The sequence below is a fragment of the Oryctolagus cuniculus genome, chromosome 6, assembly GCF_051225735.1.
Source record: "Oryctolagus cuniculus isolate XC-2025 breed Fujian yellow rabbit chromosome 6, ASM5122573v1, whole genome shotgun sequence".
In the NCBI taxonomy this organism is placed as follows: Eukaryota; Metazoa; Chordata; class Mammalia; order Lagomorpha; family Leporidae; genus Oryctolagus; species Oryctolagus cuniculus.
Window position 1 is genome coordinate 4,883,223 of NC_142872.1, and position 283,727 is coordinate 5,166,949.

The following is a 283,727-nucleotide window of genomic DNA, read 5'->3' on the forward strand; positions in this document are numbered from 1 at the left end:
GTCGTGTGCACTTGGAGAGTGAACCAGTGGGTAGGAGATCTCTCTCCCTGCCCCCTTTCTAAGAAATAAAAAAGAAGTCTGCTGCTTCCTGGGAGTGGACCCTCATGGATGAAACACCTGTTCCAGGGTTGGGGGTGGTGGTCATGGTAAACAAGAGACACGGTCCTTGCTTTTGTGGGGCTCGGCCACAAGGCATCCCTCTAGTGCAGCCGTGTCATGCACTCGCTGAGGTATCGCAGTCAGGACGACATTCCCGCTAAGGCAGCCCGGCTCGCTGAGGTATCGCAGTCAGGGTGACATTCCTGAGAGCAGGAAGCCCGGCTGCACCTCACAAGAGGTCCCACGGCCAGGGCTGGGGTCAGCCTTTGTCACCACAACGAAGACACCGAGGGCAAGCTTCCTATGAAGGAGGGGGCTGCCTTCGGCTCGCAGCCCGAGGTCAGGCATCCGCCGAGCCTGCAAGATGGCAGCGGCAGGGTCAGAGCCGGAAGCAGAGGCTGGGCCCAAATGACCGCTCCTAACCGACCGTCTCCGAGAGCCCCCTGCGAAGGGCCGCCCGCAGCGACCTCAGGACCTCCCGCCACCTCCAGACACCACACCTGCAGCAGGCTTCCACGCTCCTGCAGCCATTAACCTAGCGACCTGGGGGCTGGCCATCTGCGCGTGTTCAGGAGCCAGGTCCCATTGGACCCTAGCCCCGAGCTGCCTCTGAGCGGCTCCGCCTGCCCAGCCCCGCGGAGGCGCCTTGAGCAGGGTGTCAGGCCAGCACAGAGAGGAAGCTTTGTTCGCGAGCGCGTGAAACCAAAGCACAGCTGGACGACTATGGACGCCCAGGCGGCTGCACATGCGCACAGAGACGCTCACGCACACGGCTGCACATGCGCACAGAGACGCTCACCCATACTGCTGCACATGCGCACAGAGACGCTCACCCATAATGGTGCACATGCGCACAGAGGAGCTTGCGCCACCTGGTTGCACATGCACGTATGGACGCTCAGGGTTAAGCGGCCGTTTTACGCCTGATTCCCGCTTGAGGCTGTTCCGGCTGAATGTCCTGGACTGAGGAGCCCGCCCCTTCACGTGACCTCAGCGAGGCCCGCCATCTTGTGGGGTCTGGTGCCGCCGCGTCATGCGAGAGCGTGGGACGTGCGGCCATCACGCTGCTGATGAAGGGGCCAGTAGCAAATGCCCCAGAATGGCCAAGCGAGTCGTGTCTGTGGGCTCCCGCCCGTGGGCTCCCCGCTTGAGTGAATTTTCCCACATTCATGAAAACGTCGACTGCGCCGGAAAGTTGGAGCAGGCAGTGCTGTGGGTTGCTTACTTTAATCAGATTTTAGCCGAGGGGCAGGACAGAGGGAGGGAAGCGCGTCCCGCAGGGGTGGCCGACTGCGCCCTCCCGGCCTCGCCCGCAGCCGTTTGCATCCGCCCGGTTTGCCATTTGGCTGAGATTTACAACTGGGCCCAGGAAGCAGGGAGGTCGGAGACCCCAGGGCATCGGGCTGTGGGTGCCGAGGCTGTGTGGGCCAGGCAGAGCCCAGCCTCTCCTCCCAGCTCCCTGGACGGGGAGCGTGCCAGGCGCAGGCCTGTATCTCATCGGGAGCCGCTGCTCGAGGCTTGAGCAGAGCCTCGGGGCACGCGCGACGCTCACTAAGCGATTGCTTCCATTAGGGCGCAGGAGCCTTGCTCGCGCACCTGTCACAGGTGGCCCGCGCTGGCCCCCAGGGACTGTGTTTCGAGGCCAGCAGGGACGCTCACGCTGACCTGATCTCGTCCTTCGTGGCCACCAAGGAGCTCCAGAGGGGGGCAGGGGACAGCCCGGCTCCTGCAGCCGGTGTGGAGCAATCATCATGGCAGCCAAGGGCCGTGCTTCGTGCTCCCCGCAAATGGAAAGAACAGCACCCCCTCTTTAGCTCCAAGTGCCCAGGTTTTACATGGCAAGGAGCGGGAACAGATGCCCTTGGCTGACCGCTGGACCAAGTGGTAGGCTCAGGAAGGTGTGAAAGTGGAAGAAGCCTCCCAGAGTGGCCGAGAGCAAACACAGTACCCGCAAGGTCAGCAGGTGAGGCAGCGGAGGTGGCCAGCAGACCTGCGTCCAGTCCAGGGGAGCTCCGAGTGAAAGCCCAGGTGAGTGTCCCCGTTTTGACTAAAGCCAGTTTAAATCAGGTCAAAAAAAAAAAAAAAAAAAAAAAAGCACACACGGGACCTCCCGACTACAGCAGTTGGTTCAATGTCTGCATCTACTCTTTCTCAAGCCCGGAGGGTGTTTGTGCGGGCTACACAGTCCCTGAGTCAGGCCTGGGGTCCAGATTCTTCCCTTGTAGAAAGTGGCGGTGACCGGTGGCCTTGTCCCCACTCCAAGTGCTACATTTTAGCCTTCCGAAGGTTAAACACACTCAAAAGCTGTACAAATGGTTCTCGTTCACTTACTTCATTCATGATCCCAGGAACTGCGTGGTAGCCAGACCACAGCCTGGCTCCTCGGGGAGCCCAGCCCACCTCCTCATGCCTCTCATCTGTGAGCACAGAGGCGGCTCCAGGAGGTCTAGCTGGAACCTGTGCTGTCCTCTGCGTCCATCTTCCCAAGGTCACTGCGGCAGGTGGCTGCCAAGGCTTCCTCTGCCCGCCCCCACGCCCAGTGGTGTGCAGGACTGGGTGGTGGGCCAGAGCATGAGAAGACTCGGGGGCGGGGGGGGGGCAGGTGCGGCCACCGTGTCATGCACAGCTGCCAGTGCCCTCGCGCGATGTCCCCTCCAGCAAGTTCTGGGATCTGTGGGGTGCCCGGTCCATTATCAGATGACCCAGGGGCTAGGCTGTGCCTGCGACCCTCGGCCCCTTTCCGAGGTGCCCGGCAGGATGTGCGTTCAGCTTTTTATTTATTTATTTATTTTTTATTTTTTGACAGGCAGAGTGGACAGTGAGAGAGAGAGACAGAGAGAAAGGTCTTCCTTTGCCGTTGGTTCACCTTCCAATGGCCGGCGCGCTGCGGCTGGCACACCACGCTGATCCGATGGCAGGAGCTAGGTGCTTATCCTGGTCTCCCATGGGGTGCAGGGCCCAAGCACCTGGGCCATCCTCCACTGCACTCCCTGGCCACAGCAGAGAGCTGGCCTGGAAGAGGAGCAACCGGGACAGAATCTGGTGCCCCGACCGGGACTAGAACCCGGTGTGCCAGCACCACAAGGTGGAGGATTAGCCTAGTGAGCCGCGTCGCCGGCCGTGTTCAGCTTTGACACTGGTGCTTCTTCTGCTGTCCTGCCACGTGCTCCAGGTTCACGAGGAGGATGCGCTGTGCTACCTTGTCCATTCTAACGTTGCTTATTTGGTTTTTAACACCACCTTACTTAAGTGATGTCATTGAAAAGCCATGGGCACAGTTTTCTAGAAGTCCACAGTCTAAAAAGGACATGTGGTAGAGAAGGAAATCGGCCTCTGACCCCCCACCCCGCACCCCAGGTCCCTTCCTCCCAGGAAACAGCAGTTTCTACCACGCCTCCCAGACGCACTCAGCCGTGTCCTCCTGGCATCGCCGTGGGGGTGGTTTCCCACCGCAGCTGCAACCTGCGCGCGCCACTCTGCACCTTGCTTTCTGACTTAATATAGACACTCCCCAAGTCATGACAACTCAGCTTGGGATTTTTCAGTTTTACGGTAGTGTGAAAATGCGTGCAGTCAGCAGAAACCACGCTTGGAACTTGGCTCTTTTCCCAGGCTGGTGATGTGCAGTACAATCCTCTCACGCCAAGCTGGGCGGAGGCGGCAGCTCTGTCAGCCCCACCACGGTCACCGAGAACACAGCTGTGGCTGCGCGGTGCCCGGAGCTGCGGAGCTGGGGGGTCAGTGGGGCAGGTGGGGTCAGTGCGTCTCGACTGAGTTCATCAGGACAGAGGCTGTTGGTACACACAGCTCCACTTCCTGTCTGAACCTAAGACATGCCGTCATTCCAGCGTGTGGGTAACAGGCACGTGCAGACAATCCTGTGTGGATTGACAACTGGGTTGTTTCTAGCAGTTTGCAATCTTGGTAATAGAATGAGTTTTATATTTGCATGTAAAGAAGGTCTAATTAATTTCTAAAAGCAAAATTGCTGGATCAAAGGGTTTGGACAATTCTAATTTTGAAAAATGTTGCCAAAACACATCCCACTGAAATTATTCTGATTTATCCTCCTACCTCACCAACACCGCATGCTTTCAAAATCTTTGCTTTTTGATACACGATAGGTAGAAACTGACAATTTTAACTTGTATTTCACTCACAGTGGCTGAAATTGAGTTTATCATGTTTAAAGGGCACTTACACTCCTTTTATGTAAACTGTCTGCTCATACTTTTTGTCCATTTTTCCATCAAGTTGTAGCAATTACTTACACATCCTCTGTTCAGCCTTAGGGAATGCCGTTCTCGACATTGCGTGTGCTTGGGCTGGCATGAGAAAACACGAGAGCCAGGTTTTCCTTTAGAAACACAGGCGGACTGTGTGTGTCTGCTCTGAGTTCCCACTCGTTCCTGTGAGAAGGTAGCAGGGAAGGGTCCAGAAAGTTCACTGCACAGCAGCCCTTCGCAGCTCCCAGACACAGGAAGAGGGCGTCACGGTTTCAATGCAGCTTTCCGCGCTGACGCCCTCACGCGCAGGCGGCCTCTGTGTGACTTTGGGAAGGAAGCAAGCAGCGTATTCCTCTCGTATTTTCTTCTGCTGTATGCTGTCTCACCTCCAACCTTTGACCCATCTGGAATCTGGGCTGGGGTGGGAAGGAACTGAGAATCCAAGCCGTTCTCTGCGCGCTGCGTCACAGCCACCCCAGCGTCCCCCACCCCTGAGTGGCCTCGGCCCTGCGCTGGGTCCCCATCTCCACCCAGCCCGTTCTGGCTCTGTGCTCGGCCCTCCGTCGAGGCAGTGGTGATACCACTGAAGCGTCGTCTTGAACTTATTGGTCATTGCAGAGTCTGCTGAGGCTTTGTTTTCAGATTTTCTTCACCCTTACTTGATTTTTTTCACACAAACCTAAGAGTCAGCCTGTCGCAGCCTCGCCACGCCTTTCCCCAACAAAAGTAAACTGCTGTTGGTTTTATCGGGACAGCATTAAACTCATTGGATTATTAAGGGAATGTGCGCGTCATGAAACTGAGGCTTAGGGCACAATATTTGCTTTTATGTAAGTCTTTACACTCACCAGTGACTTTCATCTGCTCACACTGCTCCTGTGTATTCCTTGTTAGATCATTTCCTGATTGTTGTGATTGTAAATGGTTGTAACTGGAAGCTTTTTTTATATATATAGAAAGCTATTAATTTTCCCATTACATTAATACTACTTTACTAAAATTTTCTCATTTTTCTCTAATGACATCAATTGTTATGGAATTTCTAATGGTAGAAAATCTACAAATTCTACAAATCTTCTGCAGCTAATCATGACTGTGTTCTGTTGGTTTCTATTTTTCCTTGTCTTTGCATAGATTAATACTTATATAGGATGGATGGCATTAAGTACCAGTAGGGAGTCTTATCCTCAGCTTCTTCCCAAATTTAATTCTTCTTGTGTCTTACTGGCTTTTCACGTGTGTGTGTGTGTGTGTGTCGAACATATTAAGAAATTTCCATGCCTAGTTTCTTAAGGACAGCTTTAAAATATTAATACATGTGACATTTTATAACGCTCTGTCTCAGCTCAGCAGAGGTGATGTGGCTTTACCCACGGGAAGCACAGGGGATTCTGTCCCTGCGGTTCCTGGTGTTGGCTGCCGTTAGCTTCCTGCCCCGAAGCCTGATCTTCTAATCTTCACAAACCTTTCGTGATCCGTGCTCTGAGGTTCCCTTGCAGTGTCTTTGCCACGTGTAGTCAGCAGTGCTCTGCTTTGCCCATCTCCCCCACACTCTCAAATGGTTTAGACAGCTTGGATGTCCACGCTCTGGGAAGATTCAATGGACTTAGACTAATTTCCATGGCCCCATCTAGTCCAATTCTTTATTTCCTTTGAATAAAATAGGCACCATCTGCAAAAAGTGACTTGAAAGTTCCACAAAAATAGATAAAAGGAAATCTCCCCATTTATGTGGCGATGCCTGACCTGACAACCACCTGGTTGTGCCTATAGTTGGGGCCGCGTCTCTTCTTCAGCTCACGTTCCCGCCAGCCCAGCCCTGTTGACCAGTGCTCCTGGCCGCTCCCCCATGGGGACTGGGAGGTGACTTGGTGCTCGCAGCAGCCAGCAGTGCAGAAGGCCCACACTGTGCCAGGAGCCTGGCCGGCCTGCTGCAGGGGAGAAGCAGTACTATCTTGCCCCCCCCCCCCATTGCTAGGTTCAAGGCTGAGCCCCCGCCACTCCATCCCCACAGATGAAAGAGCCAGAGAATCACAAACACACATGACACGACATGGCAGCTTCAGAGAGGAAGACCAAAGGCCCAGAGAGAGGTTTTTTGGACTGCTGGGCAGCAGTGTGACGGTGGAGCTGATGTAACCAACGGCTTGGCCTAAGCACGGCCTGTTTGTGCGGATTCTGGGCCTGCGAGTTTAGGGCAGGTCCCTCTGGGACGATATAGGTCACGGCAGGAAAGGTGGGAAAAGACCAACGACAGTGACTTTCCTGCATTTGCACTTTGCTCATTGCCTTATACTCAGAGTGCCACAGAGCCAGATTTGGGGGGATCATGCTCTGAGCGCTGGCACTGCACTGACCACACACGCATGGTCTTGTCTGACCCTCGCTGTAGCATGAGAGCGGACTCTGACCTTCCCATTCTGCAGACTGGAATATTAAGGCCGTCTCCAAACACAAAGACTAAGTGACGCTCCTGAGTTCACACAGCTGAAGGCAAGGAGGGGGGCAGGCAGAACCCGTGCTGGTAAGAATTCCGTCCTTCCAGAAACCCTGGGGGGAGGGGCGAGCTCCGTAATTCGTTGCCTGTGGAGTTGGAACCTGTTTCAGCAGGCAGCACAGCACCCGTCACATGGCTGATGCTCAGTAAACTTACTCCCTGAGCTCCTGCTTTCCTGGCATCCCAAGCCACCTTAGGAACTGCCTCTGCTGCCCACACCCTGTTCCCAACAACCTGCCTTAGAGCTGGGAGGGGCTCCGGTGAGCACACCTCCAGCCCATCTCCAGGGAAGCCCAGTCCTGCTTGCCCAGGACGTGGTGGAGTGGGATCCGGGCTCCATCCTGGCATCCAGCTGCTTAGCAAACCCGCTTAGAAAGATGGCCCAGCCCAGCAGTGCTGGCAGACTCCCCACGTGGAGAATCGTCGGCTCTGACTGGGTCGCACACTTGATCCTGTGGCTGAGCCAGGAAGTACCACACTGTGCCCAGCCTGAGTCAGCTGGGAGCAGGGTCGTCTCCCTGGGAGCCACTGAAGGCGGGCCCCGTTCAGGGTTCCATCAGGAATGGGTTTCAAAGTGGGCCGTCTGAAGCGAGTTTAACAAACAGCACCGGCACGATCCAGAAACGGCAGGCACAGCTCGCCACGGCAGGCCAGCTGAGGAGCTAAGAGAGCAGGGGAGAGGGGTGGCGGTGGGAGGGAGGGTGAGTGCCGGGAAGGAGCCGTCTGGCCAGAGCCTGGGTCTTCAGCAGGTGGCACAGCCGAGTCCAGATTCCCTGGAGAGATAGAAGCTGAAGTGGCGGCTTCTCCTTCTCCCCTCTCACTTTTCTCCCAGATCCTCGCAGCGCGTTTCATGGGTCAGATCCAACCATGCGCCCAGGTTAACTCCAGGTTTTGGAGAAAGGACACAGGTTTGCCTGCAGGGGCCCAGGGGAGGCATCCAGCCTTGGGTCAGCAGCGGCCGTTCCCCAGGTAGCAGGAGCTAGAACAGTTGAACAGGAGTCAGCAGGACCCTGCACAGGCCAGCGCCCAGGGTCCCTCCTCGTAGACTAGCCCATGACTCAGCCGCACCTGGCCCTCGCTGTGGCTGCACTCCGTGCACCCCCACAGGGGGCAGGTTCTCCAGTGAGCAGTGTCTGCCCATCTCCTGACATGCCCAGTTCTCTTTCCAATTTTCAGACCGCCTCCTGCTCCAAGTCAGTGTTCAGCTCAAGCTCAACTCGTAGCACATCTTGACCTGGGTTTCCAGCCCATTTCTCAGATCCCGTGGCAAGAGCAGCCCCACTGGACATGGCCTGGGCTTCCTCTTAGGACGACCGCGTCTAGCCACACAGGTAGCCACAGAATGCATCCCTGCTTTGTCCTTTCCCCACACTAGCCCCTGCAGAGCAGCAGCTTCCTAGCCAGGCGGGCTCCAGCCTCAGGTTAATGCACAAAGACGCCAGCAGAGGGAGCTTCTTTCACTTCTGGGTCCTTCCCGGCAGCCATGTGGAGGTGCGGGAAGAGGTCCCTCCTGAACTGAACCAGGGGGTGGGAGAAGCAAGTGTCTTATATGCCGTCGTGGTGATCTGTGCCTTTGATTCTGATGGACTTCATTTATTCTCGCTTTAGTTTTAATAATGTCCCTTCCTCCTGTAGAACCTTTACTTCTCTCAGATCAATAATGAACTCTCAGCATTTGCGCTTTCCAATTTGAAATTTGTTTATTAAGGACATTTTACCAAATTCCCATGGCACTGGCCAAGTGTGGTCCCCACTCTTATTTAGTGATCAGTTCTATCTTCTGGTAGAAGAAGCCCTGTCCATCACGCCCCTCACCCCAGAGGTGCTCGCTGCCCTGTCCATCACGCCCCTCACCCCAGAGGTGCTCTCCACCTCCTTCTCCAGGGACAGCCCTTATCTCCCTCAGTGGCCCCAAACCCCACACTGCCCTCGGAGCGCCTCATCATCTCCAAAGACCCTCCCATGATAGCTCAGGCTGGCCGAGCTGCAAACCTAGGCTTAGGTCCATTCAGGCCACATCTTTCTCCCTGCTCAGAGGGGGGACCCTGGCCAGAGCCGGGCTGCATTCACTCCCTGTTCTTAGGCCCTTAGTAGAGCCCCTGTGTTAAGTGTGGCTCCGTCAGGCCAGCCCGGGCTGCCTCTTCTTCCTCTTTACTTCATCCAGTCTTTGTTCTGTTCGCTTTGTCCCCCCTCCCTCCCTTCTCTCTCTCTCTCTCTCTCTCTCTCTCTCTCTCTCACACACACACACACACACACACACACTTCTCTTTTTGCTAAACACAATGGCAGCACAGTGCATAAATCATATCGCCATCATAGGAAAGACGGCTGGTCTATTTCTGTTCAGCTCATCTCCTGGATTCCCAGCTTGACTTCACACCAACATTTTTATTGCAGTAAAACCAAAACTCCTCCACAAGGTCTGCTCATCCCCCAAATGGAGCATACCGGCAGTGAACCTAAGTCATGTCCGGGCTGTGCCATCCCTCAGGTGGACAAAACTGCTATTGGCATCACCTCCGGTGGGCTCAAGAAGGCTTCTGCCCCAAATAGCCCCTGCCTCCTCATCAAGATGCACTCAGAGTAATTGGCCAGCCTGAGAGGTTTGTTCACTCAGTGGATACTTGTCAGGATATGAGTCAGAGAAGGGAAGTCCAAGGGTCGTCCATGTCCATGTGCATGTCCATGTCAGGTGGGCACATCGGGGCTGTCACTGTGGCATAGCAGGTAGAGCTGCCTCCTGCAGTGCTGGCCTCCCATCTGGGCACCAGTTTGAATCATGGCTGCTCCACTTCGCATCCAGCTCCCTGCCAATGGCCTGGGAAAGCAGTGGAAGATGGCTCAAGTGCTTGGGCCCCTGCACCATGTGGGAGACAAATGGGGCTCCTGGCTCCTGGCTCCTGGTGTGGCCTGGCCTAGCCCTGGCTATTGCCGCCATTTCAGGAGTGAACCAGTGATGGAAGGTCTCTCTCGGTCTCTCCCTCTGTCTCTGTCTCTGTGACTCTGCCTTTTAAATAAATAAAATCTTTTTTAAAAATGGGCAAATTAAAAATCCTGTACCCCAGAGATGAGATCCGGAGTTGTCTTTACCTGGAGATTTTATGGAGGAAGAAAATGCTTGGCCCTGTGAGGGCTGATCCCTTCCAGGTTGGGCAAAACTGTGCCACACACAAGTCCTGGGATCTCGGTGCCCAGGAGTGTGCTCTTTCTGAAGCCAGTATGTGGGGCAATATTGCAAGCAAAGAAAGAACTCTGACAATAGGAGCATGGTTCCCCTCTAATAAACAAGAACAGGTGGTTGAGCAGCAGGTTCTTAAATACTGTGCCTCTATGGGAGAAGGGAGAGAGAAGACGTTTGCACTTACAAAAATACCCTGCTTTAATAACCACCTTACACTATAAATGCAAATGATATGTTAAACTCGCCAGGGGATGGCTTGATGCTGCCAGAGCTGTTTGGAGAGCAGTAGAGCCAGGTTGGAGGAGCCCTGCTGGGCACTTGTGTGGCAGCACGTTTCCAAAGGCTCAGACAAGCAGCCTTTCACTGTGGGGATTTTCACAGGCTCTTCTGGCCCAACAGTGCTTTCCAAGTAAAGCTTTGTCTCCTGCAGCAGGGACCTTGGTTTGCTCCCGCAGCTGACAGCGGTGGATGAAGGTGCTGAAGGAAGTCCCTTGGAGGCTCCTTGGCCATTTGCAGATCAGCCAGTCTTGTCTTGAGACTCTCAACTCTGGTCATAGACAATCAGTATTCATTTCTCCTTCTTGTTCCGCGTTTCCATGTGTTTCCTTTCAGCACACTTCATCCATGAAGACTCAGAGAACACTAAGTCAGATTCTATATTTGCACATTTGTATGTGCACACGCCCTAACCACTCAATAACAACAAAAGTTCCATGGGTCGAACCCAGTTTTATCCATGCCCCCTCCCCACTGGGTGTACTGCTCGCCCTCCACCCAAATAGGCCACAGCAACCTGCCTCCCCCATGACTCGCCACGTGTTTCTGCTGGCTCCAGGCATCTGTGACTTTTTTAAAGATTTATTTATTTGAAAGAGTTACAGAAAGAAAAAGACACACACAAAGAGAGAGAGAGAGAGAGAGAGGGAAAGAGAGAGAGAGAGAGAAATCGTCCATCTGCTTGTTCACTACCCAGAGGGCTGAAATGGCCAGGCCAAAGCCACAAGCCAGGAGCTTCCTCCTGGTCTCCCACATGGCAAGCACTTGGGTCATCCTCTACTGCTTTTCCCAGGCCATTAGCAGGGAGCTGAATCAGAAGTGAGGCTGCCGGGACTCGAGCCAGCGCCCGTGTGGGATGCCACAATGCCAGCCCCACATCTGCTGTTGACAACAATACTTCAAACAGCTTCAGATTATTTTTCATAGTTTATTGTGTCCTACTTTCTCTGGGCCAAACAATTGCAATCATATTTATTGTCTACTTCTACGAAAACTGCTCTAATTAAAAATAAACACTATAGACAAGTTAGAAGAAATAGACTCCCAAATTTTCTTTATGCTAAAAAAAAAAAAAAACACATAAAAACCAGTGAGCTTCCCTTCAGCATTGCGGAGACTGAGCTACGTGCAAGGCTCTTGCTAAGTGTAAAGAGACTGAGGAGTGAGACGTGGCTCCATAGCCTGTCTGGGTGAGGGGAAATGTATATGTGGAATACAGTAGTGTTTAAAATAGAGGTATACTATGTATATAGTATAAGGTTCAAGGACAAATTTAAGCTTATTTTGATGAGAAAAAGAATAAAGTTGATAGTCTTTTCTATAAGATGCATTTTCCATGAACTTTTTAACTACTCTCCATATGCATGGATTCCAGAAATTTTGGCACACAAATAAACTTAAACTTACCTTTATTAAAAAATTATTTATTTTATTATTTGAAAGGCAGAGCCACAGAGAGAGTGGGAGAGACAGAGTTCTTCCACCCACTGGTTAACTCCTCAGATGGCTGCAACAGCCAGATTGGTCCAGGCCGAACCCAGGAACCTGGAACTCCATTGGGTCTCCCACGTGGGAGGCAGAGGCCCAAGTGCTTAGGCTGTTTTGTGCTGCTTCCCCAGGTGCACTAGCAGGGAGCTGGATAGAAAGTGGAACAGCCAGGACTTGAACCAGCACCCAAATGGGATGCCGGCACTACAGGCCAGGGTTTTAACCTGCTGTGCCACAGTGCCAGCCCTGACTTATATTTTAATTTTAAGTACCCATGAACTTCTTGAAATATACTGTGTATTTTATGGAGACACAAAGGAGGAAATTCAGATGCTTGGGATCATGGGGTTGTCGGAGCAAGCCAGAGAGCTGAGCCAGCATTTTAACTCAGTAGGAAGGTGAAGGAAGCAGACACCACAGGGACAAGGCGAGGTCGTGGTGTGCGGGAGGGGCCACGAAAGCGAAGGTGGAGGCGTAAGAAGGTGTCAGGCGCCGACTTCGTCCCCAGCACTCCTGGAGCCAAGGGTGCAGGCACCGTGTGAAGCACTTGCTGTGTGCGCGATGCAGGCGTGGAGGAAGGGGTCCGGGAAGACGCCATGTCCTCAAGGCTGGCCGCGTCCTGGGGAGCTGAGCCGGCTGAGGTGTGCAGGGCTGGACCAGCGAGCATCTGCAGGCAGGCAGCAGGTCCTGGAGCTCACCTGCTTTCCTCGCTGGGATGAATCTCTCGACCACGAGAACACGTTCAGCAGGAAAAGTGTCCACAGCTGGAAGAGACGTTAGGAAGGCTGTGGTTGTGTCCTAGACAGTTCACAGGCTCAAGCCACTCCAGGCTCCAGTGCTGTGTGCGCCCACAGGCAGCACCCAGCAGTCTGTCCGAGCCACGCCCCTGTCCCCTGGGAAGGAAGGAGGGCGAGGCAGGGTGGGGAGCCATCTTGATTTTCCCCAGGCTCCTGGTCCCAGTGAGGGAGCCGCTGTTGGCAGCCTGGTGGGCCTGCAGGCCTGCTGGGGGGCGGCGGGGGAGGCTGCTGTGGGCCTTTCTTCCCGCTGCCTCCCCACAACGGTTGTTGGTGTTTCCCACTCAGCCATTCCGGCGCTGGCAGAAGCCCCTGGAGACTAAGGAACTTGGCTCCAGAGCCCTGGGCATTCCATCTCGAAGGCGCCTCCGAGTTCTGAAGGACGCAGCTGGCATGCCGGGCCTCTGTTCCCAGCCTTGGTCTGGACACGAGTAGGATCCGCCTCCTTCGGCCTGGGGCCCTCCCCGCCCCCGGTGTGCTGCATTAGGTGTTCCTTGTGCACCCCTAATGTCAGCACCCTGAGCATCACCTGCAGGCGACCCAGGATGGAGCCCAGGAGCCGGTATCTCCAGCAAGCCGCACGTGCCGCGTCTGCTGTGCGCCAGGACGCACACTTGAGAACTGCTCAACCTGGATTCAGGTTTGCGGCTCTTTTTTCCCCCCCGCAAGCAAGTTTTTCTCTGCCCAACTATACCTCGAGATTGCCAGGCATTCCCGAGTCAGGAATGAAGCTTTGTACTTTTTAACTGCAGACAGTTATAAAACAGGTGTCCTCCCGCACCTCAGAATTGCCTGCTGCCTTCTCCTTGGGAGCAGAACCATCTTACAGATTAATTAGTGCTCCACCCACTTGTCACTAAGATGAGTCTGCCCCTGGCATCAGGAGACAGTCCCACTACAAGTCCTTTCACCTCCCGCCACTGTAATCTAGGCCAGAGCCTTGTGTAGGCCCAGATGCCCACTTCAGAGAAACAGGGAAACGACACAGCCGGGGAGCCCCGGCCGTCTTCTTCCCTGAGAAAAAGGGGCTCCTGCCAAAAGCTCCCCACCCCCGCAAGTTTTGGACACCAAGTGCAGTCACCAGGCACCCACGGCGGGAGAACACACTTTGCACTGGCGCTGTGGAGGCTCTGCCGGGGAGGATAGCCTCTGCCCCGAGAAGGCTAGGAATTGGCCCGTTAGTGATCACGGAGGGGAGGGCAGTTGCCGGAGTGAGTCTCGTGGGGTCTCCTCCTCAGCTCAGTATAGGACTAAAAGGCCAGGAAACAATTTGCAAAGGGGCAGAGACTTTTATCTGATTGGCACGTGACAGAGAAAGTGTCTGGTGAGAGGAGAGCGGGCGGAGTGCCCGAGCGGGACACTGGCTTTGAGGAAGCGTCCCGGGTTTTTACGGCATTACTATCTGTTCACTGGTCATCCTACTGGGGGGTTCCCAGTGGACAGGGGTTACATATGTATGTTGGTTGGCTTGGGGCTCAAGGAGATAGCGGGGGTCTCCTGGAGACCTACTGTCTCCTTAGGGGCTCAGCCCCCTCCTCTGCTAGCTCTGCGGGGAAGATTGCAGCTAACTTGAAGGCATGATTTAAAACCGCAAGGTCCCACAAGATAGCCAAGGTCTCCTGGAGCCAGACGGACTCTCCCCAGGGGCCCAGCCCCTTCCCCTGCCAGCTGTGGGTGAGGGTGCACCCACTTGGAGGTGTGATTTAAAGCCACAAGGTCCCACAAGACAGCCAGGGTCTCCTGGAGCCAGTCCAACTCTCCCCAGGGGCCCAGCCCCTTCCTCTGCCCGCTCTGGGTGAGGGTGCACCCCCTGGAAGTGTGATTTAAAAACGCAAGTTCCCACAAAACAGCCAGGGTCTCCTGGAGCCAGTCCAACTCTCCCCAGGGGCCCAGCCCCTTCCCCTGCCAGCTCTGGGTGAGGGTGCACCCACCTGGAGGTGTGATTTAAAGCCACAAGGTCCCATAAGACAGCCAGGGTCTCCTGGAGCCGGTGCGGCTCTCCCCAGGAGCCAGCCCCTTCCCCTGCCCGCTCTGGGTGAGGGTGCACCCCCTGGAGGTGTGATTTCAGTCTGCAAGGTCACACATGCAGCTCAGGAAGCTATCAGTGGGGAGATGCCAGTGGGTCTGGAGACGGGATTTCCAGCCATGGCTGGCAGCCTGCCTGTGAAGGACATTGCACCTGGGTCTGAGGGCCCGCAGACCCCGGCCCCGCTGGCCGGCCTCATGGCCCAAAGTTGATTAAGGAAGGCAGGTAAGGGAGGCATCTCTTCTGCCCAGTGGTCTCTTCCACACCTGCAGCGAGTTTGCCTCCTACAGAGCTATAGGGCAGGGCCGCCGTGCCTGGGAGGGTGGGGAACCCCCAGCCTCCCACTTCCAGTGCCTCCTGACCCCCTGGAATGTGGCTGCCTCCCTCAGTCTCTGCCTGTCTTCACATGGCCTCTTCCCTCCATATCTCCTGTTCCTTTTAAGGACACTCTTTCTGAATTTAGGCCCCATCCCAATCCCTGTTGTATCAGCAAAGACCCTGGTTCTGAATAAGGGTGCGTTCTGAGGTTCCCAGTGACCTTGAATCTGGGAGTGGGGTGGGGAGGGACTCTCCAGGTGGGGAAACACGGAGACATGGGATATCCTGGTCAGGCCACAGCCTGATCACCACGATGAGGGACTCGGTGTGGGCTGAAGTGTTTGCCCAAACCTCAGGCAGTCCCAGCACCCCCTGATAGGCCTTGCTGGCTGACCACCGTGCCATCTGTCACCAGGTCGCCGGGCTTGTACCAAAGTGACCAAAATAAAGTCGTTAGGAGAAGAAGTGAGAAGTACAACCCACTCTCCAGCCTTGGGGTCTCTAGCTGGTTAGAGGACTCCCTCTTTGACATGTGCCTCCTCGTCTGGGCATAGCGACTCGCACGGACTCCCTGGGCTGCTTTCTTAGAAACGCTGTCTTTGACCTGAGTGGTAGCCCCTGAGAGCAGCAAATCGGTTCACAGTGGGTGTCCTTCAGCCAAATGCACGGGAGCGGAAGTGTTTGGGATCGGGAGTTTTTTGGAATTTCGGTATGTTTGCATGTGTACGTGATGAGATACATTGGGGCTGGGCCCCAAGTGTAAACATGAAATTCATTTGGGCTTCCTACACACCTTGTGTGCATAGTAATTACATGCCTGCATTTTTTTTTTTTTTTGAGTGTGACCTGCCGCATGAGGCCAGGTGTGGAGATTTTCACTTTTGGAGTCAGGTCTGTGCTCAGGAAGTTTCAAATTTGGGGGACATTCTGGATTTTAGGTCTTTACATTAGGGATGTTGAATGAGTAAGTGGAGGGGGCCGTGGAGGCGGAAGAAACGCCCCGGGGAAGGTGGGCGTTAACCTAGTGGTGAGACGCCAGTTAAGACACCTGCGTCCTGTTTCAGTGCCAGCTCCTGTACCTGGCTCTCTCCTGACTCCAGCTTCTCGTTGACACAGACCACGAGAAGCAGTGGTGATGGCTCACGTCGTCGGGTCTTTGCAATTCACATGGGAAACAGGATTGAGTTTCCAGCTCCCGCTGAATATTTGTGGCATTTGTGGAGTCAGTAGATAAGTAGGAGCCTTGTCTATCTGGCTCTCTCCCTCTCTCTGTATCTCTGCCTTTCATATAAATATATATTTTAAAATTTATAAAGAAAAGTTCCTGGACACATGGAACTAAAAGACAGATTTCATGGTCGGCATTTAGTGCAGCAGCTAAGACGCTAGTTGAGACGCCCGCATGCCGTGTGAGTGCCTGGGCCCAAGTCCCAGCTCTGCTGACTCCAGCTTGGTGCTAATGCACACTCTGGGAATCAGCAGGGAACGCCTTCAGTGGTGGGGTCCCTGCCGCCCACACAGGAGACCTGCATTGAGAGCCAGGCTCCTGGTTCAGCCTCCACTGTTGTAGGCATTTGGGGGGAGAACCAGGGAATGGCATCTCTCTGTGTCTCTCAAATAAATAAACTTTTAAAAATAATTTATTTCAGAATCCACACGGTGTTTTCATGACATGCATTTTCCATGAACTTTCTGGAGTGCCTTCAGAGCTAAAACCCCGAGTGTGGTGCAGGATAGGAGTTCAGTATTTATTAGGATTCATAACTATTGACTTGTTTATTCTGCATCTTCAACCCTTCTGCTGCTCTTCTAACCACACTCAAGGGTACTCTGTGGAAATTAAGCCTGTGTTAACTTACATTGTTTACAGTTAGATGTTATGAAACTCAGAAATGCGGCACGTGGCTGTGGATGTCTCTTTTCTGTGTTAAAAGCTGCCCGGGGACAAGTAAGTCATTGCCGCTTGGTACACACGCTCTGACAGCGCATGTCACGTGTGTGTCGCTTGTGCACTGGACTCCCAGGCAGCCTCTGGGCTTTGTGCTGTCCACCCTCCTCACTCCACTGCCAGGATTCTGCTGGGTTGGTTTGTTCACAGTTCTTTAAGCTGCAGGAGGAGAGTGTCACAGGGACACAAAGAAGGATTCAGTGACAAATTAACGCTAGTGCAGTGGCCTGCTGGGGACTGCAAGGGATGGTCAGTCAGCATTTCCACAGACAATCCAGTTACCTCTGGTTTCCCTACCTGTGTGAACGGATGCACGAAATAGAGAACAATTCCCAAATGTATGCATTTGCTCCTATTTAAACGTTAAATACCTCAAAGCTGTTGAGTTGTCTGGTTTTCCTAAGTTCTAAGGAAAGCACTTCACGCAGTATGTTGGATCCTCGCAGCACAGTCACGATTCATCAAGTATTTTATGTGGTAGCATTTATGATCAAGGCAAAATGCCTGATTAAACAAGTAATTAGCCTTGAGGAGAGAAGTGAACGCGGCCACCCAATTAGTGAGCCTTGACTGTTCCTCCCAGCGGTGGAGCTGGTCACCCTCCTCACACAGCTGGGTGTTGCAGTGACCTTGTCATGGGCTTTTACACAGTGCCCTCTGCTCTGCACAGGGGCAGAAGGTAAACAAGCACAGTGGTGAGCTTCAACACACAGGCGTGGGACAAAGGTGAGCCTGGCACTCAAGAAATCCAGGTTTTGGGTGGCGCTGTCACTCAAGCCGTGAGACAGAGGATTAATACCTTGCTGACCTCGGCTCCCTCGGTTAACCAACTATGGGCGCTGGACTGGCTGCTCTCTCAAGTCCCTCCTGGTGCTAGTGGTGTGCGAGCTGAGGGACTGCTTCCTCCCAGGGCTGTTGGGAAGCCCCTGGCCAGCGGGCTCTGTGGGCGTCAGGGCGTTGCTTTGCCCGATCTGCTGGGTCTGTGGGCATCAGGGCGTTGCTTTGCCCGATCTGCTGGGTCTGTGGGCATCAGGGCGTTGCTTTGCCTGATCTTGGGTCTGTGGGCATCAGGGCGTTGCTTTGCCTGATCTTGGGTCTGTGGGCATCAGGGCGTTGCTTTGCCTGATCTGCTGGGTCTGTGGGCATCAGGGTGTTGCTTTGCCTGATCTGCTGGGTCTGTGGGCATCAGGGCGTTGCTTTGCCTGATCTTGGGTCTGTGGGCATCAGGGCGTTGCTTTGCCTGATCTGCTGGGTCTGTGGGCATCAGGGCGTTGCTTTGCCTGATCTGCTGGGTCTGTGGGCATCAGGGCGTTGCTTTGCCTGATCTGCTGGGTCTGTGGGCGTCAGGGCGTTGCTTTGCCTGATCTTGGGTCTGTGGGCATCAGGGCATTGCTTTGCCTGATCTGCTGGGTCTGTGGGCATCAGGGCGTTGCTTTGCCCGATCTGCTGTGGTTCCCACTGGCAGCATTCCAGCACATCCGCTCTGCTGTCAGCAGGAAGCAGCCAGGCAGCAACACGGCTCTGGCACAAACCAACCCAGCTGCAGGGTGCCTGCACAGCGCCCCTTTGTGCTTTCCGATGTGGCCTGCTGTTAAAGTGTCACAGCACAATGTAGAGCCACAGTGTGCTGTCTTCTGCCGGTTCCTCGTCCCTGGCTGAGGGGTGGCCGGACAGTGGAAGGGCCGGGAGATGGTCAGAGCAGGAAGCCATCCTGGAGGGCGGGTCATGGACGCCTTTGACTCCCACCAGGCATTCGTTCCTGGTGTTTGCTGCTGCAGGGCTGCAGCCCAGCCTCCTGCCTCACGTGGCGCTGCGGGGGAGGTTGTGTAGCGTCAGTGCCATCCTCCTCTGCACACAGGACAGGTGACCTGGGGGAGGGGAGGCCAGCTGGAGCGCTGCAGGTCCAAGGTGGCATGAGGCAGGGGCACAGGCAGGAGGAGGAAGAGCAGAGTGCATTCAGACAATGGCAACCAGTTCTGGGCAGCTTTCCATTTATTGAAAGAAAAAGCAAGAGGCGGGAGAAGGGCAAGTGGGGTAGGACCGTGTCCTGCTGCCCGGTGCCTTGTAGGATCTCCACGCACAGGCCCAGCTGCAGGGGGCAACCTACACTCCATAACTGGTCCGTGTTGGAGGAGTGGGGCTGCAAGGCCCCCGAGAATGCTCATGAACACACTCTGCATGTGCGAATCTGCTGCTTAGTGTCCAGGAGCCTGACCCCACCCCGTGATGGAGGAGTGGACGTGACCTGACCAGGCGCTGAGCAGCTGGAAGTCTGCCCAGGAGTGAACCCTCAGCAGACCTGCGGTTTTCAATGCTCATTTCGAGGCAGTGTGTGGAAGGGGCATTGCGGTGGGCAAACACGGGGGACTCCTGTGTCGAGAGTGGCCTTGGTGCCAGGGAGCCTCCCAGGGACACAGCAGGAGAGCTGTCCTGAGTCAGAGCTGGGTCACAGGAGAGAGAACACGCAGAGCCAAGTAAAATACTGCAACCCCACAGTTCAGTGCAGCGAGCAGAGAGAAATGGGGCTCACCTCCTGGGCTGGGGTGCAAGCAGCTGAAGGGGCCGTGCTCCTTGCATCCTGTTCCTGTGGTACCTCCTCCCACCCCACCGTCATTTGCCACTGAGGGAACCGTTACGAGGACCAGAGCCGAGGTCTAAGCAAGGGGCTCACTGACAGGCACCAGAGGCCAAAGGTGTACGCCTGCTATGGAGGGGGGGTGTGGGGAAGGAACATGCAGCCACAGCTGCAGCTCTCCAAATAGCCGTGAACAGCCGGAATTCAGAGCATGTGTGGGGCCGGAAGTGACTCCTGAGCACACTGGGTGTCAGCACCAGGTGGCTGATTTTGGGGTGATTTATCTGTCAGCCTCGTGAGAGTAATCACCCCTTTCTGTGAGTGGCTCTTGCTGGCTCATCCTATTGTCTGTCTATTCTGTGTCCTCAGTGTGCCCTACAGGTTGATGACTTGTCTGTGTTGAGCACATCTCATGATTTCTGCTGCGTCTCACCTGCTACTTATGTAATCATCGTCTGGCCAGCATTTCACAAGCTCTGCACTTACTCACCAGCACTGGGTCCCAGTCTTAGGAGCTGATCCTGCTTGCTTGTTTTGTCTTTCATACCAGAATTAAATATCCTGATTACTTCATCAAATAGAGCAAAAATAGAGACCTCTTTGGGGTTTTTTGTAAAAGTGGACACTATAGATAGTGTGATTTTGTGTTTTTTTTTTTTTTAAGATTTATTGACTTTTTTACTTAAAAGGCAGAGTATTAGAGAGAGAGAGAGACTGCCAGAGATTTTCAGCCTGGTAATTCACTCCCCAGATGGCCAAAGCAGCCAGACCTGGGTCAGGCCAGAGCCAGGAGCCGGGAACCCCATCCTGGTCTCTCACATGGGTGGCAGGCTCATTAGCAGGAATCTGGATTGGAAGCAGAGCAGCTGGGACTCAAATGGGCACTCTGCTGTGGTGTGCCGGCATGGAAAGCTTAACCCACTGTGCCATAATGCCGGCCCCAGGTGATGTGGTTTCAGTTAGGGATGTGGCTGTGGAGAGTGCAAAGCTACCCCAGGAGTTGAAATGAGCATGAGTGATGATTGGCAGGACGTGGTCAGCAGATAGGAACGTTGTTGGCTGGCTGACCCAAAGCCCTGCCTACCCCTTCTCCCTGGCTCTGTCCAGTGCAGGGGCCACAAAACCCAAATATCCATGTGCAGCCTCTCCTGGGGCCTGGCGCAGCGTGGCTCACGGTCTTCTGTGAAACTTTTGTTTTTCCTAATAACAAAAGAGACGAACACAGCTGGGACCATCCCTCTTCTTCCTGCCTTGTACAAGAAAGTGATGCTTGGAGCTGTGACAACCATTGTTTACATAGCAGGATGTGAGCAGCTGTTGAGAATGGCGGATTAGCGAGAGAGAGGAAGAGGCTGGGGCTTGATGTCATCTCTGGGCTGCCGCTGCAGCCTGGACTGCCAGCCTCCAGCCTATTGTTTTAGAAGAAGAATGAGTCCCTATTGTTACACTGCTGGGAGCTGAATTCTCTGCCATTTTGAGCCAAATGCACCTTAAATTCTCAGTGAAAAAATTCTCATCTCAATCCAGCTGGCCCTACCTTGCTGCAAACTACAAATTGTAAGGTCTCTTGCCAACCTTCAGACAAGGGGACAACTGTTAGCCTACTCCAGAGCAGATCCACGCCGAGGCTACACCACGACATGGAGCTGGGTTTCCTGTCTCCTCCAGGTCTCGGCATCCCACAGATGCAAACCAGTTCAGCGAGAAGCTAGGAGCCCGAGGCTGAGCGTTTGCGAGAGCCTCGGGTGAGTCTGAGGAGGAGCCGGGCCGAGGGCCGCTGCTTTTACATGAGTGTGGTCACCCTCCTGCTTCTGCATCTTGTAGCCTGCCGAGTTCAGGGCAGGGGGCCAGAGCAGAGCCTGCTGAGGGCACAGGTGCCTATGTCTTCCCCTAGATTCACTGCCACCTGTGACTGGGTGTGGGTGACAGCCATGCCTCGAGGTCATTGAAACTTCATCTGCGTAGCACCGAGGACCAGCTGCCTGGAGCTCCTGCTGTTTACAGATTTTTTCCTACAGAGTCCTCTTTATGTTGAGTGCTTTGTCCAGAGTAGAGCGTTTCTCTTTACGTCTTGGTCAAAGACCTTCTCTCAAGTCTCAGTTCCACCTTTGCTTTGTAATGGCTGTGGTATTTCTAGCTGCAAAACTCAGGTAGGCAAACATGTGAACTCTGTTTCCCATGAGTGATTCATTTACGTCTTACGCCCTCTCTGCTTGGCAGCAGAAGGCAACCTCTGTCCCTGCCAGGCCTCCCCCCACCCCACCCATGCCCTGGGGAGGCAGGCAGGAGAGGCTGCAGGACATCCAGACACCTGAGACGAATCCGTCCCTGCTGGCACCTGCCCCCCCTGGCATCCTCAGCTGTGTCCTTGCTCCAGGGGACACCAGTGGCCAACATCTGTCCCTGCTGGCGTCCACAGAGGCTCCTGCAGGCCCGCACTGGCCTTTGACATAGGACGGTGCCAGCACCTGCTCTTGGGCCACTTCTCACTAGGAAGCATTTCCTCATCAGCCAGACCTCTTCAGGAGACTGCTGCTCCCGTGTGTCCACTCTGAGCTGTGGGAGGCTCAGAGAACTGCCTTAGCCAGCCGTGCTAAGACCTCACACTGGGGCGAAGGACGGGCATCTCAGACTGGCCTCTTCTGCGACCGGGGAGCGACAGACAGACTCTGTCCTTGAGTTTTCTCTTCTCCCTGCCCAGCCCCATCTGCTCATAAAGGAGCTGCCCAGGGTTTTAACTTTCAGCTATAAATCTGGCGTGATGTCATGGCTTCCCACCACTACATGCATTCAAAGAAATAAGGCCGGAGTTAAGAAAGGAAGGAACTGAACCCCCTATGACTTGTATCAAGCCCCCTGGAGACCCATAGCTGCACCATCCCTCATTCTGGACGCAGGATATTTTTAAAAATTTTTATTTGAAAGATCTCCCACCTGCTGATTGACTCCCCAAATGCTTCCAAGAGCTGGGGCCAAGCCACGCCTAAGCCAGGAGCTCAGAGCTCCATCCAGGTCTCCCGCATGAGGGCACAGATCCAGGTGCTTGAGCCAGCACCTGCGCTTGCCTCCTAGCGCGCTCATTACAGGAAGTGGGAATTGGGAGTGGAACCAGGGCTCTGGGCTCTCTAGCAGCTTAATGGCTAAGCCAAATGCCCACCCACCCATAGCATCTGTACCTAGAAAGGAAAGGAGAAAGACACTGGCTGCATGGGTAGGGACAGAGTAGAGAACAAAAAGTGATCCTTTCACATACATTACTAAATGTAAATTAAATTTATTAATACATGAAATCTATTAGAATACATTGAGACTTACAAAATACACCTGTTGACGTGGGAGTCTGCCTCCAAAGTCACACGCTATCGTCCAGACTAGAAAAACTGATGAAAGGCCGGCGCGGCAGCTCACTAGGCTAATCCTCCGCCTTGCGGCACCGGCACAACAGGTTCTAGTCCCGGTCGGGACGCCAGATTCTGTCCCGGTTGCTCCTCTTCCAGTCCAGCTCTCTGCTGTGGCCCGGGAGTACAGTGGAGGATGGCCCAAGTGCTTGGGCCCTGTGCCTGCATGGGAGACCTGGCTCCTGGCTTCGGATCAGCGCGGTGTGCCGGCCGCAGCGCACTGGCCGCAGTGTGCCAGCCGCAGCGGCCATTTGGGGGTGAACCAATGGAAAAAGGAAGACCTTTCTCTCTCTGTCTCTCTCTCACTGTCCACTCTGCCTGTCAAAAAAAAGAAAAAAGAAAGAAAGAAAGAAAGAAAGAAAGAAAGAAAGAAAGAAAGACAGACAGACTGAACAACCAGGAACAACAGACGGATCCTCCCCAGCGGCAGGAGATCCACACTTAGTTTTCCCCTTACGTCACTTTTCCCACATTTCTCAAATTCTACTGTGAACTTTTTGCCTTATGTTTTATAATAAAAACAACTGCAAAATGCCCACTGAATCTCTTAAAAAGAAGGCATAAAAGAAAGAACACTGAATCTGACCATGTGACACAGGCTGAACATCCCTAGTAATCTGAAATACTCCAGGGTCCAAGACTGGTTGAGCACCAACCACACACACACATGTCTGGTGCAGTGGTTAAGACACTGCTTGGCGGGATACACAGCAGACTCATAGAATGGCAAAAGCCCTAAACAGCACTCTGGCCTCAGAATCAGCCCTTAAGGCATCCAGATCTGGCTAAAAAGCCCATGAGAGTTTCTGAGGCATGAAAAGCCAAGACACCATGGCGAAAAATGACCTAAATGTGAGATCCCAGAGTAAAGAATGGGCCATCAAAGAAGGAGGTACCTTTCTCTGAAGGGAGGAAAGAACTTCCACTTTGATTATGGCCTTGTCTAAATAAGGTCAGAGTTTGTGAACTCAAGAGGCTTCCATAGCCTTGGCAAGAGCCTCGGGTGATTACTGACGTCATAAATAAGGGTGTCAATTGTTAAGTCAACAACAGGAGTCACTGTGCACTTACTCCTCATGTAGGATCCTTGTGCTTAATGTGTTGTGCTATGAAAATTAACAGTAAAAATAGTCTTCAGGCCAGCGCCGCAGCTCACTAGGCTAATCCTCCGCCTTGGGGCGCCGGCACCCCCGGTTCTAGTCCCAGTCGGGGCGCCGGATTCTGTCCCGGTTGCTCCTCTTCCAGTCCTCTGCTGTGGCCCGGGAGTGCAGTGGAGGATGGCCCAAGTGCTTGGGCCCTGCACCCCATGGGAGACCAGGAGAAGCACCTGGCTCCTGGCTTCAGATCAGCGCGGTGCACCTGCCACAGCGCACCGGCTGCGGCGCACCGGCCGCGGCAGCCATTGGAGGGTGAACCAATGGCAAGGGAAGACCTTTCTCTGTCTCTCTCTCTCTCACTGTCCACTCTGCCTGTCAAAAAAAAAAAAATAGTCTTCAAACAGTACTTTATACTTTGTGTGTCTGTGTGGGTGCAATCTGTTGAAATCTTTACTTGGTATATACTAAGTTGATCTTCTGTGTGTAAAGATAGTTACAAATGAATCTTAATGAAAAAAAGACACAGCTTGGGATGCCACATCCCTTGTCAGATTGGCTGGTACTGAGTCCCAGCTCCACTCCTGATTCCAGCAACCTGCTAATGTGCACCCTGGGACCAGCGGGTGATGATTCAAGGAATTGGGTCCCTGCCACCCACAAGAAAGACCTAGATTGAGTTCCTGGCTCGTGGTTTTGGCGTGGCCCAGCCCCAGCTGTCACAAACATTTGGGGAGTGAACCAGAAGATGAAAGATCTCTGCTTCTCTCTCTGTGTCTTTCAAATAACATATATACACGTGTGTGTGTGTATATATATATATAGGTATAGTTAAAACTTTGGATTTTTTATTTTTAGGTCAGAGATTTCAAATGATAAGATTTAAGTAAATATTCCAAAATCAAAAAACTCCAAAATCTGAAACATTTTATTCTCAAACATTTTGGATAAAGACACAACCTGTATAAATTTAAATGTCAAAAATATAATAAACAAAATAGAAAAGTGACAGAAAAAATGTTCACAGATGTGAGTATAACAGAAAAAAATGCTCATGGGAAAAAATAGAAATGCAGGCAAACACCTATTAACAAAACAATAGAAGCAAACAGCCAAAACCATAAAAAGAATCTCACCCAAAATTAGATGTGCATATCAAGGCAAAGCTGAGATACCACTTTTATTTGTATTTGTGAAGTGAAAATGTATTAACCTTACTATTGGTGAGGACACAGAGGTACTATTGTGATGAGCATATGAGTTTAGTAACTTTCCGGAGGAATTTGATAAATTGGTCAAAATTAAAAATGCAGTGGTCAGCATTGTGCCACAGCAGTTTAAGCCACCGCTTGGGAGGCCGCTATCCCATATTGGAGTGCTGGTTCAGTCCCTGTTGCTGTACTTCTGATCCAGCTTCCTGCTCATGTGCCCAGAAAGACAGCAGATAATGGCCCGAGTACTTGGGTCCCAGTCATCCCTGTAGAAAACCAGGATGGAGTCCCTGCATCCTGGCTTTGGCCTGCTCCAGCCCCAGCTATTGTGGCCATTTGGGGAGTAAGCCAGCAAGTGGAAGATCGACCTCTTTCGCTCTTCTTTTCAACTAAATAATTTTTTTTATTTCTTTGACAGGCAGAGTCAGACAGTGAGAGAGAGAGAGAAAGGTCTTCCTTCCATTGGTTCACCCCCCAAATGGCTGCCATAGCTGGCACTGCGCCAATCCAAAGCCAGGACCCAGGTGCTTACTACTGGTCTCCCATGGGGTGCAGGGCCCAAGGACTTGGGCCATCCTCCACTGCACTCCCTGGCCACAGCAGAGAGCTGGACAGGAAGAGGAGCAACCGGGACAGAATCCGGCGCCCCGACTGGGACTAGAACCCGGGGTGCTGGCGCCGCAGGCGGAGGATTAAACTAGTGAGCCACGGCACCGGCCAGTGATATTTTTTTTTTAAAGCAAAGATACAATTCTGGAACCCCTTGCAAAAGTAAAGCAATGGAGAAAGACATGAACAAGTGCAGTCACTGCAGTGACACCTGTGACACGAGAAGTGGAAACAGCTCCGCTGTCTGCAGGGAAACTGGAGGACCCACCCCAAAACCCAGGAGCCCCTCCCGGAGAGGAGCGGGGGAGCAAGTCTGCAGGCAGCACGTTCTCAGGAGTTCTCGGGGATCCCATCCCTGCATTCTCCATCTGCCACTTCTCAGTTACCTCAACTTCAAAGAAGTGTCCGTGTTTAATGAACACATTCTTGCTTTTGGTCGCTCAGCTAAAAGCATTGCTTCTGATGAACAAGTGGCACATTAAACGGAAACAGTTATAGCTGAGACGGAAAGTGTTTGGAAGGAGAAGGAAAACGGCCTTGAGGAGGTGGACGTGATGACCACTGATTGTTCCGGAAAAGAAAGGACTGACCTTTCCCGCGGGGCGAGGCTGTCAGCCATGGCACCCGTGTCCCACCACCTTGTGCCTGCGCTCCGCGGCTACACGGAGCAAAGCCTCCAATGACCTGAGCTGTGCCAGGGCCCTGGCTCAGCTAACCAGGTGATCCCTGGGTGATCTGCTGAGAAGTCTGTGGGTGAAATGCCTGGCACCACACCTGCCTGTGACGAGTGGGCAATCGCAATTATTATTAATTAGTTACTCATCTTTGAAAATGCTGTTGTTCCTTAAATGTGTGAGCACAACACTGGCTTCACCACCTTTCCCAAGCTGCTATAGCAGAAGAATCGTCCAGGGGTTAAGCACAGCAATTACATGAAGAATGAGTCCCTGTTGGCAACGCTACTGGACTTGAAGACTTTGTTATTCAAGTGAAGGCTCCTGTCTGGGAAGATGACACGCAGAGCCCCATCAGCTGCAGCTGAGACGTGCCGGGTGACAGGAGTGTGTGTGTTTCAGGTGGGCTTGAGTGCATCTTACGGGTTTCAGACCCCTCAGTGTGTGTGACCTGGCCGCTTTGCTCAGTGTCAGGTCATTGTCTCGTTGGGAATGATTTGTCACACAGTGTGTATGACCTGGCCACTTTGCTCTCCGTGTCAGGTCATTGTCTCGTTGGGAATGATTTGTCACACTCCCTTGGGGGAGAGGGGGCGTCTCAGCACAAGTTCCTTGAACTTGACGTAGGAACTGTTGTGTGGGCAATTTATTCAGAGAAGGAGAGCGTGCACTCAGGAAGAGCCTGGAAGGGAATGGAGGAAGCAGAACAGGGGAGGGAGGAAGCAGGCAAATATGTGGTTTCAGAAGTCTGGCCTCGGCCTGAGCTCGTGCAACCCTGGAGTGAGTTGAGCTACAGCTTGGGGTCAACCCGCCGGAGTCCAAGGCTCTGAGAACTCCGAGTCTGTGTCCGAAAGCCCAAACCCAAATATATCTGTGTGTGCGAGCCAGCAGGAAATGGATGTCTGGGCTCAAGTAGAGGAAGTGAATTTGCCCTTCCTGCCCCTTCCAGTCCTGTGCAGGGCCACACTGGACGGGATGCCTGCTCATGCTAGGCCTCCAGCTGCCTCGCTCAGCTCATCAATGCAAACACAGGTCTCTTCGAGACGCACCTCACCCACATCCAGCAGTAATGTCCCACCAGCTGGCTGGGCATCCATAGGCCAGTCACACTGACATGCAAAACTAACCATCACAGACCCCAGTGACATCTGCCTCGGAGCACAGATGAGGAGTCCAGTTCTGGACCATCGCTCAGGACACGGGGAAGCATCCTTGACCCCTGCCACGCGGTCATGGCTGGCAGCTCTCAGCTGCTCCAGGGCTTCTCCGTGATGAGAACAATGCTGTCAGAACTGCCCAGTTAGCTGTGGGGACACTGGACTTACAAGGAAGCTCTGCCCACGTGCTTACTGTTTTTGTTCCCCTATTTAATAATTACTAATATTTTAAGGCACCCTCAGTAGAAAATAACATATCAAAGGCACAGTTCTTGTCCTGTAAATGCTTGCATTTTGCAACGTGATGCCATCAGGAATCGTCCAATAAGATCACGAGGATGACATCATTAACCATATGAGCCCCACGGGGGGTTTTAGGTGTGAAGCCCACAGGGTGAAGCCTTGATTTCGATGAGTCATGTAGGAAAGGTCACAGGGCAGTTCGCTAGGTGCATGATGTTCCATCGCTACAAGAGAAGTAAGTAAATCCTGGCTGTGTGCTTCAGGAACCCGTTCTCCCAGATTGGCAGGTGACAGAAGAGCAGATGACACAGATCAGCGCTGGCTCCTGCAGCCTGCCGGTCCCAGCGTATCACTTCCACAGCTTCCGGTCCCCCATTCTGCATGCCGCTGGAGGATTTCATGACGTGAACGGGTGACCATGTGCAAAGTGAGGTCTGCTGTCCACTGTGTTCACGTCCAGTAGTACTCACGCTGCGTGGAGCTGCAGAGCCTGGGGTGGGGGTGCTCCTGTCAGGATGTGGGTCACTTGGCACAAAGGCTGGGAGGACCCGAGGCCTGCGGTGACTTCAGGAGAGGGAGGAGGAGTGATTGTGTCCTGTCTTCCACTTGAGAGGGCCCTCCACAGCCAGCAGGGCTCAGGAGGCCCCAGCGGTCAGAAGAGGGCTGAAGTCGTCCCAGGCAGGCGTTGTCTTTGCATCTGTCATTGGGTCCTTCATCTGCACGCGGAGGGACCGTGGCTCACAGACTGGAAGGACCTGATCCTTGATCTTGTAGTTCATTTTCCCAGTGTCCTGAACGCCCAGTGTTGATGTCCTGCAGGCTGATTAATTTTAACGTATTCACATCTAGGTCCGCAGTGTGAAAGGCTCGCTTCTTAAGCAGTGTGTGTTTCTAAGCCACCTCAAGAAGTCCCTACCGATTCTCAATTCCCACTCTTTCAAGTCAGCGATTTAGTGAGAAAATTTTGAGTCCTGGCTTCTCTACAGCCCAGATCTCTCAAACCAGCGTTCCGGAGCAGCTCCAAGGGTGCTGCCTGCTGCTCTCTCCTTGCCACTGAAAATGGTGTGGTGACAAATTTCGCCTGAAGCCCAGCGGTGAGCACGAGACTCTCTTGGGGAACCTGATAAAGCACAGGTGTCTAAATACACCCCGGAAATGATGAGTTATTAGGTCCAGGGTGGGGCTCAGAAACTCCCAGCTAACAAGCACCCTGGCAGGTTCTGATACAGGCACGGAGCAGTCGGCTAGTGCCACAAGAACACTGAGTCACTGTCCCCATGCACATCTAAGTGGCAGACAGCAGCGAGCCCCTCCCTGTCGCTCACCCATCTGTGGATACACTGGGATTCGGCTTGTCTGGGCTGCACCTGGATGCCAGCTGCTGGTTGATCCAGGTCTCCTCCACTTGCTGGTCATCCTTGACCAGCCTCAACCTCAGGCAGGTTCGTCTCACTGAGCAGAGCAGGTGTGTGAGGGGGTGAACCCTACCACCCAAGCATGCACCAAGCCTTCACTCGCATCTTGCCCAGTAACATGCACTGGCCTAAGGCACCGCAGTGGCCAAGGTTAAAGTCAAGGGAGAAGTCCACTTCCTTTCTTGAATTCCAGCAGAAAGAGTCAATATTTGCTGAATAATACTGCAGTGCATTACAAAGTAGCCAAAAACTGTGAGCATTAGAAAGCACTGGGGCGGTGTTCTGACTGCGTTCAGTGCTTGCTATGTCAGCATCCTATAGGGCACCACTTCAAGTCCTGGCTGCTCTGTTTCTGGTCCAGCTCCCTGCTAAAGTGCCTGGGAAAGCAGTGGAGGATAGACAAGAGTTTGAGCCCCTGCCTTCACACAGGAGATGCAGATGGAGTTTCGGGCTCCTAGCTTCAGCCTGGCCATTGCAGCCATCTAGGGGAGTGGACCACAGAGTGGAAGATCTCTTTCTCTGCCTCTCCCCTCTCTGTCACTTTGTCTTTCAAATAAATAAAATAAATCTTTAAAAAATACAGAGTTTCTTGAACTATCCAGAGAAGGGGAATGAAGGTCAATTTTTGACTTGGTTGTTTATGTGAGAAACATGAGTGACTACCAAATGCCAGACAGACAGATAATTAGCTATTGTCTGTCTGTAAGGAGTCCAGTGCAGAGACAGATAAGTAAATAGATAATTACAAGGCCATGTGCAAGGTATCAAATAACAAAAGTGACAGGAGAGTTATTGTTAAAAATGTAAAACAGACCAGGAAAGCCGAAAGTAATGCTCTCTGCGAGCCAGAAATTATGAAGAATTCTTAAAACAGAGGGGACAGACAGGGTGAGACGATGAGATAAAAGCAAGTCCCAGGATCCCAGCGGAGATCGCGGCAAGTGAGCGCAGTGGCTCCTGGGATGTGTCAGATGCAGCATGTGGATATGAGGGCAGTGGGAGACCGGGGCTACCTTCAGCTGAGCAACCAGCGAGAGCCCCTGCAATGGTGCTTATCAGCCCAGAGTGGGCCCTCATCTGACCCTGGCCCATTTGGATCATCATCCCACTTGTGCAGGGAGGAGTGGGGTGGGAGCCACAGGGACTGCATGGGAGGGGTGCAAGGCACTGGCCAACGACCAGAGGACCCTATGCTGGAGTCCTAGACAGTTGTGCAAACAGACTCACTTAGTGGGCATGGGAAGACCTTCAGGATACATGCTGGATAAAATAAGGACATGCAAAACGGTTTACACAGGACATTCATGCGAATGAATGATGCATTTCTATATGTACAATTTTACAGATGAAATGCCTGGAATCATTACCGCAGGCCACACCTCAAGCCCCTCACAGGGACCAGCGCCTGCCTTGGAGTGGGGACGAGGACTTGGGGAGCAGGCATTACTGAGAGTGACTTCAGGTTTGTCTCTGTCATTCAAGCCTGACTTTCTCTACTCTCCAGAAATCCCAGCACAGCAGAGTCCTTGAGGTAGGGGAGAGGCAGAGCCTGTGGACCCCTGGGATGTTGGGGGGCAGGCATGTGGCAGGGGGTGGGGGGAGGCAGTGATGTGTGTGATGGTGCCCTTCACCAAGAGAGGAGACATGGAAAGAGGAGCTGGTGGACAAAGGTTATGGGATCATCTCGCACCTGCTGGTCGTGAGCACACAGGGAGAGGGGCCCAGCAGCAAGCCCAGGGCCCAGGCCGAGCTCTCCCTGTTCTCTGCCCAGGGAAAGCTTTTGGCCCGTGCGCGGCACATTTAGAAGAAGGAGCAATCCTAGTGCCTGGTGAGCTCCGGAGGAGGGTGGTTTTGTTCTGGGCTTTCTGTAATACATGACATGTAAAATGACACGAGCTGTGCATTTTGCTACAAAGAGACTAGAAACTTACTGCCAGACAGCTAAAACCAGAAAATGCACAGACGGACCCTGGGGATGCAGGCTCACCAGGGCCAGGACTGTGGGCAGGGGCAGAGGAACCCCCTCTTGGCAGCCTATCCCAGCCTGCCTGCACCTCAGCTCTGAGGCCCACACGGCAGTCCCCACCTTCGCCCCCAGGCTCAGGGTTGGCAGAGGGGGTAAGCACTGGAATCAGGGCCCACAGTCCAACACCGGAGTCAGCAGCAGGAACCACACTTGGCACCTGGCCCCGGGGTGCGAAGGAGCAGAAAGAGCCCTTCACCCGGGTGTTCTCACCTGCAAAGGGGAAGCTGAGACAAGGGCCGCTCCCCTGCCGCAGAGAAGCCGAGCAAGGAAACCACCCTGTGCCTCGCCACAGCTTTCTGGGCATCCTTCCCGCCTTTGTCTCTCTGTTTCCTGCCCATTGGAACGGGGCTGTTCAAAGAAGCACCTGGCCTTGTTTGTCAGAGCAGAAACAGAAAGCGTGGACCCTGAGCTCCTGTCGCGTCTCCTGCTGCTAACCGAGCAGAGCTGCGAGACCCATCCTCTTGAAAGAGGCTCGAGCCAGGCTGGGGATAGAATAGCACCCAGTGGGTGTGACGGGCTCCTGGCAGGAACCCCCCCAGCACCTCCCTCTGGAAAGAGCGGGCAGCGAGGCCATCAGCAAGGAGTGAGCGAAAGTGAAGCAGTGTGGAGGCTGCGGGGGACAAAGGCCCCTCCCAGCCAACACTGAGTGACCAGCAAGGCTTCTCTCGTGGTCTCCAGGATTTGGTTATGAGGCTCACCTGATGGACAGGTAGGGTTGGAAGGGGTGGAGGCAGCATTGGGCCTACAGCTGGGGGTACCCTATCCACTATGGGAATGTCTGGGTTCTGGCTCCCCATTCCAGCTTCCTGCTAAAGTGCACCCTGGGAGGCAGCAGTGATGGCTGTGGTACTTGGGCCCCTGCCACATGCATGGAGGCCCCAGTTGAGTCCCTGGCTCCTGGCTTCAGCCTGGCCTAGCTCCAGCTGTTAGCATTTGGGGGAGTGAACCAACAGATGGGAACCCATTCTCTGACTATAAGTCTGTCTCTTTCTCTGCCTCTCAAACAAATAAGTAAAAATTTAAAAACACAGAAAAGGGGCAGAGACTGTGGGATGGACATGTTTTGCAAATTCTAAAGGTAAACAGTTTCTGTTTTCAATCTGCAGAAGAGGAGCAAGTTTGGAGATGTGAAGTTCCTGGTTCAAAACACGGAGCTGAAGAACAGCCGTGTCCCTGCAGGTGAGTGACAGGAAACAGCTGGCATATTCAGCCAGAAAGGCCACGTATTGGAAGGGCACTGAATCCAGAGAGGGTGGGTACCTAGAAGCCAAAATGGGAAAACGGGCAGGAGGCAGGAGGGACCCAAGGGAGGCTGGGGTGATTGTGCCGTCCCGCCCAGGGGTCACCCCTTTCCAGTCATACCCAACCCTGCTCATTCCATGGTGGACAAGACTCTGTCTCCAGTGCTTAGTGCCCCCTCAAGTCTGCCTTCAGTGGGCCAGGGTTGGCTGCCATGGGAAAATGAGGTGCTGTGAGAAGTGGCAAAAACAGTCAAACGTCCACACCGAGAGCCAGGGCCAGGCTCACAGACCGCTGACGCCGATGATTGGCTATTTCACTGCAACACGTGGTACAAGCCCCGTTCCCCCGGGGACGCGCAGCAATGTCTGAAGACAGTGTTGGCTGTTACAGCTGGGGGCAGGGATACCGACATCCGGTGGATCTGATCTTACCATGCACAGGGCAGCCCCCACAAGAAAGAATGGTGCAGCCAAACATGCCAGGAGTGACAAGGTACAGGCAGGGCCAGGGGACCAAGACACCACATTGTGGGTTCCAGAAGGTTCTATCACTTAATTTGGTGGAAGTATGGATCACACACCGAAAACCGAAAGAGGGAGAAAGCTTGAGATCAGGTGCTGTGGGGGCTTGGGTGCCTGGCCAAGCAGTCTGGCTTGCATTTACCAGTTTGGGGCACACCTTAGCCCAAAACTGGAGCCTCATGGCCTGGGTCTGGCAGGTCCTGGGTGCTAGAAGCCTGGTGGAGCATGAACGGCGTGACCGATCCCATGGTCAGCAGCGCTGTCTCCCTGTTCTGCTGATGTCACTGCTATAGAAGTTGGAAAAGCTGCGGCTTCCTAGAGTAGAACCTGCTACAGGGACCAGCTCTGTCTTCAACGTTCTCTAGCCCCTGATCATCTTCATTCTTTGCCAAATTTAAAAATTAGTACTTTTCACTGATTCACATTGTTTCACGTCTCTAAAATCAGGATGTTCTTACAATCAATAGTCCACCCTAGTGTAACTGAAAGCACTGTATTCTTTCTTTGGGATACACCAAAGAATGGCCCTTAGATAAGCAGCCCTTCAATGAAATGTGATCCATTTGCTGTTTCCCTCGTTGCCATTGGTTACATTTTATTCTCACTCGTTAACGCGCCGGCTGCTGGCCTGCCTGGTGGGTTTTAGTGCTGAGCTCTGGCAGGAGGCTGAGAACCACCCGGAACATCACGGTGGCACTGGCCTCCGTCCTCTCTGTTTTGTGATTAGGATTGCAGCGCTCACGGTGCACAGAAGAGGTTCTGTAACCGAGCGACCGTCTCCCCACTGTGAAAGTCCAGCGCCTGCCCCCAGCGAAATGCTTCGTTCCCTTTCCAAGGCTTTCAGAGAGTTTGTGAAAGGAACATTCATTCCGCTCGGCCTGCTGTGTACACGCTTTGGGGCTGGCCTTGCTCTATACAGACTGCCCTGGTCCAGCACTAGATAATTTTATTTGTATAAAGGAAGTGGAGTAAAATTGCCTTCTCCATCCTGTTTCTCATTGTCAGCCTCTCCCAGGGTTTCCTCCTTTGCTTTTTTACTAATATGCAGTGAGACCCATTGTCCTCCACCCATGGCCCAAGAAGCAGAGGCTAAGGGACACCAAAGGAGGCGATGAATAGCTGGAAGCTTCAGCGAGTGTGAACTTGCAGGAAATATTTATGAGCTGATTTACATACTAATGAGCTGGAAGCACCTCAGCTGGGCCGTAGTGGGGGCAGCCGTGTTTCAGGCTGCTGCACAGATGTTTCCAAGTGCTGTGCCGTGAGAGGGTGACGCGTTCCCACCAATTTTCAGTTTGTATTTTGACCGCAGTGCTCACCAGTCAATTGGAATCCCGAGTTGGAAAATGTGTCCAGAGCCGGAGCATAAAAACCACTGCCCCACGCCTTTTGATGAACGGCTACAGGATTGGGACCGACCCTTCCGGTTTCCTTTCCTGTCCCCTCAGGAGTCCTCCCACAGCCTCCCGGCAGGCTGGTCCTCTGCAGCACAGGCTGTCCAGAGCAGAACGAGAAGTCGTTTATCTGCCAGTGTCCCTTGTGCCAGCATGACTGCAGGAAAATACTGCGGTTGCCTGTGGGCTAGAAAAGATAAAAACACTTGCTATTAGAGTAAAGCAAATTTCATTTCCAAAGTGCTTTTTACACACACTGCCTCAGGCGTGACAATCTGCTGACTTCATCCAACACAAACAACTGGCTCTTGTATTTCAAAATCATTCTCCCAGGTTGCTGAGGGCTTTTAGTCTGGGACTGGGGGGTGGGGGCAGGCATTTTTGCTGCCATTAAGATACTAAGTTCAGCAGGGAGTGAAAAACTAGGAAGACAAGGCAGAGAGTCTCTGGAAACCTGGGCAACTTCAGACTAGGTTAGGGAGCTTGCTTTACCTCCTGGAGGTTAAGTGGCAGAGCCTTGGACCACCTCTGAACCCATGCACTTGCCACATGGCATGCCCATGGCATGCCCAAGGCACCAGGCTGCCACCCAAAAGGGAGGTGGGGCGATGAGGCAAAGTGTAAGTCAGCACCGCCCCCCCCCACAAAAAAAACAGTAATCTCAATGAGTGCTTATTTCTAAAAATCAAAATGAGCGTAAAACTCCGGTCGTGTGATGCCTCCAGCTTTGTTCTTTCTGCTCAAGGTTGCTTAGGATATTCCGGGTTGGTGGTGGTTTCATTTAAATTTTAGGAGGTTTTTTCTATTTCTGTGAGAAATGTCATTGGAATTTTGATAGAGATTACCTTGAATCTATGCATCACTTTGGGCAGTATGGACATTTTGATTTTGAGAGTTATTTATTTACTTGAAAGAGTTACAGAGAGGGAGGGAAAGACAGAGATCTTCCATCCACTGGTTCACTCCCAAGATGACCACAGGGCCAGTGCTGGGCCAGGCTGAAGCCAGAAGCTTGTTCCAGGTCTCCCAGGAGCGTATCGAGGGCCCAAGCTCTTGGGCCATCCTCCACTGCTGTCCCAGGTCATTAGCAGGGAGCTGGATCAGAAGTGGAGCTGCCGGGACATGAACTGGCACCCATCTGGGATGCTGGCGTCAGGTGACAGCCTTACTCACTACACCATGATGCCAGCCCCAGTGTGGGTATTTTAGCCACTAACTCTTCCACTCCGTACCTATGAGATATTTATTTGTGTCTTTCATCCATGTTTTATGGTTTTCAGTGTAAAGTTCCATTCCCTCCTTGGTTAAGTTTGTTCCTAAGCATTTTATTATCTTTTTATAGCTATTGTGTGTGCTATTGTTTTCCTGATTTTTTCTTGGATAGCTTATTATTAGTTTGTAGAAATGCAACTGATTTTTTATGTTGATTTTATATCCTGAAGCCTTTCTGAATTCATTTGTGAGTTCTGACAGGTTTTTTGGTGAAATCTTTGGGGTTTTCTAAATATAAGGTCATGTCATTCACAAAGAAGGGCAATTTGATTTCTTCCTTTCCAGTTGGGATGCCTTTCACTTGTTTCTCACACCTGAGTGCTCTGTCTAGGACTTCCATACTATGTTGAGTAAAAATAATGACAGTAAGCATCCTTGTCTTGTCCCTGGTCTCAGACAAAAAAAAAAAAAAAAAAAAAAAAAAAAAAAAACTTTCAGCTTTTCACTATTGAATATGGTGTTCACTGAGTTTTTAATAAATGACCTTTATTGTGTGGGGGTACTTACTTCTTTCTACACTTGTCTTCAAAACATACTATGTAGCTACAGTAATTACTGGCATAAAAGCGTACTCTGTAGCTACAGTAATGACTGGCATAAACACAAACACACCAATGGAATAGAATAGAGAACCCTGAATTAAACACACATACTTATGGTGAATTGATTTTTTTAAGATTTATTTATTTGAAGACAGTTACAGAGAGGCAGAGGTAGAAAGAGAGAGAGGTCTTCCATCTGCTGGTTTACTCCCCAAATGGCTGCAGCTGCTAGAGCTGGGCCAATCAGAAGCCAGGAGCCAGGAGCTTCTTCCAGGTCTCCCATGCAGGTGCAGGGGCACAAAGACTTAAGCCATCTTCCACTGCTTTCCCAGGCCATAGCAGAGAGCTGAGCTGAAAGTAGAGCAGCTGGGTCTTGAACCAGTGCCCAGATGGGATGACGGCACTGCAGGCAGCAGCTTTACCACTCATTCCACAGCACCCACCCAGTGAACTGACTTTCAACAAATGTGAAGAACACCCCGTGGAGAAAGGACAGTCTATTGAACAATGCAATAATACACTTATCTCATGCTACATACAAAACTCAATTAAAAATGGATTAAAAGTTTAAATGGAAGACAAGAAATTGTGAAATTACTTGAGGAAGTCATAGGGAAGATCTCTGTGACATTGATCTGGGCAGCAGGGGGCGGGGTAGGGATGGGAACCCAAAATACAAGCAGCAGAGCAAAAATAGAGAATTGGGATTACATCAAACTGAACAGCTTCTGCACAGCCAAAGAAACAGCCAACAGAGTGCAAAAACAACTCACAGAGTAGGAGAACTCTCTGTGAACCATGCATCTGATAAGGACCTAATATCCACAATACATGAGTATAAAGAACTCAAACACTCAATAGTAAGAAAACAAACAACCCGGTTTAAAAATGAGCATAGGATCTAAACAGATGTATCTCAAAAGAAGACATCCAAATGGCCAACAAGTACATGAGGGAAATGATCAACATCATTAGTCATCAGGGAAATGCAAATTAAAATCACAAGGAGATATCACTTCACACTTGTTAGAAAGGCAATTATCTAAAAAAGCAAGAGACAACCGTTAGAGAGGAGGTAGAGGAAAGAGAACCCTCACACACTGTTGGTGGGAATGGAAATTAGTACAGGCATGTGGGAAACAGCATGGGGTTTTACAAAAAAAATTATAGTGGAACTGCCTCAGGACCCAGCAGCCCCACTACTGGGCACAAAACCAGAGGGAGTGAAGTCCGTATGTCAGCAGGACACCTGCACGCCTGTGTTCGTGGCTGCGTTATTTATAGTGGCCAAGATACAGATCGGAGTGTCCGTCAGTGGATGGATGAGCACAGAAACTGTGCTGTGCACACACAACGGAATACCACTCAGCCTCAGAAGAAAAGAAGGAAATCCTGTCACTTGCAGTAACAAATGGATGATCTGGAGAACATCACATGAAATGCAGTAAGGCAAGTCTGGGAGAAAACACTGCATTATCACACATGCATGTGGAATGTAAAACAGTGGAGCTCCTACAGGCAGAGCTAGAACAGGGGTTAGCAGAGGCGGGGGAGACACAGATCAAAGGATACAGAATTGGGGCCAGCGCTGCAGTGTAGCAGGTCAAAGCCCTGGCCTGCAGTGCTGGCATCCCATATGGGCGCCAGTTCTAGTCCCTGCTGCTCTGCTTTTGATCCAGCTCCCTACTGATGGCCCAGGAAAGCAGTGGAACAAGTTCTTGGGCCCCTGCATCCACATGAGAGACCTGGAAGAAGCTCTTGGCTCCTGGCTTCAGATCAGCTCAGCTGCAGCCATTGTGGCTATTTGAGGAGTGAACCAGTGGAATGAAGACAGCTCTCTTGTCTGTCTGTCTCTCTCGCTCTAACTCTGTCTTTCAAATCAATAAAATAAATCTTTAAAAAAATAGAACACAAAGTTTCAGTTGGATAGAAGGAAAAATTCAAGAACTCTGTAAGCATATCTGTCTCTTCAAACGCTCAACTTTTTTTTATGATGAAAACATTCAAAATCGTGTTTAGTTTTCTTTAGAGAAGTATACAGAACATCATCTCTCTCTGTAGTCACCTTGCGGTGCAGAGGAAATAATTCTACAGTGACTTATTGTGAGCGTGGGTGGTCTTCTGGGTGCTCCCTTCAAGTCTGTCTGTTGGGTATGGCTCTCACCTAACACAACACCATGCAAGCTACTGTAGCTGCACAGTAAGCTTCCCATCGCCGAGTCTGGTCCCCCCCTCCTGTGTCTTCCTCCCCTCCCCCAAAACATTCTCAGCTGTTCCATCAGTCTCACCTTCCAGATTAGTTCATGGCCTAACTTGAGGGAAACGATATGTTTCTAACACCCAGTCTTTCCAACTATAGGTCCAGCACTCCAGAGCCTATGGCCAGGTCCTGGTAGGCACTTTCCGCTGGATTGGTTGTTTGCGTCTGCTGACCGGACATAAGTGCACTTCCCCAGTTTCCTGTGCAGAGACACGGGCATTAATTACCTGATACCAGGAGAACTCAGCCCACAGTCAAAGAGCAGTTGCCTCACGCCCTTCAGGAATTTTCTGAATATAAAAATGGATCATTGGCCGGCACTGTGGCTCACTAGGCTAATCCTCCACCTAGCGGCGCCGGCACACCGGGTTCTAGTCCCAGTCGGGGTGCCAGATTCTGTCCCGGTTGCCCCTCTTCCAGTCCAGCTCTCTGCTGTGGCCCGGGAGTGCAGTGGAGGATGGCCCAAGTGCTTGGGCCCTGCACCCCATGGGAGACCAGGAGAAGCACCTGGCTCCTGCCATCAGTGCACCGCGCTGGCCGCGGCGGCCATTGGAGGGTGAACCACCAGCAAAGGAAGACCTTTCTCTCTGTCTCTCTCACTGTCCACTCTGCCTGTCAAAAAAAAAAAAAAAAAAAAAAAAAAAAGGACCATTTACCTCCTGCCCACAGTCTACGTGGGGCTGCAGCTCCCAGCCATGACCTGTAGAGAACCAACACAGGGATAAATTCCACTTAACTCCACCCAGCTCTTCCTGGCGCCTCCAGGGTGGGTCTGCAATGGATGTGTCATTTGATTTGCAAGGAAAAAAAAATGTGCCCCTCAATTCCTTGGCACAGAGCCAGATTTTCTAGAACATTCCAAGCAGCCTACTATTGGGGAGAAGCCACAGACCAGATCTAGCCCACAGTGCTCTGCAAGGCCCTGCCACTTGGTGCTGTATTGGAAGTTGACCTTCTGTTTGTGAGACAGAATGCTTTGTATTCAAGACGAGATTGTTATGCCTGTGGAGTGGAGCAGACGTCTTTACATATTTAAGTAAGTGGAACAGTGGAAATGATTAAATAGAAATTTCTCTCTACTTGGTATTTAAGGTGATGGTGATATATGTAAATTAGTGTAATCGAAGAGAATATAATGTTCTTTTTTAAAATTTTATTTAAGGAATATAAACTTCATGCATTTAATATATATCAAATTTGGGAATATGGTAATTCTTCCCCCTCAACCTCCCTCCTGCCCATACTCCCACCTGTCTTCCTCCTCCCTCTCTCTTTCCCATTCTTATTCTTTACAAGGGTCAGTTTTCAGTTAAGTTTATACTCATAAGGCTAACCCTGTACTAAGTAGAGAGTTCACCAAATAGTATGAACAAAAAAGAAAAAAGAACAGAAACATACAAACAAACAAGAAAAGCATTGTTCCTCAACAATCAAGACAAGGGCTGTTCAAAATCATAGCATCTCAAGGTGTCAGTTTCGTTCCTATAGATTACCTTTTACCACAGATCAGGGAGAACATATGGTATTTGTCCTTTTGGGACTGGCTTATTTCTCTAAGTATAATGGTTTCCCATTGCATCCATTTTGTTGCAGATGACAGGACTTCATTTTTTCTGCTGTGTAGTATTCCATGGTATACATATCCCACAACTTCTTTATCTGGCCTTCAGTTGATGGACATCTGAGTTGACTTGTTCAGATGCTGATTTCATTTCCTTTGTATGAATTTCCAGGGGTGGGATGGCGGGGTCACGTGGTAGGTCTATATTCAGGCTATCCTCCACAGTGGCTGCACCTGCTCACATTCCCACCAACAGTGGATTAGGGTACCCTTCTCCCCACATCCACACCAGCATTTGTTGTTTGTTGATTTCTGTATGGAAGCCATTCTAACGGGAGTGAGGTGAAACCTCCTTGTGGTTTTGATGTGCATTTCCTTGATAGCTGGGGATCCTGAACATTTTTTCATCTGTGTGTTGACCATTTAAATTTCCTCTCGTAAAAATGTCTGTTCGGGTCCTTTGCCCATTTCTTACCTAGGTTGTTTGTTTTGTAGTTGTTGAGTTTCTTGAACTCTTTATATATTCTGGAAATTAATTAGTTATCAGTTGAATAGTTTGAAATTATTTTCTCCCATTCTATTGGTTGCTGCTTCACTTTCTGTGTATCTCTTTGGCAGACAGAAGTCCTCTTCCTCCTTTCTTTGGTTAGTTGGCCAGTGGTGTGTCAATTTTGTTTATTTTTTCAAAGCACTAGCTCTTCATTTTGCTGATCTTTTGTATTGTTTCTTTGGTTTCAGTTTGTTTATTTCTTCTCAAATGTTAATTATTTCTTTTCTCCTACTAGTTTTGGTTTTGATTTGCTCTTGTTTTTCTAGGTCACTGAGATGCATTGATAGCTCATTTATTTGGTGCCTTTCTAATTTCTTGATGTAGGCACCAATTGCTATAAACTTTCCTCTTAACACTGCTTTTGCTGTATCCCATAAGTTTTGATATGCTGTATTGTCATCTTCATTTGTTTCCAGAAATTTTTTGTTTCTCTATTGATTTCTTCAATGACCCACTGTTCATTCAGGAGCCTGTTCAGTCTCCATGTGTTTGCATATGTTCTAGAGATTCCTGAGTTGCTGATTTCCAGCTTAAATCCATTGTGGTCTGAGAAGATGTGTAGTATGATTTAGATTTTTTTGAATTTGCTGAGACTTGCATTATGGCCTAGCATGTGGTCAATCCTAGAGAAAGTTCCATGCACTGATGAGAGGAATGTGTGTTCTGTGGCTGTGGGAAGGAAAGTTCTGTAGACATCTGTTAGATCCATTTGGTCTATAGTGTTGATTAACTCTGTTGTTTCCTTATTGATTTGCTGTCTGGTTGATCTGTCTATTGCTGAAAGTGGGGTATTGAAGTCCACCATTACTAAATTTTTAAAGATTTTATTTATTTATTTGAGAGATAGAGTTATATAGAGAGAGAGATAGACAAAGAGAGAGAGACAGAGATAAAGGTCTTCAATCTGTTGGTTCACTCCCCAGATGGCCGTAATGTCTGGAGCTGAGCCGGTCTGAAGCCAGGAGCTTCTTCCACATCTCCCATATGGGTTCAGGGGCCCAAGAACTTGGGCCATCTTCAACTGCTTGCCCAAGCCATAGTAGAGAGCTGGATTGGAAGAGAAGCATCTGGTACTTGAACTAGCACGCATATGGGATTCCGGCACCACAGGCGGAGGTTTAGCCCCCTATGCCACAGCACCGGCTCCCCCACTGTTACTGCTGTATTTGAGTCTATGTCTCCCTTTAGATCCCTTAACATTTCTTTTAAATAGACAAGTGCCCTGTAATTAGGTGCATATACATTTATAATAGCCACATCTTCCTGTTGAATTGGCCCCTTAATCATTATTTTGGATTTCCTTTGTGCTTTTACTGGGGGATTTTCTGCCTTCGCCTTCATTTGTAGTGATGACCATGTTTCTGTGTTTCTATGTGCAGCACATCCTTAAGCATCTTTTGTAAGGCTGGATGGGTGTTGACAAATTCTTTCAATTTCTGTTTGTTATGGAAGGTCTTTATTTCACCTTCATTCATAGATGAGAGCTTTACGGGATACAGTATTCTCGGCTGACAGTTTTTTGTCTTTGGACTTGGACTATATCTTACCATTGTCTTCTAGTCTATAGGGTTTATGATTTCTCTTTGAAATATCAATTTCATGGAAAAAATTTTCATTCATATCATATTTGGTTTTCTTTAGTTCATAGATTTGCTTCTGATTGCTCTTGAGTCATCATGTGATTAATTTTTTAATTCCATTTTTGGCAGTTCTTCAGTCTCTTCATCTTCACATTCTAGTATTGAAATGTTATTGTCTTCTTTTAGGGGGAGAGGTTCATGGTGTCTTCCTTATTCTTGTTTCTTGATTTTCTGCATTTATCTTTAAGCGTTTGTAGAATTAGTTGGTTTATTTTTCCTCTGATGGCTTTTATCTTTGAGCTGTGCCTCTGTGGCTTAGTGGAATGCCTGCACTATCTGTGATTACCCAGCGGTGTGTTGTGGGTGTGGCGAGGGAGCTCTGGTCAGTGCTCCAGGGTGGGATAAGTATGCAGGGTAGCACCCAAGTTGGGCATGGTAGCTTTCCTCTGGTTAACAGGATGGAGAGGAATGGTCACTTCTGTAGGTGTGACCGCCCCCTCACCTCCTGTCTCTCAAGCTGAAGAATGGCCAGGTGTTAGTGCCCAGTGTGTCCAACCCTCATCCGCACTGCCACATGAACCACACATGTGGTCTGCACAGGCATCCCTGTGAGCACGGTCCCCGCTGCTATGAGCTGCTCCACGCAACCAGGGAGCTCTGGGGGTGTGCATCAGCACTCCGTGATCGCCCGGAAACCCAGCTGCGCCCTGCCCCTCTCACGTGGTCACAGTTTTCTCAGTCTCAGCACCAGTGGCTCTCCTGGTCAAGGAGTACGAGAGGACACCTCACCCCGGTAGCCGGTCCCATCCCGGGGAGCAGGGAGACAGGTGTTCCCAGAACCGCTGCCAGCCTGTGTTCTGCTCTGCTGGATGGACCCTGGTCCTCCCAGCCAGAATCAAAGTCAGTGGGGAAATGGATTTTTCTCTCTGGTAGAATCTCTGGATCACAGGTACTTTCGGTACCCACCGGCAGCAGCCCTGCTGGCTGCACAGCTGTGTTGGGTGCGTAGGAGGGTCCCTTCCGTAGGGATGGCTGCCCCTCCCCACCGATTGCCAGTGGGTGCCGTTGGCGAGCTGGACAGTCCCCGCCCGTTGCTCTTCATCTGCTGTGGTTGCTCCTGCTGACTGGGCGGAGGGTGTGCCCAGTAGTTGCTGGGTGCACACACAGGAGCTGGAGCAGCTGCTACCTGCTTATGTCCAAAAAGATGGTGGCAGCCCTCCCACAGCTGTTGTTGGGGGGGAGGGAGGTAGAAGTGCGCTGCTTCCCCCCACCACCACCACTGCCCCACTGCCCTGAGGGATCTGGGCCAGACTCAAAAACAGTGCAGCTGTACCAACAGTGGCGTGGGCCCGTGCCCTTTGGCCTCACCGGGTTTGCCAGCGCGGGTGCTTTTTGCAGTTCCAAGCTGCCGGGTTCGTTGCTGTTCTCTTGCTCCTTGCTGCGTGTCTGCACCTTCCACGCAGGGCTGGGCCGCTTCTCCTGCTTTCGTGGTCTTCCCCCTGCAGTTCCCTGCAGCTTCCCGAGAGTGCAGCTTCCCCACTGCTTTTCCATAAATCTCACTTAGCCTAGATCAGGCTGCCCGGAGCTACTCTGCCTCCTTGGAACCCCCAAGAATGCAATGTTCTTAACCCGAAAAAATGGACCTCCTCTTGTTTGCTGTAGGCTCTCAAACTGCAGAGTGTTGTACACGAGTGCATCCCGGTGGTGAGAGGAGCGGTCATTGCCCGCTTCATATGACGTGACCCTGGTGTTGCAGAAGAATCAGCCTCCTTCCCTTGGAAGCCAGATCAGTGCAAGGGACCTTGGGGGGGCGGGGGGTGGGTGGTGGTCTGCTGCTGTTGTTTTGCTGCCTCCCAAGTCTGAGGTTGAGGAAGTGTGCGCACCTCCAAGATTACACCCAGGCAGCGGCTGCTGTGGCCAAAGCCACGTAACACAGTGGGACTGAGGGTCGCTGGCATTGAAACGTGGCTACTGGGCAGGGGCAGCGCCAAACCAAAGTCGCCTGCATTCTTGTGTCTGTTTGGGCAGAAACTGTGTGGTAGATAGAAAGAAGAAGAAACAATCATTAAGAAGTCACTGGATACAAGGGCGTATTTCACCACCCTGAACCCTCAGCATGATCTGCTCTCAGAACTATCTCACTATTTAAACTCACGAGCATTTTAACTCACTCATCAGACTCTTCGCATTCCCGTGTGGGAATCCCTGACTGGCCAGCTCACGTTCTAGGAAGGGAAGCGTTTACTGAGCACGCGCCATATCTCAGACTTGTATAAGGCTGCTGGGGACCACATGCAGCCTGCGGTGTTACCCTATCCGTGTTTCAGCACCTCATCAATTTTTTTTTTTATTTGACAGATAGAGTTAGACAGTGAGAGAGAGAGAGAGAAAGAAAGGTCTTCCTTCCGTTAGTTCACCCCCAAAATGGCCACCATGGCTGGCGCTGCACTGATCCAAAGCCAGGAGCCAGGTACTTCTTCCTGGTCTCCGACGCGGGTGCAGGACCCAAGCACTTGGGCCATCCTCCACTGCCTTCCTGGGCCACAGCAGAGAGCTGGCCTGGAAGAAGAGCAACTGGGACAGAACCCGGCACCCATATGGGCTGCCACTGCCACAGGCGGAGGATTAACCAAGTGAGCCACGGCGCCGGCTGAAACCTTTGTATTTCAACACTGTGGAAGACTGATACTGTCCCCCAGCATACAAAGGTGTCACATCTCGAGAGTCTCTGATGTGTTTTCTTGCATGGCAGAAGGGGCTTTGCAGGTCAAGGACACTGAGATGGGGGAGCACCATGACTTGTCCAGGGGGGTTCAGGATCCTGATGGGAGGGAGGCAGGAAGGCCCAAGGAAGAGGAGACGTGACAGCTGGATCAGAGCTCAGACACTGGTTTCAGAGACGGAGGAGGGGGCCACGAGCCAAGGGATGCCAGCAGCCTCCAAAGTCCAGGAGAACAGAGAAGCGGGTCACCCCCCAGGGTCTCCAAGAGCACAGCCCTGGTGACACAGGCATCATGGTCAGTGCTGGGGGCTCTGGAGACCCTCGTCCTTCTGAGGGTCGCGGTGCTCGTTCTCAAGTGCAGTTCTAGAGGCTTCTCCCACATGCATGTGCTTGTGAAAGCGCCCGGCCTCGACTTCCGCTGCCAGAAGCTGCCCTGGGCCCGGGCTGAGCTCTCGCAGACTGTGACTGGGGAGCCCCTGAGAGTGCCCTTCTGGCGATTACACGGGGAGCCCTCAGCGACGCTGCTTCTTACCACCCCACGCCTGGTTCTCCTGGCAGGGTGGAAAGCAGACACCCTTTTCCTGCCCGCATGTGTCATGCCATGGCCTTTAAAATCAGCTGACTCAGGGCTGACATTGTGGTGCAACGGGTTAAGCCACCGCTCGGGACACCTGCGTCTCATGTCTGAGTGCCTGGGATCGAGTCCCTCCTCTGCTTCTGGTTCAGCTTCCTGCTCCTGGCTTCAGCCTGACACCCAGCTGTTCCAGACATTTGCATGGAAGATCTCTCTTTCCCCATCCCTCCCTCTGTCTCTGTCACTCTGCCTTTCAAATAAATAAATCTTTAAAAATAAAATAAAAAGCTGCACATGACATGCATGACAAATTGTCAAGGTAAAACTCATCGGAATTTTTAAAAATAATAATAACTGAATCCCCCTGTAGCTAGTAATCAGGGCTTGTATTGCTTTACATTTTTCTTGTTGTGCACTAATGCTGCTTGATTATTTCTCTTTAGAATATCATAGGTGGTCTCACTGCTTTTGCAAGTAACATAGTGAAACATTCTCAGGGAGCCTCCAGTAGGAGCTGATCTTCACATTCAGTCACAGGTTGTTTGGCTGAAATCGCACCTTACCGGGTTGTGGTTTGGGAAATTCCTTCTCCGTGGTGGCTCAGAGTCTGAGGTGATCAAAGGGGCCTAAACCTGTTACAGCAGGTGATCTGGAGAAGAAACACTGAATAACCTGCTAGGATGGCTTTGTTCTTGTCCCCTGTGGGTCACACAGTCAGGGCCTCCTCCACTGCCTCTGCACCTTCCTCCCCTCCACCCGCATCGATCAAACCAGGCGAAGGACCGAGCAAGACGGCGTGGCTTTCCACGGCGCCCAGCCTGCCAGGCAGCTCCTCCCCTCAAAACCGTGATGTGCTGTCCGGGTGAAGCCCAGAGCTGTAACTTCACTGGGCTTTGTTTTTTTTGTTTTTTGTTTTTTGTTTGTTTGTTTGTTTGTTTGTTTGTTTTTAATTTACTTACTTAGTTGAGGTGTACAACCATTGGGGGAGGTAGAGGATTTTCATCCCAAATGGCCACACAACCAGGTCTGGGCCAGGCAGAAGCCAGGAATCAGAAACTCCATCCGGGTCTCCCACATGGGTGCAGGGGCCCAAGCACTTAGGCCATCTTCCACTGCCTTCCCAGGTGCATTAGGAGGGAGCTGAATTGGAAGGGGAGCAGCTGGGACTCAGTCCAGCACTCTGATATGGGTTGCTAGAGTGGCAAGTAGCCACTTAACCTGCTGTACCACAACACTGGCCCCTCACGGGTTTAGGCCCCTTTGATCACCTCAGACTCTGGCCGGAACCTGCGTGAATGATCTGCACACAGCTGGCTCCAGTGAAGTTCGGTGCCATCGTCAGCGTGACAGCAGACATGGTGGTGGAACAGCTGGACCATGAGGGAACGAGGCGTGGGTCCAAGCCTCAGATTCCCAGGGCTCTGAGTTGGGCCCAGGACAATGAATACAGGTTGCAGTGTGAGACTTGGAGACTGGACTTTCCTCCCGGCTAATCCTGGGCCAGGGGCCTGGCCCTGTGGGTGGGGAATGCAGAGTAGAGCTGGCTGCCGGCAGGGCATGGGTTAGACCCACAGCTGGGCGAGGGTGGGGCAGGGGGTGATAAGCAGGGCACGGCCCGGTACCATGTGCCTAACACCAAGGAGGTCAAGGTCCAGCTCCAGCTGCAGCCCTCCACGGAGGGCTCCTGGTCTCAGCTCCACCGCAAACCCTGGCGCCGGCAGGTCCCAGGGACCCACCGGAGGTTATGTTGGTATGGAGCAGAGCCAGAAACTGAGGGGAGGGGTTCTTGTCGTGCCTCCTGGCAGCCACGCGGGCACATCGGGGCTGAGGTAGTGATGTCGTGGAGAGGCCGGAGAGTAGGGGCTTGGTCAGCATCCTGTACAGATTTTCAGTGCAGGCTGTGGGAGGTTGTGGCTACGTTGGTTATCCCTTGAACTCCAGCCCGTCCAGGACAGAGTAGCCATGTGGTTACAGCTCAGTGACTTTTTTCCTAAAGAAAACAGTTTGCTTTGTAATGATGCATTCACTTGCCTTTTATGCACTTGGTAAATCATGATTTCTGCATCCCGACCGAGTGCTGGGGACGTGGCGGCCAGTGAGGCTGCCTTCAGAAAGCCTGCATGCCCCAGGACGCTGCCAGACAGCAAAGGTGTGAGCGGCAGGAACGCCACTCTGCTTCCCCGCCTTTGGATTGGGAATGGTGGGAAGAATGGCTCCTGGACACTGGGTCAGAGCCTGCAGTGAAAATGCTGGGTTCAGAGTCTTGACTCTTTTTTTTTTTTTTTTTTTTTTTTTTGACAGGCAGAGTTAGACAGTGAGAGAGAGAGAGAGACAGAGAGAAAGGTCTTCCTTCCGTTGGAGAAAGGTCTTCCTTCCGTTGGTTCACCCCCCACCCTAAATGGCCGCCATGGTCAGCGCGCAAAGCCGATCCAAAGACAGGAGCCAGGTGCTTCCTCCTGGTCTCCCATGTGGGTGCAGGGCCCAAGCACTTGTGCCATCCTCCACTGCCTTCCCGGGCCACAGCAGAGAGCTGGACTGGAAGAGGAGCAACCTGGACAGAATCCGGTGCCCCGACCGGGACTAGAACCCGGGGTGCCAACGCCGCAGGTGGAGGATTAGCCTAGTGAGCCATGACGCTGGCAAGAATCTTGACTCTTAGGGGCACCTCCTGGTCAAAGACCTTACTGAGAAGTTAGAATGTTGCAGAGGAGAACTCTAAGAGCCAGCCCAGGCTCTGGTCCTGGCTGGTCCTGGCTGGTCCTGGCTGGTCCTGGGGACCCACCAGAGCCACCTGTCATGGGCTGAGCCAAGGCTATTCTGGCCAGCCAGTCTGTGTTCCACTGTCGACCGAAAGGTCGCAAGCAAGAGACGGCCGAGAGCAGGGGACAGAAGGGGCAATGTGCTTGCCTGCCCCAGTCCTCTGGCCCCTCCCTCTCGTGCAGCACTGCCCACGGCTGCAGCCACGTATTTGTGAGGTCCCTTGGCTCCTGCAGGACTGGCGCACAGTGCCACTCCCGGGCGCTGCCTGTGCAGCAGAGGACAGAATGCACAGTGGTTGCTCTGATGTCTCCCCTGTGGGAAATATGTCCTGCTCCCTGAGCGAGAGCCTCTGCTTGACCCTTCTCAGTGTTTCTCCCTGGTGCCAGCTGACTCTCGGGAGGCGACGGCCTGACACGTCAGACCCCACACCATGTCCACATGGAGAACATTCCTGGAAAATGCAGTTGTAGCATAGAAGAGCAAAATAACAATCAATTTCTCGGTGTTCAACTACAGGTAATTCCTAATGGCCATGGCACTGTAAGGTAATCAGCTTAGAAACCAATTTGAAAATTAGCATTACCTTCCACGTAGAAAATCAGCGTGACCTATGACTCTGCCAGGTTAATCAGTGACTGTTACATCATCTTGGGAAACTGAGTGTCCTAATCTTTGCTGTTATGGAGTGAAGGGAGAATAACAGAAAAAGAACCCGCTGTAACTTGTCAGCATATTAGAACGACGCCCAAGCAGTCCATGCTGTCGTAGAGAGCAAGTCTGGCAAGCAACAAAGGGGGTGGCCGTCTTGCGGTTCAGGTCAGTGTCTAGAGAAAGACAGAAACTGGAAGGGAACTGAGACTGGCACCCGGGTGTTTCTGCTCAGCTGGAGGAGCCGCAGCAGACCTGGGATAAGTGAGCCCTGGTGGACGATGGCCCTGGAAGGACCCATGCCCTAGAGGAAGTGCCAGAGACTCAGGCAGCGCCGTGGGGGAAGGGACTCTGGGCCAGGAGGAAGCAGACGATGGCCTCGTCTGCAGGTGGACTCCCTGGCTGGGGTCAGGGCCAGCCCTGTTTCCTCTGAGCGAGGGCAGCCAACCCATGCCCTCCACGTCTTCTCTGGAGGCGGGCGGGGCCGGCGCCCCCCCCACGCTGGTTCAGCCCTGCAGATATGCTTCCATTGCACTAAGTAGGAGAGATAACTTGGGACCCTCGTAGGTGCGACGCTGTTCAACGAGGATCACTCCCCTCCCACCCACACACACACACTAAGCTGCAAGTTCCCCGTGAAGTTTTCCTCAGCCACGGGTCCCCGCGTCTGGCACAAGGCCCGCTACCCAGCTTTTTCTGTTTTTCCTCCGTTTTATTTCATTTCACCTCCAGATGGACACTGAAATCCATCGCTGAGAGCAGCTCTTGTCCGCAAGGGCCCTTCTGGCCTCTGGCCCCAGCACAGAGCCCGCAGTGGGCTCCTTCCCTCCGACGAGCCATAGCCTAGCCTGTGAAACAGACGTTAGCAACCCGAGACACGTGGAGAAACATGCTCGCCAGCAGTGCCTGGAAAGGTAGCGCAGGCTCAGTGTCCCTTCCCACGGTGCTGGGGGCCAGCAGTGTTTCATGGTCCAGACACTTTCCAGTTTGGGGATATTTGCATGTACATAATGAGCTTTCTTAGAGAGAGAACCCACATCAGAACATGAAATTCATTTTTGTCTCCTGTATGCCTTGTACACATAGCCTGAAGGGGCTTTATACGATATTTTAAATAATTCTATGCATGGTATGGAATTTGCCGCTGCCTTCACCACTCTGGGCAGTGGTCCCTGCTGTCCTGGCTGCGGAATCATCGGCCAGGATAGGCTGAGCCGATGGGGCGAGACTCGATGAGGATCAGAGCTCAGTGGGCAGCTGTCATTCCAGGACTGGGATTTCCCTATGCCCACGCTGGCCTTCCGGGCAGCTACCGCCCAAGGCAGCCCTGGTGACCCAGGACACCTGTGTCACTGCAGAAACGGATGCTTTCTGACTGTACTTCACATGTCCAGGTCCTCCTGTCCGAGTGGGGAGCAGCAGGAATGGTGGGGCTGGGGCCAAGGAGAGGAGGGGCTGCCCAGAGCAGCCCAGAACCCAGGGTCACTGCACCCACTTGGACAGGGCTTCCAGAGAAATGGATGGGATGGGGGTATGGCCAGCAGTTCTGCATTTTGCTGTCCAGACAACCAAGGAAATGAGAATGACAGGCGGGCCCCTGGGGAGAAGCTGGGGCGGTGGGGAGAAGCTCTTCCCAGCCCAGCGTAGAGGGCTCAGAGGGGGTTGCAGGGAAGGGTGCCATCTTCAGCACACGTGGCTGTTTGTGTAGGAAGTGGGAAGACGGAGCAAAGGCAGAACGCCAGCTCATGTTCAGACATGACGCCTGGAACTGGAACCTGGCTGGACAGACAGGAGCAGCAGTGGAAACAGAGCAGTGCCAGAACCTGCCCGAGGAACGGGGAACGGCCTTGACCAGAACCCCAGGGGTGATTAGAAACCAGACATGCTGGGAGAGGACGAGCTGCCCCGTGGACAGGGGCCGGGGGAGCAGAAGCACGTTTGAGCGTTGGGGGCAGGCAGGACAGTTCCCAGGCAGCATTGGCTCAGCCGGAGGCTCCTCCTCTGTGTCCCTCGTGGAGTCAAAAGTCTGCAAAGTTCAAAAAAACCCTTTTTCTACAGGACTGAGCCATTGGGCAAGGATTCTGTTTCCCTGAAGTCGATACAACCTTTCCCAGTTTGTAGGCAACAAGTGATGGGGCCGTTACTGAGTTGGGCTCGCCATCCCACACACGTGAGCAGATACTACAGCACTGACTCCTGGGGAAAGAAAGGCTTTGGTGCAAGCTCGCAGGCCAGGACGGCACAGGCAACAAGGCTCAAATCTGCCTGTCAGACCCAGGTGGGGGGGTGGCTCTCTATGGCTGCAGCACCAGCTCTCCCTGGACAGCGGACCCTGGTTCCGAAAGGTCCTGGCCTGCAGGTCCTAGGGCTGCTGCAACCTCCCGGGCTCCAGGGGAGGGAACAGGTTCTGAGCGCTGTGCCGTTTGAGGGTGAGGGCCTGCCTGCCCCCCCACCTGCCCATGCCCGGGGCACACCGCCTGCAGGGACAGACTGCAAGACAGCGCCACATCCTGCAACGGATGGGTCAGAGCCAGCAGGGCTGATTCTGCGGTGACAGGGTTCAGGTCAGGGGCTTGAGGAGACAGCAGAAGCAGGAAGGGCATCTGGCTTCCTTGGACACCCCTGTGCAAAGTGGCCACCCTCTACCTTGGGGGGAGGCGCGTCCTGGTCTTTGAAGAATCCAGACCAACAGGCTTGGCTAATCCCTAGGTCCTTACCGTCAGGCCACATTCTGCACTGCCTGGTGTTTCCCTGTGGCTGTCGCCCTAAACGTGCTCAGAGGCAACCATTTCTTTGGGCCCTTGGCTCCTGTGTCACACAAACCCCGTGTTAAGTAGGTGCTGTTTCTAATCCCCGGTCTCAGCCGTGGGCCCGTGATACTCGGGGGCAAGGTGTGTTTCTTCCCCTGGGTGAGGAAGGGACAAGGTTCCTCTCCAGGGGCCTGGATCCAGAACACTTGCACAATCCCCACCTTCCCTGATTGTAATGTTCTCAAAGTTTCCGCCTGGATAAATCTTCCCCGCGGATGGAGTGGCCAAGGAAGGCTATGGCAGATTTAATTTGGGAACATTTTTGTTTTTTAAGATTTATTTTATTTTAAGATTTATTTATTTTAAGATTTATTTTGAAAGAGTTACAGAGAGAGGTCAAGACAGAGAGAAGTCTTCCATCTGTTGGTTCACTCCCCAGATGGCCACAATGGCCAGAACTGAGCTGAAGCCAGGAGCCAGGAGCTTCTTCCAGGTCTCCCAGATGGGTGCAGGGGCCCAAGGACTTGGACCATTTTCCACTGCTTTCCCAGGCCATTAGCAGAGAGCTGGATGAGAAGTGGAGCAGCCAGGACTCAAACATGTCCATATGGGATGCTGGCACTGCAGGCTAGGGCTCTAACCCAGTGCACCACAGTGCTGGTCCTGGGGAAATTTTCTTAACAGCTACACCACATAGGGAAGGAAGAATTACTGAAAACACTGGAAATTTTAAGATTGGATTCATTTTAACGATGACGTGAAATAATTCATGCGCTAACTCAAATCATCCTGGGGAGTGACCCTTTGCCTTTTATGAAAAAATAAATCAGTAATAAATAAATAAAGAAGTTTTGCCTTTCACTGGACCCCGGGATTCTACTAGTACTCTTTTATTGCTACTGTTAATGTTACAATACTTCCTACCACCCGCACCCAACGTCAGTGTTAATACTGATGTTAAAGTTGCTACTGGATGCTTTCCAAGTTCTCTAAATCCACGCCTACTCACATGCATTTAGGGTTTGTACATCCTGAGGCAAGCTCTCAGTCCAGTGCATAGCAGGTGTCAGGTTTTTGGAGTGCTTTTAGATCCATTATCTCGCATTTACTCCTCAAATGTCTTCTAGGACTGACAAAGCAAACATTATCACTTCTGTCTCCTGAAAAATACCACCCCTGCCCGGAGGGTAACAAATGCAGGTGAGGGCGCACACTGGAAGCCAAGACCCCAGCTTTCCCTCCCGCCCTCACCCGGCGGGTGAAAGCCGCGGTGTCTGTGGGGAAGTCGTCAGGCACACACTCCACAGATCCACCTGAACGTGCACCCTGGAAACGGACTCCCGGAGCAGGCTTTCTGTGCAGCGGCTAAGACGCTGCTCGGGATACCTGTGGCCCATCTCAGAGTGCCTGGCACCCCTGCCAGTTCCAGTTCCAGCTAATGCACACCCGGGGAGGCAGCGGGCGACGGCTCAAGTAGTGGAGTCCCTGCCACACACGTGGGAGACAGGATTGATTTGCTGGCTGGTGGCTTTGGTCTACCCCTGGCTATTTTGGGCATTTGGGGAGTGAACAAGCAAATGGAAGATTCTCTCTCTCTCTCTTTAAGCACAAGCTTTCTAAAAAAAAAAAAAAAAAAAAAAAGCCCAAGTGCTTGGGCTACCTTCTGCTGCTTTCCTGGAGAGAACTGGCAGGGAGCTGCATGATAAGCAGAGCATCCAAGGCTCACACTGGCACTCGTGTGGGATGCCGGTGTCACAGGCTGTGGCTTAGCCCCCTGGGCCACAATGCTGGCCCTGAAAACCAAACCTGTACACTGGGGAATAGGTTCTTTGCTGGTTTGTGCGTTGCTTTTTTCTACTATCTGGGCGTCTGAGACTTGCTCCACAGGCCCCGCCTTCCCTCATTCTCATTCACATACCCTGGTGGGTACTTGAGCTTCTCCCAGGCCCTGGTCAAGACTGCAGCATCGCGCCACTGTGAGCCATCCTCCCTGGGTCTCCAGGTCACACATCCAGACAGTTCACTCAGACTCTCCCTCGTGACCAACACTTGCTCTCGCTCTCTCACTCGCTCGCTCGCTCTCACTCTCACTCTCACTCTCTCAGTCCCATTCTCACTCCCTTTGTTGAGTCCATGTGAGCACCTGGGCACAGTCACGCAGGTTCAGAGTTGCCACACTGTCGGGCGGCCTCTGTGCCAGTAACTCATCAGTGCTGCCCAGGCTGGTGCCAGGGACATTCTAGGGGTACACAGCATGCGGGTCTTTGCTGGCATTGGGAGGGTGTCCCCTGCAAGCCTGCTCGTGCCTGATGCCGCAGGAGGACAGCTTTACAGATGGGGTCCGTCTCCCAGCAACTCTGCCATCCAGATTAGCCAATGACGGCTGATACGCCAAGGTTACATCTGAGTGGTGGGGAAAAACTGATTTATTTCCTGTCTATCCCCTGGGACGATAGGATCAGATCATTAGAGAAGTTGAAAGGGCTTGCATCTTGCAGCCAGATTTTCAGGATGAGCAGACACGCTCCATGTCCTAACAAACCCAGAGCCTGCAGCCGGGCTGAGCTGCCTTGCCTGGCATCATCTGAAGGGAGGCCGGTGCTCTGCCCTCAAGCTTCCAGTGCTCGCTCCTCTGGCAGGTGGCCAGTGTGCGACAAGCTCCTCGCGAGGCAGCCCTCTGTCCTCCTGCCCTGTAGCCTGACCCGGCATCCCGCCCCAAGCAACAACCCCCTCCCACCGCACTGCAGCCTTCACGGTGTTCTCATTTAGAATCCACTGAGCCTTGCACTTGGTCTTGAGTTTGAATCCCACTCTCGGTAATGTGAACTCTCCTTCCAAGTGACAAAGTCCTTTCTGCTCTGCTGCCTGCTGACTGGCCCGGGCCAAGCCCTACTGCCCCTCACCAGATGTATTTTGATAGCTTGTAGCTGGTCTACTGGGGCCTCTCAAAGACTGTCAGGCTGAAGTGTGCCCTGTTCTGCCCCCCACCCTCATGCCGCAGCCCCATTGAACTTTCTGGCTTCATCTGCCACCCTCACTTCTCCTCTACCACCCCATACAGCCTTGAGCCCAGCCACACGGAGCCCCTTGCTCCCTCAGTCTGTCACACTAGTTCCCACCTCTCTGGTGCCATCACCAGAACACGCATCCATGCCTTGCTCACCTAACCAATCCCTGTCCACTTTCTAGACTTAGCTGGAGTGATGCTTCCTCCAGCAAGTCTTCCCAGTTTCGATGGCCCCAGCGCGCCTGACCCTACCACCCCGGTGCGCCCAGGCCTCTTTGGAAAGCACAGGTTTGCTCTGTCTCTTCCGTCATGGAATCCCTGGCTGGTGCATAGTCACAGTGAATTGTGGCTTGTTCAGTGAGTGAATTAGTGAGACCTGGTCTCCTTGGTGCCATGGGAACCCTCCTGTGAGGACAGGTGTCTCACGTCTCTCCCATGCCACAGCCTCCTCGGTTAGGAACTCTTGCTCTTGGCAACCAGACCTCCGGTGTGTGCCCGCCCTAGCTCTGCTTGCTCTCTGTAAGTGTCCCCTGTGCTTTCCAAACTGCATAGGGACTCAGGCCAGAGCTCTCTACCCAGGTGACCCGCCTTAGGCCCCCTCTCCAGGCTCTGCTGTCAGCTCCCAGCCATTCTCTAAGCCTAAGCTCAGATCCTCCGTAAAACTATGCCCAGGTTTCCCCTCCGCCTCAGTCATAATTAGTCTCTCCCCTCCTCTACTTTGATAACATTTGGCATCTAATTATGGAATCCGTTGCTGCTTGCATGATATTAGGGGGAGTATGTGTGTGTGTGTGTGTGTTCCCCACTGCACCCTGAGTTCTGTGACAGTTGTGGCACACTCAGCACAGTCCACGCTCAGCTCACGTACGACACTGAGCTTTTGCGCCCAGAAGCTCTGGGTCCCTGCTCCAGGCGTGGGTGTGGGTCACCTTGGGCAGGCCCGGGAACTTGCGTCAGCCTCCCTCGCCTCGTCTCTGGAGCAGCGTTCATCACAGCAGGGATGCTGGAAGATCAGTGATTTATCATTTTGAAAGTACCTTGAGGTCTTTCAAGATTGGCATTTCTATTTTTGTGGCATCTTTCTTGCTAGAGCTTGCAGTTTTTGAAAAGGCGCTTGCAAAGGAAACACAAGGTCTATTCAAAGAACAGCTTTCCCGGAGCCCGAGAAGATTGCATCCTGGATCTCAGACAAGGTCATCTTTTACGCCACAGAAGATGGCGGCGTCTTGAAGCAACCTGCTTTTCCGACCAGGACTTAAGTGATTACAGTAGTTACATCGGATTACAAACGATGAGTAAGAATCTCCCATGCGTTTCCCTGAGGGCAGAAATAACGGAAGACAGGGGCTGAAGCACACAGAGATGTGAATGACCTTTAACCTGACCATGGTCCGCCTACGCACCCTGCTCAGGGTGGGTGTGCAGGCACTCAGTGATCTGGTCGGTGGCGCATCGGGCAGCATGAGCCAGGTCATGGGTGACAGTAGCTCGTGCCACACACCCGGGAACTGACCCAGTCTTCACCTGGGGCAAGTGTGCCCACCCTGTTTTCTGGTTGTGGCCATCGCCATCCAGGGTGGCCACGCAGCCTACCCAAGGCCACTGCAACTCAACTGTGTCCTCTGACTCAAATCCAGGGCTCGTCCCCCTCAGCCCTCTCTCTCTGGGCCCTGGTGCCCTGAGCAAGCCTGTAAAGGGGCCACCATGGCGGTCAGCCAGTCTACGGCTCTGAGAACCTCCCTCAAGGCCCTGAGCCCCGCTGCACAGCCTGATGCTCAGGCTGTAGGTGCCAGGCCAGTTTTCCTTATCTGTCTCCCCCTCCACACACAGCCCAGCCAGGGTGAGAGCTACTGTGTGGCAGGAATGTGATGGCCAGAACCACACGGGGCACACTGCGGGGGGTGGCGTCTGAGGGGCCCCAGTGCATCGGCAGCAGCTCCCCTCAGCACCCAGAGTTGCAGGCAGAGGGCAGGGCCACACCTACCCTGTGGTGTCTTGCAGCTCTCCCCGCCTTGGGCCTTGCCTGGAGCAATCAGTGGATGTGGGGGACCCATCTTGACTCTCTCCTGGATCGTAAGCTTTTCAGAGGGCAGGGCAAGGTTTCCCCTGGGACGACAGGGAAGGGTAGCAGTATTACCGACAGTACTGGAAGGTACAGTGCTGGTGCAAACGGGGAGGCGGGTGTCGCTGTGTTCAGCCCGGTCTTAAGCTGGGAAATGGAGACCAGGGAAATCGTTCGTTCAAGATGCCACATCTAACGGCCATCAAAGTTAGGACTAAAGATGAGGTTGGTGACAACAGAGACACTGGTGGTGACGATGGTGGTGACGGGGGTGGTGATGATAGCAGCTACGGTGTCTGTGGCCGACTCCCGCGCCAAGTGTTCTTGTGCTCGATCTCTCCCTCTTCTCCCTCCCCCCTCTCCTCTTCTGGAAGCGTCTTTATTTTTACTTCAGTTTACTCACTAAAAACCTGGAATACTTATTTTTGCAGTGTCTCCTCCACTCTAGATTTTATAGATCATGTAATCCTAATATTCGTCATGTGAGCCATCTTGCGACGTAGGTGCTATTATTATCCCCATCTTGCAGGTCAGAAACACACAGCTCAGAATGGTGGAAAAGTTGGATAAGGTGACGCAGGAAGTGGTAAGTGAGGACCCAAACTCAGCTCACACCAGCTCCAAGGCCCGTACCCCCTAACTACCAGGGCAGATAGCCTGGTATTGCCATTCACAGTGGGCACCTGCCAAACGGCCATGGGTCACTCTGCTCTAATTCATTTGACCACCCACCATGGGGACACAAAGTTAAAGTAGAACGACACTTGAGTGTGTCATGTTCATCTGTAAGTTTTATGAGAACCACAGCTAATATTCATTGTTTGGCTAAAGAAGCATAACACACACAGTCCTCTAACATGACAAACTTTGACATATCCCCCTTTTTAAAGATTTATTTTATTTGAAAGGCAAAGTTACAAAGAAGGAAAGAGAGACCTCTTCCATCCACTGGTTCACTCCCCAAAGGGCTATGAAGACTGGGCCAGGCCAAAGCCAGGAGCCATGAACTCTATCCAGGTCTCTCATGTCAGTGGCAGGGACCAAGTACTTGGGCCAGGTTCTGCTGCTTTCCCAAGCACATGATTGGGGAGCTGGATTGGAAATGGAGCAACTGGGACTTGAACTGGTTCTCATATGGGATGATAGCATCCCAGGAGGCAGCTTGACCCACTGTGCCATAACTCCAGCCTTGACATTTGCCTTTAATAAATCAAAGACATCACCACTTTTATCAAGGGTCATCAAATTACAATGTTCTTGAACTCATAAGCTAACGAGGCCAAGCATACAACTTTAAAAAGCATTTAGATAAAATATACATCCTCAGTGGTTTGTGATTGAAAAGAAGCTAGCGGTGTGTATGATAGATATTTTCTAACTGTAAATAAAAGTAATAAGTATGTATTATTGGAACATGTAGGAAAAATCAAGGCTATGAAGAAAACAAAAGCCGCCTGTGAAAGCCTTCCCCCCAGTCCCTGCTCTCCCGAGGCAGACGTGTGAATGGTGTTCTCTTCCCAATGGACAGCTACTGGGAACAAAGCTCAGATCAGGGCTCAGACGCCCAGAGAGCTTGGCTCAGACGCCCGCAGGGTCTGGAGTAGGGGGACAGGGGAGATGAGCGGGAATGGGGCGAGGTGGTGACACCTGGGATTTACGGACAGGCAGTCAAACGCAGATACTGATGCCTGTAGGGGAGAAAACGAAGCCGAGGGAGGGGTGAAAGGGTGTGGGTTCTGTTCTCTGCACATTCCACAAGTGTTGACACTGAGCTCACTCGAGGAAATCCCGTGCATTTCCAGACCTGTATTTTGACCCGAGTAGAGTGAGGTCGGGTCCCAGGAGGACATGGACACGACACAGATGGTTTCTAAAAGGAGGAAGGCCCCACGCCAGGGTCAGCAAGGCCACAGTGGGGCCGGACACCCTTCCTGAGCTGGCCGCTGCAGGTGCATCCTGGCCACCCCCCGTGCGGATGTCTCTCTTGGCTCCTAGCCATTGCGGTGTCCCCAGGCTCCTGGACTCAGTCCATGGCCTTCTGCAGGGTCACCTCCACCCAACCACCAGGGTCAAGGCTGTTGAGCTCCACTCACCTCTCCGCTGTCCACAGTAGTACGAGCTTTGGCTGCCAGCGCTGAGATGGGACGTTGCTGGTCAGTGTCCAGCAGGCCTCAGGGCGGGGCAAAGCAGTGTGACCTGGCCCTGCCCCAGCCCTTCCCACACGCGCCTCCTCCCAGAGCCAGTGTGTGTTTAAAACTACCACGAGTACATCAGCCACAGGCCTGCGCTGCTTGTTTGGTTATTTAGCAAATGGGGTGCAGCAGGTCATAAATAGTTTATGGCGAGGCCTCCTAAGCAGGCGGCGTGATTCCCAGCTGAGAGACGCTGTCCCCTCTTGGGTCATCCTCCACTGGGAGGCCCCTAACAGGAGGCTGAGGCAGCCCCCCTCTGCTCAGGAGCTGAGGAGTCTGCGCTCGGCTGTGTCGCCCTGGTTTAAAGCTGGACCCGCAATTGTTACAAGGTGTGTGCTCACCCTTTTTATTGGAACAAAATCTTCAGCCATCATTGATTTGCAGAGAGTAAAGCAGGCTACCGTGAAATGAGTCCGAGCAGGACAGCAAGAGGCGCCCGGAACCTTTAACACACCAGGTCTTCTCTCAGAAGCCTCATTTCAACCAAAAGGAAAGACGGCTCCCTCTCCCACTCACTGCTCCCTGGTCCCCCCGCCAGCTTGCTGCTGGTGTCCTGCTTCGTGGCGTGTGTTCACAGAACCCTCCACCCCGCGCCCCGGGCGTACTCAATTGAATGATTTTCTTCCAGAAAGGTTTTGATTTTGCTGGATGTGGTGTGAGCACCCTACTTCCCTTGTGTGGTTCTCCTCCCTGGTTCCCACAGACGCTCCCTGCTGCCTCAGCCTCCTGTTAGGGGTCTCCCAGTGGAGGATGACCCAAGAGGGGACAGTGTCCCTGCTGACCGGGGGATGCCCAGGACTCTGCTCCACCTTCTGCACCTCGTCCCCTCCCCCCCAGAGCTTCCTTCAAGTCACCCACCCATGTCTACAGGTGCTGTTCTACAGGGCTCCTGTCTCAAAATGAAGATTTTTATTTTTTTAAAGATTTATTTATTTATTTGAAAGTCAGAGTTACACAGAGAGAGGAGAGGCATAGAGAGAGCGAGAGAGAGAGAAAGAGAGGTCTTCCATCTGATGGTTCACTCCCCAATTGGCCGCAACAGCCAGAGCTGTGCTGATCCGAAGCCAGGAGCCAGGAGCTTCCTCCAGGTCTCCCACGCAGGTGCAGGGGCCCAAGGACTTGGGCCATCTTCTACTGCTTTCCCAGGCCATAGCAGAGAGCTGGATCAGAAGAGGAGCAGCTGGGACTCGAACCGGTGCCCATATGGGATGCCAGCTGATGGCAGCTAAGGCCAGGGCTTTAACCCGCTGCGCCACAGCACCAGCCCAAAGATTTTTATTTTAAAGTGACTCGAGTTTCTACGGACACGGGGCAGAGTGAGCTCCCGAGAGGGGAGGACCCACTCACTCTGCTTCCTCCAGTTTCTGAGCTGGAGGCTGGGCTTCTCCTTTGTGAGACCACTGGCCCTCCCATCAGCAGGTGTGCCCTCTGCTCCCCACCCTTCCTAGAGCTGAAATGCCCAGGTGATGTCCGTGGGAGACATTGTTTCCTAAGAGACATCACACAGATAACAGAGATGGAGACGGTGGGCCCGGCCAGTGTGAGCTGCAGGCAGAGGGCAAGAACAGTGGCGATCTCTTTGCTTTTTTTTCTTTCAAAAAACGCAAGTGGGGGGGGAATGTAGAGATGCTGATCCAAGGACACAGAGTTGAAGTCATAATGTACAGGGGGTCACTCCTTCAAAGTGACCAAGAACAGATTCTCTGTTAGGAGGTGGGTATGCCAGTTAGCTCTGCTGCAGTGAGGGTTTCGTGCTGTCTACATAAATCAACAGGTTGTGTACCTTGAAGACACAATTTTTACTTGTCAAAGGTGTTTCAGTAAAGTGGCAAGAACTGCAGACTAGCAACGGTTACATACACCGAGAGGCAGGCATGCACACCCATTCTAGATGGCGTGCATGCAGACGAGTATGGCTTTCTTTCACAACTTTTTGTGTTTTTAATAAACTATTTTCTCTTCCTCATTCCTGAGACGTCAACATCAATAATACGTGGTGCTGTTGAAAGACAGAAAAATAGGCAGTTTTAGCTGTTACAAGGGGAGGCGGAGGGCACCTGAGATCAGTAACTTGGCAAAACCTTTCAGGAAGGCAGATTAACAACATAAGTCAGAGATGAGATCAGAGTCCTATGGTGGAATAAGGCCATGCCAAGATGGCTGCTGGCAAGCTAGCATCAATTACTCAGGAATGGCTTCAGAAACCACCTGGCAGCAGAGCCTGCCTGGCAACAGATTGTGATTGGTTAGGGCATAAACTGCCCCTTGACCGGATTGGCTGCCTCAGCTATATAAGCTGCTGTACCAACTGAAATAAACGAGTCTGCAGGCTGCTCGCCTCTGGCCTGCTTTCATCTGACTCCCAGGGTCTGTGTGGTGACTCGGCACCTCTTGCCTCCACCACACTCCTCCTCTCAGAACAAATCCACTGCAACAGAGTCCAATGCTTTTGACCTAGCAATTCTGCTTCTCTGTGTTGAGCCTACAGCACTGTTTCCCAGAACTTGGTTTTAGTGCCAGAAGGACCTCCTTCCCCCATAGATATCAGAATCGATATCTGTGGAGCTAAGATCTGGGCGCTGTGTGTCGACCAGTTCTCCTGGTAATTCTTCAATTCACTGAGGCTTAAGCCCAACTGACCTAGTGAAGGAGAGCTGCCTTCATCAATGTTCCTCCTCTGCTCAGACCCAGCTCTGTTCCCAGTACTGGGGACACAGCTGCAAATAACACAGAAAATGTGTTTGTGCTGATAGAGCTCATGTTTTTAACTCAAGAATGTTCTGTGAACATACCAGTTACAATATTATTTATGATAAAAGTAGGAAGTCATGGAAACACTCAACAATCTTTCAAAGAATAGAGCAGAAGATGTCCACTCTGAGAGGCAGGTGTTTGGCCTAGCGGTTAAGCCACCTCTGGGGACACTGCCTCCCACATGAGAGGGCCTGAATTCTGTTCCCACCTCTGACTCCTGACTCCAGCTTTCCTGGGAGACAGTCATACTGTTTAGAGACCATGTCAGTCTCTTTCTTTTTATTCTTTTTTAAACATTTTATTTATTTGAGAAGTACAGTTACAGACAGTGAGAGGGAGACAAAGAGAAAGGTCTTCCATCTGCTGGTTCACTCCCCAAATGGCTGCAGCTTCCAAAGCTGGGCTGATCTGAAGCCAAGAGCCAGGAGCTTTGTTGGGTCTCCCATGTAGGCACAGGGGCCCAAGTGCTTGGACCATCTTCTACTGCTTTCCCAGGCCACAGTAGAGAGCTGGATCAGAAGAGGAGCAGCTGGGACTAGAACTGGCACTCATATGGGATGTTGGCCCGCAGGTAGAGGATTAACATTCTGTGCCACAGTGCCAGCCCCCATGTCAGTCTTTACCTTCTCAAGGTTTCCCATCCCGATTCTTCCTCTTGTCTTTCTGTTGCTTTAAGATCCAGAAGGATGAGCAATCAACATCCCTGAGCGTGGCCGTCTATGTAACTCAGTCTTTGGGGTCCAAGAAGGACTGAGAGAAAGAACTAAGTGAGCCAATCAGCTGGCCTGAGTGTGGGTGTCCTCAAACACCAGCCCGCTTCGCCTCACTCCCAGGGCTGGCTGCGGATGGAACAGGAGAACAGCAGCCGAGTCAGAAGCAGGTGGTGGCCGGCGCCGTGGCTCACTAGGCTAATCCTCCGCCTTGTGGCACCGGCACCCCGGGTTCTAGTCCCAGTCGGGGCGCTGGATTCTGTCCCGGTTGCCCCACTTCCAGGCCAGCTCTCTGCTGTGGCCCAGGAGTGCAGTGGAGGATGGCCCAAGTGTTTGGGCCCTGCACCCCATGGGAGACCAGGAGAGGCGCCTGGCTCCTGCCTTTGGATCAGCGCGGTGCGCCGGATGCAGCGGCCATTGGAGGGTGAACCAACGGCAAAGGAAGACCTTTCTCTCTGTCTCTCTCTCACTCTGCCTGTCAAAAAAAAAAAAAAAAAAAAAAAAAAAAAAAAAAAAAAAAAGCAGGTGGTGCTGGATGCACCGCTGTGGGCAGTACTGATCTGCTTTCCCACCTCTGCCATAATCCTCTCTGTCCCCAATTTCCTGTTTCTGCTTCCTTCTATCAAACAACAAAAAAATATAAGAGGGTTCTGACCCTTTCACGCCTGTCCTGTCCCCAGAGAGCTCAACTGCCAGTGGGTGGTGGAAAGGCAGGCATGCGGAGCTGACCCGTCCAGTAGCAGAGGCCACACCTGGAGGCCCAGCATCCCCCAGGCCTGGGCGGCAGGGGTGACAACACCTCAGAGCTTTGGTAGAATTACTGGCCTTCTAAGCACATCTGAAACATGGCTTCATGTTGAGCAGGCAGTGGGTGGGGTGGTCAATGTTTAGAAACTGTTTCCGCTTGATCTAAAAATCAAGCTAAGGACTGGAATTATCACAGCTCTAGGGGGAGAGAAGCAAAGACTTTTGAGGTCAGCACAAAACTGTCAATCCCCAAGTTGGAGAAGTTGGAAAGCAAGGCTGTTTTTACTTAGCGTCGTCTTGTTCTCCGTAATTGCTTCCTTTCAACCATAAAGCTGTTGGGTGCAGGAGAGCTATTCCAAAGCTTGTCTTTATATTCACGGCTGCAGATCCCATTTTAGCATAATTACAGTCTCGAGTGCAGAGACGGGCTCACTCTCTCTAGCTACACAGCTGACTGTCTCTGGCAACAACAGGATGCACTCCCGCTTAGTGATGTCCATCCCTTCGTCCGCAGCTTCGAGCTGAGGGGAGGCCTCTGCTGGAATTTTGCCCTTGCTTTCTCTGCATTTCCCCCATGAATTTAGAATTATCAAAGCACAACATTTTTATTCTCTTAGGGCTTTTAAAGGGATGTGTTGGGCTCCAAATTCAGATTTCAAGTCAGATTTCAAATCCCAAATCAGAGATGATTCATCTTTACATCTCAGGTGGATATTACTAAGCAAAAACAACCAAAAAAGGGAAAACAGATTGTACAGTTTGCAATGCTTTTCTCTTGTATTCTCCCCTCCCCCGTTTTTGTTTTTGTTTTTGTTTTGTTTGTTAAGAAGACAGAAGAAAGCCTACATTTCCCTCATTCCTTTACTGACAGCTTGACCACTTGCTATGGAAATTCCTTTTATGATCTGAAATAACAGGAAGCTGTTCGCACTCAGTCCTCATTTCTCCGTAGACTCATACTCATGTCCGCACCGCCTCTGCCTCTGCGGAGCACCCCAGCCCCTCCCTCGTGCGCAGCCCCTGACCTAGTTCTGCCCGTGCTTCCTCCAACCCCTTGCGTGTGTCTGGCCCTCACTTCAGAGCCTTATGTCTTTTCTGAATTAACACGAAAGCTCCTTGCCCCACTCCCCCACCCAGGGCACATCTCAGACGTTTGGAGACCTGTCTGCTTGTCACACTGGGTGTGACCAGGAGTGCTGCCAAGCCCCCTGCAAGGTGCGGAGTGGCCTCACACAACCCAAAGCCGCTAGCACAAGGTGTCAGTGGTGTCAAGGCTGAGAAACCAGACGTGCGCCCAGACAGTTAGCCCGTTCCCTCCTGCCTCCATATAGTCAAGTCCGACCCACACTCCGAGGCTTGCATCAGCCTCACCTCTCCCAGTACGCAATTTCCCGGGGCCACTGCCAGCAGGCGTAGCAAGCACCATGCTCCTTTGGAGCCGCTGCTCTGTGTCCCAAGTGTCTTCTCTGGTCAGGGGGTGGCAGCATGTCCCTGGGCCCTCCCCATGGCATTGTCCACAGCGCTGGACACGCTGCACCACCATGAAGTACTTGTCATTCAAAAGATGACTCCATCAGTACAGAAACTGACCATTAGAGTGGTCACAGGACAATTATTCGACTGCAGTCTGATTTGATTCAGAGGTATGGAGAATGAAGGGATGAGCACCCCGGGACAGACAGCCCGGGAAGAAAGTCAGCATGTCCGTTTGGTGCGGCTCTTCTGCGTGTGTAATGAAGCATGTGTAACACAGAGTTTACATTGCCGCCATCTGTAAGTGCAAGGGTGTGTGGCATTCAGCACACTGACATGGTAAAGCCATCACTCCCGCCCGTCACCAGGACATCTTAATCTTCCCCACAGGAACCCTGTATGCAGGAAACACTGACTCCCCATTTCTCCCTCCCCAGCCTCTGGCCGTCTCCACCCTGCTCCCTGTCTATGAACCTGATCCCTGTAGGAGCCTCACATAGAGGAACCGCACAGTTTGTGTCCTTATGTGACTGATCTTCCTTAGCATACTGTCTTCCAGGTTCATCCGCATCATGGCACATGTCAGAAAGCCCTTCCTTTGGAAGGCTGAGTAATCCATTGTGTGTATGCTCCAGTTTTGCTTATCCGTTCATCTGTTCACGGGCATTTGGGTTGCTTCTAAGTTTTGGCTCTTGTGGAAAATGCCACTGTGAATGTGAGTGTATAAATATCTGCTCAAGCCTCTACTTTCACGTTTTTCAAGTATGCATCTAGAAGTAGAATTGCTGAATCATATGGTAATGCTATTTTTTGAGCACTTGCCATACCAGTTTCTGTAGTAGCTGCACCATTTACAAGCCCAGAAAAACACAAGGGTCCCAGTTTTTCCACACACACACCAGTAGTTGTTATTTTCTTTGCTTTTTTTTAAGTGGTGCTTTGTTGTGGTTTCAATTTACATTTAACAATTCATGAAGTTGAGCATCTTCTCATGTGCTTGCGGCAGATTATACTGCTTTGCAGAAATACCTGTTCAAGGCCTTTGCCAAACTTTAATCAGTTGTTTGCTTTATTGTTATTGAGTTACAGACATTCTTGTATCTCCTAAATAACAATCCGTTATCAAATACGTGATTTGCAAATATTTTCTCCCATTCTGTGGGTTGCTTTGTCACCCTGCTGATGGTGTCTTTTGATGTGCAAAACTTCTAATTTTGATGAAGTTTAATGTATCTTTTCTCTCTTGTTGCTTGTCCTTGTAATGCCATATTCAAGAAACCATTGCCAAATCCAACATCATGAAGCGTTTCCCTTGTTTCCTTCTAAAGATTTTTTGGTTTTAGCTCTTAGAGTTACCTCTTTGACCCATTTTGGTTTAACTTTTGAATGTGATATAAGGTAAGAGACTAACTTTATCCTTTTGCATGTGGATATACAGTTTTCCCAACACCACTGGTTTGAAAGATTGTTCTTTCCTGTTGAATGAAGTGACACTCTTGTCAAAAATCACTTGCCAGCCGGCGCCGCGGCTCACTAGGCTAATCCTCCGCCTAGCGGCGCCGGCATACCAGGTTCTAGTCCCGGTCAGGGTGCCAGATCTGTTTTTCTTTTTATTCGTTTTAAACATTTTTAAAGATTTACTTATTTATTTGAAAGGCAGAGTGACAGAGAGAAGGGGAGAAATAGAGAGAGATCTTCCATCTACTGGTTCACTCCCCAAATGCCTGGAATAACCAGGGCTGAGCCAAGCCAAAGCCAGGAGCCAGGAGCTCCGTGTGGGTCTCCTATGTGGTAGGAACCCAAGTACTCAGGCAATTACATGCTGCCTCTAAGGCACGTGAGCAGAGAGCTGGACGCGAAGCAGAGGCCGGACCGAATCCCAGGCACTCCAGTGTGGAATGCTGGCATCCCATGCGACAACTCAACTTGCCATACCACACACCTGCTCCTGTTTTTCTGTTTTCAATATTGGCTTAGCTGTTCAGGCTCCTTTGATATTTCATATGCATTTTAGGATGGATTTTTTTTCTGATGCTGCAAAAACTGTTGTTGGAGTTTCGATGGCTATTGCATTGCATTTTAGAGCCTTTGGTGGGATTAGCGTCTGAACTCTGTCCACTCACTCTTCCAGCCCCTGATCACGGGAGCTCTTTCCATTTATTGCATCTTATTTAAGTTCTTTCAGTGGCATTTTGTAGTTTTCAGGGCACAAGTCAATCATATTTTTAAAAAATACATTGCTTTTGGCAAATAGCATTATAACAATAGTATTGAAAATTTTAAAATAAAGAGTAGTATTCATCTCAAATCTTCAAGTCTTAGCTGCATATTTTGCATATGGCTATAAAATATAATTTTCACATGATTGTAACCATCTCATGATCCCATGTGGGACCTGGCTTTCTCTTTGCTCTTCTGTCCCACTGGCCTGGCTGTGCTGTCACTCACAGATGCCGAAGGTGTTGTGCAGTCGTGGGCTCTCGGGGAGTGGGAGGTTGCCTATGGTCTAAGGTTTGAGGTGAAGTAGAGAAGGAAATCCTCATTGTTTTGCTCCAAGTAGTAAAAATAAACTGTTCCCAAGTACAGAAACAAGGTACATCAAGATTGCCTTAGGGTACTTGTTTTGGTCTTGGGTGGAAACAGTCACAGCTGGAGAAAACAGCAGCCAACTTCTCCCAGGCCTCCCCTGAGTCTTTTGGGACCTTGACCTGGTCTCCATCCTAAAAGACAAGAGCCCCAGGGCACCTGGACATCTGTCTGCCACACTCTCCCCAGCGGATGACTGACATGAGCATATCCCTCTGTAGCTTTCAGTTACTCAGAGTTTTCAATTGCTGCTCAGAAATTCTATAAAACTAGACCAAATGCAAAGAGATTTCCACATGAAGAGCTGGCTTACTGCTGTCTGATTTCATTGCCTGTCTTGGATGGAACTAAGGTGACAGCGTTGGGTGAACTGGGAGGCAGAAATTGGTGAAAGTGGGTTTGGGAGCTTTGCCACTCCGAGGTTGACCAGGAGGGTTCTGAACACACCCCTGCAGCAGAAGCAAACTGCCTCCTGGCGTTTCCTCCCCTCCCTCTGCATTCTCACAGCACCAACAAAACCCCCAGCTTCCTCTGTCCTGTGTGAGGTTCATGCTGTCTCCCAGATGAATCTGCAAACAGATGAGTTGTGAGTGAGGGTCTTGGCGACCCTGCTTCTCTGTTTTCTTATTTCAGAGACCATGTAATACTTATATTCAGATTCACTTAAGATATCATAGACAAAGTATTCCAACAACTCTTTCATCATAATCATCATAGGATTTTCTTCCAATTTTAAAGTTTTTATATAAGTCCCATTTTTCTTGAGTGTGACTTATCACTCAATAAGTCATGTATTTTTGTCATCACTTTCTCAAGATTCAGAAATTGAGACATGAGTAAAGCACTTTTAACAAACTGTGCTTTCCCGCTCAGTTTTTTTTTTTTTTTAAGTATGTGTTTATTTGAAAGTAGAGTTACAAAGAGAGAAGGGAAGACAGAGTGAGAGAGATCTTCCATCTGCTGGTTCACTCCCCAAATGGCTACAACTGCTGGGAGCTTCCTGTGGGTCTCCCTGTGAGTGCAGGGGCCCAAGGACTTGGGCCATCCTCTGCTGCTTTCCCGGGTGCAGTAGCAGGGAGCTGGATTGGAAGTGAAGCAGCTGGGACTCAAAGCAGTGCCTACATGGGATACTGGCACGCAGACAGTGGCCTAACCTGCTGTGCCACAGCCCTGGCTCTTCCCACTCAGTGTTAAAAGGAATATTTTCTAAATTAGAATATATCTGGGCAGGCTTTGATTAAAACTTTTTGCCCTCCCAGAGTCTAGCTGGAGACCCAACTCCACTCTCATAGATCAAAATGACAAACAGGCCACGGAGCAGCCACTGGAGAAGGCAGAGGTTTAACCGTGTGGGCGAGACACACAAGGTGGACTGCCTCCACCTCACCATGGAGTGCAGGGTGCACACATCTTAGCCAGCCACCCTCTCCCCGGGCTCTGGGCAAGAAGACAGCCCCATTAGGCAATGCCAGAGAAGACACATGTGCCCAAATCACTCTCCAAAAATGCCCACTGAGCGTCGGAGAGACACACTGTGCCTTCCAAGTGATGAAGCAGTGTTGAGGGAGACTGAGACCTTCCTCTTCCATTGCAGATGATTGACAGAAGCCAGGGACAGCTGTCCTCCTTGATGCCCAGTGGTGACGCCCACGGGAGCTTTCTCTCCTCAGGGTTCAGCCCGCTCAAAGGTGAGAAAGGATGTGTGTCGTTTGGCAGCCCTGCCAGCCGGGACTGGCCTGAAGTTTCCAAGCATAAAAACCCAAGGGCTCCTGGAAGGGGTTCTCGGGCTGCCCTTGTCTCGGGCCCACCCCCTTGTCTGGGTTTCTCTGTAAATGCACCCCACAGTCTGCATCACATATGTTGCAAGTGTGCCCTGGGAGGCCTGTGTGCCTCTTGTTGGGCAGGAGGGCCTGAGTCTATGTCCTCCTGTGTTTACAATGTGGCATTTTGCTTGATGGGTGCAGATGGCACGATGAGAAAGTCAGCCATCTCTAAGGGACTGTTTTTGAAGGTGAGCTCTTAGGACAATCTGCCAGGATTATCTGACTTTCAGAATCTGCAGATTTCAGAGTTTCCCTGTGTGCAGGGTCCAGGAGGCTGCTTTTTAGCAAGTGCCCCGGGAGATGAATGTCTATAAGGTACCCCCTGGGGCTGGTGTTGGCACAGAAGTCAGGCCAAACCAGTCAAGCCCCAGCTGGGACACCTGCATCCCATACTGGGGAGCTTGGTTCCTGGCTGCTTCTGATCGAGTTTCCTGCTAATGCACATCGTGCCCACAGATGAGGGGTCACTGCCACCCACGTGGGAGCCCTGGGCTGAGTTCTGAGCTCCTGGCTTCAGCACTCGCCAGCTCTGGCTGTCCCAGCATTTGGGGGATGACCCAGTGGACGGAACATCTCTCTGTCTCTCGGCCTTTCAAATAATACAAAGATAAATAAGTAATTAAACAAAAGCACCCCTGGAAGTCTCCTGGGAGAGACTGGTGGGTTCTTTTCTCCCTGTTGGTAGAAAGAAGGAATTGAGCATTTGCACTGATGAGGTATCTTCCCCAGAACTAATCATAAAAAATCAATAAGCGCATTTCTTGATTTTTCAGCCTAGCCACCTTCTTGTCTCTTCTGGTTTTTCTTGTGTTTTTCCCTGTGATGCCTGAGCCGGCTCCCCAGCTGTGGTCCTCCCTCGCTCTCTTCTGCATCTGTGTACCTCACTGAAGAACAAGCATTTCCACCGCCCCATGTGCTGCAGGAGTGGTTCCGTTCTCACATAACTCTTCCCTTCCTAGGAACGGATCCTGAGTTGCTAGAATTCCAGCTGGATGTTTCTTTCTGACCACAAGGCTTCTTGGGATGCTAGGACAAAATTCCACAGCCTGGGTAGTGTAAGCCACAGAGATCCACGTCCTCACAGGCCAGAGGGAAGAGCAAGGTTGAGGCCCCTGCCCATTCAGTTGCTGGTGAGGGTGGACAGCTGCCTTCTCGGGATGCCCGGGTGAACTTCTCCTAGTGCATGTGCCTGGAGAGAAAGTTCCGGAGTCTCTTACTCTTACAAGGGCACCACTCACATCTGGGTCCCACCCTGAGACCCCACTTAACCTCTATTACTGCCTAAAGGCCCTGTGCAAATATGCTCACATTGGGGGTTAGGGTTTCAACGCATTAGTTTTAGGGGGACACAGTTCAATCCACAGCAGACCCTTAGTTGGGGAATGAATGAACAGACTCGACATCCTTTCAGTGAGGCACTACTCAGGAGTGAAAAAGACAAACCACTGAAACACAACAGGGATAAATCTCAAATGTATTATGCGAGGTGAGAAACAAAAAGATTAAAAGGGCTCCCAAGTATATGAGCCCATTTACTGCCTGGGAACGACAAGGTTCATGCCTGCTGGAGATTGGGAGAATGTATGAAAATTTCGAGAATATCTGATACAATCCTTGGTGTAATGGAACTGTCCATATCTTCTTACGATGGGGTCTGTGTGACTACCCCTGGGTCTACACTTGCAAAGCTGCATTCGCTACACCCAAATGCCAGTTTTATAAAAGAAGGAACCTGTTCTGTGTCCCATGCCCTACCAGCTACTCACCGATATAGGCAAAAGGAAACCACCTCTGCTCATGATATAATTGTTCTTTCCTACCCAGCTCTTTAAATATTGTCTTTTATATGTTTTTAAATACTTATTTTTTTATTTGAAAGGCAGAGTTACAGAGAGGCAGACACAGAGAGAGAGAGAGAGAGAGAGAGAGAGGTCTTCCATCTGATGGTTCACTCGCCAGATGGCCGCGACAGCTGGAGCTGTGCCAATCCAAAGCCAGGAGCTTTTTCTGGGTCTCCCATGCAGGTGCAGGGGCCCAAGCACCTGGGCCATCCTCCACTGCCTTCCTGGGCCACAGCAGAGAGCTGGCCTGCAAGAGGAGCAACTGGGACTAGAACTCTGCGCCCATATGGGATGCCGGTGCTGCAGGCAAAGGATTAACCCACTGCGCCACAGGCCCTTCCTTTTAGATTTACCAAGCCCTTCTGGAAATGATGCTGACTTAATAAGGCAGTGAACCTCAATGAAAGTGTAGGGAGAGACCTTTTACTCTGGGTTGGCACACCCTGTGTGTGATCCCACAAACCCAAAGTCACAACTAAGCCACCCAGCCCAGGAGGGGTAATATTGCTGGCAAGGGCAAAATGGGGGCTCTTTAGAAATTGTCTGGGGCTTTCTGCCTGAGTCAGCTTTCCTACAGAATGGACCACGGTGTCGAAGGACATAGAAAACACCAAGCCACACTGCGCAGCCCAGGCAGCACCTGCTCTGGGAGGAGGGCAGGGCTGCGCTCCCAGCTGCTGTCCCCTACGCTGCACTCCCCTCCCCACTCTGCTGCCTTCTGCCGGGGTCCACCCAGCAACCAAGCACCGTTTCTACCACACTCACCCATTGAGCAAAATACAACACGCTGGCAAGCAAAGCCCTTTGAGAGCAGCATGAGAAAGTGTTTAAACCCCAGGACGCAGGAAATAAGAGGTGACGACCACACTCTCCCTGGCGCCTCTCCTGGAGGAAGAAGCAGCCTGGCCATGGCAGGCAGTCAGAGAGGGTGTGGCAGTTTCCAACACACTGTTACCCAGGGCGTTTCTCCCTCTATCTGATAGGCGATGAACTGTGCTTAAATTACTTGTATGGAATTATCAAACTGGAAAGTTCTGTAGAGTTCAGCTTGTCCAGGATGAAAACAAAACACTGTCTCTCCTCCCCTCTTACACAGCTCAGACACACAGGGCAAACAGTGTTGCACACTGCTCCCCACACTCAGCACTACACATTGCTCCTCCATTCTTTTTTTTTTTTTTTAAGATTTATTTATTTATTTATTTGAAAGGCAGAGTTACAGAGAGGCAGAGGCGCAGAGAGAGAGAGACAGAAAGACAAAAGTCTTTCATCCACTGGTTCCGCAAATAGCCACAACCACCAGAGCTGGGCCAATCCAAAGTCAGGAGCCAGGAGCTTCTTCTGGGTCTCCCATGTGAGTGCAGGGGCCCAAGGACTTGGACCATCTTCCACTGCTTTCCTAGACATAGCAGGGAGCTGGATCTGAAGTGGAGCAACCGGGAATCGAACTGGTGCCCATATGGGATGCTGGCACTGCAGGCAGTGCCTTTACCCACTCTACCACAGTGTGGGCTCCTGCTCCCCCATTCTTTTTTTTCTTTTTTTCTTTTTTTTTTTTTCTTTTTTTTTTTTTTGACAGGAAGAGTGGACAGTGAAAGAGAGAGACAGAGAGAAAGGTCTTCCTTTGCCGTTGGTTCACCCTCCAATGGCCGCCGCGGCTGGCGCGTTGCACCGCGCTGATCCGATGGCAGGAGCCAGGTACTTCTCCTGGTCTCCCATGGGGTGCAGGGCCCAAGGACTTGGGTCATCCTCCACTGCACTCCCTGGCCACAGCAGAGAGCTGGCCTGGAAGAGGGGCAACCGGGACAGAATCCGGTGCCCCGACTGGGACTAGAACCCGGTGTGCCAGCGCCGCAAGGCAGAGGATTAGCCTAGTGAGCCGCGACGCCGGCCTCCCCCATTCTTTTCAAAGCTGGGTTATCCATCTGAAAAGTGATGGCAGGGAGGTGACTCTGTGCAAACTGGCACAGCAGCTGGAGGAACGTAGGCCTCTACTCTGCCCCTCAAGAGCTGAGTCTCCACCTTTACTGTGAGTTGGGGGCTATGTATATTGGGGCTGGCAGCCCTGGAAGAAAACTAGGCCATGGTCAAGGACAGCTCTGCGAGACGCCTGGGATTCTAACTCAAGCCCAAGCTCATGGCAGATCTCTGCAGCTGCAGCAAGTAGCTCTGCACTCACTGCCTTGTCTGGTTTTTTGAGGATACCCTGTGAACCCCAAAACCACTCTCCCCACCTCATTAACCAGTCACTCCTTCCCTGCTTTCAGGACTCCTTAGCACCTGAGTAGTATGCTACCCCACAAATAGAATTGTGGGTTCCTGACTCCATTTCTACACTTTCAGCACCCCCCTCAATCCCTCAATGTGTGCTGTGTCACCATCCGCAAGCTCTCAGGGGAGGGGCGGCGCACTACAGCGAACTCCTGGATGCAGTGCCCTGCGCCCTGTTCCCACCTCTCCAGCCTCACTGGAGATGGGCGGAGCTGAGCAAGCTTCTCTTGGCAATGAGCTCTCGTGCAATTAGAAACAAGAAGAGCATGACAGTTTAAAAAATCATTGATCTGCTGTTGGAGCAGCTACAGGACCAGGGAGCTGCCTCTGCTCCGCCCGGCCCCAGCACAGGAGGTGAGGGGAGAACTGATATTTTTGAGGCCCCAGACCTGGGGAGTTCTGCCATTTTCCTGTTACTGTTGTAAGATATTGTAACATAGGGGGGCGGGGTGGAGGGCGCCACGTTTTTCCACTCTGGCTCGTTTTTAACCATTCGTTCTTGGCAGGCCTGCTTCTCACCCGTCATTCCTCTTGCTAACAGCTTGTCCCTATTCTTAGGTTGGTGGGAACGTTTGACTATGTGATAGATTTTGGAAAAACCAACTAGTCATTGAGTGTACAAATGATCAAGCTCACTCCATAGATACACCAGTCAATTTAACAGAATGCTACTCTTACAAAAAACTCTTCTGGTTTCCACAAAAATATCCAAATGTGTCATGTTGATTACAAACATCTTTTTCCATCAAAAAGAGACAGTGTTTTTCTTTTACAGCAAGAAGCTGCTGGCAGCCACTTCTGCCGTGAGCTGCGAGCAGTCGTCACGCATGGGGGCGGGGGCAGCGGCGTGGGGCTGAGGCTCCTGCTGCCCCGTGGCCAGGCCCTGGGTGGGGCAGCCCCCTGGTTAGTGGGTACCCGGCAGCAGCCGCTGGGACCCATCAGGGCCTAAGGCTGGATCTTGAAGGCCCTGTAGGCATCGGATTTCCTCCTAACAAATTCCTTTCCTGCGGAGGCCCTCACGCCTCTCCCTCCCCACCCCAGCGCATTCCTTGGGGCAGGCCCTTCCTCTTCTTGGCAGCTGGGTAAAGCCCTGGCCATCCAGCAGAGCTCAGACTGCTGTGACAAGAGGGGAGCGCAGAGTTTGCATTGGTGTGGGCCGTGATTCCAGACTCTTCCGATGTAGATTAGACCGTATCTTGTCCCAGAGTTAACTTCAGCGAAATAAACAAGACAGAAGGTGAAAGAACCGTATCATGGCATTCTAGGAAGGTTAGATTCACTAACTATCTCAAAGAGCCGTTTTTTTTTTTTTTTTTTTTAAGATTTATTTATCGATTTGAAAGAGTTTCAAGAGAGACAGAGAGAGAGATCTCTCCACTGGTTCACTCCCCAAATGGCCGCAACAGACAGGGCTGGGCTGGGCCAGGCCAAAGCCAGGAGCCTGGAGCCTTTTCTGAGCCTCCCACCTGGGTAGCAGGGGCCCAAGTACATGGGCCATCTTCCCACGCACTTTAGCAGGGAACTGGATAGGAAGAGGAGCAGCCAGGACTGGAACCAGAACCCGTGTGAGTGCTGACGCTGCAGTGGAGGCTTCACCCACTAGGCCACAATGCCAGCCACTCAAGAGCTGCTTTTTATCCAGAATAATGCAGGCTTCCTAACAGCCTAGGGGTGCAGGTCACGTCACAGGTGTTACCCCTGAGCTACGGCAGGTGCAGATGCGTACTTCATGCTACACACTTCTGCCACCAATCCATCTTGTACATGTGTCCTGCACTCGGAGTAAATGCTGTGGATAAATGTGTGCCGGTCGCGCCATCTGCTTTAATATACTTTTCCCCAAGCAACTATATTCTGACTCTCGAATATCTATACCTACCAAATGATGTGATTTCTATTATTACTAAGGTGCCCATCAGCCACCTGTGTGTTGTATCAGCCATCTATGTGTTGGAAAAAATTAGTTTTTTGATAGAATCGTTTAAGCCGGCTGGCGCCGCTGTGGCTCACTTGGCTAATCCTCCACCTGCGGCGCTGGCACCCCGGGTTCTAGTCCCAGTTGGGGCACCGGGTACTAGTCCCGGTTGCTCCTCTTCCAGTCCAGCTCTCTGCTGTGGCCCGGGAAGACAGCGGAGGATGGCCCAAGTGCTTAGGTCCCCGCACCCGCATGGGAGACCGGGAGGAAGCACCCGGCTTCTGGCTTCACATCGGCGCAGCGCTGGCCATGACGGCCATTAGGGGAGTGAACCAAAGGAAGGAAAACCTTTCTCTCTCTCTCTCTCTCTCTCTCTCTCTCTTTCACTGTCTATAACTCTGTCAAAAAAAATAGTTTAAGCCATTTGCCTCCATTTTCAGAACCCTGCTGACCCTGATACTTCTAACCAAACGCCTCTCTGGATGACCAGCTCTGTAGGTCCCCATCCCAGTCCTTCTCTGGGGACCCGCAGGACCCAGAGGTCTTTCAGCTGAGGAGCTAGAACATTGAGACTGACCCACTCCAACGCCCTGTCCCTGCTGCTGTCGCCACCCCGCAACAGGTGGTTCGGTCCGGCTGTCTTTGTTTCTGAAAGCCCAGGGAAGGAGAGACACTGTGCTCCTCGGCTGGTGGTCCTGTGACCCCAGCATCGGAATCTGAGGTGTCCACGTGGTGGAGCCTCATAGCCACTTCCTTTGCCCTGGTCCTTCCGGCCTCCTGCCTGCAGGAGCAAACGTGGGCACCAGCACAATGACAGACAGATTAAATTCTGGTGTCCCAGGAGGCCCCTTTGTTCTCCCACTAGAGGCAAACCCAGCTGCTGCTTCGTTTCACGCCTGAGAAAGAGGTCTGTAATCGGGGCGCTGGATCTGGCAGCCACATCCCGGGGGTTCCTGCCGTGAGATTTTGCCAAAGGTTCTACTGCATCCTTCCGTGGAGTCTCTGAGCTAATGTGTGAAATCAGGTTTTGTCTATAAGCACATTTCTTAGAAGTAAATAGGAAACGAGGTAAATATTGCACAAGTCCCTCTAAGATCCCACTCTGTGGTTCTTTCACTATTTCCTTTAATAACTGTTTTTAAAATGCCAGGTTTTAAAGAGAGCTTTGTTTCTCTCAGCTCTTTTTCCCATCTGTTACATTTTCTAACAAAGCCATAGCTGGTGTCGACAATATTAGTTACGGTGACAATTAGCTTAATGTGGTACTATCAATGCTTTAGGGAAACAGCATGGGTCAGTAAAAGAATTTGAAACCTGAATATTAAACTATAGGAAGCATTTTTAAAAAGTAAAACATCTAATAAACAGAGCCAATTTTAGAATTGATACATATTCAACTTTGTATTCACACAACACTTAGCCGCAAAGTGCAAACTAAGGGATTAGGCCCAAGCAAATTCTGTCTGAAAACACCCAGTACTTGGAAACTGAGTTATACACAAGCAAGTAGATCAAATGATTGTATTTTAAAGTCACCTCCATTGCACATCTCAGCAGAAAGTGACTGTGTGAGGATCACTGACCTCTGACTCCACAGAATAGGAGGCAGGTGACACAGGGTTGGGGGAGTGCACCTGTGTGCATATACATGTGTCTACATGTGCATGCATGTGTGTGTGGGTGCGTATGGGTGCATGTGCCCCGTCACAGAAGACTCTTCACATTGAATGATAATTTTCTCCCAGCATTGACCCCTGCTGCTATAGTGGACAGGACGGCTCTGTCCTCATCCTCACCACCTGCCTCTCCATGGTTGTCCACCCTGGGCTGACACCGGCTGTCACACCAGCAGAACCCTGGGCGCCATCACACTCCGTGGTACCCTCACCCCACTGGACTTCCCCACGGGCCAAGAGAGCAGGGACATGGGCCAGTGAGGAGGCTTCTCATGGGCGGTCAAGGGCACTTTAGCTGACGGCAGAGGGGCAAGTCCTAGATCACAGCTGATGTCACTGATGTGGGCCAAGGAGAGGGACAGCCCCCGCTGGGTGACAGCTGTGGCCTCCACTGCTGGGCAAGGCTCCCATTAGGAGGCGCTGTCGGGCCCATACTCCTGCGGCCTCAGTGAGCAACTGCTTTGCACCGTGTTTACTGGCTGGAGCACAGCACATCATCAGCGATCAATAAATGGTACTGTTGTGGTCCCAGAATTAATGAATGCCTCATGCATCCCAGCCTCGAAGAAGCTGTGTCACCACGGGGCTAGCGTGGGGAAGTTGACCATGTCCTCAGCCTTGGAGCCAGGTTCCCGAGTGTGGCCTCAGACAGGCGGCACCAGCAGTGCAGAGCTCACACCCCTCCGTGTCACCTGTGTGTTACGACATCCACACAGGTGACTGATTTAGGACTTCAGTGGGAGAGGATCACAGTGTCACGTGTGTAAACTCACCGTCAACGTGAAGAGATGCGTTTCCGTTTACTTCAATGGAATTCGTTCCAACTCTGAACACTCAAGTCTCAGTGACAGGGACACTCAGTCCTGTGTCATGGTGGGTCTTTGCAGTCAACCTTCAGGGGAATTAGACATTTAGACTCAGTCCATTGGGAGCCACTCGCAGGTGGACAGGTTCTCCTGTCCCTGAGGGGTCTGCGTCTCAGGGGCAGGGGAGGAGTGGAAGTGGCAGGTGGGACTGTGCCTGTGCCCGCATCACCACTGAGTGACTCTCAGTGTGTCAGAGTAAAAGACCCAGCACCTCCTCCACCATGCAGCCCTCCTGGCTCCAGTGAACCTTGGGCACCCAACCTCGTCGTAATCTTTGGGCTGCCGACCCTTGGCTGCAACCCCAAGGCGAGGAGTCTGTGGAAAAGCTACATACACTTCGTCCTGGACAGGGGCACTGGAGGAAGAGGAGACTTCTCCTGCAGTGTCCGGTGCACACAGGCTCCTAGTGGGCGTGGCTTCCCAAGCACTGGGCACCTCCCTGGGGGTGATGATCCTCACTGCCTTCTCAGGACGCCTTGCAGGGGAGAACATCAGCCAGCGCCCCCCAGGGCACCCGCAGGACCCCACAAGCGTTCTGCACTGAGGGACAGGCCCTCCTCATGGGTAGCTCCCCCTGTAGCCCAGAGGGTGGCTTTCCAGGAAGTACTGCCAGCACAGGACCCTGGCAGCCTGCTCCTCCATCGGGGGATCCATGCTGCACCTTCTCCAGCGACACGGGGCTGGATCTCTGCCCAGGGGGGAGGGCACCTCCCTGGCAGCTGCGTCCCAGCCCTCAGCCCTCGGCTGTCCCCTATCTGCAATTGCTCCACTCTTCAGGGTCAGCTCCAGCTTGCACTTATCCAGTCACCTGCCACCTTAATAACCCCTTGCTAGCCCTCATGATTCTTGATTTCAACTTTTGCTGTGCAAGGCACCCTGGTATCTGTCTCCTGATTACAGTCTGACGAATCAGGCACTGAAATGCAGACTGACACGCCTGTTCCTTGCCACCTCCTCAAAGCCCATCCCTGCACATTTTGTACAAGACACAGAGAAGAGGGAACAGAGCAGAGAGGCTCGGGGGGCCCATCTCAGGTCAGAGTCACTGCAACAAGAGAAAGTGGAAAGGACCTCCCAAATAGAGAGAGCGACCACGCACAGGCAAGATACAGCGGTCCTGGCCCTCCTTCTTCAGGAGCGCCAGGCGAGGTGCTGGTGCCCGCCGTGACACTCGCTCGCACTCGCAGCTCTGAACTCCGTGAGGATAGCAGGAGGTCTCCAAGTCCATCAGCTCCTGCCGGGCCCGGCCGCTGGCAGGAAGAAGGCCCGGGACCCTAGGGTGTGAGCGGGGGGCCCCAGACTGTCGTCACCCCACAGCCAGCCAGGCTTCGCCTGGAGCCCACTCTGTCGTCCCGCGGGGGCCTTCCTGGAAGTTGCCTGCACACCATTCGCTGCTGCCTGTCTCTGTGTCTGCCCTTGGCACCTCCCTGCCTTTGGAGTCTTCCGCTTTTAGTGCTTGACCTTCCTCTCCTCCTTTCCCCTTCCCCCCTGATGGGGCTGCTGGACAAAGCACAACACAGTTCCTACATGTGCATAATTGTGAGGCAGAACTCATAAAGGCATACGTTCAGAATGAATAAACACAGCCGCCACTCCTGCAGGTAGGTGCTGTGGCTTGTGATACGATTGCTGAGGACAGAGACTCAGAGAGCGCCGTGTTTCCAGTGATACAAAGCAAAGCTAATGTGCTATGGAAAAGCCAGGTCAGAGGACACAGCAGGGGTTAGAGTGTCAGCCAGGATCCACGCAGGGGCCTGAAGTGAACTAGACCATGGGATGTGAGGGGAAACCCAGCCACATTTCCAACTCTGTGCGCCATTTTCTGTAGTGTGGGACTTTTAATAAATGGTGGCTACTTGTAGCCAAGTTTTTAAAGAAACACTTGGGGGGCCAGCACTGTGGCATAGTGGGTAAAGCCACCACCTGCCGTACCGGCATCCCATATGGGTGCCAGTTTCAGTCCTGACTGATCCACTTCCGATCCAACTCTCTGCCATGGGCTGGGAAAGCAGTGGAAGGTGGCCCAAGTCCTTGGACCCCCTTTGTGGGGGTCTCCCCGTGGGAGACCCAGAGGAAGTTCCTGGCTCCTGGCTTTGGATTGGCACAGCTCTGGCCGGTACAGCCATCTGTGGAGTAAACCAGCAGATAGAAGACTCTCTCTCTGCCTCTCTGTAAATCTTGCTCTCAAATAAATAAATAAATCTTTTAAGAGAGAGAGAGAGAGAGAGAGACTTGGCTGTTTTGCCTATATCCTTAGAAGCGTATATGATATTCCAGTTGGCCTAAAACACTTCTTAAAGTGTCTTTTGGGAGGAAAGGGAAGGTTCTGCGTCCATCAGGAGGGCCTCGTGTTCAGGTGCAGAAGTGTGCAATGGGCAGGGTAGAAGGAGGCTGTTGTCTCCCCCAGCTCAGGCTGCAGCATGTCTGGCCTTGAGCCTCCCACCAGCTTCCTGCCCAGGACTTGCTCATCCCTGGGAACACTGACCCCTGAGATTCGCTTTCCTCTCCCAAAAAGCATAGCTCCTAACCTCCCCCCGACACACACACACACAGAAGCTGTCGTTTAAAAACCGTGCCACAACCATATCTAAACAAAGAGTATTTTAAGAGTACATGGAAAACTGGATTTGAAAATGGTTTGTGCCAAAATAAGCTTATCTTTCCATCCCATTTTTCCATGGAATTAAAAAAAAAAGATTCATTTTATTTGTCTCAAAGGCAGTTGACAGAGAGAGAGAGAGCGTCAGAGGGAGGAAGAGATCTTCCATCCTCTGGTTCACACCCTAAATGTCCACAACAGTAGAGAAAAAGGAGCCAGGAACTCCATTTTGCTATCCCACCTGGTGGCAGGGGCCCAAGTACTTGGGCAGGTGCATTACCAGGGAGCTGGTTAGGAAGTGGAGCAGCTGGGACTCAAACCCACCGTACCACAACACCAGCCGTCTGTGGACTTTTGGAAGTACCCTCATATATCTGGTCAGTTGACAAATGATTTTCAACAGAAGTGAAAAGAGAAGTCAAAAAAGAATGACTAGTCTTGGGGTGCCGGCGCCATGGCTCACTTGGTTAATCATCTGCCTGCGGCGCCGGCATCCCATATGGGCACTGGATTCTGGTCCCGGTTGCTCCTCTTCCAGTCCGGCTCTCTGCTGTGGCCCGGGAGTGCAGTGGAGGATGGCCCAAGTCCTTGGGCCCTGCACCCGCATGGGAGACCAGGAGAAGCACCTGGTTCCTGGCTTCAGATCAGCGCAGCGCTGGCCATGGTGGCCATTTGGAGAGTGAACCGACAGAAGGAAGACCTTTCTCTCTGTCTCTCTCTCACTGTCTAACTCTGTCAAATAAATTAAATTAAAAAAAAAAAAAGAATGACTAGTCTTTTCAGTAAATGACAGTGAAACAATTGGATATCCATGTGCAGAATAAACAACTAAATAAGAACCTTGACTTGTACCATATCCAAAAACTTAGATCAGAGGCCTAATTTTTTACCCAAGAAATAGATCATAGGTCTAATCTGCCAAGGCCATTTGGATGTTTATATCACTCACAGGCCATACAAAATTACCAGCCTAAAAATTAGCCTGCTATAGATTTATTGATTTTTCAAGTTCCACCTCTTGTTGCCTTGCCAGGGCCAAAGCAAATAATTTCTCAGGCCTTATTCAGCCCATGGGCTCGATGCTCTCCACCTCTGACTTAAGTAGACAACCTGTAACCATCAACTTCTAGGAAAAAAAATCACAGGAGAAAATTTTGTCTTCTTGGAGTAGGCAAAGATTTCTTAGATGCAATGCCAAAAACATCCATGAAAGAATCTGATAGCTTGACTTCATAAAAATTTAAAACTTCTGCTCTTCAAAAAACATTACTAAAATAAAAATACAAGCTACAGACTGGAAGAAAATATTTTTGAAATGCATATCTGCTAAAAGACATATCCAGAATACATAAAGAGCACTCAAAACTCAGGAATTAAAAAAATTCTATTTAAGAATGGGAAAACAATTTGAACAGACACTTCAACAAAGAAGACCTGCAGATGGAAAGGAAGCACATCCCAAACACTCAGCATCATTTAATTTGCACCATCGGTGGTCTCTTCTGAAGTTAAATCCTACGTGACCCAAAAATTGCATTCCTAGGTACTGCTCAAAGGATATTAAAGTGTGTATCTGTACAAAAGCCCACAGACAGACACTGAGAGCAGACGACTTCGTAGTTGCCTGCAGGGTGCTAACTCAAATGTGTTTCGTCCAGGGGACAGGTAACAAGCGCAGCGCACTCAGGTAACGCAGGAAAAAGCCAAGAGCCCCTGCCTCACGCAGCCATCCGGGGTCTCCATGACATCTAGACCAAGGCTTTCCACGGCGTCCTGGTAAAACTGAAGGAGAGGGCCAGAAACGTCAGTGCTGGCAGCACCGGCAGTGGCAGGAGAGACCCCAGGGCCGTGGGAATGCTCTCCTCCTTGACTGTGGTGCCAGTTCCAGGAGAAACGCGTTTGTCAGCGCTCACAGGGCTGTACTCCGAACCGGTGACTTTCACCATGTGTAACTACTATCTCACATTTTCAAATGTTAAACACAAAGCCCTAAAATCTCTGACCCAGAGGCGGCACGGTCACTGCCCTCCTGTGTTTGTGCCTCCAGGAGTCCTCAGCACTGGGCAGCGGGTACCGCATTCTCCATAGACAGTGCTGGCAGTGGTGAAGGACAGGAGGAGGCAGACACCACCCAGGCCTGGCCAGGACACCTCTCTGTTCCTCCCTTCTGTTCTGCCCTCTTCAGCCTTCCCCCACCCTGGCCCTGTGTCTCCCTCATAACGCCTGGCTGAGAGAGATCACTGGGGCTGGGGCTGGGCCGAGGGCAAGGGCAAGGCCAAGGGCAAGTAAGGCAGAAGGAAGCATTGGCTCCTGACCAGTGCTGTCTTAAGCACCCAGTGCTCTGAAACTCTCTCACACACACATACATACACATAGACATGCATACACACACATACATACATATACACATACATACGCACACATATATACACACACATATCCACATACAGACATACACATACATACACATACACACATATATACACACATACATTAACACATATAGACAAACATATATACACATACATATACACATGCATACACACACATATACATACACACATACATACACAGACATATATACGCATACATATATACATACATACATACACATACACAGACACACATATATATACATACATATCCACATACAGACATACACATACATACACATAGACACACACATAGATCACACACATACATTAGCACATATATATACATACATATACACATGCATACACACCTATACATACATACATACACAGACACACATATACGCATACATATATACATACAGACATACATATACATACACAGACACACATATATACATACATATACATACACAGACACACATATATATACAGACATACATATACACATACAGAATACACACATATATACACATACACATATACATACATGCATGCACAGACACACATATATACATGCATCCATATACACATACAGACATACATACACATATATACACACATATACACATACATACACATATACATACATGCACAGACACACATGTATACATACATACAGACATACATACACACATATACGCACATAGATACAAATACACACACGAGCACACATACACATCACATAGACACACACACAGGGGTTTCCTTTCAATTTTGCTGCATATCTGGCTGAGGTGTTTGGCACAGCGGTTAAGAGGACTGCATCCCATGTTGCAGTGCCTGGTTGGAGTCCTAGCTATGCTCCCATTCCAATTTCCTGCTAATGCACCTGGGAGGTAGCCAGTGATAGCTGGAGTGCTTGAGTGCTTGCCACCCAGAAGGAGACCTGGATAGAATTCCTGGTTCCTGGCCCTTGGCTGGCCCAGCCCTGGCTGTTGTAGGCATCTAAGGAATGAACTGGCAGATGGAAGATCTTTCTGTCACTCTTCTGTCAAATAACTTTTAAAAGCTTAAAATAAGAGTACATAGCACATGGTTTAGAATTACTAGTCAAATGAGCAGTGTTCTTTCATGCGAGTTTCACCGCCGATGGAGTCTCGGGTTTCGGTGACTCTGCTGAACTTCTGTACCTGCGGCCAACCCGTCACTGTGAACAGCAAACACTTTTGACAGAATATTGGCTAATGTTCTTCATGGACGTCCATGAGCAAGATGAACACGAAACGACAAGAGGTGCGTTGGAGCTTCACTCGTCGGCCAGTGATTCGAGTGACCTGAGCGAATACGATGATGATGTGTGTGTCCTCAGTCTCTGTGCTACTCCCCGTGTTAGCAACTGTCGACATGGCACTCAGCTCACTCGACAGTGAACATTTTCTTCATCTCTAGAAAATCAACAACAAAACAATAAACCAAGCCCAGATTTGGAGCATTTGTTGATAAGTGCTCTCATCCTGGCCAATTTCAAACTATCAATGTGACATCACTGAACACAGAGTTATAAAAAGACACGTGTAGCACAACATTATGCAGGATTTCCACCACATGGGTGCAACAGATGGAGTAGCATCAGCACCATAGGGCATAGCAAAATGCAGTAAAATGATTTAAAAATGACAAATTTGGGGAACTTACTACATTTGTTTCAAGTATAATTTATTGAATTGTCATTTTATGTCATACAATTTTAATAATGGTTGTATTTAAGAGCCAGCTCATAAAAATCTCTGAAATTTCACAACCGACTCTCCCTTCTCTGAGCTGGCTCCAGCCCACTGAAGATCCTGGTGCCATTCCACGGACCCCTCCTCCACCCCAAGTCCTGGAGTAGCAGGAAGGGAATGTGGGTGCCAGCATATGGTGTTTCCCTCAAACCTTACTCCTTTTCGCATGCTTCTGGGGCTGCTTTGGTCTGGTAGGTGTTCCTTGAGCTTTTCAGACTGGCAGCTGGGGCTGAGTTACCAGTGTCTCCAGCCAAACTGTAAACTCTAAGAGGAAGTGGAAGTGGATTTCAGTGAAACAGACAGTTGGGTTTTCCTCATTCAATTTAATTCATTAAATACTGGTCTTTGTTTTTAAAAAGATGTTTGTTTATTTATTTATTTATTTATTTATTTATTTGAAAGGGAGAGTTACATGCAGGGAGAAGGAAAAAGAGGGAGAGAAAGATCTTCCAACTGCTGATTCACTTCCAAATATCCACAAGTAAAGCCATGGGTCCAAGCACTTGGAACACCTGCTGCTGCTTTCTCAGGCGCATTATCAAGGAGCAGAAGCAGGAGTGAAGCATCCAGGACTTAAACTGGCACTCATATGGGATGCTGGCATCACAGGCAGTGACTTAACCCACTGTGCCACAATGCCAACCCCAAAATATGGCTTTTTAAAATGAAGATTTGTTGTTGAGGGAAAAAGATGTAATTCTGAAACATCGTTTATTTTTAAAGTAAACCTGTAAAGGAATTCATCAAATGTTAATAATTATCTTAGGTGGTGAGTTCTTCTTTCTTTCTTCTTGTGATTTTTCTGGAGTTTACACATTTTCTACAATAAATATATTACACTTTGGTATTATGAAAAATATGAGACAAATCTTTACTAACTTGATATTCCAACTGCACTGGGATTGTCCCTTCAAAGACTGGAAGTATAAATAGCATTTTTGGTAAAGAATGCCAAGGGAAACAGTCGTTCTATGCTCAGTGTCATTTGAGAGCCAGATATCCAGGAATTGGATGTAGATAACTGTCAATTTCTACACAGATGGAGTGTCTTTCTTTTTTTCCAGTCATCAGATGGAAAAGCACAACCTCTCTGGTTGCTTGCTTTATTACACTCAGTTGCTTTAGTTGAAAAGCTTAAAGAAAAGATGGAGCTTAGCAGGGCTTATTGTATTATAAATGGAAAGCTGATGCAGGTGCAAGAGGAGGAAGAAAAAATAAAAGTGTAATTGGTTCTGTAATGAACGGTGCTCAAGCTGTTCTACGATCATTCCAGGAACGTTGGAAATGGAATTCACACCTTCTCATGTCTGTTCTTACATCCAGCTATTACTGTTTAACAAATTATGCCAAGACTTAGCAGTTTACAACAAATTGGGCATTGTAGAGTGCTGACATAAAATCCGTAAGCAGGACAGAATAGTAAGAAAACAGTATAATGCAGGCATTATCTTATGGCCGGGCACGATCTGTACCTTTGTCTTACTTTGGGGGTGGGGATCTGAATGATTTTTCATTGGCTCTTCATGTGACAGTGATGCTGTTTTGTTGTATTTTCATGTGGGCCCCTAGCCAGATACTCAGATTCCTATAGATCTCAGTGACACGAAGTGCTTGCCAGGTGTGATGGTTTACTTTATGGGTCAACTTGGGGGAATAGGGGTGCCCGGATTGCTGCTAAACATTATTTCTGGGTGCGTCTGGGAGCGTGTCTCAAAAAGGACTAGCATTTGAACCAGCAGACTGAGTGAGACAGGCTGCCCTCGCCAGTGTAGGTGGCATCTTCTCCTGCCCCAGAATGTTGACAGTCCTTTCAGACCCAGCCCCCCGATTCTCATGACTTTGGATTCGGCCTGAGTCCACCACTGGCTTTCCTGGCTCTCCAGTGGACAGAGGGCAGATCTGAGGTCATCTAGCCCCTGCAACTGCAGGAGCCAATCCTAGACTGTATCTCCTCTTATCTGTGCTATATCACATTGCATCTGTTTCTCAGGGCAGTCCTGACAACATGCCAGATGCTCACATGCACTATGTCCAGTAATCTTTCCAGAGGCCTGAGTTAGATACTGTTTCCCACGTCTGAAGATGAGAAGAGAGATTCAGAGAGGCACATCACCCAAGACGTAACAGGAAGCAGACATTGCTAAAGGCCAGGACTTCTAATCCCAGCTTAGTGTTCTGAACATCCTTATTTGCACCTGCATGGTATTTTCCTAATATATTTTAAAATATTTATTTATTTATTTGATAGAGTTACACAGAGGGAGAAGGAGAGGCAGAGAGAGAGAGAGAGAGAGAGGTCTTCTATCCACTGGTTCACTGCCCAACTGGCCACAATGGCCAGAATTGTGCCAATCCAAAGCCAGGAGCCAGGAGCTTCTTCTGGGTCTCCCATGCAGGTGCAGGGGCCCAAGGAACCTGGGCCATCTTCTATTGCTTTCCCAGGCCATAGCAGAGAGCTGTATTGGAAATGAAGCAGCCAGGACTCAAACCAGCATCCATATGGGATGCTGGCACTGCAGGTGGTGGCTTTACCTGCTACACTACAGCGCCGGCCCTGCCTCCTAATATTTTTAAAGCACAACTTGCAGTCCTCCAGTGGCTCCAGTTTCTTCACAATAAAATGTATGGTGGAATGAGAAGGCCATGCCAAGATGGCCACTGGCAATGGAGCCTCCCTGGCAACAGGCTGTGATTGGTTAGGGCACAGACCGCCCCTTGACTGGATTGGCTGCCTTGGCTATAAGCAGCTGTACCAACTGAAATAAACGAGTCTGCAGGCTGCTCGCCTCTGGCTGCTTTCACTCAACTCCTGGGGTCTGTGTGGTGACTCCGCGCCTCTTGCCACCACTGTGCTCCTCCTCTCAGAATGAATCCACAGCAACAAAAATGAATGTTCAAAGCCCTTCGTCCATTTCCCATTGTCTGTCACCCTGCCTTGGTTTTCCTTCAACTTCACCTTCCACTTGCAAGACATCTGACCTTCTTGTGTTTCAGAAATCACCTTTCTCACTGCCAGCACTGAAAGCCTGGCTCCTGTGCTCATTCTTCACCTCCCTGTGCTTTACAGCTATGCCGTCAAGCGAGGCAGCCATGGCCACACAGCATGTACAAGCACTTGCAGCGTGGCTGGAGTGCCACAGGCTGAAGTGATGATGTTTTGCATATATTGGGTTAAATGAAGCATGTTATTAGAATTAATTTCCCCCTTTTTAAACCTTAGTGGGGCTACTAGAAAATTTTAAATTATGCAAATACTTGATTTCTGTTGGGCAGCGTGTGACTAGCATGTCAACGTGACTTGGTTGTGTCCATCATTCGCCTCATTCCACACTTGAGGCTGGAAGGTAGTGTTGTGAAGATGAAGTGACTTCTGTGTTCCGATGAGAGGAGTGGCAGTGGTGATAACTCCATCTAGTTTTCAAGGGCAGCTGTGGCTTCTGCCTGTGTCTGGGTCAAGTGGTGGCGGCTGCTCCAGTCTTGGCATCATTGTCCAGCAGTGGCTATGTGTCAGTGCCTTGGGACCAGTTCTGGGCAGCGTCGAGTGCTGCTCCTGAAGACCCCGTGGGTACTCAGTTTCCTCCTGATAGACCCCTCTTCCGTGAAGGCCCTGCATGGGGCCCCCTCTCCACCCCAGTGCACAGGATCCTCTCAGTGTCAGCTGTAAGACGCGATCCACACACCTGGCCTCTGGTCTGTGCTAGTTACCTTACCCCGGAGCCAGACTCTAAGATTCCCTGTGGCGGGAACCTGCCTTCTACCCATCGCACCTTCCTGGTCACAGCAGTCCTCGGCAGTTATCACTGCAGATCTCTGAGGGAGGCAGGCGGCTGTCATTATCCCTGTCTGTGTGGATGAGGGAACTCTTGCTCAGAGTCCGGCCTGCAGTTTGGCAGCTGCGTTGCTACCAGGTTGGAGCAGTGGCCTGGGCCTCCTCCCTCCCTGCCCCATCTCTTTCCTCTACCAGAGTTGGTGTATCAAGTCCCCAGGACCACAGGAACAGGGTCCCTCAGGGCAGAAGGCTGAAAACAAGACGTTTATGAGCTCGGTTCTGATGGCCTGACATCGGGGCGTTGGCAGGGCCACGGTCCCTCTGAAACCTGCAGGAAAATCCGCTCTCTCCTCAGCCATCTAGTTGAGGAGACATGTGCATAGGCAGTGCCTTATTTTAGGTTAAGTGGGGACCAGCTCTGTGGCACAGTAGGGAAGTCTCCGCCTGTAGCAGCGGTGGTTTCTCTCTCAATTGCTCTTCCGATCCAGCTCCCTGCCTAATGGCCTGGAAAACAGTGGAGGATGGCCCAAGTGCTTGGACTCCTGCACCCACACGGGAGACCTGGAAAAGCTCCAGGCTCCTGGCCTCAGATCAGTCCAGCTCCGGCCATCTGGGGAATGAACCAGCAGATGGAAGACTTCTCTGTCTCTCCCTCTCACTGTAACTCTGCCTCTCAAATAAATAAATCTTAAAAAATATAAATAAACAAACAGGAAGTGAAAACCAACACGGCACCACTCAGGGAAGCTGACAGACTAGACAAACATTTCCTGGGTGACCTCCTGTGCCAGGCGTGTGGCAGGCGTGGGAATCCGCTGGTGACAACCACGGACTTCAGGTGTCTACTTCTGAGACTCTGCTGAGTGCCAGGGAAAGAAAGGATTTGGTGCAGAGAGCGTGGCGGGACGGGGGCAGGGTAGGAGCAAGGTCGGCAATGAGGAGCGCCCACTCCCCACTGTGGCCTCCGGGCTCTGAGCAGGGAGCTGGATCATAAGTGGAGCAGCCGGGATTCGAACTGGCGTCCAAGTGGGGCGCTGGCTTCGCGGGCGGCGTCCTCAGCCCCTAGCGAGCCCACGACGCCGGCCCCTAGGCCGCCATTCTACGTTCCCGGTTGCTGAGTCGGGGGCCTGCACCAGAACCTGGCACAGAACAGAACCCCGCTGCGGCCGGGCCGCTGACCGGCCGTGAACAGGACGAGGGACGCGAGGTGAAGACCCGACACCCAGGGCGGCTCCCGGAAGCGCGAGGTTGTGCATTACAACTGGGGGGAGGGTCCAGGGGGCCCAATGACAAAGCGACTCTGTCATCAACGACTCCGCCACCGGACCGCGGCCTTCTCTGGGGCTGCAGCCGGGTTTCGGTCGTCCTCAGATTGCCCGCCCCGCCACCGGCCTGAAGAACAGACCCCGCACCAGCACCCGCGCCAGCACCCGCGCCCCCGGCTGCAGCACTGCCCAGCAGGGACCCGCACGTCCGCGGGCTTCTCGGCGGCGGCGCGGCGGGCGCGCCTGCGCACTGCGGCCGCCGCCCTCGCGCGTGCGCACGGCCCTCTTCCCGCCTCCGGCAAGATGGCGGAGACCGAGTAGCGAGGGGGGCGGAGTGTGGCCGCCGGAAGCCCGGCCGCCGTCTTGGGGGAGCCGCGGGCGAAGGCCCGGGAGCAGCGGGCCGCGGCCGACGCGATGCTGTTCCCGGGGAGCGCTGGCGGCTCCCGCTGAGGAAGGTGCAGCACGGCGCTGCCTCCTCAGGCCCCCGGCACCGCCTATGTGCGCGTCCCTGGGCCCGGGTCCCGTCGCCGCGTTGCCCGCAGTGGCGCCGCCCTCGCCTCGCGGGTGCTGGCGCTCCGGCGGCCGCCGGGACTGTGTGCCGCGGGAGGGGAAGCGCCCGGGCGGCGCTCGTGCCTCCGGCGGCGGCGCGGGCGTCTGGCAGGTGAGTGGGCTGCGCCCCGCGCCCCGCGCCCCTCGGGCCCCGCCGGCTCTGCCCGCCTCGCGTCGCAGGGCAGCCGCTTCCCCGGCTAGCTGTTTCCTCCGTCCGGGAGGCTCGCCCACGGCCCGGCCAGTGGGGTCTCAGAGAGGCTCGTGGTCCGCGGGGCCGGCCAGCTCTTCCCACCTGGACGGCTGCGGGAGCAGCGCGCGGGGTCTCGGGGCGGGGGCGGGGGCGTGCGTTCTGCAGATGGAGAAGCGGAGCTGGGAAGTGCTGCTAGCTAGGCTCGTGTGAGGGGACACGGCACGGCACGAGAGAGGATGAGCGCTGCTTTTATTCAGGGTGAAGTTGCCCACGGAAGCTTCCCGATCCGCTCCGCACAAGCCTTTGTTTTATTGAAAAAGGACCAAGATAGAGGACAAGCTGTTTCAGCTCAGGGTTTCTCCGGCGCTTTGTCGATGGTTGGCTGTTGCTTAACGATCCTTGTAATGCGTGCTGTCTTCTGCGAGATCCAGGCTGGTGCCAGTCTCAGTTCTCGCTCCTTTATTAGAGGGGTAAGGGTCGTGAAGAACGTAGTGTCTTGCTTGCGGGGTTTGTTAGAGCGAGCTGCGGGAAGTTGCCAGGGCCGCTCTCCCGCCCACCTCTGCAGTGGGGCGATGTGTCAGGAGCCCCCGACTGTAGGTGGGTGCGGCGCTCAAAGTTGAAATGAGAGATTAAAGTCACACTGAGTTGAGCAACGTTTTGAAGTAGTACTGAGCTCTCCAGTGATTCGGCAGAAACAAGTCCTGTCCTTTCGGAATTGTGGGGTAGAAAGTCTGTAACACACGGGTTCTAGTTGGCCTCCCTGATTTGTTTACTGTTCATTCTGCCTCCTGACACGTTATCTGTTTTTCCCTTTGTTGTAGACTTTTGATCTCCTAATGAACTTTAAAATCTTGAGGGGTAGAATGAATTGTTCAGTGTAAAAGATGGATGAACGTGCTTCAGTTGGATTCTTGCATGGGCTAGTTCATCTGTCACCAACCTTCATTCTTCTACAGCCCTGAGGGCGGCCTGTTTAGAGAGCCTGTTGGCTTTCAGTTGTGTGCTTTGGATTTGAAAGGTCAGTAGGAAAGTTGGGGGTGCCGAGCCCTACTCTGGCTCAGTGATTCCGGTGAAGTGGTTTGAAGCTCTGTGTCAGAAAACATCTACCAGGAGCTCTGAGCTTCGTACTTTTCCACAGAGCCTATTCCCCTCTCTCTCTTGGTGAGCTTCTCTATTCATGCAGTCCATTTGTCCCCCTTTAGAGCCACTTTCCCGTGGTCATTGGTGTTTACTAAACTCTTACTGATGGCCTTAGGATGCTTCACTTTCTGTGATCAGTTCCCAGGCCTGAATAAGCCTCATCACTCACTAGCTTTGTTGGTTTGACCCCTGAAACCCTGAGGGATGCCAGAGACAGTTATGCAAGGATATTGGTTCTTTTTGTACCGTTTTTGCCTTCTGTTGGGTCTTCAGTGGTATGTTCCCTTCTTGTCTCATTTCCTAAAGGTTTTTGTAGCAAATAATTTGATCTCTTCCTTACTGAAATCTGAGTCACCTGAGGCATGATCTTCTGTGTCCCCTTTTCATCTCATGTCATCTCCTCATTTACTCATATCTCAGAGAAAGAAACATCCTTTCTTCACTTTTTAAAGATTTACTTGTGTATTTTGAAAGAATTACAGTGAGGGAGAGAGAGATCTTTCATCCACTGGCCACCCCCCAGATGGCTGCAATAGCCAGCGCTGGGTCAGGCCGAAGCCAGGAGCCAGGAGCTTCATCCGGATCTCCCATGTGGGCGGCAGGGGCCCAGACACTTGGGCCATCTCCTGCTGCTTTTCCCAAGCCATTAGGGAACTAGATCAGAAGTGAAGCAGCTGGTGCATGAACTGGTGCCATATGGGATGCCTGTGTCACAGGCAGCAACGTCACCAGCTGCATCACAATGCCAGCCCCTTCCTCCAAATACGTCTGTGATCCTGTCTTTCCATCTCTTTATCTGCGAGTGTCTTCCTCCTTCATCCCCTCCTGCCCCATGTACATGCATGCCCTCCTCCTTCACCCCCTCCCTCCACAGCCTGCATTCATGTCCTCCCTATCCTTTCCCTCCCCCATCTACATGCATGCTTGTATCTTCCCCTGGGCGGCCACATAGGAATTCTGTACATTGCCCAGTGCCAGGAGGCCATTCTGAATCTTAGGACGGCAGTGCCACATTTTATTCTATTCCATAAAGGCTAATTTTCCCAGCCTGTGAGCCTGAGATAGTGGTGAGAGCATTGACATCTGTGCCAAATAGACCTTTTTTTTTTTTTTTTTTAAGATTTTATTTATTTGAGAGGTTGAGTTACAGACAGAGAGAAAGGTCTTCCATCTGTTGGTTCACTCCCCAGTGGCTGCAAAGGCTGGAGCTACACCGATCTAAAGCCAGGAGCCAGGAGCTTCTTCTGGGTCTCCCATGTGGGTGCAGGGACCCAAGGACTTGGGCCATCTTCCACTGCTTTCCCAGGTCATAACAGAGAGCTGGATCGGAAATGGAGCAGCCGGGTCTCGAACCGGCGCCCATATGGGATGCCGGTGCCACAGGCAGAGGATTAACCAACTGAGCCACAGCACCAGCCCCCAGATAGACCTTTTAATCTTGGGTTTGAATCTCATTCAAACCGCTTGGTAGCTATTGAGCCATGGGCATGTGACGAATGAGACGCTTTTCTGTGTCTGAAGTAGGATGCTGTACTTCACAGGGTGGTGTTTGAAGGAGTTAGCACACATTGAATGTCCATCCAAGAGACCTGGACCTTGTGGACTTCTTAATAAATTCCTTCTTTCCTTTGCACTCTGACTTCCTTTAGCATTCTACACTGAAATTGCTGCTTTAAAAGTCAGTTGTAAACTAATCACCAAACCAGTGGCCTTTGTTCCATCATCCTTGGTTTCCTTCTAATTTCTTGGCTTTTCCCCATTTCTTGGTTCCTTTGGATTCCCTACTGCTCTGACAGTTTCTTCACATTTCCTTACCTGTCTAGACTTTGTTTTCTTCCTAGGCATAGTTGTTTCCCTTATCTCATTAAGCCACAAGTGGTATTTAAGAACAAAAGGAATGTATTGGTGCATGTCATTGGCAAGTGTGTAGGTAGAATTGACTTGAAAAGTGCTTTGTTCTGAGGTCCCATTTCCCTGCTGTTTGTTCACTCAACATTGTCCCCCTTTTTGGGCTTTGTGCTCAGACTGTTTTCCTCCTACTAAGAAGATGGCTGCCAACAACGGTTATGGAACAGCATTCTTCATAGACTTTTTGTTTTTTAAAGATTTATTTATTTGAAAGTCAGAGTTACACAGAGAAGAGAGGCAGAGAGAGAAGAGAGGCAGAGAGAGAGGTCTTCCATGCACTGGGTCACTCCCTAATTGGCTGCAATGGACGGAGCTGCACCAATCCGAAGCCAGGACCCAGGAGCTTCTTCCAGGTCTTTCACTTGGATGCAGGGGCCCAAGGAACCTGGGCTATCTTCTACTGCTTTCCCAGGCCATAACAGAGAGCTGGATCCAAGTGGAGCAGCCAGGTCTCAAACCGGCGCCCCTATGGGATGCCAGGACTACAAGCAGTGGTTTAACCTGCTGTGCCTCAGCGCTAGCCCGCTTCATTGGCTTTCGAAGAGAGAGAGCAGGTTTCTCTTCTTCTAAACTTTTCCCAAAAGTTTTAGGCCCTTTTTTTTCTTAAAGATTTATTTATTTGATAAGAAGGAAACAGAGATGAAGGAAAGAGAGAGACAGAGAGAGAGATCTTCCATCTGCTGGTTCACTCCCCAAAAGGCTACAGTGATCACGGCTGATTCAGTCTGAAGCCAGGAGCCTGGAATTCCATCCGTTTCTCCCATGTAGGTACCAGGGGCCTAAGTTCTTCGGCCATCTTCCACTGCCTTCCCAGGCCAATCAGCCAGAAGTTGAATTGGAAACAGAGCAGCCAGCACCCAAACTGGCCCTCCAATATGGGATGTGAGTATTGCAAGGGGCAACTTAACCTGCTGTGCCACAGTACTGGCTCCTGGGCTCTGTCTTGACTGATGTCAAGCTGGCAACAATATCTCTCTCCAGAGGAAAAGAATTATTCTAAGGGATTTTGGCAGTGGAGTGAATCTATATAAAAATAAGGACAATAGCATAATGTGGATCCTGGGAGGAACCTCAGGGTTCTGTATGCTTTTCACTGTCTTTTCTTGGTGATTGTATCCTTTTTATGATAGAAACATCCACAGGGAAATGACTTATCAGTTCTCTACTTCCTTCTTCCGGCACTTGCTGAGGGTCTTGGAGGTACTGTCAGAAACTTCACTGACATGTACTGGAATCAGTTTGATCTCCATCCACTTACTGTCACCTAGCATGTGTGTGATGTGTGTATCTGTGTTCCTCTACTTCCTGATTACTTTTCTGACCATCTTTCTCTCAACCATCCCATCTTGAAACCTTGTTGTCATCTTGGTTCTTCTCCCATTGTCAATCAGTTGTCAGATCTCAAGTACATCTTGTATAAGTTTGGCCCAAAGTTACAGAATACCCAGCTGCCAGGGACTTAAACACTATTTCACATCTTTTTTAAAAGATTTATTTATTTATTGAAAGAGTTACACAGAAGAGAGGCAGAGAAAGAGAGAGAGGTCTTCCATCCGCCAGTTCACTCCCCAGATGGCCGCAATGGCATGAGCTGCACTGATCTGAAGCCGGGAGCCAGGAGCTTCTTCTGGGTCTTCCACATGGGTACAGGGGCCCAAGGACTTGGGCCATCTTGTACTGCTTTCCTAGACCATAGTAGAGAGCTGGATCAGAAGTGGAGCAGCCAGGACTCGAACCAGCAACCATATGTGATGCTGGCACTGCAAGCGGTGGCTTTATCCACTATGCCACAGCACTGGCCCCTTTAAAAAGTTCAGAACTGAATGATTGCATGGTTGGCCACCTTAGCTGGGCAGTGATGTCATCAAGCATTCAAGTGCTTTAGATTTTTGTTGGCCCTCCTTAGTGTGCTGAGTGCAACTTAGAAGTGTCCCAACATGGCTGCAGATGGCTCTTTCTGCCTAGGCATCACATTCTCATGCAGCCACCAGAGAGGTGGAAACTCACTCTTGAGAAGGCAAGGAAACCTTTCACAGAAACCTTTGTCAGATGTCCATCCTAGCAAGCTCATGCCCTGGTTGCCAGGAGGCTGGGAAAACCAGTAGGCAGCATTTCCATCTAGAAAGCAGTAGGGAGATGGCAGAAGAGAAGGTAGCTGGCAGTGTCAGTGACTCGTCTGGAAAAGTAAGTTTAAATAAGAATTTCCAAATAGTAGTTGCTGAACATTTAAATAGCCATCATTAACAGTGGGCTAACACTGATTATTACGTGAATTAAGAGTGTAGTCGCCAGCGCCGCAGCTCACTAGGCTCATCCTCCGCCTAGCGGCGCCGGCACACCGGGTTCTAGTCCCGGTCGGGGCGCCGGATTCTGTCCCGGTTGCCCCTCTTCCAGGCCAGCTCTCTGCTGTGGCCTGGGAGTGCAGTGGAGGATGGCCCAGGTGCTTGGGCCCTGCACCCCATGGGAGACCAGGATAAGCACCTGGCTCCTGCCTTCGGATCAGCGTGGTGCGCCTGCCGCAGCGCACCAGCCATGGCGGCCATTGGAGGGTGAACCAATGGCAAAAAGGAAGACCTTTCTCTCTGTCTCTCTCACTAGGCTAATCCTCCAGCTGTGGCGCCGGCACCCCGGATTCTAGTCCCAGTTGGGGTGCAGGATTCTGTCCCGGTTGCTCCTCTTCCAGTCCAGCTCTCTGCTGTGGCCTGGGAGTGTAGTGGAAGATGGCCCAAGTCCTTGGGCCCTGCACCCTCATGGGAGACCAGGAGGAAGCACCTGGCTCCTGGCTTTGGATCGGCACAGCTGTAGCGGCCATTGGGGGGTGAACCAATGGTAAAGGAAGACCTTTCTCTCTGTCTCTCTCTCTCTCTCACTGTCCACTCTGCCTGTCAAAAAATAAATAAAAATAAAAAAATTAAAGAGTGAGTGGTGTTCAGTACAAGTGAGCACATATAGTGGAGCCACTGTGAGGAATAGGGTTTATTAAAGTGCTTATGAGATGGACCCGTGATTCCCCTCGGGTGGGAGACATTTGGGTATATAGGGCACATTTGTGGTTGTCATAGTGACTGTGGAGTCCTACCCGCAGTTGTTGGGTAAAGGCCAAATACATTAAGCATGTTGTGATTTTGGAATGGTTCCATAAAACAAAGAATTGCCCTTCAAAAATGCCTATGCACCTGCACATTGAAAGAAGTCACTGAGATTCTTCTATGTTCTTATATTCCAAGTAACAGAAAACTAACTTCAAACAAAAAAAGGCATGATTAGATCCTACAGTTAAACCTCAGCTAAGACTTTATCCAGCGGCTCACATGCAGTCATCAAGGACTTGGTTCAGTTTTCTGTGGTTCATTCTCAGTCATTCCCCTTGTTTTGGTCTCACTCAGACCAGCTTATCTCATGGTAGCAAATTACTGTAGTGCTTTCAGATGAAACACCCTTATTTCACATATAAAATAAAATGAAGTGTATCTTTTGTGTTAGATTTTGCAGGTATTGAGTATCACTACCAGACCCTTCCCTAAACACCTAAATAAGTATGTTAGCTCTTCTGTGGTGTGTCTTTCTGCCTTTCTGCCAGCCTCTATTCTATGTGACTGTCACAGCTTGTGGGTGTTATTTTTCTGTGTCTAATGCATTACCTTGTCTCAATTATCTTTGCATTCTTAACGTCTAAATGTTTTAATTCTCTGGGCTTAGAGGTGTATGGTAACCATTTAAGGAAAGAATTAATGAGTTACTTTATGCCTGCCACAGGAAAGGAAGGCTGTGGGAAGAGGAGGGGGAAGAAAGTCCGTTTCCTTCAACAGTTGTTGAACCTGGATTATATACATTGTACTTCATTACCAAAGCATATGTGATGCTTTTATTGAGTATGATTTCATTGGAAAGCCTTACTGAATTTGAGTATTATTTTGTCATTATTCTTTAGCCAACAAAGCTAAATTATTATCTATTCAGCAAATATTGTTGAGCACCTGCTGGGTGCAGGTAGTGTGGCAACAGTAGTGAACAAAACTGCTTGTGTAGCATACAGTAAGCATAACACATATGCACACAGCTAATATCAGCTAGTAAATAGGTTTTGAAGCAAAGTAATATCAGGGGATAAGGAATAGATGTTATGTCAGATTGAAAAGGGAAGGGCTTTTTGAGAGCTGAGAAACCTACATAAATGAAGTGGTGGAGTAAACTATGAAACTATTCAGGACTGAGATGGCCAATACTGTGCTTACTGGGATGTGACATTGACATTACGGTAGTCTCATGAAATGAGCTGACTCTCATTTTCGGTTCTGGAAGAGTTTATATATAATTGGAATGTTTTCTCCCTTAAATATTTGTTACAGCCCAGCAGATAAACCGTCTGGGCCTGCAGTTTTCTTTGTGGAAAGGCTCTTAATATTTAGTTTTCAATTTCTTATTTTTAAGCCTATTCAGTAGCTTTCCTGGCTTGTGATTATTTTGATAACTTTTCTCCAAAGAAATTATCTTTTCCATCTAAAATGTTTTAGTTTGCTGGCATACCGTTTTTATAAATATACCATTGTCCTTTTAATGGCTACAATAATGACTTCCCTTTACACGTCTGATATAGGTTGCTCGTACTTTCTCTTCTTTCAGAGATCTTATCAGAGAGAACTAAATCTTGAATTTCATTGCTCTTTTATTGAATATTTATTTTCTTTTTTAAAAAGACTTATTTATTTATTTGACAGAGTTACACAGAGAGAGGAGAGGCAGTGAGAGAGAGAGAGAGATCTTCCATCTGCTGGTTCACTCCCCAGATGACCAAAACAGCTGGAGCTGTGCCAGTACAAATCCAGGAGCCAGGAGCTTCTTCCAGATCTCCCATGGGGGTGCAGGGGCTCAAGGTCTTGGGCCATCTTCTACTGCTTTCCCAGGCCATAGTAGAGAGCTGGATCGGAAGTGGAGCAGCCGGGACTCAACACCCACGCCCATATGGGATGCTGGCACTGTAGGCTGCAGCTTTCTTGCTACGTTGCAGCGCCGGCCCCAAATATTTATTTTCTATTATGTTAATTTCTGCTCTCTATCTGTTTTTTATTATTCTTTGGCTAACTTATAGTTATTTCCTTTCAGCATTTCATTCTTTGACATATATTCTTTTTTATAGAAAGCTTTTATTTAATAAATATAAATTTCATAAGTACAACTTTTGGATTATAGTAGTTATTCCCCTCATACCTGCCCTCCCACCCCCAAACCTCCCACCTCCTTCTCTCTCTCCCATCCCATTCTACATTCATTTTCGATTATCTTCATGTACAGGAGATCAACTCGACTAAGTAAAGATTTTAACAGTTTGCACTGACACAGACACACAGAGTATAAAGCACTGTTTGAAGACTAGTCTTACCATTAATTTTCAGGGGCCTGGCACTGTGGCACAGTGGGTTAAAGCCCTGGCCTGAAGTGCCGGCATCTCGTGTGGGTGCTGGTTCTAGTCTCAGCTGCTCCTCTTCTGATCCAGCTCTCTGCTATGGCCTGGGAAGGTAGTGGAGGATGGCCTGGGTCCTTGTGCTCCTGAACCCGCGGGGCACCCAGAGTTGGCTCCTGGCTCCTGGCTTCAGACTGGCACAGCTCTGGCCGTTGCAGCCATCTGGGGAGTAAACCAGTAGATGGAAGACCTCTCTCTCTGTCTCTACCTCTCTGTAACTCTGTCTTTCAAATAAATAAAAGAAATCTTTAAAAAAAATTTTTTTTCATAGTACAACACATTAAGGACAGAGGTCCTACACAGGGAACAAGTGCACAATGACTCCTGTTGTTGATTTAACAGTTGACACTCTTATTTATGATGTCAGTGATCACCTAAGGCTCTTGTCATGAGCTGCCAAGGCAATGGAAGCCTCTTGAGTCCACAGATTTCAACATTATTTAGACAAGGCCATAATCAAAGTGGAAGTTCTCTCCTCCCTTCGGAGAAAGGTACCTCCTTCTTTGATGGCCCCTTCTTTCCACCGGAATCTCACTCTTTCATTTAGGTCATTTTTTTGCCACAGTGTCTTGGCTTTCCATGCCTGAAATGTTCTTATGGGCTTTTTAGCCAGATCTGGATGCCTTAAGGGCTGATTCTGAGGCCAGAGTGCTGTTTTGGGGCATTTGTCATTCTATGAGTCTGCTGTGTATCCCGCTTCCCGTGTTGGATCGTTCTCTCCTTTTTATTTAATTTTTAAAAAATTCTATCTATTATTATTATTAACAGACACTTGGTCTTATTTATGTGATCCCTTTGACACTTAATCCTATCTTTATGATCAGTTATGAACTTAAACTGACCTCTTTAACAATAAGATGGCATTGGTATCTGCCAACTTAATGGGATTTGGAGTCCATGGCAAGGTTTTGTTTTTGTTTTGTTTTGTTTTGTTTAGATTTTATTTATTTATTTGAGAGGTAGAGTTACAGACAGTGAGAGGAAGAAACAGAAAAAGGTCTTCCTTCCATTGGTTTACTCCCCAAATGGCCACACGGCTGGAGCTGCACCAAGCCGAAGCCAGGAGCCAGGTGTTTCTTCCTGGTCTCCCACGCAGGTGCAGGGGCGCAAGCACTTGGGCCATCCTCTACTGCTTTCCCAGGCCATAGCAGAGAGTTGGATTGAAAGAAGAGCAGCTGGGACTAGAACCATGCCCATATGGGATGCCAGCGCCACAGGCAGAGGATTAACCTACTGCACCAGGGTGCTGGCCCCCTCATGGCAAGTTTTTAGCTTTACCTTTAGGAGTAAGTCTGAGGGAACATATGCTGAACTGTACATCTCCCTCTCTTACTCCCATTCTTGTTTTTAACAGGGATCAATTTTCAGTTGGATTTAAACACCTAAGATTAATTCTTTGTTAATTAAAGAGTTCAACCAATGGTATTAAGTAGAAAAAGAAAATACTAAAAAGAATAAAATAGTAAACTGTTCCTCGACAGGACAAGTGCTCATCAAATCATTGCTTCTCATGGTGTCAATTTCACTTCTAAAGGTTTCCTTTTAGGTGCTCAGATAATAGTCACAGATCAGGGAGAACATATGATATTTGTCCCTTTGGGACTGGCTTAGTTCACTCAGCATGGTGTTTTCCAGATTCCTCCATTTTGTTGCAAATAACCGGATTTCTTTTTTTTTTTTTTTTTTTAACCACTGTGTAGTATTTCATTGAATATGTATCCCATAGTTTCTTTATCCAGTCTTCTGTTGATAGGCATTTAGGTTGATTCCATGTCTTAGTTATTGTGAATTGAGCTGCAATAAACATTAACGTGCAGACAGCTCTTTTATTTGCCAATTTAATTTCCCTTGGGTAAATTCTGAGGAGAGGGATGGCTGAGTCATATGGTAATGACATATAGTCAATTAAGGCTCAACATTTCCCTCTAAGCCCTGTAGCTTGCTGTATTACTATTTTAATAAACAGCATTATTTGGTATGGAATATTGTTATAATTCAGTTAAAATGTTTTCTAATTTTCAGTATGGTTTATATTGAGACTTTTGGATTATTTAGAAGTATTCTCAACTTCTCAGCATATAAAGATTGTAAAGGTTTTTTTAATTTGTTATTTGTTTTACTTTGAGAGAGAGAGAGAGTGCTCTCTCCTGCTGTGTTAACTCCCGAAGTGCCCACAACAGCTGGAGCTGGACTGGAGCCAAAGCCAGGAACAAGGAGCTCAAACCAGGTTTCCTATGTAGGTGGCAGGAATCCAACCATTTGATTCAGTGCCATTGCCTCTTAGGGTCTGCATTAGCAGGAAGCTGGTGTCAGGAGCAGGAGCCAGTAATTGAATCCAGGTACTTGGAAGTAGGAATAGAAGTCTTTGTGGCTAGGCTAAACACCTATCCCCTGATTATTTTTAACTTCTAGCATCATTACTGTGTAATCCAAGACCACAAGTGATATTTCAGAATCTGTTATTGCAGAAGATGGCCCAAGTCCTTGGGCCCCTGCACCCACATCGGAGACATGAAAAAAATTTCCTGGCTCCTGGCTTCAGATCAGTACAGCTCCAGCCGGTGCAGCCAATTGGAGAGTGAACCAGTGGATGGAAGACCTCTCTCCCTGTGTAACTCTGACTTTCAAAAAAATAAATCTTTAATAAATTTTGTTATTTTGGGCTTTTAAATTTTAAGATCTCACATTATGGCCCAGTATAATCATCTTTTTTTCTCAGCAGTTATTGAGTGCAGTGTTCTATATATTTTCTTTTTTGTTTTGTTTTGTTTTTTGACAGGCATAGTTAGACAGTAAGAGAGAGAGAAAGGTCTTCCTTCCATTGGTTCACCCCCCAAAATGGCCTTTACCGCCCGCGCGCTGCGCCAATCCAAGCCAAGAGCCAGGTGTTTCCTCCTAGTCTCCCATGCGGGTGCAGGGCCCAAGCACTTGGGCCATCCTCCACTGCCTTCCCGGGCCACAGCAGAGAGCTGGACTGGAAGAGGAGCAACCGGGACAGAACCAGCGCTCCAACTGGGACACAAACCCGGGGTGCTGGCACCGCAGGCGGAGGATTAGCCTAGTGAGCCGCAGCGCCGGCCATCTATGTATTTTCGTAAGTTCATGTTTGTTAATACTATATTTCACATCATAGGTATGATTAGTGATGTCATGTTTGCTTATATCAACTACTGGAAGGGAAATGTTAAGATATTCATAGTAACACAAAAAGAGGGACATACAGAGAGTGAGAGATCTTCCATCCACTGGTTCACTCCCTAGATGGCCACAATGGCCAGGCTAGAGCCGGCACCCAGGAAGCTTCTTTTGTGTTTCCCACATGTTGGCAGGGGCCCAAATACCTGGGCCTTTTGCTCCTGCTTTTCCCAGGCCATTAGCAGGGTGCTGGAAGTGGAGTAGTTGAGACAGGAACCCATGCTGCTTGGGATGTTAGGGTCAGAGGTGAAGGTTTTATGTGCTAAGCCACAACACTGGCACCTGATTCATTCTTAGTTTTCTGTCTTCCTCATCATTGTTTTATATTGCCAATATTCATTTTGTGTTAATGCGTGTATGTACCATCATTTTTTTGATTTCCTATGATCTTCTTCCACTTAGGATCATTCTGGAAGGATCTGAAACACTCCCTTTAGAATTTCAGTTTCCCTAGGTCTGCCTGAAAATATTTTATTTCACCTCATTCTTAAAGGGTATTTTTGCTAGGTATTGAATTCCAGGTTAGCAATTACTCTATTCCATCATATTCTAGGTTGGTGAATATTTTAGCACATTCTCTTACTGTTGAGACATCAGAATTTTGTGTCTCTTTCTCCTTCTAAGGTCATGTGTCATTTTTCCTTTGCTGTGAAGATTTTTATCCTTGGCTTTCTCTTGTTTTGCTATGCTGTAATTAGGCATTGGATTCTTTGGACTTCATGATTTATAGCAACAGTCCTAGTTATTTCTTAGCTCTTGTTTCTTCGAGTAGTGCCATTGCCTCTCATCCTCTCTGTTGTCCTTTTGTGACTCTTAGTATGTTAGACTTTCATTATCTGTTTCCCTCTTTTCTATTTATTTTCCTTTTTTATTTTCATTCTGTCTAATCTGTTGTTGAATAAGTAAGCAAGTAATTTAAGATTTTTTGTTTGTTTGTTTTTTTGTTTTGTTTTGTTTTGTTTTTTTTGACAGGCAGAGTGGACAGTGAGAGAGAGAGACAGAGAGAAAGGTCTTCCTTTTTTCCATTGGTTCACCCCCCAGTGGCTGCCACGGCTGGCGCGCTGCGACCAGCGCACCACGCTGATCCAAAGCCAGGAACCAGGTGCTTCTCCTGGTCTCCCATGCGAGTGCAGGGCCCAAGGACTTGGGCCATCCTCCACTGCACTCCCTGGCCATAGCAGAGAGCTGGCCTGGAAGAGGGGCAACCGGGACAGAATCTGGCGCCCCAACCAGGACTAGAACCCAGGGTGCTGGCGCCGCAGGCGGAGGATTAGTCTAGTGAGCTGCGGCGCCGTGATGGCCACTTTTTATAGTGCTCAATTGCACGTACACACATTTAAGCATGACTTGATCCCCTTGAATGTAGTAAGCAGTTATTTTCATTCTGTGTCTGTTAGTTCCAGTGTTGCGAAGTCTCTGGATCTGATTCACTTGTCTGTTGTAGAGATAATTTTATGTAAAGAATGTGGAATTAGTGTTTCTCTGAAGAAATTATCATTTGCCAAGTACCTGGGGGTAATAGACCATTTTAATCATATTCCAAATCTTTAACTTTCCTCAGCCACCTGAGTGACTTGAAACTGGCCTCCATCTGTGATTTCCTTCTTGTTCTTTCTAACTTCTAGGCTATAACCTCATTCAGCCCAGAGCCTGGGGTGTTCTCACTGAAGTACTCAACCCTTGGTGGGTCCACAACTGATTTTGGTTCCCCAAAAGTCAGTACTGAGCTGACTGTTCCTTCTTTACTTTGCTGGTAGTCATTTAATGCATTTTAGAAGATTGTTTTAAGATCTAGCTTTTAATTTGTCTTCAGAAAGATAGTTGATTATATAGTGAATTACCTGCCATGCTTTTTTTTTTAAAAAAAGATTTATTTATTTTATTTGAAAATCAGAATTACAGAGAGAAGGCGAGAGACAGAAAGAGAGATCTGGGTCACTTCTCAAATGACAGCAATGATCAGTGCTGAGCCAGGCTGAAACCAGGAGCCAGGAGCTCCTTCCAGCTCTCCCAGGTAGGTGCAGGAGCCCAAGAACTTGGGTTGCCTTCTGCTTTCCCAGGTGCATTAGAAGGGAGCTGGATCAGAAGTAGAGCAGCCAGGGCTCGAACCAGCACCCATATGGAAGGCTGGCACTGTGGGTGGAGGCTTAACCCATTGTGCCACAGTGCCAGCCCTACTATTCTATTTTTACAAATTGAAGTCCATTATTTCTTTGACTGACTTGTTGAAGATTTTTTTTACATTTCTGCATTAGTCATTCTTTGTGTTTCAGTCCTTTGTATGGTATAAATAAGATACCTGGGAAAGAATAGATACTTGCGTTTGCCTTTTAATGGTTTATATTGTATTTGTCAGATTAGTTCCCATTACTTTGCGGAGACCCAAGTGAAGGAGGCCATGGACAGGTATTCTTTTTTTCACTGAAGAAGTCAGAAATACTTGTAGTACATGGAGAGTGCATTGGAGTAGGAGCTGTCCTTCCTTTGAGCAAATAGATCAGACTGAGAACATTGGGGAAGTGGGATTGTGAATGGACCGATGAAGAATGCTGAGCAGTGTCTATATTTGTTTACTTGATCCTTTCTTTCAAGTTGAAAATGGGGCCAGTGCCGTGGTTCACTTGGTTAATCCTCCACCTGCGGCACTGGCATCCCGTATGGCTGCCAGGTTCTAGTCCCGGTTGCTCTTCTTCCAGTCCAGCTCTCTGCTGTGGCCTGGGAGGGCAATGGAGGATGGCCCGAGTGCTTGGGCTCCTGTACCCGCATGGGAGACCAGGAGAAGCACCTGACTCCTGGCTTCAGATCAGCGCAGTGCCGGTGGTAGCAGCCATTTGGGGAGTGAACCAACGGAAGGAAGACCTTTCTCTCTGTCTCTCTCTTTCGCTGTCTATAACTCTACCTGTCAAATAAAAAAAAAATTAAAAAGAACTTTAAAGTTGAAAATGTATATTAGATTACCTTAATTTCTCTGTTATGTTTGATATAAATTGATCTCTTTTTTAAATTAGAGTCTTTTCTCTTTTTTCTTAAGTTTCATTTGTTTATTTGAAAGGTAGAGTGACAGAGCTTCCATTTGCTGCTTAACTCCCCGAATGCCTGCAATAGCTGAGGCAGGCCGAAGCCAGGAGCCAGAAACTCCTTCCAGGTCCCCCACTTGGGTGGCAGGAAGTACACAGCCCATCATCTGCTGCCTGTTAGGTACATTAGCAGACAGCTGGCCTGGAAGTGGAGGCGGGACTTGATCTCGGTTCTGTGATTTAGGATATGGGCATCCCGGGCAGTGGTATCACCCCCTGTGCCACAGTGCCCACTCCTAGATCTTGCTTTGATTTGCTCACATGCCTTTGAAAAAACTGAAGGATGAAATGAGATGGACAGAGAACTTTAGAACTAGGAGAGACCTGGGTGTCTCATGTGTCCCTCCACCCTACCCATCTTGCTTTAAGCATATGAAAACAGAGGCGGGGGAAGACTTGCCTGAAGTTATACTGGACAAAAATGCAGATCTTTCCCTCTTCATAGTTTCTTGAGGTTCTTTTCAGCTATATGATACTATTAGCCATACCAGGCATAGATAAGACGATTTTTTTTTTTTTTTTTTGACAGGCAGAGTGGACAGTGAGAGAGACAGAAAGGTCTTCCTTTGCCATTGGTTCTCCCTCCAATGGCCGCTGCGGCAGGCGCGCTGTGGCCAGCGCACCACGCTGATCCGAAGACAGGAGCCAGGTGCTTCCTCCTGGTCTCCCATGTGGATGCAGGTCCCAAAGACTTGGGCTATCCTCCACTGCACTCCTGGGCCACAGCAGAGAGCTGGACTGGAAGAGGAGCAACCGGGACAGAATCCGGCACCCTGACCGGACTAGAACCTGGTGTGCCGGTGCTGCAGGCAGAGGATTAGCCTAGTGAGCCGTGGTGCTGGCCACTGATGATGATTTATTTTTAAAGATTTATTTATTTGAAAGGCAGAATGACAGAGAAAGAGAGAGATCTTCCATCTGCTGGTTCACTCCCTGAATACCTGCAATAGCTAGAGCTAGGCTAGGCTGTAGCCAGGAATCAGGAACTCCATCTAGTCATCCCCATGGGTGGCAGGAACCCAAGTCCTTGGACCATCGCCGGCTGCCTCCCAGGTGAATGCCGTGTGGATGTCCCAAGCAGCAGCTTAATTTGCTGCATCACAGTCCTCCCTCCAAAGTGATGATTTGTCAGTATTTCTGGCATGTTCTACGCAGAGGAACATGATTGAGGGGAAGGGGTCCAGTCACATGCCACAAGTGTCACAGCCACAGCTCCACTGCTGCAGGCACAGCCCCCTCGCCCCGGCACCCAGCGAGGCTGCTCAGAGTGGCCCGGAGGGCTGTGGCTCAGCAGCTTCCCAGGCACATCCTCAGTGGGCACCCTCAAGGCATTCTGTGAAGCACCACCTTGGTGCCACCACTCTGTCACCACCAGCTGGATTGTGACAGGAGCGAGAAACTCCCCTCCTCTTTCCAGTCCTGGCTTTAGGAGCAGAGCACTTGCCTTATGTGCGACCTTGTTGCCACGCAGAGCAGATGGAGAGTGGCTGCCACGGCCTCCCTGGAGGAGAGTGTGGGCTGCAGTGGGCCTGCCCCTCCCTGGGCCTTCTGGCCTTGAGGTTTCTCTGTAACCTTGTCCTCCTCGGGGGGTGTGACCTTCTTGGCTGGCGTTTTCTTCTTAGCATCCAGCTTGGGAGCTTTTATGCCTGCTGTCTTGTCAGATGGGAAGGAGTTTTGGTGAACTTGTTAAAGGCCCTCTGTAATTCTGGCAGTGGAGGCTTCTGAGTGTTAGTTACATCACCCATCGTCTTGTTCACTTTAGTTAGGTATTGTATGTGATTTCCTTCAGACCTGGTATAGAAATGCTCATATGTCTGTCTAGGCCAGGCTGTCTTTAAAGCTATTGAATTCAGGTGTTACCCAGAAATCTGAGTAGTTTAGAGTATCTTTCATTCACAAAATTATGAATTCCAGCTATAATCTGTAGAAATTTAAGATGCTGGGATATTTATGCTAGAATAGTTGGAAGAATACTATTATGTATACTACTATTACATGCCACAATGTAAGATGAGACTGAGAAAAACAAATTAACCATTTGCTAAGATTGAGTTAATCTTTAGAGGAGTAAGAATTTGAAAGACTTAATTCTGATGAGCCAGACACAGAAAGACAAAAACTGCATGTTCCCCCTTATATGTGGGAGCTAAAATTTAAAAAGGAAAAAAAAAATTTAAATCTGAAAAGAAATGCTTGTGTGTATCAGTATTGCTGCAAGTATAGTTGTGTGAATCTTGGTTTTATACCTTTGTGAAACTAGTATGTTAAGAATGTTTTGATGGTGTAGTAGATTGAGCCACTGCCTGTGACGCTGGCATCCCTTATGAGTGCAGGTTCATGTTCCAGCTCCCTCCTAATGTGCCTGGAAGAACAGTAGAGGATGGCCCAGCTGCTTGGGCCCCTGCACCCGTGTGGGAGACCTGGAAGAAGTTCCTGGCTTCTGGCTTCCATCTGGCCCAGCACCAGCCATTGTGGCCTTTTGGGGAGTGAACCAGCAGATAGAAGATCTCATGCTTGATCTCTCTCTCTCCCTGTCTCTCTTTGCCTGTCTCTCTCCCTCTTTCTGCAACTCTGCCTTTCAAATAATAAGTCTTAAACATAATTTCATTAAAAAATGTTAGACTAAAATTTACTATAAATGGGTGAAATGGTCATCTTTCCATTTATTATTGTTTATAGCCCTTGTGTATATTCCTGCTAAACTAAGGTGGTTTTGCTTTTTACTTGTTAAACTTTTTATTTGGTTAAACCCTTGATGTAACATAAATTAAAAATGTTATCTCCAAAACTAAAAAAAGAGAAAAAGAGAGGGTGGGAAGGAACGGGGGAGGGAAGAAGGGAATATCACTTTATTAGAATTTTATCTATGAACTATTTTGAATCTGTTAAAAACTAAAAATTAAATAAATTTTTAAAAAGAAAGAAAAAGATTTAATTCTGTGGAATATGCAAGGTTGTATAGGGTAGGAAGATCTGTGAATCAAGTGGTTTACATATCTCAGTAGACATCCATGTGACATGTAAGAGAGATAGTTGGGTATTCAGAGATTAAAATGGATATGGAAGTTGGAGATTGAGCATCACATAGATGCTTCTCACAACCATGAGACTAGGTCAGAATACAGTTAGGAGAGAAGGCAGTGCTGAAATGGAGCTCTGAGACTTCTTGTTTTAGAAAACTAGTTGAAGAGGCAGAGCGATTAAATGAATTTAGGGCACAGAGGAGAGCCTGGAGAATGTGTGTAGAAGCCAAGAAATCTATTAAGGAAAAAGAGCGTTATCAGCTTTGTATAATAGTGCTAAGTTTTTGTGCTAAGAGGAGGCCAGTGGAGCTTGGCCATGTGATGCTCAATGGTTGCCTTGACAGTTAAGCTTTAGGAAATTGTTTAGGATTAGGTAGGTTAAAGGGTGATATAGAGGTGAGAAACTTGAACCAGGAGATGGAAGCTGCTAGATGAAGAAATGTTACAGAGAAGTTGGGTGATATCTGATGAACAGTGTAAGGTCGAGAGAGGACTTTGTAAAGGTGAGTGGCACTAGAGCACATTTGTGTGCGCATGGGATGATCCTGTAGGGAAGGAGAAAATGGTCAGAAGAGTAAGGAGATAGTGAGGAGTGACTCCTTGAAAAACAAGAGTAGTTGGAATCCATTGCATCAGTAGAGGTATTGGCCTTTCATAGGAGGAGGGGTATTTGGAGAAAAGCAGCTGTTTAGGTTTGGTAGAGAAAAAAGAGGGGATTTCTGTCAAATAGCTTTTATGTTCTCATTGATGTAGGTCTTCAGCTGAGAACGGCATGGATACATACATGTCTGTTAACAGATTTGAGGAGACAGTACAGGTATGAGAACTTGGCGTGTGGGAGAAAAGCTTTCTCGGCAGCATAGGCACTGTTGTGTCTCTCTTCAGTCATAGTCTGTGGGTGAAGGTGGCAGTGGGGCAGAGCACCAGGGGCAGTACAGGCTGTGCAGCTGACGGGCATATCAGAAGGTCTTGGGTGTTTAAGGAAGAAGGAGAAATGGTTTATAAGTGGCAATTGGAGCAAAGGGCACATTGTTTTCCTCCCTTTGACCTCTTCAGTATCCCACCAATCTTGTCTCCTGAGCAAAAGGACGTGGGATACGACAGGAAAACAGGGAAGACTGTGTGACCAGGTTTCAGATAGGTGAAGAGGATATTCCCTGAAGAGCTTGAAGTTATAGGTAAAGTATACTGTCTAATTTTGTAGGTCACATAAATTTCAATGCTGTTAGAGTAAAAACCATGTCAGACTTGTGAAATTCAAATATTCTTTTGTGGGAGGGACAGAAATGAAAAGCATGCTAGTGGTTCCAAAGTCCAGATGTCTGGTTTGATGTGGATCTGGTATGGCAGGAGAAGTGTTGACCGTAACGATGGCTCAGCCCTGCTCACAGAAGACCAGCATAGACTGCCATAGTGCCCAGGTGTACAATAAGTGATGCTGTTTCTGGAGGGACATTTCATCTCTGCTTGTTGTCCTGGAGTAACATGTTCCTGCCTTAACTTCTGTTGGTTACCACCACTGCCTCGTCTTTGCCAGGCAATTAAAATTGGACTTGCCTGCTTCTAAGCTATTTGGGGGCTCTGGTTTTATGGGGGGCCAAGAGCTTAATGGATCAAAATGAGAATAGAATTTAGATGAAAATGACTGCAGAGTTTCAGGAAGTCAGGGGATAAGAAGCCTTTTAGGGAATACTTTGATTTAAAATTTTTTATTTACTTTATTTGAAAAGCAGAGAAACAGAAAACTCCCACCTGCTGGTTGACTCCTCAAGTGCCCACAACAGCCAGGACTTAGCCAGGCCAAACCCTAGGTCTCCCATGTGGGTGGTGGTGACCCAAGTACTCCCAGGGTGCACATTAGCAGGAAGCCGAAATCGAGACTGGAGCTGGAACTTGAACCCAGGTACTCTGATAGGGGACATAGTGCCTCCCTGTCCAAGTGGCATCATTAAGTGCTGTGCCAGAAAGCTGCCTCAGTTTGATCTTTTAATGGCTCCCTATCCCTAATCCTGAAGCAAGCACAAAGTGTTTTTAGTGCATTATGGTCTCTTATTAGTAAAGACTGTGTCTTGGTGCATTTTATCCTACTGTAGCAAGTGGTTTATTTAGCTCACAGTTGGGGGGCAGGGAAGCTCAAGATTGGGCATTTGCATTTGGCAAGTGCCTCTTGCTGCTGTATTGCAGTATGGTACTTGGCATCTAATGACAGGAGCACGTTGAGAGGCAAGTGGGCACGTCTGGAGTAGAGGAGACAGAAGGGAAACCTGCCCTCCAGAACAGGTTCAGTCTTACAAACCCAGTCTTAGGAGAAAGACATTAATTCCCCTCTTCAATGCCTCTCCTCCCAACTCCACTACACTGGCAACAGATTTCAGCTGAGTGGAAACTGTAGCCACACCACAACAGAGGAGGAATAAGCAGCTACCCTATGCTTGTTCTTGATTCACTTGTGTTTTTAAGGTTTACTCGTAATGTACTCATCAAATAATTAATGTCCACTTTATAATTTCTCCTGGGACAGTGCTTATATAGTTGGGAAGATGAAACCAGAGTTAATCTTCAGAAACTCAGTCTGTTGTGGGGATAGATATTGATAATTTAGGCACTGTGGGAGCTTATAGGGCAAAGCACCTGACTGTTTAGGGTATTTTGAGGCAGCTTCACAGAATTGGGCCTTAAAGTATGAGAGTAGTAGTTCTTTCATATCCCTGCCTTGGTCATTTGAGCACATACCTTGGTCCAGGCAGAGCCCTAGAATACTGCTGAGAGTACGGTGATGGTTATAGGAGTCTTGTCCTTGAGTACCTGAGTGAGAAAGACCAATGCACAGGTAACGCCAAGTGTGCTGTCACTGAGATAGCTGATAAGCACAGGCATTTCTGGAAACGGGCGGGGACAAAGGAAGAGCTAACTCTGGCAAGGAGAATTAGGGAAGACTTTTGGGAGATGTTATCTAAACGGGGTCATAAAAAAATGAATCCGCATTAGCAAGATGAGCAGAGTAGCCCTCTCGCAACTGAAATAGTAAACTGCTGGTGGTGCACGGGAGCCCTGTGATGGACGTGTAGCTGGGTAAGGATGATGGAGAGGTGTGAAAGGCCAGATCATAAGGACCTTCATGAGTTTGCCCTGATTTTGTTACCATTTGAGTGCTGTGACAAGTAGAAAATACTAATTTTGGCAGGCCTTTTTAGCACCAGGCAGTTGCAGACTATTTTTTAATAGGTATAGCATAGAGCTTTTTTGTTATTGTAAAAGTGGTACAGGCAGCTATTAAAATAAAAAAGCGTGAAGCAGTAAAAGAAAAATGCTACTCAATTCTACTAACCCAGAGGAAACCCCTGTTAAGTTTCTCCATTATTTTAAAAACATCTCTCGCAGGCTGGCGCTGCGGCTCACTAAGCTAATCCTCCGCCTGCGGCGCCGGCACCCTGGGTTCTAGTCCTGGTTGGGGCGCCGGATTCTGTCCCGGTTACTCCTCTTCCAGTCCAGCTCTCTGCTGTGGCCCGGGAGTGTAGTGGAGGATGGCCCAAGTCCTTGGGCCCTGCACCCTCATGGGAGACCAGGAGGAAGCACCTGGGTCCTGGCTTTGGATCAGTGCAGCGCCGGCCGTGGCAGCCATTTGGGGGGTGAATCAATGGAAGGAAGACCTTTCTCTCTTTCTCTCTCACTGTCTGACTCTGCCTGTCAAAGAAATAAGAAAAAATTATTTAGTTGAAAAGAAGAGCGAGAGAGGTCGATCTTCCACTTGCTGGCTTACTCCCCAAATGGCCACAATAGCTGGGGCTGGAGCAGGCCAAAGCCAGGATGCAGGGACTCCATCCTGGTTTTCTACAAGGCATACCGGGTTCTAGTTCCGGTCGGGGCGCCGGATTCTGTCCTGGTTGCCCCTCTTCCAGGCCAGCTCTCTGCTGTGGCCAGGGAGTACAGTGGAGGATGGCCCAAGTGCTTGGGCCCTGCACCCCATGGGAGACCAGGGGTGCAGGGCCTGGGTCCTGCCATCAGATCAGCGCAGTGCACCAGCCGCAGTGTGCCAGTTGCAGCGGCCGTCACTGTCCACTCTGCCTGTCAAAAAATAAAATAAAAATAAATTAAAATAAAAATTAAAATTATTAAAAAAAAAAACTCACACAGGATATTGTCCTCAATACCAGAGCAGTGTTAGAAGAAAATTGTTTCATAAGGAGGAGGAAAAGCCAACTTTCTTTAAAAAAAAAAAAAAAAAAAGATTTATTTATTTATTTGAAAGGCAGTTACAGAGAGGCAGAGAAAGAGAGAAAGAAATCTTCCATCCACTGGTTCACTCCCCAAATGACCACAACGGCCAGAGCTGGGCCAATCTGAAGCCAAGAGACAGGAGCTTCTTCCAGGTCTCCCACGCGAGTACAGGGGCCCAAGCACTTGGGCCATCTTTCACTGCTTTCTCAGGCCATAGCAGGGAGCTCGATCGGAAGAGGAGCAGCCGGGTCTCTAGCTGGCACCCATATGGGATGCTGGCACTGCAGACTGTGGCTTTACCTACTACACCACAGTGCCGGCCTCGAAAAGCCAACTTTCTAACTTCTAGACAAACAAGATTTTATGTAGAGTGTTTCTATGAAAAAGTGATTGATGGACCCTGCCAAATTGTGTGATCACTGCAGAGGAGACTTTTTTTTAAACGAACTTTGTGTTCTTTGTTACGAAATAACACATATCAAGTCCCAAGTCTTTTATTGAGCAAATCTTAACTGCTTACTGCTTGTCTTGGTTAAATAACTGACCTCCTTTGGAGAGAGTTTAGGAAAAAGCCTATATCCTATTATGTGAGGTACAGACTGGCTTGGGATCAAGGTGCTTACTGATAGCTGACGTATATTGAAAAAAGTATTTGAATATAAAATATGTGAAATTAAGTTTAGTACAATTTTTAAATCTAACCCTCAGTGAAAGTTATGTGACACATCAAAAAATTCTGTCCGAACCTAGAGTACTTGGCAAAGAGCATTTAACTTATTTTATTTTTTAAAACTTTATATTGAAATAAAAAATTACCTTTATTAAAAATTGTCTTGATTTTCCTATTCTCCCTCTAAAACATTATATTAAATATTCATTAAAAACTTTTATTATTAGGTGACTCATTTTCCTAATCCTTAAAATAAATCTGTATGTACAGTATTATTAGGAAGCAATCCAAGTGACCCAGAGTTTTCTGATTTGATTAACACAGTCCAGTAATTCTAGGTAGATTTGAAGTTTGAACTAATACTAGCATACATTGATCTTGAGACATCCAGAAGTGAAATAGGAGTGCAGTCTCTGCTCTGCCTTAATGTTTACAATTCAGGGGCAGGCGGTCATGTGGTCTGAATGCTAATTAAGTCACCTGCAACCCAATTGGAGTGCCTGCCTTCAGTTCCCAGCTCCAGTTCCTGACTCCAGCCTCCAGCTCATGTGGACCCTTCAAGGCAGCAGTGGTAGTAGCTCATGTAACTGGTTTCCTAATACCCACATAGGAGTCCTGGGTGGAGTTCCTGGCTACTGGCTTTGGCCTCACCCGTTGTTTAGGTCAGTAAACCAGCAGATTGGTGTGTTCTCTGTTTCTCAAATAAATGAATTGAAATTAAAAAAATAAAGTTTAGCATAAAGCAAGAGGAAGGGAAAACAGCCAGAAAGAAAATACTATAGTATTAGGCAATGCCTTCTGCAGTTAGTAATAAAGAATGTTGAAAAAGTTGTTTTAGTTTTCCCACTCCTTTAAGTAAGAGTTTGGAGATAGTGCTATTAGAATAGAAGACCCAGTGTTTAGGTTTCAAGCTCTAGTAAATAAACACCATTATTAGGAACTATAGTTATCATTTCATGTGCACTAAATTTTGTTTTAATATCAGTTAAAATTGTTTTCCTGTATCAGTTCTGATATATTCCACAGTCCAATTCATGTGTTATAAACTGGTAATTGATATATTAAGTAATCTAGGCACTTCATGACATTTCATGTTAATGCAGTGTTAATTTTTAATTCTGTTTTCCTAGGACAAAGTCTTTAAAAAAAAAAAAAAACTCATTCTGTGTGCTCTTCTTTCTTGAAATCACTCTGACACCCTAAACATTTGATGCTGTTGTTGTGAGCTTAAGTCCATGAGTTCTTTATTGTTAAAATGATACCTTTATAAATATGTTTTATAAAGTTATATTGTAAAATTATACCTTTGGGAACAATCATGTAACTTTTATATGTTAGGTGAAGATCAAAATTTAAAGGGGCCAGTGCTGTGGTATAGTGTGTTGGGCCTCTGCCTGTGGCACTAGTATCCTATATGGACACAGGTTCAAATCCCAGCTGCTCCGCTTTCTATCCAGCTCCCTGCTAATGGCCTGGGAAAGCAGTGGAGGATGGCCCAAGTGCTTGGGCTCCTGTACCTATGTGGGAGACCCGTAGGAAGCTCCTGACTGCTGGCTTCAGATCAGCCCAACTCTGGCTGGTACAGCCATTTGGTGAGTGAACCAGCGGACGGAAGACCCCTTTCTCTCTCTTTAACTCTGCCTCCCAAATAAATAAATAAATCTTTTTAAAAAAATATTAAAAAGACATACTTTAAAAAATACATAGGCAAGCATAAAATCTTGTTTTAAATATTTACTTTTTTAATGAAATTAGAACTTAAAAAATTGCTTGAGACACAGAGTAGGCTCCCATCTGCTGGTTCACTCCCCAAGTATCCACAGGAGGCCAGGCCAGGACTAGAGCCAGGACCCAGGAACACAGTCCAAGTCTTCCATGTAGGAGGCAGAAACCCAGTTGCTTGAGCCATCACCACTGCTTTCCAGCTTCTACATTCATGGGAAACTGGAGCAGGAATCATAGCTGGAAATCCAGTCCAGGCATGCCAGTATGGGATGTGAGTATCTTAACTGTTAGGCTAAATGAAGTGCCAGAATTTTTCTCTTTCCTAAAGAAAAGATAATTGAAAACATTGTGGGCTGTGAAACTAGAGTTTTGCCAAGTTAGGACATTTTAAGAATTTATTTATTAAAATTTCTTATTTCTATACAAATATTTTAATCTTATTAATTGAATAAAATGGTTGCCAAAGACCATTTTGTTTTTCATCTTATTGATGGCATAAAATTAATAAATAACCGGGGGTAGTCCTTTTGTGCAGAGATCAAGGTGTTTTGCCTGTTAAATCTGTGTACCTGGTTCTAGTCCCAGCTCTACTTCTGATTCTAGCTTCCTGCTAACACACATCCTAGGAGGCTGCAATGATGGCTCAAGTAGTTGGTTTCCCCTGCCAGGCTCAAGTAGTTGGGTTCCTGCCACCCAAGTGGGAGACTAAGTTCCTGGCTCCTTGCTTTGGCCTGGTCCAGCCCTGGCTATTGGAAACATTTGGGAAGTCAACCAAAGGATGGGAAGGCTCTGTCCCTTGCTTTTCAAGTAAACAGCTTAAAATTTTTAAAAGAAAGTAACTGCTATCAAAATTTCCAAAATGACATTAAATAAATAGAATAGATGATTTTTGGAGGCATGTTTTCCAGTTGAAAAGGTTTTTCAGTATTACATTTGGCATGAATGAATAATGGTTTGCATACTATTTCTGATTATTTCTCTTCTGGTCCAGTTAGTGTTTGTGAACTAGTCATATGTGGAACATATACATATTTTCATTGTCTATAGGAGCTGTGTGTTTTTTAACCTAACCTAATGGACAAGGCTGAAATCTCTACCCTGAAAAATTGCTAAATATTCTCCAGGTCTACTTTGTCTCTGAAGCTTTTCTTGATTAGCTAGTCAGAAACTATCTAATTTTTTCCATTCTTCAAGAATGTGTTGCTTTGTCATAAAACTCTTGGGATACCTGTGTTAGTCACCTCCCAAATTATAAATTGATGTCTTATGCATTACATCATCTACATTCATTTATGACCAGAAAGCACTAAACCCTTTATTTGTTTAATCATTTATTAGAGAGACAGAGATAAGAAGACAGAGCTGTGATGACTGGCTCACTCCCCAAATACCCACAGTGGCTGGGGTCAGGCCAGACAGAAGCCAGGAGCCAGGAACCCAATCCATGTTTTCCATGTGGATGGCCGTACCTAACCACCCAAGCCCTCATCTGCTGCCCCCCAAAGTGTACATCAACAGAGAGCTGGAGTCAGGAGCAGAACTGGGACTTGAACCCAGGCACTCTGATATGGGATGTGGGTGTCCCAACCAGCAGCTTAACCACTAGACCAAACGCCCATCCCCAAGCACTGTTGAAGGTGCAAGGGAATGGGGTCAGTGCTGTGGCGCAGCTGGTTAGCACCAGCCTGAAGCACTGACATCATATATGGATTCTAGTTCAAGTTCCACTACTTCACTTCCTGACCAGCTCTCTGCTAATGCACCCGGGGACACAGTGGAGTGTGGCCCACGGGTTTGGGCTCCTGCACCCATGTGGGAGACTCAGATGAAGCTCCTGGCTCCTAGCCAGAAAATTTTTGCTTCTACCACTGGCCCAGCCCTGCCTCGCTGTTGTGGCAATTTGGGGAGTGAACCAGTGGATGGGAGATCTCTTTCTCTCTCTCTCTCTCTCTTTCAAATAAATAAATTTTTAAATTTTTTAAAAATATGAGGGAAATAGCATTTGAGGAGAGTCTAGGTTCCTGCGCAATTAATGTTTCAGTTTGGGAAACTATGATGAGAGAAACAAAATTAAATAAATATATAGATAGAACTTTTTAGATCTCCAATGCCAAAATTACAAAACATCACGAGATGGTAGATGGTTTGAGGACCTCACGAGTGTTGGTAAGGTGGTCTTGCAAAGTATCTTGGAACACAGGGCATTCATGTTGAAACCTTTGGGGTTGTGGGAGCAGAGTTTTGCCAAGGCATGAGAGAGGAATGGGGACAGGTAGAAGTGTTGAGGGCAGGAGCTGGACTGTGCAGTGTAAGGCAAGGTAACAAATTTTAAAATTTATTCTCATTTCATTGGGAAGCCAGTGAATGACTTGAAGTTTTAAGTTCTCTTGTGATTACATTGGGTCTATCTGAGATAATCTTCCCATTTTGAAGATCAGCTAATTAATTACCTTAATTATATTTGTGAAGTTCCTTTACCACGTAATTATGGTATACTCACTAAAGCAGTACCCGGAACAGGCAAGTTACGGGCTCCTACAGGGTCTAGAGTTTTAACAAAATACTTCATTTAAGCCCTTGCTCTACTATTAGCCTGTCAGAACATCTTCATTGGAAGTCTTTTGTACTTAATTTAAAGTCATTCCTTAAACTCATGTTAATGCCAAAAATACTGGATGTACACCATTAAATATTAGATGAAATCAAATGTGGGCTCCACCCTTGAGATTTTTGTAGTCAGGATCAGTAAAGGAGTAACACATGCCATAACAGAGATAACAGTAGATAACAGAATGCAAATTCTGAAATTGTTGGACTCACCATTGTGGTGTGGTAGGCAGATTAATGGCTTAAAGATGTGCCTTATTCCCCAAAACCTGTGAATATGTTAGATTATGTGACTGAGCGGAATTAAGGTACCAGACATTGGAATGATTATTAAGAGTCTAACATAAGGGTCTTTAAAGTGGCTCCTTAAGAGTGAAAGAAGGTATAAGAAAATAAGGGAGAAGGAGGTACCACAGTAGCAACAAAGTCAGAGTCCTGCAGGGTGAGGGTCCAGCCCACCATTGCCAGCTGAGAAGGTGGAGGGAGGGGGCTGTGAGCACAGAGACAAGGACATAGACTGTCCTGCAGAGCCTCCAGGATGCTCTGTTTGGACTATTGGACTACAGAATGATCAGATTCTAAATCTGTGCCACTTAAAGCCACTAAATTTGTGGTAATTTATTGTGGCAACCACAGCCAAGTTAATACACTTAGGAAGTATTTTAGTGGAGGAACACTGATTAACATGCCCTTTAGGGCACTCTGTGATTAACCTCCAAACCTTCTGGATTCCACTGTCAGCAGTGGGAGGCCATGGAATGTTCTTGAACCGGAGTGTAGGAAACTATTTTGATGTCTGCTGATTAGAGAGGAAAGAGATTGAAGGATAAAAACTAAAATTCTGGGGCCGGCACTCTGGTATGCAGGTGAAGTCACTGCTTGTAGTGCCAGCATCCCATATGGGTGCCAGTTCAAGTTCTAGCTGCTCCACTTCCAATTCAACTCTCTGTTATGGCCTGGGAAAGCAGTGGAAGATGGGAGACCAGGGGTGCAGGGCCCAAGCACTTGGGCCATCCTCCACTGCACTCCCGGGCCACAGCAGAGAGCTGGCCTGGAAGAGGGGCAACCGGGACAGAATCCAGCGCCCCGACCCGGACTAGAACCTGGAGTGCTGGCGCCGCAAGGCGGAGGATTAGCCTAGTGAGCCGCGGTGCCGGCCTAAACTAAAGTCTTAAGTTAGACAAAATAGGTCTTGTGAAAAATGGAATGCTAGATTTTAGACAATAAGGATTCCATTAATCCTATTTTGTCAGTCTTTTTATATTTTTAAAAGCCGAAAGAGATTCAGAAGGCTTTTTAAAAGTGAATTATGTATTCATATTTATGAAATTTTCTTTTAGAGTTGATCATAATGAACACTGATATTTGAAATAGAGGATGTTTGTTAGTACAACCTTAAAACAACCTTAATATAAAATTTACTTCATTGTGATCAGAAAATATCTTTAGTACATAGACATGTATCGTGTAAATGGCTAGATGTTTGCTTAATTACGGATAACGTGTGCAAACCTGTGAACACAAATTCAGTTAAGACTTCATTGTATTCAAATATGGCCCAGTATATTTTGATTGTATATTTTTTATTTATTTATTTTTTGGACAGGCAGAGTTAGACAGAGAGAGAGACAGAGAGAAAGGTCTTCCTTTTTTCCGTTGGTTCACCCCCCAAATGGCCACTACGGCTGGCGCGCTTCGACCAGCGTGCTGCGCCCATCCAAAGCCAGGAGCCAGGTGCTTCCTCCTGGTCTCCCATGCGGGTGCAGGGCCCAAGCACTTGGGCCATCCTCCACTGTCTTCCCGAGCCACAGCAGAGAGCTGGACTGGAAGAGGAACAACCGGGACAGGATCCGGCGCCCCAACCGGGACTAGAACTTGGGGTGCTGGGGCCTCGGGCAGAGGATTAGCCAAGTGAGCCATGGCGCTGGCGATTGTAACTTTTAACTTTTTTTAACTATAGTTTTTAAAATAGCTGATTTTTTTAAAAAAGATTTATTTATTTATTTATTTGAAAGAGTTACACAGAGAGAGAAGAGGCGGAGAGAGGCAGGTCTTCTATCCCCTGGTTCACTCTCCAATTGGCTGCAACAGCCGGAGCTGTGCCGATCTGAAGCCAGGAGCTTCTTCCCATGCAGGGGCAGGGGCCCGAGGAACCTGGGCCATCTTCTGCTGTCCCAGGCCATAGCAGAGAGCTGGATCAGAAGTGGAGCAGCCTGAACTTAAACCGGTGTCCATATGGGATGCCGGCATTGCAGACGGCAGCTTGACCCACTGTGCCACATCGCCGGCCCCTGAATTTATTTTTAAACATAGGATTCAAAGCACACTTCTGTGGAAGTACTAAGAAAACTGGTTTGAACAATCTTAGTAATTCAGTTGACATCATTATAAAATGTCGAGTTTTTAGATTGTCCTGGTTTTGTATTTGAGGCATGATGGTTAATGAACATGTAATGGTCATATAACTCTCTGTAAAACTTTGTTGTTTAAATTACTAACTGATTTCTACAACATAGCTAGTTAAAAATTAGACAAATAGTTTGGCTACAAACTGGCTTACCACATAATAGCTTGAGCCATTGTTTGGGTCAAGAGTGATAGACTTAGTTGTATCTTACCATCTAAGAAGTAATATATTTTGGGGAGTTTTTGAAATATATTCTTTGTTTTGAAAGGAACTTCCTCTTTCTGGAAGTTCTGGCTCTGAGAAATGGTCTAGTCTGAGTTTGTCGCAAGCAATCAGTGACTGTATAAACAGTTAAGTCCTGTGCTGTGAGTCGTGCACTTTAAGAAAGGATTCTGAAAGCCTTTGTGAAATGAATTCATTCTCATCAGAGATTGAGGATACAGTCAGGTTGATTTACATATTTGCTTATTTCAAATATGAAGGGAAATTGCTTCTAAATGTATTTAGACTTTAGAATATTGTTTCTTGTTTTTAAAAAAATATTTATTATTTGATTTGAAAGAGCTACCAGAGAGAGAGAAGAATAGGCAGAGGGGGAGAGTGGTCTTCATCCACTGATTCACTCCCCAACTGGCTTCAACAGCCGGAGCCGTGCCCGATCCGCAGCCAGGAGCCAGGAGCCTCCTCTGGGTCTCCCACCCAGGTGCAGGGGCCCAAGCTCTTGGTCATCTTCTACTGCTTTCCCAGGCCAAAGCAGAGAGCTGGATCGGAAGTGGAGCAGCCTGGACTCAAACCAGCGTCCATATGGGATGCCGGCACTGCAAGGCGGCGGCTTTACCAGCTGTGCCACAGCGTCAGCTCCTAGAATATAGTGTTTCTAATTACAGTATTATTTGGTCAGTGTTGAAGTCATTCATTTGCTTATTCAACACGTCTTTAAGACATATTTGCTACACACGCATGCCAGGCATTATAAGAGACTAATTTAAAAAAATCCAGAAACCCAAAGGAGAAGCAGAAATCACCCTATAATCTTACCTTCCAAGGATTGCCTCTATGAACTGCCTCACATACGCTAATAGCTTCTTTTCATATATGAGAGAAATTTAGAATAGAGAGTAGTAAACGTACCTCATTTAAAACCCTGAAGCCTGGTATCTTTTTAAATTTAAATAGATACTGTAACCCCCCCCCCCACACACACACACAGCAGGGCTTAACCTCTTGGGGATGTGGATTTCCCTCCTGATTTGTAAATTAGTCCTGTAAGCACACGTGGTTACATCGGATGGGCTATAGAATTTGCACTGAGGTGTTCCAGGTCAGCCTTAGGTTGGTGACTGACAGATGGACTGTGTGAGGATCTGAAAGCGCTCGCGTGTGAGCGCGCTGTTCCCTTCTGGAAGGGCGCAGACTGTCGCCGAGGTGGAGGGACCCAGGCCGGGTGGCTCCGGGTCCTGACCACGGCCTTTCTGGGAACTGTATTTGTAATTCACGCATCATTCGCGTGACTAACAGTCAGTGACTTCCAATAGAAAATTACTCATTGTAATTATTTAACAGAATTGTAGGCTGCGGACATGTGCATCCTGGCACAGGAGATGTCCTTTATCACTGCCACCCCACCCCCATCACGGGGGCGCCCGGGAGGCCTGCGCGGCAGGGCGGGTCCGAGCCGGCCGGGCAGAGCGAGCGAGCGGCCCGGCCGTGGAGTCCGTGGACGCGTCTCCGGGCGCTCCGCTCCGCGGCCGGCTGCCGATTGGCTGCGCGCGGGCACACGTGACCGACATGTGGCTGTATTGGCGCAGCCCGCCCGGGTGCCGCTGGAGACGGAATGGAGGTGCTGCCGAGCTTGGAAATGGGGTAGGTGCTGGAGCCAAGGTGGCCAGGCAGGCTGCGGGGGAGGGGAGCCGCGTCCCCTCGCCTGCCTGAGCGCGAGCGCTGGCCTGGCCGCGGCCACGGCTGCGCCTAGCGGGGAGGGGGGGCAGGGGCGTCGCCCCCACCCCTGCTGCAGGGGGATGGCTTTCCTGCGCCTGCATCCAGGGTTTTGACAGAAGAGGAAGGAGGGGGAGGGGGAGAAGTTCAGGGGAGGCTGCTGGCTTTGCAGCTGGAAGGGGTTTTGTTTTAGGCTGCCTGTTGACCGAGTAGTGTGGAATAGCAGTATCTAAGGAGACGGTGGAGGACGACAAAGAATGGAGCACATTCATGGCGAGGAGCGCAGGCTCCAGCCCTCTGAAAGGCTTCCTTCCTCCCTGGCCCAAGGACGCGTGCAGTGGTAGCCAAGAGGGGACACAAAGCTGCTGCTGATGGCTGACTTCAGTGCAGCCAGTATAGGGGCTGCCGGGCTGGGGAAGGGGAGGACGCAGGCTTGGCGCCTGGAGGTGTTTGGGGTCGGCTGGTGAGGTCTTGTCGCCAGGAGCGTGCTGCCTTTTACGGAACAACCAAGTGGACTGCTCGTGTTGGGAAAGGTGCGGTGCCTTTGTTAGTCAGGGAGTGCAGCGTCGTGGCTGCTTGCGGATGACTGCAGCGTTGCTTTCCCCGTCAGGCTGCGGAGGAAGAGGCAGCCTTGCAGCAGATGCTGGGGTAGAAGGCCGCTGACCAGAGCCGTCCTGTATCACTGCGGCCTGAAGAGGAAAACATCGTGCCTGCTTTTTACAGTAGGCAGGAGGCCAGGTTACGAGTAGGTGACAGGGGAATGTATAGGACGCTTTGATTCTGTGTCACAAAAGAGATGCTCAGATGTTTGACTTAACATAAATCCTGTAGGAAACCTTAATAAATTATGTATGAAATAGTGAATCTTCTTTGTTGGTAGTAGCTTTTATGCCATTAATTAGGTCATTCAAGAGCAAATCATTTTATAATGCAAATTTCTTTGTGAAAAATAATGACAAATTTTCATAAGCCTAGTATCTAAAATCTGTATTAAGTAATTTTATATTTCTCTTGGCTACTTTAAATATCACTGAATGACGTACAGGCAAATATTTTAAATAAAATACCATAGCTTTTTTTTAAGGATGTGCTTCTATTTAGTGAATACTTTTGATGTAAAGTGTTTTTCATTGTACTTATTTACCCCTTTATTTAAATGTCTAAAAAAATGTGTGTTTTCAGATTGAGTATAGTTTTAAGTGCCAGTCTTTATGCATATTCATGGTAACCAGCCTGCCATGCCACCCTGCTCCCTGAAGGAGGATGGCAAGGGCTTTGCAAAGCCCTCCACATCAGTGACGGTGCCTCTTACATAGCATTTGTGGAGTAGAAGGTCTGAAGAGAACTTACAGTTTTGTCTCAGTAACTTTTTCAAGATAATAAGGAATTGGACTTGAACAAATAGAACTATAAATTGTTAATTGATAAAATAATTTTACTCTTTTAAAAAAATTTCTGTTTTACTGATTACCTCATGATAGATCTTGGGAATAATAGTACTTAGGGTCTGTTTTAAATCTGAGAGAAACTTGACTGGAATTAAAAGATGTCACCTTGAAACTCCAAATGAAATTTGATAACTAATACTATTCAAGTCCTTGAATCTCTATTAGTATAATTCCTGAGAATCTGCAAAATTCTTATTTTTACATAAATTAATTCATTTTACCATTTAAGCAGCTCAGTGTTGGATTATTTTCATTCTAAATGTTAAAATACTCCTAATCAGATATCTTGTGACTTTATCCAGGGTCATGTATTGTATAAGAATGTGAAGAACTTAGCTTTTCTATTTTATTTTAACCCTATAAAACTATTTTATAATGCTGCTTACTACCTAGAAAAATAATATATAACAGAAATGATTTGAAAAGCAATGGAAAAAATTTAAAAAGAATTTTAAAAAAGCAATGGAAATCAATGACAAATCACTCATCAAAAAAAAAAAAACGTACTTGGTAGTAGATTTTTAACTACAGAATGTTTTATAAAATACTGGTTAACTAAGCAAATAGGCAGCAGTTTTCATAATATTCCTAAATTTACTTTTAAAAAGTCATCTTATTAATCACATGAGTACTTTTGAATAGAATAACAGTAGACTGAGATATTTTTCCAAATAAGAATTAGGGGCAGATAGTGTGGCACAGAGGGTTAACCTACCATGTGGCATCTGGCATCCCATTTGGGCCCGGATCAAAACCCACTTCTGCTTCTGACCAGCTCCCTGCTTAATGCATGTGTGAGGCAGCAGAAGATGGCCCAAGTTCTTGGGTTCTAGCCACCCACGTGAGAGACCTGAATGGAGTTCCTGGCTCCAGGCTTCAACCTTTTCTAGCCCTGGCTGTTGTGGACATTTGGGGAGTCAACAGTGGATGGATGGTGTGTCTCTGTCTCTTCCTCTCTGTCACTCTGCCCTTGAAATAAATAAATCTTTAAAGAAATTAAGAAGTAAATAACTAAAGACATGTTGATTTTATTCTTTACATATATAAAATAATTTATGCTTGAGCTGTTGGCTTTAGGAGTCTTTGAAATTATCTGTTGTTAATCAACTTTAGCCAGAATTATGTGATTAAGGAATTCAAGTTAAATATTCATAAGTATACTTTATGAATGGAGTCAGAATTATTGATGTTTTTCAGTTGCATTAAGTGTTCAGTAGATTTCTTTATTAAAGAAAGAGACAGAAGCTGATAGAGGGAGCTCCCATCCCCTGATTCACTCCCTGAATGCCTACAGGAGTTAGAACTAGCCAGGCTGGAGCCGAAAGCCAGGAATTCAGTCAGTCTCCCATGTCAGTGGCAGGAGCCCCATCACTTGAGCCATTGCTCTGCCTCCCCAGGTCTGCATTAGCAAGAAACCGGAGTCAGGAGCCAGAGCTGGGTGCTCCAGCTACTCCAGGCACTCCATTAAGGGACACAGGCTTCTCAACTAGTAGGCCAAATGTCCACCCACTCAGTGGGGTTTTGTTTTTACCATTTTCCCCATTTTGTACTGTAACTACTTTCACACAATTTAATCATTTTTTATATAAATTTAAATAAATGTCTTCTTCAATTTTGATTTCCATCTTTTTTTGTGTGTTAGAGTGTGAGTAAAACCTGTCTACACAAGCACATAAGATGGGATGCTGCATTATGGTTTAGAAAAGATGAATAACACTTGAAGAAATACATTCACTATATTTTTGAGTACTTATTAAATGGCATGATGCTGAAGAGTCAAAGAAAATGTGGAAACTAACCTCTAAGAAACTTGTGATAGAACTAGTTGAAGTTGTATTGCAAAGCAATGCTGATTGCTTTGATTACTCTTAGGATCTTTAAGTTTATACAATATAAAATATCTTCCAATTCAGAGGAATATGATGGATTGCTTTTTGAAGCACTGTGCCTTTGCATAAAATTTGCCTGGAATCACATATATTTTGAAAAGTTAATTACTTTTGAAGTATGTGCGCTGAGAAGGTTAATTGAAGTGATTTCTACACCCTTTTGCTCTAACAGTCAGTGATACAAGTCTGGGTCTTTGCAGGTTGACTGTTACAAAGGAAAGGTATGCCAGCCCTCGTTTGGTGTAGGGGGCATCTCGTGTTCTCAGAAATCGTTTTGTAAAGCAAGTCATGGCATTGTGAGTCTGCACATGGCAGCCTTCTCCCCTTTGTTCCCTGACCACTTCTGCTTCCCTTATGCACACACTCAGATGTATTCTTAAATACGCATGAATTCTTGTGAAGTGCTTAGCATCATTTGTATGTCTGTTTTTGTACAGTTTGTGAAGTTTTCAAAAGGTTTTTAATGATAAAATATAAGAGTCAACATTCCTAACCATTTTTAAAAGTACAATTCTGTGGCATTAAAAATCTTCACAGGGCTTTGTGGCACCGCGGTTAAGCTGCTGCCTGAGATAACCACATCTCGTATCAGAGTGCCAGTTCTTGTCTCAGCTACTCCATTTCCAGTCCAGCTTCCTAATGCATCTGGAGGTAGTAGATGATAGCTCAAATGCTTGGGCCCCTGCCATCCATTTGGGAGACCTGAATGGAGTTCCTAGCTCCATGCTTTGGCCTTGGCCAGCACTGACTGTCGCTCACATTTGTCAAGTATACCAGCAGATGGAAGACCCTCTGTGTGTGTCTCTGTCTCTCTGTTGCTGTGCCTTTCAAGTAGATGAAAATAAATAAACTTTTAAAAAATACATTCACCTTCATCTGAAGCCATCACTACCATCCCATTTCCAGAACGGTTTAATCTTCCCTAGCTGACATTCTGTATGCATTAGACAGTAACTCCCCATTTCTCCGTCCCCTAATCCCTGGCAGTCACCACAACTCTTTCTCTCCTCTGCATTTTCTTTTAATTTAGTTTTGTTTGAAAGCCAGAGCCAGGTATTGAACCCAGGTATTTCAGTTTGGGATGTGGTCTCTTCACTGGTGTCTGTAGTCTAGGTGCTTACCCCTACATCTTTGTGAATGTGACTACTCTAGCAACCTTATCGTATAAGAAGAATCATACAATATTTATCCATTTGTGACTGGCTTTTTTCATTTAGCATAGTGTCTTAAAGTGCATCCATGTTACAGCATGTGTCAGAATTTCCTTTTGAAGGCTAATGTTCCATTTCATATTTATATCACATTTTGTTTATCCCTTGATCTGTCAAGGACTCTTCTGTTGCTTCCATCTTTTCTGTGGCTTCTGTCTTTTTTCGATTGTGAATAACGCTCCTGTGTATTTGCTATAGGAATACAATCTTGAAGGCCCTGCTTTTGCTGTTCTAAGTGCCCAAGACTGTTTTGTTTTGTTCTGACATGTTTTCTGACATGTTTTCGTCTGTTTGAGAGACAGAGAGAGAGGGAAAGGCAGAGTACTCCTATCTTGGGATTCACTCCCCAAATGCCTGCAGTGGTGTGGCTGAGCCTGGGCCAAAGCCAGGAGGCACAATCCAGGTCCTACCATGTGGGTTGCAAGAGCCCAGTCACTTGAGCCAAAACCTGCTGCCTCACAGAGTGTGCATTGTCAGGAAGGCAGAGTCAGGAGTGTGGAACCAGATTGAACCTGGGTACTCTGATAAGGGATGGGGGCCTTTCAGTCACTAGGCTAGCTGCCCACTCCTTCTGTGTTTGTGATGCTTAGAATTTCTATGATTTTGAATGTTTTAAACTTGATACTGTTTTAAAGTTCTGTCTGTGTTATGTCCATCTAGTGTGTGATGCTAACTCTGCTGTGTAGTATTCTCTGTTATCTGTCTCTATTCCTTCAGTGAAGATCCTAGTTTTTACCACAAACACTGATGTGGTATGTACATACTCATATGAGACGCCTTATGGATAATGCATTTTACCACAACTTAGTGGCTTAAACAACAGACATTACTGTTTCAGAGTTTCTGTGGGGCAAAAAATTCAGGAGTTGGGTGGCCTGGCTTTGGACCTCTCTTGTAGTTGCAGTCCCAGTGCCAGCCAGGGCTGCCGACATTGGAAGGGCCTGGCTAGACTGTGGGATCCAGTTCTAACACAGCTCACTCACACGATGTCAGTTTCTCACTGGCCACTGGCAGGGGGCCCTGAGTCCCCGACACATGGGCCTCTGCGTGGGGCTGCCTGAGTATCTTCATGGTGGCTGTCTTCTCCCAGCCACCACAGCAAGAAGGGAAGCACCATCCTGTCCACTATATCTGTCCTATTAGAAATGAGTCATCATGTCCTGCCCACACAAGACAGTCAGATTCCACCTGTGGACTGAGTGGAGTCAGAGAATTTGTGGACATATTTTAAGATCTTACGTGTACCAGTGAGATTGCACTGGAATTTATCCCTAAGAAGGATAAATTGTTTCCTGCTGCTGTGTGGTGAGTTCCACAAACACATTGTTTAAAGCAACCCAAATTTATTTTCTTACAGACCTGCTTCAGAAATCTGAAGTGGATTTTCACTGGGTCGAAGTCAGGCCGTCAACAGCTCTGTTTTCCTCCACAACCACTAGGGAAGAACCCATTTCCTTGTTTTGTTGCGGCTTCTCAAAGCCACCTGCATTGCTTGGCTTGTGGTACCTTTCTCCATCATTGGTGCTCCCAGCATGCTGACTGCCTGATCTGACCCTCTGCTGCTGGTGTCGTGTAGCCTGCTCTGGCCTCCTTGTTAACCCTGGTGATTACCTTAGGTTTACCCAGGGATCCAGGAGAGCCTGCCTCATGTTCCTTAATCACATCTGCAAAGTCATTAGCCACACTCCTAAGTTGTGGGATTGGGATGTGGACATCTTTGTAGGGCCATTATTATGTTTACTATAGGCAGACACATAGAGTTCTTTATCTTTTCAAGCTGAAGCTTTTTTTTTTAAGGTATTTATGCTTTTGTGAATGAATGTTACTTTCTTGTGGTAAATTTTTTAAAAGATTTATTTATTTATTTGAAAGTCAGAGTTAGAGAGAGGGGAGAAACAGAGATCTTTCATTGCTGATTCACTCTCCAAATGGCCGCAACAGCCAGGGCTGGGCCCATTAGGAGCCAGGAGCTTCTTCCAGGTCTCACACATGGGTGAGGGGCTCAAGGACTTAGTCCATCTTCCGCTGCTTTCCCAGGCACATTAGCAGGGAGCTGGAACAGAAGTGGAGCAGTCAGGATTTGAACTGGCACCCATATGGGATGCTGGCATTGTAGACGCAGCTTAACCTAATGCCACAGTGCTGACCCTTGCGGTAAATTTAAATTTTCATCATCATATTTGTTTAAAGTAATTTAATGTATCAATTGCTTTTTTTTTTTTTGGACAGGCAGAGTTAGACAGTGAGAGAGAGAGACAGAAAGAAAGGTCTTCCTTTCCTTTGGTTTGCCCCCCAAATAGCCGCTACGGCCGGCGCACTGCACCAATCCGAAGCCTGGAGCCAGGTGCTTCCTCCTGGTCTCCCATGCGGGTGCAGGGCCCAAGCACTTGGGCCATCCTCCACTGCCTTCCCGGGCCACAGCAGAGAGCTGGCCTGGAAGAGGAGCAACCGGGACAGAATCCGGCGCCCCAACTGGGACTAGAACCCGGGGTGCCGGCGCCACAAGGCGAAGGATTAGTCAAGTGAGCCATGGTGCCAGCCTCAATTGCTTTTGAAATATATTTTCCGCTTGCTATTTTAGAGTCTTGGTTTTATTATCACTTAATGTATGTTATTGTATTCACTAATTCTGACATAGTCTGTAGTAGAAATTGAGAAGCATTATTTAAATTTGCCTGCTTGCCACGCAGGCTGTTGTAACCTTGTTTCTGTGGTGCTCTGCCTTACACTGTGAAGTCACCTGGCCAGTGTTGTTCCAGCCCATGTTTTCTCTCTTACACCATCTTTTTAGTCCATCTTCCACTGATGTCGCCACATTGAATTTCAGCTAAATTAGCTAGATGTTTCTGCAAATATGTATCATTTTCCCAACCTCTGACCTTTGATCATGCTGTGTCTTTTGGATTACTCTTCTCTCACATTTGTGTTTGTTACAATCATGTCAACTCTCAAATACCTTTCTAAAAAGTTTATTAAACTTTTACATTCTGAATGCTTTTCCTCCATTTTCTGAACAAGATGTGGCTCCCATAGGAACTCTATCAGTGCTTTTTTATTAAAAAAAAAAAAAAGTCTTTTCATCTACTTGAAAGACAGAGTAATGCACACACTTGAAAGACAGAGTAACGCACACATAGTTGCACACACGTTTTTGTCTGCTGGTTCACTCCCCAAATGTTCACCATGGGTGGGGTGAGGCTGGGAGCCTGGAACTCCTCCAGGTCTTCTCTGTAGGTAGAAGCAACCCAAGCACCTGAACTGTGATCTGCTTCTTCCTAGGATGCACTAGCAGAAAGCTGGACCAGAGCAGAAGTGGGAGGACTTATCAGCACTGCAGCATGGGGGGTGCGTTTATTTCCCAGCAGCACCACAGTGCCTACCCAGTGTCCATGCTTGTGAACCCACATTTGCCCTTGAGTTGTAGCCAATTTGTATTTTAGCTTAGGTCTCCTGTGGATGAGAGTCTTGAGATGCCCTATGTGGGGTACTTTACTTTAGAAAGAGATCAAGGTCATACAAGTCCAGGCCTGGAGAGAGTGATGGCAGGAGGGACAGCTAGTGTAAGCTCACATGTCAGCACCCTGCACAGTAGTGACTTGACCTTCCAGGACTTGCTGAGAAATCATGTGCCTCGGAACTGTCCACCCAGGGGAAAGAACTGTGTACCTGGTTCCCAGTCTCATTGGATCACGAATTGCCCTATCAGGTGTTCAGTCCTATAGGGGTAGTACTTGCATGAGTGTCGGAACACTCACTAAGGTGTGTCCAAGATGCCCTAGGACAGAAAGCAAGAGGTGCCTGGGGCAGTGGATGTGTCAGCAGTTCACCTTTGGAGCAGGCTGGCCGATGTAGCAGGTGTTGCTGTGGGTTCGTTTCTGAGATGAAGAGTGTGGTAGGGGCAAGAGGCGCAGAGTCACCACACAGACCCTGGGAGTAGGGTGAAAGCAGACCTGAGGCAAGCAGCCTGCAGACTCATTTATTTCAGTTGCTACAGTAGCTTATATAGCCAAGGCAGCCAATCTGGTCAAGGGGCAGTCTATGCCCTAACCAATCACACTCTGTTGCCAGGCAGTTTCTGTTGCCAGCGGCCATCTTGGCATGGCCTTCTCATTCCACCACAAGCAGGGAGTGGAGAGCAGGAGTGAGGCGGCACCCAGAAGTTGGCACGCATGTACAGTGTTCCCGTGCACCCTCTCTGTTGGCAGAGTTCCCTTTCCTAAATAATCAGCCTCTGGAGAAGAAGGGATATGTCAGTGTATCTCCCCCACCCTACCTGTGTATTGTTTTCCCAGAGCTGCTGCAATGGAGTACCGCAGACTGGTGGCTTTTAAAACAAGCCAGATATACCCCTTACAGTTCTGGAGGGGACACGTCCAGAATCAGGGTATTGGCAAGGTTACTTCTTTCTGGGGGCTCTGGGCCAGGGGGAGAGTTCCACTCAGTGCCTCTTTCTCAGCTTTAGCTTAGACCGGCAATCCATGGCATTGCTTGGCTTGTAGCCACCTCACTGCAGTCTCTGCCTCTCTCGGGGTGTGGGCATTCCCTGGGGTGTCCCTGTTTCTTCACTGGACTTCTTATAAGGGTACTAAGCCTTAAGTTTGGAGCCTACGCTAATCCAGTATCTTCTCATTTTGATTACATCTTCCAAGACCCTATCTCCAAATAAAGTCACATTCACAGATGACTCAACTTACTTTTCTTTCTTTCTTTCATTTTTTTTTTTTTTTTGAACACAGCTCACCCCAAAGCACCCCCTAACAATACTTGCATGGCCTCCTATGGATATGAAGTTCTCAAATGTGTGTTGATTTGAATTGTGTAGTTATAGAGAGGAATCCATTGCTTCATTCTTAATGGAAAAGTTACCTTGGACGTTCTCTGAATTTGTACTTCTGTGGCCAGCGATAGACTGCTCCCGCTCACTCTTGCATGTTCATGCTTGTGTTTGGCTTTTGTGTGGCTGTCACAGAGTAAGGTTTTTTTGGGATTTAGAAAAGCTACATGTGAGATACAGACCTTGCCTTAAAGAAGTTTATGTTCCAGCTGGGGAGACAAGATGCCCCACATAAAATGAAATAGTTAGACAACTATTAGGGCAAGTTCTACAGTATTTAATGCTCAGTCAGTGGCAAGAAACCTCGGGGACGCTCTATGTAAGGCAGCTGAGCTGGGCCTTAAAGGGTGAGGACGCGTCACAACCAAGCAGAGAGAAAGGATTTGGGCTTTAAGAAAAGGAAGAAGTGTGAGCAGAAATGCCAGCGTTTACTAAAGAGGTTGTAGGGCTGGTGCTGTGGTGCAGTGGGTTAAGCCACCACTTGCATATCAGGGTGCTGGTTTGAATCCTGGCTGCTCTGCTTCCTCTCCAGCTCCCTGCAACCCATATCAGAGTGCAGGTTCAAGTCCTGGTTGCTCCACTTCTAATCCAGCTTCCTGCTGATGTGCCTGGGGAGGTGTTGGAAGATGGCCCAAGTGCTTGAGCCCTTGCCAGCCACATTCAAGACCAAAATGAAGTTCCTGGTTTGAGCCTGGCCCAGACCTGGCTATTGAGGCCATTTGGGTAGTGAACCAGCAGATGGGAAATCTTTCTGTCTCTCCTGTCACTGTGCATTTCAAAAAATAGTTACTATGGTTTCTGGCAGCTTATCTCCAATTTCCAATTTACTGAGTTTTTATCATGAACAGATACTAACCTTTATCAAATTTTCTTTGTCTACTGAAATGATACCTGGTTTTCTTTAATATTTAGTGTAATGAATGAGACATATAAAGGATTAAACTATATATTCGTGGAATAACCTCAGCCTGGTTCTGCTGTAGTTACTTTACTTTGTACCATTACATCTGTTCCTGATGTTTGGTTTAGAAGTTTTAAATCTGTATTTGTGAATGATATTAGCCAATAATTAATTTTTTGCAAATATTCACTGACTTTTATGATTTGATTCAGCTCTTCAAATGCATTGTAGAAATTTCCTGTTTTTCTATTCTTAAGGAGTTTAAGATTGGTATGATTTCATCGTTAAAAGTTTGGTTGAAGGTGTCTGGAAAACCATACTAGAACAGGTTGAACCATAGTAGCACATAGTGATTGGTGTCTCCTTTTTTTTTGTTTCTACATTTTAAAAAATTTAACACTGGCCTCCTTATTTTAATGCCAATATAGTATTCTACAACATGGATGTAACCTATTTAGAAGTAGTTGTACTTTTATACTAAATCAAAGCTTCCCCATTTGTTTGAAGTAACTTGAGAACCTAGTCTATTTGCTGCTAGTCTTGTAAGAGATGCCATCACTTCAGAAAACTTGAGTTAGTTTTCTCTGTGCCTTATAATCAGTAACAGGTAGAGTAAAATAAACATGGTGGCAAGTGTTTGTCACAGGCATTATCACCTTTGGCACGCCAGCATCCTGTATCCAAGTACCTGGTTGAAGGTACTGGCTCTGCTGTATCCAATCCAGTTTCCTGCTAATGCAGACCCTGGGAGGCAGCAGGTGTTCGCTCATGTCAGGTACTTGGGTTCATGCAGCCTACATGGTAAAGCCAGATATATTTCCAGGCTACTGGCCCCAGCTTGGCCCAACCCTGACTATTGCAGGCATCTGAGGAGTGAACCATCAAATGGGAGATCTCTTTCCATCTCTGGCTCTCCTTTTCTGCTTTTCAAATAAAGCAAAAGTAAAAAAATTAAAATGTCCCATGCCACCACCATAATACCCTTCTTTGAAGAGGCTATATGGTTCCAGGCCAGCTCTCTGCTATAGCCCGGGAGTGCAGTGGAGAATGGCCCAAGTCCTTGGGCCCTGCACCTGCATGGGAGACCAGGAAAAGCACCTGGCTCCTAGCTTCGGATCAGCGCGATGCGCCGGCCGCGGCAGCCATTGGAGGGTGAACCAACGTCAAAAGGAAGACCTTTCTCTCTCTCTCTCTCTCTCTCTCTCTCACTGTCCACTCTGCCTGTCCAAAAAAAAAAAAAAAAAAAGGCTATAAGGCATTTAAATGTCATTAGTTAAAAGACAAAACTGTTCATAATTACAGTGCAGTGAAGTGAGTTTAAGTGAGTTTTAAACATTGAAATTTCTGTTCTCTTTTTTTTTTTTTTTTTTTTTTTTTCAGTTTATCCTAGTGTGTAGAATGAGGAATAAATGCAAATTCTTTTTCCTCATGGCTGTTCCTCTTCCCAACACTGCTTATTTAAAGTCAGTCTTTGCTCAAGTATTTGAGATGCTCCCTTTTTCATACTTTAAATTTATATGTTTACTTCCAGACTTTAAAAGATTTTTGGAAATCATATGTAGAGTCTTTCCTCCCATTTCATCTCTAAAGCTTCTCTTTGGACATATAAATAAAAGATTTCTGTATATTCTGTATTCTACTATATTACTACATTATCTTATACTAATATTTAGTTAATTCTTTTGGGTTGCTGAGATATATAATTTTATGCCAATAATATTCCTTCTAATTTTATTTATTAATTTGGTTGTATTGACTAGTGTTACTTTTTAATTTGATTTGCTAACCAGTGTTATGAACAATAGAATGTTAAATTATGGGCCCTCCCTGACTTTACGACTGTATCTGCTGTTTCCAACTTAAGTAGATTGCTGGCTTGGGAGCCGTGTTAAAGAAGTGTTCTTTTTTATTTAGTATTTTCAACAAGAATGGGTCTTGGATTTGCAAATGTCTTTTCATCACTTTTGGCATGGTCATGCTACTTGTTTTCTGTGTAAATCTATTAATATGTTGAATGATGGAATTGATTTTTCTAATGTCATCGTAAATCCTGCTATGATTTTCCATCTCTGTTGGTGTCAGATTTGGGGAGCGGAGTGAAATTTCTTTCTTTTATTTATTTATTTATTTATTTATTTTTATTTATTTATTTATTTTTTGAGACAGAGCTTACTTCCGCTGACTTACTTCCCAAATATTGCAAAAGCTGAGAAGCAGGAATTCCATCCAGGTCCCTTACATGAGCAACAGGGAAACAACTGCATGAGCCATCACTGTTGCCTTCCAGGTTCTGCATTAGCAGGAAACTAGTATCAGGAGCAGGACTTGAACACAGATACTGTATTGCGGTATGTAGTATGTTAAACAGTGTCTTAAACTTGAAAACCTGTATGAGATAGCTAATGTATTAGAAAATACAATCTGGGGCTGACACTGTGGTATAGCAGGTAAAGCCACCGCCTGCAGCGCCAGCATCCCCTTTGAGCACCCGTTCCAGTCCCGCTGCTCCACTTCTGATCCAGCTGCCCTGCTAATGCGCCTGGGAAAGTAGCAGAAGCTGGCCCAATGCTTGGGCCCTTACAGCCACCTGGGAGACCCAAAAGAAGCTCCTGGATTGCCTAATCTAGCTCCTGCCATTGTGGCCATTTGGGAAGTAAACCAGCAGATGGAAGATCTCTCTATTCCCATTCTCTCCCTCTCCCTCTCCCTCTCCCTCTCCCTCTCCCTCTCCCTCTCCCTCTCCCTCTCCCCCCTCTCCCCCCTCTCCCCCCTCTCCCCCCTCTCCCCCCTCTCCCCCTCCCCCTCCCCCTCCCCCTCCCCCCAAACCCTCATTCTCTCTGTAACTTTGCCTTTCAAATAAATTAGTATTTTAAAAAATATATAGTCTATCGAAACTGCAAGCTTATGATTATTTTTATTTTCTGTCTTCCTGTTGGTATTTGCATTTTGTTTTGTTACCATCTAAAAGTACTGCAAATTGTTTTTGTTTTTACATGAACAAAGCCATTCTATTAATTAAAGAAAAAGAAAGAATCCCAAACTTCTTCAGTTCGTAATAATGAATCATCTACTTTTTGTTGATTATTTGAGAAGCAGAGAGAGAAATAGATAGAGATACAGAGATCTCCCATCCACTAGCTCACTCTCCAAATGCCCTCAACAGCTGGTGGTGGGCCAGGATGTAAGCAGGAGCCAAAATCTCAGTCCAGGTCTCCTGTATGAGTGGGAGGCATCACCAGCTGCTTCCCAGTGTCCATGTTAGCAGGAAGCTGAAATCAAGAGCATAACCAGGACTTGAACCCAGGCGTGGGATGCAGGCGACCCAAGTGGCATCTCACTCAGCCACTGTGCAGTACATGTGCCCTCCACAGTTAATTCTAGTTATCTTTTGCCTGCCATAAATTTCTTAGTGATGCTTGGGCTTTCTTTTTCTTCCCAGTAAGCATCTGGATAGCAGTCCTTTTGCTTTTTTCTAACCCAACACTTGTGGGGCCAGAGATGTATTAACTACAGAAAAACAAATGGAGATGTTTGTATGGTCTCAGTAAAAGGAGAGATCAGAGGTTTTCCCCTTTCACAAGACATGGCAGCTGCACTGTGATCACACCAGTTTCAGATTTGTAAACCATGTTGTTGAATGACTTGCAATTAAGATATATATTTGGTATGAAATTCTGGTGATTGTACACAAGGCATTCCAAAGTAAATTTATGCTTTCGTGAATGTTGTATAAAACAGTTTGGAGTTAGGGAAGGATTATCACAACATGCTAGAAGGTTAAAAGATAGAATACTCGGGCCGGCGCCGCGGCTCACTAGGCTAATCCTCCGCCTAGCGGCGCCGGCACACCGGGTTCTAGTCCCGGTCGGGGCGCCGGATTCTGTCCCGGTTGCCCCTCTTCCAGGCCAGCTCTCTGCTGTGGCCAGGGAGTGCAGTGGAGGATGGCCCAGGTGCTTGGGCCCTGCACCCCATGGGAGACCAGGAAAAGCACCTGGCTCCTGGCTCCTGCCATCGGATCAGCGCGGTGCGCCGGCCGCAGCGCGCTGGCCGCGGCGGCCATTGGAGGGTGAACCAACGGCAAAGGAAGACCTTTCTCTCTGTCTCTCTCTCTCTCACTGTCCACTCTGCCTGTCAAAAAAAAAAAAAAAAAAAAAAAAAAAAAGATAGAATACTCTTCCATGAAATGTCTTTTATTTTTTTCCACAAAATTAGATAAGGCATGCTGCCTTCCAGAGCAGACAGGATTTAATGGTTGGGATTCTGAGAGAGGTAGGCAGAGATCGTCACAGGTCTCTTTGTGCCTCTGAAGGACTGACATTCTCCCTCTTCCACAGAGCCCTCGAGTTCTCTGTGCTCCCCTGACCATCTAATGACTGTGCCTCAATTTACCTACCTTTGACTGGGTTCCTCCTCTGTGAGAGTGCCTTTCCTTTTGTTTTTATTATTTTAGTGTAAAATTGCTGGTTAACTTTATTTTAAATAAAGATTATAAACCTATAAAAAGGTTTCAGTCAGGTCCTCACGTCTGCCATATCTTTTTTAGTATGATGTGCATTTCCAGACACAGGCTTATTAATGGTATGAATAGGAAAATGATCACTCCTCTGAATTTCTGCATTTTTGAGACCTCTGCTCTGTCCTTTCCAGGAGGCTAAATTACTCCTGTACTTTGCCCACTGGTGTGAGGAGGGAGGTTTTAACTGTAGATCCACATTGTCTTGCTAAGGAAGTCATTTTCAGCCTACCTTTTGTTACTTACTACTAACCCGTTTCATACCAATTGCATTGAAGCAGAAAGCAAATGTTCTTTGACAAAGTACCCTTTCCTTTTGATTAATTTCATAAGGGTTGTATCAAGACCCAGTCTCCACGTACAAGTCCAGTGCTCTTCCTCTGCAACCATGAGGACTTTTGTAGGTGACCTCTGCCCCCAGGGGCTCACCTGCCTGCCCTGTGTCCCTGGATTGTACCAGGTTTATCAGTGACTCTGGTCATAGAGAAGTGACTGGTTCAGAGTCCTCCCCTGCAGAACTGCAGTACTCTTGTGAGTAGCCAGTGTTGGGATTTGTCTGCCTTATTCTCTTTACCTGATTTCATGTAATTTATAGGCGGACTGAAAAACAGAAGTGCTGCGTGATGTAAGTTATAGTAAGGAAATGCACATGTTCAGAAGCTTTTTTTATGTCCTGTCGTTTAAGTCCTGGTTAAGTACAAATGGTGTAATATATCTTAGCTATTAAATAATTAAGGCAGGCAGAATTTTATGTATTCTGAAATGAGTTTGGCATTACAGTAAAAAGAGAAAGCCAGTCTCCTCATTCTTATTTGGTCTGTCTTAATGGAAACCCCTAGTGTCCTATCATTCAGCATGCTGGGGCCTCTCACTGCTTGGCTGTCTTCTGGGCATCCCTTTCTCTCTTGCTTCACAGTTGTACAAACGCACAGCGGATGTGGCATCGCTTTTCTGTGAGGCTCTGCTCCTGAGGACTTCTGTTTCCTTTGCATCTTTTGGCCTCAGTTCTAGCACAGTGTCTCCCAAGACTGCACCTGCTAGAATGGCCTACTGATATTCATCCTTTTGAATAAAAGTAAAAGAAAACTCTTTATATTAGTAATTCTTAGTTGTCTTCCTAACAACGATTTAGAGTCTCTCTCCAATTCTCTCCTTTGTGTCCATTTTGTTAAATGAGTACCTTTTGAAGGAAGCACGCTTGACACTTCAAAACTACTTCACCAGGGATATGTAAGTCCAGCCTTTGTGCAAGTGATAAGTGATAGAATACGTAATCTCTTCTGTCTATTCTGGTCCTAAAATTCTGTGACTCAAAGTCCAGACATAAACTAACATTATTAGAATGAATTTCTCATCAATGATTACCTTCCCTAGGTGTTGCTTTTAAGATTGGGTGAAATATCTTTAAAGCCTTAAAAAATTCTTACTTGATAGAAATCTTACCCCTCTGTGAAAAGGCAGATGTATCTAAATACTTGTAACATTCTCCTTTATTTTAGTCATTTTTGTTCTCAGCAAAGACCCCAGTGTTCTCATCTTCTTAGAAAGATGCTTCGACTTGAACAATGCTGTCTGGAGATGAAAACAGTATATTAACACGTTCTTCTTATAAATGTCTCAAAGGGTTTTGTTTCCTTTACCCCTCTCTTTATAAACAAGGAGCCACTCTTCCTTTTTTTTAAGTAGTGAATTTCAAAATCCTTTCTAACCTTGTAGGTCCAGGGTAGCCAAGGATGGCTGCGGCTTCCTATGATCAGTTGTTAAAGCAAGTAGAGGCCCTGAAGATGGAGAATTCAAACCTTCGACAGGAGCTGGAGGATAATTCCAATCATCTTACAAAACTGGAAACTGAGGCATCTAATATGAAGGTATCAAGACTGTGACTGTTAATTGTAGTTTATCCATTTTTATTCCGTATTCCCTGTAGCAAACTTGGGATAAGACTTAAAAGTGTATTAATTTAAGTAACAATATGTCAGCTTTCTTGTAAAAGTTAATCTATTTTTAGTAAGATATATTGACTTCATCCAGTGACTCATGCAAAGAAAATACATGTAAAACCCCAGTGACTAGTTCATCAGTATCCTGAGGCCAGATCTTCTGTGCCATTCATAAAAACCAGCTTCACGATTTTAGAGTAGGTCCCAAATTTTAAATAAGCTGTCTTCCCCACCTCCCTTAGATCTTGTCACCATTTAGAAGCCACGTGGTCAAGAGGGATGCTCTCAGGGTCGGTACCTTTTTCTCTTCTGGGTTTGCTACGGGACTGAAGTTGTCTTATTTAGAAAATGCAGACATCATCATGCTAGCCTAGATGATTTCCATGGCACCTTCGGGGCCTAAAATTGATAGGCCAATTAGCACTGAAAAGCTATGATAGCCTTCAGGAAAAGTTATCAAATATTCAATATGTAGTGGGGAAAACATGTTCTAGTTTTAAAGTAATCAAGGTAAAAACTGAGCAGATTCTCTTTTCACTGAAATTAACAATTTTATAGAATTGGAGGTCGTCAACAAAGTGATCACTTCTTCCCTTTTTAAAAAATTCCTCCTGCTTTGTGTTTCGCACGTTGGCTGTCTTCAGCATCTGGATCTCTGCCCTGTCCTGCCTGTCTGCTCACAGCTCTCAGTACTCCTTCCTGGTTTCCTCATCTGTGCTGCTCATGCATCTCAAAGTCTCTTATTGTCCAGGCTTTTGTGCATCACTGAAGTAACTATTTGATCCTTTTTCCGATTAAATTCAGTAGCATAACAGTTTATAACCCTTTGTTCGTATGTGCTATTCTTTCTGTCAGTCTTTTCTACTCCCAGCTGCTGATTTCTCTGGTAAAATTGTCCCTGGCAGTGACAGATCTCCAGGATACTTCAAATCCTTTTGGAAATAGGTTGACGATGTACAGACATGTGTTTCTTGCCACAGTGACCTTAAAAAATACCTTAATCAGCTGGATAATAAGTTAGAGTCTTAAGGGTTTTTAACACTGATAAACACAATACATCTCAAATTATATGGCATTTGGTTTTTAAACATTTAACGATAGAGCTAGAATATTTTTCATCTACTTTGGTGTGCTGTGTTTTGCAGGGAACAGGCCTATCTGTCTGTTCTGTAGTACAGAACCAGAACTGTTTGTTTTCAGTTTATGTTTACCTACTTGAGCCAGTTCTACACTCATTTTGGGGGAGATATTTGAACTTACCCTCAGGTACATCTCCATGCTGCATGGAATGGCGTAGAGAGACAGTACAAGTCACACCCTTGATTTCCACAGTGGATTGTCAGATTGGCCATTTTATCCAGGTGGCATAAAAACGAGGGAACTTCAAAACGTTTGCGGAAAATGGAATTCAAAGGTAGTGTATTTTGGAACAAAAATTTTGAAATTCTTGCATGTGAGTACACATTAGGAACATGTGTACAAATACGCACTCGTTTTTGTCTGGCTCCAGCCACACGTTGGTTGTTTCCCAGCACATGCTTCTGCATAGATCCTTGCAGATCCATCCGTTTCTCTGGGATTCGGCTTATGGCATCAGAGCCGTTACAGCCTCACATAGAAACTGTGTATGTGTCCCTTCCGTAAACAGGCTTTTTGTGACTAAAGAGCAGGGACATGTTTATTTTGTTTTAGAATATTGATTTGTGAAAAACCAACACTTTCTGTTTGGATTAAAGTTAATAAAACACAATGGTTAATTTCAAAATCACTTACTATACTTTGAAATACGTTATATAATTTTGAGTCTTGTTTCCTGGTTATAGACCTGTTTATTCAAAGAAAGGCAAAATCTCTCCTCTGACCAGATTATTTAACTAAGTTTACGGTTCATACCGTGGTACCACCTGGTGGCAGAACAGGCTACTGCTTTGCTATTCATTACGTGGCTTTGACACTAACTAAAAGTAATTTGTGTGTGTGTGTGCCAGCCAGGTATGTGAGGCTTAGAGTCATGAACACTGTGTATTTGAGAATGGTAAGGGAATATTTACATTTTAGATATAATGATGGCATTGTGGTTGTGTTTAGAAAGAACCTTGCTAAAATATACATGTTGAAACACAGAAACTACATGGCCTGGATCAGATCATACAAAATTGTAGCTAAACTTAAAAAGAGAGTATGCACCACATTTTTTATTGGAGGACTGAAACTCAATTGACTAGAGAATGCTGAGCATAGCAACAGATCCTGTGAGCACATAGAGACGTAAAGCATTTAACTGAGAGAGAGCATGATATAGGAAGAACTATTTTGATTATCTGTAGATAGATTGTTAATGAAGCTTTGACATCTTGTATTTTAACAAGATAAAGTATTTCTAAGTTGCCCTGTAAACTTACAACCATTTTCATGTAGTTATCTTTCATCTCTTCATTCCCTATAAGGGAAATGAGACAAAATCAAAATTCAGATCAATACATTTCATAATTTATATGGGAGATTTAATTAATTATTTTTTCTGGAATGAAAAGAATCTAACTGTGACACACTGTGAAAAATAGACATGGATCAAGTAGCAGGTACCTGGAAATGCACAATTCCTTAATTACCAAATGACATTATTTATCTGACCACAGCATGTATCTAATGAATAATTCTCTAATCTTACTAAAATCCTAAAACGTTTTAAAATATTATGTGCTTGTATAATGTAATTAACTTTTAGACCAAACTTACTGAATTTATAAATACAAATTAATATTCTCTCCTTCAAAATTTCTCATGTATTTTTTAAACTACTATTTCTCAAAGCACTTTCTGAAGCATTTCACTTGGAACTGCTTGGCAGTTGCATTGCATCTTCTTTAAGAACCTGAGGACTTCTAGGTTGTATGCAGTGTGTAACCCCACCTAATCAGTCCCATTCAACTACTAGAAAACACTGGATAAAGTATAAAAATCATACTTTTTTTTTAAGATTTATGTATTAGTTTGAAAGGCAGAGTTGCAGAGGCAGAGAGTTCTTCCATCTGCTGGTTCACTCCCCAAATGGCCACGACGTGGGCGATCCGGATGAAGCTTCTGGCTCCTGGCTTCAGCCTGGCCCAGCCCTGGCTTTTGTGGCCGACTGAGGGGGTGAACCAGTGGATGGAACACATCTCCTCTGTCTCTTCCACTCTAAATCTGCCTTTCAAACAAAATAAATCTTTAAAAGAAGAAGAAGAAATGTAGGGAAATAGGAAAATAACTAATAATCAAGAGAACAAATATTCATAGATAATAGAAGCAAATCCCGAGATGACTGATCCCTATGTTGGAGTGTTCAAGGATTGTAACATATTATAAATGGATAAAAAGATGGAAAACTTCAGCAGAGAGGAGGAATCTGTAATAATCGAATAGATATGTTTGATACTAACTTGTTGTGTGGACCTAACAAGACTGAACACAGAATTAGTGAACTAATGCAAAGACAACTACTGAACTTGAAAAACAATCAGTAGAAAATATCCAAACTGAAGCACAGAGAGGAAAAAAATAAAACCAATACCTGTGTATGAGAATTGTGAGAGATGGAGTCAATGTGATTAAAGTCTCAGGTAAAGAATTGGGACAGGGCCCACACTGTAATATCATAGGCTAAGCCTCCTCCTGCAGCGCCGGCATCCCATAGGGGCATCGGTTTATGTCTAGGATGCTCCTCTTTTAGTCCAGCTCTCCACTATGGCCTGGGAAAGCAGTAGAAGATGGCCCAAGTCTTTGGGCCCCTGCACCTACGTGGGAGACCCGGAAGAAGTTCCTGGCTCCTGGTTTCCAATGCGCCCAGCTGCTGCCATTGAGGCCATTTGGGGAGTGAACCAGTGGATGCAGGACCTTTGTCTTTGTCTCTCACCACCTCTCTCTCTCATTCTACCTCTCAAATTAAAAAAAAAAAGCGCGGGGGGAGGGGGGACAGTAGGCTAGTAGAACATACTTAAACATGGCCTGTGAGAAAGTGAATATTTATTAAATTGTTAAATGCCAGATTAGAATGTACTGCTTTGTTATTTTTTAGTCATGATGGTTTCAGAGATACGGATTTCAGACATATAACTAGCTGTTGTGGCTTGGTCAAGTCTCTGGGTCTCAGTTGGTTTATCTGAAAAATGAGAGTAATTCACCTTGTTATATTGCTTAAAAGTTAGAGATAAGGAATGTTGAGTGTGCCGTTTACTATCCTGTACAGAAACTCCATATAATTGCCATTATCACGTGATAACACTGGGGTCTGATAAATTACACTAATGGGTAACCTACTAAAGTGCTTTACAACTTAGGACATATTTAGAGAGTGACCTGGAGAGACCTTTTCTCTCCAGCATACCTAAATGCCAAGAAATATGCAAGCATGTCTTCAAGGAGCTTCAATATATTGTTTTTTGATTTTTTTTTTTTTAACAGGAAGTCCTTAAACAACTTCAAGGAAGTATTGAAGATGAAGCTATGGCTTCTTCTGGACAGATTGATTTATTAGAGCGTCTTAAAGGTAGATTCAAAAAGATGTTTCAAAATGATTCCCTAAGGTCAACTTGTCTTTCACATTGACTTACTCATTAAGCTATAATTGTTAAATTACAAATGTTTATTGAAAGTCTATTTGCTTTTCAGTTCTTCAGTTTAACATTCAACTGTCCCGTGGTCTCACTGGAGGAAGTAATGTCTTCCTCTACTCCATCCGGATTTTGCAAATGCCTTAGCCTCTCACATAAGTAAGCTCGTGTAAGCTGTCTTTAGCAGAATGTTGAAAGAATGTCTTTCTTACTTTGTTACTGGAAAATTCCAGTGTGAAAACAGGCAAGGTGTTTTATAATAATTGAAGCTAAGCAGAGAGATTCCCTTTAGGTCCCAAAATAGTGTTATCTAGAGCAGAAGGAGTGGGAACTGTCTGTCTTGCGAGCTGTTTGAAGCTTGCAGTCAGTCATTTGGTCTGGCCCTGACAAGGCAACCACAGGTGGGACTCGGAATTCAGTAAATCTAGAGCAGGCTGATTTTCAAGTTGATAATTTGGGTATGGTCTGTGAGTGCTGTTATGAACATCCAAATGGCCCTCGGCAGAAAAAAAGGTCCCCCACCCTGATCTCCAGAGAGTCTAAGGAAGGGGATTTTATCTCATTTTCTTTTATCATAGTCTTTATTTTCTTCTGACCAAAGCTGACTTTACAGGGAAAGTTTAGCCATTTTGATTCTAAATAATTGTTTATTCAGTCTTGTATGTTTGTAGCTAAAATGTGAACCTAAGACTTAGCTTTTAAAGCAATACAGTAGCATCAGAAATTTTTGGGGGAGCTGGTGTTAAGTGGAACAATGGGTTGTGCTGCCACTTGGGACTTGCAGCCCACACCAGAGTTCTTGGCAAGTCTCAATTGCTCTGCTTTTGCTCTAGCTTCCTGCTATCATGCCTGGGAAAACGGTATAAGATGGCCTAAGTACTAGGACCCCTGCCACTCATGTAGGAGACCTGGATGGAGTTCTAGGCAACCTGGCCTCAACCTGGCCCAGTCTCCACCCTTGAGACCATTTGAGGAATAAACCAGTGGATGGAAGATTCTCTCTTTGTCTCCTTCTCTCTGTCACTCAACCTTTCACATGAATAAATTCTTTTTTTTTTTAAAGTATTTTAGAGTTCTTAAAGCAATTGTTATATTAAAAACCAACTGTTACATTAAAACTTGTCTTTTATTTAGAACTTAACTTAGATTGCAGTAATTTCCCTGGAGTAAAACTACGATCAAAAATGTCCCTGCGATCTTACGGAAGCCGAGAAGGATCTGCATCCAGTCGCTCAGGAGAGTGCAGTCCTGTTCCTGCGGGGTCCTTTCCAAGAAGAGGGTTTGTAAATGGAAGCAGAGAAAGTACTGGATACTTAGAAGAACTTGAAAAAGAGAGGTACCTTTTGTTCATTCTGTGATAAACATTGACTTGTACACTGCAGTTGATTGTCAAAATTTTGTGATACTGCAAGATACAAATTTATGGTGAATGATAGCTAGCACGTGTAGAGATGTTTGCATTTTTCAATGGAAAGGTAGCAGGTTGCTGTCAGTTTCAGTGAGATTAAGCTGCTGCTTGTGGTACCAGCACCCCACATCAGAGTGCCAGTTCAAATCCCAGTTGCTCTGCTTCCAATCCAGCACCCTGAGAATGTGCCTGGGAAAGCAGCACATGGTGGTGGCTCGAGTACTTGGACCCCTGCTACCCTCATGGAAGACCTGGATGGAGTTCCTGGATTCTAGCTTTAGCCTGGCCCAGTCCCGGCCATTACAGCCATTTGGGGGATGAACCAGCAGATAAAAGATCTCTCTCTCTCTCTCTCTCTTTATCTATCTATCTGTCTATCACTATCTCTGTCACTCTGCCTTTCAAATAAAATAAAAAACACACACAAAAGAAATTACTTGACACAAAATGAATTCTGGTTCCTCACACAAAGCATATTAATTCTTTTGCTGATGTTAAAATTACCTCACTGCCAACATCAGACCATAAATCATTAGCAAGAAATTTGTCATATCTCATATGCCCCTATAAGATTTCACAATGCACAAATGATACCTTGTCATCTTCATATTCCTCAAAGTTCATTGTGTGGGCATCATAGACTATACTGTGACCTAGATGCTATAGCTTACTTCAGATCTAGGCTGTATGCCTGTTGCTCCTAGGCATGCTACTCTCTGAACACTGTATGCTTGGACCACGGTATTAAGAATTTGTGTATGACACAAATCTAAATGTAGAAAATATATATGAGGTAAAAAAGGGAACTTGCTAAGTACACTTCTGTAGGCACTTACAATGAATGGAGCTTGCAGGAGTGGAAGTTGCATTCAGTCAGTGAGCGATGAGTAAATGTGAAGGCCTCGAAGTGGTTGTGCATCACTGTCGACTCCATACACACTGTGTGTGTTGTGTCCACTGTACATGCTGTACGTGGTGTGCACACGATACACACTGTACATGGTGTGCACGCTGTATATTCCATATAAACTATACATGGTGTGCACACTGTAGACTCCATACACACGGTACATGGTATGCACACTGTACACTCCCTACACGCTGTACGTGGTATGCACACGGTACACTCCCTACACGCTGTACGTGGTATGCACACGGTACACTCCATACACGCTGTGTGTGGTGTGCACACTGTACGCTCCATATACACTGTATGTGATATGCACACTGTACGTTCCATACACATTGTATGTGGTGTGCGCAGTGTAGACTCTATACACACTGTACATGGTGTGTACACTGTACACTCTCTACATGTTGTACATGGTGTGCACACTGTACACTCCATGCACACTGTACACTCCATACACGCTGTACGTGGTATGCACACTGTATACTCCATACATGCTGTATGTGGTGTGCACATTGTATACTCCATGTAAACTGTACGTGGTGTGCACACTGTAGAGTCCATACATGCTGTATGTGGTGTGCACACTGTACACTCCATATACACTGTGGTGTGCACACTTTATACTCCATACACACTGTACATGGTATGCACACTTTATACTCCATATACGCTGTATGTGGTATGCACACTGTACAGTCCATACACGCTGTATGTGGTGTGCACACTGTGCACTTCCTACATGCTGTATGTGGTGTGCACACTGTAGATACTCTAAACACTGTACACTTAGGCTACGTTAGCCTAAAATACAAGTTTTTTTCTACCTTCAGTAATCAACTTATTTTAATGTTTTTATTTTATAAACTTTTTAACATTTTGATTTGTGATAACACAATTTATAATACAAACATTGTACAATTGTATTTTCTTTCTTTGTATTCTGTGTGCCTTTTCCCAGTTAAAATAATTTCGGTTTTCACTTTTTAAATTTTTTGTTGAGAAGATACAAGCATGCATATTAGCTTAAGCCCTCATGGGATCGGGATCATCAGTGTCACTGTCTTCCACCTCCACATATTGTTCTACTGGAAGGGCTTCAGGGCAGTGATACACATGGAGCTATCATCTCCTTTGAGGACATCTGCTCCTTGACACCTTCTACGTGATATGCCTAAGGCTGCTCTGCAGCTAACAGTAGCTAGAGTACCCTCTAATGATAAAAAGTTGAGTATAGCCAACACATGAGCTGTTGGTGTAGTCATGTATTGTCAGTGTCAAGTATTACATACTGTACAGAAGTATATGTGCCATATTTTTATACGGATGGCGGCATGGTGGGTTGTTGAAACCAGTGTCACCACACAGCTGGTAGAAAAGCATTGTGCTGTGCGTTGGAGCCACTGTGACATCAGTAGGTGACAGGGATTTTTGAAGGTGTGTGTCCCATTGTTGACAGCATCATTGTCCTGTGATCTTTGTTGTGCTCTCTGCGTGCATGTCCCATCATTGAACTTCTTGTCACCGTTTTGGCTCAAGACATTGTAACCCTCCCTTCTCCACAGCGTTTTATCCCACTTAGTCTTAGACCTGATGGAGACAGCCTGTTCTCTGACTCTGCCACTGCCTCTGACATTGACCTACCAGCTTAAGCAGTTTTAACACTCAACTCTTACTTCCCAAGCCCATTTATTGGAGAATAATCAGAGTGCAGAGTGGTATTACCAACTGTCCTGCTCTTTTCCCACCTTGAGTCCTGCAGGTCTCACTAAGGAAAGCCAAAAAACAAAATCAGGTCTCATCTTGAAGTTCACTGTGGGACACAGCTGTGAATGGGGCCAGGCTTTCTAGAGTATCTTTTCCTGTTGTGATGACAGAAATGAGGAGGTGGGGCAGCCTCTCCTGGGACTGCACTACCCCAAGGTTGCTGCAACATAAGCAGGGCCTTCTTTCTTCCCATGTATTCTCTTACTGTTGAGGTTGCCTATTTTTAAAATTGCTGCTCCGTGAAAGAAAGGAATTTTTAGTAAGAATAGTACCTTCCACAACCCATACTTAAATTCAGATTACTACTAAGATTTGCTCCTCCTACTCTCCAAGAAAATACAACCAAATAGAACTTTTAATATCAAAGTGGCGAATATCTCTCTCTGTATGACTGAAGCTAAAATCAAAATTTCTGGGCTTGGTGTTTCCATAGTGTTTAAGAAGCTGCTTGGGATGCCTGTGTTCCCTGTCAGAACACCAAAGTTAAAGCCACAGCTCTGTTCTCAAATCCAACTTCCTGATAGTGCCCACCCTGGGAGACAGGTGATGGCTCAAGAACTTGGCACCCTGCCACCCATGCAGAAGGCCTGGAGTGAGCTCCCAGCTTGGGCCTGGCCTAGCCTTGGCTGTTGGGGACATTTGGAAAATGAACCAACACATAGATTTCTCTCTCTTTCTCCCTCTCAAAAAAGTAAATGTTTCTTCATGTTTCTCTCTCCTTCTCCCTCTCAAATAAGTAAATGATTTTTCAATCAAGATTTTCTACGTGACAAAAACATAAAATACATAAACTGAGAAAGTATCTAAGCAACCTCATGACACAATACTGTCATTCTTTTTTTTTTTTTTTTTTTTGGTCATTCTTTTTTTAAAACATAAAAAGATTTTTATTTATCTGAGAGATAGAGTTACAGACAGTGAAAGGGAGAGACAGAAAGGTCTTCCATCCGCTGGTTCACTCCCCATATGGCGGCTGCAATAGCCAGAGCTGAGCCAATCCAAAGCCAGGAGCCAGGAGCTTCTTCTGGATCTCCCACGTAGGTGCAGGGGCCCAAGCAGTTGGGCCATTTTATACTGCTTTCCCAGGCCATAGGATCGGAAAAGGAGCAGCTAGGACTTGAACCAGCTCCCATAGGGGATGCTGGTGCCACAGGCAGAGGCTTAACCTACTGCGCCACAGTGCCAGCCCTAATACTGTCATTCTTTTTTTTTTTTTTTTTTTTAATGAGCATAAATTTCCAAAGTACAGCTTATGGACCACAATACTGTCATTCTTAATACAAAGAGGTCTTATGAGTGAGTAAGAAAAAGTCACAGAAAAAGAAATGCAGATAGCTTTTAAACTTGAAAGACAATACTTATCCTTACTCTTAAATTTTAAGGGAATTCATATTAAACTCACATGATATACTGCTTTGTTTTAAAGACTAAGTATACAAAAATACAGTTAAAATTAGATTAAAGTTTTATATCAGTGCAAGTGGTGGGAACATAAATAAGTTAAAAATACATATGCCCTAGAAATTTATCTTGTATGCATGCTAACACATGTGTGAAATTTCGTACATGTGTGAAATAAGGTACAGATAAGAATATTCAATATAACATTGTTTATAATAGCAAAAGTTGAGAAAGGCTTAAGTGCCTACTTATAAAGAACTGGCTAGAGTGGATCCCATCATGGATTCCTGACGACTGGAAAACATCTAATATTATGTAGCTGGCAAAAAAAAAAAAAAAAAATACTGCCTCTTTATGTTCTGGAAATGATCTCCAACAGAGGTTTTTTAAATTAAAAAAATGTTAAAGGACAAGATTTATGTAATGATGTGTTATTCTTTATGTTTGAAGTATACATGCCAGTGGCACATACATTCTTGACTCTTTATAGACTATCTCTGGAGATACACATAAGAAAATTTTAATAGTAGTTCCTCTAAAAAGAAGTAGACCATGTGTTTTTTGTAGCTACTAAGTTTATCCCAGTAACACTGTTCTTTCATTGTACATTTATGTATATAGTGAGCAGGTAGAGTTCATATCTTGATATGGATTGCTGTTAAAGACACCATCAGTTGAGTTGCTCAGGAACTACATGACAAATTCGTCTTCAAATCCCAAACCAAAAAGTTTGTCTTCCTCAGAATAACTGCTTCTAATTATGAAGTGATGATATATTTCTATATTTCTGTTTTGGCTACAAAAGGCTGGAAACTGTATTGGTGTCCAAAGTAGTAGCTTCCTGTATTCTAGAATTGTTTTCTGGCGTTCTTCTTTTCTTGATATGTGTACTATACCTTTTATTCTTGAGGTAATTTTGAGTTTTGTTATATCTACCTCTTTCCTATCATCATGTTCTAAACATGAGGAATGCCTTTGGTTAAAATGTAAGTATTCTTGTAAGAATAATCATCAACCTTTTAAGGAAAAAATATAAAAGTCTTTCAGTATTCAAATATTAATGATTATAATATTCTGTCTTACCTTCAAAATCCAAATTCATAAGTTTTAAAATTCATTATTAATACTTTAAATAGAGAACTTTACAGTTATAGCTGGTATGGGTTACTTTTATACTGTATATTGGCATTGTGTAAACTTACCTTTTTTAAAAACATAGATCATTACTTCTTGCTGATCTTGACAAAGAAGAAAAGGAAAAAGACTGGTATTATGCTCAACTTCAGAATCTCACTAAAAGAATAGATAGTCTTCCTTTAACTGAAAATGTAAGTAACTTGGTAGGTAATACAACTGATTTTAGGTTTTAATAACTTGATCTTTAAAGTACCTAGGTTATCAACTAAAAATTCAAGATTAATGAATTTATAGTTATTTGTAAACTGTCATGCATGTTATCCAGCTTTTACTCTGAATGTAATGGTGAATTTTTGTTTATAAAGACGACTATGCGCACATATTTCAGTTCCTAGTTGAGAACATTTTCTTAATTTTGAATCCTGCACTCAGAATTCAACCAGGCAAGCAGTTTATACTCTATGGAATTGCCAGACACAGTCTGGAGAAATACTTATCTGCCTTTTTTGGGATCATGTGACATGTGTCAGGCCAGATAGATTTTGCAGTAAAAGTATCTTTGAGGATAATTTGAATACTATGCAGGCATAAATGACAATAGTTGCAAGCATGTTTCTTGGTCTTTTTTGCAAATACTAAAGTTTGTTTGCAGTTTTCCAAATACGACTGTGTCAAGAGATTTTAGTCCTGTTAGCCCCTCCCTCTCTACCCAACCTTTCCATATTTTATTTTGTCCATGGGATGACACATAGAAGAATATTTCTGAAATACAGTAATAATTTCCAGTAAGACTGTATATTTCAAGAGTTGTCCATAAACATTTTTTGTAATGTTTAAAAAAGAAAATAGGCTGACTAAGATACAGCTTTCTCTCTCAGCTTAGATTTTTCATTTCCTAGTAGCGCTTGGAAAAGTATGAGCAATACACAAAACAGTGATGATAGAGAGAAGAATGCCCCTTTGCAGACACGTAGTCAGCTGGGTCTCCTGAGTGGGCCCTGGCTGGCAAGAGGAGAGAGGCAGTGAAGGGGCGTGCTCTCCTACTGCAGACATCCAGGTTTTTGAAAGATGGCTTACATCTCTTTCTGATTGTGTCTTAATGCTCTTCCTGGGAAGAAAGGAGGTACAAATAGTGAAAGAACAGCTGTTGGAGTGTTGTTAGTGGTGAGGATTAGGAACTCGGGGGGATTTCACAGAATTTTCATTTTTGTAATCAGAAACACCAAAGCATAGCTTTGCCCACATTCACTCTTGGTAATTAGGGAATATATGAAATTCAGAGTCCAGCTGTCTGCATGTAGTCAGATTCAAGAAAGGGGTCAGGTGTGTGTGACAACTCAAGCAGTCTGTCACTATCTGAAACGGAGATCAGTTGTCAGATATTTATTCCCAGTCACTAAATGATCACTTTTATTCAATAGAATAAAGACATTATAAACGGTTTGGTAACATATTAGCAAATTGAAACTGTTTTATAACGTTTTTTATTTTTGCGAATTTTACTTTAATTCTGGGAAGCCACATTAATGAACACTTTCATATGGAATACTTACCTGCTTATCAAGGTAGTAGATATTACTTAAACAGATTTATACCACATTATTGTAACTGTGTCATGTTCGACATTTTTATTTGTGGGGGTGAGTTTGGGACGTGGAAGGCACACGAGTGGAATTAGAATTGTCTCCATGGGAGTCACAGATAAGACACAGAGTTCTTCCATCTGTTGCAGCCATAATCTGGACTTCCCACAGGAGTCCGTACTGCAAATGAATTTCCTCTGTGTATGCGAAGGAAAGGGTGAGACCTGTGCAGCTTGAACAGACGGCACAGGCTGCAGTTCCTGGACCGCGATGCTGTTCTGAGTCACATGTGGCTCCCCTGCAGTTGTCAGTGGGCTTGTCCCATAGGAAGAATCTACACTTCCTTGTTCCTCCCATGGCCCTTGTAACTCTGTTACCTGTCATGCTACCTCGGCATGCTGTTGGCCTTTGTTACGGCTTGGGGCGTTTGTTTATCAGTTTGATGACCTTTTCTTTTTCCTCCTTTTGTACAGTGCCTGGGATTTTATAGACTGATCCTAGTATGTGTAATCAAGTTTTAGGATTCCGTGGAGTAAAAAAATAGTCTTCTCATTTGTCATGGTTTACACATTTGCCTGTTCATTTTCTCTGTTGGAATTTTTTTTGCTTTTACTGATAAACACACAAATGTAATGGGATGTTACAATATTTTTATATTATTTGTGGTTTTAGTTTTCCTTACAAACAGATATGACTAGAAGGCAATTGGAATATGAAGCAAGACAAATCAGAGTTGCAATGGAAGAACAACTAGGTACTTGCCAAGACATGGAAAAACGAGCACAGGTAACTTCCTTAACTGTGAATCAGCACCAGCTAGGGAAGAGCTGCTAGGAGTGTAGTGAACCATAGCTCTATTAATATTAGCTGGATTTTCTTATTAAAGATATTTGTAAGTCTGTCTGTATATTGGTGCTATTTCTTTTTTTTTTAAGATTTAATTTATTTATTTGAGAGACAGAGATAGAGAGAAAGGTCTTCCTTCCATTGGTTCACTCCCCAGATGGCTGCAACAGCTGGAGCTTCACTGATCTGAAGCCAGAAGCCAGGTGCTTCCTCCCGGTCTCCCATGCTGGTGCAGGGCCCCAAGCACTTGGGCCATCTTCTACTGCTTTTCCAGGCCGTAGCAGAGAGCTAGATTGAAAGAGGGACTAGAATCGGCGCCCATATGGGATGCCGGCGTCGCAGGTGGAGGATTAACCTACTGCGCCACGGAGCTGGCCCCTATATTTGTACTATTTGAAAATAAGAATAATTTACCAGGGCTGCTGGGTAGCACAACCAGTATTCACAGAATTCTCTCTCCTCTACATTAACTTCTGCTGCTGTCCTGTTTTGCTTTGAAAATATGAGGGTGAGAAAGAGTTAGATGTTGATCTTTTGGTAGCTGATATCTAGCTTTAGTTCTCCTTTGAGACTTTTCCTCCTTGTAACCTAAGTATGTGCAGTGACACTCAGAATATGTCACTTGATGTTCAGATTGTGTCCTGGGCTGGCATTGTGGCATAGCAGGTTAAGCCTCTGCATACAGTGCTAGCATCCCATTTGGGCATTGGTTCGAGACCCGACTGCTGTACTTCTGATCCAGCTCCCTGCTAATGTGCCTGGGAAAGCACCGGAGGATGGCCCAAGTACTTGAGACCTTGCATACCAATGAGGGAGACCTGGAAGAAGCTCCGGGCTCCTGGCTGCTGCATGGCCTAGCCACAGCTGTTGGTGGCCATTTGTAGAGTGAACCAACAGATGGAAGATCTCTGTCTCTCTCCTCCCTCCCCTAATTATGCCTTTCAAATAAATTTTTTAAAAATATTAAGAAAAAAAATACGCACTAAAAAAAGGAAGCCCTTATTCAGGAATAGTAGGAAGGAAGCATAAAGAGAACATGAGTATAGATGAAATAAGTTGGCTGGAGAACGTTACCATTCTTTACCCTTGACAGTTGTCAGAAAAGAAGGTTAACTGGAGTGGGTATTTCATGTAACTGTTGAGATGCGCTTGGTGTTCTTGTGTCCCATATCAAAATGCTTGTGTTCTAGTCCTAGCTCCGCTTCCAGTTTCATCTTCTGGCTAGTGCACACTGTGGCAGACAGAAGGTATTGGCTCAGGTACTTAGCTCCTTGTCACCCATATGGGAGACCCAAGGGATGAGCTTTCTGTCTTTGTCTTTTTTTCCGTTGCTCATGATATGGTTATTTGCCAAGAAAAACCCTAGAGAATGAACTAGAGTATGTAAACTGATTTTTAAAAGTTTACTAAGATGACTAGAGTTAAGTTACATTTAAAAATCAGTAGCTGGGCTGGCGCTGCGGCTCACTTGGCTAATCCTCCGCCCAAGGCACCGGCACCCCGGGTTCTAGACCCGGTTGGGGCGCCGGATTCTGTCCCGGTTGCTCCTCTTCCAGGCCAGCTCTCTGCTGTGGCCCGGGAAGGCAGTGGAGGATGGCCCAAGTGCTGGGGCCCTGTATCAGCATGGGAGACCAGGAGGAAGCACCTGGCTCCTGGTTTTGGATTGGTGCAGTACGCTGGCTGTAGCAGCCATTTGGGGAGTAAACCAACGGAAGGAAGACCTTTCTCTCTCTCTCTCTCTCTCTCTCTCTCTCTCACTGTCTAACTCTGCCTGTCAAAAAAAAAAAAAAAAAAAAATCAGTAGCTGGGGCCAGCAAAGCAAGTAAAGCTGCTACCTGCTGTGCCGGCATCAAATATGGGCGCCGGTTCGAGTCCCAGCTGCTCCGTTTCCTATCCAGCTCTCTGCTATGGCCTGGGAAGGCAGTAAAAGATGGTCCAAGTCCTTGGGCCGCCGTACTTGTATGGGAGATCTGGAAGAAGCTTCTGGCTCCTGGCTTTGGATCAGCCCAGTTCCAGCCATTGTGGCCATTTGGGGAGTGAACCAGTGGATGGAAGACCTTTCTTTCTCTGCCTCTCTTTAACTCTGCCTTTCAAATAAATAAATCTTTTAAAAAGAATAAAGTAAAAATTAGTATCTTTTCGCTAGTAGTGGTAGCTACCAGTTAAAAATGGAAATGAGGGTAGGAGGCTCCTGTTTGCAAGAATAGGAAATGTTAAAATACTTAGAGGGCCGAGTGTTTGACACAGGGGTTAAGGCACTGCTTGGGATGCCCACATCCCATTTTGGAGTGACTGGGTTCAAGTCTGGCTCTACTTCCAATTGCAGCATTCCTGCTAATGTACACCCTGAGAGGTAGTAGGTAGTGGTAGCTCAATTACTTGATTCCCTGCTACTCAGATCAGAGATTTGGATTGAGTTTCTGGCTCCTGGTTTGAGTTGGCCCAGCTCTAGCTATTGCAGGCACTTGGGGAGTGAACCATTAGATAGATGGTCTCTCTCTGTCTCTGTCTTGCAATATCTTCACTTTTTAAATAAAAAGAATATATACATATATATATATATATATAAAGGGTGAGCATTGTCACATAGCAGGTTAAGACACTGCAAGGGATGTCCACATCGCATATGGGAGTGCCAGTTCAAGTCCCAGCTACTCTGCTTTGGATCAGCTCTCTGCTATTGCTTCCTGAGAGGCAGCAGATGAGTCAGGTGTCTGGGACCCCTGCCACTCATGCGGTAGACCACATGGAGTGCCAGGTTTCTCACCAGGCCTTTTGCAGGCATCTGGGGAATGAAACAGCAGAGGAAAGATCTATTTCTCTGCATTGCTTTGCCTTTCAAATAGATGTAAATAAATATTTTTTAAATATAGATAAGTTTTTAAATACCTAGGAAAACCTACATAAAAATATAAAATTGCTAAAGGACCCAAAGTAATCTTAAAAATGGAGAACTCTAGATGAAAAGGCTTTAATGTCATAAAAATGTGTGTCCTTTAAATTAATGCACAAATACACAGTTTCGTGATAATCAGTGTTTTGGAACCAGGAAAAATGATTTGAAGTGTATAATACAAGAACTTCCAAAAACATTTAGGAAAGAAAGCATCATAAGTGAAGATTTACCTTTACATTTGTTAAAATTTACTGTAAAGATGTTGGAATAATCATAATAGTAACTCAGAAGTAGAAGTAGGCAAATAGTATGACTTAGACACTAGGAAAAGTTGCGTGAATGTTCAGAACTTTATATGATAAAAGTCACAATATAAACTTTAGGAAAAATAGTAAATAAATAATGTAAGTACAAATAGCCACCTATTGGAATATAAGAAGTTAAATTAGTCCCCTACTTCACATCCTAAACAAGAAAATTACAGCTGGATTAAACATCCACAGGTGAAAAATAAACCTAAAATTAATAGAAGAAAATATAAAAATAATGGATACATTCTATGGCACAACAAGTTAGGCTGCCACTTGGGATGCCTGCATCCCATATCGGAGTGCCTGGTTTCATCCGAGTCCAGCTTCCTACTAATGAGCACGAAAGGCAGTGAATGATGACCCAAGTGCATGGGTCCTTGTCACTCGTTTGGGAGACCCAGAGGGAGCTCCTCACTTTGGCCTGTCCTGCCCTTGGTGCTGTGGGCATTTAGAGAGTAAACTAGCAAATGGAAGATCTCTTTCTCCCTCTGTGTCTCCCCTCTCTGTTACTCTACCTTTCAAATAAATATTTTAAAAAGGATTGGCAACTAAAGGAAGAAAGGGAAGGAGGTACCTGGGGATTTATTTCATAAAACTGGAAAGCATTCATCTCACAAGAGAGAAACCAAGGGAAAATACTTATAGTACATAAAGAAAGATCCCTAAACTGTAAGCATTCTGGGAGTGAATAAATAAGGAGTGAAGAGAGTTCCCAAGCCCCTGCCTCGGTCAGTGCCTCTCCACATTTAGCAGAGTTCAGTACACTGGGTACTAGGAAAGAAGACACAGAAGACTTCAGAAAAGTTTAATAGAAAGTGGAATTAATGTGGCCTGAGTGCTTGGGTTCCTGCCACCCACGTGGGAAACCTAGATGGAGTTCCCATGCTGGCTTCAGCCTGACCCATACCTGGCTGTTGTAGCCATTTAAGGTGTGAACCAGTGGATGGGAGATCTCTTTCTCTGTCTCTCCCTCTCTGTCTTTGTCACTCTGCCTTTCAAATAACTAAATCTTAAAAAAAAAAAAATTGATACCAATTTGTTATTAGTACGTGAATCTGTTAAAATATCTTAACTTCTTCCATAAAAATGGTTTGACACAACCTGAACCTTTCATTGGTAGGTACAGTGTGATTATTTATACTAATGCTTTTAACAAAAAGATGCCTAATTTGGTCTCTTATTTTATTTTTAGCGAAGAATAGCCAGAATTCAACAAATAGAGAAAGACATACTTCGTATACGACAGCTTTTACAGTCCCAAGCAACAGAAGCAGAGGTTAGTAAATTGCTTTTTTGTTTGTTTGCAAGTATAAATATAGGTAGTTTTTCTAAGAAAAGAAAACATATAATTCATGTGGCATCATTTAAATGTTGAGTGTTCTTCTAGAGAATTGAGATATTCTGTAACTTTCTCATGAAATTAAGCCAAAAATCTTGACTATTTTATTTCCTTGTAACTTTTAGGCAGTTAAAATTTATGGAGCCATAAATATAGATAAATTACATCAGCTACCTGGTTACATATTAATGATAACTAACTTAATTTGACTGTTAATCAACCAGTAAGAATGATTCATATGGTAAGAATTGATCACACCTGTTTACCAATGTGTACCTCACAAATTCCATGAAATGATAGTAAAAGTATAAAATGAAAAAGGGCACAAAGACCAGGGGGAGTGAGAGTGATAAAGTTTGGGGAGCCATAAGGGAAGCAGCCAAGTGGTGACTGTTCTGATGTATCAGAGTTCACTCTACACCAGCAGTAGGAAAAGCCTGAGGCAACCCATTGTACCCAGAAGGTTCCAGAACTGCCTACACTATTTACCCTGGATAGAAGAATAAAAAAGGGCTAAAAGCAGAACTGTGTTTGACACAGATGGGGTGTCCAGAACTTCTCCACAACTCTGCACACTAGGGTGACTGCTCCTTTCCACTCTTAAGAGAGACTTTCTTTCTCTGAAAGGATGAGGGTCTTTGAATAGGGGTAAGCCTGAGAGAACTTAAGGTGAGGCATCATACAGGAAACTGAACTAGGTAAAAACTTACTTAATACTGAGTCCTCTGGCATCAGGCTTATCATCTCCAGACAAGTTTCTGGAAGGCACTTTGCTAATACACATGGCTAACTGAAGAAAAGACATGGAAAGACATTTATATTGGAAGATTTGCAGAAAACAGCCCAGGTAGACCATCTTGTCTAGAGTAGACAAAATACATCCCTTGGGCATAGAGCTGCATCTTCTTCATAGATAGCCCACTCTGAAATATGGATAAACACTAATAAATCACCACCAGACATTCTAAGAAAGTTTCTAATAAGAAGATCACAGAAGTAGATTATTTCTTCTAACAGGGAAAAAATTCTAAAATAAAACTAACATTACTGTTCTCAATTTAAAAATAAAAAAGATAATGTAGCATAAAGCAGGAAAGGATGATATACAGAAGGAACATTTCAGCAATCACCCAAGAGTTCATGGGAATAAAATTGTAATAACAGAAATGAAAAACCCAATAGAAAGATTATAAAATTATCAAAATAAAACCAGATAATCAGAGATAATCAGATGGAAAAGAGAAAAATTGAGTCGGATGTGTGTTTGGCACTGCAGGTAAGATACCATTTGGGATATCCACATCCCATATTATGTGCTTGATTTTGAGTCCTGGCTCCACGCCCAATTCCTGGCTCTGGCTAATGCACATCTTTCGGAGGTAACAGGTGATGCCTCGAGTACTTGGGTTCCTGCCTCCCACGTGTGCTTCTGGTTTTGAGCCCCAGCTGTTGCAGGCATCTGGGGAGTGACTCAGCAAGTGGAAGATCTCTTTCTCTCCCTTTTCATGTCTCTGTGTCTCTGTCTCACTTTCAATAATAAAATAAAAGTAAGTAAATTTTTAGGGGGTGGGCATTGTAGTGCAGTGGATTAAACCACCCCTTGGGATGCCCACATCCCATATCAGAGTGCCTGGTATTGAGTCCCTCCCTGGCTTCTGATCCAGCTTCCTGATAATTTGCCTGGGAGGCAGCAGATGATAGCTCGAGTAATGGAGTCCCTGCCACCCTAGTGAGAGCTACTGACTGTGGCTTTGTCCAGTTCTCACTGTTATGGGCTTTTGGGGATTGAATCAGCAAATGAAAGATCTCTGTCTTTCTCTCTGTCTTAATATAAATAAATGAATGAAACTTTAAGAAGATGAAGGCCGTTGGAAACTAGGTCTTAGTTTAACACTTTATTTTATTTGAAAAATAGAAAATCAAAATCATCCCAGTTGTTCCAGAAAGAGAATGGAGAAATTAGAGAGGTAATGTCATCATAAGAGACAAATCAAAAATTCCCAGAATATGATGACATAGTTTCCCAAATGAAGTGGTCTCTCCATTGTAACCACACAAGTTAAAATAATCCCAGACTAAGGCACATCATGATGAAAGTTCAGATTACTGAGGAAAAAGAGAAAATCCTCGAACCCTCTAGAGAAGGAAGGGAAGAGAAATTTCACTCAAATGAATAGAAATACAGTGCCTTTAGATATATAAATAGCAACCCTGAAAACTAGTGTTGCAGCTTCTTAAAGATTATAACGTTTTTAGGTATGTTTCATACCAATTCTTTGACATCTCTGGACACCCTACAGTTCACGAATTCCGAGTGTCCCCAAGCCACCCACATTTCTACACAGTGTATTACAAACATTCAGAGCATCCCACAGCCTCCTTGGATTGTTGTTCACTAGATCATCTCACAGACTCCCTGGACTCAATTTAAAATTACAATTTCATTATAAAGGTGCAGACCAGGAGTGGCCAAGTGTAAAGATCCATGGGGAAGAGTCTAGGGAGGGCTGGAGTGCAGGGTGCTCCTCCTGGGAGCCTGGGCACGTCACCCTTCTGGTGTATTGGTCTTTCCACAGCCAGGAAGCGCTCCTGAGCTTCTGCATCCAGAATCTGTATCGGGATTTCATTCTGTAGGCCTAAGTTTGCAGTCCTGTCTGTTCCCCAGAGGTCAGTCTGGCCCAAAGCTCTGACCCTGTGATCCCATGGTGAAAAGCACCCAGCCTGAAGCTGTCTGGGGCCCACCTTAGGTTTTTGAAGTTCTGTACCAGAGACAAAGATCAGATGGATTTTTTACTATACATACCAGCTTGTAGATTTATCCCTAATCAAGCTGTCTGCTGAATCTGAGAGTGAAGGGAGTGAGCATTTAGCCTAGTGGTTAAGACATCCACATCCCACACCAGAGTGCTGGGGTTTGGCTCCGGGCTCCTGCCGCTGAGCCCAGCCTCCTGTTCCCGCAGACTGTGGAGGCAGCGCTGGAGATCCAGAGTGCTGAGTTCCTGGGTTACTTTCCCAGCCCCCAACCCAGCCTAACCCCAGCTGGTGCGGACATTCGGAGAATGAACCAGTGGATGAGGGAGCTCTCTCTTTTCTTCTCCCCTCTCTCCCTTCCCACTTCGCACCCCGCCTCTCAAATTTGAGAGCAGAATTAAGACACTTTGAGCAGGTAACATCTCAAAAATACACTATTTTTGCATATCCTTTTCTGGAAACAGTTAAAGGATATACTTAATAGTCAATCTTTAAAAAAAAAAAAAAGATTTGTTTATTTATTTGAAAGGCAGAGTTAGAGAAATCTTCCATCCGCTGGTTCATTCCTCAAATGACTACAATGGCCAGAGCTGGGCCGATCCAGAGCCAGCAGTCAGCAGCTTCAGGCCATCTTCCACTGCTTTCCCAGGTGCATTATCACAGAGCTAGATCAGAAGTGGTGCAGCTGGGACTCAAACTGATACTCGTATGGGACGCCAGCATGGCAGGAGGCAGCTTTACCTGCTGTGCCACCATGCCAGCCCCCAGATAGTCAATTTTAAAAGCAGTTTAACATTACTGTCTGAAGCCAAAGTAAATGAAACATTTGTAATAAAAGGAATAACTCCATTTTTGCAGTGTTGACCCTTAAGAACCAAAAGCAGGGCAGTGTGTTTTTACCCCTTTTCAGCTTGGTTGGCACTGTGGTATACAACAGTCCATTTGTGACTCCTTTAGCATTGTGTTACCATCTATCTGTGTCTTTTTTTCCCCTTAACCAAAGTTTCTATAATCTACTTTTACTTTTTTCTGTTTATTTGAAAAGCAGAAGGAGAAAGAATGCACAATTCCATCTGCTGGTTCAAGCTGCAGATATCCACACTGGCTAGGGCTGCACTGTGTTTTATGAAGCCAGGAGTCTCCCACATAAGTAGCAGGAACCCCCCAAAGACTTGCGCCCTCCCTGCTGCCTGTCAGGGTCCACATGAGCAAGAAGCTAGAGGCAGAAGCTGGACAGGGCAGCTGTTGAACCCAGGCAGCACCATGTAAAAGGCTGGTATCCCAGTTGGCATCTTAACCCAGGCCAGATGCTGCTTCCTTTGTAGTCTGTTTTTAAAGCTATTTTCTGGGGTGAGCATTTCGTGCAGTCTTCAAGTCACCAGTTTCAATGCCCACATTCCATCTTGGAATCCCTACTTCAAGTCCTAACTTTTCCACTTCCAGCCCAGCTTCCTGCTAAGTACACCTTGAGAGGCAGCAGGTAGTTGCTTAAGTTCTTGTGTCTCTGCCACTCACATGGGAGATCCTAGTGGCATTCCCGGCTCCTGACTTTGACCTGGCCCAGCCCTGGTTGTTGCAGGCATTTGGGAAGTGAACCAGTGGATAGAAGATCTGTCTGTCTGTCTCTTTCTCTGCCTTTCAAATGAAATGAAAACAAGTAAATCTTAAAATTTTTAAATTAAATTGTTTTCAGATTACCATTTTGTTTTTAATTGAGCTCACTGCTTTGAGTTTTGTTGAATTGTTTTTCTAGCTTCTTTAGTTATGATTAATTCTTTTTCTTATATTATTTGATTAAAATAGCCCTCTAAGGACAGGTGTTTATCCCAGCAGTTAAGCCCTGTCTCGAGAGCTTCAGTTTCAGCTTCCTGCTGGTGCACATTGTGGGAAGTCACAGGAAATTGCTCAAGTGCTGGGGTCCTGCTCCCCGCCAGGGAGATTGTGTTTCTGGCTCCTGACTGTCTCCCCGCCTCCCTCCTTCTCTCCCTCCCTCCCTCTCTCTCTCTCTTTTTCTCTCTACCTTTCAAATAAAATGATAATAAATAAACATTTATAAAAATAGATAAATAAGGCCGGCGCCGCGGCTCACTAGGCTAATCCTCCGCCTAGCGGCGCCGGCACACCGGGTTCTAGTCCCGGTCGGGGTGCCAGATTCTGTCCCGGTTGCCCCTCTTCCAGGCCAGCCCTCTGCTGTGGCCAGGGAGTGCAGTGGAGGATGGCCCAGGTGCTTGGGCCCTGCACCCCATGGGAGACCAGGAAAAGCACCTGGCTCCTGGCTCCTGCCATCGGATCAGCGCGGTGCGCCGGCCGCAGCGCGCTGGCCGCGGCGGCCATTGGAGGGTGAACCAACGGCAAAGGAAGACCTTTCTCTCTGTCTCTCTCTCTCACTGTCCACTCTGCCTGTCAAAAAAATAAAAATAAAAAAAAAAATAGATAAATAAAATATCCTTCCATTTACTGCCTGGCACCTTGAATTTCACCTTGTTCCTGTTGATATTCACAAAGCTTTCTTTTTGTTGCTGTTTGCCCAGTATTTGCTTTTCTCTGCCTTTGTTTTCAAATTTTACCAACTTTCTGGCCTCTAGAAATTCCTAAAAGTTTGTCACATGTGAACAGTATTCCTCGTTTTCCAGTTTATTTCAAGTTGAGGACTTGTTTCTGTTCTTTTATTTGTTTAGAGCTCTAATAGTTTAGTAAACATAAACTAAAGGAAAGTACATGATGTCGCATTTCAGAAAGAACCCAAACACTTCTTTTACTGTTTAGTTTCTTTATTTCATTGATGTCATAGTCCTAATGTAGACACGAGGGAAAGGGAGACAGAGCAAACCGGGGACTGAGCGCTCACGGATTAGTTCATGAGACGGGGGCCAGAAGAGGCTGCTGACAGATAGTTTTTCTCCAGGAAGCTCATGGCTGGTGGGTTTGTCTTTGTCCTTCTTGCTGATAACTGGTGGATTCAAGCACTGCAGGTAGTCAAAACTCAGAAGTTAAAGCTCTGTCTCAACCAGTGCTACCACCGTTCTGTGTGTCCTTTCAGAGTTTGTTGATTGACAAGCAGGTACATTGTGAGGAGAAGGGAATGAAAGGTGTGGGAGCTGTGAGGACTGGGAGCCATGGAGTAGCTGGGTCCAGATTCTCATCTCCAGCGTAAGAAAGAATGTGAAGTACGAGACCTAGGTAAAGGGAAAATACGCCCTCAAGAAAGTGCAGGCATGCGGGCTTGCATGAGGTTGAAGTCCATCCGTTTGTATGAACTGGAGGCATAGGGGTGGTATCTGGGGTGGGTCCTAATTGAATATTCAAATGGAGGGAAGTTTGGGGCAGGGCTTGTGTACCACCCCTTTCCTTGTCCTTTTTTTGGAAAGCTCAGAAGTGTCCTGGTGTGTGGTGCATGATGGGAGTGGGCGTGCTAGCCATAAGTTAGCTAAAGGTCTTTGTGGGGTCGCCAACAGTCATGTTGTATATTTTTAGCTATTGCCAGTTGGAAACAGAGAACCTGTGGTTTTTCTGCTGCACAGAAGTTGGGGAGGGTTTGGGTAGTGCAGTAGGGGCTGCAACACTGGTGAGGTTACAGGGAGGGCTAGTGACCGACCTGAGCTCCTTGCTTTACTCCCTTCCTGCATCAGGTATAGAATGGCTTTAAAACCTTTAGAAATGGGGCTGGCGTGGTGGTGTAGCAGGTAAAGCCCCTGTCTGCAACACTGGCATCCCATGTGGGCGTCAGTCCACGTCCCTGCTGCCCCACCTCTGGTCCAGCTCCCTGCTAATGTCCTGAGAAAAAGCAGTGGAGGACAGCCAGGTGTTTGGGCTCCTGCCACTCACTTGGCAGACTCCCCTGGCTCTGCTTTCAGCCTTTGCAGCCATCTGGGCCGTGAACTGCATATTTCTGACTTTCAAATAAAATGAATAAATCTTTAAAAATACACAGTGAGAAAAAAAAATTTTTTTTTTGACAGGCAGAGTTAGACAGAGAGAGAGAGACAGAGAGAAAGGTCTTCCTTTTTCCGTTGGTTCACCCCCCACGTGGCCGCTACGGGCCAAGTACGCTGTGCTGATCCAAAGCCAGGAGCCAAGTGCTTCCTCCTGATCTCCCGTGGGGTGCAGGGCCAAGCGCTTGGGCCATCCTCCACTGCCTTCCTGGGCCACAGCAGAGAGCTGGACTGGAAGAGGAGCAACCGGGACAGAATCCGGCGCCCCAACCGGGGCTAGAACCCAGGGTGCCGGCACACAGGCGGAGGATTAGCCTAGTGAGCCGCGGCGCCAGCCGAAATGCTTTTTTTTTTTTAAGATTTATTTATTTATTTTAAAGTAAAGTTTACAGAGAAAGAGATCTTACATGTGCTGGTTCACTCCCTAGATGGCTGCAACAACCAGCAATGGGCTAGGCCAAAGCCAGGAGCCAGGAACTTCTTTTTTTTTTTTTTCTTCAAACATTGCTTATGTTTTTTTTTTCTTTTTTTATTTATTTGGCAGGTAGAGTTATAGACAGTGAGAGAGAGAGAGAAAGGTCTTCATTTTTCCGTTGGTTCACTCCCCAAATGGCCGCCAAGGCCGGCGCTGCACCAATCCGAAGCCAGGAGCCAGGTGCTTCCTCCTGGTCTCCCATGGGAGTGCAGGGGCCCAAGCACGTGGGCCATCTTCTGCCCTTCCAGGCCACAGCAGAGAGCTAAAGTGGAAGAGGAGCAGCCAGGACTAGAACCTAGCACCCATATGGGATGCCTGTGCCGCAGGCGGAGGATTGACCAAGTGAGCCACGGCGCTGGCCCCACCAGGAACTTCTTAATCCAAGTCTCCCCCTTGGGTGGCAGGGACCCAAACATGTAAGCCTTCTGCTGCTGCTTTTCCCAGGCCATTAGCAGAGAGCTGGACCAGAAGTAGAACAGCTGAGATATGACCCAACACTAATGGGATGCCAGCATTGCAGGTGATGGCTAAGGCTGTGCACAGTACTCTCTCAACTCATTAATAAGCTGACAACCCAATTAAAAAAATTTCTGTAAGGACAAAAGATGGGGCAGGCACTGTGGCATAGCAGGGAAAGCCACTGCCTGCAGTGCCAGCGTCCCATATATGTACCAATTCCAGTCCCAGCTGCTCCACTTCCGATCCAGCTCTCTGCTCTGGCCTAGGAAAGCAGTGGAAGGTGGCCCAGGTGCTTGGGCCCTGTATCCACATGGGAGACCCGGAGGAAACTCCTGGCTCCTGGCTTCGGATCAACACGACTGTGGCCATTGAAGCCAGCTGGGGAGTGAACCAGCGGATGGAAGACCTCCCTTTTTCTGCCTCTGCCGCTCTGTACTTCTGCCTTTCAAATAAATAAATCTTTTTAAAAAGAAAAAGGACAGAAGACAAGTACTCAGCCTAGTGGTTAAGATGCCCACATCCCAGACGAGCGCCTGGTTCAGTGGCAGTTCCAGCTCCTTGCTCCAGCTCCGTGTTCCTGCACACCCTGGAGGCAGCAGTGAGGGTGCAAGGAATTGCACGTGAATTCTCATGTGGGAGTTTCTGACTTTGACTCCCTCCAACTCCCTTCCCTTTTAGGTGCTGGGGAGTGAACTGGCAGATAGGAGTTTGTGTGCACACACTGTCTTGCTCACTGTCTGTCTCTCTGCCTCAAATAAATAATTTCTTTATAAAAAAATAGACAAAAGATTTGAATAGGTACTTTACCAGAAAAGATAGGGAAATGACTGATAAACATGAAAATTATTACATTAAGGGAATGCAAATCCAAACCACAATGAGTGACTGCTTCCGACTCTTTACAGTGGCTGTCATCATAAAGATGATAGTAAGTATTGGTGAGGATATGAAAGAGCAGGAGCCCTCGGACATTGCAGGGGGTTGTAAAACGGTTCAACTCTCCCTTGTCTCTCCTCTGTGTCTGAAACTCTGCCTCTCAAATAAATAAATAATGGTTCAGCTACTTAAAAAACAATTTAACAATTCCTTGAAATATTGAACATAGAGTTACTATGTGACTCAGCAGTCCCACTCCTGGTGCTGAGAAATAAAAACGTATCAATACAAAAACCTTAAATTGATGTTTGTAGCAGCATTGTTCATAATAGCCCAAAGTATGAACAGTACAAATGTGTATCAGCTAGTGAACAAAGAAACAAAATGAGGTATACTCTTACAATAGGATTTTATTGGCTATTGCCAATAAAAAGTAGCAAATTATTGATACTTAACTTAATACAGATGATCCTCATAAACTGCTAAGTAAAATAAACCTGACGCATGAAGTCCACTTGTGTGAAATATCTAGAAAAGGCACACTGATGAAGACAGTGCAGATGAGTGATTGCCTGGGCTCTCAATGGACTGTGCGGTAAATCTGGGTGGCAGGAAGCTCTTACTGCAGTCATGAAAACATTGTAACACCAGATTATGGCAGGGCTTGGTCAGTTTACTGAAACCTACTTAATTGTACACTTTAAAAAGAGCATTTTTATAGTGTGTGAATACCTCAACAAAGTTTTCTTTAAAATCTTTCAGTTTCATCAGTAGGGTTGAGAACCTTGGGGAAACTTTCCAACCTTGGACATGAGGAGCTGGATAGGATGATTCTTAGGCAGCAGAAGCAGCCACTCTGTCCTCTCTTGGCATGACGTTGGATTGACCCTGGAGTGAGAGCAGACCCCTGCACTGGGTCAGTGAGAGCAAAGGGGAGGGATGACGAGGAAGCGAGCGTGTGATAGCCCGTGTTGAATAATAGTGTGGGCTCCGCAACCAGAGTGCAAGGGCAGTGAAGTGTGTGACTGAAAGCCAGTCTGTGCCCCAATTTATCTGTGAAATGGGGGTGATAATGCTTCATCGGTGCCACATGTTTAGTGCCCCTGAACATTGGATTTATTTTTTTAACTTCCCCATCTTCATCTGCATCACTTGCTGGTTTCTGTACACCTCTCTGGCCTTTACAGGCTCATCTTCCCTTCTGTAGACATTAGTGGCGGGCATCCCTTAAGGCCACCTTCTCTTCTCTGTTCTCTCCCCCTAAGACAGTCTCACTTGCATAAGGCTTCAGTTTCTCTCCCTCTCACTCACTTTATCTCTCTCTCCTCATCTCTCAAGTAAATAAATAAAATAATTTTTTAAAGATTTACTTACATGCAACCTTCCCATTAGTGTATTAGCATGGGAGAATATTAGTGAGGTGGTCTTGCTGTAAGTCAGTGTCGCTCCCCCTCTTCGTGGAGGAACGACACTAAACCCTGTGCTGTTCTTTCGTCTGCTCGGCCCTCCCCGGGTTTGCTGCTGGTTCTTCCCGGGTTGGCTACTGTCCCTTCCACCTCCGTGGAAGGGCGGTTCCCCCTGCCACATTCCCCACTTCCGCAGGGGAGCGGCACACCGCCGGCCGGCTCTCTCGGGGGCTGCACAGGTGTTCCCCTTAGATGTTCCCGGTGCATGCCGTCTCTCTCCTCCTTTATAGTCCTCCTCTGCCAATCGCAACTCGGCTGCCCACACGCCGAGTACGCTGCTCTCCTCCAATCAGGAGCAAGTCCTACAGTTTATTGGCTGAACTGGAGGCAGCTGTGTAGAAGCTGTTTTCTTCTCTCCCAGCGCCATATTGTGGGAGAGCAGATGCATAGAATAAGTCTTAATTCCAGCAACTCAGTCTAGTCCGGGTTGCTCCCCACAGTCAGAAATGTTAGAGTGCCTCTGAGAATCACACTGAAGTTAAGCAAAATCATTAATTTTATTTTTACTATCTTCTTGTTTTATTTTCTCCCTTATATATGGTGCTTCAGCCACACCATGATTCTTTGACATTCTAGAATAAACTAAATGCTAGTTTGTTGATGGAAATATTGCATGTAAATTAAGTTACATTTTAAAATGGTCTAGGAAAGCTTGATGTTTAAGGAATTCCAGTGGAAGCCATTTTGTTACGCACTGTGTGTCACATTTTTAAAGTGTGATTTTTAAGAGTATTTTCATAGAGGAAGAACAGAGATGTTTATAAAAAACGGAGAAAATTATTTTATTTGTTTGATTCTGCAGTGGTGTCTTCACAGAGTGACTGCTTTGTACTGGATATAATCTGTTTTGAAATGACTGCTTTTCCTGGATATAATCTGTCATTTTTTATTTCACATAACAGATGGGTGGCTGCATTAGAAAAGATTTTGGTTCTATCCATGTGAGAGTCTGAGCTTAGCCTCTGGTTTTATACAACTTTTGTTAGCAGAGGATGTGTGTATTCTGTGTACAAATCTTTACTGCTGTATTTACAGCTCCATTAAGTGCCAGTTGTACAGCCTTGCAGGCAAGAAAGTGTTGTGCTCTGGTGGGGCTGTATTCCTGGTGGAGATGGGAGCACAGCTGGTGTGGGAGGCTGTTCTGTGAATCTCAGAACCCTTTGTCTTGTGCGGCTCTAATACTCACGGGATGTGCCTCACTCTCCTCTCGCTGTGCTAGGGGTTGTGAAGGAGGTAGCGTGCTCCTCTGCGCCTTTGTCAATGTCTGATTGACGCATTTCAAGGCTTTAAAACAAGGAATAAGAAAGCTGTGGGCTGAGAAGGCGTGCTCCGTTTTTGTATGTAATGATATTTAACTCCATGTTAACAGAGGTCATCTCAGAGCAAGCATGAAGCCGGCTCACATGAAGCTGAGCGGCAGAGTGAAGGCCCAGGATTGGCAGAAATTAGCGTGGCACCTTCTGGTAGTGGTCAGGTAAACAAACCGTTTTATTGTGTTGTTTAAGGAAACTATTTAAATATTCACAAAGGAGCTTGGGGTGGCCTGGCTTTCAGAGCAGCCTGTAAATCTTACTATCTCCTTAGCCTTTGAGGGCTGTCTCTAGAAGCATTCAGTACCAAACTGCTGTCACTTTTCTCTCACAGCTGGCAGTAATGCTGTCTGAATTTCTACGTGTATATATAGCTTTGGCTTATAGGTTTCTGTATTAGCATAAAGCAGTGGATGTAAGAAGAACATTGTTTTGGAAAGCACTGTGCTGATACCCATGATTTGACCCAGTTATTATTTCCTGCATTGTGTGGGCTTGCCTTTCCCTAAGGAAGTCTGTGCAAAGACATTTTTATGTTTCTAAATTATCTTCAGGATTTAGTAAGTTTTTTAATTTAAGATTATATAAATACAGAAATTAAATCTTATTGAAAAAGTATATTCTAAAGCTCATAAAAAGTAAAGAGATAATATGTTAACTGTAACTACATCATTTTTGGCAAAATTATGGAAATCAACATTATTTCAATGTAGGATCATTATATTTTTATGCTTCCATCCATTTTCTAAGTTTCAATGAAATACAACCCAACTGAATTTTTCTTTAGGATATTCTGTATTCTCAAATTTTCTTCAGTGAACATGTGTTTATATTGTAAGCAATTCATTTATTTTAAAAAAAATTGCTCTAAATTGGTCTTAAGAGAATTTTCCTAATGTCAACACAAAAATCCTTTAATCTAAAGGTTACTTTTGATAGTACTCTTTACTTATTTATTTTTAAAAAGCTTCTATTATTAGTTTTCATTAAAATTAGAGCTTGGAGCACATTTGGAACAGATTAAGGAAGCCATTTGACCATCTCCATTAAGCTGGAGGAAAAATGATTCTTCTAGGCCATATTCAAAAGAGAAATGATTATAGTAACATTTTTTATAAAATAGATTGTTGTGGACTTCTTTCTGTTTCTTAAAAGAGGATTAATAATTTATATTTCATTCTCTAAACAAAAGGTTTCCTGTCCTTTCTCAAATTTTTTAGTCTTATTTAAATCATTGATGACCTCAATTTTCATCCCTTGTGAAATTTGAAATATATAGATTAAAAAAATAAATGAAGGGCCGGCGCCGTGGCTCAATAGGCTAATCCTCCACCTTGCGGCGCCGGCACACCGGGTTCTAGTCCCGGTTGGGGCGCCGGATTCTGTCCCGGTCGCCCCTCTTCCAGGCCAGCTCTCTGCTATGGCCAGGGAGTGCAGTGGAGGATGGCCCAGGTGCTTGGGCCCTGCACCCCATGGGAGACCAGGAAAAGCACCTGGCTCCTGGCTCCTGCCAGGATCAGCGCGGTGCGCCGGCTGCAGCGGCGGCCATTGGAGGGTGAACCAACGGCAAAAGGAAGACCTTTCTCTCTGTCTCTCTCTCTGTCCACTCTGCCTGTCAAAAAAAAAAAAAATAAAATAAAAATAAATGAAGCCTCTTGAGACGTCTGCAGTCATATCAGAGTACCTGGGTTTAAGTTCCTGCTCTGCTTCCACTTCCAGCTTCCTGCTGTTAACTCCCTGAGATTCAGCCAATCGTGCCTCAGCTGGTTGGGTACTTGCATCCCTGTGAGAGACCCAGATTTAGTTCTCGGCTCCTGGCTTTAGCTTGTCCCAACCCAAGCTGTTGTGGGCACTTGGGGAATAAACCAGTGGGTAGAAGATCTCTGTTTCTCTCCCTGCCTCCTTCCCTCCCTCCCTCCCTCCCTCCCTCCCTCCCTCCTTCCTTCCCTCCCTCTCTTCCTCTCTCTCTCTTTTTCTCTCTTTCTCTATCTCCCCGTTTGCCTTTGAAGTAAATATAAATAAATAAAACATGAAGCTTAAAATGTCTGGTAGTTAAGTATTTAAAACAAGGAGATCCTTCATTCCACATCACTAAGTTAGCATTATACTGGAGATGCTTAAGTGGTGAGTTCAGAAAAAAGCAGTTAATTTAAGTATTTGAGTATTTTCCTGTTTGTTGTTTACAGAATTATTTGGAAAGTTTATGCATTCCTACACAAGTACAAAGAAGAAAACTTAAGTATTATGTGACCAAATAAATTAGTTGCTTAGGATTAGACCTACCCTTTGTGCTTCAGATCACATTCCAATTATTATGTTCTTTGAAAAACTTACCTCTCCAGTAAGCTGAATTATTGTATCAATATCATTGCTGCATCAAAATAGATTTTTAAGTAGATACAATTTGACGTAAAAAATGAAAGCTAGTCCTGACAAGGAACAGCTTACTATTTTATTCTTTTTAGTATTTTCTTTTTCTATTTAATACCATTTGTTGAACTCTTAACACAGAATTATTCTTAGGTATTTAAATCCAATTGAAAATTAATCCCTGTTAAAAATAAGAGTGGGAATAAGAGAGGGAGGAGATGTACAGTTCGGCACATGCCCCCTCAGACTTTACCTAAAGGTAAAGCTAAAAACTTGCCATGGGACTCCAAATCCCATTAAGTTAGTAGGTACCAATGCCATCTTACTAGTTAAAGAGGTCAGTTTAAGTTTATAACTGATCATAAAGATAGGATTAAGTGTCAAAGGGATCACATAAATAATTCCAAGTGTCTGCTAATAATAATAGATGGAATTAAAAAGGAGAGAATGACCCAACATGGGAAGCGGGATACACAGCAGATTCATAGAATGACAAATGCCCCACAACAGCACTCTGGCCTCAGAATGAGCCCTTAAGGCATCCAGATCTGGCTAAAAAACCCAGGAGAGCATTTCAGGCATGGAAAGCCAAGACACTGTGGCAAAAAATGACCTAAATGAAAGATCTCTGTGAGTGAGATCCCAGTGGAAAGAACGGGCCATCAAAGAAGGAGGTACCTTTCTCTGATGGGAGGAGAGAATTTCCACTTTGATTATGGCCTTGTCTAAATAATGTCAGAGTCTGTGAACTCAAGAGGCTTCCATAGCCTTGGCAGCTCATGACAAGAGCCTTAGGTGATCACTGACATCATAATAAGAGTGTCAGTTGTTAAATCAACAACAGGAATCACTGTGTACTTGCTCCTCATTCAGGATCTCTGTTCTTAATGTCTTCAAACAAGACTTTATACTCTGTGTGTCTGTGTGGGTGCAAACTGTTGAAATCTTTACTTAGTATAAAGATAATTAAAAATGAATCTTAATGAAGAATGGGATGGGAGAGGGAGTAGGAAGTGGGATGGTTTGGGGGTGGGAGGGTGGGTATAGGGGAAAGAATTGCTATCATCCAAAAGTTGTACTTATAAAATTTATATTTATTAAATAAAAGCTTTCTATAAAAAATGAAAGCTATTAAAAATCTAATAATATTATGAAAAAAAATGTATAAAGAATTTTTATAATCATGAGGTGGGCAGGAAAACCATAATGAAAGGAAGTGTAGGGTCCTGTGTTGTGGCGTAACCTGGTAAGCCTCTGCCTGGGATACCAGCGTGCTGTATGGTAACCTGTTCAAGTCCCAGCTGCTCTGCTTCCCATCCAGCTCCCTACTAATGTGCCTAGGAAAGCAGCAGAAGATGACCCAAGTCCTTGGGCCCCTGCCACCCACATGGGAGACGCACTGGGAGTTGCTGGCTTCTGCCCAACCCTGCCTAGCCATTGCTGCCACTTGGGGAGTGAACCATTAGATGGAAGGTGATCTCTTTCTCTCTCTCTCTCTCACTCTCACTGTCACTCTGCCTTTCAAATAAACAAAAATACAATCTCTAAAAAAAAAAAAAAAAAAGATTCACAAATCAGTGGGTGACAAGATATAAATCAAAATCACATTATTGGGGCCTGTGCTGTGGCGCAGCGGGTTAAAGCCCTGGCCTAAAACGCTGGTATCCCATATGGGCGCTGGTTCTAGTCCTGGCTGATCGACTTCCAATCCAGCTCTCTGCTATGACCTGGGAAAGCAGTGGAGGATGGCCCAAGTCCTTGGGCCCCTGCACCCACGTGGGAGACCTGGAGGAAGCTCCTGGCTCCTGGCTTCGGGTCAGCGCAGCTCCAGCCGTTGCGGCCAACTGGGGAGTGAACCAGCAGATGGAAGACCTCTCTCTGTCTGTACCTCTCTCTGTAATTCTGTCTTTCAAATAAATAAAATAAATCTTAAAAAAAAAATCACATTATTAACATACATTGATGACAAACAAAAAGTTAAAATTTGTAACACATAAAGAATATTTTCAGATCAAGTATTTTTAAATGGGACAAAGGACATAAACAGATAAGAAATTAAAATTACCTGTAAACGTGTAAAAGTGACCAGTTTTACTAATAATGATATAAAATATAAATCATAGACAAAAATGAGATCGGGGAGTAAGGTCTTTGGGTTGGCAAAAATAAATGACACTGAGTACGTAATGGTAAGGAAAGTGTATTTAAAGCTGTAATGTGCATGCTATAGGAGTTACCATTTTAACAACAAAGATTTAGGCTGATATGGTAATCAATCAAGAGTAGTCAGTTTGAAGAAATTCATCATAACACTTAAAATAGCAAATAGTTAGAAATAACCTAAATTGTTTATTAATCTGTGAGGAATTGGTTAACAAGCATCCGGTTGGCTGTGAGTGACTGGGTAGGCGGCTTTGGAGTCAGCCGGCCTGGGAAATCCCACTGGTCTGCCAGCTGGATCTTGTGCTGGCTTTGAGATTTTCTGTTTCTCTGAGTAAAATAAGAATAACTTTAAAGATAAATGAATATGCACTTAGCACAGTCCCTGGCATATGCTAAGTGTTCAGCAGCTGTTGAACGAACTGTGTAAATTAACAAGTGTTTATTATGTGCCAGACACTGTGTTGGGCTCTGGAGAGGACAGACAGTCCCTGGCCTCACAGAATTGCGTGGTACATCCATGCATACGTTAACAATGATAACTCACACCTGTAGCGTGTGTGCATCTAACGTATGTCAGCTTTTGCCTGGCCTTTCCTAATACGTCCTGCGCGATACAGTCAGAGCAGCCCTGTGTTGATGGCTGCTTACTGCCCATAGAACGAGGTACAGATTCTCGTATTGCAGCCTCATAGTTTGTCCCAGTTCTTGAGTGTGTCCAGACCTCCCACGTGACGTTTCCTTTCCTGGTGACACCTGCATCTGCTTCAGTTCGCTTCATCCTTCCCCTCAGTTGCAGTGTCAGTTCTCCTGGGTGTTTTCCTTGCCCAGCCTTCTCACATCAGATAAAGTGCTCTCAGACACCCCATACCTCTGCTCCCACAGCACTTAGTGCTATTTATTGTTGGCTCAATGGACTTCCTGCCTTTTTTCCCTAAGATTTATTTATTTATTTATTTATTTGAGAGGTAGAATTGCAGACACTGAGAGGGAGAGATAAAGAGAAAGGTCTTCCATCCGCTGATTCACTCCCCAAATGGCCACAACGCTGGAGCTGTGATGATCCATAGCCAGGAGTCAGGAGCTTCCTCCTGGTCTCCCACACGGGTGCAGGGGCCCAAGGACTTGGGCCATCCTCTACTGCTTTTCCAGGCCATACCAGAGAGCTGGATCAGAAGAGGAACAGCCGAGACTAGAACCGGTGCCCATAGAGGATGCTGGCGCAGCAGGTGAAGAATTAGTCTACTGTGCCACAGCGCCAACCCCAACATCTTGTCTCTTAAAAGTCCTTTTAACCGCATCATATTGCTCTTGCTCACATTATACCCCAGACAACATAGTACAGAGAGTCCAGAGAGTAAGCATTTAATAAATGTTTGTTTGTATATTATCAGTAACAGAGAATAATAACCTATTTAGTTTAAAGGCAAGTGTTATGACTTCTCATTTTTTTGTATCTGTGCAAGTAGAGAGCTATCTAGGAGAATGTTCAAAATGTTACAAATACTTATCTCTAAGTGTTGAGATTTTTATGTGTTTTGTTTGTTTGTTTGTTTGTTTTTGTTTTTTTTACTTTCTTCCACTGCTTTCCCAGCCATAGCAGAAAAGTGGATCAGAAGTGGGTCAGCCGGGACTTGAACCGGCACCCATATGGGATTCCAACACTGCAGGTGGCAGCTTGACACGCTGTGCCACAGTGTTGGCCCCTATGTGTTATTTTTATAATTCATAACACCTATGAAACCATTTTCATTTTAGGAAAACAAAGAAAGTACTGGCTTAATTTCCATTGCTTAATAGCTTAGAATGTCTCACTCCAGAGTCATTTCATGATACATAATGTTAGTTACTTCATTTAAGGATGACAGAAGAAAAGATCTGTAGAAAACAATAAGCTGGGGCCAGCACTGCGGCTCACTTGGCTAATCCTCCGCCTGTGGTGCCGGCACCCCAGGTTCTAGTCCCGGTCGGGGCACCGGATTCTGTCCTGGTTGCTCCTCTTCCAGTCCAGCTCTCCACGGCCCAGGAAGGCAGTGGGGGATGGCCAAGTGCTTGGGCCCTGCACCCCATGGGAGACCAGGAGGAAGCACCTGGCTCCTGCCTTCGGATCAGCACGTCGCGCTGCCCACAGTGCGCCGGCCATAGCGGCCATTTGGGGGATGAACCAATGGAAAAAGGAAGACCTTTCTCTGTCTCTCTCACTGTCTAACTCTGCCTGTCAAACACACACACACAATAAGCTGGGGCCTAGTATTCATCCGGTCTTCACATAAGGAATTTCAAGAGAGTAATGGATTCCATGAAGCCTAATGGGGCATTGTTAGTGTCATTCGTGGGTGCACCTGCCCGGGCAGTGTTGGAATGGCACTGATGCTGGTCATACTGTCTGGTTCCTTTCAGTCACTTGTTTTACAACAACGTAGCTACTTCTAGATCCTAATGTAGAGGAGTGATCTCTCTTGGTGTCATTTGTTTTATGTCAGGTTTTCTTTAACCTGCTCAGTAGGGTCTATACACGTGATCGCCTCTTAAAGTTCATTACTTTGTTTTGCTTATTATTTGCTCTAGAAACACAAACCATTGACACTAATTGAAAAAGAAACTCAATGACTTTGACTTTCTCTGGATCACAGTAGCATGTTCCACCACGTGGAGGTTTATCCCACCCAGTCCCTCGCCTGATTTCCTGCCCACATCCTGTTTGTGGAGTGATCTTTAGGAAGTGTCAGTCATCCTCTTCGTAAAACCCTATATTAGCTTCCTGTGGTTCTTAGAATAAAGATAACCCCATTATTATTACCTGTGTGGTCTGCTCCTGCTCTCTTGTCAGCTTTATGTCACCTCTTGCTTTCACCACAGAGCCAGCACATCCCACTTTGTGGTGTGTGTCTGAGCTTACGCATCAGTTTCTCTGAAAGACTTGAAGAGATGGAACTTCGCTGTTACAGGCTGTTGAAGCACGGGCTTTCTGCTTTGGAGATTACCACACTGCAGTTTTACATCTATTTGTGTGATTATTTACTTAATATCTGTGTTTACCCCTGCTAGACTATAAACTCTGGAAGAGCGAGGAGTCTGTCTGGTTTTGTTGGTGCATGGTAGATAGCAGTAAATAGCTGATTGGTTGGAGGGAAGAACTGACATGCCTGCTAGAAACGGGATTTCTGTGATGAATCTCCCTTGGAAGTTCAATAGAAGGAAAAGCTAGAAGTCAATTATACAGGCCAGCTTCTTGCTTGTCTAGTATATAACTATGTGTGTGACTCATTTGTTTATTGGTTCTCAGCTCTTCTATTTGAAACTTAGAACGAGATCTCTGGTAATAGTAAGTAGTGATGAAGTTCCACCAGAAGTGGAAAAGGTCGAATGATAGGACAACTCATTCTTCGGCTACCTTTAAAAACCTTTATTAAGGGGCCAGCGCTGTGGTGCATCAGGTTGAAGTCCCTGCCTGCAGCTCCAGCATCCCATATGGGCACTGGTTCAGGTTCTGGCTGTTCTACTTCCGATCCAGCTCCTTGTTAGTGAGCCTGGGAAAGTAGCAGAAGATGGTCCAAGTCCTTGGGCCCCTGCACCCACGTGGGAGACTCAGAGGAAGCTCCTGAGTCCAGGCTTCAGCCTGGCCCAGCTCCTATTGTTGCAGCCATTTGGGGAGTCAACTAGCCGATGAGAGATCTCTGTTTCTCTACCTCTCTCTGTAACTCTACCTTTCAAATAAATTAAATAAATATTTTTTAAAAAAACTTTTATTAGGGAAAATTTCAAACATATTCAGGGGTACACAGAATATACAGTGACCCACGTGTCCCCATCCACTTTGACCTTCTACTTTATTTTATTGTTAAAGAAGATAGCCAGATATCATCATGTCTTCCAGGCATATTTCACTGTGTGTTTCTACAAGATAAGAAATACGTTTTGGTAGGGTTTTGATTTTTTGGGGGGTGTTTTTGTTTTGTTTTTAGTTTTTAGTTATTTACTCAAAAGGCAGGGAGATAGAAATCAGCCATCTGTGGTTTACTCGTCAAATGGTGGCAATGGCCAGGGCTGGGTTAGGCTGAAGCTAAAAACCAGGAACTCAGTCCAGGTGTCCCTCAGGGGTAACAGGGACCCAACTACTTGAGTGATCACCTGCTGCCCTCCAGGGTGTACACTAGCAGGAAGCTGGAATGGAGGAGAGGCAAATTCAAACCCAGGTACTCTGACATGGGGTACAAGAATCCCAAGCAGCATGTTTACCACTATGTGAAACGCCCACCCCAGATCACTTTTTCAAAAATACCTGTGGCGTAGCAGGTAAAGCCGCCACCTGCAGTGCTGGCTTTCCATATGGGCGCCAGTTCAAGTCCCAGCTACTCCACTTCCAATCCAGCTCTCTGCTATGGTCTGTGAAAGCAGTAGAAGATGGCCAAAGTCTCCCCTGCAGCCACGTGGGAGACTGGGAGGCAGCTCCTGGCTCCTGGCTTCAGATCCACACAGCTCCCACTATTGCAGCCATCTGGGGAGTGAACCATCCAATGGAAGAGCTGTCTCTCTGTCTCCCCCTCCCCCTCCCCCCTCTCTGCCTCTGCCTCTCTGTAACTCTGACTTCAAATAAATAAAATAAATCTTTAAAAAAAAGACATAACTGTAGTGCTGTTAACACTCCCAAAGAAACTAACAGTAATTCCTTAACAGTATCATAAACCTAAAGAATATTCAAATTTGTAATTATTTTGTGTCTTTTTCAAGACTTGTAAAGAATACAGAAAAGATCCTGGAGGTAGCACTGGTCAATGAATCTCTGTACTCTGTTTTAATCAATAGGCTCCTTCTTTATGTCTTTTTGTTTTCTGGCTGTTCATTTATTTAATGAAGAACCAAAGTTGTTTTTCTTATAGTTTTTCATACTGTAGAGTTTGCTGATAACATCCCCATAATATAATTTATCATGTTCCTTTAGCATCTGTACTTCCTGAAAATTGATAGTTCTAAAAATGTGATCTGATTTGGATTCAATTCTTTTTTTATTCCTTTTTTTTTTTTTTTGGCAAGACTTTTCCATTAACAGCATGATAATCTTCCATCAGGAAATACATGATGGCTGATTGTCCCTCTTTTTGTGATAATAACAGCCATTAATAATGCCTGTCTCTATTAATTTACTGGAGATAGAGAATTAGCTTTAATACTTCCATGAAGAGAAACTTCCTATCTACCATTTAATTGCTCCTTGGTACAGTCTGCACAGATAAATAAGGGAAATGTTTGTATCTTTCCCTCTCCTCTGTCAGATTTCACAAGGAGCTGGCGACTGCTTCTTTATGGTGGTTCCTTTCTGATGGAACCCTTTGAAATTGATTTCTAAAGTGAGCAAAACAGAGAAAAAGTAGTGTTATAACCTAGCAGGTGCAGTTGAAATTGACTGCAAACCACTCTGCTCAGAATGACCATCAGGCATTGTCATTCCAGTCCCTCTCAGAAACGTTTGAGTCATATCAAGCTGTGGGTATTTAATGGTGAATAAGGGGAAAGCAGGAAATAGACAGCTGATTGATTTTCATATCTACGCAGAGGGCTCCTTTCTACTCCCCAGCCCATTTTTCACTTTGTTAATCTTTTCTGCCACCTCTTTTGGTTAAATTTTTTATTTTAATTTTTAATTAGTTTTTAACAGATTCAGTGTGATTTGTAGATAAAATTTAAGAGCATAATGATGTTCCCTTCCTCCTCCACCACCTGTTTTCACCTGGAAGATAATGTAAAAAACTCTTCCGTCAGTGTTCAGAATTTGTTTACAAAGCATCTTGCATTGTGCCCAGGGTGTGCCTTCCCATAGGATATGGTGAGCCTGGTATGTGCTGCCTTATCTTCAAGAAGCTTACAATCTACAAGACAGATAGGCAGTTCCCAAAAGTACTCTGACAGGCAGGGACATTGTGCCACAGAAACACATTAAAAACTTGAAATCTAGTTTTAGAATGAGGTTGGTCATGGAGAAAACTATAGATTAATTCAATCTGACACCTAAAATATGGTTGGGTGAAGAGTTCAGTGTTCTCAGTGGAAGATGAGGATATCCTGTTTCCTAACCTCAGCTCTGAGAACCTGCAGGCCAGCACTACAGCATAGCAGGTGAAACCACCTCCTGCATCCCACATGATCGCCAGTTTGAGTCCCAGCTGCTCCGTTTCTGATCCAGCTCCCTGCTAATGTACCTAGGAAAGCAGCAGAGGATGGCCCAAGTGCTTGGGTGCTGCACTCATGTGGGAGACCCGGAAGAAGCTCCAGGCTCCTAACTTCATACCAGCCATGTGGCCATTTAGGAAGTGAACCAGCGAATGGAAAATCTCTCCCTCTCTAACTCTACCTTTCAAATATATAAATAAATCTAAAAAGAGGGAAAAAAATGAAAACAAAAAATGCACTTTAAAATATTTAAATGCATATGCCTTTTTAAAAAAAGTCTGAGAGTCTAGCTCAGAAATAACTGACTGTCTGAGAAATACAGTCTGTCAGGTTTCGGTGCTGGATGTGAGTTCTGAGGAGGGGAGAAGTCTGGAGTGGTTCCCGGGTTTCTGTTGTCATCAGCCGGAGGACCAGTGATGTAGCTGAGCAGTAGTTCTAGGTAACGGTGGAGGCTCCTGCTGGAATGTAGAAAGGCTAGCTCTGAGAATGTTAAGTTTAAGATCACATGTGAAAATTGTAAATCTGAGACACAAGCAGAAATGTCAGGTGGGCTGTTACAAACTCAAGGAGAAGATAAAGAATGTGATAATTAAATATATGACAGATTTTTACCCCGCAAGTGAGTACACAGTGAAGACAAAGGCCTAGGCCAAAATCTCAGAGCAGTAGAATAATATTGTCCCCAAAAGAGGGAACACTTTATGTGCTATTGACACAGGGACTAGAAAATTTCAACTGGGTTTCATCAAAAAAAAAAAAAAGTTCTCTGCTGATCTTGGCAAGAAGAGCTTCCTTGGGTTGTTTCACTAACACATTGAAGTGAGTTGAGGTTTAAATGTAGAAGAGAGCAGTTCCCACTAACTTTAAAATAGTTGTGTGTGAACTGCCCAAGGGAAAAAAGGCCATTAACCGATGCACACGAAAGGTTTGGAGATAATTTGTTTTTTAAGATAGGTAAAGGTTGGAGATGGATGCCAACAGAAAGCAGTGGGGAGGGAAAGGATCCAGAGCACACGAGAAGGGATCCTCTGATGCAGGTCGTTGCCTTGGTGTTAACCAGAAGTTGGGGGGCTTCTGTCTGCTGGTCTCTGTTTCTCTAAAACTAAAAGGTAAAACTGTACAGCATGGGAAGGGGAAGAGCCCCAGTTTTGCACAGCTAATTTAAAATAGCTGTTGGAAGGAACCAATGAGAGCTGGCTGGGAAGACACAGGATGGCAGGCGCAGCACTGAGGGCCAAGGTGATGTAAACCAGCATGTCTGTGCGGCATCCTGGAGCACTCAGCGCTGGTTTCACTTCCTCCCATTTCTCGGGGGCTGCCCAGCAGGTCATGCAATGGTGTGGAGAAAACAGGTAGGTTCTTCAACAGGTGCAGCATTTCCAGACAGGTGGACAGAGTAACTGTGGGGCGAGCTACTGAAAATCAGTGGGAGAGTTAGGCAAGTGATAAGCAACTAAAGAAATCCAAGCTGAACTGGATAGAAAGATCTGTGTACTGGGCATTGCAGTATTGCAAAACAATCAGTGTTTTAGGGACAGGTGAAGGCCAGGAAGTAAAAGGGACATGAAGTTAAAAGTGGAAGCTTCAGGCAGGCCGGTGCCGCAGCTCACTAGGCTAATCCTCTGCCTGTGGCGCCGGCACTCCGGCTTCTAGTCCCGGTTGGGGCGCCGGATTCTGTCCCAGTTGCTCCTCTTCCAGGCCAGCTCTCTGCTGTGGCCCAGGAAGGCAGTGGAGGATGGCCCGGGTCCTTGGGTCGTGCACCGCATGGGAGACCAGGGGGAAGCACCTGGCTCCTGGCTTCGGATCAGTGCAGTGTACCAGCTGCAGCGGCCATTGGGGGGTGGACCAATGGCAAAGGAAGACCTTTCTCTCTGTCTCTCTCTCTCTTTCACTGTCCACTCTGCCTGTCCAAAAAAAGAAAAAAAAGTGGAAGCTGCATAAGTATTCATGAAGTATGGAATATGATTCCATGAGGAAGGTGGGATCAGAACAGCGGTGGGAAATGGGTCCACATACGCTGGGGCTGAGAGTTGGGAATGATAGAGCTGGTGCTGAGTGTCTTGGACACTGAGCAACACTGATTGAAAAGTGCAGCATGACCGATTTAGCTGGTCTTGAGCTTGTGAGCTAATCACCCTCAAGTTTCTATGGAATTCAGTTATGAGTTGGGTGGGAAACAGTTCATAGGAAGTCAGATTTCTGGTGCAGTGAAGAGACCAGTCCCTCTGAAAGAAGTTGGCTCAGGTCTGCATTAATAAAATGCACAAAAAGATTCTTAAGGTTCAAGTTCATAGAGACTATAGATATAGGAAATGTTGCAAAATCAAGGAACTATCTAGGAAGATACTAAGACTGTAGCTTAAAGGAGATCTGGTATCTAAACGATGTGAGAGTCAGGAACAGGTTTCATTGTGGAATTAGATTTTCCCTTGTTCTGTAATTTATCCCTTGGCTTTATCTTGTCTCAACGCACCATTGATCCCAGTAGACATTCCTATTTCTGTGGATACGCAGTGCCAGCACAGCTGAGCCGAGAGACTGTGGGTCAGGGCCTCTCACAGCCACACACATCTCAGCGCTTCCCTGGGAACAGTCGGCTTCTGAGCTCGCTGGCTGGCTCGGGCAGGCCCCACGTCCTCAGTACCTGTGGGCCTGAAACATCAGTTCTGTGCCACGTGGGCCTCCCACAAGAGGGAAGTCGCAGTCTCTAACCTCTCCAACGCTGTTGACTAGAAGCCAAGCCTTACATCTAGCACAGACTCCACAGGACGTTTTGAGTACCACGAGCAGGGGCCCTGGGAGCTCTCTTCAGAGGCTGCCTGTAAACAGAAGCAGTTTAGTATTCCTAAAGAGAGTGTGTCTGCTTCCTGCAGTCGTTCCCTTCTACCACAGTCTGAGAGACTTGCCAGGTATACCCCAAAACACCCCTAACTATTCTGCCCTGAGCTTAGTCCCTCAAAGCTGATCCTGTGGATGCGTCCCGAGCTCCTTATCTCCAGATCTGTTTGTGGTTACACAGACACAACGCCATGTGCCTCTGCCTCAGGTGTCCTCTCACTGATCCCCCTCATCCTTTTTATTGGCTAAATTCTCCTCTTGGTTCAAATCCAGAGTCAGATGCTGCTTTTTCCAGAACACAGCTGTTGAGCTCCAGATCCGGACTGTGTGGTGAGGGTAGGAACTTGTTGTTGCACGATCCCTAGTGACCAGTGCACCATGTAGAACGTGGCATGAGCTCAGGTGTGCTGTGGTTGCATATGGAAGACCATTCGAGAAGCATTCAGGAGCTGGTAGCAGTGGGGAGAGAAGGAAGATGAGTTTTTCCTCACTGTCCCTTCTCCCTGCCTATTCCCAGTTGAGAAATATCCCTAAAGGATTAATGAGCATGAAGACCCTACCCCCACAGAGGGAGAGAAGATGAGAATGACATTCTTCATCCAACCTAGATTTCCCTGTGTGGGTGTGAAGGCATGCAAAGTCATGCTTTTAAAAGAGGGAACCGTTAAAACATAGCTGTCAAGTTAGGATTTTTTTTTAATCAACTTTGAGGAAAGGTTAAGTATATAGTTGAATGTGGTTTGACAATTGCAGTCTTCTCTTAAAAATGCTGTTACGAATGAATATCCAAAAAAAGCTTTCGTGGACCCATTAAGAAACCCTAATCTTGGCCTATAATGTGATTTCATGGAGGTTCTAAGCAGCTTTCTTGAAAATGAACGTTGAAGGACAGTGTTATGTCACAGTAGGTTAAGCCCACATTCCATATCAGAATGCCCACTCCCGCTCCCGATTCCAGCTTCCTGCTGATGTACACCCTGGGAGGCAGTGTGATGGCTCCAGTGGTTGGGTCCCCGCCACTCACATTTGAGATCTAGATTGCACTTCTGGCTCCCGGGTCCAGTGTGGCCAAGCCCTGGCTGTTACAGGCATTTAGAGAGAGAACCAGCAGTAGCAACTATGTGTGCTTGCTGAGCCACAGGGCTTTGGGCAGGAAAATGGCACAAGGAGAATTGTGTCTTTTAAAGAATGTGGAAGACAGGGAGGAGAGGGCACAGGCAGGAAGTTGAGGAGAAGATACCTCTGATACCCTCGCTACCTTGTAAATGAATAAACAATAATGTGTGTAAAATGACACAGTCGTTTATTGCCCACCAAACACTTTGTCCTCCATCCAAATTAAGCTGGCACATGTGCTTCCCGCATGTAGACCCTTGTACTAGTCTCAGGGGCCTGCAACCAAAATGCTAGGTCTGCCTTAAGTGTCATTTATGTTATGTGACCCTTAATAGACCCCAAGTGTAGGTAGTTAATTCTTTTCTCTCGATGTTTTACTTATTTTTATCTATCTGAAAGGCAGACAGGGATCTCTCCTCTACTGGTTTACTCCCTAAATGCTCACAAAAGCTAGGGCTGGGCCACACCAAAGCCCCAAAAATTCCAAACAGGTCTCCATGTGGGTAGCAGGGACCCAAGTACTTGACCCATAACCTGCTGCCTCCCAGGATCTGAATTAGCAAAAAGCTGGATCAAAAGTGGAGTGGAGACTTGAACTCAGGCACTTCAGTATGCAATGCAGGCATTCCAAGCAGTGTCTTCCACACTGCAGCAACACCTGCCTCTCCTTAGTATTTTCCACATTCTTTACTGTGGCGCTTACATTGCACTGCGTTTGTTTATTTGTCATGTCTTTCTCCAACAGATGCTTCAAGCAGTCCTCTCTAAATAAAATCTCTAAGTAAGATCTTGGAGAACTTTTCCTGTACCAAATTCACACTTGACTTTTGGGCAGTTGCTTCGTTGCTTTCCATCAGTCAGCTTCTGGGTTCATTTATTTTAACCTGTGGAAAAACATGATTAGAATATCGTCCACGTTTACTCACTCCCACATTGTAGTTTAATTCTCTTATGTGTTTATAGTTAAAAGTATTTATTTTTGACTAGTTGTAACAGTCATACTTACAATGATACATTTAGTTTTTTGCCCTAAAGACAGTTCGTCTGGAGTACCTTCACATACAGTTTTCTCTGTTTATATCATACTAGCTATGATTTGCTTAATTTCTAGGGTTCAGCCACACGGATGGACCACGAAACAGCCAGTGTTTTGAGCTCAAGTAGCACACACTCTGCTCCTCGAAGGCTGACAAGCCACCTGGGCACCAAGGTAACCAAAGATTAAAAACCCTAGCAACTCAGACTGCGAACACTGCTAAGACATTCTTTATGATACTAAAATATATTTTTTTAATTATTTATTTGAAAGTCAGAGCTATAAAGAGAGAGGTGAGACAGAGAGAAATCTTCCATCCACTGGTTCACCCTCACCAATGGCCACAGCAGCCAGGGCTAGGCCAGGCTGAAGCTGGGAGCCAGGAGCTTCCTCTAGGTCTCCCCCTTGTGTGCAAGTGCCCAAGGACTTGGGCCATCTTCTGCTGCTTCCCCAGGCACGTTTTCTTATGTACTTCTTACGTGTTTTCTGAGCTGGATCAGAAGCGGAACAGTATTTATTTACTTACTTGAAAGAGAAGGAAAGACAGAGATCTTCCATTTGCTGGTTCACTCCCTAGATGACAGCAGGTCCAGGCAGAAATCAGGAGCCTCATCCAGGTCTCCCATGTGGGTAACAGGGACCCAGACACCTGGGCCATCCAGTTCTGTTCCACCCAGACCACCTGAGAGCTGGATCAAGAGGAAAAGCCAGCACACAAACCAGGGTCCACATGGGACACTGGCGTTGGTGTCACAGATGGCCTTACCTGCCATGCCACTACTCCAACCCCTCAAAAATCTCTTAAAGAAATAGCATCTAGGGCCGGCGCCGTGGCTCACTAGGCTAATCCTCCACCTGTGGCACCGGCACCCCGGGTTCTAGTCCCGGTTGGGGCACTGGATTCTGTCCTGGTTGCTTCTCTTCCAGTCCAGCTCTCTGCTGTGGCCCGGGAGTACAGTGGAGGATGGCCCAGGTCCTTGGGCCCTGCACTCGCATGGGAGACCAGGAGAAGCACCTGGCTCCTGGCTTTGGATCAGCGCAGTGCGCCAGATGCAGTGCGCCGGCCGTAGCAGCCACTTGGGGGTGAACCAATGGAAAAAGGAAGACCTTTCTCTCTGTCTCTGTCTTACTGTCTAACTCTGCCTGTCAAAAAAATAAATAAATAAAAATAAAAATAAAATAGCATCTAATACAAAGAAGCATAACATGAAAAATAAGGACTATAAACTCCAAATTGGTTTGTTTTTAATTCATTTTAAGCCTATCCACTTCCCCGCAAGTGTCCTAAACTCCAGCCAAACTGGCTCAATTGCTGCCTGGTGAGTGCTGCTGTGACTGTAGCCTCTGGGCCTGTTGACAGACGCGCCTGCCCCTTTTTCCCCACCACAAGGGACTGCCAGAATCCCAGCTGGACCTCAGAGCTCTTCCTGGGTTCTTCACAAAATATTTTCTGCCATCCCTCTGTAGCCCCCTAAGCCTCCCTTAAATCACTACCAGTCAGCATGAAACGCTCCTCTGGAAAAACAGGGACTGTTCTTTGTCTCTCTTGCAGCATCAGGTACAGAGCCCACAGGGTTTCTGTTATGAATTGAAACGGATGGAAAAACAGTTGCAGTTGCAGTTGCAGTTGCAGTTGCAGTTGCAGTTGCAGTTGCAGTTGAATGTTACCGAACACTGCTGGCTGAGCTTTCTTAGGGTCCCTCGGGTGTTAACAGATATTTTAGGATTTGAAAATACTGTTTGAAAAGAAAATATTTCATTATTATTTTAAAGTCAGAAGCTTTAATATCATGTTAACTGAGATGAAATTCTATGTTACTAAACAATATATTTTCCATTAAATCTAAATATTTTCACAGCATACTGTGTATCACTTCTTTTCTTTTTTTTAGATGTGTTTATTTAGTTGAAAGGCGGAGATACAGAAAGAGTAAGGGAGGGAGGAAGGGAGGGAGAGAGAGAGAGAGAGAGAGAGAGAGAGAGATCTTCTATCTGCCGGTCACTCCCCAGTGGCACAACAGCTGGGCCATGCTGAAGCCAGGAGCTTCACCCCGGTCTCTCACGTGGGTGTAGGAGCCCAAGCACCTGCTGCTGCTTTCCCAGGTGCATCAGCAGGCAGCTGGATTGGAAGTGGAGAAGCTGAGATGTAAGCTGCACTCATATGGGGTGCAGGCACTACAAGCAGAGGCTTAACCTTCTATGCCACAGCACCAGCCACTGTTCATATCTTTTCTTTACCCTAAATAATATAATAGCTCTTAGGAAATGCATTACTGAAATAATTAGTTGATTTAGGAAATGAATTTTAGAGTAATTAATGATGTTGTTAATATGACATTTAATCTTTTTTATAATCCACAGTAATTGCTTGCTATCCTTTGTGTGCCAGGGACTTTGCCTGGAGTTGTATTACATGATCTCTGATCATTTCAAAACCTCTGTGCATATCCCTCTAAAGAGAAAAGTGAAATATACACATACAAAAAAAAGGTTCAGGCAGCACTTATGTAATTAAACTGAAATTTAACTCCAGATCTATCCAACATCAACACCTAGTTTTTACTAAAAGAAAATCTCCAGGATAGGCATTTGATTCAGGAGTTGGGTCACCACTTGGGATGGCCACATCCCATTTTGGAGTGCCTGGGTCAAGTCCCGACTGCTCTGCTTAGGATCCAGCTTCCTGCTGATGCATACCTTGGGAGGCAGCAGTTGATGGCTTGAATACTGGAGTCTCTGCCACTCACACAGGAGACCCAGATTGAATTCTAGGATTCCAGCTGGGGATTGACCCCCCCTGGCTGTTGTGGGCACATCTGGAGAGTGAATCAGTGAATGGAGCATATTTCTCTCTTTCTCACATCTGTCTGTTACTTTGCCTCTTAAATAAAAAGCAAATAAATAAAAATTTGAAAATAAATCTTTGGCAGCAGGCATTTGGCACACCAGTGAAGGTGCCCTTGGGACACCTTTATCCCATATTGGAGTGCTTGGATTCAAGTCCCAGCTGTGTTTCTGATTCCAGCTTCCTGCTACTGCAGCCCTGGGAGGTGCAGATAGTTGGGTCCCTGCCACCCACATGAGAGACCAGGGTTGAATTCCCAGCTCCTGCTTCAGCAATCCCAGATGTTGTGGACATTTAGGGAGTGAATCAGCAGAAAGAACAGATGGGAGATATCTCTTTGTCTCTGTCTCTCTACCTCTCTCTGTCTCTACCTTTCAAATAACTATTTTTTTTTTTTTTTTTTTTTTTTTTTTTTTTTTTTTTTTTGGACAGGCAGAGTGGACAGTGAGAGAGAGAGACAGAGAGAAAGGTCTTCCTTTGCCGTTGGTTCACCCTCCAATGGCCGCCGCAGCCAGCGCGCTGCGGCCGGCGCACCGCGCTGATCCGGTGGCAGGAGCCAGGAGCCAGGTGCTTTTCCTGGTCTCCCATGGGGTGCAGGGCCCAAGCACCTGGGCCATCCTCCACTGCACTCCCTGGCCACAGCAGAGGGCTGGCCTGGAAGAGGGGCAACCGGGACAGAATCCGGCGCCCCGACCGGGACTAGAACCCGGTGTGCCGGCGCCGCTAGGCGGAGGATTAGCCTAGTGAGCCGCGGCGCCGGCCTCAAATAACTATTTTTAAACATGTAAAAAAAACTCAATATTTAACAGTACTGTTGCATGAAAACTGACAATACCTTTTCCTTTTGAAGTGATTTATGCAGTACACTAAGAATTCACTAAGTATTTTCAATGTCAGTTACTGTCCTATATGGGTATTAATCTTCATGGAGAAAACCATATTACCTAGGTAAATCCCTGCATTTTTCAACTTAGAAAACCGCAGATCAGAGAAATTACGTCAGTTAGCTAGCATCACACAGTTTGTAAAGGAACCGAAATTTGAACCTGGTTTGATGAAAGCCTGCTGATCCACAGCCCAGTGCTGCTTCCAAAAACTGTTTCTAAAAGCATGCATGTGTTCGCCATTGAAATCAGCACTTCTCAGCTCTGGGCTTGGGGTAATCCTTCCCTGCATCATCGTGGGATACTCTGCAGCCTGCTGGATCTCCACCCACCAGAAGCCCTAGCACTGCACCTGCAGTTGTAACAGTCAGAAACATGTGCAAGATACTGCTGAAGGTGTTAGAGGGGGATTGAGAACCTACTGGTTTGTAGAGGTGATGGTTCTTTATGTCATAGCCTCTAGCTTTGAACTGAACCTATCTAGGATAATTGTGTAAATTCTTAGAATTTATTGTCAGAGTAATTGATGCTCACCAATTGCCTTAAAAAAATGACTACATATCTTAGCTTTGTCACTCTGTCTGTGATCATGGCTTTTTCTTTTTTATGACAAAAATTGTTACTATGTATTTCAACATACTTTAATTAATGAAAATTAATGACTGCTGAGAATCCGTGCTTAGTGAAATATAATGTTACAGAAATGTTTTCTATATTGATTTTAATAATAGATTAGAAGAAGTAACATAAAATTTAAATTGTGTCAAGAATTGAACAAACCTCATTCTTTGTGTGTGTGAAATCAGTTGAGACCCACTCATAGTTGCTACCACGTGATCCAGAGAACAGCAGTTCATGTCTTCTCTTCCAATAGTGTGTACCACTGCTGCTGTTTGCGCACAGCACAGATGGGTAATGATTTACACTTGAAATAGCACTTAATACTTCATGTTACTTCATCCTGGAGAGGTTTTGTTTTTTTGTTTTTGCTTATAATGAGTTACAATAGATGTTCCATTCATCACTTCAGTGCTGTTGGCTTTTGGATATTAAGGTCATAATTTTGTTTCTGCGCTCATTTGGCCCACAGGTGGAAATGGTGTATTCATTGTTGTCAATGCTTGGTACTCATGATAAGGATGATATGTCGCGAACTTTGCTGGCTATGTCTAGCTCCCAAGACAGCTGCATATCCATGCGACAGTCTGGATGTCTTCCTCTTCTCATCCAGCTTTTACATGGCAATGACAAAGACTCTGTATTATTGGGAAATTCCCGGGGCAGTAAGGAGGCTCGGGCCAGGGCCAGTGCAGCACTCCACAACATCATTCACTCACAGCCTGATGACAAGAGAGGCAGGCGTGAAATCCGAGTCCTTCATCTTTTGGAACAGATCCGAGCTTACTGTGAAACCTGTTGGGAGTGGCAGGAAGCCCATGAACAAGGCATGGACCAGGACAAAAATCCAAGTACGTTCCTCGTGTGGTGTGCATCATAGTGCATGTCTTAAAGCAAACGTAAAAGTTTTCTGACAGTTTTTTTTTAGTTAATGTGTGATCTTTATGAATAGGATGGGGAAATCCATATTAGCCACCCATGCTGCTAACGTATTTTTAAAAGCACGTTTTAGATCTGTGTTTTCCTAGAAAAATTTAACATGCTCAACCAAAAAAGGACCAGAGCATCAAATCATGTGGAGTACATAGCTAGGAGGGCTAGAGAATTTGAGCAGTCGTTGCTGTCTCCTTCCTCATAGAGGAGGCTCAGTTTTTTTGTTTTTTTTTTTTTTTTTTAAGTTCTTTGGCTATTAACGACCAATCCAGAATCCTTTAACATCTGCATTTCAGCCCATTTAGGGGGCACAGAGCTGTGATGTATCTGTGGTGCTCTTTGATCCTGACAACCTGTAAGAAGGGAGAGTATCGCTATCTCCATTTTACAGCTGAGGAAACTGAGGCTCAGGAAGGCTATCAGAGACCAGGCCTGCTGGCCCTGACTCCATGTTCTTCCTACAGCACCTTGCTCTGAGTGCTGAGGGTGATGAAACATCCCTCTCTGCTCAGGGAGAGACCCTTGGCCACCTGCCCCTCTCCCTCAAGAGCAGGGAACATGGAAGTTGGGGACCCTTGGGATGTAATTCCCTTCATCCCTGTAGCTAAGAAACAAAAGCAATAGGTATATCAGGTAAGGCCTTCCTTGACCTGGTAAGAATTAACTAGCACTGTGTTTGTGTGTGTGTGTGTGTGTGTCTCACACACACACACAGACACACAGATTGCAGAGCAAGAGAAGGAGTGATAATGAGAACAGGACTAACTTGTGAAGCTACAGCAGATTTTTTTTAAGCTTGGATATAAAGATTAATTTATTTTAAAAAATCTAAAATATTTTAAGAAGAAAAGGAAAAAAAAAACCAGATGATCCTTTCTCTGTCCAGGGCTGAGATGTTGTACTGGGAGAGCATTGCCTGTCTGGCTCCTTGCGGTTATGAAAATCACCTGTATTTTGAACTCAAATAATGAGTTTTTAACCTTTGTGTGTATTATATGTGGAAGTACATTTTCTTGGACACCTTTTTCTGCAAACTTCTGTTTACTTTCTAATTTATATATATAGTAAGCTTTCTCTGTTAGGGATCATATTTGTACACATTTCTTGTAACCTACATATGTGACAATAGCTTAAATAGAAATTATAAGCAGTTTTATACCAGAATATTTTTTCTTTCAGATAGTCAACATAATTTTAAGTTATTAATTACTTGAGTTATAGTATGAACCTGTAAGGCACTTAATCTAACAGACTTGATCAAGGGCAGATGAGCAGTAAACATTTGAATGAAACCAAGAGAAGCTCTTCACTCATATTTTGTATTGTAGTATTGATTCATCCATTCTGCAAACATTTGTTGATTCACCAAATTTCTGTGTATTTGGGATATACTGGTGATCTCTGTATATTTTTGAAGCATAATAAACATTATTGCTTTTGAAAACAACAAAATGTTACTGTTTATGTCAACTGTATTTTTCAGTGCCAGCCCCTGTCGAGCATCAGATCTGTCCTGCCGTGTGTGTTCTGATGAAACTTTCATTTGATGAGGAGCACAGACATGCAATGAATGAACTTGGTAAGACAGAGTGTCTCTTAACGCCACATGCAGAAGTGGATTTTAAGTCATGGTAGAAATTCAGTGTAGTAAATGAAGGTTTCCAGTTGTTGATGAATGGAGAGATAGGGCCTCTCACTTCTATTACCAGCTTCTGCTTCCCTGTAATTAAAAAATTGGACCCCGGTCTCCATGAGACAGAGTCCTGAACCACAGATACTGCTGCCCTGTTTAGAAGTGGCTGGGCTTCTCAAAGTCTTAGCCAAAGACTGAGAAGTCACTCCTTTCCCTGTTGCCAAGGGTAGATGTGTTGGGAGGGGGTGTGAGGTGCTGCTTCATTGGCTCTTGAACCCTGACTTTTGATGAGCACTAGAAAGAATTAGGTTAACATTCTCGTCTCTTGATGGCTATCAGTACCTTACTGGGCTTCCAGCATAAGCTGCATGCTGTCTTTGAAACTGATTAATATAGAAAAACATGATGCTGTAATTTAAGCTAGAAACATTTCATTGACTTTGTCAGTTCCTTCTTTTGTTGTGTATTATCACACACCATAAACTTTATTTAACCTGCATTTGTGCACCCCATTTTTCATGTAATGGTTTTTCTTTGATTTCTAGGTTCATTTTTGCACATGTGGTATTTATAAATTGCATCGTGCTGAGCCTTCTCATGTGAACTGGATCTCTCCAGTCGTGCCACAAGCAAGAACCATACACTGAGTGCCCGCCTCAGTGTAACTGCACCCTTGCTTTTGTCTGTTTTTGTTAACATTCCATTCCAGCTCCCACTTCGTATTCCTTCCACCCTCAGCATTGTCATTGATCACGTACCTTAAAAGCGTTAAGTCATGAGACTTGAACACAGAGAACCTGAGTATCTGGAAAGAGTGTTGTCTCCTTCAGAGTCATCCCCGTGGGAGGCACTGCACTGAGAGGTTTTAGGTCTGCCCACCAGACACTCCTGGGCGCCTAGTTATCTCACATGGCTCTCTCTCCTTCCCCGACCTCCTGTGAAACTCAGCTAACCGTAGGCATTCTCCCCTTCTCAGTGCAGTCTCAGCAGTTGTGAAAATTTTAAGGTTTTTTTGTTGCTGTTGTGATGCTAACAGTAATGGGAAGAGAATAAAAGCAATAAACAAGAAAATGAATCCAATTTTTAAAAACTGCAAAGGCTTTTTTTTTAAATAAATGTTCCTGTGTTCCAATGGACTGTAGACTAGGACTGACACATTGATCATCTGAATTTCAAAATACAACCTAGACTCAGTATTTGTTCCTCTTCCTTCTTCAGGTAGGAAGGCTCCCCGGGGCATTTCATCACAGGAGCTAGGGCAGGGGCTTTCAGGTGAGGAGCAGGATGGGGCCTCGGGGGTGTGGCTGCTGGGGTAGCCACAGGGGGTCACCTTCTTCTCACTCCTAGCCTCCAGGTTTGCACCGGGCAGAAGGAGGATTAAGGTGTGGGGGTCGCAGGGAGGTAGAATTAGGCAGTTCAGATCAGCATTAAGGGTCCAGGAGGAAAGAAGTCCCAGGTAGCAAAGGGAAGCTCTTCAGCCCAGTCAGCTGGAAGTGTCATTTGTACATATATGAAGATTTTTCAACTAGCAGTCATTTAATAATAGGTGCCTATTATTGGCAGTTTGTGACTATTATTGATAGTTTTAGACTATAATACCAGTGATGTGTTCTTACTGGTCTCCAGATCTGTCTCCTAAACTGTCCTTGCACTAGATTCTTGGAATGACGAGGACATGGTCCTGGCCTTTAAGGAGCTCCTGGTTCTGTTTGCATTAGTGTGTCATAAAACATCTAGATCCTCACCACCAGCAGAGGCCCTTGTCAGACCACAGAGGCTCTGGTCCTGGAGCAGTCTCGAGGCAGGGGCCTAAGGTTCATGTTCAGTAAGTGGTGGCCAGCGGCTCTCATGATCGGGAAACTTGTGAAACATTCATCTGTAGAAAGTTGAGGTTGGGCCCCTAATACTCATTCAGGCATTTCATGCTGATGAAATGCATTTCTAAACAAAAATAATACATATTTTTAAATAGATATCATCTGTCTATTATCATTTATAGGTACAAATCTAAATGAAATTTCTGTTGAATATCACCTGAGGCAATTGGTTCCCCATTGTCTCTGAGGCCACAAGATAACTATATTGGGTAATAATTCTTTTCCTGATGTAGGCACAAGAAAAGTGTGGAAGGACATGGTCATCACCCTTGTGTTGTTTTGAAACATCCTTGTTCTCTTAGGGCGGCCAATTTTTTATTCTATCCTGAATTTGCATCATATTTTAGTGAATCCATTTGTAGTTTTGAATTACATTCTTTGCCTCAGAATTCACTAAATTCATTTTCCTGAACTCTTAAAGCATTCTGTCTTTTACCTAATGTTCAGATGTTACTGAATGCTCTTTTTTCATTAACCATGCTCTTCATGATTTTGTTGACATCAAATATCCTTCTTTAATCTTTGGTTTCCAAATCAAGTTCTAAAATTTTTGTTTTTTTCTTACAAGAATACTCAATTGTTTGATCATAACATGCTTTCATGGGGCCTTCTTTTAGATGCATTTTGTCTTTCTTAAGGATGGGATCGCAGATTTTGCTACACGAGGCTGATATTTATGCAGACACAAAGCTTGGTTTGTTTGGTTTGGGTATTGATGCTGGCTCTGCAGTACCTGACTGGCTGTAGGTTTCCCCACGATGCTGGGCCACAGCCTTCAGGACTTGATGGACTCTGTCAGTTTCCCGGGTCAGAATTCTCACTGCTTCTACTAACTCCTTGTCCTTTACCCATGTATAAAGTATTGGAACTTCTTGAAGCTCTGCCGTAGGCCCGCTCCTTGTCTCCCTCCCTCCCGTCGAGTCCTCCACTCCCACAGCTTCAGTTACTGTGCTGTTAGTGTTCAGTTCATGCTTTCAGAGTTATGTCTCAGTCCAAGTTCTCTGCTGAGTTTAGACGTATTATTGAACAGCTTTTTTGACACTTTCCCTGACATTATATCTCAGACACTCCTAACCCATCTGTCAACAAACTGGGTGTGTTACCTCCTCCTTTCCCAAATCTGTGTCTCTTCCAGGATTAACTTTTTTCAGAAACTGGTATCCTAACCAATCCAGTTTCTCAGGCCTAAATCTTAGACATATCTGTGACTCATTCCTTACCCTCTACATGTAGTGTAGCTGAGGGTTTGAGTGCTTCATAATGGGTCTCAGATCACTGCTGTTGTCCAAGTCTCTGTCATCTCTCCTGTTCTGCAGTGCTTTGTCTTCCTTTTCTCCCCACTTTGAATCATAGTCCATTCTGCACACTGTAACCTTAGTGGTCTATTTAGAATGCACCCCTAATTATTCCTTCCCCTGCCAGGTATCTTTACTGTGACACATAGAATCCTTGGTGATCTAATGTCTGCCATAAATTCATCTTGTGGCCTCTCTTCTTTTACATTCCAAGCCCAGGGCCCTTGCACGTACTGTTTCCTCTGTGCAGAGTGCTTTTTTGTTCTTGCCTATGCCTTTGGCAGACACTCATTTATCCTTTAACTATCAAAAATCAGTTCCTTGGACTTTTTCTTAGGACCCCCACTCTCCAGATTAGGGTAGGTCCACCTTTATCATCCTGTGCTTCTGCATAACCCATCACATTTTAACGAGTTGCTTGTCTAACTGGCTCCAGTCTGTAATTTCTATAAAGACAGTGACTTTGTTTTCTTCACTGCTTCTATATTTTTGTACCCTCACGGGTAGGTCAAAGAAGAAATTCTAAATAGGTTTGATTATTCTTTAGTAGTGTTGATTTTCACTTAACTGTATTCGAACTCACTCTCAATTCTGCTAGTCATAAAGATTTTGATGAATCTTCCTATAGTTAAATCCCTTGGCCTGGAATTCTTGATCCAAGATACAGCTGTATTTTGCAGCCTTATCAGTTCTTCTATATATGGATCCTTCCAGATTATCTATCAAATCAAAGCGTACTGGTTGTCTTCCAGGTGAATGACCTGTGCATACTGATAGTGCTCCAGGGTTGCCCATTTCTATTCATCTTTTCTTTCTTTCTTTTTTTCTCTACTCTAAGCCCTTCTCTGTAACAAAATAACTTTCCAAGTCCCATGACGGTGGTTGTTTGATGATGACTAATGCTCTGAACAACTTCCATATCCATTATCTCTCTTGTTCGCTCCCCCACCATTTTACTTCACATTTTTTTTAAATCCTTTCCTTTTGTTTTTCCCTTTGCTTTCCTCCTTGCCTTCCTGGTATGGGCCCCATGAGCATTGTTGAGCACACCCAGAGCTGAGTGTCAGTGAAAAAAAAAAGTAGCTCCTACTGTAGCTAGTATTTGCTACTTTCAAAGAAAAGTAAGAAACTTTTAGAAAACAGAAACAAGTAGTTTATGGTACTTAGTATTCAACACTAATTTTTTTTCACCCAGAAAATGAGATTTGTTATATGTACAGTTTCATTTCCAAATTTCAGTGTTCCTAAGGATAATTAGCAGATTAAAAAAGATATATTGATTCGGCCACAATATGTGATAATGAAGAATATTCATACAGTTCTAATTTTTAAAAAGACAAGTTGCCTTTCCCTCTTTAAATTCAGGAACCCCTAGTGTTAGGAAATAGGCTTCTCTGTTATTGGCAAGGTTCAGTGTGAATGCAGGAGTCATTTCAGCGAGCACAGGGCTGGAGGGGGGAGCCACTGGCAGAAAAATAGAAGAGTGGACCCAAGTCCTTTCAACAGCTTTTGTGGCTTATAATTCAAGAGGCAAATATAAACAAATTCTCATTCTTTATAAGTTTGCTTTTTTTTTCCTAATCTGTAAGTAAGCAATTTGTTACTAACTTGTTTTATTTTAGAGTATTATCTTTTTCCTCTTACCCTTTTAAATTAGGGGGACTACAGGCCATTGCAGAATTATTGCAGGTGGACTGTGAAATGTATGGGCTTACTAATGACCACTACAGTATTACGTTACGACGATATGCTGGAATGGCCTTGACAAACTTGACTTTCGGAGATGTAGCCAACAAGGTACGCTCTTGTAAGATCCATTTCTTATCAGCTCGGGTATGAGTTAATTTACTTTCATAAAAATAGTTTTCACTGGTTTTCTTTTTCTCACTCTCCTTATTAAATAATAATTGATAGCCCATACTTCAAACCTACTGCACATCCTTATGCATTTGTTGTCTTATGCCTAAGAAAGGGTGAGCGCACAGTTGCAGATGAGCACAGTGTTGATTTTATGTGAGTGCATCAAAAACACTGTTCCTGGCCGACGCCGCGGCTCACTAGGCTAATCCTCCACCTGTGGCACTGGCATCCCGGTTCTAGTCCCGGTCGGGGAGCCGGATTCTGTCCTGGTCGCTCCTCTTCCTGTCCAGCTCTCTGCTGTGGCCCGGGAGTGCAGTGGAGGATGGCCCAAGTGCTGGGGCTCTGCACCCTCATGGGAGACCAGGAGAAGCACCTGGCTCCTGCCTTCGGATCAGCGCAGTGGCCATTGGGGGGTGAACCAACGGGAAAAGGAAGACCTTTCTCTCTCTCTCTCTCTCTCTCTCTCTCACTGTCCACTCTGCCTGTCAAAAATAAAACACCATTCCTAGTTAAAAAGAACCCAAGTCTGGCCACGGCGACCGTCAGATGCACTGATGTTATGCAAACCTCGAGACTTTATGATTCTTTGCTCGTCATGTCTCATTTATGCACTTGGCTTGTCCAGTGCAGCAAGGGAAAAACAGCAAATTAAGAGGAGGGCATTTGTCTTTTACTTAGATAATCTTACGTGTTTTATGGGTAAAATATCAGTTATGATTAAAATGCGACACTGGAAACTAGGTTTGAAGGTTAATAGCCAAGGAGAAAGCACAGCTGCAGGTTGCCTGGTTGCTGACCTTGGTCTGTGTCTGGTGTTACAGGCTACCCTGTGCTCTATGAAGGGCTGCATGAGGGCGCTTGTGGCCCAGCTGAAATCCGAAAGCGAAGACTTGCAGCAGGTACTACTGAGCATTTCAGATGATTTATTTTGGTATTTAATGTCCTGATTTAGATTAAGCTGTGACTCTGTATTTGGTATCTTGTATGTAAAATGTACTTCCATTAATACTAGAAAAAAGTAAAAATAATTATTTTGTAGGAATCACTTCTGGCACTCTAGTAAGTAGCATTTAAAGAATTTATTAGTAGGGCCGGCGCCGCAGCTCACTAGGCTAATCCTCCGCCTAGCGGCGCCGGCACACCGGGTTCTAGTCCCGGTCGGGGCGCCGGATTCTGTCCCGGTTGCCCCTCTTCCAGGCCAGCCCTCTGCTGTGGCCAGGGAGTGCAGTGGAGGATGGCCCAGGTGCTTGGGCCCTGCACCCCATGGGAGACCAGGAAAAGCACCTGGCTCCTGGCTCCTGCCATCGGATCAGCGCGGTGCGCCGGCCGCGGTGGCCATTGGAGGGTGAACCAACGGCAAAGGAAGACCTTTCTCTCTGTCTCTCTCTCTCACTGTCCACTCTGCCTGTCAAAAAATAAAATAAAAAAATTAAAAAATAAAAAAATAAAAAAAAGAATTTATTAGTAGATTTCTACTTTTATCTGTATCATTAAAAAAGGAGCAACTAGTATGAGTCATTTTGTACACAGACTGTTTTAAAATGGATTCATTTGCAGGTTATTGCAAGTGTTTTGAGGAATTTGTCTTGGCGAGCAGATGTAAACAGTAAGAAGACGTTGCGGGAAGTTGGAAGTGTGAAAGCATTGATGGAATGTGCTCTGGAGGTTAAAAAGGTACCTTTGAAGACACGGAGTACTGTAATAAAGACTTCTACTTTGACTACTTTGGGTTGCTAATTTCTAAGCTGTCTGTCTCAGCACTGCATGGAGTCAGAGTAGTCCCGGCTCCCGGAGTGCTAAGGCAGATAAATCACCAAGGTGGTTTGGAGTAAGCTGTAGTTTCTCAGCCTCAGCACTGTAGACATTTGGGACCAGGTAGCTCTCTGTGTGGCCCGGGGGTGGGGGAGTCACTGATCGCCCTGTTTTAAGATATTTGCTGGCATCCTTTGCCAATACACCCTCCCTCCAGTTATGAACATCACAAGTGTCTCCAGGTATTACCAGCTGTCACCCCAGTTGAAGACAACTAGTCTGTCACACCTGTGCTCTGCAAATCTTAGTCTTCCATAGTCCTCAAATTGTACTGGTGATCAGATCCAGGGTGTGAAGTCTCGAAGTAGTAATTTGCCTGCAAAAGGAAGTATCTCCAGGACGAGCGTCTGTTCCAGAAACGAAACTACATTTAAGGAAGCAAAAGAAACATGAACTTGAAATCTGAGAGAGACCAAGCAAGTGTTCTTAGGTAGTCTAGGCTTCCTTTCACCCACCAGTCCTTCTGGGCCACAGCCAGGGCTGGGCCAGGCCACAGCCAGGATCTCCCATGTGGGCGGCAGGGACCCAAGCACTTGAGACACCGCCTACTGCCTCCGAGGCACACTAGCAGGAAGCTGGATGCGAAGTAGAGGAGCTGGGACTGAGCTAGCACTGCAGTAGGGGATACAGATGTCACAAGCAGTGGCTTAACCACAACACCCACCCTGCCTACAATTTCTTCAAGACTCTTGTTTTCAGAGAAGGCAGAGTTTTGTTTTTTGTTACTGTTTTAAATGTATTTTTGGTAAAGCATATTATTTTATACCTGGAAAACCCTTGACATTTTATTAGATAGAAACACAGTGGGTGACTGTAGTTCCCAATAAGTATTGCATACTAAATGAAGAACTGGAAGAGAGGCAGTGAGGGAATGTCAGCATGGAGGAAGGGTGGGGAGGTGGGGCGCTGACTGCCTTGTGTGGCCCACAGGCACCACACACATGTGTTGAATTAGCACACCAGACCCCGTAATGGTGTGCAAGTACAGCACGTTAACCAGTTCGGGTATACTTACTGACTGAGCAGAAGACTTGAACTTATCCTTCAGCTACTAGTAAGCACTGGGAAAGGCCTCAGCCTCGTTAGTCATCGGACATGCAAATTAGAACTACAGTGAGGTATATTACACATGTCATATTGGTTAAAATGAAAGATGGACCAAGTGTTAACAAGGTTGCAGGGCAACTAGAATTCTTACGGTAAAGGGAAATGGTATAACCACTTGGACAGTGTTTTTGAGTTAAACACATACCTGCCCTATAACCTGCCATTTCACTCCTGAGTATTTACAAGAGAAAGACTTAGGTTCACACACAGAGTTAAACACAAATGGTTTATTGTGTTTTTATTTGTGACAGCCAAAAACTAATGGCAAACAAATTGTAGAATATCTGTATACTGGTAGAGATTCATCTAGCAATGTTTACTGTAAGACCAGTATTGAAAGAGCTAGCCAATCAGAAATTTGTAGCATCCAATTCTGATTTGGTCCTGCACTGGTTAACCTTATCAGAACTTATTTGCTCTCTTTTTCTACATCAGTGCAGCAGTCATTATGGAGATTCTCATTCTCATTGTAATTTATCATCTCTTCCCTCTAAATGTCATTTGCTGTTGGCCAGGAGCGTTGGAGCTGCCTTCCACCTGCCTGGCGAGGTCCATGTCAGTGACAGCCTGGGCTGACAGCTGCTTCCTCCACTGCAGCTGTGCCCAGGCCTTGCAGTTCACTCACGGCTGTTAGGGCCCTGCCCTTCTTCCACATCTTCTCTCTTGGAGCCCTTCTTTCTGTTTCAATTCTAAGAAGCCTAATATTTTGAAAATGAAAATAAAAATTAGCCTGTGGCTGTTTCTTATACAGCAGTGTTCTCTTTTCCTCTAATAACCAAAGCCCTGAACAAAGTTGCTTGCTTCGTTTTTCTTTTTTTTCCTCTTTTTATTATATTTATATTTTTTAGTTTTAAAATTTAACAATATTTTTAACATTTTGCCACATTCATTTCAAATGTAGACATTATATATATATATACATATAAATCCTATTTTTTGTTGAAAACAGGTATTAATACCACAAAGTGAGGGATCATAATGTAGGGAAAGTAGGGTAGATTGTCATGTACATGGTATGATTCAATAAAGTGCTCTTTATAACTGTATACCAAATGATATGACATCCAAATGATTTTTATACTCTCTCCATATATTTTAACATCCACAAAGAGATATCTTTCTAGGTCTTATTTCACCTTAGCATAATCTCCAGTTCTATCCATTTTGTTGAAAATGTCAAGATTTCATTCTTTCTGTGGCTGAGTAATATTCCATTTTGTGTATATACCACATTTTCTTTATCCAGTCATCAGTTGATGGACATCTAGGTTGATTCCTTTTCTACGCTGTTGTGAGTTGAGCTGCTCTAAATGTGGAAGTGCAGGTAACTCTTCTGTAATGCTGATTCATTTCAGATTTCTGGGGAATCTCCACACTGTCTTGCATAATGGTTGTACCAGTATGCGCTTCCACCAGCAGTGTATCATGGTACCATTTTCTCCACATCCTTGTCAGCATTTGTTAGTTTTTGATTTTTGGGTGATAGCCATTCTGACAGGAGTAAGATGATACCTCATTGTGGTTTTGATTTGCATTTCCCTAATGGCCAGTGATCCTGAGCATCTTTTCATGTGTCTGTTGGCCATTTGTATTTCATCTTTTTTTTTTTTTTTTCTAAGATGTATTTATTTATTTGAAAGGCAGAGTTACAGAGAGAGAGGGAGAGAAATAGAGCTCTTCTATCCACTGGGTCACCCCCAGATGATTGTAATGGCTGGGCTGGGCAAGGCTGAAGCCAGGAGCCAGGAGCATCATGCAGGTCTCCCCCATGGGTGCAGGGGCCCAATCACTTGGCCCATCTTCTGCTGCATTCCCAGGTGCATCAGCACAGATAAAGATCAGAAGTGGAGCAGCCAGGACTCCAACCCGTGCCCATATGGGACACCAGGGCATTGTAGGCAGCTGCTTGACCTATTGCACCACAACACCAGCCCCTATATTTATTCCTTTGTTCATATCTTTTGCTCATTTCTTAACTGTATTGTTTATTTTGTTGTTGAGCTTCTTACGTATAACCTGGACAGTAATCCTTTATCAGGTGCATAGTTTGCAGATGTTTTCTCCCATTCTGTCAGTTGCCTCTATGTTCATTTTCTCTTGCTGTCCAGAAGCTTATTAGCTTGATGTAATCCTGCTTATCTATTTTGCTTTATTACCTGTGCTTCTGGGGTCTCATCCAGAAAGTCTGCATTGCTTCATTTCCTAACTGGCTGTGCATCTCAGTCTCCCCAGTTCTGCCTCTAGCACAACCCTTTCCTAGTTCGTAGGACCCACATAGGCAGATTGACTTGGGTTTTCTTTTCTGATTCCACCTGTATTTTATACTTTCTGGTTACCTACCTTACTGAAACTCCTCTCCTTGCTTTTATTGTATGTACTCAGATTTCCAACCTTTAATCATTACTTCCTGCCTCTAGTTAAACTATAAAATTTGTTTTTTGTTAATTTTGAAAATCTTTTCCCCAAAAACATTTTATTTAAGGCATACAAATTTTATGCTTTTCATAAATACAGCTTTAGGAATATAGTGATTCTTCCCACCCTCCCACCCCCACTCCAACCCCTCTTCCTCCTCCCTCTCCTATTCCCATTTTTATTTGATAAAACTTCTTTAAAACAAACCCCTTAGTCCTAGACATACAGTCTCCTAGAGAACAACTTGTATAGTTCTCTGTCAGCTCTCACCTCTAGGCCAGTTGCAGTTTATAATTCTTCTAAGTTCTGCCATTGTTCATTATTCTGTGGATACCTGGAATGCCGGACCTTGACCTCAGTCCCAGAGTCATTAAATGAAACTCTTACCCTAATCGCATCCGTGTGGTGAAGAGTGCTTCCCCCTTGCCTCCTGCCTTTCTCTGATGAAGTGCCTGTCTATGCCTGCACTAGATTGAGTCAGTCCTTGAATTTCTTGATGAAGAGAATGAAGCAGCCAGTTATTCCTGGGTTAGTCCCAAAACGTTCAGCGTGGCACTCGTCTGGATTTGCCCTCTTGCCTCTTCCCAGCAGGGATTTGGACCCCTTTTGTGCCTTTGTGTTGAGCAGACCCTCGTTGCTGAACCCCACTGCCCTCCCAAGAACAGCGTTTTCTCTCTGAATATACAGGTCTTGACCTGCAGAGCTAGTCTCCTTGAAATATTCTATTTATTTGATTAAATTCAATCTGCAGTAATCTTTCCTTTAGAGAACATTGTTTGATGTATGTTTTGTAATTTTTTAAAATATTATTTATTTATTTGAAAGAGTTACAGAGAGAGAAAGACAGAGAAAGACAGAGAGATCTTCCATCTACCAGTTCACTCTCCAGATGGTTGCAATAGCCAGAGCTGGGCCAGGCCAGAGCCAGGAGCTAGGAGCTTCTTCCAGGTGTCTCATGTCGGTGGCAGGAGTTCAAGGACTTGGACCATCTTCTGCTGTTTTTTCCAGGCAATAAGCAGAGAACTGGATTAGAAGTGAAGTGGCCAGGACTCAAACCAACACCCATATGGAATGCCCACTACACTACAACACAAAGCCAGTCCCTTGTATCTTTTTTTTTTCCCCATCAAAAGTAAATCGTTGGGGGCTGGCACTGTGGCACAGTGGGTAAAGCCACTGCTTGCAGTGCCAGCATCCCATGTAGGCACCAGTTTGAGTCCTAGCTGCTGCAGTTCCAATCTAGCTCTTTGCTATGGCCTGGGAAAGCAGTGGGCCTCTGCACCCATGTGGGAGACCCAGAGAAAGTTCCTGTCCCTGGGTTCGGATTGCGGCCATCTAGGGAGTGAACAATGGAAGACTCTCTCTCTCTCTCTGCCTCTGCCTCTCTGTAACTGTTCCTTTAAAATAAATAAATAAATATTTTTTTAAAGAAATTGTTGGGACTCACTTTGTGGCTTAGCAGGTAAAGCTGCCATGTGCACCACTGGCTTCCCATATGGGTGCCGGTTCAAGTCTGGGCTGCTCCACTTCAGATCTACCTCCTTGCTAATGTGTCTGGGAAAGCAGAATAAGATGACCTGAGTCCTTGGGCCCCCACACCCACATGGAAGGCTCAGAGGAAGCTCCTGACTCCTGGCTGCAGACTGACCTAGCTCCAGCTGTTGCCACCATTTGGAGAGTGAACCAGCAGATAGAACATCTCTCCATCTCTTCTCTGTAACTCTGCCTTTCAAATAAATAAATTTTTTTAAATGTAAATTGTTGGCATTTCAAAGTAGGTGTCAGTTTGCTGTGTTTATTTCTCCTGGAGTGCTTTTAACTGATAGAAAAGTAGATTTTTTAAAGTGTTTGTTCTTAGTTTAATAATAGGTAGTAGGAAAGAGTAACATCAGGATCATGGCAAGTTTTTTGTATTATTTTTAAGATTTTATTTATTTGAGAGACAGAGAGAAAGGTCCTGCATCTGCTGGTTCATTCCCCAAGTGGCTGTAACAGCTGGAGCTGGGCCAATCCGAAGCCAGGATCCAGGAGCTTCTTTCAGGTCTCCCACATGGGTGTAGGGGCCCAAGCACTTAGGCCATCCTCCATTACTTTCCTAGTCTATTAGCAGGGAGCTAGTTCAGAAGAGGAGCATTTGGGCCACAAACCAGCACTCATATGGGATGCTGGCACTGCAGGCATAGGATTAGCCTGCTATGCCACAGCGCTGGCCCCCAAGGCAAGTTTTGACTCAGTACCTTTAATTGAGAATTAGAATGTTCCTATGGCACTTTGACAGTTTACTATGATAATATAAAGGAGTTCTAGTTTTTTGTTAATTACTTTGTCTCTAATTTAAGAAATTAGTTTTTTCAGTATCCTTTCTTCTTTTAACGAGGTACATTTTTACTTTTGAATTAATCACATATAGGTGCATGTGTGTGTTCTAATCAGAATATTGTATATACTGCTTTTCAACTTGCTCTTGTCATTTAATAATAATTCTTAGATATCTTCCCTTGTCTTTATGGTATATAGAGGAGTTTTTCAAAGTCCAATTTTTATTATCCTAAAGGTATTTTTTTCAAAATGCATCATCAATTGGGTCTCATATTCTAATATAAGTTCTTTTAAGATATCTTCTTTTAACTAAACAGTTAAAATGAAGGCCATTAATTTAATGTTGTGTTTGCTTATTTTATAGGGATATCACTGACTTCAATTCCATTTGGTATTTTATGGACGTTTTTCTAAGTAGAATGTACCTAATAATTTTGCAGTGAAGGGTGAAGTAGGGAAAATTAAAAATTTTTTTTTGTTCAGTGGTTTCGAAAGACAAATTCCAACTCTAATTAGATGAATCATATTCTATTTCTTAATAGGAATCAACCCTCAAAAGTGTATTGAGTGCCTTATGGAATTTGTCAGCACACTGCACTGAGAACAAAGCTGATATATGCGCTGTAGATGGTGCACTGGCATTTTTGGTTGGCACACTCACTTACCGGAGCCAGACGAATACGTTAGCCATTATTGAAAGTGGAGGTGGGATATTACGCAATGTGTCCAGCTTGATAGCTACAAATGAGGACCACAGGTACATGCAGAGTTTCATGTTACTTTTAAATCAATTACTCTAGAATTTATACCCTCAAAAAGATTGTCATTACAAAAGTTCCAAGCCAAAAAAATCTGTTTATTATGAAAAGATAGCTATTAACTCCTGTTTATCTCATTAGTGTACTTTAGTGAAAGCTTATAATATCATAAAGTAGTCTCAAACATACCGCCATATATAAGGGAAAAAATAAAAGTGACAAATATTAGAATAAAATCCCTTACTATTTATTAGTATGGCATAAAGAAATATGAGAATTATTTTAAAACAAAAATTATGAGCAGGATCCAGAAAGTTCTCATTTTTCTAATGATGTGTTAACATCAGTAATCATAGTGTTATTTGGCCACTAGCCATTCCTCCAGTTGACTCAAGCTGTGAGACCTGAGCAAGCCTGCAGACACAGGGCACACGTTTTCAGAACTTGTGCTTTGTGTTATATCAACAGAAACATTGGTGTCTTTCACAGCTTATTTGTTTTTAAAATTTACCCAATATTGTTCCTCAAAAAGAGCACGAGGTTCTTTCTTTTCTGTAAGTTTTGAACCACCAAGCCTGCAGTCCTTCCAGCTATGCAGAGGAGACTCCTCACACTCAGTGGGAGCTCACTTGACAGCCGGACTGCGAGGAGAAGCCCGCCGCGTGAAGGCTAGCGTGCAGTCAGTCACACAGCGCACTGAAGCAGAGTGTGCTGTGGTTAAACTTGTGCTCACTGTGCATTAAAGAAGCTGTAGCTCCTTTCAGGTCCCAGAGTTCATTGGGCTGATTCTCAACTCTTGTTTTTACATTACTTATGTTTTAAAAGCTTCACTCACTTTATTTTTTAAAATGACTACACATAGAATGTGACAGAACATACTTGTGAGGAGCATGGCAGTCCCACAGAGTCAAGCCAGAGACATGGAAATTATTCTAAAAAGTGGAACTGTTGATCTAGGAGCTTCCGGTGTGTTCCTTGGCCCCGTAAAGATCTGTCAGTTCCATTTCCTTCTTCTAAGATGACTCAGTAGTCAGCACTGAGGCCCCCGTGCATATGTGAGATTATCATGGGACTCCTGTCCAGCACAAGATTCAGTGATCTGTTGGTAATATTTAAACAGGAACCTGTTACTGTGTGGGAAGAGTAAATGTGCTGCCCCCCGCAAAACTGTTAAAGCTGTTGGATCAGAACAGGAAACGCAGGGTGTATTCTAAATGTAACACTTCTGCTGCTTTTAGTCCGGGAGGTATATGCTTTAAAGCAGTGAACATTAAACGGACTAATAAAAGAGATGTGGAATGCTTAGAATTTGTAGGATAATTAGTACAATCATATTATGCCTATCAAGTGTTAGTAGTTTATTTTTTATTTTTTGTTACTACGCTCAGATTTTTTACCTTAATTTTATATTCTTTTATTTTCACTTCAGGCAAATCCTAAGAGAGAACAACTGCCTACAAACCTTATTACAACACTTGAAATCTCATAGTTTGACAATTGTCAGTAATGCATGTGGAACTTTGTGGAATCTCTCGGCAAGAAATCCCAAAGACCAGGAAGCATTATGGGACATGGGAGCAGTTAGCATGCTCAAGAACCTCATTCATTCAAAGCACAAAATGATTGCTATGGGAAGTGCTGCAGCTTTGAGGAATCTCATGGCAAATAGACCTGCAAAATATAAGGATGCCAATATTATGTCTCCTGGTTCAAGCTTGCCATCTCTTCATGTTAGGAAACAGAAAGCCCTAGAAGCAGAATTAGATGCTCAGCATTTATCAGAAACTTTTGACAATATTGACAACTTGAGTCCCAAGGCATCTCATCGCAGTAAGCAGAGACACAAGCAGAGTCTTTACGGTGACTATGTATTTGATGCTAGTCGACATGATGATAATAGGTCAGACAATTTTAATACTGGAAACATGACTGTCCTTCCACCATATCTGAATACAACAGTGTTGCCCAGCTCCTCTTCATCAAGGGGAAGTTTAGATAGTTCTCGTTCTGAAAAAGATAGAAGTTTGGAGAGAGAAAGAGGAATTGGCCTAAGCAGCTACCATCCAGCAACAGAAAATCCAGGAACCTCTTCAAAGCGAGGTTTGCAAATCTCTACCACTGCAGCCCAGATTGCCACAGTCATGGAGGAAGTCTCGGCCATTCATACCTCCCAGGAAGACAGAAGTTCTGGGTCTACCACTGACTTGCATTGTGTGCCTGATGAGAGGAACGGGCTGAGAAGAAGTTCTGCCCACACTCATTCCAATGCTTACAATTTCACTAAGTCAGAAAATTCAAACAGGACATGTTCTATGCCTTACACCAAACTAGAATATAAGAGATCTTCAAATGACAGTTTAAATAGTGTCAGTAGCAGTGATGGTTATGGTAAAAGAGGTCAAATGAAACCTTCAATTGAATCATATTCTGAAGATGACGAGAGTAAATTTTGCAGTTATGGTCAATATCCAGCTGACCTAGCCCATAAAATACACAGTGCAAATCACATGGATGATAACGATGGAGAGCTTGATACACCAATAAATTACAGTCTTAAATATTCAGACGAGCAGTTGAATTCTGGAAGGCAGAGTCCTTCACAGAATGAAAGATGGGCAAGACCCAAACACATAATAGAAGATGAAATAAAGCAGAATGAGCCACGACAGTCAAGGAGTCAAAGTACAGCTTACCCTGTGTATGCCGAGAACACTGATGAGAAGCACCTCAAGTTCCAGCCACATTTTGGACAGCAGGAATGTGTTTCTCCGTACAGGTCCAGGGGAACCAGTGGGTCAGAAGGAAATCGAGTGGGTTCTAATCATGCAGTTAATCAAAATGTAAACTCGTCCTTGTGTCAGGAAGATGACTATGAAGATGATAAACCAACCAACTATAGTGAACGTTACTCTGAGGAAGAACAGCATGGAGAAGAAGAAAGACCAACAAATTATAGCATGAAGTATAATGAAGAAAAACACCATGTGGATCAGCCTATTGATTATAGTTTAAAATATACCACTGACATTCCTTCCTCACAGAAGCCACCATTTTCATTTTCCAAGAGTTCATCTGCACAAAGCACTAAAAGTGAACACATCCCTGCAAGCAGTGAGAATACAGCTACCCCTTCGTCTACCACCAAGAGGCAGAATCAGCTCCACCCGACTTCAGCACAGAGTAGAAATGCTCAGACCCAAAAAGCTACCACCTGCAAAGTTCCCTCTATCAACCAGGAAACAATACAGACATACTGTGTAGAAGACACCCCGATATGTTTCTCACGGTGCAGTTCATTATCATCTTTGTCGTCAGCTGAAGATGAAATAGGGTGTGATCAGACAACACAGGAAGCAGTTTCCACTAGTACTCTGCAGATAGCAGAAATAAAGGAAAACAGTGGAGCTAGATCCACAGAAGATCCTGTGAGTGAAGCTCCAGCAGTGTCCCAGCATGTAAGAACCAAATCCAGCAGACTCCAGGCTTCTGGTTTGTCCTCAGAATCAGCCAGACATAAAGCTGTTGAATTACCTTCAGGGGCCAAGTCTCCCTCCAAAAGTGGTGCTCAGACCCCCAAGAGCCCACCAGAGCACTACGTTCAGGAGACTCCACTCATGTTCAGCAGATGCACATCTGTCAGTTCACTGGATAGCTTTGAGAGTCGTTCTATTGCCAGCTCCGTGCAGAGTGAGCCATGCAGTGGAATGGTGAGTGGCATTATTAGCCCCAGTGACCTTCCTGATAGCCCTGGACAAACCATGCCACCAAGCAGAAGTAAGACCCCTCCACCACCTCCTCAGGCAGTTCAAACCAAGCGAGAGGTACCCAAAAATAAAGTTCCAACTGCAGAAAAGAGAGAGAGTGGACCTAAGCAGGCAGCTGTGAATGCTGCGGTTCAGAGGGTCCAGGTTCTCCCAGATGCGGATACCTTATTACATTTTGCCACAGAAAGTACTCCAGATGGATTTTCTTGTTCATCTAGCCTGAGTGCTCTGAGCCTTGATGAGCCATTCATACAGAAAGATGTGGAGTTAAGAATCATGCCTCCAGTTCAGGAAAATGACAATGGAAACGAAACAGAACCAGAGCAGCCTGAAGAATCAAATGAAAGCAAGGAGAAGGAGGCAGAAAAGCCTACCGATTCCGAAAAAGATCTGTTGGATGACTCAGATGATGATGATATCGAAATACTTGAGGAATGTATTATTTCTGCCATGCCAACAAAGTCATCACGCAAAGCTAAAAAGCTAGCCCAGACTGCTTCAAAACTGCCACCACCCGTGGCAAGGAAACCAAGCCAGCTGCCTGTGTACAAACTTCTGCCATCACAAAACAGGTTACAAGCACAGAAGCACGTTAGTTTTACCCCAGGGGACGATATGCCACGGGTGTACTGTGTAGAAGGGACACCCATAAACTTCTCCACAGCCACATCTCTCAGTGACCTCACAATAGAATCTCCTCCAAACGAGCTAGCTGCGGGAGAAGGGAGTGGAGCAGGGGCGCGGTCGTGCGAATTTGAAAAGCGAGACACCATTCCCACGGAAGGCAGGAGCACCGATGAGGCACAGAGAGGGACTGCCTCGGCAGTGGCGATGCCCGAGTTGGATGACAATAAAACGGAGGAAGGTGACATTCTTGCTGAATGCATCAACTCTGCTATGCCCAAAGGAAAAAGTCACAAGCCTTTCCGTGTGAGGAAGATAATGGACCAGGTCCAGCAAGCGTCTGTGTCTTCATCCGGCGCTAACAAAAATCAGTTAGACGGTAAGAAAAAGAAACCCACTTCCCCAGTAAAACCTGTGCCACAGAGCACTGAATACAGAGCACCTGTGAGAAAAAACACAGAGTCGAAAAATAATCTAAATGCTGAAAGAACTTTCTCAGACAATAAAGATTCAAAGAAACAGAACTTGAAAAACAATTCCAAGGACTTCACCGATAAGCTGCCAAATAATGAAGATCGAGTCAGAGCAAGTTTTCCTTTTGATTCGCCTCATCATTACACACCTATTGAAGGAACTCCTTACTGTTTTTCACGAAATGATTCTTTGAGTTCTCTAGACTTTGATGATGACGATGTTGACCTTTCCAGGGAAAAGGCTGAATTAAGAAAGGGGAAAGAAAATCAGGACTCAGAAGCTAAAGCTGCTGGCCACACAGAGATGACTTCAAACCAGCAATCAGCTAACAAGACACCAGCTACCACTAAACACCCAGTAGGTCGAAGTCAGCAGAAGCAATCTACTTTTCCCCAGCCATCCAAAGACATACCAGACAGAGGGGCAGCAACGGACGAGAAATTACAGAATTTTGCTATTGAAAATACTCCAGTTTGTTTTTCTCGTAATTCCTCTCTGAGTTCTCTCAGTGACATTGACCAAGAAAACAACAACAAAGAAAATGAACCTATCAAAGAAAACGAGCCCCCTGACTCACAGGGAGAACCGAGTAAACCTCAGGCATCAGGTTATGCCCCTAAATCCTTTCATGTGGAAGATACGCCTGTCTGTTTCTCAAGAAACAGCTCTCTGAGTTCCCTTAGTATTGATTCTGAAGATGATCTGCTGCAGGAATGCATAAGTTCTGCAATGCCCAAGAAGAAAAAGCCCTCGAGACTGAAGGGTGAGAATGAAAAGCAGAGTCCCAGAAACATAGGAGGTGTCTTAGCTGAGGATTTGACACTGGATTTGAAAGATATACAGAGACCAGATTCAGAACATGGGTTATCCCCGGATTCAGAAAATTTTGACTGGAAAGCTATTCAGGAAGGTGCGAATTCCATAGTGAGTAGTTTACATCAGGCTGCTGCTGCTGCGTGCCTGTCCAGGCAGGCTTCGTCAGACTCAGATTCCATCCTTTCACTGAAATCGGGAATCTCACTGGGATCACCATTTCACCTTACACCTGACCAAGAGGAAAAACCCTTCACAAGTAACAAAGGCCCACGGATTCTAAAACCTGGTGAGAAAAGTACCTTGGAAACTAAAAAAATCGAATCTGAAAATAAAGGAATCAAAGGAGGTAAAAAGGTTTACAAAAGTTTGATTACTGGGAAAGTTCGATCTAATTCAGAAGTTTCAGGCCAAATGAAGCAGCCCCTTCCACCAAACATGCCTTCAATCTCTCGCGGTAGGACAATGATTCATATTCCAGGAGTTCGAAATAGCTCCTCAAGTACAAGTCCTGTTTCTAAAAAAGGCCCGCCCCTTAAGCCTCCAGCCTCTAAGAGCCCTAGTGAAGGTCAGACGGCTACCACTTCTCCTAGAGGGGCCAAGCCATCAGCAAAGACAGAATTAAGTCCTGTTCCCCGCCAGACATCCCAAACAGGCGGGTCAAACAAAGGATCTTCCAGGTCAGGCTCTCGAGATTCCACTCCTTCAAGACCTTCCCAGCAACCACTGAGTAGACCTATGCAGTCTCCAGGGCGCAACTCAATTTCCCCTGGCAGAAACGGAATAAGTCCTCCTAACAAACTATCTCAACTGCCGAGGACGTCCTCCCCCAGTACTGCTTCAACCAAGTCCTCAGGTTCTGGGAAAATGTCCTACGCATCCCCAGGCAGGCAGATGAGCCAGCAGAACCTTACAAAACAAACAGGTTTGTCCAAGAATGGCAGTTGTATCCCAAGAAGTGAGTCTGCCTCCAAAGGACTGAATCAGATGAACAATGGCAACGGAGCCAATAAGAAGGTGGAACTTTCTAGAATGTCTTCAACTAAATCAAGTGGAAGTGAATCTGATAGATCAGAGAGACCTGTGTTAGTACGCCAGTCAACTTTCATCAAAGAAGCCCCAAGCCCAACCCTAAGAAGGAAACTGGAAGAATCTGCTTCATTTGAGTCTCTTTCTCCATCTTCCAGACCAGATTCTCCCACAAGGTCCCAGGCTCAAACTCCAGTGTTAAGTCCTTCCCTTCCTGATATGTCTCTGTCCACACACTCATCTGTTCAGGCTGGTGGGTGGCGGAAACTCCCACCTAATCTCAGTCCCACTATAGAGTATAATGATGGCAGACCCGCAAAGCGTCATGACATAGCACGCTCCCATTCAGAAAGTCCTTCCAGACTTCCTGTCAACAGGTCAGGAACCTGGAAACGGGAGCACAGCAAACACTCATCATCCCTCCCTCGAGTAAGCACATGGAGAAGAACTGGAAGTTCCTCTTCAATTCTTTCTGCATCATCAGAATCCAGTGAAAAAGCAAAAAGTGAGGATGAAAAACATGTAAACTGTATTTCAGGAACCAAGCAAAATAAAGAAAACCAAGTGTCCACAAAAGGCACATGGAGGAAAATAAAAGAAAATGAAATTTCCCCCCCAAACAGTACTTCTCCGACCACGTCCTCAGGTGCTGCAAATGGTGCTGAATCAAAGACTCTGATTTATCAAATGGCACCTGCTGTTTCTAAAACAGAGGACGTTTGGGTGAGGATTGAGGACTGTCCCATCAACAACCCCAGAACCGGAAGATCTCCCACAGGTAATACTCCCCCTGTGATCGACAGTATTTCAGAAAAGGGAAATCCAAACGGTAAAGATTCAAAAGATAATCAGGGAAAACAAAATGTGGGTAACGCCAGTGCACCCACGAATACCATGGGTTTGGAAAACCGTCTGAACTCCTTTATTCAGGTTGATGCCCCAGACCAAAAAGGAGCTGAGATGAAACCGGGACAGAGTAATCCTGTCCCTACATCCGAGACTACCGAGAGCTCCTTAGCGGAGCGCACCCCATTCAGTTCCAGCAGCTCCAGCAAACACAGTTCACCTAGTGGGACTGTGGCTGCCAGAGTGACTCCTTTTAATTACAACCCCAGCCCTAGGAAAAGCAGCGCAGATAGCACTTCAGCCCGGCCGTCTCAGATCCCAACGCCAGTGAATAACAACACAAAGAAACGAGATTCAAAAACCGACAGCACAGAGTCCAGTGGAACCCAAAGTCCCAAGCGCCATTCCGGATCTTACCTTGTGACGTCTGTGTGAGAGAGCTGGGACGATGAAGCTAGGAGTTCACGCGCTCACTTACATGCTAGATAGAAATCCTGTTTCAAATGAAACTAAAAGACTGAAAAATTTTGTAAATAGGTTTGATTCTTGTTGGAGGGTTTTTGTTCTGGAAGCCATATTTGATAGTATACTTTGTCTTCACTGGTTGTTATTTTGGGAGGCACTCTTGATAGTTAAGAAAAAAAATGGTAAAGCCAAGTATATTTGTACAGTATGTTTTACAAGTATTTAAGTAGAATATCATCCCATCATCCTTTAATTATTGCTTGTCTTAAAATAACACTACATAGAAAATATGATATATTGCTGTTATCAATCATTTCTAATTATAAACTGACTAAACTTACATCAGGGAGAAATTGGTATTTATGCAAAAAAAAAGTTTTAGTCCTTGTGAATCCATCTAATGTCATAACTAATCATGTGGCTGTGAAATTCACAGAAATATGGTTCCCGGTGAACAAGTTTACCCAGCCTGCTTTGCTTTATTGCATGAATGAAACTGATGGTTCAATTTCAGAAGTAATGATTAACAGTTCTGTGGTCACATGATGTGCATAGATAGCTACAGTGTAACAATTTACACTATTTTGTGCTCAAAACAACAACAGAAATCTGTGTAACTGTAAAACATTGAATGAAACTATTTTACCTGAACTAGATTTTATCTGAAAGTAGGTAGAATTTTTGCTATGCTGTATCTTGTTGTATATTCTGGTATTTGAGGTGAGATGGCTGCTCTTTTATTAATGAGACATGAATTGTGTCTCAACAGAAACTTAAAAGGACATTTCAGAATAAATTATTGCTGTATGTAAACTATGACTGAAATTGGTATTTGTTTGAAGGGTCCTATTTCACATTTGTATTAATAATTGTCAAAAGACCTCTTTAAAAAGCTTATATAAAATTTTTTCCTCTGATTCTATGCATTAAGAGTAAAATTCCTCTTACTGTAATAAAAACAATTGAAGAAGACTGTTAGCACTTAACCACTCCTGAAATTTACTTCTCTTGATTGATTAGCACTTCCAGGTATGGAATACTTTTTCCCTTTCTGTTACATTATCTGACTCCACTGGATCTCAGTGACAATGAATTCATGCCATAGTGGTGTGATCTACCCCACATGGGATCAGGCATTGAACATCAAAGGCCACTCAGAACTTCCTTTTTCGTAATAGAATTCTGTGCCTGAAAAATTACTCTTGGGCACAAGTGGTCCCTTTACAGTGTGACTGTCTTGCCCCTTCCTAATCCCCATATTGTCACTGGGTCTGAAGTGAACACCTCTTACCACTCTGTGTGTTATGGCAAAGCACCCACCGCCAGGTAAAGCCAGCGTGTTACCATGCTCAGAGAATACAGCCCCATGCGACATAAGGGTAGATTTGCTACCTAGCTAATATACTCAGCAGAAGAATCTAAATTCTCTGTTAAGGAGAGCTCTCTGTTTCAGTGGGTTCAGTTGCAGGGTGTGTTTCAAGTGCCTCTCTGGCTGGAAGAGGCCTCCTTTAAGAACAGAGTGGTGCAGTTGTTAACAAAGATAATTTACATATTATATATTCCCTGGATTTGCTGTCCAAGGTTGGAGGGTCACCATGATGATAAATGCTCACATTTGTTGAATAATTGGGAGAATTTATTTTTAAAGATCTGCAGTCTGTACTCAGGAAGGGAACAAACTCTTTTAGGAGTGGTGGAGCACCGGGAAGAGGAGGGGGAAAGGACGACTCACACCTCGCTGGTGCCCTGGAGGCCTATCCTGTAGTACCTGTGCTCACAAGTTACAGATGAAGTGCCAGTCAGGAATAAGTGCTGAGATTGTAACTCGATTGTGGAGAGAGAGGGGACATTAGAATTAAGTTGCCTTTTAATCCAGTGAAAGCGGTGGGGCGTTGTCAATTCTGGAGATGAAAGAACAGTTCTCTCCCTTTGGCAGAAAAGTGAATTCCTGCAGGCAGCACCAGCGGGAGACCCCTGGGCTCCACCGCTGCGGAGGAAGCGGCCACTGGAGGAGGTGACAGCCCTGGCCTAGTGAAGGGACAAATCTTAGGCCTGCTTCTGGAAGCCCACAGGACGCTTCCATGGCTGGGGGCAGGCCCTGTGGTCCCAGCTGAGGCCTGCTGTGCAGGACGTGGAGGCCTGGTGTGTGTGACTAGAGGGTGGGTTAGTTCGGGGCTATAGAGGTGAGATGGAGGGCAGTGTCCTGGCTCACTCTGGGCTGCAGGACACAAATCCCGAGGCAGTGGTTTCCAAACCAGAGTGCATTTGAGTCCCCAGAATGCTTATTAAGACCTTACAGACCACATCCCCGTAGGGACTGACTCCAGGTTTGTGGAGGAGCCCACGGATGTGCGTTTCCAGCTGCCTGTTGGGAACTGAACTTGGAACCACGGGCCTGGGCTGTCCCAGGGAGCTCCCGTGCTTGCCCTCAGCTCCAGCAGTTCAGCAGCTGACGCTGCAGTCTGACAGTACACCAACAAAAACTTCCCGCTCTAAGCAAGAGACTTGTTGAGCTTTCCAGCCCAGATAGAGCCCGTCCCAACTCCCAAGAGCAGGCAAACTTGGCAGACATGGGTAAACGGGGTCTGAAGGCTCAGCTGACGGTCCCTTTGAAGCAGTGTGTTAGAGAAAGCTGTTCAACAGCCTTCCGTGAACACCTGGGTGCACATAAGACAGAAGAAACTGACAGCTTTGGGATAGAAAAGAACGACTTCAGGTGAAGGGAAAACGTGTCCAGTCGATGAACATGCAGTGATAACCAGTTAATTGGGAATCAGATTGATGTTTGAGGATAAACTACCGATTACCAGGCACTAAAAGGAAAGGTACTGCAAGGGACAGAATGAGACGATATGAAAGTTAAGTCCCAAAAGGGTACAGTCAGGATTTCTGGGTTGTGTGCTACCCCAGATCAATCAGATGGAGGGGTGGAGTCCATTGCTGAGTTCAAGGAGCTCCCGATGCACTCTCAGAATTCCTGTGGTTTCTCCCTGGGGAAGGAAAAGGGTGCTTCACCCAGAGCTGCAGAAGTAGTGAGATCATTAGATACCAAATAAAAATAATTCCTCAATTATTATTATCATGACTGAAATAGTGTATAATATTTTTCATTTCTAATAAGCCTCTCTCCTTCCTGTTGTGCTGACTAAAATACTCCTTTGTAATGCTGAAACCCATGGACTATGGCTACCCAGGTCATCTTCCTGCCATTCTCATAACTCTGTGGTCTATGAAATATATTCTGCTTTTTGTTAGACTGTTGATGCTTCTTTCAACCTGTATGTTTTATATGTACAATATTGTTCTTGGTGCTAAATACACTTTACTTTTCTCTGATATTCAGGATAATTCTTTCTCTGCATTTGTGACTATTCACTTGTTTTCTTGACGTTATATGACTGTTACTTTCATAACTAAAAATATTCAACATAATATATACTAAGCAAGGTGACCACTGACTATAATGCAACTTTAGTGGAATATAACTACTGAAAACAATGACAGACATCACCTGCCCTATCTGCACTGCCTTTGGGAATCCAAACATTAGGCCAAACTGGCTGGTCACTGAAGCATGTGCCCACTCAGCCTTTCTCCTGGCCATTGCTGTTTGTACTAGCACTGAGTGTCTGACCTAAGAGAGACTCATCATAGGCTGGACTGTGGCTGAAGACTTGGATGGCCTGGCTTTAAAAAAAAAAAAAATCACCAAGCCAATCAAAGGGATTTCTGGCTGGTGGCTGAGGCCTGGACCTGAAAGATCACGCAGGGTTAGGGCTGAGATGACTATGATTGGCTTTGTGAAACAAATTAAAACAAAGCCTGCCAGGGAAGAGGGAACAGGCATGGGAGGGTAGCAGAGACAGCAAGTGTGAGAGGGAAAAGACACTCTAGGAGTCACTTCAGGCCCTGCCATTTCTGAGGCCTAATTCTACTCTATTTGAGCATTTGTGAACTAACCCTATTTTTGTCCCTGAAGTAACCTGAAACCAACAGAAAACCACAGATGCATCTTGCTGACTTCGCATTTTATTTGTGAGAGCTTTGCATCCACTAGTTTACTCCCCAGGTGCCGGTACCATTCCAGGCTGGACCAGGCTGAAGCCGGCCGCTAGGAACTCAATCCAGGTCTTCGACGTGGATAGCAGGAACACGACTATTCTGAGCCATCACCACTGCTTCCTTGGGTCTGCATGAGCAGGAAGCTGGAGTCAGGAGCAGAGCCAGGGATCAAACCCAGGTAACCTAATGTGGGTCGCGGGTGTCTTAAATGACAGCTTACTCAACTCAGCCAAAAGCCACCTTTGGTGAGTTTTTTAATTTCAAGGAGAAAACTTTCTAAAAGTATCAGTGGTAAGATAAGAGCAGGTTGCCTACAAAAATAAATCAGGTGGGCATCAGATTTCTCTGCAATACTGAATGCTAAGAAGAAAGAACCATGGGAAAACCCTTGCAGCATTTGGGAGGGAACAGTATTACCTGAGAATCCTCAAACAGCCAAGCTAACGTACAACTTATGTGCAATACTTGAATCACTTGGGATTCTTACACCTGTTGAAAAACAAGTCCAGGGGCTGGCATTGTACAGTGGGTTAAGGTGCTGCTCAAGTCCTCAGCTGCTCCACTTCTGATCCAGCTTCCTGACAATGTGCCAGGGAAGGCAATGAAAGACGGCCCAAGCACTTAATCCCCTGCCAACCATATGGGAGACTGGTTTCAGCCTGGCCCAGACCTGGCTGTTGTGTGTTGTGACCATCTGGGCAATGAACCAGCAGGTGGGAGATACCTGTATTTCTGTCACTGTGCCTTTCAAATAAATCTTAAAAAGATGACCTTCTGTAAGTGACATTGAGCAGTAGTGATGTGGGTGGGTAATTGGCACAGCAGTTAAGACACCAGTTGGGACACTCACATCCCTTATCAGAGTGCCTGGGTTCAAGACCCAGCTCCATTCCTGATTCCAGCTTCCTGCTGATGCACACCGAGAGGCAGCAGTGATGGCTCAAGCCATTGGGTCCCTGCCCCCGAGGTGGGAGACCTGGACTGCGTTGCTGGCTCCCAGTTTCAGCCTGGCCCAGGGTCTGTGTAAGAGCCAGAAAGGTTTGTAAACCACACAGTGGAAGCACCTCATCCAGCGTGCAGCTACATCAGTGGAGGCTCCCAGGCAGCCCCTGAGGACCGGGCCCTCTGCACGGGTGGACGTGGTGAGGACAGGGCAGGCTGCGTGCCTGTGGAGCTGGGGAAAGTTCTCTTTTGAATTGTGGTTTCTCCCTTGAGGAGGCTGGATTCATAAAATGTGAACTCCTCACTCCTCCGAGGTGTGTTTGCAAAGTCCTGGGCAAATCCTGACACCATCCTCCACTTGGGTGTTGACATTTTCCCACAGAAGGACCAAAGCAGCACTGGCTGCGTTCACATGCCATAAAGGATTTTCAAGGAGACAGTTTAACTAGAACAGATTTCACTTATATTCTGTTCTCCCGCCCCAAGACAGGTAGGAATCCAGCAGGAGCTGGTATGGACGCAGACAGATCACGGTGAGCAAACGCCATGTCGTCCCTGACAGCAACAGCTTTGTTAGGTCAAGCTGATCTACTTAGCTCCGAGTATCCTAAGGTAAATCCAGGGTGTTCCACAGAAGTGGACTCTGACAGGTGGCAGATAATATTTCCAAAACTGCACCATCTCTGTCTTCCCACACGCTCCTCTGCTATGTCAGGTGGTGGCCTCGCCCTGGAATCCAGTCCAGTGACTGCTGCACTCCATAGGATGTGCTGGAAGTGACATTCTGGGATTCCCAGGACCAGGCATTTCAAAGGCCTCGCAGCTGAGGCAGCCACTTCCTGCAGGTTAGGCTGCAGTTGGGATGCCCCCACCCCCTTATCGGAGCCTATCAGAGTGCACCAGGGTCCCTTGCCATCCACTTGGGGAATGCCCGCAATTTAGTTTTTTATTTATTTTTATTTCATTTAAAAGAGATTCCCCCATCCACTGTTAACATAAGACCTTAGGGGCTAAACACCTGCATGAGTCAGAGCCAAAACCTGTCCAACCATAACGCCATCCCCAAGACAACTGCAGTGAGGTCTCAGAGCAGCAGACCTGCCATCAGATCTTTTTCAGGGACAGTTTCTGTTGTTTTTTCTCTTTGGAATATGCCACATTTTTTCCTGTTGCTCTGTGTGCCTTGTGGTCTTTGTTGTTGGACACTGGACGTGGCAGTTGCAGAAATCAGATTCTGTCTTCCCCAGGGTTTGCTGTTATTTTTTTGCTTGTTTACTTGGTGTAGGTATCTCTATGCCAAGCATCCTGAGGTGTAAACAGGGTCTTCTAGGGTCTTTTCTTAGCCTGCAATGTCCCTTGGGCACACAGTCCTTTTCTATTCTAATTTTCCTTTTGAATGCCTTGGTCTTTAATGTCTGGCTCCCAAAAAGAGAAGGGAGAAAAATGAAGGAGGAAGGAGTGACCCAGAGGACATGTGTGTGTGTGTGTGTGTGTGTGCGCACCTCTGCCTCTCAACTAATTCTAAAAATGATAGTGTGCATTTCCCATGTTCCCTTTCGAAGCCCTCATGTTGTAGGATGTCCCCTGGAAGAAACACTAGCTGCAGGCAGAGGGACTGGAACTAACTGGGAGGGGAGAGGCAGTACGACAGCCTTGGCCACCTGCCTGTTTGCATGTATGTGATCAGAAGCAGAAATGACGCCCAGTATCAGTGTCTCTTACCCACCCTGCCTCCCACATGCTGCTCCTGTAACGCACGCACAGCTGCCTGCCACAGCATAGTTGCTGCTTGGCTAAGGGCTTCATTGACTGAAAACAACTATGACTTGCAGTCCAAGCCTTTCTCTGGAAGTTGTAGGCCTTCGAGAGACTCCAGAGTTTTGAAACAGCTATATGAGAGATTCTGCAAATTCATTTGTTGTCTTGATGGGGAGAGACTCCTGGTCCTTCCTACAGCACCTACTTCCCGCAAGATGAGGGGTTTCAAAAGGCTCATGGGATATGCACATCACTGTTTTTAAAAGTCATTATTTGAGAGGGAGAGAAAGCCAGGAGCTGGGAGCTCACTCCTGGTCTCCCATGTGGGTGGCAGGGGCCCAAGTTCTCTAGTCCCATCTGCCGCCTCCTAGGATCTGCATCAGTAGAAAGCTGAAACTGAGAGCCACAGCTTGGACTTGAACCCAGGAATTCTGATGTGGGACACAGGCCTCTTAACCCCTGGGTCAAATGCCCACCCTCATATTGTCTTTTATTTTTTAAAGTTCCATGAACTTGTTGAAGCATCTCTCACCCACCTTGATTTTCCTCCTCCTGCCTTTGTGAACCCCACTGCCAGCAGAAGTCTCAATGAAGGTTGCTACGTTGAATTTAGTGGCACATCTGTATGAAGCAAAGGACAGGTGTGTAAAAGTGAGATCTGGAAACAAGTGCCACCAAGCTGCAGAGCTCTTCCATCGTCCTCACAATTTTCCACACCCGGCTGCATCCTCCGTGAACCCAACCTGCTTCCAATGGAACTGTCGGTACTGCTCCCTTCATCATAGTGTGGTGACAACGTTACATATATCCCCTCGCCCCTCTGCCATCGCCCCCCGTTCTATTCCAGGGGTAGAGTTAGACGGGACCACAGTTCTGCATACAATGACCCCCAAACATGTGGCTCCTCAATTATTTCCTTTGTTCGTTTCCCACTTTTCCATATCTGTCTCCTAAAGCTAGTACCCTACGTGCCTTAAAATTTGGATCCATTTCATTCCCTAACATACTCCTCTCTTTTCTATCATTGCATAAAGCTGTTCTTCCAAGAATCGAGCACACTTATGACAGCACTTACGAAAGTGTTTATTGGTATCAATACCAAGCTTAGTCTGGTAACAAGAAACCACCAAGAAGACGGAGAGCAGAAAGCAAGGGGACAGAGAGAAGCCTGGGCCTCCAGGGAGGCAGGCTGAGCACCTCTGCTGGCGCCATCATAGCGTGAATGCGCAAATTATGCCAGCTCACAAAGATTTAAGCTGTGGGGAGAGATTTTTGTTTGATTGGTTTAGGTTTTTAGTGTTTTCCATTTGTAAATGTTAGGGGCCAGTGCTGTGACATAGTGGGCTAAGCTTCCACCTGTTGTGCCAGCATCTCATATGGGCGCCAGTTCGAGTCCCAGCTGCTCCACTTCTGATCCACTCTCTGCTATGGCCTGGGAAAGCAGTAGAAGATGGACTGCCCACATGGGAGACCCAGAAGAAGCTCCTGGCTCCTGGCTTCAGATTGGCATAGCTCTGGCCACTGCGGCCAATTGGGGAGTGAACCAGCGGATGGAAGACCTCTCTCTCTCTCTCTCTCCTCTCTCCTCTCTCCGTGTAACTCTTTCAAATAAATAAATAAATCTTTTTTTTAAAAAAGTTAATATCTATTTTACTTTGCCTGATTTTCTGAAAAGTGCCTCCTATATGTAGTAGAATAAACAGCCACCACTAAAATAGGACTGAAGGAATTTAGTTGGAAGAGAAATTATGAAATAGTGCTTTATAAAAAAAATTTAAGATTTTAAGATTTATTTATTGGCCAGCACCGCGGCTCACTAGGCTAATCCTCCGCCTTGCGGCGCCGGCACACCAGGTTCTAGTCCCGGTCAGGGCGCCGGATTCTGTCCCGGTTGCCCCTCTTCCAGGCCAGCTCTCTGCTGTGGCCAGGGAGTGCATGGAGGATGGCCCAAGCGCTTGGGCCCTGCACCCCATGGGAGACCAGGAAAAGCACCTGGCTCCTGGCTCCTGCCATCGGATCAGCGCGGTGCGCCGGCCACAGCGCGCTGGCTGTGGCGGCCATTGGAGGGTGAACCAACGGCAAAGGAAGACCTTTCTCTCTGTCTCTCTCTCTCACTGTCCACTCTGCCTGTCAAAAAAAAAAAATTATTTACTTACTTACTTGAAAGTCAGAATTACAGGGAGAATGGGAGAGAGATCCTCCATTCACTGGTTCACTCCCCAAATGGCTGCGATGGCCCGAGCTGGGACCATCTGAAGCCAGGAACTAGGAGCTTCCTCCAGGTTTCCCACGTGGGTGCTTTCTTCCACGTGTTCACTCTGTGTGCACAGCAGCAGTTAGCCACCTCTGCCAATTTCTTTTTCTTCTTGAATAAATTTATTTTGGACCTGAGTCTCCTCTCTGTTCAGCCCCCTTTTCCTTCCACAGTCCAGTTTCTGACATTTACACAAATTCAAAGAGCGCCAGTTTCTCTAGTTCCATCATTTTTGTAGGGTGGACATTTGGTTTCGCAGTTAAGCGACCTGGCGCGCCCACATCCCATACTGGAACGCCAGCTTCGAGTCCCAGCTCCCTGCTCATGCGCACCCTTGGGTGCAGCAGTGATGGCTCATTAGTACGTGGGAGACTCAGATGGAGCCCTGGACCGCTGCTTCTTGGGAAAAGCAGCATTGGATGGACGATCTCTGCCTCTCAAATAAGGTAAATAAAAATTCTTAAAAATACATTTCTGCCAAGTTGAACACAAGCGGTGGGACCCAGGGAGGGATTAAAAACAAAATCTGGGGGACCGCACTGTGGGGCAGTGCCGGCATCCCATATGGGCGCCGGTTCGAGACCCGGCTGCTCCTCTTCCGATGCAGCTCTCTGCTGTGGCCTGGGAAAGAGTAGAAGATGGCCCAAGTCCTTGGGCCCCTGCACCCACTAGGGAGACCGGGAAGAAGCTCCTGGCTTCGGATCCGCGTAGCCCTGCCCTTTGCGGTCATTTGGGGAGTGAACCATCGGATGGAAGATCTCTCTCTCTCTCTCTCTCTCTGGCTCTACCTCTCTGTAACTCTTTCAAATAAATAAAATGATTTAAAAAAAAGTCTGAAGGGCACGTCCTTGCCTGATCTCAACATGAATCTCGTGCCAGACCTGACTCCTCTCTGCCAACCACCGTCGCCGGCGGGAGACAGCAGCTCCTGCAACCTCAGCAGGTGGAAGGCGCGCCGGAAACCAACCGCTGTTAAGGTACAGCGCATGCGTGCCCCGCTGCCTCGGACGCGTCCGCGACGCGCCACGTCAGAGAAAGGCCTGCGCCGCAACAAATGGGCGGGGCGAGCGACCTGGGGCGGGACTTCCGCCGGAAGGGCGAGCGGGCGCGGCGCTCTCCCGGGCTGGATCCGGTTGGGGACCGTGACGGAGTCGCGGTGCGAGTCTCTGCGGCCATGGCCTGCGCCGCCGCACGGTCCCCGGCCGAGCAGGACAGGTGGGTGCAGGAGGGGGCTCGCCGCGGGCTGCCGGCCGGCCCGCGGTCCTGACGGAGCTCCGTGCTCCCCGGTGGGGGAGCCCAGGGAGTCGCAACTGGGGCGTCCTCGGGCCGGCGGCGGGGTCGGCGCTTGCGAGCGCTCGGCGTGACGCGGCCTGTGCTTTCCCGGCGGCAGGTTCATCTGCATCTACCCCGCGTACCTGAACAACAAGAAGACCATCGCGGAGGGGAGGCGGATCCCCGTCAGCAAGGTGGGCGCGGCGGCTCCGGGGCCGTGTTTGCGGAGGGGAGGCGGGCGGGTCCCCGCTTCCAGGGGAGGGGTGACATCGGGGGTGGCGGAGGCGGGAGCCGGCGTCCCCTGGTGCCCCTGCGTGAGGGACCCCTGCGTGAGTGCGTGGGGGACCCCTGCGTGAGGGACCCCTGCGTGAGGGGACCCCTGCGTGAGGGACCCCTGCGCGAGGGACCCCTGCGCGAGGCGACCCCTGCGCGAGGCGACCCCTGCGTGAGGGGACCCCTGCGTGAGGGACCCCTGCGTGAGGCGACCCCTGCGTGAGGGACCCCTGCGTGAGGGACCCCTGCGTGAGGGACCCCTGCGTGAGGGACCCCTGCGTGAGGCGACCCCTGCGTGAGGCGACCCCTGCGCGAGGCGACCCCTGCGTGAGGGACCCCTGCGTGAGGGACCCCTGCGTGAGGGACCCCTGCGTGAGGTGACCCCTGCGTGAGGGACCCCTGCGTGAGGTGACCCCTGCGTGAGGGACCCCTGCGTGAGGGACCTCTGCGTGAGCGACCCCTGCGTGAGGGACCCCTGCGTGAGGGACCCCTGCGTGAGGGACCCCTGCGTGAGCGACCCCTGCGTGAGGGACCCCTGCGTGAGCGACCCCTGCGTGAGGGGACCTCTGCGTGAGGGACCTCTGCGTGAGGGGACCCCTGCGTGAGGTGACCCCTGCGTGAGGGACCCCTGCGTGAGGGACCCCTGCGTGAGGGACCTCTGCGTGAGGGGACCCCTGCGTGAGGTGACCCCTGCGTGAGGTGACTCCTGCGTGAGGGACCCCTGCGTGAGGCGACCCCTGCGTGAGGGACCCCTGCGTGAGCGACCCCTGCGTGAGGGACCCCTGCGCGAGGCGACCCCTGCGTGAGGGGACCTCTGCGTGAGGGACCCCTGCGCGAGGCGACCCCTGCGTGAGGGACCTCTGCGTGAGGGACCCCTGCGTGAGGGGACCCCTGCGTGAGGTGACCCCTGCGCGAGGCGACCCCTGCGTGAGGTGCTGCGTGGACGGGGAGGCCCTGCGCGGAAGGGTTCAGCTGTAGCGCTGGCGTCGCCGCCTGCAGGGCGATTTTTTTTTTTTTTTTAATTTTTTTTTTTTTGACAGGCAGAGTGGACAGTGAGAGAGAGAGACAGAGAGAAAGGTCTTCCTTTGCCGTTGGTTCACCCTCCAATGGCCACCGCGGCCGGCGCACTGCGGCCAGCACACCGCTCTGATCTGAAGGCAGGAGCCAGGTGTTTCTCCTGGTCTCCCATGGGGTGCAGGGCCCAAGCACCTGGGCCATCCTCCACTGCACTCCCTGGCCACAGCAGAGAGCTGGCCTGGAAGAGGGGCAACCGGGACAGAATCCGGCGCCCCGACCGGGACTAGAACCTGGTGTGCCGGCGCCGCCAGGCGGAGGATTAGCCTAGTGAGCCGCGCGCCGGCCCTGCAGAGCGATTTGCCCGTGTAGGGTGGTCGCCGTGTCAGCTGTTTCGTTCCCCAGCGGCGGCCGGTCTGCGCCTCGGTGTGTGCGGTGCGTCCCGGGAAGAAGGGAGCGGGCCCTCCGCCAAGGCTGTGACACAGGCCCCCTCGGATATTACTATTATGTTGGTATACTCTCGGGTACTTTGCAGAGGAAACCTTTAAAGATTTCCTGATAGTTACAGTCATCTTAAATGTGTCGAACAGCCAGTGTTCCCGGGGAGTCTACACCCGGGCAACCAGCACTCGAGGTAGAAAACCTGCCGAGCACGCAGGGATTCCTTTCTATTCTGTGCCCCTCACTGCCCCCTCCACGAACACGCTCCCATAAAAAGATGGTCACCGTCCTGCCTCGCACCACCACAGACGACTTTGGTTTTCAGTTTTGTATAAATAAAATTGTACATGATGCTTTTGTGGGTTTTTCCGCTGAACTCTAAACTTAGAAGATTTTACCCACGGCTTTTAGTGTAGTTTAATTCTCTCTGCTGCATACATTCGAGCCAGGTAATTCTTTATTCTGAGGGCTGACCTGTGCGTTTTAGGATGTTAACCGCATCCTCAGCCTCTACCCCCCACCCGTCGTTGCAGTCACAAATATCTCCAAGCCTTGCCACATGGGGGGGGGGGCAGGTGGTGGTGGTAAAATTCCCTGCTGAAAACCACTGCCCTGTGTTACTGCTGTGTGCAGCTGGCCCACAGTCCTCTGCTGGTGGTGGATAATTGGATTGTTCGTGTCAGGCTGTTAGAAACATTGCTGGCATGAAAATTTTTGAGCTTGTCTTTTGGTGAACATAGTTTAACATTTCTGTTGAGTTCCCGCAGGAGTGGAATTGCAGAGCCATAGGGAATGGGTGTTTTCGGCTTTCGTAGATAAAGTGTTGTATGTGTAATTGTTTAACCAGTCAGCATTTACGGAACACACACTTTGTCCAAAATACCATTCTGAGTGTTGGGAACTATACTGCTGGGTGAAACAAGGTCCTTGCCCTCACGCAACTTACATTCTGTGAGAAGGGAGACAGATACACAACTGTGCATCCATCAGTGTTAATCCCAGGAATTTTTAAAATTATAATGAATCAATTGTACCTAGTGAAAAAGAAGCCTAAGGTTTCGGTTCTTTTTTTATTGTGTTTAAAATGGTTTACACAACTAGTAGTATCCATCTAAAGCTATTTAGTGTTTCTGTTTTTAACTGTTCAGGCTGTTGAAAATCCTACAGCTACAGAAATTCAAGATGTGTGCTCAGCAGTTGGACTTAATGTGCTTCTGGAGGTACGATGTCAGTTTTCACTATTTTTCATACTTATTTCCTTACTGTAATAACTTTCTTAAAGCCTGTTTTTGTTTCATTTGTGTTAGAAAAATAAAATGTACTCTAGAGAATGGAATCGTGATGTTCAGTACAAAGGCAGAGTCCGGGTCCAGCTCAAACAGGAAGATGGCAGCCTTTGTCTCGTGCAGTTCCCATCACGTAAGCCTTTTCTCTTGGCCACATAACGTTAAGGAACACGTTATTCTTCAGCGTGAAAGGTGTCCTAAGCTGACTTTCCAAAAGTTAAAAATCAGAATTTGCTTCCTACAGATTAATTTAGAGAAAGGGTTGCTGCTGATAGGGAGGAGTGAGCAGTGGTTTTAACTTCTTTTAGCTTACGGACCTCTTCAGAATGTAATGAACCCTCGTTTTGTGAACATTTTATAAACCTATACAAGTCCATCCTGCTCCCAGGTTGAGAGCAAAAGATTATTAAATGAGTACATGTTAGTTGCTATTTCAGATCGTAGAGACCTTTGAACCCTATTAATAATTTCTATCAATCTAAAAGCAATGTTGAGTGGGGGAAAAAAGCAACTTAGGTAAATACCTCTTAAGACACGAGTTAGCTACCATGAGAGGCTGGAGACAGGGCTGCTGGTTAGAGGAGGCTGGCATTAGCTCTTTAGTTTTATTTATTTTACATTTTTAAAAAAATCTTCTTTTTGAAAGGTAGAGATCTTCTATCTTTCACTTCAATACCCAAATGGCTAGGGCTGATGTAGGCCAAAGCCCAGATCCTGGCACTCCATCCGAGTCTATCACACAGGTGGCAGGGGCCAAGTATTTGGGCCATTTTCTTTCTGCCTCTCCAGGCAGATTAGCAGGGAACTGAATTGGAAGCAGACCAGCTGGGCCTTTAACTGGCACTCTGATAAACGATGCTGGCATTGCAGGCGGCAGTTTAGCTCACTGTGTTACAATGCCTGCCCCAAATGTTTTATTTCTTGAAAACAAAAAAAAACCTGAAAATCAGTATAACAAAATGTTAGTTCTGGGTTTTAGGAAGGAAAATTTTGTTTACTTTAGAAACTTTCTGAAGTTTCTAAAAAATTTAAGAGTCGGAGCTATTTATTTAATTTTTCTCCTACAGTTTAATGAGTCCAGTGTAATTAAACCCTTCTGTTTTATTTGAATAAAAACAAATTGTGAGAAAAGACTGAAAATTAATTGTTTTTAGTTAATTTAAAATTTTTTAAGATTTATTTTATGGGGCTGGTGGCTGTAGCATAGTAGGCTAAGCCTCCACCTGCAATGCCGGCATCCCTCATGGGCACTGCTTCCTTTCCTGGCTGCTCCTCTTCCAATCCAGCTCTCTGCTGTGGCCTGGGAAAGCAGGAGAAGATGGCCCACATGCTTGGGCCCTGCACCCATGACCCAGAAGAAGCTCCTGGCTCCTGGCTTTGAATCAGGATCAGCACAGCTCTAGGTATTGCAGCCATTTGGGAAGTGAACCAGCAGGTGGAAGATCTCTCTGTCTGTCTCTCCTTCCCTCTGTAACTCTGCCTCTCAAATAAATAAATTTTTTTTTAAAGTAACTCATTATTATTAATTTGAAAGAGTGGTGGAGAGAGAGACAGATCCACTGATTCACTCCCCGAATGACTGCAGTGGCTGGGGGTGGGCTAGGCAGAAGCTAGGGACCAGGAGCTCCCTCAGGGTCTCTCTGGGGTTCCGAGGCACAACTACTTGACTTTTTACTACACTGTCTTTCAAATGACCACAGACCAGCAAGCTTCTTTTGATTACCAGTAAATGAAATGGAGGTAAAAATTGTGGTTGAAAAGATGTGGCTTCCGGGCCGGCGCCGCGGCTCACTGGGCTAATCCTCCGCCTTGCGGCGCCGGCACACCGGGTTCTAGTCCCGGTCGGGGTGCCGGATTCTGTCCCAGTTGCCCCTCTTCCAGGCCAGCTCTCTGCTGTGGCCAGGGAGTGCAGTGGAGGATGGCCCAGGTGCTTGGGCCCTGCACCCCATGGGAGACCAGGAAAAGCACCTGGCTCCTGGCTCCTGCTGTCAGATCAGCGCGGTGCGCCGGCCGCAGCGCACCGGCCGCGGCGGCCATTGGAGGGTGAACCAACGGCAAAGGAAGACCTTTCTCTCTGTCTCTCTCTCTCACTGTCCACTCTGCCTGTCAAAAAAAAAAAAAAAAAAAAAAAAAAAAGATGTGGCTTCCTATTCTCAGCAAGAAACTAGTGAGACAGTAAAAAGAACCTTAAGGACTTGCACTGGGTTGGGTGAGGAAGGGAGCTGGCTGTGCGTAGACAGGGCAGGGCGCCTGTGTGTGGGTCACTGAGCAGTTGAGACTTCCTGTAGCTTGGTGACATTTTGTTTTTGTTAGAAGACTGAGAAACCCTATGCTTTGGTAGCTGTTCTGACTCTGACCACCTTGTTACGTTTAGATAATCTCATTTGATCTTCAAATCCATTACTAGAATTAAGACCAGAATTTTTGTTTCTGAGTTAGTATTTTATGTTTTTGTATTTAATCTGAATATTTTTAAGTCGGGCATTTGGCACAGAGGTTAAGATGCCATTTGAGACTCCCACATCCCATATTAGAGTGGCTAGGTTTGAGTCCCAGGTCCACTTCTGATTCCAGCTTCCTGGTATTGTGCACCCTGGGAAGGAGTGCTGATGGCTCAGTTCAGTGTCTGCCATCATATGTGAGAACTGGATTGCGTTCCAGGCTCCCGGCTGCAGCCTGGCTATTGCAGTCACTTGGAGAATAAGCCATCAGATCAAGGATCTGTCTCTCTGTCTGCCTTTTAAAATAAAAAGTGAAAATATATAAATAAAAATGTAATTATTAATATTCTTAGTATTGTTCTCACTTTCACTACATTTTCTCCATTAGAGGATTCCACTTCAGAAACTCTCTGTTCATTTGGTGTATTTTTAGAAGAAAGTATTCCCTTTGTGACAATCTGTTGAGCTTATGAAGTTCAAGTGAATGACTTTCTATGTCTTATTTCTGACTGTACACTAAGCCTGACTTCTGGTTCCTAGGTAAGTCAGTAATGCTGTATGTGGCAGAAATGATACCCAAACTGAAAACAAGGACACAAAAAGCAGGAGGCGGTGATCCAAGCCTTCAACAAGGAGAGGGAAGTAAAAAAGGAAAAGGAAAGAAGAAGAAGTGACCTGGTGTGAGCTTCCAGCACATGACGCCACTGAAAGGGCCACGAGTTGGAAGCTTCTAATTTGAACCTGAGGGGAATAAGCTTTTTGCCTGCATCATTTAATGGAACTGTGAACATCAGTGCCTCCATCTTCATCATCAAACTTGACATTGAAATAAGCGTACGTTGGAAGTTTTTATCTAGTTTTTATGCAGTGTACAAGAAAGAATTTTTTGTCCTTCAATGAAAATCTTTTGTGGAAAGAAGAATATTTTTAAATGGACAGTGGACTGCACCATGAGTTACTTGAAATCCTATATTCCTTTGTCCTCTGTGTAAACGTGTTTCAGGAGGTTTAGTAAGATCTGAAATACATTTTGTTCATCTTTTTAAGTTAATGAATAAAATGTCAAACTGACTCTTCTAGCGCTTGCTTGTGAAGTAACCAGTGGCAATAGAGGAGGTAACCAAAGAGAGTGAAATAGTGGACGCTTGGCAGTGGGAGCCCCAGACAGAAGTGGATCCTCACGGTCAGGGTGTTTATGAACAGCTGGTTTGTAAATCACAGTTCTGGACTTGTTCATGTAATGACGTTGTTCAGTTGCTAAATTTTGACATGTAGAAAGTCCTGAATTTTTTTTTTTTTTTTTTTTTTTTTTAAGATTTCTTTGTTGGTTTATTCAAAACACAGAGTGACGGAGATCTTCCATCCACTTATTTACTAGCCAGATGCCCACAACAATCAGGGCTGGGCCAGGAGCCAGGACCTTCATCCAGGTCTCCTACATGGGTGGCAGGAACCCAAGTACTTGGGCCATCATCTGCTTCCTTCCCAAGCAAATTAGCAGGAAGCTGGATGGAAGCAGAGTATCCAGGATTCAAACCCAGCACCCCGATATGGCATACTGGTTTTTTTTTTTTTTTTTTTTTTTTTTTTTTTTTTAACAGGCAGAGTGGACGGTGAGAGAGAGACAGAGAGAAAGGTCTTCCTTTGCCGTTGGTTCACCCTCCAATGGCCGCCGCGGCCGGCGCACCGCGCTGATCCGATGGCAGGAGCCAGGTACTTATCCTGGTCTCCCATGAGGTGCAGGGCCCAAGCACTTGGGCCATCCTCCACTGCACTCCCGGGCCACAGCAGAGAGCTGGCCTGGAAGAGGGGCAACCGGGACAGAATCCGGCGCCCCGACCGGGACTAGAACCCGGTGTGCCGGCGCCGCGGCATACTGGTTTTTTAATGGCATCTTGACGCACTGTACCACAGTGCTGTCCCTGAAGTCATGGATTTTTAAACTTTATTAATTTGCTTATATTTTTTTTAAAAATTAAATTATTTATTAGGGAGAGACAGAGATCTTCATCCATTGGTTCACTCCTCAGATGGCCACAACCAGGCCTGAACCAGACGGGAGCCAGGAGCTGCTTCTAGGTCTCCCACATGGGCAGAAGAGGCCCAAAAATGTGGTCATCTGCTGCTGCTTTGCCTAGGCCATTAGGGCACTGGGTTGGAAGTGGAGCAGGGTGCACTTCAGTAGGGAGCCGGCATCAGGGCAGAGCTGGGACTTGAACACGGATGCTCCAGTAGGGGATGTAGGCCTCTGAATGGCTGAGCAAAGGGACTGCCTCTATGGTGTGTTTCTAACATTCTGATTGTTGTCTCAAGCTGACTCGGCACCCAGCATTTAGATGAATCCAAGCTACTTCTGTCCCCTCCTGCCTTTTTTTCTTTTTACAAAATGCCCTCAGCAGATTTAAGTCTGTTTAAATTCTTTAAATGTCTTTAAAAGACCTGCCATCAACTGGTTCACTCCCCAATTGCCTATAACAGCCTAGGTTGGGCCAAGCTGAAGCCAGGAGCCTGGAACTCGATCTAGGCCTCCTGTATGGGTGGCAGGAACCCCAGTACACATCCCCTGCCACCTCACGATGTGCTTTAGCCAGAGCTGGAATCAGGAGCAGAGCTGGCACTTGTTTCATTGTGGAAAGCTGTGGTACTTGCCCATCTCTAGCTGCAAGGGAGGCTGGGAAGCTGGATATGTGGCTTTTGCAGCCATGATTGTCTAAGGAAGAAAGTAACTGAAAATGCATAGTGGGGCCAGCGCTGCGGCTCACTAGGCTAATCCTCTGCCTGAGGCGCTGGTACCCTGGGTTCTAGTCCTGGTTGGGGCGCCGGATTCTGTCCCAGTTACTCCTCTTCCAGTCCAGCTCTCTGCTGTGGCCCGGGAGTGCAGTGGAGGATGGCCCAAGTGCTTGGGCCCTGCACCCCATGGGAGACCAGGAGGAAGCTCCTGGCTTCGGATCGGCGCAGCACGCCGGCCGTAGCAGCCATTTGGGGAGTGAACCAACAGAAGGAAGACCTTTCTCTCTGTCTCTCTCTCACTGTCTAACTCTGCCTGTCAAAAAAAAAAAAAGAAAATGCACAGTGGGGCACCCCAGTATGATTTGTCACAGAAAGATGTCTGGAAAGAAATTGTTTAGTTAGGGGGAGTGTGGATGGTCAGTGAAGGTCTCAGAAGTGTAGCTGTAACCATGTGCTGCTGTTGGTAATGTTGCAATCTGCATAATTGAACTTTTTCACCAGTTGATAAATGAAAAGTCGAATCTTCCAATGAGCGAAGTTGAGCATTTCCTCAGTTGAAATGCTATTTGTGTTCACTGGAATACTGTGTTCACATCCTTTGCCCACTTATAAGTATGCTGGCAAAATTCCACTTGCACATAATATATAGAGAGCCGGCTGGTTTTACTCCTTTCCACTTTACACATGGACTTCCATCTGTGGAAGAGGATTTAGTTTTCCTTCCTTTTCACCCACTGTACACACGCATGCTTCGCAGCCCACTGGTACATTTTGTGGTTTTAATCACTGTGGAGTTGACATCACACTATGTTGCGTTCATAGCTGAACCATCTACTAGTACTTTGGCTGCTTAGAAGGTAGTCAGGAATCCAGCAGCACCGTCGTCCCTGGGAGCCTGTGAAAAATGCAGTGTGTCTGGCTCCAGGACAGGATTCAGATACGTTAAATGATTTCCCTGGTATTCTTGGGCACATTGAAGTTGTCAGACAATTGAAGGACAATGGTTATTTTTTTTTTCCTTTGGAACTAATTATTGGGTTCTTTCATTTGCTTAGTTTTCTAAATATCACTAATTCAACCATAAATTTTAAGTTCTCAAAATTTCCTTTCAGAAAATTTGTTCAGGGGCCAGCATTGTGGCACAGCAGGTAGGCCAAGTTGGCATCCCATGTCGGAGCCTAGTTCAAGGCCCGGCTGCTCCATTTCTGGTCCAGCTTACTGCTGATGTGCCTGCGAAAGTAGCAGATGATGACCCAAGTGCTTGGGCCCCTGCCACCCATGTGGGAGACCCAGATGGAGTTCCTGGCTCCTTGCTCAGCCTGGCCCAGACCTGGCTGTTGTGGCCAGTTGGAGAGTGAACCAGTGGATGATCTCTCTCGGTCTCTCCCTCTGTCACTCTGCCCTTCTTTTTCAAGCCTCTTGTAGAGTCTCCGCCGTCGAAGTCCCTTACCCTTTAGACCGAGCGTACGGGCACCATGGGTTCGCCTTCCCCTGCTTCTCGAGTGACTCACGCCACTGCTTTGCTGTTGGGGAGCTCCTGTATTCGCGTGCCCCTGTGTTCGTCTTGTGGTACTCCTTGGTGGAGCTCCTTTCAAGATCTTCCTGAGAAAAACGCAGTGCACGTAAATGTTCTGTAGACTGCGTTCTGAAAGTGTCCTTCGGCCCCGAAACTGCTGGGTATGGAGTTAGAACGGCACGTCAAGGAAGTCGCTCCATGGCGGTCCTGCCGCTGGAGGAAGGGGAGCGGTGCCCGTGGCTCACTGGACTCCTGCTGCTTGGCCTTCTACACCGCTGCCAGTGCTCTGCAGAGGTCCCTTTTGTCCTTTCAGTGTGGAAAGGCGCCTTCCTCAGTTCTGGGAAAATCCCACACAGTTTTTCTCCCCTTTCTAGACCTGCTGGACTGGTTCTGAAATTCTCCCTTTCAGCTTTGCTAAGTTCTTTTGTCACCTGCATGTTTTCTGTTTCTAGCATTATCTAACTTTAAAGTTTCTTCTTTCTCAGAAGTTTTGATTTTTAGTCTTTTTGTTATCAGTTATTAGGTTATGGGTAGGAAACATAGACCACCAATTTGTGAGGATAAATTCCATTTGTCAGAGCAAAAACAGATCACGGGAGCCCTGGAGCTGAGGACTGGCTCTGGGTTTTGGTAAGTTTGCAGTCCTCGTGTGCTGCTCTGTCATCTCGTATTTCTCTCTGTCTGTCGAAGATCCCAGCTCCTGGTGTCTGAGCTGCTGCAGCCGCTGCTTGAAATAAGCGTCCATGAGATGTTCGGGGACTTTCTTTCTTTCTTTTTTTTTTTTTCTTAGATTTATTTACTTATCTGGAAGGCAGAGTTACAGAGAGGCAGAGGTAGAGAGAGAGAGATCTTTCATGTGCTGGTTCACTCCCCAAGTGGTCTCAACGGCCAGATCTGGGCCAATCCAAAGTCAGGAGCCAGGAGTTTCTTCCAGATCTCCCACGCAGTTGCAGGGATCCAAGGACTTGGGGAATCTGCTGCTGCTTTCCCAGGCTGTGGCAGAGAGCTGGATCGGAAGTGGAGCAGCCGGGTCTTGAACTGGCGCCCATATGGGATGCTGGCACTGAAGGCGGTGGCTTTACCTGCTGTGCCACAGGGCCAGTCCCAATGTTTGGGGATTTTCACACTGCTGTAGTAATTTTTGTCGAGGTGGCCATGACAGATTTCTGGCATGTTCTACGCAGAGGAAGCTGACTGAGGGGAAGGGGTCCAGTCACATGCCACAAGTGCCACAGCCACAGCCCCACTGCTGCAGGCACAGCCCCCTCGCCCCGGCACCCAGCGAGGCTGCTCAGAGTGGCCCCGGAGGGCTGTGGCTCAGCGGCTTCCCAGGCACATCCTCAGTGGGCACTCTCAAGGCATTCTGTGAAGCACCACCTTGGTGCCACCACTCTGTCACCACCAGCTGGATTGTGACAGGAGCGAGAAACTCCCCTCCTCTTTCCAGTCCTGGCTTTAGGAGCTGAGCACTTGCCTTATGTGCGACCTTGTTGCCACGCAGAGCAGATGGAGAGTGGCTGCCACGGCCTCCCTGGAAGAGAGTGTGGGCTGCAGTGGGCCTGCCCCTCCCTGGGCCTTCTGGGCTTGAGGTTCCTCTGTAACCTTGTCCTCCTCGGGGGGTGTGACCTTCTTGGCTGGCATTTTCTTCTTAGCATCCAGCTTGGGAGCTTTTTTACCCACCTGTCAGATGGAAAAACGCTAATTTATGGTCTTAACTGTTTCTCCCCGTTTTACTTCGTTGTTTTTTTTTTTTTTTTTTTTTTTTAACAGGTAGAGTGGACAGTGAGAGAGAGAGACAGAGAGAAAGGTCTTCCTTTGCCGTTGGTTCACCCTCCAATGGCCACCACGGGCGGCGCGCTGTGGCCGGCGCACCACGCTGATCCGAAGGCAGGAGCCAGGTGCTTCTCCTGGTCTCCCATGGGGTGCAGGGCCCAAGGACTTGGGCCGTCCTCCACTGCACTCCCTGGCCACAGCAGAGAGCTGGCCTGGAAGAGGGACAACCGGGACAGAATCCAGCGCCCCGACCGGGACTAGAACCCTGTGTGCCGGCGCCGCTAGGTGGAGGATTAGCCTAGTGAGCTGCGGCGCCGGCCGACTCCCCGTTTTACTTGCGATTCCTTTCCGGCTAAGTAGCTTTCCTTAGATGACTGGTCTCTTCAGCGTGAAAGCCCTAAATGCTGAGTGGAAGCTCTGAGCACATGAGCCGGTCTGCAGCTGTGAGCCTCACCAGAGCCGTGTCTGGCGAGGACACCCCTGGGAGGAGTCCCACCATCGCAGGTGGTCTGCTTCCCCACAGAGGACCCCAGCCTCCTTCCCTGCTTGGCGGGGAGAAGGCTGAGTGGACAAAGTGGTCCAGCTTTGGCTGCTCAGTCTGCCTGTGTCTTCCACCCGTGATCCTCCATCGGCAGAGGTGAGCCAGCGACTGGGTACTCTGTCACCAGTTATTTTTGCCCTGCCCAATACCGAGATTGCTGTTTGCTCTCGATTCGGCACGAAGACTGCCCAGGTGTGGTAGGCACAATGACACCCGCCATGTCCATGCCCTCATCCCCCGAACCTGTGAAATGTTACCTAAAACAGCAAACGGGCTCTGCAGACACGGTGCAGAGCCCTGGCTTGCAGCAACTGTTCTAAATTGCCCAGGTGGGCCCAATGTGAGCCACAAAGCCCTTCCAAGACGAAGGCAGGGAGGCGGGGTTGGTCGTAGCAGTGGGGTCAAAGGGCCGCACACCGAAGGAGTTCCGGCAGCGTCTGGAGCTGGGAAGCAAAGGGAGTGCAGGCTGCTGTTATGTCCAGGAGGAGTGCCGCCCGGCCAGCCTGCCCTGGATGTCCGACCTCCGGGCCTGGGAGGGTGAGTGAGCCCTTGTTTTCAGCCCCGCTAAGTTTGTGTATTTGTTAGAGCAGCCGGAGCAAACCGACGGGCCAAGGTGAGCTAAGCTGCCCACGGCCTGTGGGTCCCTGGGCTCCTCAGCAGCTGCCTGTGCTTCTCCACCCTCCGGAGGGTTGTGTTCCTTTTTTTTTTTGCTTTTTTTTTTGAAAGAGAGAGAGAGGGAGAGAGACGGCAGACAGAGAGAGACCTCCCTCCCATCTGTTAGCTCACTCCCCAAATGCTCGTAACAGCGAGGGCTTGGCCAGGCTGAAGCCATCGCCATTAACCTCACCAGGGATGCTAGAAAGGCAGAACCTCCAGCGCAGCCCCAGAGCACTGATCAGCAACAGGGCGGGAGGGGTGGGTGGGAGGCGGGGCCCAGCATCCCAGCAGTACCCCACTCCACCACCACCAGAACGCTGAAGCACGGTACTTGGTTTTGTTCTGAAGATTTATCTGTAGGCCAACATTGTTGTATAGCAGGTAAAGCCACTGCCTATGGTCCCAGCATCCCTTACGGGCACTGGTTCGAGTCCCAGATGCCCCACTTCATTCCAGCTCCCTGCTAATCCACCTGGAAAGGCAGATGGCCCAAGTCCTTGTGGGAGACCTGAAAGAAGCTCCTGGCTTCGGCCGGCTCCACGACTCACTTGGCTAGTTCTCCGCCTGCGGCACCAGCACCCCGGGTTCTAGTCCCAGTTGGGACGCCAGTTCTGTCCCGGTTGCCCCTCTTCCAGTCCAGCTCTCTGCTGTGGCCCGGGAAGGCAGTGGAGGATGGCCCAAGTGCTTGGGCCCTGCACCCCATGGGAGACCAGGAGGAAGCACCTGGGCTCCTGGCTACGGATCAGCGCGGTGCGCCGGCCGCAGCGGCCATTGGGGGGTGAACCAACGGAAAAAGGAAGACCTTTCTCTCTGTCTCACTGTCCACTCTGCCTGTCAAAAAATTAAATATATATATATATACATATACATATATTATATATATTTGCTTGCTTATTTGAAAGAGTTGCAGGGGAGAGAGAGGGATCTTGCATCTGCTGGTCCACTCCCCAGAAGGCTGCAATGGCCAGCACTGGGCCAAGCTAAAGCCTGCTTCTAGGTCTCCCACACGTGGCAGGGGCCCAAGCATGTGGGTCAGCTGCTGCTGCTTTACCCAGGCCAGAGCTGGATTGAAGTGGGGCAGCCAGGACACAAACCAGCACCCATAGGGGACGCTGGCATTGCAGGCAGCAGCTTTATCCACTACAACACAACGCCAGCTCCAGCACGACAGTTTTTTTGTTTAAAGATTTATTTATTTGAATGGCAGAGTTACAGAAAGGGAGAGAGAGAACTTCCATCCACTAGTTCACTCCCCAAACGGCTGCAATGGCTGGAGCTAGACCGAGCAGAAGCCCGGAACTTCTTCCAGGTTTCACTTACGGGTACAGGGGCCAAGGACTTGGGCCGTCTTCTGCTTTCCCAGGCCATGGCAAAGAGCTGGATGGGAAGTGGAGCAGCCAGGATTTGAACCAGTGCCTATGTGTGATGCCAGGGCTGCAGGCAGCAGCTTAATGTGCTACGCCACAGCGTCAGCCCAGCTCAACAGCTGTGTAAGAATTTACCTTAAAGGCAGAGTAACCAAGATCTCTGATCTGCCAGCTCACTCCACAAACGCAGCCACCGTAAACACCGGCAGCAATCAGGGCTTATGCTAAGCTGAGCCAGGAGTAGGAACTCCATCTGGGTCTGAGTGGGTGGTAGGAACCCAAGCACTCAGGCCATCTGCTGCCTCCCAGGATGCATTGGCAGGAAGTTGGGTTGGAAGCAGCATAGCTAGGACTCAAGCTGGGCACTAAGATCAGGGATGTGAGCCCCAGGCGACAGATGAACCCGCTGTGCCAGTGTCTGACCCTGCTCGCTGCAGCTAAGAAACAGTAATGGGACCAGAGAGGTTCTGCACTGCTCTTAGTTCTCCAAGGTCCTGAACTTAGTGAGGACCCGGGAAATGTTAAAGCTTCCCTCTGTACTTCATAGACATGAAAAAGGAAGTGAATTGTACGTGTCATGCTAAACACGATTCTAGACGCAGATATGGGGACCAGTGTTGTGGTGCAGCGGGTTAAGCCACCACCTGCAATGCCGGCGTTCCCGTATCAGAACGCCCATTCAGTCCCAGCTGCTCTGCTTCCCGTCCAGCTCCCTGCTAGTGGCCTGGGAAAGCAGCAGCAGATGACCCAAGTACTTGGTCCACTGCCACCCAAGTGAGAGACACAAATGATTTTCAGGCTTCTGGCTTGGGCCTGGCCCAGCCCTGGTGGTCCTTTGGGGGAGTGAGCCATTGGATGAAAGATAATCTCCATTTCTGTGTCTCTCAAGTCTTTTTTAAAAGATTTATTTGTTCGACAGGCAGAGTTACAGAGACAGAGGTCTTCCACTTGCTGGTTTACTCTCCAGATGGCCATAATGGCAGGGGCCAGGCCGGAGCCAGGAGCTTTTTCTAGGTCTCCCATGTGGGTGCAGGTGCCGAAGGACTTGGACCATCTGCTGCTGCTTTCCCAGGTGCACTAGCAGGGAGCTGGATCAGAAACAGAGCAGCCAGGTCTTGAACCGGCACCACTGTGGGATGCCAACACTGTAGACGGCGGCTTTACCCACTGTGCCATGCCACAGTGCTGGCCTTAAACACATGCAGGAGATCTATGCTGACCAAAGCCAACTACCCACGAGGTTTAGAATACAATTCTTACTTTCTGCTTTTCTTGGTCTGTTCTGAAAGTACAGAATGACTTGCAGACACATACAGGACGTGTTTACTGTGACACAAGGATGCTAAGTCCCAAGAGAGCATGCAGGCAGAAAGCAGCAAGGGACCTCTGCATCTCGCGCTAACGACTGACAGAAAGCTTCACTGGGTGGAATGTTTGGCTTGGGAAAAGTCTTCCTCTGACAGGTCCACTAGCAGGAAGCTACCAGCAAGGCAAGGAATGGCGCTGATGGTCATTACTTCTGCATTCCCTGACAGCCAAGGGCAGTAGTCCCTGTTGTCTGAGTGTCTCTGCAGCTTGACACCCAGGCGGCCGTGACCGAGGGCAGTGCAGTTCGACAGGGTGTGGAGAGAGATGTGCCCGTAACTCGTACTGCGGTGCTGTGTGGTCATGCTTCCTGTGAGCATCAGGACGTGTGTACAGTGAACACTGTCTCGGGGTCCAGTGCTCTCCACGGTTCCAGTGTCCACTGCACCCCACCTCCCTGCCTGGGAGCCGGCGCTCGGGAAGGGGATGGCGCTAGGACTCCCCCTAGCGTAGCAGTAACTGTTGGTTTGAGCCACTGACGCTCTACAGGAGGTAGATTCCTGCGGCAGGAATCCTCTCCTTTGTTTTGGAGAAATAGAATGGTAGGAATTGCGTAAGGTGACACTCCCTGAAATACCACCAAGGTACAAACAAACGCCTTGTTTTCTGGACCGGCTCCAGTCACGGCAGTGTTTGATGGAAGTGCAGGCTGACACAACTGCTCCGCTCCTGGCTTTTCTGCCACTGCAGAGTGCACTGCGGGCCAGAGCCAGGGGCCGCGGGGGAATGCCGGGGTCCGAGTCTGACTGTTGCTCGGCGGTGGTGCCGGCCGGTGGCTATGCAGCAGGAACCCCTGTGCGCCCGTCTAGTCTGATAATGATGTGCGTGTCAACAGTCCAACCGCTACACACCTAGAAGGTGCTAACTTGCATTCTTCTGCCACCGAGGAAAGTACAGTCTCACCCACGGGAAAGATTTAAATACTTGTAAGGATGTTTTTTCTTTTCTAACTTAACACTTGACTCTCCTCCCCCAATAACTTTTTTTCTTTAAAAAGAGAACAACCATCTCTGTTATTCCTAGAAATAACACCTGCTCCTGATGCATGTTATTTGGGTGACACTGCGTTTTAATATCTTCCATATATTTATTTTTTTGACAGGCAGAGTGGACAGTGAGAGAGAGAGACAGAGAGAAAGGTCTTCCTTTGCCGTTGGTTCCCCCTCCAATGGCCGCCGTGGCTGGCGCGCTGCAGCTGGCGCACCGCGCTGATCCAATGGCAGGAGCCAGGTGCTTCTCCTGGTCTCCCATGGGGTGCAGGGCCCAAGCACTTGGGCCATTCTCCACTGCACTCCCTGGCCACAGCAGAGAGCTGGACTGGAAGAGGGGCAACCGGGACAGAATCCAGCGCCCCGACCGGGACTAGAACCCGGTGTGCCGGCGCCGCAAGGCAGAGGATTAGCCTAGTGAGCCACAGCGCCGGCCATCTTCCATATATTTTACATTGTCGGACAGCAGCATGATCTTCCCTGATGGTTAACGGGGAACTGATCATCTTTAATTGCCTCAACACATTTTACTGGCTCGTCACTTTATCTTGTTTTTATTACACACTTGTTTTGGTGTAGTTCAGTCCAATTTAAAAACATTTTAACAATATTGTGTGAAACTCAGATCTTTTTACTCAGAATGATCAAGACTACGAACTGCAGGACCAATCAGGCTAGAGGCATTCACTTCAACACTTGTTCTGCTCGTACACTTGAAGACGGAGGCGTTTAAGTGGACTGCACCTGACCCTGACTGGCAAACTCGGCAGGGCTCCCGTGTCCCACTGCAAAGGTGGACCCGCCCCCGCCCACCAGCTTTCCTGTCCCCAAAGTGCTCCCACTGGCCTGTCACTGCTAGTGGATGCAGTCAGAGGTGGCCCTGTGTTTGCGCAAGACTTAACCAGTGCGTGGATGTGAAGGTAAAACCGGGAATGGTTTCCATTGCAGGTGCTGGCAAACAGGCAGGCGTGCCTAGGCCTGCCGTCGGCCACTGCTGTGCGTCACTGTCCCCGTTTATCACTAGCGTGACTCCTGACAGAGCCGGGCTGGCATTCAGGAAGATGACCCAGCCCACTCCACCACGCCTCCTGCCGTGCTCCTGTGGGCGTCGGAGATCACAGCAGAGGGCTGATGGCACTGGCCCCTCCCAAGAGCCCTCTGCAGGACCTGGTCGAAGGGAGCGTTCCGTACAGAGAAGCACACGCACTTCAGTTTATAAAATCACATACCCGAGATAGAGCCCTGAAGGTTATGCTAAATGTCGATAGAGAAACAGGCATGCGGCGAGCTCAGTCCGTACAGAGGCTGTGGGACACGTCATTTTATTTTTGTGTTTCCTGCAGGATGGTAACGTGTCTGGATACCCAGAGGCAAATACGTGCTGCACATTGTACATGGACAGTGACAGGGAGCAGAACCTGGGCGCACCCCGGGGTTCACGTCGCGACGCCTTCCCGAGCAGCCTTAGGGTGGAAGCGCAGCGGCGCGCTCGGCGCCGGGAGGCCTAGGTGCTCTTCTTCTCGTCGCCCAGCAAGTTCACGGTCGCTTTCTTGGCTGTCAGGAGGGAGAGAACACTGTATCACAGCTCCTGCAGCGCGCGCCCGTGCCTGAAGCGGCCACGAGGCAGCACGACCCGCGTGAGGTTCGAGGCCAGGGCCCAGAGGCCTTGAGGAAGTGGACGCGGTGCATCTGCCGAGCACAAACCCCAGTGTTTGACCAAAAGTCTGGAAGGGCCTCGGGCCTGGCCCCGTGCTGTGAGCGTGCCGCCTACACTGTGCCCCCACCCCATCCTCCAAGCACCGGAGGCAGAGAGCCCATGGGAGACCTCCCCTGCAGCAGCCAATGCCCCTGATGCCGGGCGGGCGCCCAGTCGAGACCTCATTCCAGGCCCCTCTGAGGGCAGCCCGACATTCACGTCCAGAGAAAGTCCTCGTCCCAGCGCCAGCCACTGTCCCCCGAGAAGGGGTAGGGGGAATGCAGGTCTCCCGGCTGGGGGCAGGGTCCACGCTCATCTGCAGTGTCCTCAGCTGGGGGACCCGGATGCCCAGGGCGGGCTGAGACGCAGCATCAGCGCGGAGGCCAGGGAGTCCTGCCGCCCCTCGGCCCTGGCGGCCTCTCCAGTCTGTCAGTGCCCCTCGGGAACGTGGGCGCTGCGTGTGCACAGAACCACGGAGGTGAGAAGCATGGGCGACCCAGGCAGACCCCATCACCCGGGGGTCGCTAGTCAGGCTGAGGTCATGGAGAGGGGGCGGGGCAGCTGGTGATCCCCACAGGGGAGGACCCCCGAGGTGGGGTGGGCTGCAGGAGCCAGGTCCCAGAGGCAGAAACGGGGGACGCGTTGCCCATGGCGTCAGGGCTACCAGGGCCTCGCTTCCCTCCCACGTGCTGACGACCCCAGCGCTCTCACACTTGTCCTGGTTCTCTGTCCCCTGCCCACTCCTCTCTCACCCTCATGGCCAGCCTCACCCGTCCTGGGCTGCTGCCAGCGCTCTCTTCTCCCCTGCCCTCGGCCCCTTGCTCAGGTCAGAACCTGACCGCGTCAGCTCCTGCCACCGTGAGCCTGCTTCTCTGGGTCTTCTCTGACTCAGACTCCAGCTGCCAAGGTCATGTCACTCTGCTGTTGTCCCGGTGACTTTAGGGGTCACTGTGCACCTTCTACTGCCCTGCCCCTTGCTCCTCACCTCCAGTAACCCGTCCCTTCCTGCAGGCCCCGCCTCCAGCATTCCTCGCCAATGCCCCTGTGATCTTGGGTCAGCTCTACCACCCCTGACCACTCCCCTCACCCCGCTGGGACCCCATCGTTGCACAGGGACCCCTCACTGCCGCCACCGCCTCCTTTAAAATGTCAACCAACGGCCGGCGCCGCAGCTCATACCGGGTTCTAGTCCCGGTCGGGGCGCCGGATTCTGTCCCGGTTGCCCCTCTTCCTGTCCAGCTCTCTGCTGTGGCCAGGGAGTGCAGTGGAGGATGGCCCAAGTGCTTGGGCCCTGCACCCCATGGGAGACCAGGATAAGCACCTGACTCCTGCCATCGGACCAGCGCGGTGCGCCGACCAAGCTCTGCGGCGGGGGCACAACGACACCAGCTAGTCTCCTGCGTGCTAGTCCCAGGAGCCGCTCCCGTCCACCCTCCCCCCGCTGTCCAAGGGCAGCCGGTGCTTTCTGGCGGCAGCGGTGGGTGGGTGACACGGCGGCCCCACGCCACATCCGCCACTTCCTTCCGAGCCCGGTCCCCGAGGGCCGTTTCATCCTTCTCCATTGTCGTCTGCTCCGTCCCTTCCTCCTCCTCCTTGGCTGAGAAACCGGAGGCAATCGGAAAACCACGTCTCTGCAGCCTGACGGTCACGGGCACCAGACGCCAGGCGCTCAGCCCTCAGCCATGGCCAGTGTCCCAGCTCCACGGGCCAGCCCTGGCCCTGAGGCCGGCCCCTGCACCCGCGGCCCGCCCACCGCGTGCTCTCTGCTGGAGCCTCCCGGCAGAGGTAGGGACGCACTTCCTCCCACCTTAACAAACAGCCCCGGCCCCACCCGAGCCTCACCTTCTTTGGCGAGGGCGTCGGCGGTCTCTTTGGCTTTGTCCTTCAAGTCCTTCACCACGTCATCCACCTGGGCCTCGTGCTTGAGGAAGAAGGGGCGGAGGATGCGCCGGTAGAGCAGCTCGGCGCCGTTGGAGGGACTGGGCGCCATGCACCAGAGCAGGAAGCCGCACTGCGGGGGCAGAGACGCGGTCAGCGCGCCCTCACCCGCCGGCACCGGGCACCGGGCCTGCCTCTCAGGCCTCCGGGCAATGCTGATGGATCTGCTTTACCCCAACACACGCGCCCACCCCGACCCTCCTGAAAGAGAGCAAGACACACACAGGGCCCTTCCATCCACAGACAGGGCTGGGCGAGCTGCAGCAGCCGCCTGGGGTTAATCGGGGTCTCGCGGGGTGGCAGGAAGCTGGGATGGGGGCTGAGCTGCGACCCAAAGCCAGGGACCCGTATATGACCGTGGGCATCCCAGGTGTTAGCGGTGCTGTCTGCAGGCCTTGCTCTGAAGGGGAAACACCACGGCGGGCGCTGGCCAGGGAACGCGGAGGCTGGAGAGGCCGGCGGGGCACTCCCGGCCCAGCTTGGACGCCTGGGCTGCTTTCTGTTCAGAACCCCAAGGGGCTTCCACTGTTACCACCCGGGACAAGCCTGCTGCAGGCAGCGGACGGCTACCACGCTGCCCCAGGCTACCACGCTGCCCCAGGTGCAGGGCTAAGCCGGCCTCAGCGATGCTCCCTGGTACAGCGGACGGCTACCACGCTGCCCGAGGCGCGGGGCTAAGCCGGCCTCAGCGATGCTCCCTGGTACAGCGGACGCCCCTTCCTGCTGCGCCCGGCCTCCAGGGCCCTTCGGCCAGCTGTCTGTCACCGCGCACCTCAGCTTCACGGCTCTGCTTCGTCACTGAGATTTTAATAACAAGAATTCTGCCCTAATAACAAGAATTTTTATACTGTTTTCTCTCAGAAAATTGGTTCGTTCCAACAATAAATGCCGACAGCACGTCAGTCATCCCAGCAAGCTTCTCAAGGGCACGGGGAGAGGGGACACACGGACACACGGAGTGACGCGCCCGAGACACGGGGTGGTCCTCACGGAGGCCCTGAGCACAGAGCACGTCCAGCAGTTCCAAATGGATTTTTCATAAGAGCTCCTTAAAGACCCCAACTTTTAAAAAAACTTATTTTCTGGGGCTGGCGCCATGGTGCAGTAGATTAATCCTCCACCTGCGGCACCGACATCCCCTATGGGCGCTGGTTCTAGTCCTGGCTGCTCCTCTTCCGATCCAGCTCTCTGCTGTGGCCTGGGAAAGCAGCAGAAGATGGTCCAAGTGCTTGGGACCCTGTACCCGCATCGGAGACCTGGAAGAAGCTCCTGGCTTCGGATTGGCACAGCTCCGGCCATTGCAGCCAACTGGGGAGTGAACCAGTGGAAAGAAGACCTTTCTCTTTGTTTCCACCTCTCACTGTAACTCTACCCCTCAAATTAAAAAAAAAAAAAAACTTGATTTAATTTCATTTGAAAGGCAGACAGAGACCTTCCATTGACTAGGTTCAGTCCGAAATGCCCACAACGGCCAGGGCTGGGCCAGGCTGAAGCCAGGAGACCAGAACTCAGCCTGGGTCTCCCACAGGGAGGGCAAGGGCCCGGGAACCTGAGCCCTCACTGCTGCCTCCCAGGGTCTGCGTTAGCAGGAAGCTGGGTGGGCAGCAGAGGAGCCGGGCCTCAACCAGGCACTCGGACGGGCACGCGGGCGTCCTAAGCAGCGACCTCCGGGCCGTGCCAACGCCTGCCCCACCTCTCAGCTTCCTGTGCGTTAAGTAACTCCACAGCCTTAGTTCTCGCTCCTCCAAGCCAAGGAATGAGTTCAGACAACTCGGGGGCTGCAAGGCCTTCCTGAGACAGCGACTGCCGTGTTGGTGAGCACCAGGGACTGGACGGAGCCTGCAGCGCTCCCGCTCCCTCCCGCACAGCAGGCACAGCACTCGGCACCGTCTCGGCGTCAGGACTCCAGGAAAGGAACACTCGCGAACGAGATGTCAGATGCTCCAGAGCTTGCAAAAAGACAGTCAGACTGGATTTTTAAAAACAAAATTGTAGGGTTTGGCTGCGGTGCCAGCATCCAGTATGGGCGCCGGTTCAAGTCCCGACTGCTCCCAGCTGCTCCACTTCCGATCCAGGTCCTTGCTAATGTGCCTGGGAAAGCAGTGGAAGATGGCCCCTGCACCCATGTGGAAGAAGCTTCTGGCTTTGCCCTGGCACACCTGCTGTCGTTGCGGCCATTTAGGGAATGAATCAGTGGATGGAAGACCTCTCTCTGTGTCTACCTCTCTCTGTAGCTCTGCCTTTCAAATAAATAAATCTTTTTTAAAAACTGTAACCACATGGCCTGCCCTGGCCTGAAGCGCTGGCATCCCATATGGGCGCCAGTTCTAGTCCCGGCTGCTCCTCTTCCAATCCAGCTCTCTGCTGTGGTCCAGGAAGGCAGTAGGAGATGGCTCAAGTCCTTGGGCCCCTGTACCCACGTGGGAGACCTCCAAGAAGCTCCTGGCTCCTGATCGGCGCAGCTCCGGCTGTTGCGGCTATCTGGGGAGTGAACCATTGGATGGAAGACCTCTATGTCTCTACCTCTCTCTGGACCTCCATCTTTCAAATAAATAAAATAAATCTTTAAAAAAATTATAACTATACCCTCCTCCTAAGAAACAGCCCCTGCACACCACACGCTCCCCCCTTGTTCACTTCCCTGGAGAAGGCTTTTACATTTTTAAATTTTTAAAAAATTTATCTCAGAGGGGGAGAGAGAGAGAAACAAAGAGAGATCCCCCTTCCACTGGCTCACTCGGCAAATGCCTGCAATGGTGCGACCAGGAGCTCAGTCTGGGTCGGCCACGTGCCAACTGCGCACGCCCTCACCTGCCACCTCCCAGGCTCTCCAGCAGCCAGACACAGGAACTGAACTCAGAAACGCTGATGGTTAACCACTAAGCTAAATGTCCACTCCAGCCTTCTGGTTTTATTTACTGGAAAAGTTCTGAATACCCAAACTTCATGCAGTGTCTTCCTGTGGCTGCCACACACACCCCGAACTCAGTGCAGCGTGCTGCACACGTCGAGTGAGATTTCTCACAGAACGTCCTGTGAGGTTTTCGAAGAGTCGCAGATTAATGAACCTGCAGCACGAATTCAAGGTGCCAGTGGTCTCGGTGCGTCCTCAGGTTCTGAACAAGGCAGACAGGCCGGGTCCCACCCTGGGAGGGCGGGAGGGGCCAGGGCGAGCGTCCACCTCTCTGTGCCTCTCCCGTGGGTCACTTTGTGGGTCACGCTCAAACTTCATTTAGTATTCCCAGCACCCAGGGGCCGTTGTCTTGAGGATGGGAAAATGATTACTGTTCTCCACCCACATCCTTAGGGAGATCTTGTTCTCCTGTTCAAAGAAAGCAAATTACTGCTGAACCCTCGGGCTGCGCTCAGCTGTCGGCTTTCTCAGCCCCTTTGGAGCCTACGGAACCGTGCACAGCCCAGGAAGAGCACCCACAGCCCTGACTGTCCTCTGGGCGGCCACACGCCTGCTCTCGGCTACGGGAGTCCGCAAGTTCCGGGAGTCTGAAGCCGCCCCACAGCCGTCCCCCCGCAGCAGGCACTGCCGCTCGTGTGAGCCTGGCCACAGCTCAGAGCTGGTCCCAGCACGCTGCCGTGACTGCCTCAGCAACCAGGGCCTGGGGCCAGCGCCGCGGAAGGGCAGGTGAACCACTGCCTGCGACACCAGTTCCGGCTGCTCCACTTCCGATCCAGCTCCCTGCTAATGCTCCTGGGAAAGCAGCGGAAGACGGCCCTGCACCCACATCAGAGACCAGGATGGAGCTGCAGGCTCCTGGCTTTGACCTGGCCCAGCCCTGGCTGCTGCAGCCATTTGGGGAGTGAACCAGTGGATGGAACATCTCTCAGTCTGCCTATCAGTCACCCAACTGATCAATCGGTCAGGAAGCCTCTGCAGGCGGCAGGGGCCCGTGGGAGCCAGCACGCGCAGCGGGAGCCAGCACCGGGCACGCCTCCCTGACTTTTCTGGCCCCACGAAGACTAAGAGAAATGTGCTGTGGGTGGGGGGCTCACCGACCACACCCAGCACCCTCTCTCATCTGCAGCGTCATCTACAGTAACCAGACGGGCGTCGCACAGGTCTCTCACCTGGGGGGCAGGGAGGCTGCTACCCAGGCAGATCAGCTCTATCCAAGAACCCGGGCAACTTGAGCCACACATGCGCACTGTGTCAGCTGGGAGAAGTCAGAGACAGAACCAGACCTGGACGCGCCTCAGCCAGATACAGGGGTCTTCAAAACGCTCGCGGAAATGTGCGTTCTCTCCTGATTCCACGTTCCAACGTCCTCACACACGGTGAAGACAGCGACAGAGCAACATGAGGTGGTCGGCAGGCACAGACCCACATATCCGCACAGTTAAACACACTTAAAGCGGGGGCAGCAAACATAAACCCAACAGGAGGACCACAGCAAGGTGCTGCTTCTTGGCGGCAGGACCACACATGTCACCTTGGTCTAACTGGAGCACGTCCAGCACACGGCACAACCGCACGTCTCACTCTCAAGGAACCTCCCGGCCCGGAACGGCCTCTGGCAGGTGGAGGGCGAGCACACGCGGATCTACGCAGACACTGAAACCTGTCAGGGACCGCTTCCCAGCGAAGCCCGGCCCTCCCGTGGTGCAATGCGACACGACCTGTGACCCCTCAGGAAGCTGAGCCACTGGCTCCTCTTTCTCTACTCCCATCTCACGGAGCACTTCAGAGAAGTGGGGGAAGCCCAGCAGTGCTGACTCTGCAAGGACAAAGCCCGGGGAGGCAGCCCGCAGCGCAGGGTGAAGCCGCCACCCGTGATGCGGGCATCCACCCGGAAGAGCCAGCTCAGGCCTCCAGGGCACACGGCGGGGGAAGCTGGGCTGGGGGCTTCCGATGCAGCTCCCTGCTAAGCCCCCGGGGAGGCAGCAGAGCACGGCCCAAGCGCCTGGGCCCCAGCACCCTTGTGAGAGAGCAGGATGGAGTTCCAGGCTCCTAGCTTTAGCCAGGCCCAGCCCTGGCCTTTGCAGCCATTTGGGGTGTGAACCAAGTGATGGAAGATCTGTCACTGTGCCTTTCAAATAAATAAAAAAATAAATAAATAACACATTTCTGTGTCTGATTTCTTATATCAAAAGTTCCACATCTAGTTTCTTATATCGGCGCCGTGGCTCACTAGGCTAATCCTCCGCCTTGCGGCGCCGGCACACCGGGTTCTAGTCCCGGTCGGGGCGCCGGATTCTGTCCCGGTTGCCCCTCTTCCAGGCCAGCTCTCTGCTGTGGCCAGGGAGTGCAGTGGAGGATGGCCCAGGTGCTTGGGCCCTGCACCCCATGGGAGACCAGGAGAAGCACCTGGCTCCTGCCGTCGGATCAGCGCGGTGTGCTGGTTGCAGCGCGCCGGCCGCGGCGGCCATTGGAGGGTGAACCAACGGCAAAGGAAGACCTTTCTCTCTGTCTCTCTCTCTCACTGTCCACTCCCGCCTGTCAAAAAAAAAAAAAAAAAGAATTTTAAAAATAAAGAATATTTTTATCTTTTAAAAGAATTTTAAAAATAAAGAACACGGGAGTGTAGACCATGTAGGACAAACTGCAACAACAGACACCGCCAGCAGGGGCCGGCACTGCGGGGTAGTGGGTGAAGCCCCAGCCTGCAGTGCCGGCGTCCCATGTGGCTGCTCCACTTCTGATCCAGCTCTCTGCTGTGGCCCGGGAAGGCAGTGCAGGATGGCCCACGTGCTTGGGCCCTGCACCCGCATGGGAGACCCGGAGGAAGCTCCTGGCTTTGCAACAGCTCAGCTCCAGCTGTTGCAACAGGTGAAGACTTCTCTCTCTCTGCCTCTCTATAACTCTTTCAAATAAAATAATAAAATAAATCTTAAAAGAAAAAAGGTCTGAACATTGTAAGTGACGAAGCTGAAGCATTATTTTCCAATGAAATGAGACAGCGCCAGGACACCTCACACGCACAGCACAGGACACTCGGGGGCCTGACATTGTAATCTGCGGACGCTCCGCTCATGTGTCAGGGCCACGGGGAGGCTGCAGGCGAGCGCCAGGGCCAGGAGGAGCCAGCCCAGACCCTGGGTGCCTGCAGGGCCCAGGGACAAAGCGCCCGCCGAGGCAGCCAAGGCGGCCCGCAGGGTACGTGCCCTCCAGATGCAGGAGTCCGCGGGGACAGCGGCCCGAGGGAGGTGGGTCTCCGCTGACACCCCCACAGCCATCAGAAGCGGTCAGCTCTGACACGACTTTCACTAACACCAACGGAAACCTGGAAGGGCAGGAAGAGGGCCCAGAGCCCCCCAGGGCTGGCCCCGTGACGGACGTCCCACCGCCTGCTGGCTGAGGGCGAGAGCCACGCTGGCAGGAGTGGAGAACCTGTCCCTCTTGTCCAGCCCGTGGGCGTCAGGAATCGGTCCCGCTCCCCACGCGGCTCCCTGGCCAGCATCACTAAGGCGACTTGCGAGGAGGAGCCACGGCACATCTTCTTTCTCCAAAACTCGCTCAGAAACTGGTGCTTTTCCCCCAGAAATGCTGCCCGTGCCCCCAGAGACACGGCACTGGCCTCGCTGGAGGCTGACGCCGCACGGGGACAGGGTCTTAGCACAGACACGGCCGCACCAGCCCAGCCCGCGGCCGTCCCTCGGCAGCCACAGTGCTTCGGCCGCTCGCAGGACAGCAGCCCAGGGAAGCCGGAAGCCGAGTCCTGGCGCTCCGAGCCCCAGACGGAACCCGCAGGCCTGGTGTCTGGGCCCGTGTTTCCGTCCCTGTGTGCGGGGCCCCACAGGGAGCACAGCACACACGGGTGGGAGGGAGGCCCGCGGGGGCGGGCGCCCGCCTACCTTGAGCATGTAGTAGAAGGGGAACCAGGACAGGAAGAGGTCGGAGAAGAACTCGGCGATGCTGAACACACCATACACCACCCAGTAGGTCAGCCACTGGGTGTCATCCTCTTTGTTGGGGCTCTCGATGGCTTTCATTCTGAAACGAAGACAAAGCAGCACTGAGGGAGACGCCAGGGACCACGCCCCGACCTCTCCACTGGGAAACTTGGGCAGGAGGACCGGGAGGACATCAGGACCAGCTGGCATAACCACGTGTCCCCAGCCTTCGGACAGCCCCGGAACCCAGGCCCTGGGGGACAGGGAACCAGAGCAGCCCACTCCTGGCACCGGGGACCTCCCACACGGGACGCCAGCCTCTAACCCACGCCCTGAGATGCGGGTGGCTCCTCTGCACCTCAGCCGTGCGCTGCCACCGCTCAGCAGGGGACACGGGACAGACCGTGCGCCGTGACTCAGCAGTCCCTCTTCTGCGGCACAGGCTTCCCCCACTCCAACCCTGGGGCCCACAGCCTCGCCTCCTTCCCATGGGGACCACACTGAGCTGCACTCAGAGAGGAACCCAGAAGACATCGAATCCTGCGGGGTCTGTGAGACAGGCTCACTACTGAGAGACGCCGCTGGGCCGCTGGGCCACGCGGAGCCATGCCAAGCCACCACCGGAAAGCCCTCGCCTTGTTCATGGGAGGAAGCTCTGTGTGCGTGTACCCGTGCACGTGTGTGCCCACGCACAGACATGCATGGATATCCACGTATTTTAAGAAAACAAAGGGGGAAGTTACAGTTTGAGACGATTGCTAATGACACAGGGAAGACATGATGAAGTAACTGCTCCTTGAACTTGAAGACTGGGCCGTGTATTTCCACTTCAAGTACAAGAACCGTGTGAAGGGAATTCAAGAAGCTGGGTGATGGTGCTAACACATGGACCACGCCTGCACCTCGGCTTTGCACACACGGAGGCTAACGTGAGGGATCCATGTGTCACGGAGTCTGCAGTTATGAATCCAAAACACACCAGCAGAGCAGGGCACACTCGTGTCTCTCCTCGGGTCTCACGTGGGCAGACCAGCTGCTCCCAACTGGGCACCTGCCGCACCGTGCACAGGACCCTGCGTGCGGCCTTAGCCTTCGGTGCGACTGCTGCAACCCCTGACCCAGGGGCTCCCATGCCCTCTGACCCAGCCTGCCGGAATGTACCCCGAGTACATCACGCCCAATGAGCACACGGATCTGTGTGCACATAAGCAGGTGCTTTGGGAAACTGCTGATTATCAACTATTTCATTCCTGTTAAGATGTCAGTCATGATCCACATCTAAAGGCAGAAAACACTAACAGTTCCTCTCAGCTGTCTGAAGGAGAAAAAAGGCTACTTCCTACCTGTCACCAAGAGGAGTGAAACAGAGGAGTGCTGAGAACCACAGCCCAGACCACACCTGACTGCACTCCACAGGGGACCCACTCAGCCAGAACCACACCTGCTGACTCCACAGGGGATCCACTCAGCCCAGAACCACACCTGACTGCACTCCCACAGGGGATCCACTCAGCCAGAAACACACCTGACTGCACTCCCACAGGGAACCCACTCAGCCAGAACCACACCTGCTGACTCCACAGGGGACCCACTCAGCCAGAACCACACCTGACTGCACTCCACAGGGGACCCACTCAGCCCAGAACCATACCTGACTGCACTCCCACAGGGGATCCACTCAGCCAGAAACACACCTGACTGCACTCCCACAGGGGATCCACTCAGCCAGAACCACACCTGGCTGACTCCACAGGGAATCCACTCAGCCAGAACCACACCTGACTGCACTCCCACAGGGGATCCACTCAGCCAGAAACACACCTGGCTGACTCCACAGGGAATCCACTCAGCCAGAACCACACCTGACTGCACTCCCACAGGGGATCCACTCAGCCAGAAACACACCTGACTGCACTCCCACAGGGGATCCACTCAGCCAGAACCACACCTGGCTGACTCCACAGGGAATCCACTCAGCCAGAACCACACCTGACTGCACTCCCACAGGGGATCCACTCAGCCAGAACCACACCTGCTGACTCCACAGGGGATCCACTCAGCCCAGAACCACACCTGACTGCACTCCACAGGGGATCCACTCAGCCTAGAACCACACCTGACTGCACTCCACAGGGGATCCACTCAACCCAGAACCACACCTGGCTGACTCCCACAGGGGATCTACTCAGCCAGAACCACAGCTGACTGCACTCCACAGGGGATCCACTCAGCCAGAACCACACCTGACTGCATTCCCACAGGGAATCCACTCAGCCCAGAACCACACCTGACTGCACTCCACAGGGAATCCACTCAGCCAGAACCACACCTGACTGCACTCCCACAGGGAATCCACTCAGCCAGAACCACACCTGACTGCACTCCCACAGGGGATCCACTCAGCCAGAACCACACCTGACTGCACTCCCACAGGGGATCCACTCAGCCAGAACCACACCTGACTGTACTCCACAGGGGATCCACTCAGCCCAGAACCACACCTGACTGCACTCCCACAGGGGATCCACTCAGCCAGAACCACACCTGGCTGACTCCACAGGGAATCCACTCAGCCTAGAACCACACCTGACTGCACTCCACAGTGGATCCACTCAACCCAGAACCACACCTGGCTGACTCCACAGGGGATCCACTCAGCCAGAACCACACCTGACTGCACTCCCACAGGGGATCCACTCAGCCCAGAACCACACCTGACTGCACTCCACAGGGAATCCACTCAGCCAGAACCACACCTGACTGCACTCCCACAGGGAATCCACTCAGCCAGAAACACACCTGACTGCACTCCCACAGGGGATCCACTCAGCCAGAACCACACCTGACTGCACTCCACAGGGGATCCACTCAGCCAGAACCACACCTGACTGTACTCCACAGGGGATCCACTCAGCCCAGAACCACACCTGACTGCACTCCCACAGGGGATCCACTCAGCCAGAACCACACCTGGCTGACTCCACAGGGAATCCACTCAGCCTAGAACCACACCTGACTGCACTCCACAGTGGAGCCACTCAACCCAGAACCACACCTGGCTGACTCCACAGGGGATCCACTCAGCCAGAACCACACCTGACTGCACTCCCACAGGGGATCCACTCAGCCAGAAACACACCTGACTGCACTCCACAGGGGATCCCCTCAGCCCAGAACCACACCTGACTGCACTCCCACAGGGGATCCACTCAGCCAGAACCACACCTGACTGCACTCCCACAGGGAACCCACTCAGCCAAGACCACACCTGACTGTACTCCCACAGGGGATCCACTCAGCCAGAACCACACCTGACTGCACTCCCACAGGGGATCTACTCAGTCAGAACCCACACTGCACTGCTGTCAGGTGATGCTAACACAGTTCCCTGGCAGGTAGAGCTCACACAGGTGTGCAGTCTACAACCCTGATGTCCAGGTGACACTAACACAGGTGTGCAGTCTACAACCCTGCTGCCCAGGTGACACTAACACAGTTCCCTGGCAGGTGATGCTCACACAGGTGTGCAGTCTACAACCCTGATGTCCAGGTGATGCTAACACAGGTGTGCAGTCTATAACCCTGCTGTCCAGGTGACACTAACACAGGTGTGCAGTCTACAACCCTGCTGCCCAGGTGATGCTAACACAGTTCCCTGGCAGGTAGAGCTCACACAGGTGTGCAGTCTACAACCCTGCTGTCCAGGTGACACCAACACAGTTCCCTGGCAGGTAGAGCTCACACAGGTGTGCAGTCTACAACACTTGCAGGTAAGCCTCATGTAGAGCCAACCTTAGGGCAATCAGCTCAAAGTTCTGGTCTAGGAAGAGAAAGCCCGAATGCTGATCCGGGCCTGGCAGGCGACAGCCAAAGGTCAGGCAGCCTTTCGGACAACAGGTCAGCGTCCAGGAAAGAATAGCTTGACCTAACAGGCACACTGACGAACGTCCACCAAATCCAGATAAGCCGATTTGTAAAAAATTTTATCTATTTATTTGCGAGGCAGAGACAGAGAGCTCCCATCGGCCCAGGGGGCCAGGAACTCAACTCAAGCCTCCCATGTGGGCAGCAGGGACCCAACATGTTGAGCCCTCACTGCTGCCCGCCCCATCCCAGGGCTGGAACTCAAAGCCAGGCCCTCCACTTGGGGCACGGGTATCCCAACCATCCCCTGAACCCCAGGCCAACCTCAGCTGAACAGCAGAGGATGCACTCAGAAACCATTCCCTTCAGAGACAGTGACTGCGGGGGCTCCCGCAGCCTTCCACCCAGCGAGGCAAGGGATTCAATCAGGAGGGCGAGGAGAGGCGGCCGGCCCGGCGGGGCGGGGCAGAGCTGGCAGATTCGCAGCAGCTAATGAGGCTAAGATCAGATTAGGGAATTACCTGTGGATTTTAATTATATCCCAAAGCTCAAAGGCTGCAGAGAGCAAGAGGTGGCTGACTCCCAGTGCTGCCTGCAGGTCAGGTGAGACAGGCCCCAGGCCCGTGGAGGCCGCCGCACTGGCCCAGCACAGGGCCGGCCGGCTCTGCCCCTCGGAGCCCCTCTACCCACTCACACCCTGGCTGCTGCTTTCTGACAGCAGAGAACACAGCATGGCCGCGGGAGAGCATGGAGCCTGGGCAGAAGGAAGCACAGGCTGAGCAGACGGCCCCAACCCTGCCCTCCCGAACCTCCCGAGCGAGGGGTCCTCCTGCAGAGACCCCAGGACCGAGCTGCAGTGACAATGATGCAATGAAGGAACTGCGTGCCGCTCTGGCGGGGGATGCTGACATGGGCATATCAGGGCCTTCTGCCCAATTTTGCTGTGAACCTGAATTAAAGTCTGCTTCTCCCACCAAGCGGCAAGTGTGCAGTCCCAGGCAGTCTCGTATCACATGACACCGTCTGGGTTGTCGGGATCTGGATCCAGCATCCGCCCCACGAATCCAGACGCCGTGTGCGTGCTGACGCCGCCCAGGCTGCTGTCTGCAGGCCACATTTCTGCTCTGCACGCTGCCTGGCCTGCGGCAGCCCGGGCAGTGCGCACTGCAGAGCCATCACCACCACCCTGGGATTCCACAGCGTGGCCGCTGCTGCCCGAAAACCAGGGAAAACGGCCGGTGTGCGCCGCGAACACAGTCCACTGCCCGCCTTCAGCAGGGTCTTCCTCCTCCGGCTCGTGCAGATGCCGAGGGCAGGAATCCCGGCTGGACGCATCCCACAGCCTTGGCGTCACCAGTGGCCACGTGACCAAGTTCTGCCCGAGGAGCCAGGCTCGAGGGTCTCGCAAGCCGAAGATCATTTTGCTCCAGGCCTTCCCACTCCGTGCTCCTGGAAGCCCTGGAGCCACACGGCTGTGGGCAGCAGCCTGGGAGGTGGCAAGGACAGGGCCTGCACCCCAGAGCACCCGCCCTGGAGCATCATCCTCCGGACTTGTCTCCCAGGAGGCACCCTAAGTCCGTCTGTAGGGAATTAAACCTCCGGACGGGCACTGTGGCACCGCAGGTTAAGCCACAGCCTGCAGTGCCAGCATCCCATAGGGGCACCAGTTTGAGTCCCAGTTCCCTGCTAATGCGCCTGGGAAAGCAGCAGAAGATGGCCCAAGTCCTTGGGCCCCTGCACCCATGTAGGAGGCCCGGAAGAAGCTCCTGGCTCCTGGCTCCAGATGAGCCCAGCCCCAGCCAGTGCAGCCACTTGGGGAGACAACCAGCGGATGGGAGATCAGTCAATCGATCTCTCTCTCTCTCTCTCTCTCTCTCCCTTCCTTCTCTCTCTGTATCTCTGCCTTTCAAACATAAAGTAAGTAAATATTTTTTAAAAATATAGAAGTTAAACCTAGCAAATAGGAAAGGCATTTATGGGAGGAAAAGCTGTTTTGAGATATTTCTGTAATGTTTCAATTATTGGGACTTTCTCCCGTCAATGACAACCCGAGCTGTTGTAGGTGGGCAGGCGTTACACCTTGTCAGCTACACACAGCTCCGCACGGGCACTTCTGACTGTCCCAGACCCAGGTGAGCCCTCCAACGCACGTTTCTGTCCTCCCTGTCTTTTTTTTTTTTTTTTTTTTTTTTTTTTTTTTTTTTTTTTTTTTGACAGGCAGAGTGGACAGTGAGAGAGAGACAGAGAGAGAAAGGTCTTCCTTTGCCGTTGGTTCACCCTCCAATGGCCGCCGCTGCAGCCGGCGCACCGCGCTGATCCGATGGCAGGAGCCAGGATCCAGGTGCTTTTCCTGGTCTCCCATGGGGTGCAGGGCCCAAGCACCTGGGCCATCCTCCACTGCACTCCCTGGCCATAGCAGAGAGCTGGCCTGGAAGAGGGGCAACCGGGACAGAATCCGGCGCCCCAACCGGGACTAGAACCCGGTGTGCCGGCGCCGCAAGGTGGAGGATTAGCCTATTGAGCCACGGCGCCGGCTCCCTCCCTGTCTTTAAACGTCAATTTCTTACATCAGAATGGAGGTGGTCCTCAAAATCTCATGGAAAATGCAAATTTTTTTTGACAGGCAGAGTTAAACATCGAGAGAGAGAGAGAGAGAGAGAGAGACAGAGAGAAAGGTCTTCCTATTTCCGTTGGTTCACCCCCACGTGGCCACTACGGCCGGTGTGTTGCGGCTGGCACACTGTGCCAATCCGAAGCCAGGAGCCAGGTGCTTCCTCCTGGTCTCCCATGGGGTGCAGGGCCCAAGCACCTGGGCCATCCTCCACTGCACTCCCGGGCCACAGCAGAGAGCTGGACTGGAAGAGGGGCAACCGGGACAGAATTCGGTGCTGACCAGGACTGGAACCCGGGGTGTCGGTGCCACAGGCGGAGGATTAGCCTAGTGAGCCGCGGCGCCAGCGGAAAATGAGAATTTTGAAAAAAGTATCCTTTTAAGAAGCTATGCATGAATCTCAAATTTTTTTTGCACCATAATAAACTTGTATTTTAATTCCACTTTCCACGGGCTTTCTGAAGTATCCTCACACAGACACATGTACGTACATGCACCACGTACGGTGAGAAAGCACAACACAGATGACAAACCCGCAACCTCCATCAGAGGCTTTGCGACTATGAATCCCTGCACCCCGCAGGAGAATCCCAAATGAAACCCTGCAAGGGTGCTTCCCAGAGGAAGAAAGGCAAAAGGGAAATGAAAAAGGTGAGCCTGCACTGGAAGCAACAAAGCTGAGTGACTCCACCTTTCCGCTCGGAATTCTCAGTGGTGCGAGCAGACTCCTTGGCAAGCTCACCAAGAATCCCGGTGACCACACAGGCCCAGCCTGCAACACACCTGACACCACGCAGGGAGCCCCGGGCCCCGGGGTCGACCGTGGCAAAGAAGGCTTGTGCAAGGGCTGTGGAGAACAGGAAGTCTCTGGAAACCAAACTGGGTAACACATGGACTTAGAATTCAGAAATTATTCCCACGCTCCCATGCCCAGCAGGCCCAGCCTTCGCTGAGCCACACTGTTCTTCACACAACTTCTCGGCTGCTGACCTAAGTGTAAGCAAACATACCAGGAGCACCAACAAGACGACAAGTGGAGGACTACGTGCAGGAGAGTCCTGGGTCCTTACACCACGGAGAAGCTCAGAGGCAAAGCTGGGGGACCACAGTGTCACCCGGTCAGCTCCCCGTCTGCATGTTTGTAAAAGGAACCACCCCAATCACTGACATCATACATGAGAGTGTCAACTGTTAAATCAACAACAGGAGCCACTGTGCACTTGCTCCCCATGCAGGACCTCTGTCCTTAATGAGCTGTATCATGAGAATTAACGGTAAAACATGTCTTCAAACAGTACTTTACACTTGGTGTGTCTGTGTGGGTGCAAACTGTTGAAATCTTTACTTAGTATAGAGTTGGTCTGCTGTATGTAAAGATAATTAAAGAAGAATCTTAATGAAAAATGGGGTGGGAGAGGGAGTAGGAGGTGGGACAGGTGCGGGGGTGGGAGGGTGGGTACAGGCGGAAGAACCACTTTATTCCTAAAGCTGTACCTATGAAATTTGTATTCATTAAATAAAGCTTTCTAAAAAAATAAAAAGTAACCCCTCTGCAGCAGCACCTGCAGGAGCCTGAGGTACACCATCCCTGCACCCCACCACGGAAGAGGAAGCCGACTGCCCGATGGCTGATACGCCGGTGATTAACAGGGCACACACAATGCTCCAGACGCCGACACCCAGGGCCACACGCGGTGCCCAGCTCACGAGGGGCGTGGCTACCCCCACCGGCCTGAGCTAAGGAGAGGTGTGTCTGCAAAGCACAGACTCCCATCAAAGCGAGTCGTGCCATCAGCACGGACTGCAATTTTCACTTGTCCATTATGTGAGCAGAGACGCTGTGTGCCCAAAACTGCAGTTCCTTTTAAAAAAAAAAAAACACAAGAACAGAAAGCAGGGGTCAAAAGCTCTGAGAGGAAGGACCAGAAAGGAATCATTTCCGGCCCACCCACTGCGCGCCTCACGCCTAACGCACACTGCACCCCAGAGGCAAGGCGGATCCCCGAGGCTGGCACAGGAGGATGCAGGCCCTGGCAGCGAAGGCCCCGCCCACCAGGGGAGACCCCGCCCTGACGGCCACCTCGGCATGGCGAGCCAGGAACATTTCTAAGTTATGGATCACAGAGCAAGACACAGGAACTCCTGATAACACAGTTTTCTGTCACCAGTGCCTCACGTAAGAAGGGGGCAGGGGCGGGGGCAGTCACACACTTTGAGGCATAAACACTGGCTGTTTGCACACCAGATAAGGCAGGGGCCGGCGGCCTCAGAAGTCAGAGCTCAGGGCTCCCCAGGGCAGGGCGTGTGCCGCCAGCGTGTGTGGGCCAGCAGGGCGGCAGTGACTAAGGGAGGACGCAGGAGAGCTGGCCGTCAACGCAAGGCGACCTGAAAAGCTCACAGAAAACGCAACGAAAGGCTGAATTTATTTTGGTGCCAAAAAGATTCAGAAATCCACGTTTACCTTCCGCAAAATAAGACTGTTCACGAGCTTTGTGAAGACCCCTCCAAGAGGTCTCCTCACTCCGTCTGCCACAGCCTCTCCCAGGCACCCGCACGCGCTGCTGAAACTCGCAGGAACCTGCTTCTCAGACGACCACACCAGACCGCGAGGAGATACCCCGCGCCCTGCACTCCCACCTTAGCGTTGTCCGCAGTACGAAAGGGCAGCTTAGCGACGCAGGCCGCACAGCAAGTCAAACTCGGAGCAGACAGACATTCAAAGGGAGCTTGTAAAACAGGAGAAGCTGAAGGGCACACGTATTGGAAAAAAAAGCGTCATTCAGTGTGAACCCTTCTGGTGGTCAGTAACAGCGATGCCACCACTACCATCTTCGTTTGTAATGCAAACAGAAGAGCCGGCCTTCATCACACAGGACACTGGACACTAACAGCAGCGTGGAACTGACGCAACACAGGCTGGGCTGGGGGAGGCAGGAGTCCCTGCACCTGCTTTGTCCAGACCTGTGACGGGCAACTTCACTTTGCAACGCTGGTGTCCAGTCCTGTCAAAGGTGGCTACAGTTCCAGCAGCTTGATCTCCCTTCTAGCTAGCCTGTAAAACCCAGAGCCGAACACGTAAGAAACCTGCTAACACACCCACGGCCCACTTCCGAGCCTCTGCTCCCCAGGCTGGCTTCCTGCTACGCAGACCCTCGGGGGGCTGCAGTGGAGGCTCAAGTCGCTGGGCCCCTGCCACCCACGGGGCAGACCGGGATCAGGTTCCTGGCCTTGGCCCTGGCACTGCACACGTGGGGAGAGCACTGGCCAACGGGAGCTCCCTGCTTCTCAAATTAAAAAACAAAGTAAAACAAAACAAAAACTAAAAACTACTACTTGAGAGATGTAAAATAACAAAGATGAATGCCCAGCAACAGAAAAGCAAACTCCCACCAGGACAGCCCTTTGTCACACAACTGACGGCTCCGTAAATAATGGCCGTGACAGGCGCGACATCACAAGTCCAGCTGGGGCTGCAGCGCCCTCATGGGCGGGCCGGGCACGCACGGCCCCTAGGTCAGGAGTCACCCGCGACACCAAGAGGCGCTGAGCGATCTTTAAATTGTTTGCAAACTTCTATTAATTCCTTATAATTTTAAATGAACTGCCCATGCTATGGGTGGCCATGTAATACCTTAAGATGCTGCATTTGTATTTACACTTGTTTTAAGAAAGAATGGAGAGCCGGCGCCGCGGCTCACTAGGCTAATCCTCCGCCTTGCGGCGCCAGCACACCGGGTTCTAGTCCTGGTTGGGGCGCCGGATTCTGTCCCGGTTGCCCCTCTTCCAGGCCAGCTCTCTGCTGTGGCCAGGGAGTGCAGTGGAGGATGGCCCAGGTGCTTGGGCCCTGCACCCCATGGGAGACCAGGAAAAGCACCTGGCTCCTGCCATCGGATCAGCGCGGTGCGCCGGCCACAGCGCGCCGGCCGCGGCGGCCATTGGAGGGTGAACCAACGGCAAAGGAAGACCTTTCTCTCTGTCTCTCTCTCTCACTGTCCACTCTGCCTGTCAAAAAAAAAAAAAAAAAAAAAAAAGAAAGAAAGAATGGAGAGAGCAAGTCAAAAGCCACAGCCTCGTCCAAAGTCGGTCCAGAAAGCAAGAACTCTGCAGAGCAGCGAGCCAGTGGGGGCGGCTGTGCCACAAAGACCAGGTCTCCAGGCCACGGAGGGAAGAGGGTTCACACGTCTGCAAGAACATAGTGCTAGGGCTGGAACAGAGCCCTGAAACTCAGATCAGGAATACATCATTTAAGTCATTCATTTTATTTCCTGGAAACTCTGTTTTCCTTATGGCGCAGGCAAAGCAAGAAAAAGACCAAACCAGGGGGCCAGTGCTGTGGTGCAGCAGGTAAAGCCACCACCTACAATCCTGGCATCCCATATGGGCGCCAGTTCAAGTCCCAGCTGCTCCACTTCTGATCCAACTCCCTGCTAATGCACCTGGGAAAGCAGCAGAGGACACCCTGCACCCACATGGGAGACCTGGAAGAAGCTCCTGGCTCCTGGCTTTGGCCTGCCCCAGCTCTGGCTGTTGCAGCCATTTGGGGAGTGAACCAGCAGATGGAAGATCTCTATCTCTCCCCCACCCCATAACTCTGCCTTTCAAATAAATAAAAATTTTTCAAAAATGATAAAAGAACCACTGAACCAAGTGGCAGGCTGCAATTAAGCTACAGAGAGCCACAACGCTGTCCAGGGACTCTGCGTTACGTTTCAGCTCTCTGCAACACTTTCATTTAAAACAGTTCAGCAATATTCGCAGTCACAGCCACCGAAAAGCTGACCAGAGTACAAGGTTTGCGTGCTGAAGGCACTACTCGCAGGGAAACCTCTGATCCGCACGGCCCGAGTGCTCTGCCTGAGCTTCAGGCCACACGGAGAAGGCCAGCTCTAACAGCAGCCTCACAAAGCCGGTGTGCCAGGAACACGAGCAGCTGCTAGAAAAACGCTCTGCCCCCAGGGCCTCAGGACTGAAAACTGCATGAAACCACGAGAAAGAAACCACGCCCTTCCCAGGAGTGCAGGAAGCCAGCCACACACACACACCCCACACACCCGAGCTCTGCCTCACAGGGGCCAGCTGGGAAACAGGCCGCGCACAGCTGTCAGTCGCCCACGTGACTTCCTCGGGGCCCCCAGAGCCCAGGAGTCTGCTGCTGTCCAGCTCCCCGAGACGCAGCCACTCTCTAACTGCTGTTCCCTAAGATGCACCTCACTTGACCTGCCGTGCCTATTAGCTAAGAAGCTGTTACAGCTTTGAATGAACTGCACTACTTATTATATTTATTTTTATTTATTTGAAAGGCTGAGCTAGAGCAAAGAGCGAGAGGTTATCTGCTGGCTCACTCCTCAAATGCCCACAACCAACAGGGCTGGGCCAGGCCTAAGCCAGGAGCCAGGAACTCCATCTGTGTCTCTCACGTGTGCGGCAGGGACCCAAGTGCTGCAGCCACTGCCTGCTGCCTCCCAGGGCGCACGTGAGCAGGAAGCCGGGTCAGAACAGCTGGGGCCTAGTCCCAGGCCCTCCAGGATGGGGGACCAGCCCCACACAGAGACGTGGCTCCCATGCCACACACCTGCTCCTCCACCCCTTTTATCTGAAAGGTGGAACAACAGAGTATAAAAAAATTTTCTAAAATGTATTTATTTGAAAGAGAAAAAGCTCTCCCACTTGTAGGTTCACCCCTCAAACACCTCCCAACAGCAAGGAGTAAGCCAGGCAGAGCCAGGGGCCAGGTCTCCCACATGGGTGGCAGGGACCCACGACTTGAGCTATTGCCTGCTGCCTCCCAGGGCGTTAGCAGGAAGCTGGAGAGGAAACAGAGTAGCTGGGATTCAAACACAGGCATCCTGCCCCAAACTCCAGTCCCTTGGTGTTTTTGCTTTTGTTTCAATGTATTGCCTCACCACCCGTTCAGATCTGACGTCACAGGGTCAGATCTGAAGGCAGGTGCCTCCCTGGGAAATCCACTCCAGGAAGGTGCAGAGGGCCTGGTCTGAGGGGGCAGAACAGAGCGAGTCTGCGAATACAGCACACAGAGAACCACGAACCTCACAGGAACCGGAATTAGAGGACAAGCTTAGGGTGGGTGCTAGCTGAGCAGCTAACACTCCAGAAGCCGTGTGCCCAGCAGACTGCATGGTCTAAACACCCAGCTCCAGACCCTGACTCCAGCTTCCTGCTGAGGCAGACCCTGGAAGGCAGCGGTGATGGCTCACGCCATGGGATCCCTGCTGCACGCAGGAGGTCCTGAATTGAGCTCCTGACCCCTGGCTTCAGCCCAGCCCAGCTCCACCCACTGCAGGCTGGAGGGTGAACCAGCAGAGGGGACTCTCCCCCTCCCCTTCCCCTCTGAACAGTAAAATAAAAATAAGTAAGTTTATCTGGTACAAAAAATTTTGAAATTCATGCATAATTTATTCATAAAGTGCATTTAATTTTTTAAAAGATTTACGTTATTTGAGAGATAGAGCTACAGAGAGAGGGAGAGAGAGGGAGAGAGCTTCCATTCACAAAGGCTGAGGCCAGGCCAGGCCAAAGCCAGGATCCTGAATCTTTATCTGGGTCTCCAAGCACTTGAGCCATCTTCGATTGCTCTCCCAGACACAACACCAGGGAGCTGGATCATCAGAAGTGGAGCCCTGGGGACTGGAACCGGGCCACACGGGATGATGGAGCAGCAGGCGGTGCTTAGCGCTCGGCACCACGGCACCAAGCCCATATGTGCACTCTTCATGGACTTTCTGGAGGCTCCTCACACGCATGCTTTGTAGGCTGGCGGTACAGTGCGGAAGGTTGGGCCTGCCACACCAGCACCCCACCAGTTCAAGTTCCAGCTGCTCCACTTCCGATCCAGCTCCTTGCTAACGTACCTGGGAAAGCAATGGAGGACAGTCCAAGTGCTTGGGCTCCTGCCACCAACCTGGGAGACACACGTGTGGACTTCCAGGCTCCTGGCATCAGCTCGGCCCAGGTGCAGCTGTCTGGGGAGTGACTCAGCAGATGGAAGATCTCTCTCTCCTCTCTAACTCTGCCTTTCAAATAAAAACAAGTAAGTCTTTTTTATATGTATAAAGACTTATTTGTTTATTTGAAAGGCAGAGTTAGAGAGAGAGAGAGAGAGTCAGTCTTCCCTCTGCTGGTTCACTTCCCAAATGGCCGCAACAGCTGGAGTTGGGCCAATCTGAAGGCAGGAGCCAGGGCCAGGTCTCCCATGTTCCACTGCTTTCCCAGGCCACAGCAGAGTCAGACTGGAAGTGGAGCAGCTGGGACTCAAATCAGCACCCATAAGGGATGCTGGCAGAGCAGGTGGTGGCTTCACCTGCTACGCCACAGCAACGGCCCCAACAAATAAGTCTTTAAAAAATGCTTTGCACCAAAATAAACTTATCTTTCAGTTCAACTGCCCACGACCTTTCTGACATTACCATGTATCATATATATATGTGTGTGTGTGTGTGTCTCATAATGAAAATGCTGCCCGGGTGCCCAGCAGCCATGCCAAGAGCTAAAAGCAATGAACTTTACTGTAGCAGTGCCAAGTTTAAAACGGGCTAATGAACGCCCAGAAAACAAAACATCACCGAAGGGCTGCTGTTATCTTCCAGTAGGTCGGCCTGTCAACAGTTCTTGATAACAAGAAGGCTGATCGCCCTTACGGGGTGAGGCTGGGGCTCAAAGGCCCTGTTCCCAAAGAGCTCAAAGCTAACTCACACCTGGAAAGTACGGACACAGCACCACCCAGCACCCAGCGGCCCTGGCACTGACGTAGGAGTGAGGCTGGGTCTGGGGCCAGGTGCACCTGAGCCTCACCCACGAGTTTCCCAAGGGCGTGAGCCATCAGGGAGCCAGCAGGCAGCTGAGCAACGCCGAGGTTCACGTCTGCACCCTGCAGTGTCCAAGGCGCCCTCCCAGTGACAAAGCCCCCGAGAGACACACGAAGAGGCTGAGAGGCAGAAAGGAAGAAGTGAGCTTCTGGCCAGAGGCCACAGCAGCAAGAACGCCCTGAAAATGTCAATCCTACCGGGTCACCCTCTACTTAGAGTCCTCTAAGGCCATCGGAAACAAGGAACGCCCGTCACCATCTGGAGTGAAGCGCACTCTTCCTATGGGGGTCTGCCTCTCTACTCTTAGATCAGTTCTGAAATAACTGAAAAAGGAAAGGGTGGGGTTTGGTACGGCAGGTGGGATGCCGCCTGAAATGCCCGCATGCCTTCCCCCTGAGTGCCGAGTGCCGGGCCGTCAGGCTCCACTGCTGGTTCCAGCTTCCTGCTGACGTCTCCCTGGGAGGCAGCAGGAGCAAGCGCAGAAGCCTGGGCCCTGCACCATCTGGGAGAGCTGGACGGAGTTCCCAGCTCCTGGCTTCAGGGTGGCCCAGCCCTGGCTACTGCAGGCATCTGGAGTGAACCAGCAGATGGAAGACTTCTCTCTCCTCCCTCCCTCCCTCCCTCCCTCCCTCCCTCCCTCTCCCCATCTCTCTGCCTTGCAAATACAATAAATAAATAAATTAATTAATTAATTAAATAAACCTCACAAGGTAATCTAATCACATCGATGAGAAGTTTTCCTTCTCACCTGATCAAGTGGCACTGAGGTAGAAAACAGTTTTCATGTCACTCAGGACTTTAAAAACCCCTATTTATTGTCAGCTCAGTATCAAGCAGCTAGGCAATTACCAAAAACCACCCCAAATTTATTCCAAATGTAAGCAACTAAAATCTAAAGCCTACACCCAAAAAACAGAACACAGAGCAAGAAACAGGAGCGAGCTCCCAGATGACTGATGCTGCGTCACGGGGAGCGAACAGGGGCCTGCGACCCACCTGCACTTCAGGACCTGATCTGCCCCCGGCTCAAGCCTGAGCCCGTCCTCCCTGGGCGCTCCCGGCACACACAGGCCTTCTCAGCCCTGGGGAGAGGAGTCCAGCTTCCTGGAAAACAGCGGCCAGCTCAGCTGGACTTGCTGCAGCCTGCGTGAGCACCCGAACGAACTTCTCCCAAACACACACACACACACACACACACACACACACACACACGTCCCTCCCAGGCCAGCCTGACCAGCCACAGACACCCACCGTGGTGCCCCCCGCCTGAGGTCTTGCTTTTTATTTTCTGTGATGGGAGAAGCTGCCGAAGCAGCTGGAACCGAGGTAAACACGGGCTTCCTTGCCAAGACCTGCAGACTACAACAGAGCCCACGTAGAGAGAGGGGCAGCTCCTGCCCCGGCGCGTGGAAAAATGAAACCGCAGAGTAAGACAAACTTAAACCACCAGCTCACCTGGTAATCACTCGGATCCACTGTTAGGAGCCTCAGGTTAAACTTACTTTCGTTACATAGATGAGTCATTTACATAACCAAGGAACTGTTATGTTAGGGATGCGTTTTATAAGGTCTATTTCTGTTCCTGGTCTTTGCACAAGAAGGTAGACTTGGGGGGGGGGGGAGAGAAAGAGAGAAAGAGAGAAAGAGAGAGAGAGAGAGAGAGAGATGCCCGCTGCCCAGCGGGGGTCGGCACGCCCCAGATGCCCCGGTGCAGCCCGAGCGCCAGGGCCGTCCCTGCGTCTGGACCCCACGGCTCTGAGTGGCAGCCACCCAAATGACTGTCGGGGTCCGCGCAGTGAGGGCGACCCCCACACCCCACCACGACCGCGACCTCCGCCCCGTGCGGGTCCGCGAGGCCGCGCGGGAGGCTCGGACGGAAGCGCGGGGCGGGCGCGGGCCACTTACGAGACGTAGGCCGGGTAGCCGAATCCGATCAGGTTGCAGAGCAGGGAGGCGCCATAACCGAACACCAGGTACAAGGCCAGCAGCCCGAGGACACCTGCGGACGCGACCGGGCGAGTGGGTCAGGGCCGGAGCGCCGAGGCGCCGGCGAGCCGGGCCTGGGCCGCCGCGGGCTCCACGCCGCGCCCCGCGCCCAGCCCCGCGCCCAGCCCCGCGCCCCGCGCCCAGCCCCGCGCCCCGCGCCCAGCCCCGCGCCACGTCAGCGCCCCGGCCCCGCGCGCCCCGCCCGCGGCCGCGCACCCACCGAGCGCGATGAGGCTGCGGTTCACACCGCTCTTGGCCTCCAGCTTGGCCAGCAGGTCGGTCAAGCAGTTCTTCTCGTGCAGGAAGCGGTCGAGCCGCTCCCTCATGGCGGCGGACATGGCGAGGCCGGCGCGCGGAGCCCGGGGCGGACGGGAGCCGGCTGGACGCGGAGCCGGGCGCACCGGGGCGGGACTGCGGCGTCCGCTCGGCCGCCGCCCCCGGGCCGCGCCCGTCCCGCCCCGCCCCGCCCCGCCCCGCGGCTCCGCCCCGCCCCGCGCCGCCCCCGCGCGCGCCGGGGTCCGCGCCTCCCCGCGGCCGGGCTGCGGAACCGCCTCGGGCCCGCGGGGGCCGGCGCCGGGGTGAGTGAAGGGGACTGCGGCCCCAGCGGGTCGCCCCTGCGCCTCAGCCGCGCCCGGGCAGTGGCTTCCCCGCCCCGCTCTCCTCCCGCAAGGGGTCCTCGGCGCCGCACCCAGGGCTTCTCCTCTGCGGGCCGGGCGCGGTGTCCTTCCCGCCCCTCCCCCAGCTCTCCCTTTATCCACTACCGCTGCCCGGGCCGGGCCGAGTGGTGGGCGCGCTGCCAGCACCCAGTGGGCAGGGCCGGGGTCGTGGCTGAACGCCCTGCAGCGCCCAGCACGACCCTCCCTCCCCGGGCCGTCCCAGCCCCGACGCTGCTCGGTGGCCCCCAGTCGTGGGCGCAGCCCCTGCTGTCTCCCCACAGCGTCTGCTGCCGTCTGCAGGTTCAGCCGCCGGCCCCTGGAGTTTGTGTTCTTGCATCTTGTTTGCTTCTGTTTCAGACACCCACCCACACACACACCCAGTGCTCGCCACTTAGCAGGCGCTCCATGACATTTATCGAATGAATGAATATGAGACTGGATCCAGTATTTATTTTTAAGATTTATTTATTTATTTGAAAGAGTTTACGGAGAGGGAGAGGGAGAGAGATCTTCCATCTGCTGGTTCACTCCCCAAATGGCTGCAATGGCAGGAGCTAGGCCAGTTGCAAGCCAGGAGTCAGGAGCTAATTCTGGGTCTCCCACGTGGGTGGCAGGGGCCCAAGTGCTTGGGCTATCTTCTGCTGCTTTCCCAGGCAGGTTAGCAGGGAGCTGGATCGGAAGTGGAGCAGCCAGGGCTTGAACTGGCGCCCATATGGGATGCCGGTGCACAGGCTGTGGCCTTATCCGCTGTGCCCCAGCACCAGCCTCTTTTTAGATTTTTTTATTTGAAAGGTAGAGCAACAGAGAGAGAGAAGGAGAGACAGAAAGAAAGAGATCTTCCATCTGCTGGCTCCCTCCTGGAATGGCCATAACAGCCAGCTCTAGACGAGAACTCCAACCGGTCTCTTACATGGGTAGAGGGGCCCCAAGCACTTGGACCATCCACTGCTGCCTTCCCAGGCGCGTTAGCAGGGAGCTGGGTCAGAAGTGGAGAAGCCGGGACTCTGAGCTAGCACTCCAATGTGGTGTGCCAGCGTTGCAAGCAGCTTAATCCACTGCACCACAATGCAGGCGGCAGAGCTAGGATTCTAAGTGTTACCTGGGCCAGTTCCTGTGCTCCTCACCACAGCATGAGGACAATATAAATGAGGTGTAGCGAGGGCTCATACGAACTGCCAAGTGCAGGGCTAGGAGTCAGCCCAGGTCTCACTCCTGTGATGGCTGAATGACCGACCCTGGCCCGCCACCCTGCAGAGAAGGTACGTGGAGTCCTGGCATGGCTCCCAGAGTGTGATTTTGTTTGGAGGTGGGTGCTCCTCAGAGGAACAAGATAAAATGAGTTCATTAGGGCAGACCTCTGCTATGACCCGTGTCCTCAGATCGAGGGGAAATTTGAACGAGGGTTCCTGCCCTCACAGATCAGAGAGAAACAAGCCCGCGGCACCTCCGTACCGCGCTCCCAGCCTGCGGAGCTGTGGAGGCTGGGTTTCTGCCTCCGAGGCCACCTACCAGTGGGCTTTTCCAGCAGCCCTGGCAGACAGCAGCCTTGCAGAGCAGCTGCATGTCGGACTTCACAGCTGCGAGTCTGTGCAGCCTCCCTCTGGGTGGGCACTCCGCTTATTCAGTCTGGAAGACAGGGCTATCTTTGAGAACTGATTCACCATCTGATGGTTCTGTTTATTAGCTGAGGAGCAAAACCCTCTTCAGTTGGGAATTCAAGCCAGCCCGGATTGTCATCCCCATATCTGGTGCATCCCACGCAACCATGTGAGGGGTATCCAGCAGCATCCCACTCCCTGGGCTGTTTTTTGTATAAATATTGGTCCCGTCCCAATATCCTCCAGACTGTGATTCCAAGTGTCTTCCTTTCTCTGTCATCCAGCCACACACGGTGAGCTGAGATGGTCTCTGGATCCCGTCTGCGGGGGCACGGCCCCACTTCCTCCACTTAGCTTTCTATGCCTTGGTTCCTTCGCCTGCTAAGCAGGAAAACCACGGTGCCGGTTTCACAGGGTTTTCATGAACATTAAGTGAGTTAGTATTTGTAAAGTTTTTAGAAAAGTACCTGACAAAAATGAGTATTCACTAAATGAGAAAGAAGGGCCCGCTCTGTGGTGTAGTAGGTTGGGCCTCCGTCTGTGGCGCCAGCATCCCATATGGGCACCGGTTTGAGTCCAGCTACTCTACTTCTGATCCAGCTCTCTGCTGTGGCCTGGGAAAGCAGTGGAAGATGGCCCAAGTCCTTGGGTCCCTGCACCCAGGAGAAGCTATTGGCTCCTGCCTTCAGATCGGCCCAACTCCAGCCGTTGCAGCCATTTGAGGAGTGAACCTGTGGATGGATGGAAGATCTCTCTCTCTCTCTCTCTCTCTCTCTCTCCCCCTCTCCCTCTCCCTCTCTCCGTCTCTCCGTCTCTTCCTCTCCCTCTCTCTGTAACTGCCTCTCAAATAAGTAAGTGAATCTTTGGGGAAAAAAAAAGAAGAAAAAACTGCCAGGAGCAGGTGCAATGGTTGAGATGCCACTGAGAGGCCCCGTCCTGTGAGATGGTGCCTGTGGTCCAGTCCCAGCTCTGCTTCTCATTCTGGGAGGCGGCAGGTGATAGCCCAAGTACTTGGGTTCCTGGCAGTAATGTGAGAGACCCAGACTGAGTGCCAGTCTCCTGGCTTGAGTGGCCCAGCCCCAGCTGTCATGGACATTTGGGGAGTAAACCAGTGGATGGAACGCATTCTCTCTCTCTCTCTCTCTCTCTGCTTTTCAAAGAAAATGAAATTAAAAATAAAAACACATCTTTACATTGAAGCAGAGAACTACTAGGTAATTCTTTAGGCGACTGCAGCCAGCCGGGGAGGGGGGGGTCTCAGCTCATCAGTCCTTACTGCAGTCGCCCGAGTCTCATAGGTGAGGAAAGAGATGCAGAAGAACCCTGACCTCGGACTCTTGCTGTCCCTACAGACAGACACGTCAGACCCGGGAGCAGGGACCAGGTCTCTGCTGGGAGGCGTGGAGAGGGCTGGCCTGGGGCAGAACCTAAGAAGGAAGTGTCGTTGGCCGGTGCAAACACAGCCACTCTGCCGTCCGGGAGTGCAGGAGGAAAGCTCTGTCAGAGTGGAGAGCAGGTCCCTGTGCTGTGCACGCGCCGTGGCTTCAGGGAAGGTCACTTGTCCACGCACTGCCATCCTCAGAAGCTCCGTGCCGGGAAGAAGAGGCAGAGCCCAAGTTGTCAGAGGACTCCTCTCTCCTCGCGCCTTCCCTGGCCTTGATTGGAGTAGGTACCATCGAGGCAAACCGGAGACCCCCAGCCCTGGCAAGCAGCCCTGTCTACACCCCCACCTCCGCTGAGGGAGGAGGAGGAGGCAGCTGAGGGTGGGAAAGACAGAGTAGGGGCTGGTGTAGTGCAGCAGGTAAAGCCGCCACACCACCTGCAATACGGCCGCTCCATCTCCGATCCAGCTTCCTGCTGATGGCCTGGGAAAAGCAGCAGAAGGTGGCCCAAGTGTTTGGGCTCCTGCACCCACCCAGGAGGCCTGGGTGAAGTTCCTGACTCCTAGATTCAGCCTGGCCCAGCACTGGCCATTGCGGCCATCTGGGGAGTGAACAAGTACATAGAAGCTGTCTCACCCTCTGTGTCTATCCATCTCTCTCCATAACTCTGACTTTCAAATAAATAAATAAATCCTTATATATAAAAAAAAGACACAGTAGACAAAAGCTGAGCCTCAGACGTGTCAGACACTGGGAGGGCAATGCAGAAGCTGAGTGTGATTTCAGAAGGGGCAGTGGCGGAAGCAGCTGTGAAATTAACAGAATAGGTTTGGATTACGTTTTGTTGGCCTTGTTCTGAAATGCTTTCTGCTGCCTCTTGCTGTACCTCTCCATTTATCAAACAGGAAGTTGAATTTTAGGAAGTCACTTCTTATGACTGAGACGAAACCAACTTGAAAATTTCCCTCTGAAAGGAAACGCCCTGTGCCACTGTGGTTGCTCGCGAACCTGGAGCTTTGCCGCAGCCGTAACGGCGCCCTCTGCTTCGCTCTTGAGCATCTTTGGCGACACCTGCACAGGGACAAGTAGAAAGTCAGTCACTGATTTCTCTCTGTCCAAGGCTGGTTATTGTGGGTCCCAAGAAGCCCTGGGTTTATTCCACACTGGGGTGTTCCGTGCTCACTGGCCCCAGGGCACGGAGCCAACACACAGGACGGTCCCGATTCCCTGCGTTGCCTGTGAGCTGTCCTGCAGTTGTACTTCTCTCTAAGAGGAAAACCAGACATCAGATGTTTGCACCTCCCTTGTGACTGAGGGGAGTTCAGGGCATGTGAACAGAGTGAGCGGTGTGGTGCTCCGGGGCTGCTGTAACCGACACTGGGGATTTAGTATCTCACCGCCCTCTAGGTCAGGAGTGGTTGGAAGAGCCTTGCTGCTCTCTGGAGGCTGGAAGGGTAGCAGAGTCCTTTGCCCACTCGCGTGGCGGCAGGACTCCGTCCCCTGTGCTTGTGAGAATGAAGTTCTCGTTTCCTTCCTCATCTTCGAAGCCAGTGGAGCTCATGGAATCGCTCTTGTAATTCATGTCACCCTTCCCACTCCTTCTTCTTCTGACCTATCTGCCTCTGCTTCCACTCTGAAGGACACGTGTGGCTCGGCTGGGTCCACCCAGATACCCCAGAATAATCCCCCCATCCTTACATCTGCGACTTCGTCACATCTGCAAAGTCCCTTAGGCCTTGCAAGGTCGCATAGTCACAGGGTCTGGATATCAGGGCACGGACATCTGGGAAGTTCAGGGGTCACAACTTTGCTGCCGTGGCGGCTTTACGTGGGGACCTGTACCCAGCCTCAAGGTCCCTGGGAAGAATGAACATGTTGACAGGCAGCTGGTGCAGTTGTTTTGTGCACACCAAAGACTAACCCAGGTCATAGTATGGGCTAAGGCGCAGGTCCCGGAGCAGATGCCCGGGAACCAGTACTTACCAGATGTGTGGTCTCGGGGGTCGTTTCCAAGCTGCAGAAGTCCACCTGGCTCAGGGCTGATGTTGGTGTGTCTCTCATGGCGCTGGGGGAACAGAGCAGATGCTCCATGTAAAGCCCTTGTGGGACACCAGCCTCATGGTGTGCAGATGGAGAAACAGGAGTACATTTCCATCTGTAATATGGCTACAGGCAGCCAAAAAGGGCTCTGGGCACCTGTGTTGTGTCAGTCAGTTTGCAGGTGTGAAGCATCTGTTGGTTTGGACCCACACTCACGCAGGTGCCTGGCCCCAGGTCCTAAGTTAAGGCACTCAGCAGGTGCAGACTGAATCGATAGTGGTGTTTGGTAAGTGGGCCTGGTGGGAGTCTTAGCCACTGGGTGTCCCCTCTGGTGTTCAGCCTTCCCTGGGCTGATTCTGGCCCACACTCCTCCAGTGCTCAGACACCGGGCACCTGTGTGTGACCACCCTCGCTGACTCCAGGGAGGGCATGCCTCTCCCTTTGAGCACATGGAGAACTTCGGCTTCGCTGTGAGCTGAGCCACAGTCAGGAGAGAAGGGCTGGGCTGCAAAGACTTTGTTTTCCATCCAGATGGCCTCGCAAATAGATGCAGATAGATTTATAACATTCATAATGAGGTTTTGGGGGGACAAATCCGTGTCTCCAGACAACACTAACCGTTGTGTGTACCATCTTTTTTTGAGATTTATTTATTTACTTGAAAGGTACAGAGGCTGAGAGAGAGAGAGAGAGATCTCCCACCCCCTGGTTCACTCCCCAGATGGCCCCAACGCCCAGAGCTAGGCTGAATCTGAAGCCAGGAGCTTCTTCCGGGTCTCCCACATGGGTGCAGGAGTCCAAGGACTTGAGACAACTTCTACTGCTTTCCCAGGCCACAGCAGAGAGCTGGATCGGAAGTGGAGCAGCCAGGACTTGAACAAGATCACATATGGGATGCCGGCACTGCAGGCGGCAGCTTTGCCACTTTGCCACGGCGCTGACTCCCGTGTGTATCGTCTTAACCAGCGTAATAACACCTACAGAAAGTCATGAGTGAGCCTCTGAGTAGGTGTTTTTGAAGATCATTTTTATGCACATGGTTGGGACTTGGAAACACCAGTAGCTACAACTGTGACTTCTAATTTTGTATGGCAGCAACTGACTAATGTTTAACACAATACGCCAGCCTATGTCACATGGACATTTGGAAGGTTTCTGACCCAACACACCCCAGCATGCAAAACAGATTAAAGGAGGAATCTGTCTCTGGATTCCGTGGGAATGTGATGACTTAAAATGTGTGTCTTTAACACATAGGAAGACTTTTTTACTTAGACTACTTGGAAATGTTGCAGGAGTGCTGGCGAGAGGAGTCTGCAGCTCCAGTCTTTGGTATCTGTGTCTGGTCCCCAAGAGATGCGCAGAGTCTTCTTTGTTGCCAGATTGGAAATGCACAGTTCCCACGCTGCAGCTCTGTGAGCTGCATCTCCATGTGGTGCAGTTCTGTGTGTCACAGCTCTGTGTGTTGTGGTTTTGTGTTACACTGTGTTTCGGATCTGTGTGTTACAGCTTCCCTCTGCTGGGTTCATCAAGGAGAGCAGCAGCTATGTTGCAGCTCCTCTTCTCCAGGTTTCTTGTCTGGTGACCACAAAGAATGAGGCCCAACAAGCTCCTGGCATCTGGGAAGGGTCCTGAAAGTGTTGCAAGTCAGGACTGCCTGGCTCAAGAGTTTTATGCACTTTTAAAGGAGGAAGTTCACTGGATTGGTAAGGTATATGCTAATGAGGTATTCCACGTGGACTGATCACGGGACTGCCACTGGATTAGGCAGTGCTCAGTGAGGGGCAAGATGCCCAAGCAGCATCCGAAGGTGCCGCTGCATGTTCCTCTCCTTCTCTCCCCTCAGGGCTCCTGCAGGGTTACCTCCTGTACGTTTCTTCCTTTCCTTTCTGGGGCCCCTGGAGCCCCTATTAATATCAAGTTCCCAACATTTATGTAATGGAAAACAATGCCGGGATTTGGACTCAAGGCAAACATCCCAAACAAGCCATGAAAGAAACAAAACACTCGAGTGCAAAATTAAGTGGAGGGGGCCAGGGCCACATGCACGAGTCCCTCCAAGTTCATGGGCTGGTGCCAGCCTGGTGGGTGCCACGCCCAAGGAATCTCAGCGAGGGCTCAAAAGCACTAGGATAATTTACAGGATGGAGCAGAAAGCACTGTCCAAATCGTCACTAGGCTTATGATCGCAAGTGGAAGTCTCCAAGACAGTAAAGCACAGTGTGTCTGGCACAAACGGTATCCTCATACGACTTTTCCCAAAAAACTACATAGAAATGAGGTGACTTTGAAGACGTCTCTGAGAAGGGCTCCATGTACATTTTTCAGCGCTGTCGGGTGTCGCCCTACAAGAAATGGTGAATCAGCAAAGAATGACTTCCTGGCCAAGCTGCTCAGTTTCTAACAAGGGCAGTTTGTGGCCGTGGGGAAATGTGTCCTTGATTATGGCTGACTCATTCTGCCCCGAAGACACTCAGCTCAGATATTTTGAGAAACAGCTTGGACTGTCAGAACCGCATTACCAGGGTTTCTTCATTGCTGCAGGCTGAATTTTTGGGCCTCATGAGAAGTAGAGGCCGCGAGTAGAGGAGTGGAGATGCCTGGGGCAGTGCCTAGGAGGCAGCAGGTGCTTGATCAGCATGGACCCTTACCCTGGGCTTGGTGGGGGACCGCTGAAAGCTGAGGCCACTTTGGAGGTTCTCAAGTCAGTGTCTGCTGCAAAATTAACATTTGAGGCTGCTGCATTTTGGTGCAGAGTCAAAAGTACTAATGATGAGTCAAAATGTATGAGCAAGCCACTTCCCACCAAAAGAAGTGGGAAAACAGGTGCTGTTTAAAAGTTGGAAATGAACCTGCCATACAGAGTCAGCAGTGGGAGACGGGCAACCTCTGGCATTAGCCGTGACACCGTCTAACAGCACCGCTAAAGCAGCTTTTCCTGCTAAAGAGAACCAAGTGAAGTGTCGGCCATTCTCTTGACGGATTAAAACGGAAAACAATGACGGCCCCATTTTAGGGTGATATCGTTTAAATGGGTTACCTCAAAGCACTTGTCCAGTTTGCATTAATTTGGAGGAAAATTTCTAAGAAGTCTGTGCGGACTGCAGACCACCATGGGTTCATGGCGCGTGGTTTGCTCTCCTGTGCCTGAGTGCATCTGTACTGATGGACGGAAGCAGAGGAGTTCAGCAGCCGTCTGACTTTGCAAGGAAAATGGGGCCAGTAGGTGCCTGCTGCGGGCAGCCCTGGCCGTAACCTTCACCCGAGGACGATGGCCTGAGCAGGTTTCTCGGGGTGACGTAGTTTCCGAACAAGGGACCAGCTGTGCTTTTCGTCAAGTTCAGATTCCAGAAAGCACTAGGCCACCCTCCCAGTCTCTCTCCACTAATGCTGGACCTGATTATTATTATTTTTTAAAGATTTATTTATTTGAGAGGCAGAGTTACAGGCAGAGAGAGGGAGAGAGAGAGGTCTTCTATCTGTGGTTCACTCCCCCAAATAATGACTGCAATGGCCAGAGCTGGGCTGATCCAAAACCAAGAGCCAGGAGCCTCTTCCAGGTGTCCCGCATGGGAGTAGAGGCCCAAGCACTGTGCCATCTTCTGCTGATTTCCCAGGCCATCAGCAGGGAGTTGTATCAGAAGTGGAGCAGCCAGGACTTGAACCAGTGCCCATATGGGATGCTGGCACTGCAGGAGGAGGCTTAGCCCACTACGCCACAGCACTGTTCCTCCCCGGACCTGATTTTTTAAATTGTTAAAGGCTGCACACTTGTTTCCAGAAGGCTAACAATTCGCTTGTGTTTAATACACATTCATTCATTCTGAATCTGTTTACTGGGTACCAGTTGTGTGCTAAGCCCTGAAGACAGGGCGGAAACCAGGACGGGGAGGCCTGAGCTTTATGGATGTTGCAATAATCATAGCAGGGCGTCGACTGTGGCTGCCTTGGCAGGGCCCTGTACAGCCCACATGGGCCCGGCCGCCCCACCCCTTGCTAGGCTGTTGCCTTGGAGGCAGTCAGACTGGGAGGAGTGGGAGTGGGAGCTCATCAGAGACCCCACAGAGCAGTGATGGTTTTGGGGGCTTCTCTTCTGTAGGGAGATGCTTGACCACATGTAGGTGGACGTGGTGTTGTTTTTCATTAGTGCAGGATGTGTTAGCCGTTATTTATGCCAGGGATGGCGCATCTGTTAACTATGAGTTTCTGGCAAGCAGTCCCATCCCGAAGTCCACGGAAAGGCCCCAGAACAGCCTGGGACAGCAGCTGTGGGTGGAGCAGCCTGGGCAGAGCTGTGGATCCATTAACTCATATTTTCCACGTGGTGGCCAGCCTGGGCCAAGCATTCTACTTGAAGAACGAGATGCATTTCCTGCTCAAAGAAATCTAAATTTTAGCTTCCTTCTTTCAACTTCTTCAGCCCTGCATACCCCCTGTGTTGAGTATACCAGAGCACCTTATTCTTTGCTCTCTGGGTTCCTCTTATCTCTTCTTCATTAGCTACAACTTGGAGGAAACTGGTGGTTAATTTGTACTAGGGTGTAAAGGACTACAACGACTTAACACATGGTATTATTCTACTACCTTTATCAGAACTATTTATATTTTGAGAAACAATGAAACTAACAGCAGAAATCCAGGTATTAGTGAAGCAATAGTAGAGACCTTTTCCCTCTGGCTGGATAGGATTTCCCAAGATCCACCATACAAGAGCAAGGCCAATACTGACTTTGAGTCTTGAATGCTCAGTCCACTTTTGAGAGGCAGAGAGAGAGAGATGGAGGGGTGAGGGAGTAGGCTCTTGTCCACTTGTTTACCCCCCAAGTCTGTGATGGTTGTGCTGGGCCAGGAGCCAGGAGCCAGGAACTCAGTCTGGGTCTCTCACTTGAGTGGCAGGAACTCATTAGTTGGGCTGCCTCCCAGGGTCTGAGTTAGCAGGAAGCCGCAGTCCCGAACTCTCTGGAGTGGGTTGTAGGAGTCCTAAGCAACCACCCCAGGCCAGGTGCTCCCTCCCTCACCTCACTAATACAAGCCCTCACAAACACGCTGGCTACTTTTTTTCAAAAAAGATTTTATTTATTTGTTTGAGAGGAAGAGGTACAGAGAGAGGGAGAGACAGAGAAAAAGGTCACTGGTTCACTCCCCAAATGGCTGCAATGGCCGGAACTGGGGCTATCTGAAGCCAGGATCCAGGAACTTTTTTTGGGTCTCCCACGCGGGTGCTGTTTTCCCAGGCCATAGGAGAAAGCTGGATCAGAAGTGGTGAAGCCAGGACTAGAACTGGTGCCCATATGGGATGTCGGCACCATAGGCCAGGGCATTAACCTGCTGTGCCACAGCGCCAGCCCCTACTTTTTCTTTCTTTCTTCCTTTATTTTTATTTTTTTTTTTAAAGATTTTATTTATTTATTTGAGAGGCAGAGTTAGAGGGAGAGTGAGAGACAGAGAAAGGTCATCCATCTGCTGGTTCACTCACCAAATGCCCGTAATGGCCCGAGCTCCACTGATCTGAAGACAGGAGCCAGGAGCTTCTTCCGGGTCTCCCACATGGGTACACGGGCACAAAGACTTGGGCCATCTTCCATTACTTTCCCAGGGCATATCAGAGAGCTGGATTGGAAGTGGAGCAGCCAGGCCGGCACTGCGGCTCACTAGGCTAATCCTCTGCCTGCAGCGCCGGTACTCCGGGTTCTAGTCCCGGTTGGGGTGCCGAATTCTGTCCCGATTGCTCCTCTTCCAGTCCAGCTCTCTGCTGTGGCCCGGGAAGGCAGTGGAGGATGGCCCAAGTGCTTGGGCCCTGCACCCACATGGGAGACCAGGAAGAAGCACCTGGCTCCTGGCTTTGGATTGGCGCAGCACTGGCCACGGTGGCCATTTGGGGGATGAACCAACGGAAGGTAGACCTTTCTCTCTGTCTGCCTGTCTGCCTCTCTCTCTCTCACTGTCTTACTCTGCCTGTCAAAAAAAAAAAAAAAAAAAAAAAAGGAAGTGGAGCAGCCAGGGCTTGAACCAGTGTCCATATGGGATGCTGGTGTCACAGGCCAAAGCTTAGCCCCTTCTTCCTTCTTTTCTTCCTCTCTTTTCTCCCTTTCCCTTTCCTTCTGTCTTATAATCAGACTGAAACCCTTTTGAGCATTAGGGCACATTTCCTTTGTAATCTATAATTTAAAATATTCACAGTTTTGAAGTCTACTTACTCAGCCTCCACACTCTTGTGGAGTGTCCCTAGGATGCCAGTGACACTGTCCAGCAAGAATAAATGTCTCTATTGGCATTACTAACGTAAGATATAAAACAGATAGTTTGAAATATGACCAGATACTGGATGGACATATTTGAAGCAAGTTCTGTAACTAGACAGACAGCCCTGACAGACCAGATGCGTTTCCAATATTATAAATGGGTTAATTCTCCCCAGATGTGTTCACAAGTTTGGCAAAATCTGAACATTCGCGATCTAAGAAAATGATTCTAAATTTTACCAGCAAGAATAAACCTGCAAAAGTAACCAGCAACATTTTGAAATGAAAAGCTGAAGCGAGCGCTCCGTACCCCATAAACGGGGCAGTAATGAACACAGCCGGTGGTGGTGCCTGGACTGAGGGAGGGAGGAGTCTCAGGCAGGAAATGACACAGACGGGCAAACAGAGCTCGAAGCACGCAAGTGCTGGGGGTCCCACGTGCCTGCTGCAAGACTAAGGCGTTGTCCATGTGTGGTACTGAGAGGCCGAGCGGGCTCCTCCCTCACCAGTGGGGTCAGGTGACCTTACAGGGCCTTCTGCAAAGGGAGCTTGGTCCCATTTTTGCTCTTCGGCCTCTGAGGCTGGTCAAGGGTCTTTTGACTGCTTTGCATTGGAAATTGAGTGGAGGCTGGGGGCAGCCTGGAGGAGGTGTACCCAGGGCCAAGTCCAAGCAGAGGGAGGCTGCCTGTGGGAGGGGTTCTGATGGCTCGGGGAGGGGGCTGGTGTTTTCATGGTGGGAGGAAGTGTGGCTGTGCTCCCCACATGGGCACAGGACAGGTTCAGTGCTGACCCTGGGGTCCCTCTGCGTGTGCACACAGGCAGAAGGGGGTCTTTCGTGGTTAGTGGGTGGATGCCCCTATCCTGACTGGGTTGGAACTGGGTGGAGTCACCTGCCGCTGGAGCTGGACACGTGTCAGGTTGAGAAGGGCTTGGTTGGGGTACTCTCTCTCTTTTTTTTTTTTTTTTTTTTTTTTTTTTTTTTTTGACAGGCAGAGTGGACAGTGGGAGAGAGAGACAGAGAGAAAGGTCTTCCTTTGCCGTTGGTTCACCCTCCAATGGCTGCCGCGGCTGGCGCACTGCGGCCTGCGCACCACGCTGATCCGATGGCAGGAGCCAGGAGCCAGGTGCTTCTCCTGGTCTCCCACGCAGGTGCAGGGCCCAAGCACTTGGGCCATCCTCCACTGCACTCCCTGGCCACAGCAGAGAGCTGGCCTGGAAGAGGGGCAACCGGGACAGAATCCGGCGCCCCGACCGGGACTAGAGCCCGGTGTGCCGGCGCCGCAAGGCGGAGGATTAGCCTAGTGAGCCGCGGCGCGGACCGGGGGGGGGGTACTCTGTTTCTGTCTCGCCTTCTGCAGCGTGGGTCCGTGGACACAGCACTGCAGGCAGCGTCGTGGAAGCAGAGCAGGCCCCTCAGCAGACAAGGAACTGCTGGGGCCCTGGTTCCAGCCTCTGTAACCATAAGAAATAAATTCCTGTCTTTTACAATTTTCCAAGTCTTGGGCAAACGATCAAAGAGATCATGTGGGGGGAAACGGAGGAGAATGGCAGACAAGACCCCTGAGCCATGCACACAGGCCGGCCTGGGCAATGCTTCCTGTGCAGATCCTAGATGGGGTTATACGGACAAGCTGTCATCGCGGAAGAATACGGAAATGCTGGAGACAGAGGACAAAGTGCATGAATACGAAAGAAATAGACAAGAAGCAAGGGAAATGCCTTCGCGCTGACTTGCAATCAAAAGCTGCTGACTGGGGCACCGGGTTCTAGTCCCGGTTGGGGCGCCGGGTTCTGTCCCGGTTGCCCCTCTTCCAGGCCAGCTCTCTGCTGTGGCCCGGGAAGGCAGTGGAGGATGGCCCAAGTGCTTGGGCCCTGCACCCCATGGGAGACCAGGAGAAGCACCTGGCTCCTGGCTTCGGATTGGCGCAGCTCTGGCCATTGCGGCCACTTGGGGAGTGAACCAGCGGAAGGAAGACCTTTCTCTCTCTCTCTCTCTCTCTCTCTCTCTCTCACTGTTTACCTTTGCCTGTCAAAAATAAATAAATAAATAAAATAAGCTGCTGACTGGAACCGCGAGGTGCCATTTTTCTCTGCTGGGTGAACAGCATCCGGGCCATCTTCCGCTGTTTTTCCCAGGCCATTAGCAAGGGAGCTGGATCAGAAACGCAGCAGCTGGGACATGAATCGGCACCCATACAGGACATCGGTGTCAAAGGAAGTGGCTTTTTCTACTGTGCCAAGGTGCCGGCCCCAACAAACCACATTTCTGGTGGCAGGGAAGGACGTGGAAGGCAGGGGAAGGCAGTCAGGGCGAGGAGAGGAAATGCAGATTGTTGCGTTATGCTGAGCATAGCTGCAGTACCCACTCGAAAGCTGCTTTTACTGCTCCAGAAATTAGTAAAAGTGTGCACAACGGGCAGCTCGTCACGCACTGTTCCGCCCCCACTGCCTGGCGACACTGCAGCGTCTCACTGGCTGTTCCCTTGTGGGCGTGTAGGCGTCGGCTGCCACCCGGGTCTGTGCCTTCTGCGTGCTCGTCGGCCCTGGCACCACCATCCGGGTGGCCATCCGGGAAGTAAACCAGCAGATGGAAGATCTCTCTCCCTCTCCCCCTCTCTCCCTATAACTCTGACTTTCAAATAAATAAATCTTTTTTTAAATTTTATTTATTTATTTATTTTTGACAGGCAGAGTAAGACAGTGAGAGAGAGAGACAAAGAGAAAGGTCTTCCTTCCATTGGTTCACCCCTCAAATGGCCACCACGGCCGGCACTGTACCGGTCCGAAGCCAGGAGCCAGGTGCTTCCTCCCGGTCTCCCATGCAGGAGCAGGGCCCCAAGCACTTGGGCCATCCTTCACTGCCTTCCCGGGCCACAGCAGAGAGCTGGACTGGAAGAGGAGCAAGTGGGACAGAACCAGCACCCCAATTGGGACCAGAACCCGGGGTGCCGGCACCGCAGGCAGAGGACTAGTCTAGTGAACCACGGCGCCGGCCAGATAAATAAATCTTAAAAACGAATGTGGTTTGTTTCTTGCCAGATCACTTTCTGCACAAATAAAATCAGACATGCAAATACCTAGATGCATATTTGAATGCACATATAACCATACAGGGTTTAGAAAAAAAAAACATGGTGGGGCCAGTGCTGTGGCTCAGCGTCCTAAAGCCCCAGCCCGCAGTGCAGGCATCCCATATGGGCACTGGTTCAAATCCCAGCTGCATCTTTTCTTATCCAGCTCTCTGCTATGGCCTGGGAAAGCAGTACAAGATGGCCCAAGTCCTTGGGCCCCTGCACTGTGTGGGAGACCCAGAGGAAGCTCCTAGCTCCTGGCTTTGGATCAGCTCAGCTCTGACCGTTACGGTCATTTGGGGAGTAAACCAGCAGAATGGAAGACCTCTTTCTCTGTAACTCTGTCTTTCAAATAAATAATAAAATAATTAAAAAAAAAAAAGAAATAAAGCACGGCTCACGGTGTGTACACATGAGTATACCACCGTGTAGCCTCTGTTTTCATCCCACAACACATTGAGAATATCTACGCTGCATGAGGCAAAAAAAAAAAAAAAAAAAGCAGTACAGAGTGACCCCGCTTTGGTGCAGTGTGTGTGGGTGGGAGGAGATGCCTGAAAGCTGCAGACACGGACGACCGCTCCCACATACGTGTTTGCACGGCAAACTTCCATTATGAATACGTGTAACCTTTTTCAGATCAAGATAACCTTTTTCACAAGATATTCTGGTTGCAGTGGGAGATATTCCTGGGACACACAGACAGCAGCGTGTGGCCAAGGTCTTTCTGAGCCAGGGCGGGCTATAGCGCCTGCCCCACTGCCTCCTCCTGCAGGTTCCTAGCCCCCACCCCTGTAACTCAGGACACGACCCCATAAGCTCTCTGTTTCCAAAGTGACTCATGCCTGCAGCTGGGCTCTCTAGATGCGATGGAGCACTCATTTCTGCGGTTTATTGACCTGAACCATCACTTCTGGTAAATCCGGCGTCAGCAGGACGGACTGAACCGCCACAACGGGAAGAGGTGGAACGCTATTGCAGTCGGTGCTGAGATTGATTGCCTTTTTTGCATCCAGAGACGTGAGCTATAAATCGGCCCTCCAGCATACTCCGAGAGAGAACGTCTTTGCACAGGGCCTGCGTCTGCCCTGGCACTCGGTGTTTCTCTGGGTGCACCTGCTGTGCAGGTGAGGCCGTGCTGACCTGGGCAGTCTGCTCAGATACCACTCAGCCCCTCCATCCTCTTCTCCAGGGACAGGTCCTCCGCTGCTCTCAGCCTCGTTTACTTCATCAAGCCTGCTTCAGGAAGCGGTCTGAAATGCACTAGGGAAGTGTCATCGTGAGCAGGCTGTTTGCACCTGAACGGGCAAGGCCGGGCTGCAATGCCCAGGTCTGGGACAGTTTCCAGAGCTTAAATGTCTGAAGGCCCAAGAGAATGAGTCTATTTAGACTTGCGGGTCTGTGGCTGCCACGGAAGGTTTTCTCCATAAAACTCTTATGTATTTATTTGAAAGGCAGAGAGAGAGAACGAGACAGAGACGGGAGGTCTTCTGTCTGCTAGTTCTCTCCCCTAATGGCCATAAGAGCTGAGGCTGGGCCAGGCTGAAGCCAAAGGCCCGGAACTCCACCCAGGTCTTCACATAGGTAGCAGTGGTTCAAGCACTCTGCCAGCGTCCATGGCCTTCCCAGGTGCATCAGCTACTGGGGAGCTGGCTGGGGAGTGGAGCAGCTGGGACTGGAAGCAGCACTCCGATGTGGGGTGCCAGTGTGGCAGGCTGAGGCTTAGCCCGCTGTCCCAGGACGCCAGCCCCTTCCCCACAATTCCGGCCCTGTGGGTGGGGTGCTCCTTCTGCCCCAGGGGTCTCACCTCTCTGGCTTTTTCTTTTTTGGTGCCACTGTCCTCATTTCTCTTTATGTGCCATGATATATTGGAAAATTTGCTACTTACTGACTTTATCAGATGATGCATATTATGGTAAGAGTGTGTCTTGCTGTCACTTATCTCGAGGTTTGGGGACACTGACTGCTGTGGGTTGGGGCAGTCCCCTGAATCATGTGTTGGAAACCGGGGGAGGTTTCGGATGAACCCATTTGCCTTTATCGAGACAGTGGCTCTGGGATGAAGGTGGCTCTCTGCCCCTCCCTGGTGCTCTGATGCAGCATGAAGACCCCCGCCTGACCCCGAGCAGAGGTCTGGGGCCTTCCTCCCAGGCTTCCAGCCTCCAGGGCTAGGAGCTGAAGACATCTCCATTCTTTACAAATCACCCAGTCTGAGCTCAGCCAGGGCGACAGCAGCCGCAGGCAGGGACACTGCCGCTGGGTTGCTCAGACTCCCTGAGGGCTGGGCCTGCGGCTCATTCTCCACTGTTGCCCAATGGCCGCTGCCCTCCGGCCAGCCCAGAGCTCCCTCCTTGACGATGTCCCAATCCCAGTCTTCGCCCTTTCCCCTAAAAGTAACCACATCTTGACTTCTGTGGTCTTTTCTTTCTTTATAGTTCTGTCACTTGTCATGCATTGTTAAGCCCTGTAGCTTAATTTGCCTTTTAAAAAACATACATTTTTAGTAGGATTACTATTTTTTTAAATTTATTTATTTTTAAATTTCGCTTTATTTGAAGCCCAGAGAGACACAGAGACAGCCCTTCCATCTCCTGATTCACTCCCCAGACACTCACAACAGCCGAGGTGGGGCCAGGAGCCAGAAGCTCCGTTTGGTTCTTACAGGTGGGTGGCAGGGACCCAAGTACTTGAGCCACCGCTGCTGCCTCGCAGGGTGCCCCAGCAGGACACTGGGACTGGAAGCAGAGCCTGGTGCTGAACCCGGCACTCTGATCTGGGGCAGATGCCACACGGCTGACCAGGGCACCACCTAGCACACTAGGTGGGTTACCGCTTGGTGACAGCTGTGGTGGGCGTTGCCGCACATGATGCCTCTGCATTCCCCCACCCCCACCCCAGCTCGTCTCTTTCTGGGAGGCACTGGGCTGTTGCTCTTACCCGCAGTGTCTCCGCGTGCACTCAGCTGATTGCATTCCCAGGTAATTTACCCTGTGGTGTGGTGTGCTGTGTGAGATCACAGGCTGGAGCAGATTCCGATACGGCCTTCGGGCAGCCCTCCTCTGGATGCAGTCCTAGGGCAGCCCTCCTCTGGATGTGGTCTTAGGGCAGCCCTCCTCTGGATGCAGTCCTAGGGCAGCCCTCCTCCGGATGCGGTCCTAGGACATCCCTCCTCTCATGCGGCCCTAGGGCAGCCCTCCTCTAGATGCGGTCCTAGGGCAGCCCTCCTCTAGATGCGGTCCTAGGGCAGCCCTCCTCTGGATGTGGTCTTAGGGCAGCCCTCCTCCGGATGCGGTCTTAGGGCAGCCCTCCTCTCATGCGGTCCTAGGGCAGCCCTCCTCTGGATGTGGTCCTAGGACAGCCCTCCTCTCATTCGGTCCTAGGACAGCCCTCCTCTGGATGCAGTCCTAGGGCAGCCCTCCTCTGGATGCGGTCTTAGGGCAGCCCTCCTCTGGATGCGGTCCTAGGGCAGCCCTCCTCCGGATGCGGTCCTAGGACATCCCTCCTCTCATGCGGCCCTAGGGCAGCCCTCCTCTGGATGTGGTCTTAGGGCAGCCCTCCTCCGGATGCGGTCTTAGGGCAGCCCTCCTC

At 48.6% G+C, this 283,727-nt stretch overlaps 3 protein-coding genes and 1 long non-coding RNA gene across 55 annotated transcripts; 2 read left to right on the plus strand and 2 right to left on the minus strand.

Annotated features, from left to right (window-relative positions):
- Positions 1-31,621: 31,621 nt before the first annotated feature.
- Positions 31,622-212,691, plus strand: APC (APC regulator of Wnt signaling pathway). 50 transcript variants are annotated; one of them, XM_070075972.2, is made up of 18 exons: positions 31,622-31,964; positions 32,362-32,434; positions 137,964-138,115; positions 142,631-142,715; positions 143,914-144,115; positions 149,485-149,593; positions 151,658-151,771; positions 156,231-156,314; positions 167,706-167,810; positions 183,410-183,508; positions 188,154-188,532; positions 190,098-190,193; positions 191,466-191,519; positions 195,077-195,216; positions 196,101-196,178; positions 196,837-196,953; positions 203,475-203,689; positions 205,120-212,691. In XM_070075972.2, the coding sequence occupies exons 3-18, from the start codon at positions 137,981-137,983 to the stop codon at positions 211,673-211,675; spliced, it is 8,568 nt and encodes a 2,855-aa protein (XP_069932073.2). In that variant the 5' UTR covers positions 31,622-31,964; positions 32,362-32,434; positions 137,964-137,980; the 3' UTR covers positions 211,676-212,691. The 50 variants fall into 50 exon arrangements, with proteins under 50 accessions (XP_069932073.2, XP_008246618.2, XP_069932092.2 ...); XM_008248396.5 differs by lacking the exons at positions 31,622-31,964; positions 32,362-32,434 and adding an exon at positions 89,620-90,007; XM_070075991.2 differs by lacking the exons at positions 31,622-31,964; positions 32,362-32,434 and adding an exon at positions 89,620-90,007 and having other exon boundaries at positions 188,457-188,532.
- On the minus strand, positions 196,952-221,699 carry LOC138850113 (uncharacterized). 3 transcript variants are annotated; one of them, XR_011389631.2, is made up of 3 exons: positions 221,574-221,689; positions 219,004-219,088; positions 196,952-197,455 (listed from the first exon to the last, which is right to left on the minus strand). It is a non-coding gene; the product is annotated as an uncharacterized LOC138850113 (long non-coding RNA). The 3 variants fall into 3 exon arrangements; XR_011389632.2 differs by lacking the exon at positions 196,952-197,455 and adding an exon at positions 198,417-198,896 and having other exon boundaries at positions 221,574-221,699; XR_016235031.1 differs by lacking the exon at positions 196,952-197,455 and adding an exon at positions 215,719-215,894.
- A 134-nt stretch (positions 221,700-221,833) lies between these two features.
- On the plus strand, positions 221,834-228,519 carry SRP19 (signal recognition particle 19). Its single transcript, XM_002721570.6, has 5 exons — positions 221,834-221,936; positions 222,112-222,187; positions 224,870-224,941; positions 225,029-225,140; positions 227,989-228,519. Exons 1-5 carry the CDS (start codon positions 221,896-221,898, stop codon positions 228,120-228,122), a joined length of 435 nt encoding a protein of 144 aa, XP_002721616.6. The 5' UTR covers positions 221,834-221,895; the 3' UTR covers positions 228,123-228,519.
- Positions 228,520-239,692: 11,173 nt separating this feature from the next.
- On the minus strand, positions 239,693-265,563 carry REEP5 (receptor accessory protein 5). Its single transcript, XM_051834521.3, has 5 exons — positions 265,371-265,563; positions 265,070-265,163; positions 248,828-248,966; positions 241,925-242,093; positions 239,693-239,940 (listed from the first exon to the last, which is right to left on the minus strand). Exons 1-5 carry the CDS (start codon positions 265,486-265,488, stop codon positions 239,891-239,893), a joined length of 570 nt encoding a protein of 189 aa, XP_051690481.1. The 5' UTR covers positions 265,489-265,563; the 3' UTR covers positions 239,693-239,890.
- Between the last annotated feature and the right edge of the window lie 18,164 nt (positions 265,564-283,727).

Excerpts from the sequence above, each read along its gene's own strand:
- SRP19 (XM_002721570.6), top strand. The coding sequence starts at position 221,896 with ATGGCCTGCGCCGCCGCACGGTCCCCGGCCGAGCAGGACAG. Across the intron at positions 222,188-224,869 it reads GGCGGATCCCCGTCAGCAAG|GCTGTTGAAAATCCTACAGC; the intron begins GTGGGCGCGGCG and ends TTAACTGTTCAG. Across the intron at positions 225,141-227,988 it reads TCTCGTGCAGTTCCCATCAC|GTAAGTCAGTAATGCTGTAT; the intron begins GTAAGCCTTTTC and ends TCTGGTTCCTAG.
- REEP5 (XM_051834521.3), bottom strand. The coding sequence starts at position 265,488 with ATGTCCGCCGCCATGAGGGAGCGGCTCGACCGCTTCCTGCACGAGAAG. Across the intron at positions 248,967-265,069 it reads GGCTACCCGGCCTACGTCTC|AATGAAAGCCATCGAGAGCC; the intron begins GTAAGTGGCCCG and ends TCTTCGTTTCAG. Across the intron at positions 239,941-241,924 it reads CGACGCCCTCGCCAAAGAAG|CCAAGAAAGCGACCGTGAAC; the intron begins GTGAGGCTCGGG and ends CCCTCCTGACAG.
- APC (XM_008248395.5), top strand. The coding sequence starts at position 89,843 with ATGTGCGCGTCCCTGGGCCCGGGTCCCGTCGCCGCGTTGCCCGCAGTG. Across the intron at positions 142,716-143,913 it reads TTTATTAGAGCGTCTTAAAG|AACTTAACTTAGATTGCAGT; the intron begins GTAGATTCAAAA and ends TCTTTTATTTAG. Across the intron at positions 196,954-203,474 it reads GTGCTCTGGAGGTTAAAAAG|GAATCAACCCTCAAAAGTGT; the intron begins GTACCTTTGAAG and ends ATTTCTTAATAG.